At 45.8% G+C, this 285018-nt stretch overlaps 4 protein-coding genes and 1 long non-coding RNA gene across 7 annotated transcripts in view; 2 read left to right on the top strand and 3 right to left on the bottom strand.

The window, feature by feature from the left end:
- Nucleotides 1-15407: 15407 nt before the first annotated feature.
- Nucleotides 15408-23935, bottom strand: LOC137433671 (uncharacterized). Of its 2 annotated transcripts, none has more exons than XR_013624856.1 (4): nt 23240-23935; nt 22312-22454; nt 19697-19772; nt 15408-16002 (listed from the first exon to the last, which is right to left on the bottom strand). It is a non-coding gene; the product is annotated as an uncharacterized LOC137433671 (long non-coding RNA). The 2 variants fall into 2 exon arrangements; XR_013624855.1 differs by lacking the exon at nt 23240-23935 and adding an exon at nt 22808-22871.
- A 23669-nt stretch (nt 23936-47604) lies between these two features.
- Nucleotides 47605-136663, bottom strand: LOC137434557 (procathepsin L-like). The gene is made up of 8 exons (XM_078785650.1): nt 136582-136663; nt 121906-122046; nt 107306-107428; nt 107051-107215; nt 106644-106871; nt 106108-106276; nt 81324-81429; nt 47605-50570 (listed from the first exon to the last, which is right to left on the bottom strand). Exons 2-8 carry the CDS (start codon nt 122038-122040, stop codon nt 50471-50473), a joined length of 1026 nt encoding a protein of 341 aa, XP_078641776.1. The 5' UTR covers nt 122041-122046; nt 136582-136663; the 3' UTR covers nt 47605-50470.
- Nucleotides 136664-152013: 15350 nt separating this feature from the next.
- On the top strand, nt 152014-200382 carry CCT3 (chaperonin containing TCP1 subunit 3). Its single transcript, XM_068127688.2, has 14 exons — nt 152014-152070; nt 152167-152228; nt 155447-155497; nt 168290-168352; nt 169618-169714; nt 189813-189930; nt 192661-192847; nt 193184-193333; nt 193430-193562; nt 194950-195031; nt 197056-197236; nt 197454-197699; nt 197854-197985; nt 199671-200382. Exons 1-14 carry the CDS (start codon nt 152043-152045, stop codon nt 199779-199781), a joined length of 1641 nt encoding a protein of 546 aa, XP_067983789.2. The 5' UTR covers nt 152014-152042; the 3' UTR covers nt 199782-200382.
- Nucleotides 200383-210648: 10266 nt separating this feature from the next.
- CCDC51 (coiled-coil domain containing 51) lies at nt 210649-268892 on the bottom strand. Its single transcript, XM_068125948.2, has 3 exons — nt 268452-268892; nt 211977-212141; nt 210649-211807 (listed from the first exon to the last, which is right to left on the bottom strand). Exons 1-3 carry the CDS (start codon nt 268605-268607, stop codon nt 211274-211276), a joined length of 855 nt encoding a protein of 284 aa, XP_067982049.1. The 5' UTR covers nt 268608-268892; the 3' UTR covers nt 210649-211273.
- Nucleotides 268893-279203: 10311 nt separating this feature from the next.
- Nucleotides 279204-285018, top strand: part of URB1 (URB1 ribosome biogenesis factor) — a 116687-nt gene continuing 110872 nt past the window's right edge. For both annotated transcript variants that reach the window (XM_078785643.1, XM_078785642.1), the window contains exon 1: nt 279204-279369. In XM_078785643.1, coding sequence (XP_078641769.1) covers nt 279234-279369 — 136 coding nt within the window. In that variant the 5' untranslated portion in view covers nt 279204-279233. The remainder of the gene's footprint in view (nt 279370-285018) is intronic.

Genomic DNA, 285018 nt, shown 5'->3' with positions numbered 1-285018 from the left:
TAACACACTTGAGACCGAAAGGGAGAAGCCGACGGAGATTACCGAGAGCATGATACTCCCAGCAATCCAGGAACAGAGACCTGCCAGGATGATTTACCCCGAAGGAAATGCATTTGGACCAGTATTTGAGAATAGACACTTCCCATCGAAGTGACAAAGGCAGCTCACCCGCTTCAACCAGGAGAGCGCTCACTGGAGAGCTTTTAAAGGCACCAAGACATATGCGGAGAGCTTTGGACTGAACTTCTTCCAACCTCCTCCGGATGGACAGGGACATGTCCCAAAAGGCTTGACACCCGTAATCAAAGTGCGAGTTGTTGTCCTCAACCTTTCTCTTGAGGGTAAAGATTCCGAGCTTAGACTTTGGCCCAGAGATGGCAAAACCCCATTTTGCAGCCCACTGCTCAATACTGACAACATCAGCCTGAAGGCGCTTGGAGATGAACGCACAGTTCCTGCCCCGAACCCAGATAGCTATATCATCGGCAAACAAGGACAAATTGCCCCGCACCCCTGGAAGAGAGGCAACATCATTTATCATTATGTTAAAAAGGGTGGGACTAATACAACTACCCTGAGGAATACCCTTTTTAGTGAGAAACACGGAGGACAGCGCAGCACCAACACGCACTTGAAAAGATCTGCCAGACAGGAAATCACGGACCCACCAGAAAAGTCTGCCCCTGATGCCTAACTGGTGAATCTTAAACAGAAGACCGACCCTCCAGACAGAATCGTAGGCCTTCTGAATATCAAGGAAAACCCCCAGCACCGACTCGCGGACGATGAAAGCCTTCCTTATGTCGTTTGCCAGAGAGACTATTTGATCTGAAGAGTACCGACCCCTCCTGAATCCACTCTGACATCTATTAAGCAGATTATTCTTTTCTAAATAAAATATCAGGCGTTCATTAACCATCTTCTCCATAAGTTCTGCTAACAACAGAAATAAGACCTATAGGGCGGTAAGAGGATGGGTCTGTAGGATCCTTACCAGGCTTTAGAACAGGAATGATTATGGAATGCTTCCACGCACAAGGGAGCCTTCCTGATGCCCAGACCTTATTGATCAACACCTGAAACACTTCCAAGACACTATCATCCATGTGCTTGAACATAGAGTGAGTGAGCGAATCAGGGCCAGGAACACTATTCTTGGACTTGGAGATGACCTGCTTTAATTCACCCAGAGAGAAATCCATGTTAAGCGGGGAGTTGTCCGGGCTCACATCCCAGAGAATGTCTTTATGCTGGGAGACAAACTGACGCTTGACCTCACCTGACTCCGAGTCGACAGGATCATCCCCTGACTGATCTGAAAAGAAGGACGCTAAAGCAGAGGCCTTCTCCTGGCTCGAGAAAACAGGGGCATTATTGCTGACCAGCCAAGCTATCGACCACCCTCCACCATTCCTACCATACATACTTCTAGCCCTACACCAAACAGAACTAATGGAGGTGTCCGGATTAATAGACGCACAAAATGCTCGCCAAGACTCTGACTTGGCACGTTTAATTACCCGCTGAGCTTGAGCTCTTCTTCTCTTGAACTCGATAGCATTTTAGCGGTTGCCGAAGACGATAAGAAGCGGCCATTTCGTTGGGTACAAAAGGTAGTTTATTGTACAGAAATCTCCAGCAACTGCTAGCGAACGGAAGTCGTAACGGCTTATATAAAACAAGCACCCTCTTCGGAGGGCGTGGCTCCAACAGCCGCGCGTGCGTCACGACGACACAACCAAACGCTCGTGTGCGTGGGTTAGATCGAACCCATCGTAATGGTAACCGTCACATGCGGATAAGTGAATAAGGTAACCGCGACATGTGCATAAGGTAACCACTACATGCGCGCCCCCCCCCCCCCCCCCCCCCCAGAAGGCAAGCCACGGGCGTGTACGTAGTTCGCGGGTGGAACAGAGCCGGGCCGCGGGTGTAACAGAGCCGGGCCGTGGGTGCTGAGCAGCGGTAGCAGTTGTAGTTGCAGCAGTAGGAATTGCAGGAGTGGCGAGCACCAGTGCGCGCGAAGGTAACAAAGCAGCCGTGCGTGCACAAGAGATGAGCAGCATCAGCCTCGGGATCCGCCGTAGGAGCAGTAGTAGGAATTGCGGGAGTGGCGAGCGCCAGTGCGCGCGAAGGTAACAAAGCAGCCGTGCGTGCGCAAGAGATGAGCAGCATCAGCCTCGGGATCCGCCGTAGGAGCAGTAGTAGGAGTGGCGAGCAGCAGTACTCGGCCTGTGTGCACGGAGGCGACGAAGTAGCAGTACTCGGCCTGTGTGCGCGAAGGCGACGGGCAGCAGTACTCGGCCTGTGTGCGTGGAGGCGACGAGCAGCGGTGCTCAGCCTGTGTGCGCGGAGGCGACGAAGTAGCAGTACTCGGCCTGTGTGCGCGAAGGCGACGAAGTAGCCGTGCCGCCAACGCCCCGTAACGGCATTCCTTCGGAGGGTCCCGGAGCTGGTTTGCCCCTCTAGTCGTAGAGGAGGAACCGAGCGCGATGCGTGAACCACATGGCCGCTCGCCGTTGCTAAAACTCCTGCAGTTCGAGTTTGGGTCTTGTCGAAGAAATTGCGGTCGCAATCCTGCCGTGTTCATGTGGCCCCCGAATAAGTTTGGGGGCAACGGGGTCACCAGTTTAGTGGTTGCCGAAGACGATAAGAAGAGGCCATTTCGTTGGGTACAAAAGGTTGTTTATTGTACAGAAATCTCCAGCAACTGCTAGCGAACGGAAGTCGTAACGGCTTATATAAAACCAAGAACCCTCTTCGGAGGGCGTGGCTCCAACAGCCGCGCGTGCGTCACGACGACACAACCAAACGCTCGTGTGCGTGGGTTAGACCAAACCCATCGTAATGGTAACCGTCACATGCGGATAAGTGAATAAGGTAACCGCGACATGTGCATAAGGTAACCACTACAGCATCTTGAAGCAGCAAGGATTTCCTAACTTTTTTAAAGGAAGACTTTCTGGCCTTAATGGCCCTCGCGCAATCCTCATTCCACCAGGGAACTTTAATTCTCTGACCGATCTGACCTTTACAAGTGGGGATAGACTCGAGAGCACTGGGATAAACTCCTTTGACTAAACGATTACTGAAGGTATCAGAATTCTCGTTAAATAATTCAGGTTTGACTTCTTCTTCTTCTTCTTCTTTTAATCTTCTTCTTCTTTTGAGTGTTTGGCGTTTTCAGAACGGCGAGGCTCTATACACGCCACTCACCTGAACATAACTGTGTTTAAAGTACAGTATATTGAAAAGGAGGCCTATGGGACATCCATACAACTATTTGGTCTCCCACACGCTTTCACAAACCAAAGTTTATGACCACCTTGCACAAACGAGGATGCTTCTGGTTTAAATGACCAAAATGACGGGCAGGTCAGACCAGTGATCTCTATACTAACTGGATAGGAAGGGGAGCTCCTTTTTGAAGCCATTTATCCGCCATCTTTGCTCCCCCACGATTCCCCAAAATGAATGTCATTTACCGATGTAATGTGATTCCTCTTCTTCATTCAAATCGACCGCTGCGGTTTTTATAAGGTAAGCAGCGAACGATGGCATTTCATCAATCCTGTAATAATGCTTTTTCAACCCTGGAACGGATTAAAATCAATTCGGAATGGAATAAAATAAAGTGGGAAGGAGGAATTTTCGTAGGAAATATGCTGATAATTAAATATTAAATTCTTTAAATTCCCTCTAATTAAATATTAAATATTAAATAAATTAAATATTCTAATAATAATGAATAATATTAAATATTAAATAATTAAATAATTAAATAAATTAAATATTCTAATAATAAATAATAATATTAAATATTAAATAATTAAATAATTAAATAAATTAAATATTCTAATAATAAATAATAATATTAAATATTAAATAATTAAATAATTAAATATAATTAAATATTCTAATAATAAATAATAATATTAAATATTAAATATTAAATTCTTTAAATTCCCTCTAATTAAATATTAAATATTAAATAAATTAAATATTCTAATAATAAATAATAATATTAAATATTAAATAATTAAATTATGACATATAATTAAATATTCTAATAATAAATAATAATATTAAATATTAAATAATTAAATAATTAAATATAATTAAATATTAAATTCTTTAAATTCCCTCTTATTAAATATTACATATTAAATAAATTAAATATTCTAATAATAAATAATAATATTAAATATTAAATAATTAAATAATTAAATATAATTAAATAAATTAAATTAAATATTAAATAATATTAATATTAATATTAAATATTATTGCTGCTGCTAACCTCCTGTCCCCCCCCCCACCCCCCCCCCCCATCCGGACCAAACTCAGATCCTGGGGGGACAGGGCCTTCTCCATCGCTGCTCCCACACTCTGGAACTCTCACTACCTCAAACCATCAGAGACTCTTCCTCACTCACCACATTCAAAACATCACTCAAGACCCACCTGTTCAACACCGCATTCAACTCCTGACCGTCTCTTCTCCTTCTCCTTCCTTTCTGTTTGGTTATTTAATTATGTATTTTTGTCTTTTTTGTCTTTGTTTTACGTACTATGTCAAAGCGTCTTTGGGTTTCTTGAAAAGCGCTATACAAAATAAATGTATTATTATTATTATTATTATTGTTATTATTATTATTATTATTATTATTGTTATTATTATTATTATTATTATTATTGTTATTATTATTATTATTATTATTGTTATTATTATTATTATTATTATTATTATTAATAGTAATTAAATATTCTTTAAAAATTTAAAGAATAGGAAAATAGGACTGCGTTTACTTTTTCATGGCTGATAATATAATATAACATTGATCTGCAAAATAAGTTGCGATGTGAATATTGTACACCATGTTTGTGGTCAAGTGTTGGTTTTGTTTTGTTTTGTTTTTTCATTCCACGTGGCACAATATTCCTACTGAAGTTTGCACCATTGAAAATAAATTGCATCCGTTTATCAAAGAATCAGAATCAGAAGAGTAGAGTGAAAACAAACTTGTGAGTTACACTTCTGGGCAGAGAAACATGATGGTCATGGTAAATATTTTTGTTATTCTCCTCCAAGACACGTCAGGATATTGCCAAATTATGATAAATTATAATTACAGAATATCAAATAGCAACATGTGTGTTCACTGTATCATGTGTGTTCTATAATGTCACTGGTGCTCGAACAAAATCAGTTTGGGCATCTGCTTCCTGACTTTCTCTCCGGTGATGGCTTCCGTCTCCTTTTCCCCGAGATGACAGAGTTTGATTCCACAATAACAAGAAGCTGCTATCTTCACGAGCTTGTGAATATGATTATCTTCCACTGCAGTTTCAAACTGGTGTGAGTGCAGTTCAGGAAACAAGTCCATATGAACAGTATCGCTCACAACAGCCGTGGATACTGCACCTGAAATTCCGGATCCTCGAGGAAGATTCCCATTTGTCGTTGAAAACATTCCTCTGTTTCCAAGCATGTGGCAATGGCGCTTGATGATGCTTTCTGGAGGCCCCCGTGGTCTTTCATCCTCAAGAAATGATGGCAACGACCATCTGAAGTAGTAAGTGCTGTCGCACAAGACACGCAGTCGATTCTCTTCTTCATCTGGCGACTACATGGCCAGCGATGTAGCCAACAACAGCCTCTTTGTATTGTGAAACTGTTTCGAAGTTTGTCGTGTCAGCGTAGTCATGGTCATCTTGTGACGGTTGTCTGTCGATGAGGTCATGTTTGCGTGCAATGTTGATTGTCGATTGTGTAATGTTCTGAACTGGAAGAATGTCAGTGTGATGATCTGAGAAGGAACAGTTTCCAGTACCATTTTTTACATGATGTCGCATTAGGAGACACTTGTTGGTCGACTGACATTGACGACCCGTGGGATTGTTGTTAAATCCTCCACATGAACGTACCGCTGCGAAGAAAAGTTCCAGATGGTCTTGACTGAATTTGTACGTCAGTAGATACTTAATGGGGGCATCCGCACTGTCTACAAGTTCTGAGAACAATTTTCTCATGCTTTCCATACTCGCCACAAAGCCGATGAAGGCAGTCTTCCTCTTTGATACATTGGAGTCCCAGCGCCATCTTTCAAAGCAAGAAGGAATTTACTTGTGCGTTGAAGGATACCCTGCCACCTGTCCTTGTTCGTCTTCCTCATGGGTGCCTTGAAACCATTAGCAAGACGGTTGCGACTGTTAAGAACATCAAATTCACTATCGACAAGCCTGAGAAATGCAACAGTTGTTTCACAACCTCTGAACTGAGGCAGTTTCAGCTATTACAATATTCAAGGGCATCTGCAACGCTGGCACTGCAAACTTGCGCAGCAAGATTAACTTTCATCTTCTGCTTCTTCCACTGCATGTGGGCGTTTCTGAGCTTATTTCCAAGTCTCAGTCCTTCTGCGTCCTGAAGCTTGTTGACTTCCTCGATGCACTGCCATCTTACAATCTTTCCATCGTGGGTCTTGAACAGTCCTCCATCTGCAAATGAGTTACGAATGAGCCTCAGCATGTGGCATACATCAAGAATTACATTAATTCTCTGTGTACTATCAGCTGGATACGGAAAGGACGGGTCCATGCCATTGACGTTCACATTTGCTCCCAAATGGCGCATCATTATGAAGTGACAGGAAGGTCCATCACAGGTGAGTGAGACTGCACGAACACCGACATCATGCAGCTTGTGAAAACACTGCTCGATCAAATTTGCCCGCTCTTCTCCACTCATCCCATTGATGAGGAAGTAGCCAAGGTGGATCTTCCATGATTCGTCCACTGATACTGCCATTAACACTAACGCATCTTTGGCTACTGGTGTTGTGTCGTCAGACTTGCCAGTCCCAATGTCTACATATCCATGGAATTGGCCATTTGCATATTCGACATGCTTTCATACGGCCATTTCATCCAACATCACAGCGCGCACAGTCTCTTTTCCTTTAGCTTTATTGTCCTTATCCCGTGCTTCAAGAGCAGCAAATGCTGGTTTGGTGAAGCTTGCTTGGACATCTACACCACTATACCATGCTGTAGCGTGGAGCTACACACGCAACTTGTTTGCCAATGAAGGTAAGCCACAACGCGTAAGGTCAAAGAGTCTTTATTCAATAGCTCAAACTGTAGCACTGAGGTGCTCGGGGCTACGCGCCCCGTGTATATCCCGAGGCCACGCCTACCCCTCGGACGTGGCCGACACCCTCTTGGTGCGCGGAATGATGTCACCGCGCCAGCGAGCCATCGTGTCCGCTACACGCGCCCCCCCAGAATTCCCGCGCACCAGAAGGGCCAGTTTGCAGGGCAAACGGATGACCCGGCCGAAGCGCCCTCTGGCGGCTGGCGGCGTCTGTGATGCCGGGATGTCATCTGGGATGCCTCCGGCGGCACCTGGGATGGGTGCAGGTCCAGGGGGGGGGGAGGTGCCGGCGGGGCCGGGCAGTGCCGGAGGTCCACCCGCCGGGGGGCGGCCCCGCCACGGGGGCCGAGCCACTGGCGGGGGGTGGTCCACGTCGAGGTGGGCCGGCTTGAGGCGGTCCACGGAAACGCAGTCAGGAGTACCGCCGATGTCGAGGGTGAAGTGTTTCGCCCCGGTCTCCAGCACGCGGAAGGGCCCGTCGTATGGGGGCCGCATCGGTGTCCGGTGGGCGTCGTGGCGGACGAAAACGTACTCCGCCATGCGAAGCTCCGGGGCGACGTGCGTTGGCGGGCACCCGTGGTGCGCCGTCGGCACCGGGGCGAACCTCCGGGCGGTCTCCTGCAGTGCGGAGCGCTGCTGCGCCGCGGACCATGGTGCCGTGGAGTCGGGGAGGAACTCGCCCGGCACCCGCAGCGGTTGTCCGAAGACCAACTCCGCCGCGGATGCGCGCAGGTCGTCCTTGGGCGCCGTCCGGAGGCTCAGCAGGACCCAGGGGAGCCTGTCGACCCAGCCGCCGTCGCGGAGGGTGGCCCGGAGCGCGGCCTTCAAGGAGCGGTGGAAGCGCTCGCACAGGCCGCTGGCCTGGGGGTGGTAGGCCGTGGTGCGGTGCAGCTGGACGCCGAGCCCCCGCGCGACCGCCCCCCAGAGCTCCGAGGTGAACTGGGGGCCGCGGTCGGACGAGATGTCCGAGGGGGCGCGGAAACGGGCAACCCAGGTGGCGATGAACGCCTGCGCGACGTCTGCCGCCATCGTCGCCGCCAAAGGCACGACCTCCGGCCACCGGGTGGTGCGGTCCACCATGGTGAGGACGTGGGTGAAACCCCGCGAGGGGGGCAGAGGTCCCACCAAGTCCACGTGAACGTGGTCGAACCGACGTCCGGGCACCGTGAACGGGGCCAACAGGGCCTGGGTGTGGCGGTGCACCTTCGCGCGCTGGCACGCGAGGCACGTCCTGGTCCAATCGCGGACGGCCTTCCGGAGGCCATGCCAGACGAACTTGTTGGTGACCAACCTCTGGGAGGCCTTCGTGCCCGGGTGGGACAGGCCGTGGATGGCGTCAAAAACCCGGCGCTGCCAGCCCGCGGGCACGATCGGGCGAGGCCGCCCGAGGGAGACGTCGCACAAGAGGCCCGTGCCCGCGCCGTCGAATGGCACCTCGGTGATGCTGAGGCCCGTGACGGTGGTCCACAAGGCCTGGACGTCGGGGTCGGCGGTCTGGTCCGCCGCCATCCGGGCATAGTCGATCCCGAGGTGGACCGCGTGGGCGACGGACCGGGAAAGGCAATCTGCCACCGGGTTGTCCTTTCCCGCGACGTGCCAGATGTCCGTCGTGTACTCGGACACGGCCGAGAGGTGACGCTGCTGCCGGGCCGACCATGGCTCGGTGACCTTGGCCATCGCGAAGACCAGGGGCTTGTGGTGGACGAAGGCCGTGAACGAACGGCCCTCGAGCAGATGGCGGAAGTGCCGGACCGCCAGGTGGAGCCCGAGAAACTCGCGGTCGAAGGTGCTGTACCGGCGTTCGTGCGGGCGAAGCTGCCGGCTGAAAAACGCCAGCGGTTGCCAAGCACCACGCACCCATTGCTCGTGCACCGCGCCCACCACGTAGTCCGACGCGTCGGTGGTGAGGGCGATCGGTGCATCGAGCGCCGGGTGCGCGAGCATGGTGGCGTTAGCCAAGGCGAGCTTCGCGCCCGCGAACGCCGCGTCCATCTGCTCGGTCCAAACAACGTCACCTTTGCCCGGCTTCCCCCGGAGGGCCTCGTGCAGGGGGCGCAGGAGCTGGGCGACGCGGGGCAGGAAACAGTGGTAAAAGTTTACCATGCCCAGGAACTCCTGGAGCCCCCTGATCGTGCGGGGGCGCGGAAACCCCTTGACCGCCTCCACCTTAGCCGGTAAGGGGGTGGCCCCGTGCCTGGTGACGCAGTGCCCCAAAAAGTCGATTTCGGCGACGCCGAACCGGCACTTGGCGGGGTTTACGATCAGGCCATGTCGGCCCAGGCGTTCGAAGAGCGTGCAGAGGTTGCGGAGGTGCTCTTCGCGGGATGCGCTTGCGACGAGGATGTCATCCAGGTAGACGTAAACGCAATCCAAGTCGCGCAAGACGCTGTCCATTAACCGTTGGAACGCCTGAGCCGCATTCTCCAACCCGAAGGGCATCCGAAGAAACTCGAAGAGGCCGAATGGTGTAATGACGGCCGTCTTCGGTATGTCCTCCGGCCTGACGGGGACCTGGTGGTATCCGCGGATGAGGTCCACCTTAGAAAAGAAGGACATTTTCGCCAACCGGGCGGAAAAGTCCTGAATGTGAGGGACCGGGTAGCGGTCGGGGGTGGTGGCATCGTTGAGGCGGCGGTAGTCTCCGCACGGCCGCCATCCCCTGCCGGGCTTCGGCACGATGTGCAGTGGCGACGCCCAAGCGCTCTTGGAGCGCCGTATGATGCCCAGCCGCTCCAGCGTAGCGAACTCCGCCTTCGCCACCGCGTGCCCGGGCGTAGACCGGTGGCCCGACGGTGGGGAATGTGATGTTCCACCCCGTGCTTGACGGCCACCGCCGAGAAGGTGGGCCGCGTGAGGGCCGGGAAGCTGGCGAGGAGGTGGGTGAACTCGTCCGCTGCCGGGAGCGTACAGACCAACCTCGCCGGGACCGAACCGCTCAGCAAGCCGCTTGGCGAGCCGCTCGGTGAGCTGCTCAGGGAGCTGCCCAACGAACTGCTCAGCACGCTAGCAAGCGAGCTGAACGTTTTGGCCTGGACGAGGCGTCTGTTCTTCACGTCTACCAACAACCCATTTGCACATCGGAAGTTCGCACCGAGCAATGCCATGGGCACGCTGGCGGTTACGAACGTCCATTGAAAGCATTGCCCTCCGAACCGCAGGGAGAGGCAGTGCATCCCGAATGTGCGTATGGGTGTACCGTTGACTGCAAGCAACGCGGGGCCCCGGCCCGCGGTTCGCTTGTCGGACGTGGAGGCGGGGATAACGCTCACCTGTGCGCCTGTGTCACAGAGGAAGCGACACCCGGACAAGGTGTCCGTGACAAAAATGAGGCTGCCGGAATGGCCGACGCTCAGGGCCACTACCGAGCGCCGGCTTGGTAGTTTCCCGACTTGCCAAACGAGCACGGCGGGCAACAATTCCTAGCCTTGTGGCCAAACCTGGCGTGGAAACGGCACCAGGTTTGCGGCGGAGGCGGAGGCCGCGGTTTTTGCGGTGGTGGTGGGCGGGGTGTGGCGGCGGCCACGCGGTGTGCATCGGCATCAGCCTCGGGATCCACGAGGTGTGCAGCAGCATCAGCCTTGGGATCCGCGACGGCCGCGCCGACTCTCGCGCCCGCGTGTCACAAGCCGCGAAAAACTTGTCGGCCTCGACGGCCAGAGCGCGGGGTTCCTTTATTTTGGAACCTGCCAACGCGAGGCGTACCTGTGCCGGTAGCTGGCGTAGAAAGAGCGCCCGGAATAAAAAATCCGGGGCTTTGTCACCCAGCAGCGAAAGCATGTCGTCCATCCGGACCGATGGTCGTGTGTCGCCGAGTTCGGGAAGGTCCAGGAGGCGGTCAGCCCGCTCGCACTCCGTGAGGCCGAACGTGGTGTTGAGGAGACGCTTGAGCGCCTCGTACCTGTGGTCGGCCGGTGGGTTCCGCAGGACGGACACGACTCGGGTGGCTGTGCCGGGCCCGAGGGCGGCGATGACGCGGTAATAGCGCGTCTCATCCGCCGTTACGCCTCGAAGTCGGAACTGTGCCTCGGCTTGCACGAACCATACTTCGGCCTGAGCTTCCCAAAACTCAGGGAGCTTCACCGCTACCGCGTTGTTGGCCATGGCGCGTTCTGTGGTCAGCGACGGCTGAACCAAAAAGGGGTCACCAATGTAGCGTGGTGCTACGCACGCAACTTGTTTGCCAATGAAGGTAAGCCACAATGCGTAAGGTCAAAGAGTCTTTATTCAATAGCTCAAACTGTAGCACTGAGGTGCTCGGGGCTGCGCGCCCCGTTTATATCCCGAGGCCATGCCTACCCCTCGGGCGTGGCCAACACCCTCTTGGTGCGCGGAATGATGTCACCGCGCCAGCGAACCATCGTGTCCGCCACAATGCTCTAATTTGACGAGGATGTGGCAAAGCCAGTTCGAATGTCTCTCGAACATATTAACATGTTAATCCTTTTTCTCTTCTTTGCCCGTGCTCATCCCGGTTCGTACATCCATACGCTGTAGAGGACGGCATCTTTCCTCACAGCAACCTGCTGTCTAAAGTGAATTTGAATCGAATGTTTTGTTGAAATTTCGATTAAATTATTTTATAAAATATAGCAGGCATTGTCTTTTGATAAAGACAATGAACGGACGCAGATTTTCTGGGGGAACCAATATGGCGACGAATCTACTTCCGGTGACTTCACAGCGAATGGACTGATTAGCGTTGATTTGGCGTCGAGCCTCCAATCCAGTTAGTATAGAGATCAGTGGGTCAGACCCACCCAGAGTCCCTGAATAGAGAGAGTTACGACAACCCGGAATTAGAAGCCATTTTGTTTCCATTGTTTGCGCCATGCACTGGTGCACTGCCCGCTAGTGTGTACACATTGTGCGTAACCTAGTACAAAATTTAAGTGCCTGCAATCTGGAGGAATTCCACTTTTAAAAACACCTTGACAAAACGTACTGACTCATTCTGACACTGTATGCTTTTTCGTTTTTCGTAAGCCTGACATTATTGTCGCTCTTTTCGGTTTTTGACCTAGTCCGGTTGACTCAGACCAGACAGAAGAGACAGGCCAACCATGATACCTATTGGTGAGGGGTTGCCTCCATTCCGATTCCGAAGGAGTGGAGGGCAGGCTTAATTGGGTCGATATGGAAGGGGAAAGGGGATGTTCAAGATCTGGGGAAGTACAGGGCATTACACTCCTTCGTCATGTCATGAAGGTGCTGGAGAGGGTTCTGGATGGGAGAATAAGGAAGAGTGTGGAGAAGGAGATCGGAGAAGAGCAGCAGGGGCTTAGAAAGGGTAGGGGGATGATGGATGGGATGTTAACCCTGAGACAGCTGGTGGATAAGAGGTTGGAAGTGCAAGGTGAAATTGTATTTGGATTTGTGGATCTGGAGAAGCCCTTGACAGTGTCCCGAGAGAGATGGTGATGGCAACACTGAGATGGATGGGAGTAATGGAAGCAGAAGTTAGATTGGTGGAAGGGATGTACAAGGGAATGAAGGGAAGAGTTTTGGTTGTTCCTGGGATGTCGAGGAGTTCAGTGTGCACATTGGTTTGAGGCAGAGAAGCTCTCTCAGCCCACTCCTGTTTATCATGGTGATGGAGCTGGTAAGCAGGAAGGTGAACATGAAAGATATTCTGGTAAGGATATTGTATGTCGATGCTCTTGCTGTTGTGGTGGAGAGTTGGTGGGAGATGCAGGAACTATTGGGGGAGTGTAAAGAGGCATTTGAGAAACATGGACTGAAAATGATCATGGAGAAGATTGAGGTGATGTGGGTCAGGCAGCAGAGAAAATCAATTGTCAGTTCAAAGGGGAAGGAGATAAGACAGGGACATAGGTTTGAGTATCTGGATGGAACAGTGACCGGAGATGGTAAGTCAGAGACAGTGGTGAGGAAGAGGATTCAGGTGGGTGTGAATGTGTGGAGGAAGGTAGAGGGAGTAATGGCAGACAGGTATATATCAAGGAGATTGAAAGGAAAAGTTCTGATGTCGTGTGTAATGCCAGCCTACCTTTACGGTCTGGAGATGGTGGCTCTGACCGAGAGACAACAACAGAGGCTGCAGGTTTGGGAGAGCAACTGGGTCATGAGGATTGTGGGATTGAAGAGGGTGGATAGAATGAGAATGAATTAACTGAAGGACGAGATTGGTGTGCAGACGGGCTTGATGAGGAGATTGGTGAAATGTCAGCTGAGATGGGTGGACACTTGGTGTGGATGGGGAAAGAGAGAATGGCAAAGAGAGCGGAAAGGTTGAAGGAACAAGGTAGAAGGAAAGGAGCGGGACTGCGGTTGAGATGGGAGGATTGTGTGAGGAGGGATATCAGTAAGGTGCAGGTGGTTGGATGGTGGAGAGGGTTGACTGAGGTTACCATCGGACCTCCCTATAGCCATGTCGTCTGTTGCTATGAGACCCTGAGGGAGAGGCTGAATCATTAATAATGATATTCTCTATTAAATATACAATATTGTGAACCGTGATGTCTGTCCGTGCATTCGTCTGTCTCCTGTTTACGGCGGCCGCTTCCCACGCTGGGTTTGAAAAGCTGTGTATACCCAGGTAAAGCAGTTTTTTAAATTGTTCCTTCAAGTTATCTTTGAAGTAGATTTAATCCAGATCTTCATGGAGTAACACACGATTTAAAAGAAATACATTTTCCCTCTTTTTAGACAAATCCAACCTCTGCCGCCCAATGATGCACCAACATTTCAATGTGGGCGGTATAAGTTGTTCAGAGCTTTGGATCTGAGTGAAACCAAGAGTTCAACACAATGAACAATGAAATAATTTAAATTGATCGATCAACTTTAACTTTTCCCTTCACCGGGACGGGTACTTTTACTCGTATTAAACAGAGAGGAACTTAAACATAATCCCATATTAATCATAATATTTAATGGAGTGGGAGGTCCAAAGTACATAAACAGTATGGACACAGAGTCGTGCAAATATAGGATGTACACTAGCGGACAAAAGCTTTCGAACACCTGAATTTTTCCAGTTTTTATTGAAATTTACGCAGTTTAATGCCTCGATGTTCTCTGAAATTAAGCAGAGAACAAATAAACAATTGGAGATGAAAAAGAAATCATAGAATCATTTTGTTTAACAAATTTTAAATTTAATTTTTCACTCAGCAAAGTAGCCACCTTTTGCAGGTATAAACACCGAACACAGTCGTGGCATTCTTTCTCCAATGGAAATCAAATATTGTTCGGGAAGTTCTTCCCAACACTGTTGCAGAAGTTCCCACAAATGTGTTGCACTTGTAGGTTGCTTTGCTTTCACCCTTCTGTCCAGTTCATCCCAAACCAGCTCGATGGGGTTTAAGTCTGGAGACTGTGCTGGCCATTCCATGATTTGAAGCCTACCGTCTTGTTCTTTTCCTCGAAGGTAGTTTTGACATATCAGCTTCAGTCAGCTTCTCATTGGCCGGCCAAGGGGAGTGCAGTGGATGTAGTTTAACTCGACTTTCAAAAGGCTTCTGGTCGTGGCCCACACAGAACGGCTGTTGGTAGACTGGATTGTGGAGTAACTGGTAGAGAAGATAACTGGATTAGTGATGGGAAGCTGTGACTCGGAGGTTGTAAATTGTCGGGTACCCCAGAGATCATTTTGATGATCATTATTATTCATTCTTTACATTCATGAATTGGATAGTGGGGTTAAGAGGAGGCTTTTCAAATTTTCAGATAACACTAAACTTGGAGGTAAACTATAGAGCAGATATGGAGGGCAGGATCAGATTCAGAAAAGTCTAGATACTTTGATGGATTGGGTAAAGGATTGGCGAATGTAGTTTAACATGGACAAACGTGCGGTGCTTGGGGTGAGTAAGAAAAATGAAAGTAGGGATTATATAATACAAGGGACAGTCTTGGAGCGTGTCACACAGAAAGAGGATCGACCTGGGGATGGTAATAGACCAGGGGGAGGGGGAGGGGGAGGGAGAGGCTGGGTCAAGTGGTGCAGATAGCACAGTGCAGGGCAGGTATTGGTGAAGCTAACAGGGTTTTCGATTGTATTTGTGGGGACATAAAGGATAAACTAGAACGGCGCTCAGTAGAGAGCATACCTCTGCCTGGTGAACAGTTTACGTTTTGTATCTCAGAGTAGACCAGAAAATCACAACACAGAATTTATATGATGTAGAAACATTCTTCACTTGAATCGATTCTTCCTTGTCACACACACGACCTTTCACACACACACGACGTATATATGTGTGTATGGAGTAGTTGACCCACTCCCCAGTGCAGTGTGTGTGTGTATGTATATATATATATATATATATATATATGTGTGTGTGTGTGTGTGTGTGTGTGTGTGTGTGTGTGTGTGTGTGTATGTATGTGTATATGTGTGTGTGTGTGTGTGTGTGTGTGTATATATGTGTATGTATGTGTATATGTATGTGTGTGTGTGTGTGTGTGTGTGTGTGTGTGTATATGTGTATGTGTGTGTATGGAGTGGATGACCCACTCCCCAGTGCAGTGTGTGTGTGTGTGTGTGTGTGTGTGTGTGTGTGTATGTGTATGTATGTGTATATGTATGTGTGTGTGTGTATGTGTGTGTATATATGTGTGCATGGAGTGGATGACCCACTCCCCAGTGCAGTGTGTGTGTGTGTGTGTGTGTGTGTATGTGTGTGTATGTGTATGTATGTGTATATGTATGTGTGTGTGTGTATGTGTGTGTATATATGTGTGCATGGAGTGGATGACCCACTCCCCAGTGCAGTGTGTGTGTGTGTGTGTGTGTGTTTCGCATTGCTGATGACTCCACTCTTCTCCGCTCCACACCTCATCCATCAGATCGGCAGTCTGCAGCCTCCTCACTCTTCGCAGACCTGTATAATATCACAAACTAGTCAAACAAGTGGAACATGTCTTTCAATCCTGACAAATCTCACACTCTTACAATGTCTCTCCGAGAAGACCGACTGGACAACCCTCCCATCCACTTTCTCAACAATCCTCTCTCATAAGTTCTGTCACTCAAGCTTTTGGGTCTCACTATCTGCCATGATCTTTCCTGGGAAAACCACATTTCCAAGCTGGCCTCCAAAGCCAATCGCTGACTGGGCATCCTCCGTCGTGCGAAGTCCTTCCTTGGCACACCTGAGCTCCTCACCACATACAAGGCTTTCATCCGCAGCTCAATGTAATACTGTTCTTCCCTCTGGGCTGGTGCTCCTGCCTCACACCGAGGTCGGCTTCACACTGTAGAAACCAAAGCTTTCAGAATCATTGGAATCTCCCGTGATGAAGCTGATTCTGAGGGCCTTTCACTCTCTCACCGCAGGCAGGTTGGTGGTCTTTCTGTCTTCTACCGACTCCTCTCTAGCCTCGCTCCCCCAGCTCTGTCTGTGCTCTGTCCCCCAAAGATTCCTGCAGGACCCACAAGATCTTCCAGAAACCTTATTATGGTTCAACTGCCCAAATCAAGTCTCTCTGCTCACCTTCACTCTTTCATTCCTCTTTTCTTCCACATCTGGAACAAACTCCCCCACTCTCTTCAATCACACTCCTCCCTCCAGGTCTTTAAAACAGCTGTTCACCACCATCTCATATCTTCCCCCATACAAAACCTTGATCTTTTCTACCCCCTTTGATTTACCCCAGATCCACCTTTTTGAAATATGTCGGTATTATTTCTTTCCTGGAAGTCCGAGCAGTGTCCATTTGTTTTATACCTCTCCTACCCCACCTGCTCTCCCATCCCACCTGCTCTCCCACCCCACATGCCTTACTTTATGGACACTCACATTCTAATTGTACATACTTTATAGGTGTCAGGTGGGTCGGTGGGTCGACGACAACCGTTGACTACCTGATGGTGCGTAGGCGAGATAGGGGGCACCTCCGAGACACAAAGGTGATCCCGGGGGAGGAGGCTGTTTCACAGCACCACTTGGTTGTCTGCGACGTAAGGGTGAAAGGTGCGAGGAGAGCTCGGCGGGTGAAGTACCAACCGAGAATGAAGGTGTGGAGGTTGAAAGAGGTGACAGTAAGGGAGGCATTAAAAGAGAGGCTGAGTCGGGTCGAGGATGATGTGGTTGAGCTTGAAAGTGGTTGGATGTCAATGAAAGCTAGTCTGTTGGGAGCCGTTGGTGAGGTATGTGGATGGACAAAAGGACCACCGAGGCACTCGGACACATGGTGGTGGGATGATGAAGTTGGAAAGAGGATTGACAAGAAGAGGAAGAAGTTCAAGGAGTGGCAGAAGGCGAAGGGTACGGGAGCAGAAACAGCAGAGCATGAAAGTTATAAGGCAGCCAGGAAGGCTGCAAAGAAAGAGGTAGCAAAGGCGCAGGGATGTAGGAAAATGTTCGGAGAACGCTTGGATTCGGAAGAGGGTCAGAAAGCAGTATTCAGGATTGCAAAGCAGATAGCGAAAGAGAGGTGTGATGTGATGGGGGTGAGTTGCTTGAAGGATGAAGTGGGACAAATCGTTGTCGACCCAGATGGAATTAAAGGAAGATGGAAAAGATATATGGAAATGCTGTTGAATACAGAGAATGAATGGGATGGCAACATAGAGAGTAACCCAGTTTTAGGACCGGCAGAGAAGATAACTGAGAAGGAAGTTGAGGAAGCAATAAAAGCAATGAAGGGCAGAAAAGCGGGAGGGCCGACGGGAGTTGTGGGAGATATGTTGAAGGCAGCAGGAAGTTGGGGTGTGAAGAGAATGACAGAGATCTGTAATCTGGTGGTGAAAGAAGGCCGCATTCCAGTGGATTGGGAACTGAGTACCCTCATCCCTCTATACAAGGGGAAAGGTGACCCTCTGGAGTGTGGCTCGTATCGAGCGATAAAGTTATTGGAGCATGGAATGAAGGTATTGGAAAGGGTGTTGGAGAGGAGGATAAGGAAGAAAGTGAAGATCGACGAAATGCAGTTTGGATTTATGCCAGGAAGAGGAACGACAGACGCGCTTTTCATTGTGAGGCAGTTGCAGGAGAAGTACATGGAGAAGAGGAAGAAGTTGTTTCTTGTGTTTGTTGATCTGGAGAAAGCATTCGATCGGGTTCCACGCAAAGTATTGACATGGGCATTGAGGAAGTTAGGAGTGGAAGAATGGTTGATCAGAGTAGTGATGGCAATGTACAAAAGAGCGCGCACAGCTGTAAGGACGAAGGACGGGAACAGTGGTGAGTTTGAGGTGAAGGTGGGAGTGCATCAGGGGTCGGTACTAAGTCCACTACTATTTGTAGCTGTGATGGAGGTGCTGGCTCAGAACGTAAAGGAGGGTTTACCGTGGGAGTTGTTGTATGCAGATGATCTGGTGTTGATTGCGGAAAGTATGGATGGACTGAAGGAAAAGATGAACACGTGGAAGGAATGTATGGAGACAAAAGGTCTGAAGGTGAATATCGGAAAGACGAAGGTGATGGCAAGTGGTAAAGCATGTGGTGAGTTGGAAAGAACTGGGAAGTGGCCCTGTGCTGTGTGTAGGAAGGGTGTCGGAGTGAACTCCATTCAGTGTACAATGTGCGCTGAGTGGGTTCATCAAAAATGTAGTGGTCTGAGAGGGTCATTAACCAGTGTGGCAGCTACATTCAAATGTAAGGTGTGCACAGAGGGAGCTGCAGATGGAGGAAATGTTGAGTTGGATCTTGGAGACGGCGTGAAGCTGGAAGGTGTGAAAACATTTTGCTACCTCGATGACAGGCTGAATGGAGAAGGTGGATCAGACTCGGCAACGGTTGCTCGAGTGAGATGTGCATGGAAGAAGTTTCGGGAATTGAGTGGCGTGCTGATGATGAGGGGAGTGTCGTTGAAGCTGAAGGGAAAGGTGTATGCTGCATGTGTGAGAAGTGTTATGATTTATGGGAGCGAGACATGGGTAATGAACGTAGAGCAGCAACGAATGTTGGAAAGGGTGGAAATGCGAATGGTTCGACGGATGTGCGGAGTATCGTTGAGAGAGAGGAAGACAAATGATGAATTGTGAAAGATGATGGGAATAGAGCCTGTGATTGATGCTGTGAAGAGGAACAGGTTGAGATGGTTTGGTCATGTGTTGAGGAAGGATGAAAGTGACTGGTTGAGAAGAGTGATGGAAATGAATGTAGAAGGAAGTATAAGACGGGGAAGACCGAGAAAGACTTGGCTAAAGATGGTGGAAGAAGAAATGCGGGCAAGGGGGTTAACAAGGAGAGATGCAGAAAATAGGGCAAGATGGAGAAGATTGTCATGGGGACCGCAAGGCTAACCCCCGCTCTGGCAGGGATAATGGCCTTTAAAATGCATGTTGTTGTTGTTGTTGTTGTATACTTTATAGGTGTAGTCACATTCTAATTGTGGGAAGTCACATCTAATACTTTATCGACTTACTCGCATTCTAATTGTACATACTTTGTAGACATTGTCACATTCTCATTGTGGTGAGGGCAATAATAATTCACAAATACCTTCCTTTTCTCATACTTGTATTTACAAACATACTCGTACAAGAAATCCTCACACTCATTCCCTTTGTACCAAATCCGGATGAAAAATAAATGATTTAAAATAATCAAAGAAATAGGAAAAACTTACCTCATGCAAGATAAAGTGATCTAGTGTTTTGACCGCATTCACCGGCATTGCGGTCTTCGCGTCTTGTAATCGTCTGCTGTGGGTCAAAAGACAAACGATAATGGATACGTGAGATGGAATCGCGAAGATAATGCATCGACGAGGATTGAGGACTTTTGAGGGTATTGACGATGGCGGGATGGGGCCCCTAAACCCCTGGTGGTGTGGCTGTGGGAGGAAATGCCCAGTGAGGTGGGGCCCCTAAACCCCTGGTGGTGTGGCTGTGGGAGGAAATGCCCAGTGAGGTGGGGCCCCTAAACCCCTGGTGGTGTGGCTGTGGGAGGAAATGCCCAGTGAGGTGGGGCCCCTAAACCCCTGGTGGTGTGGCTGTGGGAGGAAATGCCCATAGACCGATAATGACACCATCACAGATGAAGGAAAACATCTGGCCTACAGACGAAAACCCGTGGTTGGAGGAGCTACGACCCCATCTCCGAATGCAGCAGCCCTACAAGTACTTGAAAATCATGATGTAGACAAACACAAGCACCAGCATTCGAGCCCTGCTTTTCTTCCCATCACCACAAGCAGGATGGTGGATGATTATCACGCAACAGTCCTAAACCCACAAGGAGGGTCTGCTGCTAATGAAAAATTGGAAAAACAATATAGCCTATTTTACTCCCAGGGGTCCCAGGAATACCCACCCAAAATATCGTTGCGATCGGTTGAGCCGTTTTTGCGGTACCTTCGAACGGACGGATGGACATTTGGTGAATTACAGTGAGATTGTCTGCAGCGACACTGGGCTGCATTCGGACGAACTGAAATCCGCCGCAGTTGCCGTAGCTGTTTGGGCAAATCTGACAAAGTAACTTTGCTCTGTCACTCTGGTTTCTTTTTGGTGTTTTGTTTGTGATTGTCTGATCAACATTATGGAGAACAAGTAGTATGGTCATCCTTTCCCTGCAATGCTCCCCCTACGTCTGTGTCGTGGTTGCTTTCCTTAGACTTCTTTAACGTAGCTGTGAAAGACGATCAGGTCATCGGCCATACTTGTCATATTTTATTCTCCTGTTGCTGTATCTGTTTGTCTATCCTTGTCTTCATGTCCTTCATGTAACTGACCTTCATGTCCTTCATGTAACTGACCTTCATGTCCTTCATGTAAATGACCTTCATGTCCTTCATGTAACTGACCTTCATGTAAATGACCTTCATGTCCTTCCTGTAACTGACCTTTATGTCCTTCATGTAAATGACCTTCATGTCCTTCATGTAACTGACCTTCATGTCCTTCATGTAACTGACCTTCATGTCCTTCATGTAAATGACCTTCATGTAACTGACCTTCATGTCCTTCATGTAAATGACCTTCATGTAACTGACCTTCATGTCCTTCATGTAAATGACCTTCATGTCCTTCATGTAACTGACCTTCATGTCCTTCATGTAACTGACCTTCATGTCCTTCATGTAACTGACCTTTATGTCCTTCATGTAACTGACCTTCATGTCCTTCATGTAACTGACCTTCATGTCCTTCATGTAACTGACCTTTATGTCCTTCATGTAACTGACCTTCATGTCCTTCATGTAAATGACCTTCATGTCCTTCATGTAACTGACCTTCATGTCCTTCATGTAACTGACCTTCATGTCTTTCCAGTTGAATTCCAGTCACGTCCATGAATCCCTTCAAGTGTTCACGACAGCTGTTCACCACGATCTCAGATCATCCCCATCCAAAACCTTGACATCTCATCTCGTTACCCCCACCCTAAACCCCCTCCTTCCAAATCTGCAGTTTTTATCCTTCCTGAGAGTTTGCTTATGTGTCCATCTTGTCCACACCATGTGTCCCCTACATCTCATCCCTTCGCTCACACCCATTGTTTGTCGAAGTCTCCCCATCCTCTATTTTGTCCTTCTATCCTGCAGTTGGTGCCTTCCTCTCTCTACTGTTCCTTTTGTTCAGGTGTGTCCCAATACATTATTTGTTATATCGCTTGCACGAGTCTTCACTCTGTATACAAAAAAACTCCGGCCTTGAAAGGGTACCAAGACTGGTCCTGAAAGGGTACCAAGACTGGTCCTCTCTGCATCCACTCCTGGTCTCTTCCTTGGTGTCATAGGCCTTACCACAGGCTAGAAGCCTTCGTATAGGACGTTATGTAGGCCTTGGATTAAAGACTGGGAATTTGATGACGTTACCAGGCCAAGAAATTATTCCACCTGCTGGAATGAGAAAGAAAAGTGTCTCACAAGAATGCTTGAAGGGATTGGATGGAGGATGGTTTCCTTGTGGAAGGTAAGAATTAGACTGAGAAGGTGGTTTAAGGGGTTCCCGCATCTGGACCGTTCAGGCCTTCAGGGTGTGAATGAGGCCCTCCAGTTTACGACAACTGGTTACCCATCATCACCGAATGGTGAACCTCGGGGGCAACTGGAATGATTTATTTAATCTGTATGATGAACATTGTCTTTCACCTGTATGCTTATTCGTCTCCCCATTAATGTGTACACCTCAGTCTGATTTTCCACTTGCCAAAACAAATAAATAATATAACCTCTTCCTTTATCAAATATCTTGTGCAAAGTAATCCAAAACATTTTACTTCCTCATGGTACCTTACCTTGACAGTATACCATTGATATGCGAGACGAGTGTTGAGGTCATGCATGAAGCCTCCTCCCAGGTGAGGTGTTGCTTCTTTGACCCGAAGATATTGAGGGAAGTAGTCATGCGGGAAAGCTCTCCGAGCTTCGATGTCGAGGTCTGAAGTGGGAAACAGGTGGCAATCAAGGTCACACGTATGATGTCATTACGGTGTGAACACCTGCTCACTTCGAGAGCGGCAGGAAAGGTCATTCATCTTTGGAGTAGAGATAGGTTACAGACGATGTATGGTCGGGTCTCAAGAGCATTGGGGGTGTGTTCATTTACCAAGTTTCTTGTGGAGAGATCGCCAAGTGGTTTAAACATTCGAGCAAGCACTCCATTCAAAACCGGTAAGGAACGGCTGGCTTGGTAAGCGCTAGCTAGCTGCTTGGCAAAGGAGCACACCACCAACCCTTGTGGGGTATATAGATTACAGTAGAGCTTCGCTCAGTTCTGTCATTAAAACTTACCTCACGGATGTCGGGATTCCTCCAAATTTCTTTGTTTAATGTTATGAGCAGCATTAGCGACTGTTTAAAAAGCTAATCATACGTGTTTGTGGTTTATAATATTTTACAAGCCCGACCACACCGCCGTTGGACTTCCGGTGTTTTTTATGGAATAAAGCGTGACTGACACAAAAGAAGCACACAAACAACAACAACAACAACAACAACAACAGCTACAATGTATTATAAAACATCCTTTTTTCACGTTTCACTTCATTTTACATCCTCAATGAGATTCACAGATACACGTGCAATATGTTTATGAAGTACAACTTGCCGTCATTTGATTAAGAATCGTCATCGAAACGACCAGGTGGCATGCACACCTTGTTGTAATAAAAACAAGGTAACTATGAAAGCAGCAATTGCTAATCTTCCATTCCTGATGGTTACCTCGGCAGAATGTCTCTCGTGTCACGTGGCTCCGACAAAACGCACAGTGCACCTGTCCGGTGTTGTGACGATGCACACCTTGCAGGCACGACACACAATAAACATGGCGGCAGGGAAGGTTCCTGTGCGGCCCAACTGCGATGCAAAGGCAAACCGGGCAGGTGAGATTCTCCAGATGCTCCTCCTCCTTCTGGGTTGTGTTTGGTTCCACCTGCACTCACAAGATAAATGAATCACCCACGGTCGTTGAACAATGTTGTGGGGATGTTTCTCCTCAGCAGGGACTGGAGCACATGTCAGGATAGAAGGGAAAATGGATGGAGGAAAATACAGAAGAATACACGAGGAAAACCTGCTGCCCTCTGCAAGAAAGCTGAAATTGGGACGGAAGTTTACCTTTCAGCATGACGACGACCCGAAGTACACAGCCAAAGCTACACTGGAGGGGTTCAGGCACAAAAAGATAAATGTCCTTGAGTTGCCCAGAAAGAGCCCTGATCTAAATCAAATTGAAAATCTGTGGCATGACTTGAAGATTGCTGTTCATCAACGCTCCCCACACAACTTGACTGAGCTTTTAAAACTTGACAGTTTTTTTTTTTACAGAATAATGGGCAAATATTGCTCAATCAAGGTGTGCAGAGTTGGTAGAGACCTACCCAAGCAGACTCACACCTGTAATTGCTGTCAAAGGTGTTTCCACCAAGTATTAACTCGAGGGAGGGGGGGGGGGGGGGGTGCCGCAGGATGGACACGACCCGGGCGGCAGTGCCGGGCCGAGGGCGGCGACCACGTGGTAGTAACGGGTCTCGTCCACCGTTATGCCTCGAAGCTGAAATTGCGCTTCGGCCTGCACGAACCACACATCGGCCTGTGCTTCCCAAAACTCTGGGAGTTTTACTGCGACGGCGTTGTTGGCCATGGCGCGTTCGGTGGTCAGCAACGGCTGATCACGTCGGGGTCACCAGTGAAGTGTGGTGCTGCGCACACTTATCCAACCAAGATATTCTAGTTTTGTATTTTAAAGCAACTTTCTGAAATTTGTAGAATTTGTTTTTCACTTGGACGTTGTGGGTTACGATGTATAAATAAAGGTGGAAAAAGTCTGGTTTAATGCAACTTATTTCCAGGCTATAAGGCAACACAAGGTGAACATTTTGAAAAGGGGGTGTAGACTTTCTAAAGGCCCTGTATGTATCCTGAAAATAATCCTGGTTGAGCCCTTGGGTGGTGGAGGCCCCAGGCACATGTCCCAGTTGTCCTTATATAAATCCGGCCACACACACACACACACACACACACACACACACACACACACACACACACACACACACACACACACACACACACACACACACACATACCAAAAGCCTCTACTGGTATGAAATTAGAAATACACAGAAACCTTGAAACAGGAGGAGGTCATTCGGCCCATCAAGCCTGTGTCATGTCCACATTCACCACAACCCCAACACCCAACACCATCCCTGTACTGTATAATATTACATAATTTATTATTTTCTCTCACTATGTACCTCCTGTGCTTCATGCTGTGGGTGGTGTCGAGACTGTGTGGTTTCGTGCGAAGAGGCATCCACTGCAGCTCTGCGGAAGTGCACAAGTACAACCGCTTCGGTCCACGGGGCCGGTGAGGAAGATACAAACCATGTGATGAGTTAATGAAACATTGGTGAGGAAGACACAAACCATGTGATTGGTAAATTAATTATTTAAAACTAGTAGAAAACCCGACAAAAATGACGGGTTGGAACAGTTTATTTGACGGTGCAGCCTCGTGATCATGCCAAAGTCTGAAGCCTGGGCCTCGTGTCAGGTGTGCTTATAACTTCTTTATTTACGAGACATCCTTCAGACGTAAATGAACACTCGGTTTACTCTGCGCGCGTTGAACATTACATGCAGTGAATTTCACCTCCACGTGCCTTGTATTTATTGTGATGAAAAAAAACCCGCTTCTGTACACCACCCTTGAGGTTCAGTTTGCAAACCACCATCTACAATTCCAATGTAAGAGATATAATTACTCTTCTTTTAGGTCTTCGGAGTCCTCAGGGTCTTTTGGGTTAATTGGGTCCTCAGGGTCTTTTGGGTCTTCTGGTTTCACAGCATCTTTTGGGTCATTTGAGTCTTTTGGGTCCTCTGGATCTTTGGGGTCCATGGGTATTTTCGGTCCTCTGGGTCGTTGGGGGTATTTTAGGGTCTTTGGGGTATTTTGGGTCATCGGGGTAATTTGGGTATTTGGGGTCCACTGGGACCTCGGGGTCTTTTTGGTGTTTTGGGGTCTTTTTGGTGTTTTGGATTGCTTGGGTCTATGGAGTCGTCAAGGGTCTTTGGGATCTTTTGATCTTCAGGGTCTTTTGGGTCTTCGGGGTATTTTGGATCTTCAGGGTCTTTTGGGTCTTCGGGGTTTTTTGGTTCTTCGTGGTGTTTTGGGTCACATGAAGAGTCACATGAAGTGTATGAGTCACGTGAAGAGTGAAAAGTGTTCGCATTCATTATATATAGTGAATGAATCATGAATGACTAATGAAGGGTGTCTTTTTGACAGCATAAGATAAGAAAATCCGATCGTGTTTTTACGTTAACTAGTTAGACCAGCGATGAAAGAATCTCGTTACAGAGCAGTAACTGAAGTCTCATTCTCAACTACAAAGGTACTCGGTGGAAAGCACACCTCCGCCAGGTTGAACAGTTTACGTTTTGTGTCAACTGAAGCGTTAGTTCTGGATCCGACATCAACCAAAATCGAATCAGCTTGTTCTCGTCACAAACCCAACTCATCCACAAAGTTTTGTCATAACTCGTCCACAACTATTTTCAAATTTCATGCTGCTGTGGCGGGCACATGGGGCAATAATTCCGCGCACCAGTGGGTGGCGCGAGCGCCCAGGCGGGGACCGATGGCACATGCCCCGCCCTTCGACCGAGCGGCCACGCCCGGGGACTGGGCATGGCCTCGGCACATATATGCGGGCTCTCAGCTCAAGCCCGCCCAGTGCTGCAGTTCGAGCTTTCGTAATAACGACTCTTTTGGTTTTAACAAACGCGTTGTGGCCTACCTCTTTGGCAAGCAAGTTGTGTGCGCAGCACCACACTTCACTGGTGACCCCGACGTGATCAGCCGTTGCTGACCACTGAACGCACCATGGCCAACAACGCTGTCGCAGTAAAACTCCCAGAGTTTTGGGAAGCACAGGCCGATGTGTGGTTCATGCAGGTCGAAGCGCAATTTCAGCTTCGAGGCATAACGGCGGACGAGACCCGTTACTACCACGTGGTCGCCGCCATCGGGCCCGGCACTGCCGCCCGGGTCGTGTCCATCCTGCGGCACCCCCGGCCGACCACAAGTACAGGGCGCTCAAACGTCTCCTCATCGCCACGTTCGGCCTCACGGAGATCGAACGGGCCGACCGCCTCCTGGACCTTCCCGAACTCGGCGACACACGACCATCCGTGCGGATGGATTATATGCTGTCGCTGCTGGGTGAACAAGCCCCGGATTTCTTATTCCGGGCGCTTTTCCTACGCCAGCTACCTCTACAGGTACGCCTCGCGCTGGCCGGTTCCAACATAAGGGAACTCCGCGCCCTGGCCGTAGAGGCCGACAAGTTCTTCGCGGCTTGCAACACGCGGTCGAGTTACGGTGCTGCCGTCGTGGACCCTGGGCCAGAGGCTACAGCGTCCCTCATGGCCGCTGCCGCGCCCCGCCACCGCCGCTCGGGCACCGTACTGCAAAGCGTTTTTGGCCCGATCACTCAATGGTGAAGAATCGCTTTAAAATATTGAAATCCTGGTATCCGTATACGGATCTTCACCATATTTAAATCAACACGCAACGGTACCTGCCCTCTGGGCAGGGCTCCAATTGGGAGGCCCAAATGAAAAGGCAAAATATCAGAAATTGAAGGTTTTTTTTATTTTAAACGATTCTTATAAACATCCGTTCAATCATATCACATGCAAATCATCAAAATCAAAACAGTATCTTTAGAATTTCAATAAAAGCCACATCACTGTTCATATCGGTAAATATTATTCCATCGTGTTTCAAATCGTGATCGATACACCATGATCATGATGATCGTGATCGTGAATCGTGATCGATAATAGTTTTCACAATCGCTATGTCGTATGTACTCCGGATACGTATACCAAATCAACAGTTAAAAGGATTTTGAGCCGATAGCTGTTACAGCCTTGGCAAGATCAATGGAGAGAGCGATCTGTCAGCGATCGATGGAGAGAGCGATCTGTCGGCGATCGATGGAGAGAGCGATCTGTCGGCGATCGATGGAGAGAGCGATCTGTCGGCGATCGATGGAGAGAGCGATCTGTCGGCGATCGATGGAGACAGCGATCTGTTAGCGATCGATGGAGACAGCGATCTGTCAGCAATCGATGGAGACAGCGATCTGTTGGCGATCGATGGAGACAGCGATCTGTTAGCGATCGATGGAGACAGCGATCTGTCGGCGATCGATGGAGACAGCGATCTGTCAGCAATCGATGGAGAGAGCGATCTGTTAGCGATCGATGGAGACAGCGATCTGTTGGCGATCGATGGAGAGAGCGATCTGATAGCGATCGATGGAGACAGCGATCTGTTGGCGATCGATGGAGAGAGCGATCTGTTAGCGATCGATGGAGACAGCGATCTGTTGGCGATCGATGGAGAGAGCGATCTGTTAGCGATCGATGGAGACAGCGATCTGTTGGCGATCGATGGAGAGAGCGATCTGTTGGCGATCGATGGAGACAGCGATCTGTTGGCGATCGATGGAGAGAGCGATCTGTTGGCGATCGATGGAGACAGCGATCTGTTGGCGATCGATGGAGACAGCGATCTGTTGGCGATCGATGGAGAGAGCGATCTGTTGGCGATCGATGGAGACAGCGATCTGTTGGCGATCGATGGAGACAGCGATCTGTTGGCGATCGATGGAGACAGCGATCTGTTAGCGATCGATGGAGAGAGCGATCTGTTGGCGATCGATGGAGACAGCGATCTGTAGGCGATCGATGGAGACAGCGATCTGTCGGCGATCGATGGAGACAGCGATCTGTCAGCGATCGATGGAGAGAGCGATCTGTTGGCGATCGATGGAGACAGCGATCTGTTAGCGATCGATGGAGACAGCGATCTGTTGGCGATCGATGGAGACAGCGATCTGTTAGCGATCGATGGAGAGAGCGATCTGTTAGCGATCGATTGAGAGAGCGATCTGTTGGTGATCGATGGAGAGAGCGATCTGTTAGTGATCGATGGAGAGAGCGATCTGTTGGCGATCGATGGAGAGAGCGATCTGTTAGCGATCGATGGAGAGAGCGATCTTTTGGTGATCGATGGAGAGAGCGATCTGTTAGCGAACGATGGAGAGAGCGATCTGTTGGCGATCGATGGAGAGAGCGATCTGTTAGCGATCGATGGAGAGAGCGATCTGTTGGCGATCGATGGAGACAGCGATCTGTTAGCGATCGATGGAGACAGCGATCTGTCGGCGATCGATGGAGACAGCGATCTGTTAGCGATCGATGGAGAGAGCGATCTGTTAGCGATCGATGGAGAGAGCGATCTGTTAGCGATCGATGGAGAGAGCGATCTGTTAGCGATCGATGGAGAGAGGGATCTGTTAGCGTTCGATGGAGAGAGCGATCTGTTAGCGATCGATGGAGAGAGCGATCTGTTAGCGATCGATGGTGAGAGCGATCTGTTAGCGATCGATGGAGAGAGCGATCTGTTGGCGATCGATGGAGAGAGCGATCTGTTGGCGATCGATGGAGAGAGCGATCTGTTGGCGATCGATGGAGAGAGCGATCTGTTAGCGATCGATGGAGAGAGCGATCTGTCTGCGATCGATGGAGAGAGCGATCTGTTAGCGATCGATGGAGAGAGTGATCTGTTGGCGATCGATGGAGAGAGCGATCTGTTAACGATCGATGGAGAGAGCGATCTGTTGGCGATCGATGGAGAGAGCGATCTGTTGGCGATCGATGGAGAGAGCGATCTGTTAGCGATCGATGGAGAGAGCGATCTGTTGGCGATCGATGGAGAGAGCGATCTGTTGGCGATCGATGGAGACAGCGATCTGTTAGCGATCGATGGAGAGAGCGATCTGTTAGCGATCGATGGAGAGCGCGATCTTTTCGCGATCGATGGAGAGAGCGATCTGTTAGCGATCGATGGAGAGAGCGATCTGTTAGCGATCGATGGAGAGAGCGATCTGTTGGCAATCGATGGAGAGAGCGATCTGTTGGCGATAGTTGGAGAGAGCGATCTGTTGGCGATCGATGGAGAGAGCGATCTGTTGGCGATCGATGGAGAGAGCGATCTGTTAGCGATCGATGGAGAGAGCGATCTGTTGGCGATCGATGGAGAGAGCGATCTGTTACGTTAGCGATCTGTTAGCGATCGATGGAGAGAGTGATCTGTTGGCGATCGATGGAGAGAGCGATCTGTTGGCGATCGATGGAGAGAGCGATCTGTTAGCGATCGACGGAGAGAGCGATCTGTTGGCGATCGATGGAGAGAGCGATCTGTTGGCGATCGATGGAGGGAGCGATCTGTTGGCGATCGATGGAGAGAGCGATCTGTTGGCGATCGATGGAGAGAGCGATCTGTTGGCGATCGATGGAGAGGGCGATCTGTTGGCGATCGATGGAGAGGGCGATCTGTTAACGATCGATGGAGAGAGCGATCTGTTGGCGATCGATGGAGAGAGCGATCTGTGAGCGATCGATGGAGAGAGCGATCTGTTAGCGATCGATGGAGAGAGCGATCTGTTGGCGATCGATGGAGAGAGCGATCTGTTGGCGATCGATGGAGAGAGCGATCTGTTACGTTAGCGATCTGTTAGCGATCGATGAAGAGAGCGATCTGTTGGCGATCGATGGAGAGAGCGATCTGTTGGCGATCGATGGAGAGAGCGATCTGTTAGCGATCGATGGAGAGAGTGATCTGTTGGCGATCGATGGAGAGAGCGATCTGTTGGCGATCGATGGAGAGAGCGATCTGTTAGCGATCGATGGAGAGAGTGATCTGTTGGCGATCGATGGAGAGAGCGATCTGTTACGTTAGCGATCTGTTAGCGATCGATGAAGAGAGCGATCTGTTAGCGATCGATGGAGAGAGCGATCTGTTCGCGATCGATGGAGAGAGCGATCTGTTAGCGATCGATGGAGAGAGCGATCTGTTGGTGATCGATGGAGAGAGCGATTTGTTAGCGATCGATGGAGAGAGCGATCTGTTGGCGATCGATGGAAAGATCGATCTGTTAGCGATCGATGGAGAGAGCGATCTGTTAGCGATCGATGGAGAGAGCGATCTGTTGGCGATCGATGGAGAGATCGATCTGTTAGCGATCGATGGAGAGAGCGATCTGTTAGCGATCGATGGAGAGAGCGATCTGTTGGCGATCGATGGAGAAAGCGATCTGTTGGCGATCGATGGAGACAGCGATCTGTTAGCGATCGATGGAGAGAGCGATCTGTTAGCGATCGATGGAGAGAGCGATCTGTTAGCGATCGATGGAGAGAGCGATCTGTTAGCGATCGATGGAGAGAGCGATCTGTTAGCGATCGATGGAGAGAGCGATCTGTTACGTTAGCGATCTGTTAGCGATCGATGGAGAGAGCAATCTGTTAGCGATCGATGGAGAGAGTGATCTGTTAGCGATCGATGGAGAGAGCGATCTTTTAGCGATCGATGGAGAGAGCGATCTGTTGGCGATCGATGGAGAGAGCGATCTGTTAGCGATCGATGGAGAGAGCGATCTGTTAGCGATTAATGGAGAGAGCGATCTGTTGGCGATCGATGGAGAGAGCGATCTGTTCGCGATCGATGGAGAGAGCGATCTGTCGGCAATCGATGGAGAGAGCGATCTGTTCGCAATCGATGGAGAGAGCGATCTGTTAGGGATCGATGGAGAGAGCGATCTGTTAGCGATCGATGGAGAGAGCGATCTGTTAGCGATCGATGGAGAGAGCGATCTGTTGGCGATCGATGGAGAGAGCAATCTGTTACATTAGCGATCTGTTAGCGATCGATGGAGAGAGCAATCTGTTAGCGATCGATGGAGAGAGTGATCTGTTAGCGATCGATGGAGAGAGCGATCTTTTAGCGATCGATGGAGAGAGCGATCTGTTGGCGATCGATGGAGAGAGCGATCTGTTAGCGATCGATGGAGAGAGCGATCTGTTAGCAATTAATGGAGAGAGCGATCTGTTGGCGATCGATGGAGAGAGCGATCTGTTCGCGATCGATGGAGAGAGCGATCTGTCGGCAATCGATGGAGAGAGCGATCTGTTAGGGATCGATGGAGAGAGCGATCTGTTAGCGATCGATGGAGAGAGCGATCTGTTCGCGATCGATGGAGACAGCGATCTGTTAGCGATCGATGGAGAGAGCGATCTGTCGGCAATCGATGGAGAGAGTGATCTGTCGGCGATCGATGGAAACAGCGATCTGTTAGCGATCGATGGAGACAGCGATCTGTTGGCGATCGATGGAGAGAGCGATCTGTCGGCAATCAATGGAGAGAGCGATCTGTCGGCGATCGATGGAGAGAGCGATCTGTCGGCCATCGATGGAGAGAGCGATCTGTCGGCGATCGATGGAGACAGTGATCTGTCGGCGATCGATGGAGACAGCGATCTGTTCGCGATCGATGGAGACAGCGATCTGTCGGCAATCGATGGAGAGAGCGATCTGTCGGCAATGGATGGAGACAGCGATCTGTTAGCGATCGATGGAGACAGTGATCTGTTAGCGATCGATGGAGACAGCGATCTGTTAGCATATTCACCGCCCAAATAGCTATGTGGAATTCTCTCATGTAGAGATTAAACGTTACGGCTTTGGCAAGATCGATGGAGACAGCGATCTGTTAGCGATCGATGGAGAGAGCGATCTGTTAGCGATCGATGGAGACAGCGATCTGTTATCGATCGATGGAGAGAGCGATCTGTTAGCGATCGATGGAGAGAGCGATCTGTTAGCGATCGATGGAGATAGCGATCTGTCGGCGATCGATGGAGAGAGCGATCTGTTGGTGATCGATGGAGACAGCGATCTGTTAGCGATCGACGGAGACAGCGATCTGTCAGCGATCGATGGAGAGAGCGATCTGTTGGCGATCGATGGAGAGGGCGATCTGTTGGCGATCGATGGAGAGGGCGATCTGTTAGCGATCGATGGAGAGAGCGATCTGTTGGCGATCGATGGAGAGAGCGATCTGTTGGCGATCGATGGAGAGAGCGATCTGTTAGCGATCGATGGAGAGAGCGATCTGTTGCCGATCGATGGAGAGAGCGATCTGTTGGCGATCGATGGAGAGAGCGATCTGTTGGCGATCGATGGAGAGAGCGATCTGTTGGCGATCGATGGAGAGAGCGATCTGTTAGCGATCGATGGAGAGAGCGATCTGTTGGCGATCGATGGAGAGAGCGATCTGTTGGCGATCGATGGAGAGAGCGATCTGTTGGCGATCGATGGAGAGAGCGATCTGTTAGCGATCGATGGAGAGAGCGATCTGTTGGCGATCGATGGAGAGAGCGATCTGTTGGCGATCGATGGAGACAGCGATCTGTCAGCAATCGATGGAGAGAGCGATCTGTCGGCGATCGATGGAGACAGCGATCTGTTGGCGTATTCACCGCCCAAATAGCTATGTGGAATTCTCTCATGTAGAGATTAAACGTTACGGCTCTTACAGCTTTGGTAAGATCGATGGAGACAGCGTTTATTATACTTTTCATGAAGGACAATGTCTCAAGCCCCAGTCCCCATCACGGATGGGGCTCAGCAGTTTATCCGAGCCTGACGGCGAAGGGCAAGGCACACGCTGGCCCGTCCAGTGTAGCGTGCGTGCGGCCCCGTACATCGAAGGGCATTAAACGTTCATTAAACATGAAACGTTCATAAAACATTAAACATTCATTTAACATTAAACGTTCATGAAACATTAAACGTTCATTAAAAGATTACGAAACGAAAAACATTACGAAATTACGTTCACATCGTCACGTCAAACACTCCCGTGAATACATAAATCGTCACAATGAGAACATCGTCACAATGGACGTGATGCAAACGTGAATGTTATGCGGGAGTCCAAACTTGAGAATACTGGAGACCAAAGCTGAAATTGGGAAAACTAAATAGCCTATTTTACTCCTGGAGATCCCAGGATAACCCACACAAAATATAGTTTTGATCGTTTCAGCCGTTTTTGCGGTACCTTCGAACAGTCGGACAGTCATTTGGTGAATTATACTAAGATTCTTCCTTGCTGTACACCCAACCTCTCCACCAGGTTTCAGCCAAATCCATCCACGACTTCTTCACATGACGTGTTCACAAACAGACGCTGTGAAAACATAACTTCGCTCCACCTTGTAATGTAATCCACCTTGTGGCAGAGGTAATAAAACAATTATTACCTGACGATCGTTTCTCTTCCTTTTTTTCTTCATTCTTGTGAAGCAAGACCACATCTTGCTTTCAATGCAGAAGGTGGATAAAGGGAGTGCAAAAGACTCACACGCGAACACGAACACTAAAATTCCGAAACGCAACAAAGCTCTGTGACTCACAATGGAAGGGGGTGGGGCTTCATCTCCATCCACTCAAACACCAAGGTTCGGAAACGCAACAACAAAGCACCGTGAGTCACAATGGATGGGGGCGGAGCTTCATCTCCATCGTTGCCCTCATTAACAATGACGTATGGAATAAACTTAAAACTGGTGACGCATCCATACATTTTGGTTTTTATAATATCGATTTGAAAAAAAATAAAAATAAAACACTTTTCTTCGGACCACAGAAGAGGCTCAGTTTTGTCGACCTCACTGAACTTGATGGTTCTGGTTCGGGCAGGTTTGGTGCATCGGGATGAACCCGAACGTTCATTTCCAGCCCAGGTGTGGGTGCGTGGCAAGATGGTCTCGAGGTGCACACCTGACCTTTAAGCTGTACTGTATAGCCTGCGTACGAATGCCGACCCAGCTGTAAACTCCCATCCTGGTGTTTCATAAACATCTTGCCACCACTGTGCTTCCCTACGAAAAATCACTCCGCATGCCATTCCTCAATCGTCCTATGATCCTCCCGATACAGTTGGTGTGACCTTTGCAGCAGATGTCCCAAAGCGTGGGCGTCAACTGATCTTGATCTTGCGTGAGTGCATCACTTCCTACACCCGTTCCCCTCTCATTTATGACGAACGCCATGACACCCTAAGTGACGGCCTGCTCAAACTCATCAGTGAACTTCATCCGATGGAGGAGCTACCTGCTGTCATCCGGACTGATCAAGCCTCTGCATTCAAGTCTCCCACTCATGACAAGCTCCTGCAAGATCAACGCGTCTCCCTCGAGCTTCGTCGCGTCAAAAACCCTGTCGCCGAGAAAGCCATTCAGGAATTAAAAGCTGAATTATTACACGAAGACCCGTTAGGAGGTCCAGTGTCGCCTCGTCAGCTTTCCATGGCTACTGCCCGATTAAACTCACGTATCAGATCTCGCGGTATGTCTGCATGGGAGATGTGGACACAACGTGACCAGTTCACTAACCACCAGATTCCAATCTTGAATTAGAACCTTGGCGGAGAGCAGCATGCCCAATGCTCCAGGAACCATACTTATAGTGAGAAGTCCAAGTCCCCATCAACAAAACGCTCTGCTACTCTGACAGTTCATGTTGGAGACCTGGTGTACTGGCACTCAGATGGATCCAAGTCTCGAGCACGAGATCGTTACCTGGTTGTGTCTGTGGACGGGAACTGGTGCGACATCCGCAAGTTTGCTGTCTCTCAACTCCGACGCTCGTCGTATCATGTACTACAATCGGAATGTTAAATGGTACTGTTATGTCGGTTGGGGTAGTGATATGTAGAGCCAGCTAGATCTTGATAGGTAACGTGCTTCGTCTGTCACGGTAAGGAATCTGCCCTGTAATAAGTTTCATGTGTCGGCGTTTTGTCGGGTAAGAGTATATCTGTGAACATACCAGGATATTTGAGTGATAGGTAGTATAGGGATTAAAAGATAAAGCCCCTGTATGTCATACCTGGTAGCCAAACCTTTGTCCCTTTTGGCAATGCACCCATTTAGACACTTAGTTAGGCTCTTTATTGCAACACTAAATAATTCCCTTCCCTGACATGACTTTGGAAGATGAACAGGCAAGGGGGTGCCGGCTCGGGGTGCCTCCGCGTGGACCACAGCCAGCTTCATCACCGCTGGGCCCCACGCAGCACGCTACACGCACGAGTTATGAGCACGCTACACACACGAGCTATAACCACGCCCAGGAGGACTGTGATTGGTTGGTGCGGAAGGCGCGAATCAACACGGAAGGCGCGAGGAGGGTCGGCAAATGGCGGGAGGCTGTGAGGCTCTGGTTGGGTGCCGCGCCTGAAGCTGACGTCACCGCGGAGGTTACAAATAGAGCGGGCCGAACTCTGCGCGCAGATTCCTGGCCCTGGCAGTCCCGGTGCAATCCTGAGTTGAGTAGAGTCCTGTCCCTGGTTGAGTTGGCTCGCAGTCTTGGCCCGGGTTGAGTTGGCTCGCAGTCTTGGCCCTGGTTGAGTTGGCTCGCAGTCTTGGCCCTGGTTGAGTTGGCTTGAGAGTTAGCTTGTGAGTCCGAGCCTGAGTGGAGTTCGCTTGCTTCGTGCAGCCCCGCGTTGGACCTTTGGTGCACGGACCTCGTGGGGGTCGACGAGGAGCCTGGAGTGGGCGCTGGCCTGGGCCTTCGCGGTGCTGGGGCGCTGGAGCGAGGGACCTCATGGTGTGCAGCGGAGATTGGACGGACAAGATGACGAGACCAGATAAGACCGCACGCCACGTACACTACATAACGAACGTGTTATTTTCGTGATTCAGTCCCCTGTTTGTGTTTGAGGTCTGGTGTGTGGGACCCCAATTTAGGAGTTTATTTAATATCGCGTTTCCATGTCCCGTCCTTTATTTAATAAACCCTTGTATTATTTTCCCCTTCCATTCAAAAACTTGTGTCCGTGTCGAGTTAATTTCCTTGCAGGATCGAAGCTGCCATTCAAGACGGTCCCGATGCCCGACCAGATGTGGGAGCGATTCTTTAGGGAAGTGAGGGAGAGCAGTGAGCGAACGAGTGAGAAAATGAATGCCAAAATGGATGGAATGAGTGAGCAGTTGGAAGGACAAATTGGGGGATTGAAAAATGATATGGGAGAAATGAAAAACAAAATGGAGGCTCAGGGTGAGCGACTGGGAAATAAAATTGATGGGTTGAAGGGGGAATTGAATGCCCAGGGAAATAAAATTAATGAATTGAAGGGAGACATGAAGGGGCTGGAAAACAAGATGGATGCTCGGAGTGAGCGAATGGGAAAAAAAATTGAGGGATTAAAGGAAGAGATGGAGTGGCAAATTGATGGATTGAAAGAGCAAATCGAAGGGATGGACAGCAAAATTGATGGATTGGAGGGAAAAATGGAGGTGATGAATGAGCAAATGAATGAACAAGGGAATGAAATGAGAGAGAGGAATGAACAACTGGAAGGAAAAATTGGGGAAATGGCACAGCAGCTGGGGGAACGAATTGATGGCATAGAAGGGAGAGTGCAAAACCAAGTTACGGACAGGCTGGGAGAATTTGAGGTAAAGGTAGAAACTAAAATTGGGGAGATGGAAAAATCCATGGGGGTGGAAATTGAATTGAAACGGGAAGAATTAGCGTTAAAAATAGAAGAGGGCATGACCCAGGCTGTCCAAATGGGGGAAAAGTTGGAAGATAGAATTGGGGCCACAAATGCCTGAATTGACAAAGCAAACGGAGACCTGCAAGGCTATCGGGGCCGGGTGGATGCCAGAATGCGACAACAGAGTGAGGAATGGGGACTGCTCAAACAACAGGGAGGCGAATGGGCCGAAGAGGTAAAAGGGTTGGAAGCCCGCATAACAGAGAAGGAGCGGGGGTTAATTGAAAAAGGCCTGTGGGGGCCGCAATTGGATAATGACGAACGGGTGAATGATTTGATGCAGGAGCGGCTGGAGACCTGGGACAACACCATCAGGGCGGATGTTGTTCGGGCCCAAGAGAGCCTAAGAGAAGAGGTGAGTCGGTCCGTTAAACATCTCCAGGATCAGATTAAGGTGACCCAGGAGACACGAGCAACGAGCCACATTTGGACACCAGAGGCTCCGAAACTGAATAATAACTGAAATCCGTCCACGACTTTTTAAGATAACGTGTTCACAAACAGACGGTGTGAAAACAACTTCGCTCCACCTTGTAATGTAATCCACCTTGTGGCAGAGGTAATAAAACAATTATTACCTGACCATCGTTTCTCTTCCATTTTTTCTTCATCCTTGTGAAGCAAGACCACATCTTGCTTTGAATGTAGAAGGTGGATAAAGGGAGCGCAAAAGACTCACACGCGAACTCGAACATTAAAATTCCGAAACGCAACAAAGCTCTGTGACTCACAATGGAAGGGGGCAGGGCTTAATCTCCATCCACTCAAACACCAAGGTTCGGAAACGCAACAACAAAGCACCGTGAGTCACAATGGATGGGGGCGGGGCTTCATCTCCATCGTTGCCCTCATTAACAATGACGTATGGAATAAACTTAAAACTGGTGACACATCCATACATTTTGGTTTTTAAAATATCGATTTGAAAAAAAAACAAAAAAAAACACTTTTCTTCAGACCACAAAAGAGGCTCAGTTTTCTCGATCTCACTGAACTTGATGGTTCTGGTTCGGGCAGGTTTGGTGCATCGCGATGAACCCGAACGTTCATTTCCAGCCCAGGTGTGGGTGCGTGGCAGGATGGTCTCGAGGTGCACACCTGACCTTTAAGCTGTACTGTATAGCCTGCGTACGAATGCCGACCCAGCTGTAAACTCCCATCCTGGTGTTTCACAAACATCTTGCCACCACTGTGCTTCCCTTCGAAAAATCACTCCGCGTGCCATTCCTCAATCGTCCTATGATCCTCCCGATACAGTTGGTGTGACTTTTGCAGCAGATGTCCTAAAGCGTGGGCGTCAACTGATCTTGATCTTGCGCGAGTGCATCACTTCCTGCACCCGTTCCCCTCTCATTTATGACGAACGCCATGACACCCTACGTGACGGCCTGCTCAAACTCATCAGTGAACTTCATCCGATGGAGGAGCTACCTGCTGTCATCCGGACTGATCAAGCCTCTGCATTCAAGCCTCCCACTAATGACAAGCTCCTGCAAGATCACCTCGTCTCCCTCGAGCTAAGTCGCGTCAAAAACCCTGTCGCCGAGAAAGCCATTCAGGAATTAAAAGCTGAATTATTACACAAAGACCCGTTAGCAGGTCCAGTGTCGCCTCGTCAGCTTTCCACGGCGACCGCCCGATTAAACTCACGTATCAGATCTCGCGGTATGTCTGCATGGGAGATGTGGACACAACGTGACCAGTTCACTAACCACCAGATTCCAATCTTGAATCGGAACCTTGGCCGAGAGCAGCATGCCCAACGCTCCAGGAACCATACTTATAGTGAGAAGTCCAAGTCCCCATCAACAAAACGCTCTGCGACTCCGACAGCTCATGTTGGAGACCTGGTGTACTTGCACTCAGATGGATCCGAGTCTCGAGCACGGGATCGTTACCTGGTTGTGTCTGTGGACGTGAACTGGTGCGACATCCGCAAGTTCGCTGTCTCTCAACTCCGACGCTCGTCGTGTCATGTACTACAATCGGAATGTTACATGGTACCTACATGGACTACACATACCATCCCACATCCGCACAGAGGTTCCTGTGATGATTCTCTCGGTGATGAAGACGACTTGGATGGGCCACCTATTGCTACCCCCCCCCCCCCCCCCCCGATCCACCCCACATACCTCCCATTCTCTCAACTCCAGCTGAACGTCTTCTGCGCCCAAGTCCTCCTCCTGTGGTTCTACCCTCTGTCCCTCTGTGCTTGCCCATCCCTGTGATTCCCAGGTCCAACGCCATGGTACTGACAGCACGGCAACCGCATCACCTCCTATCAGGTCAGGACGTCTTCGTTCACACCCCCAAACACTTGGATGACTGCGTTCTTGATGGATGAGTGGTTGCATATGTGTCAATGGGGCAGGAGAATCCCGAGGCATCTGAGGACAGCCTATCCAGTGATGCGGTTGCAATGGTAAAGTGATGCGGTAAACGCTTTTCCTCTTAACCTGACATCATCGGTCTACTGCCTTCAGGCACGTGTACAAATACTGTTCTGCTTTTCAGTTTTGTGACCCGACAATGCAGCATTTCATGGTTTGACTGAATTTTTGCTGTTTTTATATTCCCATACATGTGTACATGAAAAACCATTCAATGGAGGAAATTTAAACTTTACCACATGTCTCATGACCATTTGATATAGCGCATATTGAGTGTACATGAAAAACCATTCAACGGAGGAAATTTAAACTTTACCACATGTTACATGACCATTTGATATAGCGCATATTGAGTGTACATCGAAAACCGTTCAATGGAGGAAATTTAAACTTTACCACATGTTACATGACCATTTGATATAGCGCATATTGAGTGTACATCGAAAACCGTTCAATGGAGGAAATTTAAACTTTACCATATGTTACATGACCATTTGATATAGCGCATATTGAGTGTACATGAAAACCATTCAACGGAGGAAATTTAAACTTTACCACATGTTTCATGACCATTTGATATAGCGCATATTGAGTGTACATGAAAAACCATTCAACGGAGGAAATTTAAACTTTACCACATGTTACATGACCATTTGATATAGCGCATATTGAGTGTACATCGAAAACCGTCCAATGGAGGAAATTTAAACTTTACCCCATGTTACATGACCATTTGATATAGTGCATATTGAGTGTACATCGAAAACCGTTCAATGGAGGAAATTTAAACTTTACCATATGTTACTTGACCATTTGATATAGCGCATATTGAGTGTACATGAAAAACCATTCAACGGAGGAAATTTAAACTTTACCACATGTTACATGACCATTTGATATAGCGCATATTGAGTGTACATCAAAAACCATTCAACGGAGGAAATTTAAACTTTACCACATGTCTCATGACCATTTGATATAGCGCATATTGAGTGTACATGAAAAACCATTCAACGGAGGAAATTTAAACTTTACCACATGTTACATGACCATTTGATATAGCGCATATTGAGTGTACATCGAAAACCGTTCAATGGAGGAAATTTAAACTTTACCACATGTTACATGACCATTTGATATAGCGCATATTGAGTGTACATCGAAAACCGTTCAATGGAGGAAATTTAAACTTTACCATATGTTACATGACCATTTGATATAGCGCATATTGAGTGTACATGAAAAACCATTCAACGGAGGAAATTTAAACTTTACCACATGTTACATGACCATTTGATATAGCGCATATTGAGTGTACATCAAAAACCGTTCAATGGAGGAAATTTAAACTTTACCATATGTTACATGACCATTTGATATAGCGCATATTGAGTGTACATGAAAACCATTCAACGGAGGAAATTTAAACTTTACCACATGTTTCATGACCATTTGATATAGCGCATATTGAGTGTACATGAAAAACCATTCAACGGAGGAAATTTAAACTTTACCACATGTTACATGACCATTTGATATAGCGCATATTGAGTGTACATCGAAAACCGTTCAATGGAGGAAATTTAAACTTTACCACATGTTACATGACCATTTGATATAGCGCATATTGAGTGTACATCGAAAACCGTTCAATGGAGGAAATTTAAACTTTACCATATGTTACATGACCATTTGATATAGCGCATATTGAGTGTACATGAAAACCATTCAACGGAGGAAATTTAAATTTTACCAAATGTTTCATGACCATTTGATATAGCGCATATTGAGTGTACATGAAAAACCATTCAACGGAGGAAATTTAAACTTTACCACATGTTACATGACCATTTGATATAGCGCATATTGAGTGTACATCGAAAACCGTCCAATGGAGGAAATTTAAACTTTACCCCATGTTACATGACCATTTGATATAGTGCATATTGAGTGTACATCGAAAACCGTTCAATGGAGGAAATTTAAACTTTACCATATGTTACTTGACCATTTGATATAGCGCATATTGAGTGTACATGAAAAACCATTCAACGGAGGAAATTTAAACTTTACCACATGTTACATGACCATTTGATATAGCGCATATTGAGTGTACATCGAAAACCGTTCAATGGAGGAAATTTAAACTTTACCACATGTTACATGACCATTTGATATAGCGCATATTGAGTGTACATCGAAAACCGTTCAATGGAGGAAATTTAAACTTTACCATATGTTACATGACCATTTGATATAGCGCATATTGAGTGTACATGAAAAACCATTCAACGGAGGAAATTTAAACTTTACCACATGTTACATGACCATTTGATATAGCGCATATTGAGTGTACATCAAAAACCGTTCAATGGAGGAAATTTAAACTTTACCATATGTTACATGACCATTTGATATAGCGCATATTGAGTGTACATGAAAACCATTCAACGGAGGAAATTTAAACTTTACCACATGTTTCATGACCATTTGATATAGCGCATATTGAGTGTACATGAAAAACCATTCAATGGAGGAAATTTAAACTTTACCACATGTTACATGACCATTTGATATAGCGCATATTGAGTGTACATCGAAAACCGTTCAATGGAGGAAATTTAAACTTTACCCCATGTTACATGACCATTTGATATACGCATATTGAGTGTACATCGAAAACCGTTCAATGGAGGAAATTTAAACTTTACCATATGTTACATGACCATTTGATATAGCGCATATTGAGTGTACATGAAAAACCATTCAACGGAGGAAATTTAAACTTTACCACATGTTACATGACCATTTGATATAGCGCATATTGAGTGTACATCAAAAACCGTTCAATGGAGGAAATTTAAACCTTACCATATGTTACATGACCATTTGATATCGCGCATATTGAGTGTACATCAAAAACCATTCAACGGAGGAAATTTAAACTTTACCACATGTTACATGACCATTTGATATAGCGCATATTGAGTGTACATCAAAAATCGTTCAATGGAGGAAATGTAAACTTTACCATATGTTACATGACCATTTGATATCGCGCATATTGAGTGTACATCAAAAACCATTCAACGGAGGAAATTTAAACTTTACCACATGTTATATGACCATTTGATATAGCGCATATTGAGTGTACATGAAAAACCATTCAACGGAGGAAATTTAAACTTTACCACATGTTACATGACCATTTGATATCGCGCATATTGAGTGTACATCAAAAACCGTTCAATGGAGGAAATTTAAACTTTACCACATGATACATGACCATTTGATATAGCGCATATTGAGTGTACATCAAAAACCGTTCAATGGAGGAAATTTAAACTTTACCATATGTTACATGACCATTTGATATCGCGCATATTGAGTGTACATAAAAAACCGTTCAATGGAGGAAATTTAAACTTTACCACATGTTACATGACGTGACGGCCTGCTCAAACAGGCCAAAGCCAAAGGCCAAAGATTGCATCTTCTCAGGGAGTTGAATTCATTTGGTGTTCACTCTCGTGTGATGCGGATGTTGACAAATTCCTTACTGATCAGTGTTTTGTCATTTAATTTGATTGCCTGCTGCAGTTATCTTAATGTGCGGAATAATTCACGATCGAGAAAGGTCATTACACTGGCATTTAAAGCTGTAGGTGGGCCTCAACCAGTCTGGAGTCTCTATACCTGCGAGCATTGAAAAGGAAGGCAGTGCAGGTGTGCGCTGATGAAAGTCATTTCTTGAACGGCCTTTTGGAAAACTGCCATCAGTGAGACGCTTTCGTGTAAGGAGGATGAAGAAGAACATTTTCAAAAGGTCATTTGTACCAATGTACCATGTGCAATTCAAATGCTAATTTCAAATTCCTAGACATTTTGCTGTTTAGTCCATCTTCCATATTTTCATATTTTATATTTATTTTATATTTTATATCTTTTTATATTGTTTTCTTATTCCCTTTGTGTTTTATGTTTTAATGATGGTCAACTTACGGTGTCACCAAATAATAATTTCCCTGAATATGGGACAATAAAGATTTATTATTATTATTATTACTAGGGCATGCCCGTACTATATCTATATCTAAAATTATATCCCCCCCCTCTATTTACATGAAATGGTTTGGTCCAAAGCGAACGGCTTGCGAGTGGTGACAATCCCCCCCCTCTATTTACATGCAATGGTTTGGTCCAAAGCGAACGGCTTCCGGAGTTTGGTAAAGAAATCGCCATCGCGTGCACAAACGCGCAGGAAAGCGAATGAATCGCAAATTCGTTTTTATTAGTTGTAAAACATAGTTTAACGCCAACATAGTTTGCAAACGTGAAATAAATGAATACGCTCTCAAATGTGCCATCCGAGGCAGAGTGTGCCCGCCACGTTCGGCACACGCGATCGTTCGCTGCTCTCTGATTGGTTGAATCGTTTTTTGGACATAGCTCGGTAAGTAATTGTCCGATTAATATGAAACCTTGAAAAGGCACATCCTCGGGTCCCCAGCAATATACCTGGCAAGTTAAAAGTATATCGGACCCGTGGTTGTCGAGAAACAGCGGTCACAGACAAACGTACAAACGTACAGACAGAGATTACTGGAATTATAGATAGACGAGGGCATGCCCGTACTATATATATGCCCGTACTATATATCTATCTAAAATTATATCCCCCCCCCTCTATTTACATGAAATGGTTTGGTCCATTCGCAACGCCAAAGCGAACGGCGAACGGCTTGCGAGTACAGTGACAATCCCCCCCCTCTATTTACATGAATGGTTTGGTCCATTCGCAACGACCACAGAACCCCCCCCTCTATTTACATGCAATGGTTTGGTCCAAAGCGAACGGCTTCCGGAGTTTGGTAAAGAAATCGCCATCGCGTGCACAAACGCGCAGGAAAGCGAATGAATCGCAAATTCGTTTTTATTAGTTTTAAAACGTAGTTTAACGCCAACATAGTTTGCAAACGTGAAATAAATGAATACGCTCTCAAATGTGCCATCCGAGGCAGAGTGTGTCCGCCACGTTCGGCACACGCGATCGTTCGCTGCTCTCTGATTGGTTGAATCGTTTTTTGGACATAGCTCGGTAAGTAATTGTCCGATTAATATGAAACCTTGAAAAGGCACATCCTCGGGTCCCCAGCAATATACCTGGCAAGTTAAAAGTATATCGGACCCGTGGTTGTCGAGAAACAGCGGTCACAGACAAACGTACAAACGTACAGACAGAGATTACTGGAATTATAGATAGACTAGGGCATGCCCGTACTATATATAAGCTAGGACGTGCCCGTACGTGGGTGCCCGTTCCTTGCCAAAAAAAAAAAAAAAAAAAAAATTTGTGTAGGGGTGTGTGTGTGTAAACATCCTAGGGCGTGCCCGTACGTGGGTGCAAAAAAACATGCGTGCAAACAACAACAACAAAAAAAAACTTTGAAACCACGTGGCAGTAACGACCACAGAACCCCCCCCCCCTCTATTTACATGAATGGTTTGGTCCATTCGCAACGACCACAGAACCCCCCCCTCTATTTACATGCAATGGTTTGGTCCAAAGCGAACGGTTTGGTCCATTCGATGTGATTCGATGATTCGATGTGAATGGTTTGGTCCATTCGCAACGACCACAGAACCCCCCCCTCTATTTACATGAATGGTTTGGTCCATTCGCAAAGCCAAAGCGAACGACCACAGAACCCCCCCCTCTATTTACATGAATGGTTTGGTCCATTCGCAAAGCCAAAGCGAACGACCACAGAACCCCCCCCCCCCCCTCTATTTACATGAATGGTTTGGTCCATTCGCAACGGCAAAGCGAACGGCGAACGGCTAAATCGCCATAGCTCGGTAAGTACTTGTCCGATTAATTTCAAACCTTGAAAAGGCACATCCTCGGGTCCCCAGCAATATACCTGGCAAGTTTCAAGTATATCGGACCGGTAGTTGTCGAGAAACAGCGGTCACAGACAAACGTACAAACGTACAAACGTACAGACAGAGATTACTGGAATTATAGATAGATGAACATTTGATATAGCGCATATTGAGTGTACATGAAAAACCATTCAACGGAGGAAATTTAAACTTTACCACATGTTACATGACCATTTGATACAGCGCATATTACTCAGATGACGCCCGTCCCCTTAGAACTTACCTGTTGAATTAAACAAAGCCTCATGCCTATATATATATATATATATGTATATTGTTGCAGTTTTGTAAATAAAGGCAACCCCCCTATAGTTAGTTACACCACAACATGTAGCCTCGTATAGTTGTTATAGTTATTTCTTATTATATGTGAAGCATAGTCCCCTTCCCGGTGTTAGTATGCGTTGAGACAGGCAGGATAATAGTAGGCCTCATGGAAGCCTAAAGTGCCTCATCATGGGACTAGGCCAGGCCTTGCAGGCCCGAAGGAGGAGCTAAAGGGAGTGGCCGAGGGCATGCCCAATGAGCTGTCACCAATGGGAGCTAAAGGGATTGGTCGAGGGTGACCAATGAGGAGGTCACGAATGAGGGACCAATGAGGGACGGGCGCTTTGAACCTCCTTTTGATACACTCTAAGGAGTGCTGTTGTAGTTCATACTTGAAGTACCTCCTCACATCGCATGGAGCAGTGTTATACAATATTTACATACAATATTTACGACAGTATTTACATAGAAAATTTGCATCTCCAACAATAGTTGATACAGTGCCCGTGGTCCCTCTGTGCTGTCTTTCCCTCGCGGTCCCTCTGTGCTGTCTTTCCCTCGTGGTCCCTCTGTGCTGTCTTTCCCTCGTGGTCCCCGTGTGCTGTCTTTCCCTCGTGGTCCCTCTGTGCTGTCTTTCCCTCGCGGTCCCACTGTACTGCCTTTCCCTCGCGGTCCCTCTGTGCTGTCTTTCCCTCGCGGTCCCACTGTACTGTCTTTCCCTCGTGGTCCCTCTGTGCTGTCTTTCCCTCGTGGTCCCTCTGTGCTGTCTTTCCCTCGTGGTCCCTCTGTGCTGTCTTTCCCTCGTGGTCCCCCTGTGCTGTCTTTCCCTCGTGGTCCCCCTGTGCTGTCTTTCCCTCGCGGTCCCCCTGTGCTGTCTTTCCCTCACGGTCCCCCTGTGCTGTCTTTCCCTCGCGGTCCCTCTGTGCTGTCTTTCCCTTGCGGTCCCTCTGTGCTGTCTTTCCCTCACGGTCCCCCTGTGCTGTCTTTCCCTCACGGTCCCCCTGTGCTGTCTTTCCCTCACGGTCCCCCTGTGCTGTCTTTCCCTCGCGGTCCCTCTGTGCTGTCTTTCCCTCACGGTCCCCCTGTGCTGTCTTTCCCTCGCGGTCCCTCTGTGCTGTCTTTCCCTCGCGGTCCCCCTGTGCTGTCTTTCCCTCGTGGTCCCCCTGTGCTGTCTTTCCCTCGTGGTCCCACTGTACTGTCTTTCCCTCATGGTCCCACTGTACTGTCTTTCCCCCGCGGTCCCTCTGTGCTGTCTTTCCCTCGCGGTCCCCCTGTGCTGTCTTTCCCTCGCGGTCCCTCTGTGCTGTCTTTCCCTTGCGGTCCCCCTGTGCTGTCTTTCCCTCGCGGTCCCTCTGTGCTGTCTTTCCCTCGCGGTCCCCCTGTGCTGTCTTTCCCTCGCGGTCCCCCTGTGCTGTCTTTCCCTCGCGGTCCCCCTGTGCTGTCTTTCCCTTGCGGTCCCCCTGTGCTGTCTTTCCCTCGTGGTCCCCCTGTGCTGTCTTTCCCTCACGGTCCCCCTGTGCTGTCTTTCCCTCGCGGTCCCCCTGTGCTGTCTTTCCCTCGTGGTCCCCTTGTGCTGTCTTTCCCTTGCGGTCCCCCTGTGCTGTCTTTCCCTCGCGGTCCCCCTGTGCTGTCTTTCCCTCGTGGTCCCCCTGTACTGTCTTTCCCTCGCGGTTGTCAGCTCTTTCACGAGCCTCGATTCAGTATAAAAAAATAAAAATAAAAATAGTCTCCACCCATGACCCACATGGACACCCCCTTCCCACATCCAAAGTCACCTACGCCACCACAGCCTCCCCACAAACACCCTCACACAGCCCGAGTACAAGTATAGCCAGTAGTTTTTAACCCATTCCATTTAGCGGATTAGGAATGCACAGAAGTCCAAAAAACACTTCTCGAATATTTTTCAGATTGCATATGATAAGAAACCCAAAATATCACAGAAGATATTTCTCGGATTGTATAATGATGCTGAGAACAAGAATGAGGAATGCTGATTAAGGTTTTAAGGTTGAAATAAATTTATTGGAAACAAGTAAAAAGCAATGGCAAAACAAAAAAAAACACAGATGAAATGACTGGAAGAGAGCGAGGCTCATGGAAGAGCAAGGTCGATCTGACAGTGGGATAAACATCAAGGGAATGAACGAACAGGAAAGTTGAGAAGGAGGTGGGAAGAAAACATTGAAACTAGCAAGGAATGAAGATGGTTGGGTGGGGAAAGGTTAGTGGAGGTAATAAAAATCACGGCACAGAACTGTGCAGAGTTGTAATGGGAGGACGTGTTTTCGTGAAAAATGTTTGAGATAGTAAAGGCAAAACGCACGGTTAAAATCAAAAATAAAGCAAGGCACGTTATTATTACAATTTGACAAAAAGTAAGATATTTCTACATAAGCACTCATGCAAGCACGAAAGTCCGATATAAATGTGAAAACAATTCCGCAAAACGTAAGGTCAGGATTCCACAAACACGAGGTCACGACTCCACAAACACGAGGTCACCACTACACAAACACAAGGATACGACTCCACAAACACGAGGTCACGACTCCACAAACACGAGGTCACCACTACACAAACACAAGGATACGACTCCACAAACACGAGGTCATGACTCCACAAACACAAGGTCACTACTCCACAAACACGAGGTCATGACTCCACAAACACGAGGTCATGACTCCACAAACACGAGGTCATTACTCCACAAACACGAGGTCAGGACTCGACAAACACGAGGTCACCACTCCACAAACAAGAGGTTACGACTCCACAAACACGAGGTCACTACTCCACAAACATGAGGTCATGACTCGACAAACACGAGGTCACCACTCCACAAACAAGAGGTTACGACTCCACAAACATGAGGTTACGACTCCACAAACACGAGGTCATGACTCCAAAAACACGAGGTCACCACTCCACAAACACGAGGTCACCACTCCACAAACACGAGGTCACCATTCCACAAACACGAGGTCACCACTCCACAAACATGAGGTTACGACTCCACAAACACGAGGACATGACTCCACAAACACGAGGTCACGACTCGACAAACACGAGGTCACCACTCCACAAACAAGAGGTTACGACTCCACAAACACGAGGTCACTACTCCACAAACACGACGATACGACTCCACAAACACAAGGTTACGACTCCACAAACACGAGGTCACGACTCCACAAACACAAGGTCACAACTCCACAAACACAATGTCATGACTCCACAAACACGAGGTCATGACTCCACAAACACAAGGTCACTACTCCACAAACACGAGGTCACAACTCCACAAACACAAGGTTACTACTCCACAAACACGAGGTTGCGACTCCACAAACACGAGGTCACCACTACACAAACACAAGGATACGACTCCACAAACACGAGGTCACGACTCCACAAACACGAGGTCACCACTACACAAACACAAGGATACGACTCCACAAACACGAGGTCATGACTCCACAAACACAAGGTCACTACTCCACAAACACGAGGTCATGACTCCACAAACACGAGGTCATGACTCCACAAACACGAGGTCATTACTCCACAAACACGAGGTCATGACTCGACAAACACGAGGTCACCACTCCACAAACAAGAGGTTACGACTCCACAAACACGAGGTCACTACTCCACAAACATGAGGTCATGACTCGACAAACACGAGGTCACCACTCCACAAACAAGAGGTTACGACTCCACAAACATGAGGTTACGACTCCACAAACACGAGGTCATGACTCCAAAAACACGAGGTCACCACTCCACAAACACGAGGTCACCACTCCACAAACACGAGGTCACCATTCCACAAACACGAGGTCACCACTCCACAAACATGAGGTTACGACTCCACAAACACGAGGACATGACTCCACAAACACGAGGTCACGACTCGACAAACACGAGGTCACCACTCCACAAACAAGAGGTTACGACTCCACAAACACGAGGTCACTACTCCACAAACACGACGATACGACTCCACAAACACAAGGTTACGACTCCACAAACACGAGGTCACGACTCCACAAACACAAGGTCACAACTCCACAAACACAATGTCATGACTCCACAAACACGAGGTCATGACTCCACAAACACAAGGTCACTACTCCACAAACACGAGGTCACAACTCCACAAACACAAGGTTACTACTCCACAAACACGAGGTTGCGACTCCACAAACACAAGGTTACGACTCCACAAACACGAGGTCACGACTCCACAAACACGAGGTCACGACTCCACAAACACGAGGTCACGACTCCACAAACACGAGGTCACGACTCCACAAACACGAGGTCATGACTCCACAAGCACAAGGTCACTACTCCACAAACACGAGGTCACAACTCCACAAACACAAGGTCACTACTCCACAAACACGAGGTTGCGACTCCACAAACACAAGGTTACGACTCCACAAACACGAGGTCACGACTCCACAAACACGAGGTCACGACTCCACAAACACGAGGTCACGACTCCACAAACACGAGGTCACGACTCCACAAACACAAGGTCACGACTCCACAAACACAAGGTCATGACTCCACAAACACAAGGTCACGACTCCACAAACACAAGGTCACGACTCCACAAACACTAGGTCATGACTCCACAAACACTAGGTCATGACTCCACAAACACGAGGTCATGACTCCACAAACACGAGGTCATTACTCCACAAACACAAGGTCACGACTCCACAAACACAAGGTCACGACCTCCCAAACACAAGGTCACGACCTCCCAAACACAAGGTCACGACTCCACAAACATGACGTCCTGACTCCACAAACATGACGTCCCGACTCCACAAACTGCTCGCTGCAGTGATTTAAACCAATGGGTAGCTGGCAGTCGATGCAATTCCACAGTGGTTTCCCCTGTTTCGAGCAATCTTCACGTAGCCATTGTCACCCCAACCTTCACCCCAGCTGAGGCAAGAACAGAAATAAGGAAATTAGGGATTCAATAAAATGACATCCACAGTGTGACAGCAAACCAAAGTGAAACTTTTATGGTTTAGTGTGTTGGTTAAAAAGTTAAAATCCTTCAGGCCATCGTTTACGGGGTCGCAGTTCAGTCCCATAAATCAGTCACAGTGTTGGCTACAGAAAGGCGAAACTACTTTTTATTTAAAAAAAAAACAAGTTATTTTTATGCCCTAACTCCTAGCCTTAACGCCTAGCCCGAACTCCTAGCCTTAACGCCTAGCCCTAACTCCTAGCATTAACGCCTAGCCCTAACTCCTAGCCTTAACGCCTAGTCCGAACTCCTAGCCTTAACGCCTAGCCCTAACTCCTAGCCTTAACGCCTAGCCCTAACTCCTAGCCTTAACGCCTAGCCCGAACTCCTAGCCTTAATGCCTAGCCCTAACTCCTAGCCTTAACGCCTAGCCCTAACTCCTAGCCTTAACGCCTAGCCCTAACTCCTAGCCTTAACGCCGAGCCCGAACTCCTAGCCTTAACGCCTAGCCCGAATTCCTAGCCTTAACGCCTAGCCCGAACTCCTAGCCTTAACGCCTAGCCCTAGCTCCTAGCCTTAACGCCTAGCCCTAACTCCTAGCCTTAACGCCTAGCCGAACTCCTAGCCTTAACGCCTAGCCCTAACTCCTAGCCTTAACGCCTAGCCCTAACTCCTAGCCTTAACGCCTAGCCCGAACTCCTAGCCTTAACGCCTAGCCCTAACTCCTAGCCTTAACGCCTAGCCCTAACTACTAGCCTTAACGCCGAGCCCGAACTCCTAGCCTTAATGCCTAGCCCGAATTCCTAGCCTTAACGCCGAGCCCGAACTCCTCGCCTTAACGCCTAGCCCTAACTCCTAGCCTTAACGCCTAGCCGAACTCCTAGCCTTAACGCCTAGCCCGAACTCCTAGCCTTAACGCCTAGCCCTAGCTCCTAGCCTTAACGCCTAGCCCTAACTCCTAGCCTTAACGCCTAGCCGAACTCCTAGCCTTAACGCCTAGCCCTAACTCCTAGCCTTAACGCCTAGCCCTAACTCCTAGCCTTAACGCCTAGCCCGAACTCCTAGCCTTAACGCCTAGCCCTAACTCCTAGCCTTAACGCCTAGCCCTAACTACTAGCCTTAACGCCGAGCCCGAACTCCTAGCCTTAACGCCGAGCCCGAACTCCTCGCCTTAACGCCTAGCCCTAACTCCTAGCCTTAACGCCTAGCCGAACTCCTAGCCTTAACGCCTAGCCCTAACTCCTAGCCTTAACGCCTAGCCCTAACTCCTAGCCTTAACGCCTAGCCCGAATTCCTCGCCTTAACGCCTAGCCCTAACTCCTAGCCTTAACGCCTAGCCCTAACTCCTAGCCTTAACGCCTAGCCCGAACTCCTAGCCTTAACGCCTAGCCCTAACGTTACCTCCGCCACCAAAGGTAGATGGAGGCTATGTTTTCACCCCTGTCTGTTTGTCTGTCCATTTGTTTGTTTGTTGTGGACGGATTCGGACGAAATTTGGCAGAGATGTACAGTATGTCACAATGACGAAATGATTCGATTTTGGTGAAGATCAGGATCCGGATCCGGCTACTGAAATTTTAAAAGTGATTCTTCACCATTGGGAGATCGGGCCAAAAACCATACACAGCAGGATATCTCAAAAAGGTGTGGACGGATTCGGACGAAGCTTGGTGAAGGGGTTGTGTGTGTGACAAGGAAGAACCATTCGATGTTGGTGAAGATCCGGATCCGGATCCGGCTGGTATAATTATTTCAGTGATTCTTCACCATTGGGAGATCGGGACAAAAATGATACAAAGCAGGATGTTTCAAAAAGTTGTGCACGGATGAAATGTGATTCTGTATTGTGGCTTTCTGGTCTACTCTGGGATACAAAACGTAAACTGATCACCTGGCGGAGGTATGCTCTCTACCGAGTGCTGTTCTTGTTTGTTCTGTTTCGCCCCAAGTGTTGCTCTGTAGTGATTTCCAATTCGTTACTTGCAAAATCGAAGGTTTTTCAAGTTTTTGGTCGGTTGCATTTGTTTTTCTGTCTATTTGTTTGTCACCGGCCTACAGGTCACAATTCTAAACCGATCGTCACAAAACCTCACCAACTTGTAGAGGTCGTCACAATTGAGAAGCCTATTGATTTTGAGGTCAAAGGTCAAAGGTCATCTGGAGGTCAAATTTCTAAAATCGCCATTTTAAATCCGATTGACTTGAAAATTGTACAGCATTTGCATATCGACTCACTAAATACGGAAAATAACTATTTTTGAGGTCAAAAGGTCAAAGGCCAACTCAAAGTCAAACTTCCAAAATCATCAATTTTCATCGGAAAAACCATCAATTTTCATCTGATTGAATTGAAAATTGAACAGCATTTGCACATTGAGTCACTAAATATTGAAACCAACTATTTTAGGTAAAAATGTCAAAGGTCAACTCAAGGTCAAACTTCCAAAATCATAGATTTTCCTCTGCAAAATCATAAATTTGCATCCGATTGACTTGGAAATTAAAAAGCATTTGCATAGTGCCTCACTGAATTGGGAATCCGACTATTTTTGAGGTGAAAAGTTCAAAGGTCAACTCAAGGTCAAACTTCCAAAATCATCAATTTTCATCTGAAAAACCATCAATTTTCATCTGATTGAATTGAAAATTGAACAGCATTTGCACATTGAATCACTAAATATTGAAACCAACTATTTTAGGTAAAAATGTCAAAGGTCAACTCAAGGTCAAACTTCCAAAATCATAGATTTTCCTCTGCAAAATCATAAATTTGCATCCGATTGACTTGGAAATTAAAAAGCATTTGCATAGTGCCTCACTGAATTGGGAATCCGACTATTTTTGAGGTGAAAAGTTCAAAGGTCAACTCAAGGTCAAACTTCCAAAATCATCAATTTTCATCTGAAAAACCATCCATTTTCATCTGATTGAATTGAAAATTGAACAGCATTTGCACATTGAATCACTAAATATTGAAACCAACTATTTTAGGTAAAAATGTCAAAGGTCAACTCAAGGTCAAATTTCCAAAATCATAGATTTTCCTCTGAAAAATCATAAATTTGCATCCGATTGACTTGGAAATTAAAAAGCATTTACATAGTGCATCACTGAATTGGGAAACCGACTATTTTTGAAGTGAAAAGGTCAAAGGTCAAATTTCTAAAAGTTATCAATTTTCATCTGAGAAACTGTCAATTTTTGTCCAATTGACTTGAAATAGAACAGCATTTGCATGTCGAGTCACGAAATACGGAAACCGACTATTTTTGAGGTGAAAAAGTCAAAGGTCAACTTAAGGTCAAACTTCCAAAATCATCAATTTTCATCTGAAAAACCGTCAATTTTCATCCGATTGAAATGAAAATTGAACAGCATTTGCACATCGAGTCACTAAATATTGAAAGCAACTATTTTAGGTGAAAACGTCAAAGGTCAACTCAAGGTCAAACTTCCAAAATCATAAATTTTCCTCTGAAAAAGCATAAATTTGCATCCGATTGACTTGGAAATTAAACAGCATTTGCATCACTGAATTGGGAAACCGACTATTTTTGAGGTGAAAAGGTCAAAGGTCAAATGTCTAAAAGTTATCAATTTTCATCTGACAAACCGTCAATTTTTGTCCAATTGACTTGAAAATAGAACAGCATTTGCATATCGAGTCACGAAATACGGGAACCGACTATTTTTGAGTTGAAAAGGTCAAAGGTCAACTTAAGGAAGGACAAACTTCCAAAATCATCAATTTTTATTTGAAAAAAACCGTCAATTTTCATCCGATTGAAATGAAAATTGAACAGCATTTGCACATGGAGTCACTAAATAGGGAAACCAAAGATTTTGTGGTCAATAGGTCAAAGGTAAACTCTAGGTCAAACTTCCAAAATCATACATTTTCCTCTGAAAAATCATCAATTTTCATCCGATTGACTTGAAAATTCAACAGCATTTGCAGAGTGCCTCACTGAATTGGGAAACCAACTATTTTTCAGGTCAAAAGATCAAAGGTCAACTTAAGGTGAAACTTCTAAAATCATAAATTTTCATTTGAAAAATCGTCACTTTTCATCCTATTAACCCGAGCTTTGATCGAGATCGTCAATTTTAATCTGGATGAAATGGACAATTTGATGGATCAATGGCATCATTTGGAGGGAGTGGGCAGGGGGGAGGGTGGATTTTGCAAGTATCGTGCTCTGCATGACGTCTTCTTGTTACTTGCCAGAAAAGATTCCGGCAAGTATGTTGGTTGGATGGTTTGTCTGTCTGTTTGTCTGTCTGTCTGTTTCTGCACAGTACTACGTCTACATCTACATGCATGGGGCCCGCAAGGCTAAACCCCCGCTCTAGCGGGGAAAATGGCCTTAAAACGATCATTCATTCATTCATTCACTACGTCTACATCGTTGCACATAGCATCGCGATACTTTACACACATATTTGCCTTGCCCTGGAATAGACTATGCCCAATTTTTAACTCTCTAGGCCCAAGGTCAAGGTCAAGGTCACCCAAAACGTGAAAATCGTGACCGCAGTGTAAAGCCGGGGCGAGGCAGAGTGATACAGCTGAAGGATTCGACGGATTAAATGAAGCCACGATGAGGCGGATTTTCATTGGGACCTTCATCCTGATTTCGTTACCTCCGCTACCAAAGGTGGATGGAGGTTATGTTTTCACCCCTGTCTGTTTGATTCCGGCAAGTATGTTGGTTGGTTGGTTTGTTACTTAGCGGAATAGATTCGCCGAAATAGATTTTGGGTGGTGAGGGGGCTTGAAGCCAGATGTTAATCTTACAGCCGCCATGTTGGTGCTCGCCGTCACTGCAATGCGAAGCGAAAGACGCCTCAGAGCTGTCACATTCACAATTGCTATGTCGTATGTACTCCCAATACGTGTTTCCTTCATTGTAAAAACTACCAAGTCAAGAGTTAAAAGGATTTTGAGCCGATAGGTGTTACGGCCTTGGCAACATCGATTGAGACAGCGATCTGTTCGCTTATACACCGCCCAAATAGCTATGTGGAATTCTCTCATGTAGAGATTAAACCCACATTGTTTGAACTTTGGCAGAGGTCATTATTTACTTTTAATGATGTTTATATAGGAATCTAAAAGAAGATATTTGGTTTTGGGTCGTCCTTTCCGCATATCTCGTGGGATTGTGAGTTGGAGAGACGACCGTGATGGCGGGGAGGGGGTTGGCATTCTCTCAAGCAGGGATTCAACCCATGTCTTTATGTATTATTATTTTGATCCAAAATGGCCGATAAAAAAGTACATTCCGGCAAGTCCTCGGTTTCTGACCGATTTTTCATTTGTTTGTTTATCTGTTTGTTTAGCTGTTTGCTTCTCTGTTTGTCTGTTTTTTGCCTGTCTGTCTGTTTGTCTGTTTTTTGCCTGTCTGTCTGTCTATCTGTTTGTGTAGCTCCGTGGTTCCCAACCTGGGGGCCATGGCCCCCTAGGGGGCCATGGGGTAATTTGAACCATACTAAAAATTTTATTTTTTTATTTTATTTTATTGTTTTGACTTTGATATTGTTTTGTTTTATCCCTTTTGCAGATTTGACGTTATGGCTTCTGGGAGTAAAAAAAGAAAGTATCTTGACGAATACATAAAGCTTGGATTCACGTCCATTACCGTGGAACTAAATGTTCATGTTGGCTACTTGGAATGCCTCATTTTCTGTGTAATAATTTACCAATTCTCATACAAACAAAATAGCCAAGTAAAGGAAAAAACACTTCTCGGAATGCACCACGGAGCATCTAGAAATCAAAAATTTCTGGGGGGCATGCCCCCATATCCCCCTAGCCTGCTTACACGCGCTCCGTCGCTCGACCCTCACGAAAGGGATGGGGGGGGGGGGGGTGCTGGGGATGTGCTCTGGGAGCCAAGGGGGCCATAACACAAAAAATGTTGGGAACCCCTGGTCTAGCTGTTTGCCTGGCTGTCTATCTGTCTGTCTGTCTATCTGTCTGCCTTTCTGTCTACATGTTTGTTTATCTGTTTGTCTATCTGCCTGTTTGTCTGTCTGTCTGTTTATCTATCTGTTTGTCTGTCTGTTTGTCTGTTTGTCTGTTTATCTGTTTGTCTTTGAGCAGGATATCTCAAAGAGTGGTGGACGGATTTGGACAAAACTAGGTAGACAGGTCAGGTGAGTGACAAGGACCAATTGATTCGACTTTGGTTCAGGACCGAATCTATATCCGGCTTACCACTCTACCAGTGGGATACAAAACCTAAAATGTTCACCCCGACGCATGTATACGCTCTACCTCGTGCCGTTCAAGTTGCAGGTGTTTCCACAATTACTACAGTACTGTACTTCTTTTAACGTCCCAAATGATCGCACATTATTGTGGAGATGGCCTTGGAACGTTTTGGGCTAGCCCTTCATGAACCCACTGGTCAGGCCTGAGGTTCGACGCAATGTGAATTAGGCAGGAATTTGGGATTGGTTCAGGGTGCCGATGATAACTCTCCTGCTATGCATGAAAGGCACCGTGGTAAAGCGCGGCGTTACGCGCGCTGCTTGTGAGCAAGGAGGAAGCGGACAAGCGGTAACATATGAACGTCTTTATTGTAAGACTACACTGTAACACTGAACTCTTCCGGGCTGGTCGCCCGGTGTATATCCTGAGGCCACGCCTACCCCTCGGGCGTGGCCACCGCCCACTTGGTGCGTGGAATGATGTCACCACGCCAGTGGGCTTTTGTGTCCGCCACACGCGCCCCCCCAGAATTCCCGCGCACCTGGAGGGCCAGTTTGCGGGGCAGACGAATGACCCGGCCGAAGCGCCCCCTGGCGATCGGCGGCGTCTGGGGTGCAGGGATACCAGGTGGGATGCCCCTGGCTGCCCCTGGGATGGGTGCAGGACCGGGGGGCGCCGTGGCGGCGGGGCTGGGCGGTGCCGGGGGTCCGCCCGCAGGAGGGCGGCCCCGACGTGGGGGTCGGGCCACTGGCGGTGGATGGTCCACATCGAGGTGGGCCGGCTTGAGGCGGTCTACCGAAACGCGGTCAGGAGTACCGCCGATGTCCAGGGTGAAGTGCTTCGCCCCGGTCTCCAGCACGCGGAAAGGCCCGTCGTACGGGGGCCGCAGTGGTGTCCGATGGGCATTGTGGCGGACGAAGACGTATTGCGCCGTGCGAAGCTCCGGGGCGACGTGCGTCGGTGGGTGCCCGTGGCATGCCGTTGGCACCGGGGCGAACCTCTGGGCGGTCTCTTGCAGAGCGGAGCGCTGCTGTGCCGCGGACCATGGTGCCGTGGAGTCGGGGAGGAACTCGCCCGGCACCCGCAGCGGTTGCCCGAAGACCAACTCCGCCGCGGATGCGCGCAGGTCCTCCTTGGGCGCCGTCCGGAGGCCCAGCAGGACCCAGGGGAGCCTGTCGACCCAGCCGCCGTCGCGGAGGGTGGCCCGGAGCGCGGCCTTCAATGAGCAGTGAAATCGCTCACACAGGCCGTTAGCCTGGGGGTGGTAGGCCGTGGTTCGGTGCAGCCGGACCCCGAGCCCCTGCGCAACCGCCCCCCAGAGCTCCGAGGTGAACTGGGGGCCGCGGTCGGATGAGATGTCTGAGGGGGCGCCGAACCGGGCGACCCAGGTGGCGATGAAAGCCTGCGCGACATCGGCCGCCGTTGTCGACGCCAAGGGCACGGCCTCCGGCCACCGGGTGGTGCGGTCCACCATGGTGAGGACGTGGGTGAAACCCCGCGAGGGGGGCAGAGGTCCCACCAGGTCCACGTGGACGTGGTCAAACCGGCGTTCCGGCACCGTGAACGGGGCCAACGGGGCCTGGGTGTGCCGGTGCACCTTGGCGCGCTGGCACGCGAGGCATGTCCTGGCCCAGCCACGGACGGCCTTCCGGAGGCCATGCCAGACGAACTTGTCGGCGATCAGCCTTTGGGAGGCCCTCGCGCCCGGGTGGGACAGGCCGTGGATGGCGTCAAACACCTGGCGCTGCCAGCCCGCGGGCACAATGGGGCGAGGACGCCCGAGGGAGACGTCGCACAAGAGGGCCGCGCCCGCGCCGTCGAACGGCACATCGGTGACGCGGAGGCCCGTGATGGTGGTCCGCAAGGCCTGGACGTCGGGGTCAGCGGCCTGGTCCGCTGCCATCCGGGCATAGTCGATGCCGAGGTGGACTGCGTGGGCGACGGCCCGGGAAAGGCAATCCGCCACCGGGTTGTCCTTCCCCGCGACGTGCTGGATGTCCGTCGTGTACTCGGACACGGCCGAGAGGTGACGCTGCTGCCGGGCCGACCACGGCTCGGTGACCTTGCCCATCGCGAAGATCAGCGGCTTGTGGTCGACGAAGGCAGTGAACGCCCGGCCCTCGAGCAGATGGCGGAAGTGCCTGACCGCCAAGTGAAGTCCGAGCAACTCGTGGTCGAAGGTACTGTAACGGCGTTCGGGCGGGCGAAGCTGCCGGCTAAAGAACGCCAGCGGTTGCCAAGCTCCACGCACCCATTGCTCGTGCAACGCGCCCACAGCGTAGTCCGAGGCATCGGTGGTGAGGGCGATCGGTGCATCGGGCGCCGGGTGCGCGAGCATGGTGGCGTTAGCCAAGGCGAGCTTCGCGCCCGTGAACGCCGTGTCCATCTGCTCGGTCCAGGTAACGTCGCCTTTGCCCGGCTTACCTCGGAGAGCTTCGTGCAGGGGGCGCAGGAGCTGGGCGATACGGGGCAGGAACCGATGGTAAAAGTTCACCATGCCCAGGAACTCCTGCAGCCCTCTGATCGTGCGGGGGCGCGGAAACCCCTTCACCGCCTCCACCTTGGCCGGCAGGGGGACGGCTCCGTGCCTGGTGACACGGTGCCCCAGAAAATCGATTGTGGCGGCGCCGAACCGGCACTTTGCGGGGTTCACAATCAGGCCATGCTGGCCCAGGCGTTCGAAGAGCGTGCGGAGGTGGCGTAGGTGCTCTTCGCGGGACGCGCTGGCGACGAGGATATCGTCCAGGTAGACGTAGACAAAATCCAAGTCGCGCAGGACGCTGTCCATCAGTCGCTGGAACGCCTGAGCCGCATTCTTCAGACCGAAGGGCATGCGCAGGAACTCGAAGAGTCCGAATGGCGTGATGACCGCCGTCTTCGGGACGTCCTCCGGCCTGACGGGGACCTGATGGTAGCCGCGTATGAGGTCCACCTTCGAGAAGAAGGACCTGCCCGCCAAACGGGCGGAAAAGTCCTGAATGTGGGGGACGGGGTAGCGGTCGGGAGTCGTGGCGTCATTGAGACGGCGATAGTCCCCGCACGGTCGCCATCCCCCGCCGGGCTTCGGCACGATGTGCAGCGGCGACGCCCAAGCGCTCTCTGAGCGCCGAACGATGCCGAGTCGCTCCAGGGTAGCGAACTCCGCTTTTGCCACCGCCAGCTTCGTCGGCTCGAGGCGGCGTGCCCGGGCGTAGACCGGTGGCCCGACGGTGGGGATGTGATGGGCCACCCCGTGCTTGACGGCCCCCGCCGAGAAGGTGGGCCGCGTGAGGGCCGGGAAGCCGGCGAGGAGGCGGGTGAATGCGTCCGCTGCCGGAAGCGTACAGACCAACGTGGCCGGAACCGAATCGTTCGGCAAGCCGCTTGGCAAGCCGCTCGTTGAGCTGGGCAACGCACATGCGAGCGAGCTGAACGTCTCGGCCTGGACAAGCCGTCTGCGCTTGACGTCGACCAGGAGCCCATTAGCGCACAGGAAGTCCGCGCCAAGCAGTGCCATGGGCACGTCGGCGGTGACGAACGTCCATCGGAAAACCTGCCCTCCAAACCGCAGAGAGAGGCAGCGTTTTCCGTACGTACGGATGGGCGTCCCGTTCGCGGCAAGCAGCGCGGGGCCCCCACCCGCGGCGTGCTTGTCTGACGTGCCGGCGGGAATGACACTCACCTGTGCTCCCGTGTCGCACAGGTAACGGCGCCCGGAGAAGGTGTCCGTTATGAACAGCAGGCTGCTCGAACGGCCGGCGCTCATCGCCACAATTGAGCGCCGGCCCGGGCGTTTCCCGACCCGTTGAAGGAGCACGGCGGATGACACCGCCGAGCTTCGTGGCCGAACTTGGCGTGGAACCAGCACCAGGTGGTGGAGCTGGAGGAGCGCGGCTGGCTCCGCCAGGCCGGTGGAGTCGACGGGTTTCCCCGCGGTGGCGGTTTTCGCCGCGGCGGTGGGCGGGGCGTGGCGGCGTTCACGAGGTGCGTATCAGCATGCTGCTGAAACTCAGCGTGCTGTAGAAGATGATGCTGTGGAACAGCAGCGTCGAAGGCCGTGACGGCCACGCCAACGCTCGCCCGCGTGTCCGAAGCGGCGAAGTACTTGTCCGCCTCGGCCGCCAATGCTCGGGGTTCCGTTAGCCCGGTCCCGGCCAACGCGAGGCGAACCTGCGCTGGAAGTTGGCGACGGAAAAGCGCCCGGAATAGCGAACCGGGGGCTTCGTCGCCCAACAGTGACAGCATATGGTCCATTCGGACCGACGGGCACGTCTCACCGAGCTCGGGGAGATCCAGGAGGCGGTCGGCCCGTGCGTCGTCCGTGAGGCTGAACGTGGCTAGGAGTAGCCGCTTGAGTGCCTCGTACTTGTGGCCGTCCGGTGGGTGGCGAAGGACGGACACAACTCGAGCGGCCGTGCCGGGCCCGAGGGAGGCGACGACATGGCAGTAGCGCAGGTCGTCGTTGGTGAGGCGCCGAAGCTGAAATTGGGCTTCGGCTTGAACGAACCAGACCTCGGCCTGGGCCTCCCAAAATTCGGGAAGTTTAATCGCCATTGACTTGTCGTTGGCCATTGCAATGGCGTCGTGTTCGGAAGGATCGCTACGGCAGATCCAACGTCGAGGGTCACCAGTAAAGCGCGGCGTTACGCGCGCTGCTTGTGAGCAAGGAGGAAGCGGACAAGCGGTAACATATGAACGTCTTTATTGTAAGACTACACTGTAACACTGAACTCTTCCGGGCTGGTCGCCCGGTGTATATCCTGAGGCCACGCCTACCCCTCGGGCGTGGCCACCGCCCACTTGGTGCGTGGAATGATGTCACCACGCCAGTGGGCTTTTGTGTCCGCCACAGTGGGATATTTAACGTCCACCAATGACAAGTGCTGGCAGACAAATGCTCCTGGTAGACATCCTCCCATTGAGCAGGACACACATTGATGCATCGCCCCGCGTGTGAAACACCAGGGTGGCAGTTTATAGGTTGGTCGAGGTTCTAACCCTAACCTTAACCCTAACCCTAACCCTAACCTTAACCCTAACCCTAACCTTAACCCTAACCCTAACCCTAACCCTAACAACCCTAACCCTAACCCAGTCTGGGCTGTTCATACGTGAGTGTAACTATGTACGTATTAACATTAACATTAACTTTTGTTCCACACATACATACAGTATCTATTGTTGATGGTTTATTATGCACCTGTGGTTGCTCGTTGCATCATATTCTGGAAGCACAGCTGTGCCCCTGATGCAGTGCCCCCATTACCAGTCATCTGGGACTCATTTTGCCGACCTCGAAGGATGACAGGCTGAGTCAACCCACCTGGTGTTAGTTCAACGGCATGACAGGGGCTCAAACTCAAGACCCTAAGGTCTCAAGGCAGCCATTTTAACCGTAAAACCACCAAGCGGCTTCATGTATATCTTAGATGAACTCATAGTGGGCACTTCAACATCCCACTCTGTGGTCTCTTCTTGGAGGGAAAATGTGGGAGCTATATGGCTATGATGGTGGCCTAGTGGTCGTGAGCTCAAATGTTGGTGTGGGTATCATTAATAAGGATTGGAATTATAAACCCCATGGGAATTGTTTGGTCATCTTGGTATGTTAGCATTCCTACCAGAACCACCTTTTAATGATATAGGGAGCCATAGTTCAAATCCCATACATATTCCATGTTTTCCTATTATCTAATACTCTTGTAAATCATGTTGTGAGAAAAACTCAGGTGAAACTTAAGATTGCCATTCAAATTCTACCTATGTAATGGCAGTGCCACAAACACCTGCTAAATAATATCCACCCAGGTGAATATAGTATTGTGCAGGTGATTTAAGTTCCGACTGCTGTAGCACATTATAGGACATTGCCCACTCCATCACCTCCACCACCTGGGGTATTGTAGGATCCATCAGTCGATTTTTTAAGCTCCAGGTGTAGTTTGACTGATGATCTTTTCTTTTTCTTTTTCCAGCATTGGTTGTTGTCCTTGTTTGATTGTGGGTGGCTTCCCTGCGCTGACCCAAAATGCCCCCACCACCTCAGAAAATCCCTCTGCTTCCTCATAAGTAACATTGGCTCTTGATGTCCTCTGTATGAACGCGCAGCCCTCTCACCGCACCTGCCACCCCCCCCCTCCCCTCCCCTTCTCACCACACCTTCCCCTCTTGGTTCCTTATCACCGTCTTCCCCCCTACCTCCCCTTATCTTCACCATTTCCTTGAGGATTGTAATCGGGATTTATTTCCATATCTTGTTCAGCCCCCCCCCCTTCCCACGCCTCCTCCCCCCAAGCCCTCTCCCTCCCACACATCTCCCTGTTCTCAAATGTTGTGCTTGTGTGCTTCCCCTTCTCTCCCCATCTTGTCTTCCGCTCCCTCTTTTTATATATTTTGTTTGTCTGGTTGGTTTGTTTGTGAAGTAAATGTCAGCTCTTTCACGAGCCTCGATTCAGTATACAAAAAAAAAAGAAAAAAAAAAAGCCCTATTGATTTAAGGTACCCTCATATTGATATTGATTATATTGATATTGATGATATTTATATTGATGATATTGATATTGATGATATTGATATTGATTGATATTGATGATATTGATTGATGTTGATATTGATGCCTATTGATTTAAGGTACCCAGTTATCTTATTGATGCTCTTATTGTTATTGGTATACTTATTGTTATTGGTATCCTTGTTATTGATGCCTTTTTTGATATTGATGCCCTTATTGATGTTGATGCCCTTATTGTTATTGATGCCCTTATTGTTATTGATGCCCTTATTGTTATTGATGCCCTTATTGTTATTGATGCCCTTATTGTTATTGATGCCCTTATTGTTATTGCTGCCCTTATTGTTATTGATGCCCTTATTGTTATTGATGCCCTTATTGTTATTGATGCCCTTATTGTTATTGATACCCTTATTGTTATTGATGCCCTTATTGTTATTGATGTCCTTATTGTTATTGATGCCCTTATTGTTATTGATGCCCTTATTGTTATTGCTACCCTTATTGTTATTGATGCCCTTTTGATGTTGATGCCCTTATTGATGTTGATTCCCTTATTGTTATTGCTGCCCTTATTGATGTTGATGCCCTTATTGTTATTGATGCCCTTATTGATGTTGATACCCTTATTGTTATTGATGCCCTTATTGTTATTGATGCCCTTATTGTTATTGATACCCTCATTGATATTGATGCCCTTATAGTTATTGATGCTCTTATAGTTATTGATGCCCTTATTGTTATTGATGCCCTCATTGATATTGATGCCCTTATTGTTATTGATGCCCTTATTGATGTTGATACCCTTATTGTTATTGATGCCCTTATTGTTATTGATGCCCTTATTGTTATCGATACCCTCATTGATATTGATGCCCTTTTAGTTATTGATGCTCTTATAGTTATTGATACCCTTATTGTTATTGATGCCCTTATTGTTATTGATGCCCTTATTGTTATTGATACCCTCATTGATATTGATGCCCTTTTAGTTATTGATGCTCTTATAGTTAATGATGCCCTTATTGATGTTGATTCCCTTATTGTTATTGATGCCCTTATTGATGTTGATGCCCTTATTGTTATTGATGCCCTTATTGATATTGATGTTGTTGAAATGTTGAAATGTGCCATTCTGCTTACCTTCGCCACTGATGGTGGATGGAGGTTATGTTTTCACCCCTGTCTGTTTGTTTGTTACTTGGCCAAAAAAAAAACAGACAAGTATATTGATCACTCTGGTTGGTTTGTTTGTTTTTGTTTGTTTGTCCGCTTACCTTTCATCGGCTTCAGTTCACAATTTTAAACTGATCTTCACAAAACTTAACCAAATGGTAGGGTTGGTGGTCTGACAGATTCCTATTTATTTTGAGGTCATAAGCTCAACATAGGCCAAAGGTCAACCACATTTTTTCAAATCTCGAAAATCCTCAATTTTCATCTGATTGACTTGAAATTTGAATATAATTTTCAAATCAGCTTACTGAATTCAAACACCAAATATTTTTGAGGTCAACATATAGATCAAAAGCTCAACATAGGCCAAAAGGTCAACAACCTTTTCAAATTTCTATAATCCTCAAATTTCATCTGATTGACTTGAAATTTGAATAGGATTGGTTTATCAGCTAACTGAATTCAACCACCAACTATTTTGGAGATTAACATAGGCCAAAAGGTCAACATAGGCCAAAAGCTCAACATAGGCCAAAAGGTCAACAACCTTTTCAAATTTCTATAATCCTCAAATTTCATCTGATTGACTTGAAATTTGAATAGGATTGGTTTATCAGCTAACTGAATTCAACCACCAACTATTTTGGAGATTAACATAGGCCAAAAGGTCAACATAGGCCAAAAGGTCAACATAGGCCAAATGGTCAACAACCTTTTCGAATTTATAAAATCCTCAAATGTCATCTGATTGACCTGAAATTTGAATAGGATTTGCTTATCAGCTAACTCAATTCAACCAACAACTATTTTTGAGGTCAACATAGGCCAAAAGGTAACCAATCTTTTCAAATTTCTAAAATCCTCAATTGTCATCCGATTGACTTGAAATTTGAATAGGATTTTCATATCAGCTTACTGAATTCAAACACCAAATATTTTTGAGGTCAGCATAGGCCAAAACATAGGTCAACAACAACAACAACAACATGCATTTTAAGGACATTTTCCCTGCCAGAGCGGGGGTTAGCCTTGCGGTCCCCATGACAATCTCTCCATTTTGCCCTGTTTTCTGCATCTCCCCTTGTTAACCCCCTTGCCCACATTTCTTCTTCCACCATCTTTAGCCAAGCCTTTCTCGGTCTTCCCCGTCCTCTACTTCCTTCTACATTCATTTCCATCACTCTTCTCAACCAGTCACTTTCATCCTTCCTCAACACATGACCAAACCATCTCAACCTGTTTCTCTTCACAGCATCCATCACAGGCTCTATTCCCATCATCTTTCGCAATTCATCATTTGTCTTCCTCTCTCTCAACGATACTCCACACATCCACCGAACCATTCGCATTTCCACCCTTTCCAGCCTTCGTTGCTGCTCTACGTTCATTACCCATGTCTCGCTCCCATAAATCATAACACTTCTCACACATGCAGCATACACCTTTCCCTTCAGCTTCAACGACACTCCCCTCCTCATCAGCACGCCACTCAGTTCCAGAAACTTCTTCCATGCTCATCTCACTCCAGCAACCGTTGCCGAGTCTGATCCACCTTCTCCATTCAGCATGTCTCCTAGATAGCAAAATGTTTTCACACCTTCCAACTTCACGCCGTCTCCAAGATCCAACTCAACATTTCCTCCATCTGCAGCTCCCTCTGTGCACACCTTACATTTGAATGTAGCTGCCACACTGGTTAATGACCCTCTCAGACCACTACATTTTTGATGAACCCACTCAGCGCACATTGTACATTGAATGGAGTTCACTCCGACACCCTTCCTGCACACAGCACATGGCCACTTCCCAGTTCTTTCCACCTCACCACATGCTTTACTACTTGCCATCACCTTCGTCTTTCCGATATTCACCTTCAGACCTTTTGTCTCCATACATTCCTTCCACTTGTTCATCTTTTCCTTCAGTCCATCCATACTATCCGCAATCAACACCAGATCATCTGCATACAACAACTCCCACGGTAAACCCTCCTTTACGTTCCGAGCCAGCACCTCCATCACAGCTACAAATAGTAGTGGAGTTAGTACCGACCCCCGATGCACTCCCACCTTCACCTCAAACTCACCACTGTTCCCGTGCTTCGTCCTTACAGCTGTGCGCGCTCTTTTGTACATTGCCATCACTACTCTGATCAACCATTCTTCCACTCCTAACTTCCTCAATGCCCAGGTCACTACTTCACGTGGAACCCAATCGAATGCTTTCTCCAGATCAACAAACCCAAGAAACAACTTCTTCCTCATCTCCATGTACTTCTCCTGCAACTGCCTTACAATAAAAAGTGCGTCTGTCGTTCCTCTTCCTGGCATAAATCCAAACTGCATTTCGTCGATCTTCACTTTCTTCCTTATCCTCCTCTCCAACACCCTTTCCAATACCTTCATTCCATGCTCCAATAACTTTATCGCTCGATACGAGCCACAGTCCAGAGGGTCACCTTTCCCCTTGTATAGAGGGACGAGGGTACTCAGTTCCCAATCCGCTGGAATGCGGCCTTCTTTCACCACCAGATTACAGATCTCTGTCATTCTCTTCACACCCTAACTTCCTGCTGCCTTCAACATATCTCCCACAACTCCCGTCGGCCCTCCTGCTTTTCTACTCTTACAGACTTGGCATTTAATATGGAATAATTTTTTTGTGGGGGTGAGCTGACTTTTCAAGATGTCTTAGAACCAAAAGTTCATTGGAATTATGTTGAAATTATTCTAGATTTTGTTAATGTGACCTTTAAAAGAAACAAAAACCACATTTGACATTTCGAAACAAATAAATTGATCCTTGAAAGTGATGTAAACCGATATTAAACTCAATTCATGGACAGTACTGTGTTAAACTTCTGTACGTTTTCCAGAAGTATCTCTTTATTTTGCACATTAGCCAAAATTTTTTTTAACAAAAACAAAAGTTAAATTACGACTGGGATTACTGACAGTAAAATTACAGTTCAGTACTTCGTGTAACCCCCACGAGCATTCAAGAGAGCACGTACACGTTGAGGCATGCTGTTCACGAGATTTGCCAAGGTTTGGACAGGAATCGCTTGCCATGCAGTGACAATAGTCTGCTGCAATTCACGCACAGAGGTCGGCTGCTGCTCCAAGTGGTCGATTTGACGCGTTAATTCCTCCCACAAGTTCTCTATCGGATTCATATCCAGGGACATGGCAGGCCACTCCATATGCTCTACACCACGGTCAGCAAGAATGTGTTGGATCATGCGAGCATGATGAGGCCGTGCATTGTCCTCTTGGAAGACAAAGTTTACTTGAAAGGCTGCACGAGCAAATGGAAGCAATGTTTCTTCCAGCATGGCCCTGTCCTTGAACTGGTTCAGGTTTCCATTCAGAACAACCAGGTCAGTTTTGCCTCCTGCATGAAAAGCAGCCCAAACGGTCACCCCACCACCTCCAGCTTGGACTCTTGGCACTATACAATCTTTGTTGTAGGCTTCATGCACTTGTCTGCGCACTCGGACGTGGCCATCTTGACGATAGACCAGAAATCTAGACTCGTCACTGAAGATCACGTGATTCCAGTGTCCTGGCTGCCATTGACGGTGCTCTCTGGCCCACTGCAATCGGCGCTGGTGGTGTTGTCTGGTCAGGCGTGGCTTTCTCAGGGGAAGCCTGGCACGATAGCCTGCTTGAACCAGTCGTTGGTTGACTAGCCTTCTGGATACAGGCACATTTGTCAGTTGCTGCCACTCAGCCCTAAGCCGATTAGCTGACTTGGTACGGCCATTGTAGACTAACCGGTGCAGCTGGCGATCATCCCTCCCTGTGGTTCTGCGGGGACGTCCTGGCCTCGGTATTGGAGTAGGGACACCCCTCTGAGCATTTAGTTTCAGGATCTTTGACACCTGACCTTGAGTGATGCCATACTGCCGAGCAATAGCACGCTGTTTCATGCCGTAACTTCGTAAAGCCACCACTCCATGACAAACAGCATTGTTGAGTTGACGGACCATCTCCAGAGGAAGCGGCAATAACTTTTGGAGACTTGCAGCAGTTGTTTTCCACTAATACAGAACGCAACAACCCTTGTATACCCGACTGTGAAGCCAATCATCAAATGCACCTGTCCGTGCATTTTGCCACGCCACCTGTGATATAATCCTGTTGTTGACTTCTTGCTGCGACAGACAATCAGTGACATGGTTCTTTTAACAAATAAATCACCAAAGTGTAAAAGAAACTCACCAGATTGATATACTGAGTTAAGAAAGTAAACCCAAGTCAAGAAAAAAAAAATATTCCATATTAAATGCCAAGTCTGTAATTGCTTTTATCGCTTCCTTAACTTCCTTCTCGGTTATCTTCTCTGCTGGTCCTAAAACTGGATTACTCTCTATGTTGCCATCCCATTCATTCCCTGCATTCAACAGTATTTCCATATATCTCTTCCATCTTCCTTTAATTCCATCTGGGTCCACAACGATTTGTCCCACTTCATCCTTCAAGCAACTCACCCCCATCACATCACACCTCTCTTTCCCTATCTGCTTTGCAATCCTGAATACCGCTCTCTGACCCTCTTCCAAATCCAAGTGTTCTCCGAACATTTTCCTACATGCCTCCTGCGCCTTTGCTACCTCTTTCTTTGCAGCCTTCTTGGCTGTCTTATAACTTTCATGCTCTGCTTTTTCTGCCCCCGCACCCTTCGCCTTCTGCCACTCCTTGAACTTCTTCCTCTTCTCGTCAATCCTCTTTGCAACTTCATTATCCCACCACCATGTTTCTGAGTGCCTCGGTGGTCCTTTTGTCCATCCACATACCTCACCAACGGCTCCCAACAGACTATCGTTCATTGACATCCAACCACGTTCAAGCTGGACCACATCATCCTCTACCTTACTCAGCCTCTCTTTTAATGCCTCCCTCACTGTCACTTCTTTCAACCTCCACACCTTCATTCTCGGTTGGTACTTCACCCGCCGAGCTCTCCTCGCACCTTTCACCCTTATGTCGCAGACAACCAAGTGGTGCTGTGAAACAGCCTCCTCCCCTGGGACCACCTTTGTGTCCCGGAGGGCCCCCCTATCTCGCCTACACACCATCAGGTAGTCAACGGTTGTCGTCAACCCACCTGACGTGTATTTAACAAGCTTATTATCCTCTTTCTGGAACTGAGTATTACAAATCAACAAATCAGCTCCATCAGCAAACTCCAAAATCCTTTCACCTTCTCCATTTCTCACACCATATACGTAACCCCCATGAACTCCCTCAAAACCGTCCATACTCCTTCCCACATGTCCATTTAGGTCTCCTCCTACCACAACAACTTCCTCATCTTTCACGTTTTCCATCAGCTTCTCGATCGCACACCAGAACTTGTCCTTCTCTTCATCGCTCCGACCAACCTGCCGGAGCATATCCCGAGATGACGTTCACCAAGAGCTTTCCAATCATCATTTTCACCATCATCAACCTTTCACTCACTCTGGTCACACTCACCACACTGTCCACAAACTCCTCAGAAAACAGGACACCAACACCATTCACGCCTTCTGGGCACCCTTGCCACACAAACTTGTATTTCTGTCCCTGCCTACCCTTCACCATTCTCACACTACTTCCCTTCCATCTCGTCTCCTGCACACAACATATGTCCACTCTTCTTCTGACCAATACTTCCACCACTTCTCCTGATCTCCCTGTCATTGTCCCGACATTGCATGTCCCAAACCTTAGAAACCGATCTCCACGTCGGGCATCAGACGTTTCGTCGTCATAAATGGAGTGATTTCCACCCTTGCTTCGATCAGGTTCCCCACCTTGAGTTTTGACGAGAGGGAGTGGGGTCCCCAACGGGGTACTTCGGGCTGTACCCTGCCCATATGTAGTTGTAATTGTCATGGTTCTCTTTTTGAGGCAATGTTTTTCTGGCCGGATGCCCTTCAGCCGCCTCTTACGACACGCAGGGATACGGTGTACCTATTCTAAACCAGGGTACACACCGGGACCAAAACATAGGTCAACATAGGCCAAATTTCTAAAATCCTCAATTTTCATCCGATTGACTTGAAATTTTAAAAGGATTTGCATATCAGGACACTGAATTCAACCACCAATTATTTTTGAGTTCAAAAGCTTAACATTGGTTGGCCTAGCCTCTAAAACTGAGATATACGGCCAAAACTATATATATATATATATATATATATATATATATATATATATATATATATATATATATATATATGTATATATATATATATATATAGTTACGGATTAGTCACTTCCGTTGTTGTGGTTTTCATCCACTGTAAACATTTTTGATTCCATGTACTATTATAATTGTTGTCGTTTAAGGGAGATACAAATTACTAGTTTCAAAAGGTAAAAAAATTAATGTTTTAAACGAAACAGGAACCGGACGACGACGAAGAGGAAGAGGAGAAAAAGAAGGCGGACCGAGTGAGTCGGACAAGAAGAAGCTGAGCGGCGTTGAGGGTTTGATCCAATGCTAGCGAATGGAGGTCACTAGCGAACTTTAGGGTTTCCCAGGAAAGGGATTGCTGCGACAGAGTTGTTACCGCTGTGACAGATCAACCTGCGTGTCAGGTTTTGCGGTCGATTCCGAAGAGAATCGTTGGACTGCAGTTACGTCTCGAGTACGGGCCGTCGGCCATTTTGACTCGCGCGCTTTGCGCGTTGCGCAAGGTTTCTTTGCTTCGCTTCAGCCATTTTCACCGCATCCAGACATGGATATGGCGTGTGTGTGGGTAACGTGGATTTTGAAGGTAAATCTGAGGTTCGCCGATTGTGAGCCGTGAAACGTCCATACCCGAGGGTGTGATTTCCCAGTCGCCTGGAGGGCGCCTTTACGCAGCTTTGGCTGCGTGACTGTGACTATCATCCGAACGGGATTCTGGTCCCGATTAGACATTGTTCTGACAATCGCTGGAGCGGATCGACTTTGGCTTGAAGCCGGGATCGACTTTGGCTTGAAACCGGAATCAACTCTGGTTAGAAGCCGGGAAAGAGACATTGGGAATGTTCTGGTTTCACTCACTTGGAGCACAGTGAGTTATATATTACGAAACTGATGGTACCATCATAGGATGTATATTGATTGTACTTTTGATTACTATTATTGTTGTACTGTTATTCTTGTGTGATCTTAATACAATATTGGTTTGTTGGTAACAATTGGTGTGGCTTCACCATTGATCTTTGACATACCGAATAACACATTTTTCTGCCGCGACTCCTTTCGGGGCTCGGAGGTACACCGTGACCAGGGGGTTGGGGAGGAGCACGTAACAGAAATTGGGGGCTCGTCTGGGATATTATAGAAATTGGGGGCTCGTCTTTGCTAAGAGAAATTGGGGGCTCGTCCAAAATTGGCCCAAATTGAAATTGTGGGCTCGTCTTTGCTGACAAAAATCTCGTCCGGGATAAAATTCCCTAACATTCTCGTCTGGGATTAAATTCCCTAGCATTCGTCCAGGATAGAATTCCCTAACATTCCCAAAATTCCCAAATTTGGAATTTTTCTAACATTCCCAATTCTTTTCTTTTTTTAATTGATTTTTTTTTGTGTGAAGGTTAACAGGTGCTAACTGATAGTCACCATTGTGTTTGACGCAGAAAGGTTTGCGGCGTCCCCTAATGAGGCACAGTTCCAAGCGTTAAAAAGATCGGAACTCTTGATATTGGCCAAACATTTTAACTTGGAGGTCCGAGCTCATATGAAGAAAGCAGAGATGCAGACATTGGTGGTAGAATCTCTGGTGGGTCAAGGAACATGGACAGAGGTAGCCTTGGATTGGTTACCCGAGGAAAAAGAAAATGTGGAGCTCCGGAAAATGGAGATGCAACTGTAGAGCCAGGAAAGGTTAAAAGATTTGGAATGGAAAGCCGAGGAAAGAAGAGCAGAGGAAAGGAGAGCTGAAAGGGAACTCGAGGAAAGAAGAGTAGAACAGGAACGAGAACTCGAGGAGAGAAGAGCAGAGGAAAGGAGAGCCGAAAGGGAGTTAAAGGAACGTGACATGGAGTATCAGAAGGAGCTTAAACTCAAGGAGCTGGAATTAATGGGAGAACGGAGAGAAGTCGTATCCATGCCGGCTAGTTCGACAACGAGTCAGAACACTTGGGATGTTGGTAGGCATGTGAGGCTGGTTCCACCCTTCAATTTAAAGGAGATAGCCAAGTTTTTTTTACACTTTGAGAAAGTGGCTCAAATGCTAAAATGGCCTGTGGGGTCCTGGACTATGTTAGTGCAAAGTATTCTGGTGGGTAAAGCTCAAGATATCCATTCGGCTTTACCGATTGACCAATGTGCAGATTATGAGATAGTGAAGAAAACCATTCTCAAAGCCTATAAATTGGTCCCTGAAGCTTACCGGCAAAAATTCAGGAATGCCAGGAAGAGGGAGAGGGAGACCCGTGTGGAGTTTGCCAGAATGAAGGAAACCATGTTTGATCGGTGGGGTGATTCGAAGGGGATTGGGAAAGACTTCTACCGGTTGCGACAATTGATCTTGGTGGAGGAAATCAAACAGTGTGTCCACGCAGACATTAAAGTACATCTGGATGAAAAGAAAGTACCAGAGTTGTATGAGGCAGCAACCGTGGCAGATGACTATGCCTTGACACACAGGATGGGGTTCCACAAACCTAACTTCCCACCTAGAGTTAACCAGGGGAGTTATGGTAAATCAGGGGCGGAGAACAAATATTCATGGAGGCGGCCGAGAGATGACTATGAGGACAAATCTGATACCGCGACTTTTAGGGATCAGAAGACTACAGTTCCAAGACAGACTTATCTTCCGGGGGGCTCGAGGCAGACCACGAGTTTTTCCTCCGGGCCTACTTGCGCTTTTTGCAAGAAACCTGGGCATTTGATGTCCCAATGTTACGCCCTGAAAAGGAAAAATCAGGAGTGGAGTCAGACTAGTACACCTCCGAATGCATTGGCAAATGCGAGAAATCGTCCTTGGAGGACAGTGCCTTGTGAAGGTTCCCGTGCCAAAGGTACGGCATCACAGAACGACCTTGTTCAAGAGGGTTACAAACCTTTTATTTCAGAGTGGTTTGTGTCACTGGATGGAGACTTAACGAACCAGAGACCTGTTAGGGTATTGAGGGACACAGGAGCACATCAATCTTTGATGCTTGAGGGCATTTTGCCATTGTCAGAGAAGACAGCAACTGGTGTTAGTGTTCTCTTACAGGGGGTTGGTGGCTATGTTAAAGCTCCACGTCATGTCATCCATTTGAAGTCTGATTTGGTGTCAGGACTGGTCACCGTAGGTTTACAAGCCACTCTTCCTGTAGAGGGAATCTCTTTTGTTATCGGGAATGATTTGGCCGGTGGTCAAGTTTCTGGTAACCCACTGTTGGTTGAAAAGCCCAGTATGGAAAATAACACCGCACAGTTAGAGCAGGAGATTCCGGGTATCTTTCCATCCTGTGCCGCGACTCCTGCTATGGGTAGGAAGCGCTCTGAAGAGAAGGAGAAGGTACTGACGTCACACTTTGCACAGGCACGTCTTGTCAAGTACCCTGAAACTAAGTGTCAGCACACACAAGTCAGGGATGGAGGCAATGTTTGCAAGCTCCTTGTAGGTGGACTGAACTTCAAAACAAGGGAAGATGTTCTGGACTCTATCTTTGGCAAATATGGACCACTCTTGGAAGTGTTGCTGATAAAAGACAGGGAGACGCAAAAGTCGAGAGGGTTTGGCTTTGTCACGTTTGGAAACACAAAGGACGCCAAAGATGCAGAAAAGGATTTGAATGGCAAGGATTTGGATGGTCAGACCATAACAGTAGAGAAGGCAGGCCATGGGCGTCGAGGGGGCTACAGAGGAGGAAAACGTGGAGGTAGTTTCAGGGGTGGCTATGGCTCCCGGGGTGGGAGTAGTAGTTTTGGTGGCGGCCGCAGTCGTGAGTACTACGGAGGCTCCCAGCAGCAGCAGCACAGTTTTGGCAACTCTCGACGGGATGACTATTACGGTAGTGGCCGAGAAGGAGACTGCTATTCACGTGACTACAGCGACAAGCGCTCCAACCGTGATTATTATGAAAGTTAGGAAGAGTTTGAAGCACTGAATGCTGCGGAGTAGCTGAGTCAAGATTTCTACCTGGATTAACCTGTGAACTCAACATTCCTAAATGCATCCACACAGCGAATACTTCCAGGCCTCACCAACTACCATGAAACATGGCTCTCAGCTCGGCCTCCTTCAAAAAGTGCTATAGATTTGCTTTGCTTTGGATTTTTGATCACAACCCCTTAACCTTCATTCAAAAAATGAAAAATTTAAACCAGAGGTTGATGAGATGGAGTTTGGCTTTGCAGGAGTTCAACTTGGAAATTGAGCATGTAAAGGGCAGGGACAATGTCGTTGCTGATGCTTTGTCCAGAGTGAACTAACTTTGGAAATTTCTGTAGGTTGTTTGGAAGTTTTGTTGCTTTATTTTGGGAAATATTAATTATCGTTGCTCACGGGAATTGATGATTTGGGTGTGAGTTTTACTTTTGTTTGTTAAAAGAGTTTTTGCCTGCAAAGAAAGTTTTCACGATGTTCAAACTTTATTTCTTGAGGGGGGGAAGTGTTACGGATTCGTCACTTCCGTTGTTGTGGTTTTCATCCACTGTAAACATTTTTGATTCCATGTGCTATTATTGTTGTCGTTTAAGGGAGATAGAAATTACTGGTTTCAAAAGGTAAAAAAATTAATGTTTTAAACAAAACAGGAACTGGACGACGACGAAGAGGCAGAGGAGAAAAAGAAGGCGGAGCGAGTGAGTCGGACAAGAAGAAGCCGAGCGGTGTTGAGGGTTTGAGCCAACGCTAGCGAACGGAGGTCACGAGCGAACTTTTGGGTTTCCCGGGAAAGGGATTCCTGCGACAGAGTTGTTACCACTGTGACAGATCAACCTGCGTGTCAGGTTTTGCGGTCGATTCCGAAGAGAATCGTTGGACTGCCGTTATGTCTCGAGTACGGGACGTCGGCCATTTTGACTCGCGTGCTTTGCGCGTCGCGCACGGTTTCTTTGCTTCGCTTCAGCCATTTTCACCGCATCCAGACGTGGATCTGGCGTGTGTGTGGGTAACGTGGATTTTGAAGGGAAAATTGAGGTTCGCCGATTGTGAGCTGTGACAGGTCCATACCCGAGGGTGTGATTTCCCAGTCGCCTGGAGGGCGCCTTTGGATTTCCCAGTCGCCTGGAGGGCGCCTTTGGATTTCCAAGTCGCCTTGAGGGCGCCTTTATGCAGCTTTGGCCGCGTGACTGTGACTATCATCCGAACGGGATTCTGGTCTCAATTAGACATCGTTCTGACAATCGCTGGAGCGGATCGACTTTGGCTTGAAGCCGGGCTCGACTTTGGCTTGAAACCGGAATCATCTCTGGTTAGAAGCCGGGAAAGAGACATTGGGAATGTTCTGGTTTCACTCACTTGGAGCACAGTGAGTTATATATTATGAAACTGATGGTATCATCATAGGATGTATATTGATTGTACTTTTGATTACTGTTATTGTTGTACTGTTATTCTTGTGTGATCTTAATACAATATTGGTTTGTTGGTAACAATTGGTGTGGCTTCACCATTGATCTTTGACATACAGAATAACACATTTTTCTGCCGTGACTCCTCTCGGGGCTCGGAGGTACACCGTGACCAGGGGGTTGGGGAGGAGCACGTAACAATATATATATCATTGTATCTCAAGAAGTTGTGAATGAGCTATGACAAAACTAGGTGGTTTGGTGACAAGAACAAGCCAATTCGATTTTGGATCAGCTCCAGCCTATCAGTGGGATATAAAACGTAAGCTTTTCAACCTGGCGGAGGTATGCGCTCCACCGATTGCCATTCTACTTTGTTGTTTTGCCAATGTCGCTCTGTGAGTGATTTTTCATCTGTCTGTCTGTCTGTTTGTTTGTGAAAAAGATATCCCAAAAAGTTGCGGACTGATTTGGACAATTTTTTTTGGAGAGGTTGGGTATGTGACCCTGATGAAATGATTTGATTTTCGCGAAAATCCAGATCCGGATCTGGATCCGAGAATTTTTTAAAGTGATTCTTCACCATTGAGTGATAAGGGCGAAAAACGATATATGGCAGGATATCTCAAAAAATTGTGGACGGATTGAGACAAACTTAGTGGATAGGTCCGGTATGTGACACGGATTAATTCATTCAATTTTGGTGAAGATTCGAATCGGGATCCGGATCAGAGAATTTTTTATGTGATTCTTCACCATGTTAGGGCTTAAAACGATATATGGCATGGTATTTCAAAAGGTTGTGGACGGATTTTAACGAAACTTGGTGATTGAGGCCAAATTTCTAAAATGCTCAATTTTCGGAACAAGCTTGCAAGAACAAGTAATTCGATGTTAGTTCAGGTCTGAATCCAGATCAGGCCTATCGGTGGGTTACTAAACGTAAACTGTTGAGCGTGGTAGATATATGCTGTCTACCGAGTGTCGATCTAGATCTGTCGATCGATCAATCTGTCTGCCGATCTGGTTCTTTATGAAATCAACTGGGGCCCTAACTCACCGTGATCTGGCAACAAGACCTCAAGGTCCTTTTTTATGACTTCATGAATGAACCAGCGCTCGTCATTTGTGAGCATTGAAAAAAAAAAGATGACAGACAAGATTTACAATGTCCTTGGGTCAACATAGATCAAAACATCGTCCTTGGCCGTCTTCGGTCAACATCCACAAATTGTTCTTTCGTCATTGCAAAAACCATCAAACCACATCTTTGCTATTCCAACGTTTTCACACCACATCTTTGCTATAACAATGTTTTCACACCACATCTTTGCTATACCAACGTTTTCACACCACATCTTTGCTATTCCAACGTTTTCACACCACATCTTTGCTATACCAACGTTTTCACACCACATCTTTGCTATACCAACGTTTTCACACCACATCTTTGCTATACCAACGTTTTCACACCACATCTTTGCTATAACAACGTTTTCACACCACATCTTTGCTATACCAACGTTTTCACACCACATCTTTGCTATACCAACGTTTTCACACCACATCTTTGGTATACCAACGTTTTCACACCACATCTTTGCTATACCAACGTTTTCACACCACATCTTTGCTATACCAACGTTTTCACACCACATCTTTGGTATACCAACGTTTTCACACCACATCTTTGCTATAACAACGTTTTCACACCACATTTTTGCTATAACAACGTTTTCACACCACATCTTTGCTATACCAACGTTTTCACACCACATCTTTGCTATACCAACGTTTTCACACCACATCTTTGCTATAACAACGTTTTCACACCACATCTTTGCTATACCAACGTTTTCACACCACATCTTTGCTATACCAACGTTTTCACACCACATCTTTGCTATACCAACGTTTTCACACCACATCTTTGCTATACCAACGTTTTCACACCACATCTTTGCTATACCAACGTTTTCACACCACATCTTTGCTATACCAACGTTTTCACACCACATCTTTGCTATACCAACGTTTTCACACCACATTTTTGCTATAACAACGTTTTCACACCACATCTTTGCTATACCAACGTTTTCACACCACATTTTTGCTATAACAACGTTTTCACACCACATCTTTGCTATACCAACGTTTTCACACCACATCTTTGGTATACCAACGTTTTCACACCACATCTTTGCTATAACAACGTTTTCACACCACATTTTTGCTATAACAACGTTTTCACACCACATCTTTGCTATACCAACGTTTTCACACCACATTTTTGCTATACCAACGTTTTCACACCACATCTTTGCTATACCAACGTTTTCACACCACATCTTTGCTATACCAACGTTTTCACACCACATTTTTGCTATAACAACGTTTTCACACCACATCTTTGCTATACCAACGTTTTCACACCACATCTTTGCTATACCAACGTTTTCACACCACATCTTTGCTATACCAACGTTTTCACACCACATCTTTGCTATACCAACGTTTTCACACCACATCTTTGCTATACCAACGTTTTCACACCACATCTTTGCTATAACAACGTTTTCACACCACATTTTTGCTATAACAACGTTTTCACACCACATCTTTGCTATACCAACGTTTTCACACCACATATTTGCTATAACAACGTTTTCACACCACATCTTTGGTATACCAACGTTTTCACACCACATCTTTGGTATACCAACGTTTTCACACCACATCTTTGCTATAACAACGTTTTCACACCACATATTTGCTATAACAACGTTTTCACACCACATCTTTGGTATACCAACGTTTTCACACCACATCTTTGCTATACCAACGTTTTCACACCACATCTTTGCTATAACAACGTTTTCACACCACATCTTTGCTATACCAACGTTTTCACACCACATCTTTGCTATAACAACGTTTTCACACCACATATTTGCTATAACAACGTTTTCACACCACATCTTTGCTATAACAACGTTTTCACACCACATATTTGCTATAACAACGTTTTCACACCACATCTTTGCTATACCAACGTTTTCACACCACATATTTGCTATACCAACGTTTCACACCACATCTTTGGTATAACAACGTTTTCACACCACATCTTTGGTATAACAACGTTTTCACACCACATATTTGCTATAACAACGTTTTCACACCACATTTTTGCTATAACAACGTTTTCACACCACATCTTTGCTATAACAACGTTTTCACACCACATCTTTGCTATAACAACGTTTTCACACCACATCTTTGCTATAACAACGTTTTCACACCACATCTTTGCTATACCAACGTTTTCACACCACATCTTTGCTATAACAACGTTTTCACACCACATATTTGCTATAACAACGTTTTCACACCACATCTTTGGTATACCAACGTTTTCACACCACATCTTTGCTATAACAACGTTTTCACACCACATCTTTGCTATACCAACGTTTTCACACCACATCTTTGCTATAACAACGTTTTCACACCACATATTTGCTATAACAACGTTTTCACACCACATCTTTGCTATAACAACGTTTTCACACCACATATTTGCTATAACAACGTTTTCACACCACATCTTTGCTATACCAACGTTTTCACACCACATATTTGCTATACCAACGTTTTCACACCACATCTTTGGTATAACAACGTTTTCACACCACATCTTTGGTATAACAACGTTTTCACACCACATCTTTGGTATAACAACGTTTTCACACCACATATTTGGTATAACAACGTTTTCACACCACATATTTGCTATACCAACGTTTTCACACCACATATTTGCTATACCAACGTTTTCACACCACATATTTGCTATACCAACGTTTTCACACCACATATTTGCTATACCAACGTTTTCACACCACATCTTTGGTATAACAACGTTTTCACACCACATCTTTGGTATAACAACGTTTTCACACCACATATTTGGTATAACAACGTTTTCACACCACATATTTGGTATACCAACGTTTTCACACCACATATTTGCTATAACAACGTTTTCACACCACATCTTTGGTATAACAACGTTTTCACACCACATCTTTGGTATAACAACGTTTTCACACCACATCTTTGGTATAACAACGTTTTCACACCACATCTTTGGTATAACAACGTTTTCACACCACATCTTTGGTATAACAACGTTTTCACACCACATCTTTGGTATAACAACGTTTTCACACCACATATTTGGTATACCAACGTTTTCACACCACATATTTGCTATAACAACGTTTTCACACCACATCTTTGGTATAACAACGTTTTCACACCACATCTTTGGTATAACAACGTTTTCACACCACATCTTTGGTATAACAACGTTTTCACACCACATCTTTGGTATAACAACGTTTTCACACCACATCTTTGCTATACCAACGTTTTCACACCACATCTTTGGTATAACAACGTTTTCACACCACATCTTTGGTATAACAACGTTTTCACACCACATCTTTGGTATAACAACGTTTTCACACCACATCTTTGGTATAACAACGTTTTCACACCACATATTTGGTATACCAACGTTTTCACACCACATATTTGCTATACCAACGTTTTCACACCACATATTTGCTATACCAACGTTTTCACACCACATATTTGCTATACCAACGTTTTCACACCACATATTTGCTATACCAACGTTTTCACACCACATCTTTGGTATAACAACGTTTTCACACCACATCTTTGCTATAACAACGTTTTCACACCACATATTTGCTATACCAACGTTTTCACACCACATATTTGCTATACCAACGTTTTCACACCACATCTTTGGTATAACAACGTTTTCACACCACATCTTTGGTATAACAACGTTTTCACACCACATCTTTGGTATAACAACGTTTTCACACCACATCTTTGGTATAACAACGTTTTCACACCACATCTTTGGTATAACAACGTTTTCACACCACATCTTTGGTATAACAACGTTTTCACACCACATCTTTGGTATAACAACGTTTTCACACCACATCTTTGCTATACCAACGTTTTCACACCACATATTTGCTATAACAACGTTTTCACACCACATCTTTGGTATAACAACGTTTTCACACCACATCTTTGGTATAACAACGTTTTCACACCACATATTTGCTATAACAACGTTTTCACACCACATATTTGCTATAACAACGTTTTCACACCACATTTTTGCTATAACAACGTTTTCACACCACATATTTGCTATAACAACGTTTTCACACCACATTTTTGCTATACCAACGTTTTCACACCACATTTTTGCCACCAACGTTAATTCCACACCTGTTTTTAACCAGCCAGTAATCTTCACCATCTTCGCTCCCATATCCCACCGCAATCACAGCGTGGTCGAGGATTTGTGTGTCGCAGTCCGGCTCGTAGTAAATTCCTGCAACAAGAGACATCATGAAAGAGGTTTTGGTTACATCAGATCTGGGTGGAGCACAAGATTGTTAAATGTTTCCTGATCAAATAAATTATTCTGAAACAATAAATGGTGCATTGAATTAATATAATATTGTAGGTTTAGTGTTAGTTCACAGATGGAACCACATATTTGGAGTGATCATGTTATAAACTTCAGGTATATATCCGTTCACGATGGAGTGATCATTTTTAAGTTCTCAGGTGGACAGACACAATTTACTTTGCCCACAGGTATAACATTTAATCATATATATATATAATAAAATGTAGACAAGTTTTGTTTCTTATATAGTAGCAAAAACTCACAAGTATGCGATTATTAACATGATGAAAGTTATAATTCTAACAGGACTAGTAAGGGGTTTAAATGTCCCCCAAGAGCTATGGGTCTTCTCTTATTCTTTAACGGCTACATTTATTCCCATGTTCTCTTGGGGTTCGCTGGCATAAGCTTGGCCCAAGTCTTTCACGAACCGGCTGACCAGGCCTGAGGTTCGACTGAGGTTACGTTAGTAATTTGGAATTGCGCCCTGGTGTCGGCCATAGCTCGTCTACACTTCCCAAAGGACACTTTGGGATCTTTAACATCCACCAACTAATGCTGGCAGACAGTGTTCCGTTTAACGTCCATCCAAATGATGGCACAACTCTTGATAAACCACCCTGCCTGTGAATCCTGGATGGCAGGTTATAGCTGGGTCGAGATTCAAACCCATGCCAGACAGTTTCGAGGCGAGTGTGCGTACCTCTAGGCCATCCTGGCCTTTCAGGAGCCATGGATGAACCGCTTTTAGAGGCCATTTTTACCCACAAAGCATTGTTGGCCTTTTTTGGACACCATGGTCCCCTTTTTGAAGTAATGTTTTATGGCCGGATGCCCTTCCTGCCACCAACCCTGTTAGTCGCCTTTTGCGACACACAGGGAATTACCAGTGAGATGGTACTCAATTTGCCGACCTCGGAAGGATGACGGGCTGAGTCAACACCCCTGGTGTTAATTCAACGATGGACTGGGATTCAAACCCAGGATCCTAGGATCCCAAACCGGCGCCCTAACCGCTAAGATTTGAACCCAGGATCCTCGGATCGCAAGCTGGCACCTTAACCGCTAAGATTTGAACCCAGGATCCTCGGATCCCAAGCCGGCACGCTAACCGCTAAGATTTGAACCCAGGATCCTAGGATCCCAAGCTGCACCCTAACCGCAAAGATTTGAACCCAGGATCCTAGGATCCCAAACTGCACCCTAACCGCTAAGATTTGAACCCAGGATCCTCGGATCGCAAGCTGGCACCCTAACCGCTAAGATTTGAACCCAGGATCCTCGGATCCCAAGCCGGCACGCTAACCGCTAAGATTTGAACCCAGGATCCTAGGATCCCAAGCTGCACCCTAACCGCTAAGATTTGAACCCAGGATCCTAGGATCCCAAACTGCACCCTAACCGCTAAGATTTGAACCCAGGATCCTTGGATCGCAAGCTGGCACCCTAACCGCTAAGATTTGAACCCAGGATCCTCGGATCCCAAGCCGGCACCCTAACCGCTAAGATTTGAACCCAGGATCCTAGGATCCCAAGCCGGCACCATAACCGTTAAGATTTGAACCCAGGATCCTCGGATCCCAAGCCAGCACCCTAACCGCTAAGATTTGAGCCCAGGATCCTAGGATCCCAAGCCAGCACCCTAACCGCTAAGATTTGAGCCCAGGATCCTAGGATCCCAAGCCAGCACCCTAACCGCTAAGATTTGAACCCAGGATCCTCGGATCCCAAGCCGGCACCCTACCCGCTAAGATTTGAACCCAGGATCCTAGGATCCCAAGCCAGCACCCTAACCGCTAAGATTTGAGCCCAGGATCCTAGGATCCCAAGCCAGCACCCTAACCGCTAAGATTTGAGCCCAGGATCCTCGGATCCCAAGCCGGCACCCCAACCGCTAAGATTTGAACCCAGGATCCTCGGATCCCAAGCCGGCACCCCAACCGCTAGGATTTGAAACCAGGATCCTCAGATCCCAAGCCGGCACCCTAACCGCTAAGATTTGAACCCAGGATCCTAGGATCCCAAGCCGGCACCCCAACCGCTAAGATTTGAACCCAGGATTCTAGGTTCCCAAGCCGGCACCCTAACCACTAAGATTTGAACCCAGGATTCTAGGATCCCAAGCCGGCACCCTAACCACTAAGATTTGAACCCACGATCCTAGGATCCCAAGCCGGCACCCTACCCACTAAGATTTGAACCCAGGATCCCAGGATCTCAAGCCAGCACCCTACCCACTAAGATTTGAACCCATGAACCTCGGATCTCAAGCCAGCACCCTACCCACTAAGATTTGAACCCACTATCCTCGGATCTCAAGCCAGCACCCTACCCGCTAAGATTGGAACCCACGATCCTCGGATCTCAAGCCAGCACCCTACCCACTAAGATTTGAACCCAGGATCCTCGGATCCCAAGCCGGCACGCTAACCGCTAAGATTTGAACCCAGGATCCTAGGATCCAAAGCTGCACCCTAACCGCTAAGATTTGAACCCAAGATCCTAGGATCCCAAGCTGCACCCTAACCGCTAAGATTTGATCCCAGGATCCTCGGATCCCAAGCCGGCACCCTAACTGCTAAGATTTGAACCCAGGATCCTAGGATCCTAAGCCGGCACCATAACCGCTAAGATTTGAACCCAGGATCCTCGGATCCCAAGCCAGCACCATAACCGCTAAGATTTGAACCCAGGATCTTTGGATCCCAAGCCGGCACCCTAAATGCTAAGTTTTGAGCCCAGGATCCTCGGATCCCAAGCCGGCACCCCAACTGCTAAGATTTGAGCCCAGGATCCTCGGATCCTAAGCCAGCACCCTAACCGCTAAGATTTGAGCCCAGGATCCTCGGATCCCAAGCCGGCACCCCAACCGCAAAGATTTGAACCCAGGATCCTCGGATCCCAAGCCAGCACCCTAACCGCTAAGATTTGAGCACAGGATCCTCGGATCCCAAGCCGGCACCCTACCCGCTAAGATTTGAACCCAGGATCCGAGGATCCCAAGCCAGCACCCTAACCGCAAAGATTTGAGCCCAGGATCCTAGGATCCCAAACCAGCACCCTAACCACTAAGATTTGAGCCCAGGATCCTCGGATCCCAAGCCGGCACCATACCCTCTAAGATTTGAACCCAGGATCCTAGGATCCCAAGCCAGCACCCAAACCGCTAAGATTTGAGCCCAGGATCCTAGGATCCCAAGCCAGCACCATAACCGCTAAGATTTGAACCCAGGATCCTTGGATCCCAAGCCGGCACCCTAACCGCTAAGATTTGAACCCAGGATCCTCGGATCGCAAGCTGGCACCATAACCGCTAAGATTTGAACCCACGATCCTCGGATCGCAAGCTGGCACCATAACCGCTAAGATTTGAACCCAGGATCCTAGGATCCCAAGCCGGCACCCTAACCGCTGAGATTTGAACCCAGGATCCTCGGATCCCGAGCCGGCACCCTAACCGCTAAGATTTGAACCCAGGATCCTCGGATCCCGAGCCGGCACCCTAACCGCTAAGATTTGAACCCAGGATCCTCGGATCCCAAACTGGCACCATAACCGCTAAGATTTGAACCCAGGATCCTCGTATCGCAAGCTGGCACCCTAACCGCTAAGATTTGAACCCAGGATCCTCGGATCCCAAGCCGGCACCCGAACCGCAAAGATTTGAACCCAGGATCCTAGGATCCCAAGCCAGCACCCTAACCGCTAAGATTTGAACCCAGGATCCTAGGATCCCAAGCCAGCACCATAACCGCTAAGATTTGAACCCAGGATCTTTGGATCCCAAGCCGGCACCCTAACCGCTAAGTTTTGAGCCCAGGATCCTCGGATCCCAAGCCGGCACCCCAACTGCTTAAGATTTGAGCCCAGGATCCTCAGATCCCTAGCCAGCACCCTAACCGCTAAGATTTGAGCCCAGCATCCTCGGATCCCAAGCCGGCACCCTAACCGCTAAGATTTGAACCCAAGATCCTAGGATCCCAAGCCGGCACCTGAACCACTAAGATTTGAACCCAGGATCCTAGGATCCCAAGCCGGCACCCAAACCGCTACGATTTGAACCCAGGATCCTCGGATCACAAGCCGGAACCCTAACGGCTAAGATTTGAACCCAGGATCCTAGGATCCCAAGCCGGCACCCAAACCGCTACGATTTGAACCCAGGATCCTCGGATCACAAGCCGGAACCCTAACGGCTAAGATTTGAACCCAGGATCCTAGGATCCCAAGCCAGCACCCTAACCGCTAAGATTTGAACCCAGGATCCTCGGATCGCAAGCTGGCACCCTAACCGCTAAGATTTGAACCCAGGATCCTCGGATCCCAAGCTGGCACCCTAACCGCTGTGGAAGTGTAACTCAGGGTAACTTATTGGTTGGAACTGGTAACGAACCAAGGCATGAGCAGGTGGTCGTAAGAAGGTCAGGAATGCATCTCGCCCTGTCGAAGCTGGAGTCCTGTTGTGTAGCTTTAGCACGACCCCGGGCTAACACACATTCCCAAGCCCGTACTATTGTCTTTCATCGGGATGCAAAGTGGATGAAGCAAATTCCCAGCAGGGAGGAGAGCGAGCTGGTGCCAGGGAGGCGACTGAGTAACGTTTGCGGAGAACGGATTAAAAGCAGCGGAGAAGGGATTACGATTTCAGCGGACAGAGGATTAACTGAAGTGTGCCGATATAAGCAGAAGAGACTTGGAGTCAAGGAGCACTTGCCACGAGAAGCCCTGCCCGACGGAATGAACGCGTACCATGGGTTCGGCGCATCTGCCACGAAAGGGGGACTATGCGGATAGAGTTACCTGGTCCATTGAGTTAAACGGTATTATTTGGTATTGGAATGAAGTGAATAACCAGTTAATAAAGTTGTGACCTTTTGTAAAACCTGTTTCCAACATTGGCGTCTTGAGTCTCGCCACCACACTTCCACGACAATCTGGAGGCACCGCTGAGATTTCGAGTGGACGTCGCCAAGGTAAGCATGGCGTCTTGGGATGGTCCATTACGAAATACGAACTTGAAGTTAATTCTTCGAAACATGGTGGAGGATGTGTGAGTGGGGCTTGCATTCCATAGGTAATCCAAGGAGTGTAAACGTATTTTTGTCACGACCATCCGAGGTAAAAGTCACGGATGGAACGTTTTAAATGATTCTATTATTCGTGGGCTTGCAAGGATGCGTACGGTATACGCTGGGTGTTAAGAGCCTTACTCTGGTCTGCAGGCAAATCGGCTCATGAAGTGCACCATGAGGCGATTTGTTTGCCGGTTCGGTAAGGTTCGGTAAGGTCCGTACACGTGTACAATCGTGTACACCCGTTTTAAATAAATAAATAAATAATTTTTTTTCAGTTTTCCCGCCATGTCTAAAACTCGTTTGATTACAATATAAATTAATGACAGACAACGCCATCTCATGCCGGTCCAGAATTATTGTGAAAGATGGCGATTGGATGAAAATTGCATACCGACACGCCCTCACTGTCCCTCATTGTCCCTCATGTTCATTCCGGCTACCTGTCTCTTGCTCCTGCTCCTTCCCCTCCCTCTAGTTCCCATTGGTGGACGTTTTGCGAGAAGCAAAGCGTTTTGCAGGAAGCTTCCAGGAAGCAAAACCAGTGCTGTTGTGTTTTTTTGACGAAATTTGTCAGACAGATAGCATGGGTGAATCGGATGAAAATTAAGGATGTTTTGAAATTGTTGTTGACTTTTGGCCTATGGTGAATAAAATAGTTGTTGATTGAACTAGTTGATGGATATATAAATCCCATCCAAAAGTCAAGTGAATCGGATGAAAATTAAGGATGTTTTGAAATTGTTGTTGACTTTTGGCCTATGTTGAATAAAATAGTTGTTGATTGAACTAGTTGACGGATATATAAATCCCATCCAAAAGTCAAGTGAATCGGATGAAAATTAAGGATGTTTTGAAATTGTTGTTGACTTTTGGCCTATGTTGAATAAAATAGTTGTTGATTGAACTAGTTGACGGATATATAAATCCCATCCAAAAGTCAAGTGAATCGGATGAAAATTAAGGATGTTTTGAAATTGTTGTTGACTTTTGGCCGATGTTGAATAAAATAGTTGTTGATTGAACTAGTTGACGGATATATAAATCCCATCCAAAAGTCAAGTGAATCGGATGAAAATTAAGGATGTTTTGAAATTGTTGTTGACTTTTGGCCTATGTTGAATAAAATAGTTGTTGATTGAACTAGTTGATGGATATATAAATCCCATCCAAAAGTCAAGTGAATCGGATGAAAATTAAGGATGTTTTGAAATTGTTGTTGACTTTTGGCCTATGTTGAATAAAATAGTTGTTGATTGAACTAGTTGACGGATATATAAATCCCATCCAAAAGTCAAGTGAATCGGATGAAAATTAAGGATGTTTTGAAATTGTTGTTGACTTTTGGCCTATGTTGAATAAAATAGTTGTTGATTGAACTAGTTGATGGATATATAAATCCCATCCAAAAGTCAAGTGAATCGGATGAAAATTAAGGATTTTTTTGAAATTGTTGTTGACTTTGGCCTATGTTGAATAAAAAGTTGTAGGTTGAACTAATTGACTGATATATAAATCCCATCCAAAAGTCAAGTGAATCGGATGAAAATTAAGGATTTTTTTTGAAATTGTTGTTGACTTTGGGCTATGTTGAATAAAAAGTTGTAGGTTGAATTAGTTGACGGATATATAAATCCCATTCGAATTGAAAAAATTGTGGTAACGTTTCTTTGTAACTTTGTAACTTTGTAAAGTTGTAACTTTGTAAAGTTTCAACAAAAGTTGTTGTAAAGTTGTAAAGTAAAGTTTGCAACATTGAAATAATGTTGTTGTAAAACGTTTCCACAACGTCGCTACAACGTTTCACTTTCGTTGTTGCAACGTTTTGCTCCAACGTTTTGGGAACATTCAAATGTTGGGTTTTGCTAACGTTTCCACAACGTCGCCACAACGTTTCACTTTCGTTGTTGCAACGTTTTGCTCCAACGTTTTGGGAACATTCAAATGTTGGGTTTTGCTAACGTTTCCACAACGTCGCTACAACGTTTCACTTTCGTTGTTGCAACGTTTTGCTCCAACGTTTTGGGGACACTCAAATGTTAAGTAAATCGGATAAGAATTCAGGAGTTATTTCATTATTAGTGATTAATGAAGTACTTATTTAATTAATTACATTTCTTATTACATTACAGTAATTACATTACAGTAATTACCTGAGGTAATTACAGTAATTACAGTTCCAGTAATTACAGTAATTACAGTAATCATCTATCTATAATTCCAGTAATCTCTGTCTGTCTGTCTGTCTGTACGTTTGTTTGTCTGTGACCGCTGTTTCTCGACAACCACGGGTCCGATATACTTTTCACTTGCCAGGTATATTGCTGGGGACCCGAGGATGTGCCTTTTCAAGGTTTCATATTAATCGGACAATTACTTACCGAGCTATGTCCAAAAAACGATTCAACCAATCAGAGAGCAGCGAACGATCGCGTGTGCCGAACGTGGCGGGCACACTCTGCCTCGGATGGCACATTTGAGAGCGTATTCATTTATTTCACGTTTGCAAACTATGTTGGCGTTAAACTATGTTTTACAACTAATAAAAACGAATTTGCGATTCATTCGCTTTCCTGCGCGTTTGTGCACGCGATGGCGATTTCTTTACCAAACTCCGGAAGCCGTTCGCTTTGGACCAAACCATTGCATGTAAATAGAGGGGGGGGGATTGTCACCACTCGCAAGCCGTTCGCTTTGGACCAAACCATTTCATGTAAATAGAGGGGGGGGGGGATATAATTTTAGATATAGATATAGTACGGGCATGCCCTAGTTACAGTAATTGCAGTAATCTTATTACAGTAATTACATTACATTAACTCAGGCACCTTTTGAGTAAGGAAGCTGATATTTGGACATGACACTGACCAAGTGATGTGGCTGTCAAGGAAAATTTTGATTTATTGATTAATCATTTAATAAATTAACTCGTTGATTTATAAATGACTTATTTAATTAAAATTCCTCAGAGATACATCTTCGGATGAGATACTTGCAGATTGGTTATGCTATGAGCCAATTGATTAAGGAAATTATTTTGTGATGGCCATATTGGCAATCTCGTGGCCATATTCGTGGCAACTCAGTTAGTGCCACTGCACCTTTAAAATGCATCCCTGCGTTCATTTTTCGATCGATTGAGTTGAAATTTTGAACAATCGGATCTGGACTGTCGTTATTAACGACTCTAGCACGCACCTGTCCAATCAGGATGGAGCGGTATGGTCCCCGGATTATCACTGCCCGCAGTTTTAATTAGTTTTACTTTTTCTCTTGGTCATATAATTTTGAAGACATGCATGTCATGATAAAGGAAATGTTTGTTCTGTTGAACGGAATAAATGTTGTTTATTTGTGTGGGTGTGTATTTTTGTGTATTTTGGATATATTTTCACGACTAATTCCAGCTAACATCCTGCAAAAAAATATATATATATATTTGCTCGTTTTCTGGCCGAGTCGAAATTGCGTTGAGTTCCTATGGCATGCGCCATTAAAAGCGCTGTGTAATGGTTGAGCTCCCTTTATTTCGTTTTGGTCATGCGGATGAGCAGACAAAGTGACGAATGCTGCGGCTGGAGCAGTAGAAGCGATGTTTTAATTGAAATGATGTAATTTAATTCAACGTGGTAGGTGGGCAACACCACAAAGCATACCTCTTTTAGGGTGTGTACAAACCCATGAACATTTCAGCAATCAATACGATGCTGAAATGATGTAATTTAATTCAATGTGGTAGGTGGGCAACACCACAAAGCATACCTCTTTTAGGGTGTGTATAAACCCATGAACATTTCAGCAATCAATACGATGCTGAAATGATGTAATTTAATTCAACGTGGTAGGTGGGCAACACCGCAAAGCATACCTCTTTTAAGGTGTGTTCAAACCCATGAACATTTCAGCAATCAATACGATGCTGAAATGATGTAATTTAATTAAACGTGGTAGGTGGGCAACACCACAAAGCATACCTCTTTTAAGGTGTGTTTAAACCCATGAACATTTCAGCAATCAATACAATGCTGAAACTATGTAAGTTAATTTAATGAGTAATTTAATGAGTAATTTAATGAGTAATTTAATGAATAATTTAATGTGTAATTTAATTGTGTAATATGGTCGACCTTGGGTTTGTTTGGGTTTTGTTGTTTATTTTTGTGGGTGGGTATTTTTGTGTATTTTGGATATATTTTCACGACTAATTCCAGTTAACATCCTGCAAAATTTGCTCGTTTTTCTGGCCGAGTCGAAATTGCATTGAGTTCCTATGGCATGCGCCATTAAAAGCGCTGTGTAATGGTTGAGCTCCCTTTATTTCGTTTTGGTCACGCGGATGAGCAGACAAAATGACGAATGCTGCGGCTGGAGCAGTGGAAGCGATTTTTTGAATTGTTCAATGATTATTCGATATTGTTATGACTTATTGTCAATAGGTATACTAAGTGGCCATGAGGTAGCCTGTTGCTATGTACAGTTTTATTCTATTGTTGATTATACCACATAGCTGTGGTGATAAAGGAAATGTTCGTTTTAAACAGATGATTATGATAGGACCATGACTATAAAATCATGATGATTATTATGAATGAGATCATAGGGTTCAAATGCAGAATGATTGCATGAACTTGGGAAAGAACTTTCAAGCCCTATGGGATAAATTGGGTGTTACAAGCGATGGAGTTTCAAAATTTAGCATGATTGAAGGAATTTTACAGTCTTATTTCAGGAGTTTTACGAAATTTATATTGCCAAGAGATTTTGGGTACTATTAAAAGAAAAATGATGAGATATTTTTCCCAATGACCTTTAATATCTGCCATCCATTTTGGCTGTCTCACGAATGAAGGATGAGTTGCCTTTAGTGGTTGCAAAGAAAATTTGTGGAGACCAGGCAAAATGGGGAAATATGTCAGATATGACCCTAGGACAGTACGGTGATTCATCAATTGACATGAGGTATGAACCAGAGGTGACGACCGATGAGATTCGATCTCAGTCAATGGATGGACCTGTCCTGACATCATTGGGGAAAGGGCTTATACAAGGAGTCATCCAAAATGATTAATTTGATTTATTGATGAATATTGATGAATTAATTGAAATTGAATAATTGATTGAATTGTTGATTGATTGAATCTAATTGATTGAATTTAATTGAATAAATTTAACTGGATAAATTGAATTGAATAAATTAAATTGAATATATTGATCGTTTGATTGATGAAAATGCGGTCTCAAGAAAGAAGCTTTAATATCTTTGTGAGATATTATCAATGTGAAGACAACCTTGGAAAATTGAGCAAGGTGGTGAGTTTATATATAGATATATATGTGCGGTTACCATTGTGTGATTTCCCCTTCAACAGAGCGGACACCTGAGGATTCACCCATTTCATACTGACCCTCTGGCTCATCTGCAAATACTGATCTGTGAGATTGGATTGTGCAAAAGCCACAGGTGAGAGAGATTCTCTGGAAATCACCGTTTGAACAGGTGGAGAGATCCTTCCTGGAGGTACGAGTGAAGCTTTAGAGGAACCTGGAACAAGCTACAACACATCCAACGCTACTTTGATAAAAGGCAGAATGGGAAATGGAGCCTGCAAGAATACACAAGGACAACCAGAAATTCCACAAAAAGGTACTTGTACACATCATATGTACGACCATTATGGTGCCGAAGCTATAAGGCAGGTCGAGAATTGGTATTTGTGGACAAAGGGACATGATGAGGAGTTTCCAAGAGAGGGTACATTTGAGCGAAGTCGATTGGAAAGATTGGAACAAAGATTGAAAGCCAGGAAGAGACAGAATCTAACGGTAGACTGGCTTGCATTCCATCTTTGGGATGGTGAATCCAGACAACGGGAACAGCAAGAACGGATAACGGATCTAGAACTTAAAATAAAAAGGATACAGGATACAGTGGAGGAGACAAATGCACAACTGCCCTCGAAATTAGGAATGAAAGTGACAGTTGTCCCATCTGATTTCCAGTTGTCTCCCCAAAAAGGATGGTACAGAGAATTTTTTCGTGTTTCAGGAGATAACGAGAGATTGCAGTGGCAACTCAGGGATGTAGAGATGCAGCCCAGCAATACAAGTGCACAGGTGCACAGACCAGGCAACGACAGAAACCGGTGTTTCAAGTGTGGACGGATGGGACATTGGAAAAGAGGATGTCCGTATACCAAAAGGAAGACAAGTTCATAGGGTAAACCAAGATCAAGGGTACCAGGGCTGACCGATACCTCAGACAATGATTAGGCCTTCATTGCGACAAATCCCAAATGACGATTGGCCTCAACAAATTAGATTACTGGACAAACATGAATAACTGTCGATGATTCTTGGGTCTGAAAAGTTTTCGGAGCAAGAATTATTCATTTTTCTTTTGCTTGTAAGCAAATTGATAATTAATTGATAAAATGCCGAAATTGGATCTTTTATGTTGGGCACAAAATTTTAAATTTACAAAGTTTGGAACAATTGCTTTGCAATTTTTTGGCAAACCAAGTGACAAGAGTCACATCATGATCAGGTGGGAATTTCCGACTATTGTTCCGCACGATTGATAGGTCAGTGGTCGACTGACATACAAATGGGTGGGTAGTCAAATTTGGATAAATTATTGTGGGAACTGAAAGGGTAATGTCAATGTAACGTCATAGGGGTTTTCTAAGAATAAACTTTTTGGTCCATTTGTCTATTAGCGCTTATAAAATTGAAGGACAAATTTTGAGAAATTGAAATAAAGTTGACACCCATCCGGATCTGTAAATAAGGGTTCCAACGCAAACAAATACGCATAATGCATGTGTGTGTGGGTATTTTGTGTGTCAATGTTAGTGTTTTTGTGTATCAATCTTACAAGATTGTTGACACCGACAGTGTGCCTTGTCTGAAAAATAGATAGTTCCATGGGGATGGGATCGCATATCGAGAGAATTCGTAAAATAAAAAAATAGAAATAGAATTTGATTATGAAAATTATCACTTTTGTCAAGGGAGATGGAGAATAAAGATTTGATTTGCTGAGTTATGAGCAGCTATTCATTAATAGTATAAATTGGGAGTAATCTTGGGATTCCATTGTGATCGAATTTATATGAGAATCAAAGCTATTTATGGATATGAGCTTCATAAAAATGTGGGAGTACAAAATTAGCCAAATTTTGGAGAGGTCTTACACTGACTTCCCAGAGTACTCTGCTCATGGATTTTTATATATATAAACTTGAATTTTATCAGCATATAAATTGTGCTGTATGTATGGATGTGTTTTAGGCATAGATGATATGGGAAAATAGTAAAGAAAATTTTGCTGGTTTGAACTATTGTGAGTTTTTCAGTTCTGGAGTTCAAACAAAGTCACTGGTTAACAGATGAGAAAGGATAGTAAATAAATTATTCGATGCTGGGTAAATTAAGTACGATATTACTAAGACTTATGAGAGCTATTGTTCTTCCTTACAGCAGTGGAAAATTATTGGAAAAAAAATTAGATCCAACATCATGAATCTATAAAAGAATGTGATAGGGATAATATCCTCAATTTGTACTAATTATTTGATTGTGGGTAAAGGAATTAATTTATCGTAGTGGATTGTTAACAGCAGCCTGAAAATGTCCTGAGAGTGTGCATCCATGTAATCAGAAATCCCAGATTTGTTTTTACAAACAACATTTTGGTAGAGGTCTTGTGTGGACAAGCACTTCCTTGGTAGATAAAAAACGGTACTGCATGCTGGCAGCCACTTTTGCGGCCAGTTAGGCCAAACAAATTGAGAGGAAATTGTAGTTAAATACGTAAGTTACACATGGCTATTTGTAAAAAAGGAAATTTGTTGAGATGGGAAACATTTTTCGAAGGTTTATTAAAGTGTTATAATATGACATGTGGCAAGGCAAACTATTGGATGGGAAAATTAGATCTGGTTATAGAATAAATTTATTGACCCCTTGAAGTTAATTCTTCGAATCATTGTTTCACTGGCATTTTTTGTTCAAATTGGAAATAGTTTGGTAGAGCTTTGGTTAAAACCTTTGGTTGCGGTATCTTGGAACGAAATGATAAACCATAGGAGATTGATAAGAATAGGAAAAATATGGACCCAAAATAGAAAGTTGGATTCATGCCCCTCATTGCAAACAAGCACATGGGGCTAAGGTGGACAATCCCACAGAAAATGAGGCTGCACCCAGCAGCCCAGCAGAACATTCAGTGGCAGATAAATGATAGTCGTGATTTACAGTCATTTTAATTACATTTTAACACCCCTTGCATTGATAAACATTACATTTTCAACATGTGATATTCCTACTTGGGATAGTGACATTTATTTGCCTACATGACATACAATTACCTGCTGATATTAATACAACATGAGTGAAAAATGTATCACAACTACACTCATGATCAGGGGATTGAGTTCAACCCCGGGAGATAGGGGGATCAGGGTAAGACAAATAATCTGATTTATGTTACATATTAAGGGATTTTCTTTATTTACCTTTTAGGAAGCTTGTTAGTTTGGTATATAATGTTGAATGTCATCGACATATAATTATGTCATAGGTATGAACATATACAAGGAGTAGCAGACTTGTTTGTTGGTTTAGTAGTTATATTGGCAATTGTTTTAGTGGTGGCTTGCTTGAAAGCCTTAGTGACGGTGTGTTTGAACAAGGTAACCAACAACACGATGATAACGCATGAAGTGACAAATGAGGAAAGAAATGTGGAACCACAAGAGGAAGACTTTTATGGCGACATAAATACTGAGATTAAAAGATTAAATCAAGTGATGTTGCAAATGAATACAGTAGAATTAAGATAATGGCATAACGACAATGTTATGAGTTGTGTCAATTACAATATCAGTGAACTCATATCACCACGAGTGACACACTGTTAGGAAAAAAAAAAAAAAAAAAAAAAAAAGGAAAAAGAAAAAGTGGAGAGGAATTCTGGTAATAATACATTATGCTTAATTTGTTGGTTTGGGAAAATTGTTGTTGGGAATTAGATATTCCTGTTTGTGATTGTAATCATATACAATTTATTTTCTTAGAGTAGTGCTAAAATACCTGCACAAGTTAATTTTTGAACTATATTAACCTGAAAGCAATTGTGGATGCTATTCTTAGTTTAGTGGTAAAATACATACCTGATTGAATATTGTTGCGGATATGGGATTTGGCCTCCATATCCGCTTGTAAATATTCCCCTATTTCCCCAATACTCCCCAACTATCCCCAATCCCCCATTCCCTAGTCCCATTGCCTGTAAATAACACTCTGTAGAACCGACCTTCCCCTTTTTCCCCCATTAAATGTCGTGCCCAGGTCCACCGCATCTCACGTAGACAACTTTCGGACATCTTGCTAGTTATTCTTAGTCTATGTCAGTTAAGGACTCGTTTCCATTAATTCTGACTCTTCGTTGCACCAGAATGTGATTGTATGGCACCAGTAGTGAGTTTAGGACCTCCCCATACCTCCTCCCATCTTCCCCATGAAACAACAACAACAACAACAACTACAACAACAGCGCGCGGGGAGTGTGCGTCCTCACTCCGGCTCGGTTAGCCGCCATTGCCCAGGCCATGTGCGCCGACGGGGTTACCACGAAGGGGCTGCCTGTCGGCCCCTCGTCAAGGGCGGAGCCCGGTAACCCCCCGCACCCAATAAGAAGCAACAGGCCGATTCCATCTGGGGCGGAGCTAACGAGCCGAGGGCGTGTCACTCCCCGCCGGATATAGGCAGCGACTTACCGGACGTGACGTGAGATGCGCCCCGAGCTTGAAGAAGAACCAGTCGCGACCTCCGAGCGCTGAGAGACCTCCCTGCATCTTTCGGACCGTGTGGATCCTGTCCCTGAGCCAAGAGTGCACCTTGTGCTGTCCACCGACTACCTGCCCTTCCTTGCCATCAATCCCCGTGTGAGTCAGTTTTGTCCTGTTTATCTGTCGTCTGTCGGGGTTACTATAAGACCGTGATTAAGTGCCTATCTTTCTATGCTGTCTCTCTTGTCCTTGTAATCTAACGTTCCGCACTATTATAACCTCCTCCGGAGGTCTTGAGAACTGTACCCCCGGTGTCGTGTCATTTTAACCCAGCCGTTGTGTCCTTTCCTTAATTGATTTAGCATAGCGCGACTCGGCCAACGTTCGAGTATAATCGGGTAAACTGTGCAGACGCGGTCATACCAAACCGCTCGGTAAACCAACATCCACAACCGCGTCTGTAACATTTGGTGTCGAGGAGTGGAATTCGGACCTGGGACCAAATTCAGTTAGGCCCAAATTTTGGGACACCAATTGTACCATTAGGGTAACATTTTGGTGTTGGGAAGTGGAATTCGATCCGGAGCGCGTTTCACGCGCTCGAAATTATAACGGCGAAATTTGATTTTGTTTTACGAAAATAAAAACCCGAATTTTGAAAGTCGCGCTATGGCAGACCAAGACGGCTGGGTTCCGGTAGAGGAGAGTGAGGCAGGGTCGATCCAGGACCAAATTGAGGGACAAGAGGAGAGCGAAGCAGTGAGGGTAGCAGATTCGCAAAATAGCGCCGTCACGCACGAGGTGACGGGCGCGCAAAACGGCGCCTCGCACATGGCCACGGCGCCCACGCCCGCGACCGTAGTAGCGCCGCTGGTAAATTTGGACCTTTTTTCATACAAATGAAGGCCCTTATGGCCCAGAATAGCGAGAAAATAAGGGAGGAAATGAGGGCTCAGAGTGAGCAATTGGGGGTAATGGGAAACCAAATGGGGGTAATGAGGGACGAAGTGAGGGGTACCGGTGAGGGATTAGACAATAGATTAGGGGAAATACAGGAGGGGTTAATGGGGGTAGAAAACAGAATGGCCGTTCAGGAGAATCAAATGGAAGGGATGAAAAAGGGGTTAGAGGGGTTAGAAAACAGTATGGAAGGCAAATTGAGGGACATGAGGGACCAAGCGGAAAGGGAAGTTAAACAAATGGGGCAGCAGATAGAGGGGGTCAGAATGGGGGTAGAGACCAAACTGGATGCTCACAGGGAGGAAATGGAGCAGATGAGGATGGCATCTGGGCAGGAGATGCAAGTGATGGGAGAAGAGATCAGAAGAGGAGTGAGTGAGGAGGTCGGAGGAGTGCGCGAGGAGGTGAGGCACTGTAAGGAGCACATGGAGAAGGAGGTGAGAAAGGGGACTGTAAAGTTACAAGGGGGCATAGAGGACCTGACGCAGGAAGTAGAACAACTGACAGAGGGACAAAAAGAACTAACGGACCAGGTAAAGAAGAACACAGCGGTAATAGGAGGGTTAAAAGCGACACAGAAAGAACTAAAAGATGACTTGATAGCGACGAAGGGGGAATGTCAGATGGTACGTGAGGGACTGACAACGAGGTTGGACGAGGTGATAGAGGTAATGGAGACGAAGGACCGGCAGGTGAGGACGCACATGGAAACGGTCAAGGTAGCCTTAAAGGACGAGCTTGAGGAGACGTACCGGGGAATAAAAGAGGTGAAGCAGAAATTAGAAGAAGTGGAAGAAGGGGTGAGTGAAATTAAGAAGCGACGGAGAGAGGATAAGAAAGAGATAAAGGAGGAGGTAAAAGAATTGGTCCGAAGTCTGTGTTCGGATCGTGATGATGTGCTCATTAACCGGATGAGGGATTCGCAGGTGATGGAGGAGAAGCAAAGAGGAAGAGGACCCAGTGTAAGTGGTGACCAATATGGTCGTGCGTATGATGCGCCAGGGGATTTAAGAAGCTTGGGGGTCGAGATGGACCCGGGTGTTCGTGAGAGGCCGTTGGTGAAGTGTGCGACAGGTCTGGTGTGCGAAAAAGGAGGTGTGCGAGAAAGTCCGACTCTGGGGTGTGTGAGGAAAAAGTGCGTGCCAAGGAGTGAGGGTGCTGGCGAGAGTGAGTCGGTCGTAGCGCGTGTGCGAGGGAGCACATGGAAGCGCGGTGTGGTAAGTGTTACAGAGGGTGTGACGGGAGAGTGTGCGCGAGAAAGGTGTGTGACGGACAGGTGCATGGGGAAAGAGTGCGCTGTCAAAGGCAAGGAAGAATGCACGCCTGTGGTGAGTGTTACAGAGGGTGTAACGGGAGAGTGTGCGCAAGAAAGGTGTGTAACGGACAGGTGCATGAGGAAAGAGTGCGCTGTCAAGAGTAAGGGTGAGTGCGCTGTGAAGAGTGGAGGTGAGAGTAGTAAGAGTGACACGGAGCGTGAGTTGGTTGTGACAGGTGAGAAAGGAAGCACACCTGGAATGGTAGAGCGTGAGTGGGAATGCACGCTGGAGTTGGTGGTGAGGCACGTGGTTGGGTGTGCGAATGAGAGCACACCTGTGATTGTCACAGAGGAGGTGACCGAGGAGGGGGCGCGAAGAGGTTTGTTGGTGAGGTGTGCGGGTGACGAATGTGTGCCAAAGTGTTCGGTGGTCAGGTGTGTGACCAAGGCTGTGAGTGGAATGAGGGTACCTGGGTGTGTAAGGAAAGGTACGAGGAGCATGGGAACGGCTGGATGTGTGAGCAAGGAACGGGCTGCGGGGTGTAAGCATGCAGGTGAAGCATCGACGTTAAACGGAGCAGCGGTTAGAACGACTTATAGCCGAATCGGGCCCTCGGTGCGTGCCGGGCCTCGCGTGGAACGGCCGCGTCCAGGCTCCACTAGGTGGAGCGGGCAGCTGGATAGGAAGGGTCGTCATGGCGACCACGTTGTGTTGAGACGTGCCGGCAGGTCGAGATCGGGACATTGGATGGCTCCACGCCGAGGTGGTGCGAGGGATCTCGGCCCGGGTAAACCTCCTGCCCTGCACCGAATGCGGGACGTGTCCAGCCGCTAGCACCAAACAACCCGCATTCATGGCTTGGCTTTACGAAGCCGGGCTTTGGACAGGAATTGGCGCACCGAGAGGCATTAGTGAGTAGACTGTGTGATGAGGATAGTGTTTTGGCCCCAAAATTAGAGAAAAACAAAATTTGATGATTGGCAAAGGATTGGCAGTAATGATTGGCAGATGATGGGCAGTGATTGGCAAATTTTTGATTTGTTGAAATTTGATGGGCAAAATTGGTAGTGGGAGATGCCCGATGTGGTGGGATGGCAAATCCCTGCCACCCTTCCCATGTGGGGCAAAGGAGCAATAGATTATGGGGTGTATGGCAGTGAAAACTAGCCCGGGTGGGTTAGGATATTGATAGGGCTCTAGAAGATGACATTAGGTAACGTTAAGTTTAGTTAGTGACTGATACCTGTAGTGGGGACGCAGGTAGATTAGTGTGGATGATAATGACGAGGGAGCGCAATAGTTTAAAGGGACGACTGGGAAGCGCAAGTTTCAGAGGGGAGTAGTTAGATGAGATGATGCCGTGTGTGTGAGGATTGAACAGGTGTGATTGCACAGGTGTGCAACTGGACAGGTGTGTGGAGCAGTGTGTGAGTAGTGAGTGTGTGGATCAGCGCGAATGCACTTGGGGAGAGAAGGGTGCAGGCGGCACCAAGTATGAGAGCACAGGTGTGCCAGTACAGGTGTGTGGAGTACATGGAGTAAGTGGTACGGAGTGATGTGCATGGTGCGAAGGTGTGGATGGGGGAAGAGTGGACCCCCTTTCACGAGTACCCGGGGCGGGTAGTGTAAGTGTTAGGTAGAGGGTATAGGTAAATCGTGGTTGGATATTGGCATTTGTGGTGCGGTTGCAGAATGGTATTGTGGATGGGTGCATTAGTGTTGTGGAAATGGCTGGGCGTGTAGCCTGTTAGTGTGTGTAGTTGGTTGGGCACTCCACCACTGTGAGGATGTCGGCCAGGTGAGGCCGCAGGTGGGCTCTGGGAGCCGTTAGTGTCAGTGGGGCCCGAGGATCCGGAGGACGGACCCGGGTAGCCCAGTGCCAGAGAGGGCACCGAGTGGGGAGAGCGCCAGAGGGCCTTCCCCAGGTAGATAGGTTAGGGTGAGGAGCAGGTAAGCTCGGAGGCAACTGCAGTGGTGGAGGTGTGCAGGTGGGTAGACCGGCGAGGAGAGCTACACGTCGCGGCCCAGAAATTGTGCGAGGGCACCGGGAGATGAATCGGGGGAGTGAGACCCCAAATTGAAAAGCACCACAGTTTGGTCAATGGGAATTGGTTTTTAGAACCCATAGTGTAAGAGGGCCAATGGTTTGGCAGGAGAAAGACCCCGGGTAATGTAAAGTTGTTAAAGTCATTTAGGAAATAGTTAGGATTGATGAACCTGTCACACCATACGCAGCCACTTACCTGTGGTGATGATGATGACTCCACACCTGTGTTTTCTTTGTTCTGTGTGCAGGAAATGAGGATTGCTGTGTGGATTTGTGAGACGCATCACGACGTGGATGAGACATTGGGGTGATTCCATCTCTCCCTCCCTAGGAGGGACTGATGATGAATTGGTGATAGCAAATTATGATGTTGAGTTGGAGATGGCAAATTTTGATGAGAGTTGAAAATGGCAAATTTGATTGGTTAGGAGGGAGAGAAGACGAATTTGGTTTATGGGAGGAACGGGGAAGACAGTAGTGACGTTTGTTGATTTGTAAAATAGATGTTTATGGGTAGTGTTGTGTTTTGTGGATACAGTAAGGGGTAAGGGAGGGGCAATGTAGGTTACCTGGTGGGGGGGGGGGGCGTACGGTAGGAACGTACCTGTCTCACCTGGTTCCCATGTGCCCCCAGTGTGCATCATCTTATATTGCGTGCACTTTTGCGCCCTTACCACCTTACTCACTTGTTTTCTTCTTTTGTCTCCCACCTCCGAGGATCTGGCTTTGGGGCAGAGAGAGAGGAGAGAGAGGTGCTGGCTCCGCAGTTGTGGGCCTGCACTTTCGCTGCTTGCTGCCTGGATCGATACACCATATGGACCGCAATTTTGGTGGCCACCCACAATGGACCGCAGTTCTTTTGCGGCCAAGCACCACCCGTGGATGGACCTATGGGTCAACGTGGCACCTATGCCATACAGGTGAACCACTTATAGTTGGCACCCTGATGGCCACAATAAAGAAATGGACGCGGTTGGCGCCTTTCTTTATTTTTGAAAGAATTAAGAAGGCCAAGTGCACCACACGAAGGCAAGACCAGCGGCAGAACATCGGCCGGCTGCGACACCACACCATGATTATTAAACATTTTATTGGTGCACCGGATGGTGCTGACTGTGTGATGGGGTGGTGCTTTTGGTGCTTGGAAGGGGTGCTCTGCACATTATTAAAGGCCGTAAGGCCACAGAGCACTCGTGGGTTGGTGTATCGATGCTGGCATGCGTGCTCTCTCTATGCATAACATCTGCATGTGTTCCTCCAAAAACAGGTCCTGGATCGTAGTGTAAATATCAGCGTAGTCTTGTAAATAATGCTCCCTACCGGCTGTATGTTTAGTTTGCGAATTCTTTCCGCGATTCGGTTATCCTGTGGGTGTGTTTCTGTGAGGAGAAGGGTGCAACGTCGCAGGGGGACATATTTACTCATTTGTGAATATCTGTAAAACTGTCGCACTCAGGGTAGAGTTAATAGTAGAGGGAACTACATCTGAGTGCCACACTAAAATAGGTAAAAATTTATCGGGTCGGGCCGCCCCGAGGGTAGAGAAGGGTGCAATGTTGCGGATATGGGATTTGGCCTCCATATCCGCTTGTAAATATTCCCCTATTTCCCCAATACTCCCCAACTATCCCCAATCCCCCATTCCCTAGTCCCATTGCCTGTAAATAACACTCTGTAGAACCGACCTTCCCCTTTTTCCCCCATTAAATGTCGTGCCCAGGTCCACCGCATCTCACGTAGACAACTTTCGGACATCTTGCTAGTTATTCTTAGTCTATGTCAGTTAAGGACTCGTTTCCATTAATTCTGACTCTTCGTTGCACCAGAATGTGATTGTATGGCACCAGTAGTGAGTTTAGGACCTCCCCATACCTCCTCCCATCTTCCCCATGAAACAACAACAACAACAACAACTACAACAACAGCGCGCGGGGAGTGTGCGTCCTCACTCCGGCTCGGTTAGCCGCCATTGCCCAGGCCATGTGCGCCGACGGGGTTACCACGAAGGGGCTGCCTGTCGGCCCCTCGTCAAGGGCGGAGCCCGGTAACCCCCCGCACCCAATAAGAAGCAACGGGCCGATTCCATCTGGGGCGGAGCTAACGAGCCGAGGGCGTGTCACTCCCCGCCGGATATAGGCAGCGACTTACCGGACGTGACGTGAGATGCGCCCCGAGCTTGAAGAAGAACCAGTCGCGACCTCCGAGCGCTGAGAGACCTCCCTGCATCTTTCGGACCGTGTGGATCCTGTCCCTGAGCCAAGAGTGCACCTTGTGCTGTCCACCGACTACCTGCCCTTCCTTGCCATCAATCCCCGTGTGAGTCAGTTTTGTCCTGTTTATCTGTCGTCTGTCGGGGTTACTATAAGACCGTGATTAAGTGCCTATCTTTCTATGCTGTCTCTCTTGTCCTTGTAATCTAACGTTCCGCACTATTATAACCTCCTCCGGAGGTCTTGAGAACTGTACCCCCGGTGTCGTGTCATTTTAACCCAGCCGTTGTGTCCTTTCCTTAATTGATTTAGCATAGCGCGACTCGGCCAACGTTCGAGTATAATCGGGTAAACTGTGCAGACGCGGTCATACCAAACCGCTCGGTAAACCAACATCCACAACCGCGTCTGTAACAATATTATTTGTGTGACGCATATAAATGAATATAACTTTTTGAATGTTGTAAGGGAAAACAACAAATTGTTGAATGTGAAACTGTCGGAAGATATACATGATTATGCTGATTTCATGGTAAGATGTACCCTATCTGATTCAGTGTGTGTGGAAAGCAGATTCAGATGTGACTGAGCATAAGGATAAGACGAGATCAGATTTTGAAGGGAGTGCTAACGGAATTGGGAAGAAGTTCGAGAAAGAAAATTTGTGGCTAAAAATGAAGTTAATCATGGCATACACCCTCTTTCTCAAAGAATGATGAAGACATTCTCCCGTGTAACTTGGAGATGAATGCTTACCTTCACCAAGGAAATTTATGTGACCATTTGCCTGGATCACACTGCAACATATGAAAGAAAGGCGATCACTTACTCTTGTTCGAAGGCTTCGAACATTCATCACATCAGAAGTTGCAGGACAACGACATTTTACCCGCAACCTCTGTGAAATGCGGGGACATATGTTATTACTTCACCAACTTCCGGGGAGCCAGCATGGAGCTGCAAACCAATGGCTGTGCCTTTTCACAACAGCTGTGCACGATTCTGCGGGCCACTCCTGGTATGGACCATGGATGACCTGAACACCATGGTCCCAACATCATTGTGGATGCATCCGGCATCCCTGTTCCACATCTTGCTGGCCAATCAACGTCACACCAATACTTGCTGCCCACTCACAATGAGGGAAGAAGCAAGTCGACTACAACTGGGTGAAGGCCTTGTTCAGGAATTACTATGGTTTACAGAAAAAAAAATGGCAAGAATGCTACATGGAGAGCAGGGTCAGTCTATGACTCCGCAATGTTACCACAACAGCAAAATCCTACACGAAGTAGTGCAGGTGCTATGAAGACATTAGGAGAAAATGTTTCATACCTGGATTCAAACACAAGTGATCAGCCCTTCCTTTCAAACAAAGTCAACATTTGTGTGGAGGCAAACGTTTTTGCCAGATGTTGCAGATGCTTTAAAAACTTGAAAATGGTGAAGCAAAATTGTTGTATCTTGGTGATGGTGAAGTGTTGTTTTACAAAGATATTTGTGATGCAAATGAAATAGATTGAATTAACAATACTAGGGCATTGCCCGTACTATATCTATATCTAAAATTATATCCCCCCCCCTCTATTTACATGAAATGGTTTGGTCCAAAGCGAACGGCTTCCGGAGTTTGGTAAAGCAATCGCCATCGCGTGCACAAACGCGCAGGAAAGCGAATGAATCGCAAATTCGTTTTTATTAGTTTTAAAACTTTATTAAAACATAGTTTAACGGCAACATAGTTTTCCAACGTGAAATAAATGAATACGCTGTCAAATGTGCCATCCGAGGCAGAGTGTGTCCGCCACGTTCGGCACACGCGATCGTTCGCTGCTCTCTGATTGGTTGAATCGTTTTTTGGACATAGCTCGGTAAGTAATTGTCCGATTAATATGAAACCTTGAAAAGGCACATCCTCGGGTCCCCAGCAATATACCTGGCAAGTTAAAAGTATATCGGACCCGTGGTTGTCGAGAAACAGCGGTCACAGACAAACGTACAGACAGAGATTACTGGAATTATAGATAGATGGAAGGAGTCAATAACCAACGAAATGTTTTGTGATCAGATTCTTGCAGGATGACGGTGTATGCCTAAGGAAATTGTATTGATGTTTACTTGTAGTGATTGATTGTTTACTTATATTGATGTTTAGATTAATGGTTAATATCAACAAAAACAAAAAGATGAGGGAATTGTGGAAGTGTAACTCAGGGTAACTTATTGGTTGGAACTGGTAACGAACCAAGGCATGAGCAGGTGGTCGTAAGAAGGTCAGGAATGCATCTCGCCCTGTCGAAGCTGGGAGTCCTGTTGTGTAGCTTTAGCACGACCCCGGGCTAACACACATTCCCAAGCCTGTACTATTGTCTTTCATCGGGATGCAAAGTGGATGAAGCAAATTCCCAGCAGGGAGGAGAGCGAGCTGGTGCCAGGGAGGCGACTGAGTAACGTTTGCGGAGAACGGATTAAAAGCAGCGGAGAAGGGATTACGATTTCAGCGGACAGAGGATTAACTGAAGTGTGCCGATATAAGCAGAAGAGACTTGGAGTCAAGGAGCACTTGCCACGAGAAGCCCTGCCCGACGGAATGAACGCGTACCACGGGTTCGGCGCATCTGCCACGAAAGGGGGACTATGCGGATAGAGTTACCTGGTCCATTGAGTTAAACGGTATTATTTGGTATTGGAATGAAGTGAATAACCAGTTAATAAAGTTGTGACCTTTTGTAAAACCTGTTTCCGACCATTGGCGTCTTGAGTCTCGCCACCACACTTCCACGACACCGCTAAGATTTGAACCCAGGATCCTCGGATCGCAAGCTGTCACCCTAACCGCTTAGATTTGAACCCAGGATCCTAGGATCCCAAGCTGGCACCCTAACCGCTAAGATTTGAACCCAGGATCCTCGGATGCCAAGCCGGCACCCTAACCGCAAAGATTTGAACCCAGGATCCTCGGATCCCAAGCTGGCACCCTAACCACTAAGATTTCAACCCAGGATCCTAGGAGCCCAAGCCGGCACCCAAACCGCTAAGATTTGAACCCAGGATCCTCGGATCGCAAGCCGGCACCCTAACCGCTAAGATTTGAACCCAGGATCCTAGGATCCCAAGGCGGCACCCTAACCGCTAACCACAACTTACTCATGAGCTATGGGTATTGTAAAAAAAATAATATTTAAAGACAACAAAGTTATGTGGAAAAACCCAAAGAAAATGTATAAAATAAGTACTATGTTGTTTTATAAGTGATGTTACCATTCTTGTAAAACTGAAATGACTGATGTGACGCATCAAAAGCGACTGCCACTGGACCAACAGAGGCAACAGCAACTTGCAGGGTTCTCTCATTGCCTTGTGGAAGATCAACCAAACCAGTTGCCGAAGCAGAGCGTGTGGCCGTTCGATAACGACAAGGCCGTCCATCCTGGCAATGGGTAGAAGATATTCACTCAAAGAAAAGCAGAAGAATGAAAAGGGAAAGGTAAGGAACGAACAGAGAGGAAGACAAACATAGTTGTTCAGATAGAGCAGAATCATTGACAGCTATGTAGTGTGTAGTGAGTACACTGTACGTAGCTGCTAATCTGCATAGTTTTGGAGGCACGGCTGTGCTGCTGATGTAGTGTATGCTGCCATCTTCCCCAATAGTTCAGGGCAGGAATTTCGAATTTGGTGGAGCATACAATGGCCAACTCTTTTCCAAATGAGGTAGAGGTGGAAAACACGATATAACGGCAACGAAGACAAAGTGAGGAGGTAGAGGGAGTACAAAGTAGTGAAAGAAAATGTACCTTTGCCTCGTAAGGATAACTACTTTCAGAGTCGATGCCGTTGTTTTCTATGACGTACTGAAAGGCACCGTCCAAGGAGCCCCCCTGGCAGCCATTGTTTCCCTGGGCTTGAGAGCAGTCCATGAGGTTCTGCTCACTAAGCGATGGCGCCCTGTTGCTTCCTCGTCTCGCCCACTGACCTTCCAGTGCACCCGTCGCACCGAAGGACCAACAGGAACCACACTGTTTCTGCCAAGATCACCAAAGTTATAACAAGGTTTAGGTTTACCTTGGGGTTTCTTATGATTACATTATGAGACCATTATTAGTTACACGACTTGCTCTGATTCACAACCATTGGCAGTCGTGTCTTGACTTGCGAACGGTTTTATCACTGGCTGATCTTTGCTTAGCATGCAGGATCCCACCTGGTCCTTTACATTCGTTACGAGGCCTTTATTTCGCCAGTCCACATGTGCTGGGATTTGGAAGTTTAGTGGAGGCAAGAAAGTAACACTTTGCCGTGCTCTGCTGCCCCGAGTCGTGGTGTTTGCTCTCATTCCATTCATTCTCATTCGGAACTCGTCTCGCGTCTAGGAAGACACAAACAAGGTTACTATACCTGAGAACCTTTGTACTAAATCCAAACCTGCTTTATCTTCTCACAACCACATAGAACTCACCATATCACCAAAGTGGTTCATTTCCATGGTGAAAGAGTGCTTGGCCATGGAGTGCTCCAGATTATGCGTCTCAATCATGTGGAGGTTCCTCTCCCACACGAGTCTTCTCCAAACGTCTTCATTCTACAGGCAACAGACATGCAGGTGAAGAAATCTACAGGCAACAGACATGCAGGCTAAGAAATCTACAGGCAACAGACATGCAGGTTAAGAAATCTACAGGCAACAGACATGTGTTACGTGCTCCTCCCCGACCCCCTGGTCACGGTGTACCTCCGAGCCCCGAGAGGAGTCACGGCAGAAAAATGTGTTATTCTGTGTGTCAATGATCAACAGAGAAGCCACCCCAATTGTTACTCACAAACAAATATTGTATTAAGATCACACAAGAATAACAGTACAACAACAATAGTATTCAAAAGTACAATCAATATGTCCTACGATGGTACCATCAGTTTTGTAATATACTGTATAACTCACTGTGCTCCAAGTGAGTGAAACACAAACATTCGCCAATGTCTTTTATTCCTGGTTTAAGACGAAGTTTATTCGCTCCAGCGATCGCCAGAACGATGTCCAATCGAGACCAGAATCCCATGCGGATGGCAAGTACCGACACACTGCCGAAGCTGTACAAAGGCGCCCTCAAGGCGGCTGGGAAATCCAAAGGTGTCCTACAGGCGACTGAGAGATCACACCCTCGGGTATGGACGAAGTAACCTTCAAAATGCCACGTCACACACACACCCCAGATCGACGTCTGCATGCGGTGAAAATGGTCGAAAAGAGACGAAACCGCGAGCGAAGCACAAGTCCTGCGCGAGTCAAAATGGCCGATGACCCGGTCTCGTGGCGCACGGCACGGCGATGATTCTCTCCTGAATCGATCACAAAACCTGACACGCAGGTTAATCTGTCACAGCGCTAACCACTCTGTCGTAGGAATCCCTTCCCTGGGAAACCCAAAAGTTCGCTGGTGACTGTTGTTCACCAACGTTCGCTCCAGACCGCAAATAGCTCGGGTCCTTCTTGTCCGACTCTCTTGCTCCGCCCTTTCTTTCTCTTCGTCCTCCGGTTCCCGATCCGGTTTCCTGTTTCTTTTAACATTAACTTTTTTACCTTTTGAAAACAGCTCATGGACAATAAACCTTTTGAAAGCAATAATAGTATATGGAATCAGAAATATTTACAGTGGATGCAAATCACCACAACGGAAGTGACGAATCCGTAACACATGCATGCTAAGAAATCTGCAGGCAACAGACATGCATGCTAAGAAATTTACAGGCAACAGATATGCATGCTAAGAAATCTACAGGCAACAGACATGCATGCTAAGAAATCTACAGGCAACAGACATGCAGGCTAAGAAATCTACAGGCAACAGATGTGCAGGTTAAGAAATCTACAGGCAACAGACATGCAGGCTAAGAAATCTACAGGCAACAGACATGCAGGCTAAGAAATCTACAGGCAACAGACATGCAGGCTAAGAAATCTACAGGCAGCAGACATGCAGGCTAATTAATCTACAGGCAACAGCCATGCAGGCTAAGAAATATACAGGCAGCAGACATGCAGGCTAAGAAATCTACAGGAAACAGACATGCAGGCTAAGAAATCTACAGGCAGCAGACATACAGGCTTAGAAATCAACAGGCAACAGTCATGCAGGCTAAGAAATCTACAGGCAGCAGACATGCAGGCTAAGAAATCTACAGGCAACAGACATGCAGGCTAAGAAATCTACAGGAAACAGACATGCAGGCTAAGAAATCTACAGGAAACAGACATGCAGGCTAAGAAATCTACAGGCAGCAGATATGCAAGCTGAGAAATCTACAGGCAGCAGGTATGCAAGATGAGAAATCTACAGGCAGCAGACATGCAGGCAAAGAAAACTACAGGCAGCAGACATGCAGGCTGAGAAATCTACCGGCAACAGACATGCAGGCTAAGAAATCTTCAGGCAGCAGACATGCAGGCTAAGAAATCTACAGGCAACAGACATGTAGGCTAAGAAATCTACAGGAAACAGACATGCAGGCTAAGAAATCTACAGGAAACAGACATGCAGGCTAAGAAATCTACAGGCAGCAGATATGCAAGCTGAGAAATCTACAGGCAGCAGACATGCAGGCTAATTAATCTACAGGCAACAGCCACACAGGCTAAGAAATTTACAGGCAGCAGACATGCAGGCTAAGAAATCTACAGGAAACAGACATGCAGGCTAAGAAATCTACAGGCACCAGACATACAGGCTAAGGAATCTACAGGCAACAGACATGCAGGCTCAGAAATCTACATGCAGCAGACATGTAGGTGAAGAAATCTACAGGCAACAGACACGCAGGCTAAGAAATCTACAGGCAACAGACATGCAGGCTAAGAAATCTACAGGAAACAGACATGCAGGCTAAGAAATCTACAGGAAACAGACATGCACAGTAAGAAATCTACATGCAGCAGACATGCAGGCTAAGAAATCTACAGGCAACAGACACGCAGGCTAAGAAATCTACAGGCAACAGACACGCAGGCTAAGGAATCTACAGGCAACAGACACGCATGCTAAGGAATCTACAGGCAACAGACACGCAGGCTAAGGAATCTACAGGCAACAGACACGCATGCTAAGGAATCGACAGGCAACAGACACGCAGGCTAAGTAATCTACAGGCAACTGATACGCAGGCTAAGGAATCTACAGGCAACAGACACGCATGCTAAGGAATCTACAGGCAACAGACACGCAGGCTAAGTAATCTACAGGCAACAGACACGCATGCTAAGGAATCGACAGGCAACTGATACGCAGGCTAAGGAATCTACAGGCAACAGACACGCAGGCTAAGGAATCTACAGGCAACAGACACGCATGCTAAGGAATCGACAGGCAACAGACACGCAGGCTAAGTAATCTACAGGCAACAGACACGCATGCTAAGGAATCGACAGGCAACAGACACGCAGGCTAAGTAATCTACAGGCAACTGATACGCAGGCTAAGAAATCTACAGGCAGCAGACATGCAAGCTGAGAAATCTACATGCAGCAGACATACAGGCTAAGAAAGTGTGGACATCGCAATTTGTCATGACCCCTGGCTTATCAAAGAGGAGTCTGGAGTCGGTACTTTTCCAGAACATATTGTTGCGGATCTCGCGAGCCCGTCGACGTACAGAGGGGGGTTAAACCCTTTTCCCCCACGGGCCTTCAAGTCCATGAGGGCGCAACCCACTTTATACTCGTGGGGCGGATTGCAGAGCAATTCCAGCCGCCACCCCCGTTGCGAGCGTGCGGAATGCAAATTGAGATCTCGGAGACGGTGGGAGGGATTTTCGAAGCTCCACACGGTCTCCACGTTTTTCGAAGTTAAGTCTGTTCACAATTGTATTTTGTCGAAACTGTTGTAACGAACTCAAGCAGACTCCATCGTGCCGGAAGCGGAAAGCGCGTTTATTGACGCGGTGATGATTCACTCGTGTCTGACGAATAAGCGCGTCCGATAAACCACAACAACAATGCAAATACAAGTCAGAATAATACGTTACATCCTCCTTTCTTTCAAGGAAGCCACTTTAAAGGAAACCAGCAAAGCAAATAACTCTATAAAGTAAAATTACACTGAATTAATTAACAAACAGCATCACATTCAGATCACGTGAATCAATTGATTTAAATTTAAAGATCCAGACGTCTGGGAGGGTTAACCGCTCTGCCGCTCCTTGTGATGAACTTGGTATTTCTGGGAGATGCAGTGGCTCGAGGCGATGACACTGTTGGGAGACTTTGGGATTCAGATGCTTGCTCACTTGGACTTGGGGACTTGCAGCAGTTCCCCACTGGGGTGTCCTGTTGAGTGGTGGGATCAGGGAAGTCCCTCATGTCCTGGGAAGAGTAAAAGTGAGAGAGTGGCTGACTTCCCACCGGGCCAACATTGGCTGAATGAGGCACTCTGCGGAGATGGAGCCTGTTACGCCGGTACACATTGTTTGGGGTCCTCAGCAAATATGACCGGGGGCTGTTGAGGCGCGCCTCAACTACAGCCGGAATCCAATGCCTGGCCTCCGGGTTTGGCAACATCCTAACACTGTCTCCCGGCTGGAGCGGTGGCAAATCTGACATAGATGGCTTGTCATGATAGTATTTTTGTTTCTCCTTCTGTGTGTCAAGGCGTGATCTCACAAGGTGATGGTCATACCGCGCAGGCATGAGAAGAGTGCGGTTGCAAGGCAGTGTGTTTCTGGGGCGTCTTCCCATTAGGAGCTGAGCCGGGGACAAGTTTATTCCTTCAAGTGGAGTGGTGCGGTAGTCTAGCAGGGCTAAGTACTTATCTGCTGACTTCTTCCAGAGCCTTTTCACTGTCTGGATCGCTCTTTCTGCCTCTCCATTGGCACGTTGGTGCTTGGGGGACACAATGTCGTGAGTTATGCCATATTCTTTGCAAAACTGAGAAAATTCCTCTGACGTGTACTGACTTCCGGAATCGCTTCGCAGCTTTTCTGGAATACCATGTCGACAAAACTGCTGCTTGAGAGCTTCGATTACAGAGCGAGCTGTAATGTCCTTGAGGCAATCCACCTCCACAAACTTGGAGTAATAATCGACCGTGAGCAAATACTGCTTTGATTCGAAGTCAAAAACGTCGCTTCCAACTTCGATGAATGGAAGATCAGGCGTGTAAGTCGGCAAGAGAGGCTCCCGTTGCTGAGCGCTTTGATACTCTGCACACTTGCAACAATTCCGTACAGTTTCTTCGATGTCAGAGTTCATTGAGGGCCAATACATGACCTCGCGAGCACGCTGCTTACACTTGTTCACTCCGAGGTGCGATTCATGAATCAAGCTCAGCATTCTGGGTCTGAGGCTTGGCGGGATGACAAGGCGCATGCCTTTGTAGACAACACTGTCTGAGACTGCCAATTGCGTTCTGGAGTCAAAGTACGGACGGACCTGTGCTGGGACTTCCTTTCGGGAGTCAGGCCATCCACTTGCAATGACACCGCAGAGAAGGCTCATTTGACTCAGAGTAGCTTCCTGGATTTCGAGGTATTTCCCACTCGTGATCGCAAGGAACTGGAACATGTTCACAGGCTCAAGGTCTTTCCCAGCTTCTGAGTCGGTGTCCGGTAGAGGTGCACGGGACAATGTGTCGGGGAGCACCATCTCAGAACCACGGCAGTAGTTAACCTCCAAGTCATACCGTTGAAGCTTGAGCAACATACGCTGTAAACGCATGGGAGAAGATAGGAGAGGCTTCTTGAAGATTTCCTCAAGGGGTTTATGGTCATTATATACCACTACTGATTTTCCAAAGACATAGTAGTGAAATGCTTCTGTTGCATGGACGATTGAGAGCATTTCCTTCTCAATCATAGCGTAGCGACACTCAGTATCGGTCATACTGCGTGATGTGAACGCTATAGGGTTGCCATTCTGGAGCAAACAGGCTCCTACAGCGTTTTGGCTGGCATCGGCTTGTATTTCAACTGGCTGACTTACATCGTAGTACTGAAGGACCGGGGCCGAAATACATGCTTGCTTCAGCTTCTTGAAGGACAGCTCCTGAGCTGACTGCCAGGAGAACTCCACGTCCGCCTTGCAGAGATCACGGAGAGGCTTGCTTGTGTCACTTAGGTTGGGGATAAACTTCCCTAAATACTGAACGAATCCAAGGAAACGCTTGACGCCTTGTTTGTCTGTTGGACGTGGCATTTTCTCAACTGCCTTCGTCTTGAATGGATCTGGTAGCACTCCTTCTGCAGTAAGCAGGTGGCCTACATAAGGGACTGAGGTTCGCCGGATGAGGCATTTTCGTAAGTTTAGTTGCAGGTTATAACTTGTAGCTCGTTGCATAACTCGCTTCAGTACACAGTCGTGGTGGGTGATGTCACGACCAGCAACTAAAATGTCATCCATTACCGCTGTTGCCCATTCTATCCCTTCTAGCATCTGGTCCATGATTCGCTGGAATATCTCCGGCGAGCACCTCAATCCATAAGGGAGACGCAGCCAGCGGTATCTCCCTACAGGTGTATTGAACGTGGTCAAGAATGAAGAAGGCTCGTCAAGGCGAATTTGCATGAACCCACTGCGGGCGTCAAGCACAGAAAATACTTTGGCTCCAGGGATTTGAGCTAAAACTTCCTGAACAGTTCTCATTGGGTAGTGCTCACGTTTTGTGCACTTGTTTAAGTCTTTGGGGTCTATACAGATGCGGACTTTGCCGTTGCGAAGAGCTACTACCATGGAACTCACCCACTCAGTCGGTCGTTCTACCTTCGCGATGTGACCTTCGGTGACCATCTCTTGTAGCTTGTCAACTATTTGCTCTCTCAATGCTGCAGGCTGTCTGCGAGGAGCGTGAACTACTCCCTGTGACCCTTCTACAAGCTTGATCTGATAAGTTCCGGGAAGAGTTCCAGTTGTCTTGGCAACTTCTGGAAACTCAGAGATTACTGCTTCCTGAGACACATTGACTAGAGGCTGAACAAGAGACAACTTATCGAGCTTGACAATGAGGCCTAGGGCTTCCGAGGTAGCGCCTGACATTATATTCTCCTGATCGAGGTCAATGACCTCAAAACTGGCTCTAACGGTCTTGTTTTTGTGAGAGAGAGGGAGTGTCACGGTACCGACAGGATGGATAGTATGGTTCGAGTATGTTTTAAGAACTTTATGCGACGATTGTAGATCGCCTGCGAGGTGCTGGACTAACTGGTAGTCGTTGAGTGTTAGTGTGTTGCACCTTGCACCCGTGTCAATCCGGAACCGAGTCGGCTGACCCAGCAACGTGACGGTCTGTGCCCACTTGTCATGAGTAGCCGTATTGATGCTTGGTTGTAGAGCGGAGATCCTTAAAATTTCAGATTCCTTGACGAGTTCTTGAGGAAGATCTACATGATCTAGACTGGTCTCCTCATCAAGGGACTTTAGGTCGCGCAGTCTCTTCCGACACGCCGCAAACCAGTGACCAGGCTTCTTGCAGTAGGAGCAGCTAGAATTAATTGCTGGACACTTGGCTTGCCTGTGCACTGACTGGCCACATTTGCTGCAGGGACCGTCATTCCGAAACCGATTCTCAGCTTTGAACAGCTCGGTGGCTTGTGTATGCCTATCAGGCTTGCTCTTACAACGTTGAGTCTGGTGCTGAGTTCGTTCGTTTTCAGATCTGAGGGCTGAGATGAGAGCATCTTCATCTCGGACTATTCTCATATGTTTCTGCGAGAGCTCTAGCTGTTGGCCAATTTCTATAGCTTTAGCTAGTGAGAGCTCCTCACCCCTATCGAGTAATTTCTCTTGGACCCTCTTATCATGGCTGCCATCAATGATGCAATCGACGATTATGTCGTCTGGGTCTTGGTAATCGCAATCCATGAGAATTATCCTCAGATCTTTTATGAAATGATCAAAAGACTCACCACTCCGCTGGCGCCTTTGTTTCAGTCGGTGTCTGGCAACTCTTTTGTTCTTTCTGGGCTGCACATAGTTCTGGAATTTGTTCAGCACTTCCTGCGGGTCGTCTTTCTCTCCTTCCTCCCAAGATAGAGTTTGGTAGATTTGACGACCTTGTTCGCCGATCCACGTCCCGAGCCATCCTGCTTGACGAGGCTTCATTATGTCTGCGAGCGGCCCTGACAAGACAAAACTGACGTGACTTCTGAACCGGCAAAACTCCTGGTAGAGATCCAGACTCTCCCAGTCGATCGAGGGATGATCAAAGTTCGGAGATGCCATATTTATGGAGACGAATGGCGGCTTATGGCGTGAATATCAACGAACTTCTGACACCATGTAACGAACTCAAGCAGACTCCATCGTGCCGGAAGCGGAAAGCGCGTTTATTGACGCGGTGATGATTCACTCGTGTCTGACGAATAAGCGCGTCCGATAAACCACAACAACAATGCAAATACAAGTCAGAATAATACGTTACAACTGTATTTATCTTTCGGTGTGTCAAGTTATTGTGTGCAACTTTGGTTGTTTCTCGGTGTTTATCTTTCATAAATTGATCGTCTGTTTGCCGTGTCGCGAGCAAGGCCTTTGCCGCGTCGCGAACGATTTGAAATCGAAGTTAAGTGATTGTTCCCATTTGTATTTTTCGTTAAAACTGTATTTATTTATGGTGTTGTACGTATATTGTGTCCCGACGAAGATTTTTCGGTGCAAATCTTTCATACCTGTATTGAAAATCGTGTTAATTCGTGTCGTGTCTTGAGGCCTTGTACAGTGTGCACTGTACAACCTTGAGGCTTTGTTTTTCTCAGCGGTCCGTCGTTTGTGATCCAATAACTTTCGTTCTCTGTATTCCCAGTCTTTTCACCCATAGCCTACTTCCTTGTGTAAATCTCAACTCAAAAAACAAAAAAAAACAAAAAACAACAACAGCATTTCCTTCTCTGTTCTCATTCGTTTATTCATTCTTATTCGTTCGTTCGTTCTTCGACCACGTGTTTCTCCCCCATTTCCCCAGATAGTTTTCACTCATTAACCTTCAATGTTTACACTTTCCCCTCAAGTTATGTATTCCGTCATATTTTATAACACCTTTTTCTTCTTCTTCTTTAAAAGGCTGCTTTCGACTTGCTCACCAAATCAATTCATCCCAAAAAAAATATCCATCTCCTATAGTGCCTTTTTTCTACATTCCCTAAACTCTCCTGCTCTCCATCCTCCATCCAGCGTCCTTAAACGTATTTTTAACTCGAAGGTCACAAGAAACTCATTTTGCAATAAATGTTCGTTTCCCATAAATCGTACACTTTCAAAAATCCAATCTCACCCCTCCCCTCCAAATCTTCCCCATAACCCCTCCCCTCCAAATCTTCCCCATCACCCCTCCCCTCCAAATCTTCCCCATCACCCATCCCTTTCAAATCTCCCCCCTTGCCCCCTCCCTCCTAAACTACCCCCTCACCCCTCCCCGCCAAGACGCCCCCTCGCCCCTCCCCTCCTAGACTCCTGCCTCACCCCTCCCCTCCAAATCTCCCCCATATCCCATCTCTTTCAAATCCCTCCCCTTGTCCCTTCCCTCCCAAACTCCCCCCTCACCCCTCCCCTTCAAATCTCCCCACCCTCATTGCTTCTCAATTTCCCCCCTCTCACTCCCCCTCCTCAAAGCGTCCTCCCCGCTTCTTCCCCCTTCAAACTCTCACCTCCATCTCCCCCAACCTTCTGCCTCGCTCTTCCCCCTCCTCAAATAACACCTCATTGTGGCTCACCCAATCACCATCAAACCTTTTGTCCGCCCCATCCTTCCCTTTCTCCGAGCGATTCTGAAATCTCTGACACACCTTCAACAGCTCTCCCTACCTCTTCCACCTCTTCCACATCTTACCCTACCCCTCCTCCCCCCTGTTCTGTATCTGATGCTCCCCCTTCCTCTTCATTAACGGTATGGACCTCAAACATCCGGGGCCTTCGTTCAAACTTAACTGATCTCTCCATACAGGTTGCTTCTGTCAAACCAGACGTGATCTGCTTAACAGAAACTTTCCTCCTTTATGATGTCTCTGATTCCATAGTATCTCTCCCGGGCTACTCCCTCCTCCGGTATGATAGACCTGAGCCTCGTCCTGGAGGCGGGGTTGCTATCTTTATCAAAAACTCTCTTCCTCACTCGCCCTGCACTGCACTCTCTCCACCTCACCCCCAGGAATACCTCTGGCTACGGCTTCCCCTTCGCTCCCACCTCTTGTTCATATGTGTGTTGTACCGTCCACCAAACAGTGATGACTCCATCTACATCTCGCTGTCTGATGATATGGACCAACTTCTATCTACTCATCCCAACTCTCTCTTCCTCATATGTGGTGATTTCAACTGTCATCATGCCAGTTGGCTGGGTGTGGGTACCTCTCTCACCAGCCATGGCTCCTCAGCAAAGGACTTCTGCGACTCACTGGGACTGACACAATCTGTCAATTTCCCGACCCGGATCTCAGTCAACGGAACATCTTCTCTTCTGGACTTGGTTATGACTAACTTCCCTGAAAATGTCTGCTGCTCTTCTTCTGCTCCGATCGGATCATCTGATCATGTCCTTGTTAAAGTGGACATCTCTCTGACCATCCTCAGGGAGCCTGCTCAGCGTCGACGAGTCTGGCATTTCACTCAGGCCAACTGGCACGGTCTTCAAGCAGCCATCAATCATCTGGACTGGTCTCCCATCTCTACCACCTCTGACATCAACTCATCCTGGGAATTCTTCCAAAGTAAATTGCTCTCTCTCATGCACAGATTTATCCCATCTCGTCTTCAGTTGTCATACCCTTCCTCCCGTCCATGGTACACGGAATCTTGTGGTGAGGCTGTTGCCCAGAAACAACTTGCCTTCGTCTCCTGGAAAGCAAATCCAACGGAAGGAAATCTCATTTCCTTTCACAAAGCCCGAAACAAGTGTGTGTCCACCCTCAGGAGAGCCAGGAAACAATATCTCTCCATTCTCAAGACCGAACTCTCTTATCTGTCTCCCTCTTCCAAATCCTGGTGGCGTCTGGTCAAATCCGTTTCTGGTGTTTGTTCCCCCTCCATCCCCTCCCTTACCTCAAACGGCTACACAGCTGACTCCGCACGTGAAAAAGCTGAATGCCTCAACTCTGTGTTTGCCTCTAAATCTTGTGTCCCAAACCCATCCCTCTCTGTACCCACCATACCCAGTCGTACCCTGCTGCTCCTGGACTCCGTGTCCTTTCCTCCTGACAAGGTGGAAAAGTCTCTGTCAACCCTCGACTCTGATTCTGCAACTGGACCCGACGGCATCAGCCCACGGGTCCTAAAATCCTGCTCTGCTGCTCTATCTCACCCTCTCTCTGTTCTCTTCACCCTCTCTTTTGCTCAAGGTCAACTGCCATCTGCTTGGAAATCAGCCAACATCACCGCTTTGCACAAAAAAGGTGCAAAAACAGATCCTAGCAACTACAGACCAATCAGCCTTCTCCCAATTATCAGCAAAGTCATGGAATCCATCATTGCTTCGGATATGAAATCTTTCCTCTTCTCCAATGGCTTGATCTCTGATCATCAATTTGGTTTCAGACCAGGTCACTCTACTCTGGACATGCTGCTTCTGCTGTCTCAACAATGGATGGAGGTCCTCAATGCCAAACAGGAAATTAGAGCTGTCTCCCTCGACATATCACGTGCCTTCGACACGGTCTGGCACCCCGCTCTGCTCACCAAACTCTCCTCCTTTGGTATCCATGGAAATCTCCACGCATGGCTGGCGGACTTCCTCTCTAGTCGTCGTCAACGTGTGGCCCTGAATGGGTTTCTCTCATCTCCTCTTCCTGTTCAGGCTGGAGTTCCCCAAGGCAGTGTTCTGGGCCCCGTGCTTTTTCTGGTCTTCATCAATGATCTCTCTGACTCTCTCGAAAATCCTCTCTATCTCTTTGCTGATGACTCCACTCTCTGCCGCTCCATTCCTCTTCCCTCAGATCGGCAGTCTGCTGCCTCCTCACTCTCTGAAGACCTGGACAAAATCACAGACTGGTCAAACAAGTGGAACATGTCTTTCAATCCTGACAAATCTCACACTCTTACTATGTCTCTCCGAAAAGATCGACTGGACAACCCTCCCATCTACTTTCTCAACAATCCTCTCCAAGAAGTTCTGTCGCTCAAGATTTTGGGTCTCACTATCTGCCATCATCTTTCTTGGGAAAACCACATTTCCAAGCTGGCCTCCAAAGCCAGTCGCCGACTGGGCATCCTCCGTCGTGCGAAGTCCTTCCTCGGCACACCTGAGCTCCTCACCACATACAAGGCTTTCATCCGCAGCTCAATGGAATACTGTTCTCCCCTATGGGCCGGTGCTCCTGCCTCACACCTAGCTCGGCTTCACGCTGTTGAAACCAAAGCTTTCAGAATTATTGGAATCTCCCGCGATGAAGCTATCTCTGAGGGCCTTTCACTCACTCACCGCAGGCAGGTAGGTGGTCTTTCTGTCTTCTACCGACTCCTCTCCGGCCTTGCACCCCCAGCTCTCTCTGTGCTCTGTCCCCCAAATATTCCTACAGGTCGCACAAGATCTGCCAGCAACCCTCTGATGGTTAAACTGCCGAAACCTCGGCTCTCTGCTCACCTTCACTCTTTCATTCCTCTTTTCTCCCGCCTCTGGAACAAACTCCCTCACTCCCTTCAATCCCACTCCTCCCTCCAGGTCTTTAAAACAGCTGTTCACCACCATCTCTTATCTTCCCCCATCCAAAACCTTGATCTTTTCTACCCCCGCTAATTCACCCCAGATCCACCTTGTTTGAAATTCCAACTTCTTTCCTGGAAGTCCTGGCAGTGTCCATATGTTTTATACCTCTCCCACCGCCCCCTTCCCATGCCCCCCCCCACAAAGCCCTCGCCCTCTCTCAGATCTCTCGATGTCTCCATGTCTCTCGGTCCCTGCTCTCAAATGTTGTGTTTGTGTCCTTCCCCCTCTCTCCCCATCTTGTCTACCGCTCCCGATGTTATATGTTTTATGTGTCGGTTTGTCTTTCTGTGTGATTAATGTTCGCTCTTTCACGAGACTCGATCTTGTATACAAAAAAAAAAAAAAAAAAAAAAAAAATGGTATCGGGTCGAATCCCCACGTACCTGCGGTACACACGCTGCCAGGAAGACAGGTGCTGGACCTCGCACAAGCCACGCTAGTCGGATACGCCGAGCGGTTTGCGTTTCACGTGTCTCGTGCCGTTAATTCTTATTGAACCCGATTGAGCGGTCTTATTCGCGCGATGCTAGGCCAATGGTGTGAAATGACGTGCACGGTCAAATGGAAGGAAGAACACAGGTTTATTTACAATTTATACAGTGGTCAGGGTGAAGAGAAGAGACACAACGCAGATACTTAATCAGTCTTAACTTAACTTTCCCAGACAAGGGCCCACTCACTCACGCGGGGAAAAGGAAGGAAAAGTACGCGCTCCAAACGCGTCCCCGGTGCCGTTCGCTCCGGTCAGCTCGCCGGGCATGTCCCCTTGAGAGGTCCGCGGCACGTGCAGGGAGCCCAGGTAGGAAGGTCGTCGGCATAGGTGGCCCCGGGAGAGACCGTCCTCACAAACGCGATTAACAGCCGCAGAGCGCAGGGCAGAGGGAGAGTTCGTTCACAGAGAGAGCTGGGAGCAGACCGCTTAGACAGAAGCTCTGACTATCACACTCACTGGGTCACTGGGGCGCACTCGTAGACTGAGGGACTCGGCAACTCACACTGACTCACTGGGTGACTCACTCCGACTCTCACTGGCTCTGACTCGCTCTCAGCTCAGACTGACTTCACTCTCTCACTCTCTCACTGGGGCACTTTGACTCTCAACCACACCTAGCTGTATACTCTCAACCACACCTAGGTGCCTCACACCTAGCTCGTCTTCACGCTATTGAAACCAAAGCGTTCAGAATCATTGGAATCTCCTGCGATGAAGCTAACTCCAAGGGCCTTTCACTCACTCACCGCAGGCAGGTTGGTGGTCTTCCCGTCTTCTATCGACTCCTCTCTGGCCTTGCCCCCCCCAGCTCTCTCTGGGCTCTGTCCCCCAAATATTCCTACAGGTCGCACAAGATCTGCCTGCAACCCTCTTATGGTTAAACTGCCAAAATCAAGACTCTCTGCTCACCTTCACTCCTTCATTCCTCTTTTCTCCCGCCTCTGGAACAAACTCCCTCACTCTCTTAAATCCCACTCCACCCTCCAGGTCTTTAAAACAGCTGTTCACCACCATCTCTTATCTTCCCCCATCCAAAACCTTGATCTTTTCTAGCCCTGCTAATTTCACCCCAAATCCACTTTTTTGAAATACCAACTTCTGTCCTGGAAGTCCTTGGTGTCCTTGTGTTTTATACTTCTCCCACCCCTCCCCCTTCCCACGCCTCCTCCCCCCAAGCCCTCTCCCTCCCACACATCTCCCTGCCCTCAAATGTTATGTTTGTGTGCTTCCCCTTCTCTCCCCATCTTGTCTTCCGCTCCCTCTTTTTATATATCTTGTTTGTCTGGTTGATTTGTTTGTGAAATAAATGTTAGCTCTTTCACGAGCCTCGATTCAGTATTAAAAAAAAACCAAACAAACAAAAAAAAAACACACACACCTCTCACTCTCTCTAGGTCACTGGTCCGGGAGGCCCGGGGCAGGGTTTTATAGCCCCGCCCCAGAGTCTTACCCGAATGTTCCAAGCCCCTCCTCTGGCTGCTGTTATTTGCCACTCCCCTTGAGCTCTGATTGGCTGCTCGCTGCTTACCGGCCACTCCCCTTGCAGCTCCTCCTTCGGGCCTGCCAGACTTGTTCTAGGCCCTAGCACGTGGTGTTCCAGCCCAAGGAGCACCGAAGCCTACACTTACTGGCCTGCTCAACGCATACTAACACCGGAAAGGAGACTATGCTTACATTTAATAAGAAATAACTGAACTAAAGCGAGGCTACATGTTGTGATGCAACTACCTACGAGGGGTGATATCCTGTATTCTCAAAACCGCAACAATATATTAGCTCAATGGAGTTGCGTGGTATTAAAGTGGAAACAGGTTCCCCAACAAATGTTCTGTTTGTGCAGTGTCTGTTTCTTATGTCGCTGCAAGTATTATAAGGGATGATATAGTATCTTACATTTGTATAGTGTTTCCCATGGAAGCGTTTCCAGGCCAGCCATGAAGAGTCCAGTGAAGGTTGAGGTGCTGGCACACCTTGAGCTCTGGTAACCTGCAGCAGCAGCAGCTGCACCAGTGCACTCCACAGAAGCATCTGATACTGCAATGTGCAAAGCATGACAATGTTCCCATGGAAACTCTTCATCAATGTGAGACTCACAGCAGAATCAATTTGATTTGCCTATGTACATTGAATTAAGGTTCAAAGAGGGACTTACATACATTAAATAAAACACTGGGATTAATGTGTAATAATGTACACCTCCACCATGATTCTCATCACCATATAACTATCATGTAAACATAGCAAGGAATCTGTTACGTGCTCCTCCCCAAACCCCCGGTCACGGTGTACCTCCGAGCCCCGAGAGGAGTCACGGCAGAAAAATGTGTTATTCTATACGTCTTAGGACAATGGTGAAACCACACCAATTGTTACCAACAAACAAGTATTGTATTAAGATCACACAAGAATAACAGCATAAAAAACAACAGTAATCAATTGTACAACCAATATATCCTTCCTATGATGGTACCATCAGTTTCGTACAATATAACTCACTGTGCTCCAAGTGAGTGAAACAAGAACATTCCCAATGTCTCTATTCCGGCATCAAGCCAAAGTCGATCCGCTCCAGTGATTGTCAGAACGATGTCTAATCGAGACCAGAATCCTGTTCGGTTGAGTGACAGTCACGCTGCTAAAGATGTGTAAAGGTGCCCTCCAGGTGACTGGGAAATCACACCTTCGGGTATGGACGTTCCACGGCTCCCAATCGGCGAACCGCAGATTTCCCACTCAAAAGCCACGTTACACACACACACCAGATTAACGTCTGGATGCGGTGAAAATGGTTAAAGCGAGGTGAAAAACCTGGAGCGATGCGAAAATCGGGCGCGAGTCAAAATGGCCAACGGCCCGTTCTTGAGACGTAATGGCACTCCGATGATTCTCTTCGGAATCAACCGCAAAACCTGTCACGCAGGTTTATCTGTCACAGCGATGACAACTCTGTCGCAGGAATCCCTTTTCCAGGAAACCCAAAGTTCACTCGTGACCCTCGTTCACCAACGTTCGCTCCAGACCTCGAAGCAGCTAGGCTTCTTGTCCGACTCACTCGCTCCGCCTTCTTCTCCTCTTCTTCCTCTTTGTCTTCATCCAGTTCCGGTTTCTTTTAAAACATTAACTTTTTTTTTCCTTTTGAAAATAGTAATCTCTATTTCACTTAAATGACAACAATAGTAGTACATGCAACCAAAAATGTTTACAGTGGATGAGAACCACAACAACGGAAGTGTTGAATCCATAACACTTCCCCCCCTCAAGAAAGAAAGTTTGAACATAGTGAAAAACTTTCTTTGCAAGCAAAAACTCTTTTAACAAACAAAAGTAAAACTCACACCCAAATGATCAATTCACGTGAGTAACAATAATGAATATGTCCCAAAATAAAGCAACAAAACTTCCAACAACCTACAGGAATTTCCAAAGTTAGTTCACTCTGGATAAAGCATCAGCAACGACATTGTCCCTGCCCTTCACATGCTCAATTTCCAAGTTGAACTCCTGCAAAGCCAAACTCCATCTCATCAACCTCTGGTTTTTATTTTTCATTTTTTGAATGAAGGTTGAGGGGTTGTGATCAAAAATCCAAAGCAAAGCAAATCTATAGCACTTTTTGAAGGAGGCCGAGCTGAGAGCCAGGTTTCATGGTGGTTGGGTGGTGAGGCCTGGAAGTATTCACTGCATGGATGCATTTAGGAACATGGAGTTCATGGGTTAATCTGTGTAGGAATCTTGGCTCGGCTGCTCCTGAGCACTCAGTGCTTCCAACTCTTCTCTTGATCATAAAAATCATAATCACGGTTGTAGAGTCGGGTGCTGTAGTCACGTGAGTAGCGGTCCTCATCTCGGCTACCACCGTAATAGTCATCCCGTCGAGAGTTGCCAAAACTGCGCTGCTGCTCCTGGGAGCCTCCATAGTAATCACGACTGCGGTCGCCACCAAAACTACTACTCCCACCCCGGGAGCCATAGCCACCCCTGAAACTACCTCCACGTTTTCCTCCTCTGTAGCCCCCTCGACGCCCATGGCCTGCCTTCTCTACTGGTATGGTCCGACCATCCAAATCCTTGCCATTCAAATACTTTTCTGCATCTTTGGCGTCCTTTGTGTTTTCAAACACGACAAAGCCAAACCCTCTCGACTTTTGCGTCTCCCTGTCTTTTATTAGCAGCACTTCCAAGAGTGGTCCATATTTGCCAAAGATAGAGTCCAGAACATCTTCACTTGTGTCAAAGTTCAGTCCACCTACAAAGAGCTTGCCAACATTGCCTCCATCCATGACTTGTGTGTGCTGACACTTAGTTTCAGGGTACTCGACAAGAAGTGCCTGTGCAAAGCGTGACGTCAGTACCTTCTCCTTCTCTTCAGAGTGCTTCCTACCCATAGCACGAGTCGCGGCACAGGATGGAAAGATACCCGGAATCTCCTGCTCTAACTGTGCGGTGTTATTTTCCATACTAGGCTTTTCAACAAACATCGGATTACCAGAAACTCGACCACCGGCCAAATCATTCCCGATAACAAAAGAGATTCCCTTTCCAGGAAGAGTGGCTTCTAAACCTACGGTGACCGGTCCTGACACCAAATCAGACTGCAAATGGATGACATGAAGAGGAGCTTTAACATAGCCACCAACCCCCTGTAAAAGAACACTAACACCAGTTGCCGTCTTCTCTGACAATGGCAAAATGCCTTCAAGCATCAAAGATTGATGTGCTCCTGTGTCCCTCAATACCCTAACAGGTCTTTGGTTCGTTAAGTCTCCATCCAGTGACACAAACCCCTCTGAAATAAAAGGTTTGTAACCCTCTTGAACAAGGTCGTTTGGTGATGCCGTAACTTTGGCATGGGAACCTTCACAAGGCACTGTCCCCCGAGGACGATTTATCGCATTGGCCAATGCATTCGGAGGTGCACTAGTCTGACTCCACTCCTGATTTTTCCTTTTCAGGGCGTAACATTGGGACATCAAATGTCCAGGTTTCCTGCAAAAAGCGCAAGTAGGCCCGGGGGAAAAACTCGTGGTCTGCCTCGGGCCCCCCAGAAGATAGGTATGTCTTGGAACTGCAGTCTTCTGATCCCTAAAAGTCGCGGTATCAGATTTGTCCCCATAGTCCTCTCTAGGCCGCCTCCATGAAAATTTTTTCTCCGAACCTGATTTACCATAACTCCCCTGGCTAACTCTAGGCGGGAAGTTCGGTTTATGGAACCCCATCCTGTGTGTCAAGGCATCGTCATCTGCCACAGTTGCTGCCTCATACAACTCTGGTACTTTCTTTTCATCCAGATGTACTTTAATGTCCGCGTAGACACACTGTTTGAATTCCTCCACCAAGATCAATTGTCGCAACAGGTTGAAGTCTTTCCCATTCTCCTTCGAGTCACACCACCTATCAAACATGGTTTCCTTCATTCTGGCAAACTCCACATGGGTCTCCCTCTCCCTCTTCCTGGCATTCTGGAATTTTTGCCGGTACGCTTCAGGGACCAATTCATAGGCTTTGAGAATGGCTTTCTTCACTACCTCATAATCTGCACATTGGTCAATCGGTAAAGCCGAATAGATATCTTGAGCTATACCCACCAGAATACTTTGCACTAACATAGTCCAGGACCCCACAGGCCATTTTAGCATTTGAGCGACTTTCTCAAAGTGTAAAAAAAACTTGGCTACCTCCTTTTCATTGAAGGGTGGAACCAGCCTCACATGCCTACCAACATCCCAAGTGTTCTGACTAGTTGTCGAACTAGCCGGCATGGATACGACTTCTCTCCGTTCTCCCAGTAATTCCAGCTCCTTGAGTTTAAGTTCCTTCTGATACTCCATGTCACGTTCCTTTAACTCCCTTTCGGCTCTCCTTTCCTCTGCTCTTTGCTCTGCTCTTCTTTCTTCTTGAGCTCTCCTTTCCTCTGCTCTTCTCTCCTCGAGTTCTCGTTCCTGTTCTGCTCTTTCCTTTTCTGCTTTCCTTCCCTCTGCTTTTAACCTTTCCTGGCTCTGCAGTTGCATCTCCATTTTCCGGGGCTCCACATTTTCTTTTTCCTCGGGTAACCAATCCAAGGCTACCTCTTTCCATGTTCCTTGTCCCACCAGAGATTCTACCACCAATGTCTGCATCTCTGCTTTCTTCATAATATGAAGAAAGCATATTAACTCGGACCTCCAAGTTAAAATATTTGGCCAATATCATGAGTTCCGATCTTTTTAACGCCTGGAACTGTGCCTCATTAGGGGACGCCGCAAACTTCTCTGCGTCAAACACCATGGTGACTATTAGTTAGCACCTGTTAACCTTCACACAAATTTTTAAAAATTTTTAGAAAAAATTTGGGAATGTTTAGAAAAATTCCAAATTTGGGAATTTTGGGAATGTTAGGGAATTCTATCCCGGACGAGGATGTTAAGGAATTTAATCCTGGACGAGTAGCCCCCAATTTTTGTTACGTGCTCCTCCCCAATCCCCCGGTCACAGTGTACCTCCGAGCCCCGAGAGAAGTCACGGCAGAAAAATGTGTTATTCTGTATGTCTTAGATCAATGGTGAAACCACACCAATTGTTACCAACAAACAAATATTGTATTAAGATCACACAAGAATAACAGTACAAAAAACAATAGTAATCAATTGTCCAACCAATATATCCTTCCTATGATGGTACCATCAGTTTCGTACAATATAACTCACTGTGCTCCAAGTGAGTGAAACAAGAACATTCCCAATGTCTCTATTTCGGCATCAAGCCAAAGTCGATCCGCTCCAGTGATCGTCAGAACGATGTCTAATCGAGACCAGAATCCCGTTCGGTTGAGTGACAGTCACGCTGCCAAAGATGCGTAAAGGTGCCCTTGAGGCGACTGGGAAATCACACCTTCGGGTATGGACGTTCCACGGCTCCCAATCGGCGAACCGCAGATTTCCCACTCAAAAGCCACGTTACACGCACACACCAGATTAACGTCTGGATGTGGTGAAAATGGTTAAAGCGAGGTGAAAAACCTGGAGCGATGCGAAAATCGGGCGTGAGACAAAATGGCCAACGGCCCGTTCTCGAGACGTAATGGCATTCCGATGATTCTCTTCGGAATCAACTGCAAAACCTGTCACGCAGGTTTATCTGTCACAGCGATGACAACTCTGTCGCAGGAATCCCTTTTCCAGGAAACCCAAAGTTCACTCGTGACCCTCGTTCGCCAACGTTCGCTCCAGACCTCGAAGCAGTTAGGCTTCTTGTCTGACTAACTCGCTCCGCCTTCTTCTCCTCTTCTTCCTCTTTGTCTTCGTCCGGTTCCGGTTTCTTTTAAACATTAACTTTTTTTACCTTTTGAAAATAGTAATCTCTATTTCACTTAAACAACAATCATAGTACATGCAACCAAAAATGTTTACAGTGGATGAGAACCACAACAACGGAAGTGACGAATCCGTAACAAATCTCTCCACGACGGTATGTCACAATTTTATGATTCTCTCCAGTAAGGAGAATTTTATGATTCTCTCCAGTAAGTCTCTAAACGCAGTAAGGAATCTCTCCATGATGGTATGTCACAATTTCATGATTCTCACCACCTTATAACTGTCATGTAACATAGTAAGGAATCTCGTCACTATACAGTATGTTACAATTTCATGATTCTCACCACCTTATAACTATCATGTAACATAGTAAGGAATCTCATCACTATACACTATACAGTATGTTACAATTTCATGATTCTCACCACATTATAACTATCATGTAACATAGTAAGGAATGTCATCACTATATGGTATGTTACAATTTCATGATTCTCACCACCTTATAACTATCATGTAACATAGTAAGGAATGTCATCACGATATGGTATGTTACAATTTCATGATTCTCACCACCATATAACTATCATGCAACATAGTAAGGAATCTCGTCACTATACGGTATGTTACAATTTCATGATTCTCACCACCTTATAACTATCATGTAAATAGCAAGGATTATCATCACTATATGGTATGTTACAATTTCATGATTCTCACCACCTTATAACTGTCATGTAACATAGTAAGGAATCTCGTCACTATACGGTATGTTACAATTTCATGATGCTCACCACCTTATAACTATCATGTAAATAGCAAGGAATATCATCACTATATGGTATGTTACAATTTCATGATTCTCACCACCTTATAACTGTCATGTAACATAGTAAGGAATCTCGTCACTATACGGTATGTTACAATTTCATGATTCTCACCACCTTATAACTATCATGTAAATAGCAAGGAATATCATCACTATATGGTATGTTACAATTTCATGATTCTCACCACCCTATAACTGTCATGTAACATAGTAAGAAATCTCGTCACCATACGGTATGTTACAATTTCATGATTCTCACCACCTTATAACTGTCATGTAAATAGTAAGGAATATCATCACTATATGGTATGTTACAATTTCATGATTCTCACCACCTTATAACTATCATGTAACATAGTAAGGAATCTCGTCACGATACAGTATGTTACAATTTCATGATTCTCACCACATTATAACTATCACGTGACATAGTAAGGAATGTCATCACTATACAGTATATTACAATTTCATGATTCTCACCACCTTATAACTATCATGTAACATAGTAAGGAATCTCGTCACTATACAGTATGTTACAATTTCATGATTCTCACCACCTTATAACTATCATGTAACATAGTAAGGAATCTCGTCACGATACAGTATGTTACAATTTCATGATTCTCACCACATTATAACTATCACGTGACATAGTAAGGAATGTCATCACTATACAGTATATTACAATTTCATGATTCTCACCACCTTATAACTATCATGTAACAGTAAGGAATCTCGTCACTATACAGTATGTTACAATTTCATGATTCTCACCACCTTATAACTATCATGTAACATAGTAAGGAATCTCGTCACTATACAGTATGTTACAATTTCATGATTCTCACCACATTATAACTATCACGTGACATAGTAAGGAATGTCATCACTATACAGTATATTACAATTTCATGATTCTCACCACCTTATAACTATCATGTAACAGTAAGGAATCTCGTCACTATACAGTATGTTACAATTCCATGATTCTCACCACCTTATAACTATCATGTAACATAGTAAGGAATCTCGTCACTATACAGTATGTTACAATTTCATGATTCTCACCACATTATAACTATCATGTAACAGTAAGGAATCTCGTCACAATACAGTATGTTACAATTTCATGATTCTCACCACCTTATAACTATCATGTAACATAGTAAGGAATCTCGTCACAATACAGTATGTTACAATTTCATGATTCTCACCACATTATAACTATCACGTGACATCGTAAGGAATGTCATCACTATACGGTATATTACAATTTCATGATTCTCACCACCTTATAACTATCATGTAACATAGTAAGGAATCTCGTCACAATACAGTATGTTACAATTTCATGATTCTCACCACATTATAACTATCACGTGACATCGTAAGGAATGTCATCACTATACGGTATGTTACAATTTCATGATTCTCACCACATTATAACTATCATGTAACATAGTAAGGAATCTCGTCACAATACAGTATGTTACAATTTCATGATTCTCACCACATTATAACTATCACGTGACATAGTAAGGAATGTCATCACTATACGGTATATTACAATTTCATGATTCTCACCACCTTATAACTGTCATGTAACAGTAAGGAATCTCGTCACTATACGGTATGTTACAATTTCATGATTCTCACCACCTTATAACTATCATGTAACATAGTAAGGAATGTCATCACTATACGGTATGTTACAATTTCATGATTCTCACCACCTTATAACTATCATGTAACATAGTAAGGAATGTTTATCACTATATGGTATGTTACAATTTCATGATTCTCACCACATTATAACTATCACGTGACATAGTAAGGAATGTCATCACTATACGGTATGTTACAATTTCATGATTCTCACCACCTTATAACTATCATGTAACATAGTAAGGAATGTTTATCACTATATGGTATGTTACAATTTCATGATTCTCACCACCTTATAACTATCATGTAAATAGCAAGGAATATCATCACTATATGGTATGTTACAATTTCATGATTCTCACCACATTATAACTATCACGTGACATAGTAAGGAATGTCATCACTATACGGTATGTTACAATTTCATGATTCTCACCACCTTATAACTATCATGTAACATAGTAAGGAATATTTATCACTATATGGTATGTTACAATTTCATGATTCTCACCACCTTATAACTGTCATGTAACATGGTAAGGAATCTCGTCACTATACGGTATGTTACAATTTCATGATTCTCACCACATTATAACTATCATGTAAATAGCAAGGAATATCATCACTATATGGTATGTTACAATTTCATGATTCTCACCACCTTATAACTATCATGTAACATAGTAAGGAATGTTTATCACTATATGGTATGTTACAATTTCATGATTCTCACCACCTTATAACTGTCATGTAACATGGTAAGGAATCTCGTCACTATACGGTATGTTACAATTTCATGATTCTCACCACCTTATAACTATCATGTAAATAGCAAGGAATATCATCACTATATGGTATGTTACAATTTCATGATTCTCACCACCTTATAACTATCATGTAACATAGTAAGGAATGTTTATCACTTTATGGTATGTTACAATTTCATGATTCTCACCACCTTATAACTATCATGTAACATAGTAAGGAAAGTTTATCACTATATGGTATGTTACAATTTCATGATTCTCACCACATTATAACTATCACGTGACATAGTAAGGAATGTCATCACTATACGGTATGTTACAATTTCATGATTCTCACCACCTTATAACTATCATGTAACATGGTAAGGAATGTTTATCACTATATGGTATGTTACAATTTCATGATTCTCACCACCTTATAACTATCATGTAACATGGTAAGGAATGTTTATCACTATACTGTATATTACAATTTCATGATTCTCACCACCTTATAACTGTCATGTAACATGGTAAGGAATGTTTATCACTATATGGTATGTTACAATTTCATGATTCTCACCACCTTATAACTATCATGTAACATAGTAAGGAATGTTTATCACTATATGGTATGTTACAATTTCATGATTCTCACCACATTATAACTATCATGTAACATGGTAAGGAATGTTTATCACTATATGGTATATTACAATTTCATGATTCTCACCACCTTATAACTGTCATGTAACATGGTAAGGAATGTTTATCACTATATGGTATGTTACAATTTCATGATTCTCACCACCTTATAACTATCATGTAACATAGTAAGGAATGTTTATCACTATATGGTATGTTACAATTTCATGATTCTCACCACCTTATAACTATCACGTGACATAGTAAGGAATGTTTATCACTATATGGTATGTTACAATTTCATGATTCTCACCACCTTATAACTATCATGTAACATAGTAAGGAATGTTTATCACTATACGGTATATTACAATTTCATGATTCTCACCACCTTATAACTATCATGTAACATGGTAAGGAATGTTTATCACTATATGGTATGTTACAATTTCATGATTCTCACCACCTTATAACTATCATGTAACATGGTAAGGAATGTTTATCACTATACGGTATATTACAATTTCATGATTCTCACCACCTTATAACTGTCATGTAACATGGTAAGGAATGTTTATCACTATATGGTATGTTACAATTTCATGATTCTCACCACCTTATAACTATCATGTAACATAGTAAGGAATGTTTATCACTATATGGTATGTTACAATTTCATGATTCTCACCACCTTATAACTATCATGTAACATAGTAAGGAATGTTTATCACTATATGGTATGTTACAATTTCATGATTCTCACCACCTTATAACTATCATGTAACATAGTAAGGAATCTCGTCACTATACAGTATGTTACAATTTCATGATTCTCACCACCTTATAACTATCATGTAACATAGTAAGGAATCTCGTCACGATACAGTATGTTACAATTTCATGATTCTCACCACATTATAACTATCACGTGACATAGTAAGGAATGTCATCACTATACAGTATATTACAATTTCATGATTCTCACCACCTTATAACTATCATGTAACAGTAAGGAATCTCGTCACTATACAGTATGTTACAATTTCATGATTCTCACCACCTTATAACTATCATGTAACATAGTAAGGAATCTCGTCACTATACAGTATGTTACAATTTCATGATTCTCACCACATTATAACTATCACGTGACATAGTAAGGAATGTCATCACTATACAGTATATTACAATTTCATGATTCTCACCACCTTATAACTATCATGTAACAGTAAGGAATCTCGTCACTATACAGTATGTTACAATTCCATGATTCTCACCACCTTATAACTATCATGTAACATAGTAAGGAATCTCGTCACTATACAGTATGTTACAATTTCATGATTCTCACCACATTATAACTATCATGTAACAGTAAGGAATCTCGTCACAATACAGTATGTTACAATTTCATGATTCTCACCACCTTATAACTATCATGTAACATAGTAAGGAATCTCGTCACAATACAGTATGTTACAATTTCATGATTCTCACCACATTATAACTATCACGTGACATCGTAAGGAATGTCATCACTATACGGTATATTACAATTTCATGATTCTCACCACCTTATAACTATCATGTAACATAGTAAGGAATCTCGTCACAATACAGTATGTTACAATTTCATGATTCTCACCACATTATAACTATCACGTGACATCGTAAGGAATGTCATCACTATACGGTATGTTACAATTTCATGATTCTCACCACATTATAACTATCATGTAACATAGTAAGGAATCTCGTCACAATACAGTATGTTACAATTTCATGATTCTCACCACATTATAACTATCACGTGACATAGTAAGGAATGTCATCACTATACGGTATATTACAATTTCATGATTCTCACCACCTTATAACTGTCATGTAACAGTAAGGAATCTCGTCACTATACGGTATGTTACAATTTCATGATTCTCACCACCTTATAACTATCATGTAACATAGTAAGGAATGTCATCACTATACGGTATGTTACAATTTCATGATTCTCACCACCTTATAACTATCATGTAACATAGTAAGGAATGTTTATCACTATATGGTATGTTACAATTTCATGATTCTCACCACATTATAACTATCACGTGACATAGTAAGGAATGTCATCACTATACGGTATGTTACAATTTCATGATTCTCACCACCTTATAACTATCATGTAACATAGTAAGGAATGTTTATCACTATATGGTATGTTACAATTTCATGATTCTCACCACCTTATAACTATCATGTAAATAGCAAGGAATATCATCACTATATGGTATGTTACAATTTCATGATTCTCACCACATTATAACTATCACGTGACATAGTAAGGAATGTCATCACTATACGGTATGTTACAATTTCATGATTCTCACCACCTTATAACTATCATGTAACATAGTAAGGAATATTTATCACTATATGGTATGTTACAATTTCATGATTCTCACCACCTTATAACTGTCATGTAACATGGTAAGGAATCTCGTCACTATACGGTATGTTACAATTTCATGATTCTCACCACATTATAACTATCATGTAAATAGCAAGGAATATCATCACTATATGGTATGTTACAATTTCATGATTCTCACCACCTTATAACTATCATGTAACATAGTAAGGAATGTTTATCACTATATGGTATGTTACAATTTCATGATTCTCACCACCTTATAACTGTCATGTAACATGGTAAGGAATCTCGTCACTATACGGTATGTTACAATTTCATGATTCTCACCACCTTATAACTATCATGTAAATAGCAAGGAATATCATCACTATATGGTATGTTACAATTTCATGATTCTCACCACCTTATAACTATCATGTAACATAGTAAGGAATGTTTATCACTTTATGGTATGTTACAATTTCATGATTCTCACCACCTTATAACTATCATGTAACATAGTAAGGAAAGTTTATCACTATATGGTATGTTACAATTTCATGATTCTCACCACATTATAACTATCACGTGACATAGTAAGGAATGTCATCACTATACGGTATGTTACAATTTCATGATTCTCACCACCTTATAACTATCATGTAACATGGTAAGGAATGTTTATCACTATATGGTATGTTACAATTTCATGATTCTCACCACCTTATAACTATCATGTAACATGGTAAGGAATGTTTATCACTATACTGTATATTACAATTTCATGATTCTCACCACCTTATAACTGTCATGTAACATGGTAAGGAATGTTTATCACTATATGGTATGTTACAATTTCATGATTCTCACCACCTTATAACTATCATGTAACATAGTAAGGAATGTTTATCACTATATGGTATGTTACAATTTCATGATTCTCACCACATTATAACTATCATGTAACATGGTAAGGAATGTTTATCACTATACGGTATATTACAATTTCATGATTCTCACCACCTTATAACTGTCATGTAACATGGTAAGGAATGTTTATCACTATATGGTATGTTACAATTTCATGATTCTCACCACCTTATAACTATCATGTAACATAGTAAGGAATGTTTATCACTATATGGTATGTTACAATTTCATGATTCTCACCACCTTATAACTATCACGTGACATAGTAAGGAATGTTTATCACTATATGGTATGTTACAATTTCATGATTCTCACCACCTTATAACTATCATGTAACATAGTAAGGAATGTTTATCACTATACGGTATATTACAATTTCATGATTCTCACCACCTTATAACTATCATGTAACATGGTAAGGAATGTTTATCACTATATGGTATGTTACAATTTCATGATTCTCACCACCTTATAACTATCATGTAACATGGTAAGGAATGTTTATCACTATACGGTATATTACAATTTCATGATTCTCACCACCTTATAACTGTCATGTAACATGGTAAGGAATGTTTATCACTATATGGTATGTTACAATTTCATGATTCTCACCACCTTATAACTATCATGTAACATAGTAAGGAATGTTTATCACTATATGGTATGTTACAATTTCATGATTCTCACCACCTTATAACTATCATGTAACATGGTAAGGAATGTTTATCACTATACGGTATATTACAATTTCATGATTCTCACCACCTTATAACTGTCATGTAACATGGTAAGGAATGTTTATCACTATATGGTATGTTACAATTTCATGATTCTCACCACCTTATAACTATCATGTAACATAGTAAGGAATGTTTATCACTATATGGTATGTTACAATTTCATGATTCTCACCACCTTATAACTATCATGTAACATAGTAAGGAATGTTTATCACTATATGGTATGTTACAATTTCATGATTCTCACCACATTATAACTATCACGTGACATAGTAAGGAATGTCATCACTATACGGTATATTACAATTTCATGATTCTCACCACATTATAACTATCACGTGACATAGTAAGGAATGTCATCACTATACGGTATATTACAATTTCATGATTCTCACCACCTTATAACTGTCATGTAACATAGTAAGGAATCTCGTCACTGTACAGTATGTTACAATTTCATGATTCTCACCACCTTATAACTGTCATGTAACATAGTAAGGAATCTCGTCACTATACACTATACAGTATGTTACAATTTCATGATTCTCACCACCTTATAACTGTCATGTAACATAGTAAGGAATGTTTATCACTATATGGTATGTTACAATTTCATGATTCTCACCACATTATAACTGTCATGTAACATGGTAAGGAATGTTTATCACTATATGGTATGTTACAATTTCATGATTCTCACCACCTTATAACTATCATGTAACATAGTAAGGAATGTTTATCACTATATGGTATGTTACAATTTCATGATTCTCACCACATTATAACTATCACGTGACATAGTAAGGAATGTCATCACTATACGGTATATTACAATTTCATGATTCTCACCACCTTATAACTATCATGTAACATAGTAAGGAATGTTTATCACTATATGGTATGTTACAATTTCATGATTCTCACCACATTATAACTATCACGTGACATAGTAAGGAATGTCATCACTATACGGTATATTACAATTTCATGATTCTCACCACCCTATAACTGTCATGTAACATAGTAAGGAATCTCGTCACTGTACAGTATGTTACAATTTCATGATTCTCACCACATTATAACTGTCATGTAACATGGTAAGGAATGTTTATCACTATATGGTATGTTACAATTTCATGATTCTCACCACCTTATAACTATCATGTAACATAGTAAGGAATCTCGTCACTATACGGTATGTTACAATTCCATTCTAACCACCTGGCAAGCACGTCATTATCATGTTATTGTAATTGCACAATAGTACACTCATGATAATTTCATAATCTAACAACCACACAATCCTCAACACCTTCGAATTGTAGAAACTTTTTCATGGAACAACTTCCCCAGTGAAGAGAGATTGCTCAGCAAACTGCCAATCTCACCCAACTGTTGAAACTGGCGGGATCTTGAGATAGGAGTGGGGAGAGGGGATGGAGGAGGAGTGGGGAGAGGGGATGGAGGAGGAGTGGGGAGAGGGGATGGAGGAGGAGTAAAAAAGGAGGGAAAAGAGGAGGGGAGCGAGAGGGAAAACATGGATAGACAGGGGGAAGGGCTAAGTGTGGGTCCAACTTGTTTATTTTCCTTATCAAAAACAAATGGCTTCTTCATCGTTTTAGTGAACTGAAGGATAGAGAAGGAAGGGCGGATAACAAGAAAATGCGGATAACAAGAAAATGTAAAGTTTGACTGATTTAAAAATTTTGACATAAGTTTTTGTAATCTTGAAAAATGAACATTTTCGAACAAAGATCATGATGTCAAGATATGAAACACCTGTTTGAACCAAACTAATATGTTTACCATGTTCACTCGCACATCCACTCATTGATGGATAATGACACTCGTGGATGGGTGATGACACTCGTGGATGGATGATGACACTCGTGGATGCGTGATGACACTCGTGGATGGATAATGACACTCGTGGATGGATGATGACACTCGTGGATGGATAATGACACTCGTGGATGGATAATGACACTCGTGGATGGATAATGACACTCGTGGATGGTTAATGACACTCGTGGATGGTTAATGACACTCGTGGATGGGTGATGACACTCGTGGATGGATGATGACACTCGTGGATGGATGATGACACTCGTGGATGGGTGATGACACTCGTGGATGGATGATGACACTCGTGGATGGGTGATGACACTCGTGGATGGATAATGACACTCGTGGATGGTTAATGACACTCGTGGATGGTTAATGACACTCGTGGATGGGTGATGACACTCGTGGATGGATGATGACACTCGTGGATGGATGATGACACTCGTGGATGGATAATGACACTCGTGGATGGTTAATGACACTCGTGGATGGTTAATGACACTCGTGGATGGGTGATGACACTCGTGGATGGATGATGACACTCGTGGATGGATGATGACACTCGTGGATGGGTGATGACACTCGTGGATGGATGATGACACTCGTGGATGGGTGATGACACTCGTGGATGGATAATGACACTCGTGGATGGTTAATGACACTCGTGGATGGATGATGACACTCGTGGATGGATAATGACACTCGTGGATGGATGATGACACTCGTGGATGGATAATGACACTCGTGGATGGATAATGACACTCGTGGATGGATAATGACACTCGTGGATGGTTAATGACACTCGTGGATGGGTGATGACACTCGTGGATGGATGATGACACTCGTGGATGGATGATGACACTGACACTCGTGGATGGGTGATGACACTCGTGGATGGATAATGACACTCGTGGATGGATAATGACACTCGTGGATGGATAATGACACTCGTGGATGTATAATGACACTCGTGGATGGCTGATGACACTCGTGGATGGATGACACTCGTGGATGGATAATGACACTCGTGGATGGGTGATGACACTCGTGGATGGGTGATGACACTCGTGGATGGATGATGACACTCGTGGATGGATAATGACACTCGTGGATGGATGATGACACTCGTGGATGGATGATGACACTCGTGGATGGATGATGACACTCGTGGATGGATGATGACACTCGTGGATGGATAATGACACTTGTGGATGGATGATGACACTCGTGGATGGATGATGACACTCGTGGATGGATGATGACACTCGTGGATGGATGATGACACTCGTGGATGGATAATGACACTTGTGGATGGATGATGACACTCGTGGATGGATGATGACACTCGTGGATGGATGATGACACTCGTGGATGGATGATGACACTCGTGGATGGATGATGACACTCGTGGATGGATGATGACACTCGTGGATGGATAATGACACTCGTGGATGGATGATGACACTCGTGGATGGATGATGACACACGTGGATGGATGATGACACTCGTGGATGGATAATGACACTCGTGGATGGATGATGACACTCCTGGATGGGTGATGACACTCGTGGATGGATGATGACATTCGTGGATGGGTGATGACACTCATGGATGGACGATGATGCTCGTAGTCACGGAGGACATTCGAATGTACCCTCTGCTCTCTCTGTGCTTTGTCCTCCCCAGGTTTTTGCAGGGTTCACATGGTCCACCATCAACCCCCTTCTGATGAAACTACCTGTATCCAGGATCACATTTCACCTCAACTCATTTAATTGTTCCTCTTTTTTCACCGCCTGTGGAGTGTGGAATCAACTTTTACACATCCCCTTCAATCCCAGTCACCCCTCCAGGTCTTCAGGACAGCTCAGCTGTTCACCACCATCTCAGATCATCACAAATCCGAAACCACGATCTTCTCTACCCTCGTTAACCCCACCCAAATCCCTCCTAATTTTCCAGTTTTTCCTCCTTGGGGTTTCCTTATCCATGCATGCATGTGCTCCGACATGTTTTTGTCTGTTCCGGCCAAATCCTTTCAGTGCATTAGCTCTTCCACGAGTCTCGACTATGTGTACAAAAACAAACTAGAATGGCACTCAGTAGAGAACACACCTCCGCCTGGTTGGCCAATGGCCATATCACTCAATGGTGAAGAATCACTTAAAAAATTCTACTAGTTGGATCCGGATCCGGAGCTTCACCAACATTGAATCGATTCTTCCTTGTCAGACACACAACCTTTCCGACAAGTTTCGTCCAAATCTGTCCATAACCTTTTGAGATATCCTGCTATGTATAGTTTTTGGCCCGATCTCCCAATGGTGAAGAATCACTTTAAAATTATTGTAGCCGGATCTGAATCCGGATCTTCACCAAAATCGAATCATTTCGTCCTTGTCACATACCCTACATCTCTGCAAAATTTCGTCCGAATCCGTCCACAACTTTTTGAGATATTTTGTTCACAAACGGACAAACAGACAGACAGACGGACAGACAAGGGTGAAAACATAACCTCCATCCACCTTTGGTGGCGGAAGTAATAAACATGTAAAAACAGTACATCCGTGCTGAAATTTTCATGCAATTTTATTGTCTACCTTTATACCTCGAGTAAGTTATGCAGGTATAACGTATAGTGATGTCAACTGTGGCCAAAGCATTCTGGGTAAAACAAAGATGGTGGCCGACATTGTTACTTGTGCTCTGGAACAGAGGTGTATCGTTCAATTACTTATGAAGGAGAACATCAATCCATCTGAAATTCTCCATTCCATACAGTAGTTTTGTGATGGATGTGTTACTTACATTTCGTTTTGTATTTAGAAGGTGCAGTGAGTTCAAAAATGGCCATTAATTGGTGAGAAATCTTTAGAGCTCTTATCTATCTATAATTCCAGTAATCTCTGTGTGTGTGTGTGTATGTGTGTGTGTATGTGTGTGTGTATGTCTGTGTGTCTGTGACCGCTGTTTCTCGACAACCACGGGTCCGATATACTTGAAACTTGCCAGGTATATTGCTGGGGACCTGAGGATGTGCCTTTTCAAGGTTTCATATTAATCGGAGAAGTAGTTACCGAGCTATGGCGATTTATTTACCAAACTCCGCAAGCCGTTCGCTTTGGCTTTGCGAATTGGACCAAACCATTTCATGTAAATAGAGGGGGGGGGGGGGATTGTCACCGTACTCGCAAGCCGTTCGCTTTGGCTTTGCGAATGGACCAAACCATTTCATGGACCAAACCATTTCATGTAAATAGAGGGGGGGGGGGGGGGTTGTCACCGTACTCGCAAGCCGTTCGCTTTGGCTTTGCGAATGGACCAAACCATTTCATGTAAATAGAGGGGGGGGATTGTCACCGTACTCGCAAGCCGTTCGCTTTGGCTTTGCGAATGGACCAAACCATTTCATGTAAATAGAGGGGGGGGATATAATTTTAGATATACTGTATATATAGTACGGGCATGCCCTAGTATGAATGATGAAACCAACTGCTGTCACACCACAAGCAAACGCTGGACATGCTAAACAGGTATAATTTTGGAGAACCTCCAGATTACAGTATAAATAATTGGATGTCAGTGTTGAAATGTGAAAACAATCATTCATTCATTCAATTTAAGAAGGTTGGTGTAAGGTGGGTACCAAAAGGACCTCACGCTTGATCAATAAGCAATAGCTGATGTGGCCATTCCAGCAGACTTCCTGGAACATTACTAGGAGGAAGAAGATGATTTATTGAAGATTTTAACATGGGTTGAGACCTGGGCAATGTTCGGATTATGGGGAAACGGTGGGGGACCCTGAACGAATGAAACTTTAAAAAACATTTTTTTTACAATAGGATCCCAACTTCCTGTTTTAATGCAATCAAAACAATTTGGCAAATTACATTTCCAACATAGGTAAGTTAACATACCTGTCCCCCTCCCCACAATTAGAGCTCTTATACTTACTGGGTCCATCATTTCTTATGCTCGAGTCAGTCATATCAAACCAGAACAGAGTGGAGACATCATTGGTCCCCACCAAAATATTGAGGGTTCAGCCATCACCGAGAAAGTTTATGGCAGTAGGTATGGCGTTTTGAGTCCATAACGCGTTAACTAATGCGGAATTTCTTGTATGTGGGAAAACCATCAATGCACAATATACAGGGACCTGGAATGCAATGCAGTGACACAAGCAATATATGGAGGATGACCAGGTATGATGTCTCAGGGCACCACTTTACAGCCCAACAGCACTAACCCTCAAGCGGCAGACTTACGAAAATGAGTTTCAATTTGGATTCAGACCAGATCACTCTACTCTGGACATTCAGACCAGGTCATTCTACTCCGCATATGCTGCTTCTGCTGCCATAACAATGGATGGAGGTCCTCAATGCCAAACAGGAAATCAGAGCTGTCTCCCTTGACATATGTTGTGCCTTCCATACGGTCTGGCACCCCGCTCTGCTCACAAAACTCTCCTCCTATGGTATCCATGGAAATCTCCTTCTTGCAGACTTCCCAGGCTTGCAGACTTCCCAGGCTTGCAGACTTCCCAGGCTTGCAGACTTCCCAGGCTTGCAGAATTCCCAGGCTTGCAGACTTCCCAGGCTTGCAGACTCCCCAGGCTTGCAGACTTCCCAGGCTTGCAGACTTCCCAGGCTTGCAGACTTCCCAAGCTTGCAGACTTCCCAGGCTTGCAGACTTCCCAGGCTTGCAGAATTCCCAGGCTTGCAGACTTCCCAGGCTTGCAGACTTCCCAAGCTTGCAGACTTCCCAAGCTTGCAGACTTCCCAGGCTTGCAGACTTCCCAAGCTTGCAGACTTCCCAAGCTTGCAGACTTCCCAGGCTTGCAGACTTCCCAGGCTTGCAGAATTCCCAGGCTTGCAGACTTCCCAGGCTTGCAGACTTCCCAGGCTTGCAGACTCCCCAGGCTTGCAGACTTCCCAGGCTTGCAGACTTCCCAGGCTTGCAGACTTCCCAGGCTTGCAGACTTCCTTTCTGGTCGCAGTCAACGTGTGGCCCTGAATGGAATTCTCTCATCTCCCCTTCCTGTTTGGCTGGAGTTCCCCAAGGTAGTGTTCTGGGCCATGTGCTTTTTCTGGTCTTCATCAATGATCTCTCTGACTCTCTGGAAAATTCTCTCTATCTCTTTGCTGATGACTCCATTCTCTGCTGCTCCATTCCTCATCCCTCACATCGGCAGTCTGCAGCCTCTTCACTCTCTGCAGACCTGGACAAAATCAGACTGGTCAAACAAGTGGAACATGTCTTTCAATCCTGACAAATCTCACACTCTTACTATGTCTCTCCGAAAAGATCAACTGGACAACCCTACCCTCCCATCTACTTTCTCAACAATCCTCTCCAAGAAGTTCTGTCACTCAAGCTTTTGGGTCTCACTATCTGCCATGATCTTTCCTGGGAAAAACACATTTCCAAGCTGGCCTCCAAAGCCAGTCGCCGACTGGGCATCCTCCATCGTGCGAAGTCCTTCCTTGGCACACCTGAACTCCTCACCACATACAAGGCTTTCATCCGCAGCTCAATGAAATACTGCTCTCCCCTCTGGGCTGGTGCACCTGTCTCACACCTAGCTCGGCTTCACGCTGTTGAAATCAAAGCATTCAGAATCAATGGAATCTCGCACGATGAAGCTAACTCTGAGGGCCTTTCACTTACTCACCGCAGGCAGGTTGGTGGTCTTTCTGTCTTCTCCCGACTCCTCTCCGGCCTTGCTCCCCCAGCTCTGTCTGTGCTCTGTCCCCCAAATATTCCTGCAGGACACACAAGATCTCCCAGCAACCCTCTTCTGGTGAAACTGCCAAAATCTAGGCTCTCTGCTCACCTTCAGTCCTTCATTCCTCTTTTCTCCCGCCTTTGGAACAAACTCCTACACTTCTCTTCAATCCCTCTCCTCCCTCCAGGTCTTTAAAACAGCTGTTCACCACCATCTCTTATCTTCCCCCATCCAAAACCTTGATCTTTTCTACCCCCGTTAATTCACCCCAAATCCACCTCTTTCAATCCCCAACTTATTTCCAGAAATTCCTAGAAGTGTTAATTTGCTTTCTACCGTGTACCCCTTCTCCCCCAGCCCTCCCCCTTCCACAGATCTACCGACGTCCCTGTTCTCCACTGTTGTTGTGCTTGTGTGCTTCCTTCTCTCCCCCTCTTGTCTCCCGCTCCCTTCATTGTATGTTTTATGTGTCTGTGCATGTTTTCATGTCCAATGTGTTCGCTCTTACACGAGCCTCGATTCTGTACACACACACACACACACACACACACACACACACCAAAAAAAATTTAAACATTAAAAACAATTAAAAAGGGCTGGTGGCGATGGTATGCCAGTTACCGAGATGATCCGCAGCTGGAAAATTGGCTCCCTGGTTCTCACGCCGTCATGCTTGGGAGGAGGAGAGGCGTGACCGGCTAAGTGGGGGGCGTGGCTTCTTCACAGCATGAGCAGTCTAACTGGGTGTCATTCTGTGATGGGCTCCTGGGGCATCTCCTCCACCTTCCTGAGTTGCCCCCACCTTTATACCCTCGGCCTGTGTGTCAAGGATGATGTGCTATGGCTTCCCGCTCCTTTAACCTCGGCCGCTACTCGGCCGGGTGGGCTGAGAAACTCCTCTGTGAATCCGCACACCGGAGCTCTGATGTAAGCTGTGTGCCTGCCTCCCTACTTGATAGTCGAGTGATCCGGTTACGACGGCTTTTCTGCATTTGCCGCCAAAACCTGCACCACAAACAAGACCGACATTTAATACAGATTACGCAGGGCAGAATGGTAAAAATGTGGTCAAAAGGATTGATGATCATTTTAGATACAAACATGGGGATGGGTAAACTTCGCCTAACTTGACATAAAAGTGACACATATCTAATATCACAATTAATTACTTGATGCTTATGGTAGATATTAACTTTAAGCAGGAAATAGCTACTCTTATTATAAGCATTATTAACGCCTCAGAGTCATTCTACAATAGTATATGGTAAGTAGTATATGCACATGGCATCAGCACACGCACTACAAAGCACATTGATGTGATGGGACAGGTACACTATATGGCCAAAAGTATGCGGACACCCCTTCGAATTAGTGGATTCGGCTGTTTCAGTCACACCCATTGCTGACAGGTATATATAATCAAGCATACAGCCATGCAATCTCCATAGACAAACATTGGCAGTAGAATGGGCCATACTGAAGAGCTCAGTGACTTTCAACGTGGCACCGTCAAAGGATGCCACCTTTCCAACAAGTCAGTTCGTCAAATGTCTGACCTGCTAGAGCTGCCCCGGTCAACTGTAAGTGCTGTTATTGTGAAGTGGAAACGTCTAGGAGCAACAACAGCTCAGCCGCAAAGTGGTAGGCAACACAAGCTCACAGAACAGGACTGCCGTGTGCTGAAGCGCGTAGCACGTAAAACTTGTCTGTCCTCGGTTGCAACACTCACTACTGAGTTCCAAACTGCCTCTGGAAGCAACATCAGCACAACAACTGCTCCTCGGGAGCTTCATCAAATGGGTTTCCATGGCCGAGCAGCCGCACACAAACCTAAGATCACCATGCACAATGCCAAGCGTTGGCTGGAGTGGTGTAAAGCTCATCGCCATTGGACTCTGGAGCAGTCGAAATGCATTCTCTGGAGTGATGAATCACGCTTCACCACCTGGCAGTCCGACGGACGAATCTGGGTTTGGCGGATGCGAGGAGAACGCTACCTACCCGAATGCATTGTGCAACTATAAAGTTTGGTGGAGGAGGAATAATAGTCTGGGGCTGTTTTTCATGGTTCGGGCTCAGCCCCTTAGTTCCAGTGAAGGGAAATCTTAACGCTTCAGCATACAACGACATTCTACACGATTGTGTGCTTACAACTTTGTGGCAACAGTTTGGGGAAGGCCCTTTCCTGTTTCAGCATGACAATGCCCCTGTGCACAAACCGAGGTCCGTACAGAAATGGTTTGTCGAGATCGGTGTGGAAGAACGTGATTGGCCTGCACAGAGCCCTGACCTCAACCCCATCGAACACCTTTGGGATGAATTGGAACGCCGACTGCGAGCCAGGCCTCATCGTCCAACATCAGTGCCCGACCTCAGTAATGCTCTTGTGGCTGAATGGAAGCAAATCCCCGCAGCAATGTTCCAACATCTCGTGGAACGCCTTCCCAGAAGAGTGGAGGTTGTTATAGCAGCAAAGGGGGGACCAACTCCATATTAATGCCCATGATTTTGGAATGAGATGCTCGATAAGCACATATGGGTGTGATGTTCGGTGTCCACATACTTTTGGCCATGTAGTGTATGTCCGTGTCGGTGCAGCAAGGGATCGAATACCTTGAGAAATAAAGGGCAGGTTGTGGTGGACACGATGGCTCGCTGGCGCGATGACATCATTCCGCGCACCAGGAGGGCATCGGCCACGCCCGAGGGGTAGGCTTGGCCTCGGAATATACACGGGGCACACAGTCCCGAGCACGGCAGTGCTATAGTTTGACCCTTTGAATAAAGACGCTTGTATTTACATCGTTGTTGCTTCCCTTATTGGCAAGACAAGTCGCGCGCATAGCACCGCGCCACATTGGTGACCTCGACTAGTTCAGCCGACGCTGAACTACAGAACGCGCCATGACGAGCAGCAACGCGGTCGCGGTGAAACTCCCCGAGTTTTGGGAAGCTCAGGCGAAGATATAGTTTATGCAGGCAGAAGCCCAGTTTCGGCTTCGTGGCATAACGGCGGACGAGACGCGCTATTTCCACGTCATCGCCGCCCTCGGGCCCAGCACGGCCGCCCGAGTCGTGTCCCTCCTGCGGAACCCACCGGCCGACCACAGGTACGGGGCGCTCAAGCGTCGCCTCATCGCCACGTTCGGCCTCACAGAGGACGAACGGGCCGACCGTCTCCTGGACCTTCCCGACCTCGGCGACACGCGACCATCGGTCCGAATGGACCACATGCTGTCGCTACTGGGGGACAAAGCACCGGATTTATTATTCCGGGCGCTCTTTTTACGCCCGCTGCCGGCCCAGGTACACCTCGCGTTGGCCGGTTCCAACATAAAGGAACCCCGCGCGCTGGCCGTCGAGGCCGACAAGTTTTTCGCGGCGTGTGACATGCGGGCGAGCTTCGGTGCGGCCGTCGCGGATCCCGGGGCTGACACTGATGCTGATGCACCACACCTCGTGGATCTCGAGGCTGATGCACACCGCGTGGCCGCCGCCACGCCCCGCCCACCACCACTGCGAAAACCGCGGCCGCCGCCTTCATCGCAAACCTGGTGCCATTTCCACGCCAGGTTTGGCCACAAGGCGAGGAATTGTCGCCCGCCGTGCTCCTTCGGCAAGTCGGGAAACTGCCAAGCCGGCGCTCGGTAGCGGCCCTGAGCGTCGGCCATTCCGGCAGCCTTCTTTTTATAATGGACACCTTGTCCGGGCGCCGCTTCCTATGCGACACTGGTGCACAGGTGAGCGTTATCCCTGCCTCTACGTCCAACAAGCGAACCACGGGCTGGGGCCCCGCATTGCTTGCCGCGAACGGAACACCCATACGCACATTCGGGAAGTGCTGCCTCTCCCTGCGGTTCGGAGGGCAACGCTTCACGTGGACGTTCGTAACCGCTGGTGTCCCCATGGCATTGCTCGGTGCGGACTTCCTCTGTGCAAACGGGTTGTTGGTAGATGTGAAGAACAGACGCCTAGTCCAGGCTGAAACGTTCAGCTCGCTTGCTTGCGCGCTGAGCAGCTCGTTGAGCGGCTCACTGAGCGGCTCACCGAGCGGCTCGCCAAGCGGTTTGCTGAGCGGTTCGGTCCCGGCGAGGTTAGTTTGTACGCTTCCGGCAGCGGACGAGTTCACCCGCCTCCTCGCCAAGTTCCCGGCCCTCACGCGGCCCACCTTCTCGGCGGTGGCCGTAAAGCATGGTGTGGAACATCACATACCCACCGTCGGGCCACCGGTCTACGCCTGGGCCCGCCGCCTCGAACCAACGAAGCTTGCGGTGGCGAGAGCGGAGTTCGCTATGCTGGAGCGGCTGGGCATCGTGTGGCGCTCCAAGAGTGCCTGGGCGTCGCCGCTACACATCGTGCCGAAGCCTGGCGGGGGATGGCGGCCGTGCGGGGACTACCGCCGCCTCAACAATGCCACCACCCCCGACCGTTACCCGGTCCCCCACATCCAGGACTTTTCCGCCCGGTTGGCGAACATGTCCTGCTTTTCGAAGGTGGACCTCATACGTCTGTCTCTTTCGTCTATGTCTTTCGTAGCGGATTTCGTCTATGTCTACCTGGACGACATCCTCGTCGCAAGCGCATCCTGTGAAGAGCACCTCCGCCATCTCCGCACGCTCTTCAAACGCCTGGGCCAGCATGGCCTGATCGTGAACCCCGCCAACTCCTCTCTGGCCTTGCCCCCCCAGCCCTCTCTGGGCTCTGTCCCCCAAATATTCCTACAGGTCGCACAAGATCTGCCTGCAACCCTCTTATGGTTAAACTGCCAAAATCAAGACTTTCTGCTCACCTTCACTCCTTCATTCCTCTTTTCTCCCGCCTCTGGAACAAACTCCCTCACTCTCTTCAATCCCACTGCACCCTCCAGGTCTTTAAAACAGCTGTTCACCACCATCTCTTATCCTCCCCCATCCAAAACCTTGATATTTTCTACCCCCGCTAATTTCGGTCCCCTTGTGTTTTATACCTCTCCCCCCCGCCCTCCCCCTCCCACGCCTCCTGCCCCCAAGTCCTCTCCCTCCCACACTTCTCCCTGCTCTCAAATGTTGTGGTTGTGTGCTTCCCCTTCTCTCCCCATCTTGTCTTCCGCTCCCTCTTTTTGTGTGTTTTGTTTGTCTGTTTGATTTGTTTGTGAAATAAATGTTAGCTCTTTCACGAGCCTCGATTCAGTATACAAAAAAAAATTAAAAAAATAAAAATAAAAATAAATACGTGGCTACCACCAGGTCCCCGTCAGGCCGGAGGACATGCCGAAGACGGCCGTCATTACGCCATTCGGCCTCTTTGAATTCCTTCGGATGCCCTTCGGTTTGAAGAATGCGGCTCAGGCGTTCCAACGTCTGATGGACAGCGTCTTGCGCGACCTGGATTTCGTCTATGTCTACCTGGACGACATCCTCGTCACAAGCGCGTCCTGTGAAGAGCACCTCCGCCATCTCCGCACGCTCTTAGAACGCCTGGGCCAGCATGGCCTGATCGTGAACCCCGCCAAGTGCCGGTTCGGCGTCGCCGAGATCGACTTTTTGGGGCACCACGTCACCAGGCACGGGGCCATCCCCTTACCAGCAAAGGTGGAGGCGGTCAAGGGGTTTCCGCGCCCCCGCACGATCAAGAGGTTCCAGGAGTTCCTGGGCATGGTAAACTTTTACCACCGTTTCCTGCCCCGCATCGCCCAGCTCCTGCGCCCCCTGCACGAAGCCCTCCGGGGGAAGCCGGGCAAAGGTGACGTCGCTTGGACCGAGCAGATGGACGCGGCGTTCGCGGGCGCAAAGCTCGCCCTGGTTAACGCCACCATGCTCGCGCACCCGGCGCCCGATGCACCGATCGCCCTCACCACCGACGCGTCGGACTACGCGGTGGGCGCGGTTCACGAGCAATGGGTGCGTGGAGCTTGGCAACCGCTGGCGTTTTTCAGCCGGCAGCTCCGCCCGCACGAACGCCGGTACAGTACCTTCGACCGCGAGTTGCTCGGGCTTCACCTGGCGGTCAGGCACTTTCGCCATCTGCTCGAGGGCCGTGCGTTCACGGCCTTTGTTGACCACAAGCCCCTGGTCTTCGCGATGGCCAAGGTCACCGAGCCGTGGTCGGCCCGGCAGCAACGTCACCTCGCGGCTGTGTCCGAGTACACAACGGACATCCGACACGTCGCGGGGAAGGACAACCCGGTGGCGGATTGCCTTTCCCCGTCCGTCGCCCACGCGGTCCACCACGGGATCGACTATGCCCGGATGGCGGAGGACCAGACCACCGACCCCGACGTCCAGGCCTTGCGGACCGCCGTCACGGGCCTCCGCGTCACCGAGGTGCCGTTCGACGGCGCGGGCACAGCCCTCTTGTGCGATGTCTCCCTCGGGCGGCCTTGCCCCATCGTGCCCTCGGCGCCGGGTTTTTGACGCCATCCACGGCCTGTCCCACCCGGGCACGAAGGCCTCCCAGAGGCTGGTCGCCGACAAGTTCGTCTGGCATGGCCTCCGGAAGGTCGTCCGCGATTGGACCAGGACGTGCCTCGCGTGCCAGCGCGCGAAGGTGCACCGCCACACCCAGGCCCCGTTGGCCCCGTTTACGGTGCCCGAACGTCGGTTCGACCACGTTCACGTGGACTTGGTGGGACCTCTGCCCCCCTCGCGGGGTTTCACCCACGTCCTCACCATGGTGGACCACACCACCCAGTGTCCGGAGGCCGTGCCTTTGGCGGCGACAACGGCGGCGGACGTCGCGCAGGTGTTCATCGCCACCTGGGTTGCCCGGTTCAGCGCCCCCTCAGACATCTCGTCCGACCGCGGCCCCCAGTTCACCTCATAGCTCTGGGGGGCGGTCGCGCGGGGGCTCGGTGTCCAGCTGCACCGTACCATGGCCTATCACCCCCAGACCAACGGCCTGTGCGAGCGGTTCCACCGCTCCTTAAAGGCTGCGCTCCGGGCCACCCTCCGCGACGGCGGCTGGGTCGACAAGCTCCCCTGGGTCCTGCTGGGCCTCCGGACGGCGCCCAAGGACGACCTGCGCGCATCCGCGGCGGAGTTGGTGTTCGGACAACCGCTGCGGGTGCCGGGCGAGTTCCTCCCCGACTCCACGGCACCATGGTCCGCGGCGCAGCAGCGCTCCGCGCTGCAGGAGACCGCCCAGAGGTTCGCCTCGGTGCCGACGGCGCACCACGGGCACCCGCCAACGCACGTCGCCCCGGAGCTTCGCACGGCGGAGTACGTGTTCGTCCGACACGACGCCCACCGGACACCGCTGCGGCCCCCGTACGACAGGCCCTTCCGCGTGCTGGAGACCGGGGTGAAGCACTTCACCCTGGACATCGGTGGTACTCCTGACCGCGTTTCCGTGGACCGCCTCAAACCGGCCACCTCGACGTGAACCACACCCACCAGTGGCTCAGCCCCCGCGTCGGGGCCGCCCCCCGGCACCACCCAACCCCGCCGGCACGCCGCCCCCCGGCCCCGCACCCATCCCAGGGGCAGCCGGTGGCATCCCGGCATCCCAGACGCCACCAGCCGCCAGAGGGCGCTTCCGCCGGGTCATCCGTTTGCCCCGCAAACTGACCGTTCAGGTGCGCGGGAATTCTGGGGGGGGGGGGGGGGGGGGGGCGCGTGTGGCGGACACGATGGCTCGCTGGCGCGATGACATCATTCCGCGCACCAGGAGGGTGTCGGCCACGCCCGAGGGGTAGGCGTGGCCTCGGGATATACACGGGGCACACAGCCCCGAGCACGGCAGTGCTATAGTTTGACCCTTTGAATAAAGACGCTTGTGTTTACATCGTTGTTGCTTCCCTTATTGGCAAGACAAGTCGCGCGCATAGCACCGCGCTACAAGGTGAAGATTCATCAATTTGTTTGGTTTTCTAGAAAATAAAGGCCCACTTGGACCTCGCATTACCCTCGTACACCTTGCATCTTGCATCTCTAAGGTTAAATTACTCACGGGCCACGACTCTATTCTAATGTCTCCTTGTAAAATGGAATATATTGTTACGGACCTGTAACAAACCTGGCAAACTGCCCAGTGCGGTTTGCAATGGAGACTTGGAGGGGATGTAGCTGGAAATGGAGATTTTGGGAATGGGAATGAAAGGGATTCTCTCTTGTTTCACTTGGTGCAATGGAGTGTCATTTTAATGGAAGACAAAGCCTTAACCTAATACACAGAATAAGGAAAGAAACTACTGAACAGGGATATTATAGTGTCCTTCATGTATGCTTTATGGAACTAACTACGGGAACACCCTTTGACCTTTATACAACAGACTGGAGGCAGGAGGGTCCAGAATAAAGCAATAATAATAAAAAAAACACACAATAAAAAAACACAATCCTCATATCCAAAACACTATTCATTAATATTATGATCCATTCACGTCACATCCCGTTGCCTGTAGACTCGTCCATCTTCGAGGTAAAGGGCATAACCACACCTGTGGTGGTGGTTATAGACCACGATTACGAATGGTCGAATATATATATTGATTGGCAAGGTTGGAAACTAGATTAACATCCCTAGATAAGACTCAGAGGAAATTTGTCAACGTTAGACGGTTGTAAATAGGATAGCCAGCTTAAAATCCCTCTTCAAAAAGCGTACTTTACGATGCAGCACCCTCTGCCTGAAATGCACCAGAACGGCAATTTCCTCGGATCCGATACATGTCCATTACCTCAGGAAATAATGCGAGGACGTGGAGATAAAACAATTCATAGGTGTCTTACAGATAGCTTGACAAATAAGGGGTCATCTATTTATTACGTATGCGGAGAAGAGTAACGAGGGGAATGCGACCCATCATGGCGCATGCGCACACCGATACCAGATTTAATAAATCCGTCAGTTAACAACTTCATGTCATCAGGGGAATCAAAGGGGGTTTCTTTCACAAATGTGCGAAAAATGAAAACGCGGAAATATATAAATATAAAATTTATTTAATAGAAAATTAAAATATATTTTACTCACTGAGTTGAGGGAAAGGAAAGATATTCGAGGCGGGAGTTCGCATTTCCGTCACATTTGTGTATATTATCAATATATAACGCCCGAAGTACAAAAAAAAGGTATTATTTTTATTACTGTAGCAATCAATGTATGAATCCATCATAATATTTATATTACCAGAGGCTTGATAATTGATATCGTTCTATTCTCGAACCTTCCGCCTTTACTCTGCGCATGCGCAGTACCGAATCTTCGCCAACATGCAGGGTGGTCCTGTCATGGTTCTGAGTAAGCGCTTTTGTACAAAATGGGCTTGAATTGCGAGGGAAACATCAAATGTAGCAATGATGACTGATTATATGATACCGTTTTCGTGTGTTTTAGGCCAGAACACGAAGCGCGAGTCCGGACGCAAGGTCCAGCTCGGAAACATCAATGCAGCAAAGGTGAGGCCTAGTCACGTTGTCCTGCCTGAAGCGCTCCACGCTAGCCGAGTCCCGCTCGCGGTGCACGTGTTCTCTTTTTATCATTCGACACGTGTATTTCACCGGGACTTTGACATCTGAGTGTCTCCCTCGCTGATAATGGTGTAAACTGTACGAACAGGGGTAACGTGTTAAAACATGCCGGTCTTGTAGGCAATAGCATGTTCGATTCCACGTGTTTGAGCATCGATTTCGCCGTTAACACTTGACGTGTAACAACATGTGTGTCGCCTTTCCCCGCTACCCCACTTAACTCCACCTCATCTACTTAACCTCGTCCATTTTCCCACTCATATTCCTCCTCTTTCCCCCTCCCGAGCCTCCCGAGTGATTTTTTTTTTTTTTTTTTTTTTTTGTATACAGAATCGAGGCTCGTGAAAGAGCTAACATTTATCACACAAACAAATCAAACAGACAAAATATATAAAAAGAGGGAGCGGTCGACAAGATGGGGAGAGAAGGGGAAGCACACAAACACAACATTTGAGCGCAGGGACATCGGGAGAGGAGGCGTGGGAAGGGGGGGTTGAAGTATAAAACACAAGGACACCAAGGACTTCCAGGAAAGAAGTTGGTATTTCAAAAAAGTGGATTTGGGGTGAAATTAGCGGGTGTAGAAAAGATCAAGGTTTAGGATAAAGGAAGATGAGATGGTGGTGAACAGCTGTTTAAAAGACCTGGAGAGAGGAGTGGGATTGAAGAGAGTGAGGGAGTTTGTTCCAGAGGTGAGAGAAGAGACGAATGAAAGAGTGGAGGTGAGCAGAGAGTCTTGATTTTGGCAGTTTAACCATAAGAGGGTTGCTGGCAGATCTTGTGCGACCTATAGGAATATTTGGGGGACAGAGCCCAGAGAGAGCTGGGGGGGGCAAGGCTGGAGAGGAGTTGGTAGAAGACAGAAAGACCACCAACCTGCCTGCGGTGAGTAAGTGAAACGCCCTCGGAGTTAGCTTCATCGCGGGAGATTCCAACGATTCTGAACGCTTTGGTTTCACCAGCGTGAAGACGAGCTAGGTGTGAGGCAGGAGCACCAGCCCAGAGGGGAGAGCAGTACTCCATTGAGCTGCGGATGAAAGCCTTGTATGTGGTGAGGAGCTCAGCCTCAGGTGTGCCAAGGAAGGACTTCGCACGACGGAGGATGCCCAGTCGGCGACTGGCTTTGGAGGCCAGGTTTGAATTGTGGTTTTCCCAGGAAAGATCATGGCAGATAGTGAGACCCAAAAGCTTGAGTGACAGAACTTCTTGGAGAGGATTATTCAGAAAGTGGATGGGAGGGTTGTCCAGTCGGTCTTTTCGGAGAGACATCGTAAGTGTGCGATTTGTCAGGATTGAAAGACATGTTCCACTTGTTTGCCCAGTCTGTGATTTTGTCCAGGTCTGCAGAGAGTGAGGAGGCTGCAGACTGCCGATCTGAGGGATGAGGAATGGAGCGGCAGAGAGTGAGGAGGCTGCAGACTGCCGATCTGAGGGATGAGGAATGGAGCGGCAGAGAGTGGAGTCATCAGCAAAGAGATAGAGAGGATTTTCAAGAGAGTCAGAGAGATCATTGATGAAGACCAGAAAAAGCATCGGGCCCAGAACACTGCCTTGGGGAACTCCAGCCTGAACAGGAAGAGGAGATGAGAGAAACCCATTCCACTCCACTCCCCCAACCCTCCACTCCCCCAACCCTCCACTCCTCCAACCCTCCACTCCTCCAACCCTCCACTCCTCCAACCCTCCACTCCTCCAACCCTCCACTCCCCCAACCCTCCACTCCCCCAACCCTCCACTCCCCCAACCCTCCACTCCCCCAACCCTCCACTCCCCCAACCCTCCACTCCCCCAACCCTCCACTCCCCCAACCCTCCACTCCCCCAACCCTCCACTCCCCCAACCCTCCACTCCCCCAACCCTCCACTCCCCCAACTCCCCCAACCCTCCACTCCCCCAACTCCCCCAACCCTCAACTCCCCCAACCCCTATTATTAAACATCATCAATTAGAATCTAATGATTTAAGAAAAATATGTTCCTACTTAAAGATGTGTGTGTAGTTTGGGTTGTATATTCTTCACCCGAAAACCACCTTCACCCACTTCCCCAACCTCCGGCTCCACTCCCCCAACCCTTTACTCCCCCAACCCGCCACTCCAACCCTCCACTCCTCCAACCATCCACTACCCCAACCCTCCACTCCTCCAACCATCCACTCCCCCAACCCTCCACTCCCCCAACCCTCCACTCCCCCAACCCTCCACTCCCCCAACCCTCCACTCCCCCAACCCTCCACTCCCCCAACCCTCCACTCTCGCAACCCTCCACTCTCGCAACCCTCCACTCCCCCAACCCTCCACTCCCCCAACCCTCCACTCCCCCAACCCTCCACTCCCCCAACCCTCCACTCCCCCAACCCTCCACTCCCCCAACCCTCCACTCCCCCAACCCTCCACTCCCCCAACCCTCCACTCCCCCAACCCTCCACTCCCCCAACCCTCCACTCCCCCAACCCTCCACTCCCCCAACCTTCCACTCCCCCAACCCTCCACTCCCCCAACCCTCCACTCCCCCAACCCTCCACTCCCCCAACCCTCCACTCCCCCAACCCTCCACTCCCCCAACCCTCCACTCCCCCAACCCTCCACTCCCCCAACCCTCCACTCCCCCAACCCCCCACTCCCCCAACCCCCACCAGTCCACTCCGTAACCTCCACCCAACCCAGCCATAAATACAACAAACAAATTAATTTTTTCTTTTTCACATCCTTTTGATATCCCTGAGCTTATTGCACTGTTGTCATCCCTACTCATCCTTCCCTCCAGGAAATGAAGACGTTGTTACTCAGTTACGGATTAATTTAATATGGTGAACTCAAGTAGCGCAGGCATGATGGGCCGAATGTCCTTCTCCATCAAAGTCACTTCTTGTACTGTTCCATAACCCCCTTTCCGTTCAACTAATCTTGTCATTCATGTATTAATGTCGATGTTTTCCAATGAGCCTGCGTCTCTTCTAAAAGGAAAGCATGTGCAGTGTAGTTTTGATTCACACATATGAACTACCCTGTTTCAGCTCTCGTAGAGATTTTCTCTCTCTTGATTTTCTAGAAACGATGTGGACCTGCATTGTGATACGTGATCATGTGTGGTCTTACTTTATACTGTTGACCAAACTGTCACGATGACCCTTTGTTTTGCTTGCAGATGATTGCTGATGTTATCCGGACATGTTTGGGTCCAAGAGCGATGATGAAGGTGGGACTTTGTTACCCTTTGACAAGAATTGGTTGTGTAGTTAAAATGAAACTACATACAGTACTTTGTTTGTCCGATACTTGTATGAGAGCAGACCCTGGTCATTGACTTGGATTTGGATCGTGGTCTTTTGGGGACTCATCCACACAGCTGCAAATGCACCATTAATTTATACTTGGAGTGTTTAGATTTTAATTGCTCTCAAAATAAATCGTCTCATAAATCGTACACTTTCTAAAATCCAATCTCACCCCTCCCCTCCAAATCTTCCCCATAACCCCTCCCCTCCAAATCTTCCCCATCACCCCTCCCCTCCAAATCTTCCCCATCACCCATCCCTTTCAAATCTCCCCCCTTGCCCCCTCCCTCCTAAACTACCCCCTCACCCCTCCCCGCCAAGACGCCCCTCGCCCCTCCCCTCCTAGACTCCTCCCTCACCCCTCCCCTCCAAATCTCCCCCATATCCCATCCCTTTCAAATCCCTCCCCTTGTCCCTTCCCTCCCAAACTCCCCCCTCACCCCTCCCCTTCAAATCTCCCCACCCTCATTGCTTCTCAATTTCCCCCCTCTCACTCCTCCTCAAAGCGTCCTCCCCGCTTCTTCCCCCTTCCAACTCTCACCTCCATCTCCCCCAACCTTCTGCCTCGCTCTTCCCCCTCCTCAAATAACACCTCATTGTGCCTCACCCAATCACCATCAAACCTTTTGTCCGCCCCATCCTGCCCTTTCTCCGAGCTATTCTGAAATCTCTGACACACCTTCAACAGCTCTCCCTACCTCTTCCACCTCTTCCACATCTTACCCTACCCCTCCTCCCCCCTGTTCTGTATCTGATGCTCCCCCTTCCTCTTCATTAACGGTATGGACCTCAAACATCCGGGGCCTTCGTTCAAACTTAACTGATCTCTCCATACAGGTTGCTTCTGTCAAACCAGACGTGATCTGCTTAACAGAAACTTTCCTCCTTTATGATGTCTCTGATTCCTTAGTATCTCTCCCGGGCTACTCCCTCCTCCGGTATGATAGACCTGAGCCTCGTCCTGGAGGTGGGGTTGCTATCTTTATCAAAAACTCTCTTCCTCACTCGCCCTGCACTGCACTCTCTCCACCTCACCCCCAGGAATACCTCTGGCTACGGCTTCCCCTTCGCTCCCACCTCTTGTTCATATGTGTGTTGTACCGTCCACCAAACAGTGATGACTCCATCTACATCTCGCTGTCTGATAATATGGACCAACTTCTATCTACTCATCCCAACTCTCTCTTCCTCATATGTGGTGATTTCAACTGTCATCATGCCAGTTGGCTGGGTGTGGGTACCTCTCTCACCAGCCATGGCTCCTCAGCAAAGGACTTCTGCGACTCACTGGGACTGACACAATCTGTCAATTTCCCGACCCGGATCTCAGTCAACGGAACATCTTCTCTTCTGGACTTGGTTATGACTAACTTCCCTGAAAATGTCTGCTGCTCTTCTTCTGCTCCAATCGGATCATCTGATCATGTCCTTGTTAAAGTGGACATCTCTCTGACCATCCTCAGGGAGCCTGCTCAGCGTCGACGAGTCTGGCATTTCACTCAGGCCAACTGGCACGGTCTTCAAGCAGCCATCAATCATCTGGACTGGTCTCCCATCTCGACCACCTCTGACATCAACTCATCCTGGGAATTCTTCCAAAGTAAATTGCTCTCTCTCATGCACAGATTTATCCCATCTCGTCTTCAGTTGTCATACCCTTCCTCCCGTCCATGGTACACGGAATCTTGTGGTGAGGCTGTTGCCCAGAAACAACTTGCCTTCGTCTCCTGGAAAGCAAATCCAACGGAAGGAAATCTCATTTCCTTTCAGAAAGCCCGAAACAAGTGTGTGTCCACCCTCAGGAGAGCTAGGAAACAATATCTCTCCGTTCTCAAGACCGAACTCTCTTATCTGTCTCCCTTTTCCAAATCCTGGTGGCGTCTGGTCAAATCCGTTTCTGGTGTTTGTTCCCCCTCCATCCCCTCCCTTACCTCAAACGGCTACACAGCTGACTCCGCACGTGAAAAAGCTGAATGCCTCAACTCTGTGTTTGCCTCTAAATCTTGTGTCCCAAACCCATCCCTCTCTGTACCCACCATACCCAGTCGTACCCTGCTGCTCCTGGACTCGGTGTCCTTTCCTCCTGACAAGGTGGAAAAGTTTCTGTCAACCCTCGACTCTGATTCTGCAACTGGACCCGACGGCATCAGCCCACGGGTCCTAAAATCCTGCTCTGCCGCTCTATCTCACCCTCTCTCTGTTCTCTTCACCCTCTCTTTTGCTCAAGGTCAACTGCCATCTGCTTGGAAATCAGCCAACATCACCGCTTTGCACAAAAAAGGTGCAAAAACAGATCCTAGCAACTACAGACCAATCAGCCTTCTCCCAATTATCAGCAAAGTCATGGAATCCATCATTGCTTCGGATATGAAATCTTTCCTCTTCTCCAATGGCTTGATCTCTGATCATCAATTTGGTTTCAGACCAGGTCACTCGACTCTGGACATGCTGCTTCTGCTGTCTCAACAATGGATGGAGGTCCTCAATGCCAAACAGGAAATTAGAGCTGTCTCCCTTGACATATCACGTGCCTTCGACACGGTCTGGCACCCCGCTCTGCTCACCAAACTCTCCTCCTTTGGTATCCATGGAAATCTCCACGCATGGCTGGCGGACTTCCTCTCTAGTCGTCGTCAACGTGTGGCCCTGAATGGGTTTCTCTCATCTCCTCTTCCTGTTCAGGCTGGAGTTCCCCAAGGCAGTGTTCTGGGCCCCGTGCTTTTTCTGGTCTTCATCAATGATCTCTCTGACTCTCTTGAAAATCCTCTCTATCTCTTTGCTGATGACTCCACTCTCTGCCGCTCCATTCCTCTTCCCTCAGATCGGCAGTCTGCAGCCTCCTCACTCTCTGAAGACTTGGACAAAATCACAGACTGGTCAAACAAGTGGAACATGTCTTTCAATCCTGACAAATCTCACACTCTTACTCTGTCTCTCCGAAAAGATCGACTGGACAACCCTCCCATCTACTTTCTCAACAATCCTCTCCAAGAAGTTCTGTCACTCAAGCTTTTGGGTCTCACTATCTGCCATGATCTTTCTTGGGAAAACCACATTTCCAAGCTGGCCTCCAAAGCCAGTCGCCGACTGGGCATCCTCCGTCGTGCGAAGTCCTTCCTCGGCACACCTGAGCTCCTCACCACATACAAGGCTTTCATCCGCAGCTCAATGGAATACTGTTCTCCCCTATGGGCCGGTGCTCCTGCCTCACACCTAGCTCGGCTTCACGCTGTTGAAACCAAAGCTTTCAGAATTATTGGAATCTCCCGCGATGAAGCTATCTCTGAGGGCCTTTCACTCACTCACCGCAGGCAGGTAGGTGGTCTTTCTGTCTTCTACCGACTCCTCTCCGGCCTTGCACCCCCAGCTCTCTCTGTGCTCTGTCCCCCAAATATTCCTACAGGTCGCACAAGATCTGCCAGCAACCCTCTGATGGTTAAACTGCCGAAATCTCGGCTCTCTGCTCACCTTCACTCTTTCATTCCTCTTTTCTCCCGCCTCTGGAACAAACTCCCTCACTCCCTTCAATCCCACTCCTCCCTCCAGGTCTTTAAAACAGCTGTTCACCACCATCTCTTATCTTCCCCCATCCAAAACCTTGATCTTTTCTACCCCCGCTAATTCACCCCAGATCCACCTTGTTTGAAATTCCAACTTCTTTCCTGGAAGTCCTGGCAGTGTCCATATGTTTTATACCTCTCCCACCGCCCCCTTCCCTTGCCCCCCCCCCCCCCCCCCAAAGCCCTCGCCCTCTCTCAGATCTCTCGATGTCTCCATGTCTCTCGGTCCCTGCTCTCAAATGTTGTGTTTGTGTCCTTCCCCCTCTCTCCCCATCTTGTCTACCGCTCCCGATGTTATATGTTTTATGTGTCGGTTTGTCTTTCTGTGTGATTAATGTTCGCTCTTTCACGAGCCTCGATCTTGTATACACAAAAAAAAAAAAAAAAAAAAAAAAATGCTTTGCATGTTTCACGTTTCTGTACATATTCTTCAACTGACTGCAATAGCATTTTGTAAGGAATAAAGTGAGTGAGATATGATGATAAATATTTCCCTCCTGTTGGAAAGTCATCCCTCGTGGAGACAGAACACCCATGTTGGAGATATCATGATTATAAATATTGCCCTCCTTCATGGAGACTCGTCCTTCATGGAGACAACACCCATATGAGAGATTTCTTAAATATTTCCCTCCTGTTGGAGACTCATCCCTCATGGAGACAGGACACCCATGTTGGAGATATCATCTTACTATAATTCACCAAATGTCCATCCGTCTGTCTGTGTCTGTTGTCTGTCTGTTCGAAGGTACCGTAAAAACTGCTGAACCGATCGCAAAGATATTTTTGGTGGATAATCCTGGGATCTCCAGGAGTAAAATAGGCTATTTAGTTTTCCCAATTTCAGCTTTAGTCTCCAGCATTCTCAGGTTTGGACTCCCGCATAACATTCGCGTTCGCATAACGTTCATTGTTCTCATTGTGACGATGTTGCTTTCCCGGGTGCCGCGCGATCGGTGCAGCCGTTTGTGCGGCACCCGGGAAAGCAACATGTCTCCATCGATCTTGCCAAGGCCGTAACAGCTATCGGCTCGAAATCCTTTTAACTGTTGATTTGGTACAGTTACACATATCGGGAATTTGGTACACGTATCGGGTGTACATACGACATCGTGAATCGTGTTCACAATCGCTATCATCACGATCACAGTGTATCGATCACGATTTGAAACACGATGGAATAATATTTACCGATATGAACAGTGATGTGGCTTTTATTGAAATTCTAAAGATTCTCTTTAGATTTTGATGATTTGCGTGTGATATGATTCAACGGATGTTTATATGAATCGTTTAAAATAAAAAAAACCTTCAATTTCTGATATTTTGCCTTTTCATTTGGGCCTCCCAATTGAAGCCCCGCCCATAGGGCGGGTACCGTTGCAAGTGATTATAAATATTGCCCTCCTACATGGAGACTCGTCCTACATGGAGACTCGTCCTACATGGAGACAGAACACCTATGTTAGTGATATAATGATAAATATTGTGCTCCTGCCAGAGACTCGTCCTTCATGGAGACAGAACACCCATGTTAGAGACATCATCATGATAAATATTGCCATGCAGGCCTTGCTTTGTTGCATTGATGCAGCTGAGCGTGTTATCTTAATCTTCATGTGAGATGTCAAAATGTCCCTGACAGAACAGACACTTGCACTTAAAATTGTTAGGAATCATCATGTTCTTTTTATGCAGGGTAGTAACATTGGGTGAGGGTGTGTTTGTGTCACTGATGCAATGGCATCTGTAGGTTAGAGCAGGAATTTGTAATTTGTTGCAGGGTGCCGGCGTTGGATCTTTAACGTCCACCAAATAATGCCGGCAGATGGGACTCTCAGTTTGACGTACATCCGAGGGACGGCAACACATTGACGAAACACCGGGATGACAGTTTATAGCCGGGTCAGAATTTGAACCCAGGTTAGACAGCTTAGAGACGAGTGTGCGTGTACCGCCGGAGCCTATGCCATCCTGCCTGCCCATTGTAAGGAATCATTTTATTCTTTAACAGTAAAATCAAAGTTGTGTGCAGAACTTGTATTTTCTACAGTATCTGCACGCAGTGGGTGTAAACCTGGAGTTTGAAGTACATTAGTGATTACATCGCTTTTAAGCTGGAAGTTTGTTGGTACCTCTGCCACCAAAGGTGTATTTAGGTTATGTTTTCACTCATCTTTCTTTCTTTGTTTATCTGTCTGTTTGTGAACAGGATATCTCAAAAAGTTGTGGACAGATTCAGACAAAATTTGGTGGAGAGTTTGGGTGTGTGACGTTGAAATTATTAGATTTTGGTGAAGATCCGAATCTGGATACTAGAATATATAAAGCGATTCTTCATCAGCGAGTGAGTGATGGGGGCAAAAACGATATATAGCGTGATATCTCAACAACTTGGACTGATTCGGATGAAGCTTGGTGGACAGGTTGTGTGTGTGACAAGGAAGAATCGATTCAATGTTGGTGAAGATCCGGATCCGGCTAGAATAATTTTTTCAGTGATTCTTCACCATTGGGAGATCGGGACAAAAACTATACATCGCAGGATATCTCAAAAAGTTGTGGACGTATTTGGACGAAACTTGGTGGACTGTTTCGGTGTCTGACAAGGACAAATAGATTCGATTTTGGTGAAGATCTGAATATGGATTCGGATATGAGAATTATTTAATTTTCTAAGTGATTCTTCACCATTGAGTGCTATGGCCAACCAGGCGGAGGTATGCTCTCTACTGAGTGCCGTTCTAGTTCTTACTGAGATTATTATTCGTGTTATCACTCCCTTTTCTCGGACACGCTATAGGAGGGCAATATTTATCATCATGATTTCTCTAACGTAGGTGTTCTGTCTCCATGAAGGACGAGTCGTTTTCTGCACTGAAAACTGGAAGATTCACAGGATCATTCCAAATTATCATATCTCTTGTAGATTCTTCAATGAACTGATTGGTGGAATGGTTTGATAGCCATCTTAGATTTATGTATCTGAGCACCCCCAAAAGATGTCCACACTGCTGAACCGATTAATATGAAAATTTAAATACATAATTGATGGACGGGGCACTTGTATTTTTAGAAGTATCTCTAACTTAAAATTTCTAGTTTGGGCTAATTCAAATTGATCGTTTTTCAATATTAGGAAGTTTATAAACATTAATGGAGAAAAATGGTATAGATAGATTAATTGGTGGTTAAACTGTTTCCTATGGTTGTCGGGATCGTTATTTGAATCCTTGTGATATTATGTACCCATTTAGACTCTCATCCGACACAGCCAATTTGTGATATTCCGTTACAATGATATGTAGATTATTTTTTTACCATGTGTTCTTCCCCCACACTGCCTCCCCAGACTTGACGAACTGTATAAAAAAGAACTGAGTTAATATTTGCGCCAAGTGTAAAACGTCCATTTCTGAAATCCTAAATTTTTGTACACCGCACCGTTCCTATGCCATCTCCAGGCATTGCAAATCGTCATTGCCGGGCACCGAAGGGGGCTCGGCAGTGACGCACGCTGAAAGGGAGTACTCAGTTTTCACTCTGGTTGTTTGTTTGTTTGTTTGTCCGGGCGATATCTCAGCCATCCTTTGAGCTAGGAAGCTGAAATTTCGGCACAATAGTGAGTAAGTCCTTTGTCAAAAAGGTTTTTTTTTTTTTTGGGATTAATCAATAAATTGAGGAGTTATTTAATTATTAGCGATTAATTAAGTACTTATTTAATTAATCTAATTTCCTTTCTCTTCTGACCATTAACTCAGGCACCTTTTGAGTTAGGAAGCTGATATTTGGACATGCCAATGATCAGGTGATTTGGCTGCAAAGGCTATTTTTGATTTATTAATTAATCAATGAATCGGTTAATTATTTCATTATTCGATTAATGACAAAAAAATTTTTTTTTTTTCAAGTTACAGATTCTGATGAAATAGTGGTAGTTTATGTGTTCTCTGACCAAATTGATTAATAATTTAATTTTTTATGATTATTATTTATTTATTTTCATTATTAATCATTTATTTATTTTCTTTCTCATTTGGCCAATATCTCAGGCACCTTTTGAGCTGGGAAGCTAATATTTGGACATGAGTGACCAAGTGATGTGGCTATCAAGGATATTTTTGATTTATTGATTAATCATTTCATCTATTAATTATTTATTGATTAATCGATTAATTATTTATTGAGTAATCAATTAATTATTTAATTTTTTATAAATGACTTATTTAATTAAATTTCTAAAAGATACATCTTCGGATGAAGCACTAGTGGTTTAGTTATGCGATTAGCCAATTGATTATGAAAATATTTTGTGATAATCTTTTATTGATTTTAATTATACAATTAATCAATCAATTAGTGTACACCTCTCCCTCCCAATGCAGCCTTTATGCGTTGCACTGTGGTATTGCGGGTGCCGGCCGGCAATGCCGCGCTGTAGGATATTTAATTATTTGGCATGGGGGCGGTGTACTTTGAATGTATCTGTACTTTATTATTATTATTATTATTATTATTATTATTTTTCCCCTGGGTGTTTTCTCACCTTGCCCTTCCAACTTTCTCTCTGCTATGGCCCACTACCCTGCTGTTGATGTTTCCCTCCTTTCCATTGTATTCATGTATTTATGGCTTTGCTTATTTATGAATTGATATTGGCTAACAACAATCTTGATGCTTTACTAAAAATCTAAAAACCCGATCTTGATCAGGTAAGCAATTTGTTTAACATACTATACAAGTGAACAGGTCTAGGGGTTTTAAGGAGAGGCAGAGCGTTCCAAGAGAGTAAATTGGAGCAGTGAGGGTGTATTTGCTTATTATGTACAAGGGCAAAAGCCCATAAAAATGACTGATGCACAAAGCTCGACACAATGCAAATGATCACAGTACACACAAAGATATGGATTATGTTTGATGAATTATTTGCAATAAGGAAATGGGAAACAGGAATGGGTCGAAACAGGATTCTAAATATGAACGGGTCAAACGTTAGGTGGGATTTCTTTGATTTGCTTCAGGCGTCAATGTGAAATGCACAAACATGCGGTATGTAAGCACAACCTCGCTTGCTCCCAAAACGAAAAAAAAACAACGCGGACAGTGTATAAACACAGCCTCGTTCGCTTCCAGAATAATAAAATAAAAATATGCAGGGGATGTATAGGCACAGAATGCTGGCTTGATTACTGCTTTACTAGCTCACTTTAGGCCTAGCTGGACTAAGCTATGAGGAGTGGCTGAAGGGGACAGGGTTTGATGCATTAGAAAGGAGGTGGTTATGAGGGGATACGGTAGAGATGTTTTTTAGATAATGAAGGATAGAGACAAAACAAGTGCAGAAGAATTATTCAGCACAGTAGACAGCGAATGGCCGAGCTGGCATTGCCTGAGGGTAAAGAAGAGGGATTTTTACTCGGTAGTTAATGCGAGAGAGAGAGAGAGAGAGAGAGACAGAGACAGAGACAGATTGCATTTTCCTCTTTTATGTAAACTATTACACCCGCTCACTACAGGAGTGGCAGGAAGGGTCATTCCTCCTTGGGGTATATAGATTACAGGAGGTCTCTATGGTCGGGTCTCAAGAACATTGGGTGTGTTTTCGTTTACCAAGTCTCTTGTGGAGAGATCGCCAAGTGGTTTAAGCATTTGAGCAAGCACTCCAGTCAAAACCGTTAAACAGCTGGCTTGGCAAGCGCTAGCTAGCTGCTTGGTAAATTAGCACACCCCGGGCTTCCTCCCTTTCAGTTTTGTGTTAAACAGCAGGAGCAGTTTCAAAAGGCCGCCACGAAAAACGCCCCGTTAGCGGCAGGAAGGGTCATGTTATTTACCCAACCCTTGAGGGCTATATAGAATACCGTAGATCTTCGCTCATATCTGAGATAAAACTTACCTCAAGGGTGTCCGAATTCCTCCAAATTTCTTTGTTTAGTGTTATAAACAGCATTAGCGACTGTTTAAAAAGCTAATCGTATGTGTTTGTGGTTTATAATATTTTTGCCTCTGGTGGAGGCCATTGGGCCGTTGCTCCCACGAAAATGCCATGATAAGCTATTTATAGACGTTTGTTCGAGGAGGAAAAACCCCTTGGGGGTGTGGGACATTATTAGTATTATTGTTGTTTTGAAATAACATTAATATTGTCGTGTCTATAGCTAGTTAAGACCAGCCTTGGACGAACAGCCAAACTGCTTTAACTCCGAGGCGACCAGCCAAATATATAGCGGTTAATTTACACGTGCAGGATGGAAGAGATGAGGCATTTATATAAAGAAAAGGACATGGGTTTATTCCCGAACCCACAACACATGCAAATAACACAATAAATTCAACAATCAAATCATGTAATGAAAATATATCACGTAATAAAAATGAAACGTGAGGTAAACTAAATTCTAATTTTGAGACTTCTCCACTCGGTCACAAACACACGCAGGGTAAGGCAAATAAAAAGAAAATCTATTTTGTGGATACACTTGTCTGTGTCCCAAATGTCTTTCTGAGGAAGAGAATGGTGGTAATGACGAAACCCAGGACCTCCCGTGCCGTAGCACATTATGGCGACCGCCGATGAAAAGCCCGCACGTCGAAGGCAAGTGGTGAAGACGGCCTCCTTTGCCTCGCTTGTGGCCTCCTCTGCCTCCGAAGAGCACCACAGCCAAAATATCCCTCACAATGCTGCCCACGCAGCCAAGAGCTTCACTCTTCAAAAGCGCGCACCACAAAATGGCCAAGCCTTCTTGTCCGACCTGAGAGAGAGCGACTCCTCTTCTTCCTCTCGAGCCAATCGGGCCGTTTCCCTCCCCGTTCGCCCCTCCCACGTCCATGATCCGATGACGGCTTTTGGGGCGTGGCCTCACAGCCTTCCTCTCCGCCCCCTTATTCTCCGCCTCTTGTGGGCGGGGCTTTCTCCTATTAGGTCCATTGAGGGGCGGGGCTTAAGCCGGAAACCTGCCTGGCTTTCTGCTGGCGGTAAATGTAATTGTTTAAAGCAAAACGTAAAGGGAAATCACACACTGGGGAAAATTATCCTTAAACCCTAGAGCTAATTAGCATGTCTTCACCCCTGTGTGAAGAACACATAAACAACCTTAAGCTACAGTTTCCCTACTTAATGTATATCGAGATTTCTTCGACGTGTCACACGGTCCATGATATAAACTAGCAACGGTACCCACCCTACAGGCGGGGCTTCAATTGGGAGGCCCAATTGAAAAGGCAAAATGTCAGAAATTGAAGGCTTTTAATTTTTTTTTAAACGATTCATATAAACATCCGTTAAATCATATCACACACAAATCATCAAAATCTAAACTACATGGTGCCCATTTTGAAAAAAGATTGAATTCTGCAAAACGGAAGCGGCCACTTCACCTGTTTCTCAGTCGCTTTGCACACGCTGCCGTGTTTCTTCGGAGCCACAGGTTTATATAGCAAGAGTTGGTCAGGAGTCTATCTTCTCTCTCCTGGTACGTAGAATTTCAACAAAAGCCACATCACTATTCATATCGGTAAATGTTATTGCATCGTGTTTGGAAAATTGGAAAACTCAGAAAATTGGAAAAACAATATCGCCTATTTTACTCCAGGTGGTCTCAGGATTACCCACCCAAAATATCGTTACGATCGGTTCAGCTGTTTTTGCGGTACCTGCGAACGGACGGACAGACATTTGGTGAATTAAATTTAGATTGTACAGTGCTACCTTTCCTACGGTATATTTCTACCTTACCCCCCCCCCATCACACAAACGTAACAATATTATGCTATTGATTATATAATCCGTTTTGTTATTAGAAGCGGTTTTGAAAAAACGCCACGATAAAGGTATCTTAACACAGATAGACACCTCAACACGCATCCCCATTAGCGGCAATGGTGGGGAAAACCCCCTTGGGGAGAGGGGGGTGGGGAGGCAAATGAATTCGCTACAACTTTCATTGTGTCACCCTTAGTCCTCCTGTCAAGTTTGGTTGAGATTGGATATGTAATGATGGAATGTATCGCGGTCAAAAATCATGGAACATACATACACACACACACAGACAGACAGACAGACAGATGCTAAATTGCGTATTTTAGTATGCTAGGTCTGGTGTTGATGTGGCATAGGCATGATGGGTCGAATGCCCTTCCCTGTCTTTATGTCTAATTTCCTTGTGTGTATCATTGCATGATGCCTTGGAATCAAAACTCGGGTTATGTACTGAAGCCAAAACATGGCCATTGCTTATGGGCATATATGATTTTGTTTCTGTAGCTTGGATAGATTCCAATTCCATTGGAGCATGAAGGAATCGTATAGGCCGGTAGGCCTAAAGCCTGGGGCCTACACAAACGGTGTGCCTCAGAATGCCTGTGACACCGATGGATGCAACGTATGAACATATGATGATGCTTTTAACAGTCACTTTGGTATTTTTCACATGAGAAAAGTTAAATCCAAAGAGAAAAGTTGTAGGGAAGTCATGGTGATTTTTTGAAGCGTGGCGATACAGCACTTCTGAATAGGTATTGGGCCTAACAGAGCAGCAAATTGGCAGACATATGATTTATTTTCTCCGGGGTGGAATCAAATTCCAATTGTGGGTGGAGACTGGCCAGCTTTCAAACCAATGGTTATAATGAAACATCCTACACGTTTTAAGGTTCGGCTAATTTATATACACAGATTTATCAGACTTGAGTTCTATACAAGGAAGTAAATGCCTGCTGATAGGCTGCATGAGTCGTGGTTGGCAGTAATAATGACGTTCCTATGAAATAAATCGGACGAGTTGGCCAAGTTTTACATCAAATGAAGAGGGCTTTCTAACAGTTCATCAATCTTTGATCAATCGCCAATGGCAGAGTCCACCTTGTCTAATAGGTTTTTTAAACTATTTTAATGTTAAATAAATGTATTGATTTGAGCATGTGATGTAAAATTAAGTTTTTGAAATACGGTTACATTTGTTATGGTTCACAATATGATAATACTTTCCATTAAAAAAAATTATGATTTAATCTGTTTCAAATGTCATGACTACATTGACTGTATTTAGAAAAGAGCTGATGGGTAAGGTTAAAAAATTTTCTCTTATGACCCAGGAGGTCATTTCAAAGTGCAAGTCATTTGATGATGTCATCCATCCTCTCTCCATCCTACCACAGATGCTTATGAACCCGATGGGTGGGATTGTTATGACTAACGACGGAAATGCCATCCTCCGAGAGGTGGGTTTGACTAGCGTTTGAGCATTATTAGGACATGATGAGGGATTGGCCATAGATGACATGTAGAGATGCGAATGGGAGTGGTGGGGTATGTGTGGATGAATGTATACATGGATGGATGGATGGATGGAGGGAGAGGAGAGTTGATTACTTTTACATTGGGTAATTATTTTGTGAATTATCTTTGCCACTGAAGGCGGACGGAGGTTATATATTTTCACCACTGTCCGTTTGTCTGTCTTGTTTGTGTGTATAATCTCTCTATTTGTCTGTCTGTGAGCAGGAGATAGAGTTTTGGACGAAACTTGGTGGAAAGGTTGCATGAGTTACAAGGATGAATTGATTCAGTTTTAGTGAATATCCGGATCCTAATTGAGATATGGGAATTTAAAAAAAATTTCAACTGATTCTTCACCATTGAGAGATGGGGCCAAAAATGAGATATAGCAAGATGTGTCCAAAAGTTGTGGACGAGTTATGACAAAACTTGGTGGAAAGATGGGGTTGGTGACAATAACAAGCCGATTAGATTATGGTTCAGATCCGGATCCAGATCTGGCCTATCAGTGGGATACAAAGTGTAAGGTATTCAGTCTGGCAGAAGTATGCGTGCTACCGAGTGCAGTTCTGGCTGTAAAATGTGTTTGTTGAAAGTTTGTTTGAAGGTTGCAGACCATGCAGTTCGTCAAGACATTTTGTCCTCCTTTGCTTAAAAATGTCCTTCAAAGCAGTCTTTCAAACATAGTTGAAATGCACAATGCAGATATTTACTTGCACTGCGGCCGCAGGCTGGGATCATCCCATCTGTGTGTTTGTCTGTTTGCCGGCAGAATAACTGGACAATGAGAGCAGCTAGAATTGCTAAATTTGGAAGATGGCATGTCTCAGACGAGTTAAACTTTGAGTTTAAAGAATAATATGGAATGAATATTAGTATAGGACTATTTGCTCACAACGTGGCCACACAAGGAGTATAGGTTAGCGTCCTCTTGGGTGTTGTTGTACACTGAGAGAAAACAGCATATGTCGGCACATCCCTCGAGTGCGTTCTCATTCTTAATGCATATTTTAATTGATTGTACTTGTATCCTTACCGATGCCATAAATACAAATAATGATCTGTTCTTTTGGTTTATGCTTCGCCCAGAAAATGTTACTTTCAATCACGTCCCTGCCAAGGCACATCTTCCTGACTGATGGAGATATTTATGTGGCAATGGGATATTTTGGGATTTGAATACTCCGTGCACTTGCTGTCATTGCAGATTCAGGTACAACATCCAGCTGGAAAATCTATGATTGAGATCAGCCGAGCACAGGATGAGGAAGTGGGTGACGGAACCACTTCGGTTATCATTCTCGGTAAGGCCTTTATATAACCCTCCCCTAAAATCCCATGCTTGTACTTTCCTATACCATCTCCAGCATTTCTTTACAACTTGGTAGTAGTCGTGAGAGAGTTCTGTGCTTGGGGCCTATGGCATTTGTGGATTGTGGCCAATGGTGGCTTCTGCCAATGCAACAATAACATGCATTTTAAGGCCATTTTCCCTGCTAGAGCGGGGGTTAGCCTTGCGGTCCCCATGACAATCTTCTCCATCTTGCCCTATTTTCTGCATCTCTCCTTGTTAACCCCCTTGCCCGCATTTCTTCTTCCACCATCTTCAGCCAAGTCTTTCTCGGTCTTCCCCGTCCTCTACTTCCTTCTACATTCATTTCCATCACTCTTCTCAACCAGTCACTTTCATCCTTCCTCAACACATGACCAAACCATCTCAACCTGTTCCTCTTCACAGCATCCATCACAGGCTCTATTCCCATCATTTTTCGCAATTCATCATTTGTCTTCTTCTCTCTCAACGATACTCTGCACATCCATCGAACCATTCGCATTTCCACCCTTTCCAACCTTCGTTGCTGCTCTACGTTCATTACCCATGTCTCTCTCCCATAAATCATAACACTTCTCACACATGCAGCATACACCTTTCCCTTCAGCTTCAACGACACTCCCGTCCTCATCAGCACGCCACTCAGTTCCCGAAACTTCTTCCATGCACATCTCACTCTAGCAACCGTTGCCGAGTCTGATCCACCTTCTCCATTCAGCATGTCTCCGAGGTAGCAAAATGTTTTCACACCTTCCAGCTTCACGCCATCTCCAAGATCCAACTCAACATTTCCTCCATCTGCAGCTCCCTCTGTGCACACCTTACATTTGAATGTAGCTGCCACACTGGTTAATGGCCCTCTCAGACCACTACATTTTTGATGAACCCACTCAGCGCACATTGTACATTGAATGGAGTTCACTCCGACACCCTTCCTGCACACAGCACAGGGCCACTTCCCAGTTCTTTCCACCTCACTACATGCTTTACCACTTTACCACTTTACCCTTTGCCTTTCCGATATTCGCCTTCAGACCTTTTGTCTCCATACATTCCTTCCACTTGTTCATCTTTTCCTTCAGTCCATCCATACTTTCCGCAATCAACACCAGATCACCTGCATACAACAACTCCCACGATAAACCCTCCTTTACGTTCTGAGCCAGCACCTCCATCACAGCTACAAATAGTAGTGGACTTAGTACCGACCCCTGATGCATTTCCACATTCACCTCAAACTCACCACTGTTCCCGTCCTTCGTCCTTACAGCTGTGCGCGCTCTTTTGTACATTGCCATCACTATGATCAACCATTCCTCCACTCCTAACTTCCTCATTGCCAATGTCAATACTTTGCATGGAACCCCATCGAATGCTTTCTCCAGATCAACAAACCCAAGAAACAACTTCTTCCTCTTCTCCATGTACTTCTGCAACTGCCTCGCAATAAAAAGCACGTCTGTCGTTCCTCTTCCTGGCATAAATCCAAACTGCATTTCGTCGATCTTCACTTTCTTCCTTATCCTCCTCTCCAACACCCTTTCCAATACCTTCATTCCATGCTCCAATAGCTTTATCGTTCGGTACGAGCCACACTCTAGACTCTAGAGGGTCACCTTTCCCCTTGTATAGAGGGACGAGGGTACTCGGTTCCCAATCCACTGGAATGCGGCCTTCTTTCACCGCCAAATTACAGATCTCTGTCATTCTCTTCACAACCCAACCTCCTGCTGCCTTCAACATATCTCCCACAACTCCCGTCGGCCCTCCCGCTTTTCTACTCTTCATTGCTTTTATCGCTTCCTCAACTTCCTTCTCAGTTATCTTCTCTGCCGGTCCTAAAACTAGGTTACTCTCTATGTTGCCATCCCATTCATTCTCTGTATTCAACAGCATTTCCATATATCTTTTCTATCTTCCTTTAATTTCATCTGGGTCGACAACGATTTGTCCCACTTCATCCTTCAAGCAACTCACCCCCATCACATCACACCTCTCTTTCGCTATCTGCTTTGCAATCCTGAATACTGCTTTCTGACCCTCTTCCGAATCCAAGCGTGCTCCGAACATTTTCCTACATGCCTCCTGCGCCTTTGCTACCTCTTTCTTTGCAGCCTTCCTGGCTGCCTCATAACTTTCATGCTCTGCTGTTTCTGCTCCCGTACCCTTCGTCTTCTGCCACTCCTTGAACTTCTTCCTCTTCTCGTCAATCCTCTTTCCAACTTCATCATCCCACCACCATGTTTCCGAGTGCCTCGGTGGTCCTTTTGTCCATCCACATGCCTCACCAACGGCTCCCAACAGACTAGCTTTCATTGACATCCAACCACTTTGAAGCTCAACCACATCATCCTCGACCCGACTCAGCCTCTCTTTTTATGCCTCCCTTCCTGTCACCTCTTTCAACCTCCACACCTTCATTCTCGGTTGGTACTTCACCCGCCGAGCTCTCCTCGCACCTTTCACCCTTATGTCGCAGACAACCAAGTGGTGCTGTTAAACAGCCTCCTCCCCAGGGATCACCTTTGTGTCCCGGAGGTGCCCCCTATCTCGCCTACGCACCATCAGGTAGTCAACGGTTGTCGTCGACCCACCTGGCGTGTATGTAACAAGTATTACAAATCAAGAAATCAGCTCCATCAGCAAACTCCAAAATTCTTTCACCTTCTCCATTTCTCACACCATATCCGTAACCCCCATGAACTCCATCAAAACCATCCATACTCCTTCCCACATGTCCATTTAGGTATCCTCCTACCACAACAACTTCCTCATCTTTCACGTTTTCATCAGCTTCTCTATCGCACACCAGAACTTGTCCTCTTCATCGCTTCGACCAACCTGCGGAGCATATCCCGAGATGACGTTCACCAAGAGCTTTCCAATCATCATTTTCACCATCAACCTATCACTCACTCTAGTCACACTCACCACACTGTCTACAAACTCCTCAGAAAACAGGACACCAACACCATTCACGCCCTCCAGGCACCCTTGCCACATAAACTTGTATTTCTGTCCCTGCCTACCCATCACCATTCTCACACCACTTCCCTTCCATCTCGTCTCTTGCACACAACATATGTCCACTCTTCTTCTGACCAATACTTCCACACTTCTCCTGATCTCCCTGTCATTGTCCCTACATTCCATGTCCCAAACCTCAGAAACCGATCTCCACTTCGGGCTGTACCCTGCCCATATGTAGTTGTAATTGTCATGGTTCTCTTTTTGAGGCAATGCTTTTATGGCCGGATGCCCTTCCTGACGCCAATCCTCTTAGTCGTCTCTGACGACACGCAGGGATACGGTGTACCTATTCTAATCCAGGGTACACACTGGGAAACGTTTAAAACATGGAAATTCTGGGGGGGGGGGGGGGGGGGGGGGGGAGGGCAGGGCGAGGGCGGTGTCAGCATCACGGCTGCGGTTTAAACATGTTTAAATAATATTTAAACAAAACAATGAAAAACGTCAGCATCACGGCTGCGGTTTAAACATGTTTAAATAATATTTAAACAAAACCATGAAAAACAATCTGGGAAAAGTCTCTAATAGTCCAGGATTAATAGATTTAACCCGGAACAAATTCAAACAAAGCTGAAAATTTCAGGATATGTTCAGAAAACTGTCCTGAATAACATACTAAAAGTCCCCAGACATCCGCCTTGTGCTTCAACGGAAATTCAAGATGGCGTCCAAAATGGCGGCAATTTTGGCATTTTATCATATTACCACCTAAAAACATGATAGAAATGCAAACAGGGTGTCAAAATACATGTTTTCAAGCACGAGGATTGTTTTAAAGATTACATTTTGAGTTTATATGACTTGTATGTGTCATTCGATCGATTATGAACAATTTCAACTACTTATAAGATGATATTTTATCATCATCGTCTTCATCACTGTCAGGAAAAACTGGTCTAGTCTCTTCATCTTCTCCATCTTCATCCAGCAGTGATGGAAATGGTGCAGCATTGTTGCAGGTCTGGCCATTGCACTTGACGCATAAGGTGGAGCAAGGTAACCCAAGCTTCCTGCAACCGCACGACAAGCCACAGCCATCTGCTTTGCAGCAGCATGATTCCATGTTTAGCAGAGTGTCAGGGGCAATGGGCTGGTCTGTTTCAACGGGAATGAGATTGTTATCCTGCAGTCTCCATCCCCATTCTGTTGGCTGCAAGGGATTGCCTGGGAAGTGGTGGTTTGCATGTTATGGTCAAACAAGATGTTACTGGATGTGGCTTTCTTTGCACGCCGCTGTTGTTCAACTGCCTTTGTGGAGCTGGTGTTATAGCCATCAAATACAACAGTGTTGCCTGCTCCATAATGTTTCAAAGTATAGGAAACGTAACAATGACACACATCACTGTACTTCGATGGTTGTGGCCAGAACACCGACTGCAACAGATGACCCCCATCCACAACGTAGCGACACTTGTCGGGCATGTCCGGCTGTGCAGGGACAAACGACTTCAGGAGTGTACCTAGGGCACTCTTGTTTGTCTTCCGCATGGCGCCATCGTGAAACAGGGAAGAAGGTTGAGGGCCAAGTTCGTATGCCAGAAACTCTTCCAGGTCCGAGCTAGTCTTCAAGACACAGTTTATCTTGTTGAAGAAGAGATCAGGATTCACGACTGTGTTTTGCCCCCTGATGTTGATGCTATTATGCTTATCATTCAACGTCTTCACTTTGTCGCTGCGGTGCAGTGTGATCTCTGTGAAGCGTTTGCCGGCTATCCTAGAGGCCGCAGTAAGACCAACGTTCACTGCATCATCACAGTTGACCGAGACATCAGCTACAACTCCAGTCGCGATTGACACCAGACGGTCTCGTTCATAACCAGCAAATGGTGGATGCGCCTGCAACCACTGCACGAAAACACCATGATTCGTGTTGAATTTTTCTTTGGTGGATGAACGGAGATCCTTATGTTGTTCCGAGTTAGTTGTGTGTACACCAGTGAACTCCTCTAGATCATCACAGACAGGGACACGTTGAGGTAAAGCATGAACCCATTTTGCCAAGGTACTGTCGGTAATACCTCGACCATGGGTCATTCCCCCACTCATTTTCTGCATCCTCATCAAGAACTGCTCGATTGTTTGATCAGAGAAATTCCCAGCCCAGAATTAATTAGCTCGGCGGATTGTGAAGTAACCTTTGTCAGTGAACAAACTATACTCGTCAGGTTGCATGACTTTGTTGATGGATTCCATCTGCTGGATGTAGAGTCTGGCAGATTTGGCACAAGGAAGATGACCAGCTGCATGGAAATGTGGAATCATCTCCCTTACACTGTGAAGGTGGAGCTTCCAATCACCTGTCCTCTCAGCTCTGACAAAGTTCAGCATCAGGATAACCTGATGGACGTATTGCACCCATAGCTTGCCAGTTCTACTATGGCTAGCTGCTTGGTCAAGCTGTTGTGACAGTAGTTGGTGGAACTGCATAACAATTTCGTCCTCTTCTACATTAGCGGTGCCTACATCTTGGTGAATAGTGTTGTCGTGCACACAGACCAGGTGTTCTCTGTCAGTCTGGTTTAACGAGTCAGACTTCTCCAGCAGGACACTTATGAGAGCTAACAAGGAGAGAATGTGAGCCCGCACTGCTCGAGAGTAAGCATGGCCAGTCAGCATGTGTACCACAGACCCATTGGCATACACTCTTCCCCACATAATTGAAGCAGCAACTATTTCTGAAACCTTCTGGAACAAAGGCTGATCAAAAGTTACAGGACAGATTTTCAGATCATGTTTTTCACTTTGTTCTTGGGCAAAACACAGTGCAGAGTAGATGGTGCTGGGGTTACTAGGATCAAGATTGATGAAGGGGAGAGTTTCAATTCTGGAGGTATGAAACTCGACATTCCTCACAACAGTTTTCATGAATCCACTCCAAGGAACTCGAGATGATAGATTCAACACATACCCAAGCATCCAAACCAAATCAAAAGCTGTCGCTTGAAGAATTTGACTGTCAGAAATGTTCAGAGACTCAACTGTTACACACTGAAGCCCAGGAACTGGCGGTTTGCTGTAAGTCTTGATGGGGATTTGTGCAAATGTACCTAATAGCTCTGTTGATGGTGCTTTCGCTGTGCGCTTAATGGGTGACTTATCCACTGTTCCGTAAGGAGTTACACATGCTATTCCACCCATAGCATGAAATGTGTTGTGACCGGTCAGCATAGCTACGTTGAAGTCTGCATTGTCAAACACAAATTGCGTAAAACCATTCAAGCCATAGGAAGGTTCGCAAGTGGGTATTAGACTATTCTCAAAGCGTTGCACTTCCTTGTAATCGTCAGCAAAGGTGATACTGCTCAGGATATCTATCAGCTCACGTGAGGCGTAGTTGCGATGTATGACTGTATGTACAATGCAATGGCAAGTAGCAATGGTGAGCTAAATGACCTCGGCCTGCAGGTTGAAATGATGGAATGGGCTATGGCCGTGCACCGTCTGTTTACAACTCTAGACTGTTTATCCTACGGATCTAGCAATTTTTGCAAGAAACGCTTTAGTGAGTCAGGAATCAAGGTGTTACCATTCTCAGTGTCTTTCATTGTGGGGTATTCAGTGAGATCATAAATTGATAAGCGAATATCATCAAGAATAATTTATGCAGCCATTTCAATTATTCGATCATTTTCGTTATAATTCCCAGTTGTTCTGTCGGTCACCCACTTTTCACGAAGGATCCGGTGCGCAGAGTCACGAAAACTGACGATGCTCGTCTTTCCAGGGATACTTGTGATGATGATGTCCTCACCATAACGTTCGTTCAGCTTCTGTTTGAAGTATTTGATGGAATACCCTTCTTCACCTTGAAGAAACGTTTCCATATGTTCCATGAGCACCGAAATAGAAAACTGACATTCATCATTCTCATCTATAAATGAACAGAGTGTATTGAAGGCATAATCTCTTACAGCGTCAGCTGGTTTGCCAACGGATTGTGTTTTCTCAGTATTAGTAAAGAACTCAACACCACAGGCTCTATGGTATTTGGCCTCAGCTGCTACCAAATCTATGACAGCATCTATTCTCTTGGCAACTTTGTTGCCCCACTCATCACATCTTTCTCTTGCGCGTTTCGAAACACTGTCCTTATATTCAATGGTCTGAACATTGCTGAAGGGTTTCCTTCGTTTGAGTGCGATTTTGCTACTAGTTTCTATCATAGCGGATATATCATATATTTATTTTTTAGATTGTCTTTGCCACAAGCAACACAATTCAAGCAAGGTCAAGCGCATAACGTCTTAGCGGAGACACAATGTGCCAAAAATCATAAACTTACCAGTAGTATGTTCTTGAGTACTTTAGATACAGTTTGTTCATTTCTCTATCACAATCAAATATTTCAGGCATTTCAGGCGTCAGGAAGGGCATCCGGCCATAAAAACATTGCCTCAAACAGGGAACCATGATTGTCATGGGGCCCGCAAGGCTAACCCCCGCCCTAGCGGGAAAAATGGCCTTTAAACGATCATTCATTCATTCATTCAATCAAATACATTGATTTGTGATGATGATGCTAAAAGTGACAACACAGTGACGTGAGACTACCACTGATAAGTCAGGTCATCTAGCGTGACATCATTCGCCTATGACGTCATTCGCCTATGACGTCACAATACCATCGTGTCGCCCAGTGGGAATAAGACATATTATAAAATAAACCTAGTATAAACCTATAATAGAATAAACCTAGGTCCTAAGAGCCTAGATAATGTTTCAGAGTTACGGCCGTTTTTGGCCAACAATGACCTTGATAAATATCATTTGACCTTGAAAATGACACATATAAATCCTATAAACTCATAATGTAATCTTTAAAACAATCCTCGTGCTTGAAAACATGTATTTTGACACCCTGTTTGCATTTATATCATGTTTTTAGGTGGTAATATGATAAAATGCCAAAATTGCCACCATTTTGGCCGCCATCTTGAATTTCCGCTGAAGCACAAGGGCGATGTCTGGGGACTTTTAGTATGTTATTCAGGATAGTTTTCTGAACATATCCTGAAATTTTCAGCTTTGTTTGAATTTGTTCCGGGTTTCACCTTATTTGGTGCTAATGCTCTTGGACGGGGCGGGGCACAAGTCAAGACGAGGGGGAGAGCGAACAAGCACGGGGGGGGGGGGAAAGAAAATCAAAGAAACAGGCAAATACTATGAAGGAAAGAACCCATATTCACAAAACACTGACGGGGGGGGAGAGGGGGAGGGAGCCCGGAGAGACCAGGCCGCGCACGAGGCGCACGAACAAAAAAAACGACTAATTACACACAAATTTGCAACAACTACAAAACCAAAACCAAATAGAAACACACAATAACACATACGTAGTGTGTTCAAAAAGTATCCGACCTTTATTTTTCGTGCGTAAAAAAAAAAAGAAGCGAGGGAGGCGTTGATTGGTGCACGTATGTAGGCGATCCTAATGCGCACGCGTTAATTTTTTCCCACCTGCAGAAGCTGTCATTCGACGGCAGACCGCCGATGAGTGAGGAAATGTAAGTGAGCGCCGTCGGATTTTCGTTTTTGACAAAATGACGGAAAAACTTGAACAACGCTACTGCATCAAATTTTGTGTTTCATCAAACTTGCATCAAAACTGCAACTTGGTTTCTGGGTCGTACCCATAAACCCAGGACTCATCGCCAGTGATCACTGTGTTGAGGAAGCTGGGATCGCTGTTCACAGTCTCCAGCATGTCCTGTGCGATCTCCAAACGGAGTTGCTTCTGCTCAATCGTTAGCAGCTTTGGTACGAACTTCGCTGAGATTCTCCTGAAGCCCAAATCCTCCTTCATAATGGAATGAACGGTGTTGAATCTTGCGGATCGTTACCACTTGGGAATCGCCAAGCTTTACACAAAATTTGATGCAGTAGCGTTGTTCAAGTTTTTCCGTCATTTTGTCAAAAACGAAAATCCGACGGCGCTCACTTACATTTCCTCACTCATCGGCGGTCTGCCGTCGAATGACAGCTTCTGCAGGTGGGGAAAAATTCACGCGTGCGCATTAGGATCGCCTACATACGTGCACCAATCAACGCCTCCCTAGCTTCTTTTTTTTTTACGCACGAAAAATAAAGGTCGGATACTTTTTGAACGCAGTAGTACACAACAAAATACCCAGCGGAAATTTGACAAAGACACAAACGGAAAAACACTCAAACTTTGATGCCGTGGAGAGATCGAAGCCGAGAAAGTGAGAAAGAGGTCGTATAAACCACTAAAAAGTAAACTCAGCCATGTTAATTAACCTAAAGCATGTTTATTAAGGTAATGCTGTTAAGTATCAGCAACTAAATGTGCAAACAGAAAGTGCATCACATTAAGTTATAAAATATATAACCACCTTTAGAGGCCATTTTTCCCCGCAAAGCGGGGGTTGGCCTTTTTCGGAAACCGTGGTTGTTGTTGTTTTTTGGTCCCCTTTTGGAAGCAATGTTTTACGGCCGGATGCCCTTCCTGACGCCAACCCTTTTTGCCGCCTTTAATGACAAACAGGGAATTACCAGTGAACTGGTACTCAATTAGCCGAACTCGGAAGGATGACAGGCTGAGTCAACCCCCCTGGCGTTAATTCAGCGATCGACCGGGATTCGAACCCAGGATCCTAAGCCGGCACCCTAGCCGCTAGCCCAACACCAGGGTTTTACACATGGATGTTAATTACATCACATTAAGTTAATGCAGTTAATAAATTATTGCATGAATAAAACCAGTCACATAGGTGGCGCCTCCCGCCAGGTTAAGGACACTTATGGCTCGAGGAAACGACAGAATGGATGGTTTGAGGTGCCACTGTATGGCCCACAAAATATGCTGTGATGATGAATAGCCAAACACAAGCAATGAAGCAGAAAAAGAACAGCAACCAAGGTAGAAAAGTCTGCATGCACAGGGTGCTCCGGTGCTCAGGCTCTGCTTTTTGTCTTCAGCTGGTTCAGTCAACTTGGGATCCTCGGTTAATCTTTTTCATTCATTCAGTGTTTAACGTCTCCACACAGTTTCATGCGTTCTCCAGTTGGGCGCACATCCCTGTGCAAGTTGTTTATCATAAAGGGAGCGAGTATGGGTAGTGGTACATCCCAGTGCAGGTTGTGCATCATAAAGGGAGCGAGTATGGGTAGTGGTTCATCCCTGCACAAGTGTGCATCATAAAGGGAGCGAGTATGGGTAGTGGTACATCCCTCCGCAAGTGTGCATCATAAAGGGAGCGAGTATGGGTAGTGGTACATCCCTGTGCAGGTTGTGCATCATAAAGGGAGCGAGTATGGGTAGTGGTTCATCCCTGCACAAGTTGTGTTATAAAGGGAGCGAGTATGGGTAGTGGTACATCCCTGCACAAGTGTGCATCATAAAGGGAGCGAGTATGGGTAGTGGTACATCCATCCATGTGCAAGTGTGCATCATAAAGGAAGCGAGTATGGGTCGTGGTACATCCCTGTGCAAGTGTGCATCATGAAGGGAGCGAGTATGGGTGGTGGTACATCCCTGCGCACGTTGTGCATCATAAAGGAAGCGAGTCTGGGTAGTGGTACATCCATCCATGTGCAAGTGTGCATCATAAAGGGAGTGAGTATGGGTCATGGTAGTACACCTTAATGTCCTTGGTGAAAGTTGTAAGCGGCACTGGAATGCCATCTTGGTTTGGGCAAAAATAATCGATTACCCAGTTAAAATAGATTCTCTCCATCAGAACCGGGATTCAAACTCTAAATCAACAGAACCTGTTTCCCACCTGTAACTCTTCTGAGTCTCTGGAGTCTATTCTGACTACACCTTATCTCACTTTGTCCATCGATAAATCCGTTCGTTGGTTCAGCAAATTATATCCCAAAAGCCTCTATCAAAAGCTCCTCCTGTTATTCTTTACAAAACGGACAAAGACAAGTTCCTTTTTTCTCCATCAAGTTTGTTCAAGTTGTGAATAAAATCAGCAGACATGTAATCTTGAACTGTGTGCATGTGGGTCGGACTTCTCCTTCTGGGATCCGACAGACTGCTTCAGCCGATTATAGCCGGCGAAGCCGGTGTTGTGAATGAACGCGTACGTATTATGTTGAAAATCCAGATTTTGCTGAATCCCTTGAGAATTTCGAAGCTTTGACGCACCAAATCGCTCAATGGAGGCCGCCATATTGCGGATGCGGAAGTATGCATAACAAATTGAAAAAAGTTCAATAGGAGTTTGTTTCACCCGTCTTTTTTTGATTCACAATCTTATGCACCTCTAATTTGTAATCAAAATACTTTAAGACCAACCTCGGCCCGCACTGGCCTGGTTATCTTCAACGAAAATAGTCACCAAACACCGGAACCAATGAGATTCGAGCATTTGAAAAAATATTTCAAAAACCAAATCGTTCAATGGAGGCCGCCATCTTCCGGATGCGGAAGTATGCATTAAAAAATTGCGAAAAAGTTCAATATGAGTTTGTTTCACCCGTCTTTGTTTGATTCACAATCGTATGCACCTCTAATTTGTAATTAAAATAATTTAAGACCAACCTCGTTCCCCGGGCCCACACGGGCCCTGGTTATCTTCAACGAAAATCGTCACCAAACACCGGAACCAATGAGATTCGAGTATTTGAAAAAATATTTCAAAAAAGCTTATTACCGCGTTTCGGAGGCTGAAAACAGCATCAAATATTCTAAAGTTGACGAAGAATTATTTTTTAGAAATCTCGCGGCCGTAGGGGATAGTTTTTCACGGCCGGAAATATCTGAAGTTGAGACGGAATTCACCGAATTAATCAAGAAGGGAATTTTATAAATTTTAATCTCATCCAGAATGCAAATGGTGTCATTTTGAACTAGGTACGGTACCCTACTACACCTACCTACTACCAACTACCTAACCTACTGATGCCATAGTGATGGGTAAAATAGTGGCAAGAGGCTTTGGCTTCGCCGGCTCATTGCGGCTTTGCATTCAGGTACTAGTATCTGTAGAGTATTGTGAAATTAAAAAATCATATTTCCTAACATGAATGAAAATTTAAAAAAGGCCCAGAGCAATCCAGGAGCAGTTTGTTGCTTTATACACCGCCCAGGTATTTGTTCATTTGTTTTATACCCTGTTTTAGGGTGGGGCAGAGACAGACGACGGCATTGGCTTTTTCTCTGTGCGGCAAAACTAAAAAGTAGGAATGGACATGGAGGACCTCCTTGGAAAGCAACATCTGCTTTGAAAAGCTGGTACGTCATCGAGCAAGATCTGGAGTTTCTTTGGATTTGAAAATAATCTGGGAAAACCAGTGAGATTTTATATCCGAAGCAAGTTTGATGTGTGCTGCGCAGCAAGAGGTTATCTTGCATGTCGAGTACCTGTGTGATGCACAAGCATCTATTAAAGTATAGGTTCTCAAAGTGGTCCCTACCGCCCCCCCCCCCCCCCCAGTGGGCGCTGGGAACTTTCAGGGGGGCGCTCGAGAGTCCATGGGCGGTAGGGGGGCGCTGGCAATGATTTGGGGGGCACTGGCGATTTCGAGGAGCAGCGGCGATTTGGAGCGCTCATTGGGTTTCCTGCATTCTGAGCAGGTTACCCGGCGCCATTCGGCAAATTGGCCATCCAATCGACGACCACATTCTTTCCCCCTTCGCATGGTTTTTATGATCACATATTCGCTGATGTCGTGTAGGTATTTTCTTGTCCATACATGCTCGTGCAACAAACATGATAGTGTATGACACCGGCGAAATTGGCGGCCAATAGTACAACACTAATTTTTGTCACGTGGTGCCATTTCAACCAATCGGCTTGCAAGAATCTTTTTATGCAGGATATAATACACTATTCCTGCTGGACTATTCGACGTGCCCGGTTCAACTTTACAGCCTGGCCTTGCCAGCACAGACATCGGGCAAGGTATGAACACCGAACGGTCGGTGTTAGCGCCGGTGTTAGTCTTTCGGCATTTTGGCGTGTTGATTTCGTTATTCAAAAAAGCTTCACGTCCGGTCGGCTTCAAGATGTCGGCCTCAAAGAAAAAGTGTCGTCGGTATTCCGTTTAAATCATCAAGTATGGATTCATTCCATCTCCGATGAACAAAGTTACCGATGTGTTTCTGGTGGGGTATCACGCTGTCCAATGAAGCAATGAAACCATCTCGACTGAGCGAGCACCTGAGTAAAAAGCACAGTGATGAGGCTCGCGCAGAGGTCAGCTATTTCCAATCGCTGAAAGGGAAATTTGAGAAGCGATCCATTGTAACGACGATGTTCAAAGCCAGCCAAAAGCTCGTGGATAAAGGACTGGAAGCGTCGTATAATCTGTCATTGCTCATCGCCAGATCTGGAAAACCGTATTCAATCAGCGAATAGTTGATCAAACCAGCTGTTGGGGAAGTGATAAAAACCGTTATGGGCCAGGATCTGAATCCAGTTCTCTCGTCGATTGCGCAAAGCAATGATTCCGTGGCCAGGCGGATTGATGAAATGTCATCAGATGTAGAAGATAAGCTGTGTAGTGAGCTGAGAAGCACACACTTCGCCATCCAGCTGGATGAGTCAACTTTGCGTGACAGTGAAGCTCTGTTACTCTGCTACGTTCGCTTCATCCGTGATCAGGAAATGGTGGAAGAAATGTTGCCCACTCTCTCCAGACCGATACGAAGGGTTCTTCCGTCTTCCAAACGTTGGAGAAGTACTTTATTGATAAGAACATACCGATGGAGAACATTCTCGCTTGCGCGACGGACGGGGCACCAGCGATGGTTGGTCGCCAGCGTGGTTTTATTGCACTTCTGAAGAACCAGGTACCGTCCGTGTTCGCCATTCACTGTGTCGTGTACCACCAGCATCTTGTAGCAAAAGCGCTCAGCACCAGACTTCATACATCACTCCAAACAGTAATCAAAGCAGTGAATAAAATCAAGGTGTCATCTCTGCATGATCGGCTGTTTCGTCAGCTTTGCCAGGAGAACGATGAGGCATTCAAGGGGCTCCTGTTGCACACCGAAGTTCGATGGTTGTCAAAAGGCGCTTGTTTGACCCGTTTCCTCAACAGTGGTCGAGTTTCTGTCGGAAATTGATACGGAGCTATCGGAGAAAGTGAATGCGATTGAGCATGATGTGGCTTACCTCACGAACATATTCAGTATACTGAATGATGTCAACAAACAACTCCAGGGTGACCATATGAAGCTGATTAAAGCAAAGAAAGTGATCGGCGCGTTCGTAACCAAGGCGACTCTGCACATGGAAACCCTCGGCCGCAGAGATATGTACCACTTTCCCCGGTTGGCAAAGGAAACTGCTGTTTCTGATGAGCTGCTCGTTTATTGCAATCACCTTGAGAAGATTCGTGGAGATATGGAACAGCGTTTCAGAGACGTGCTAGAACTGTCGGTACCAGCACGGGTGATCGACCCATTCAAATGTGACGTTCAAGATGTGAAGCGCGAATTACAGGACGAAATTATCAACCTCCACGATGACGATGAGGCGAAGGCAAGATTCTCGCAGCATGAATATGGCAAATTCTGGATTCTGGAGCGGGGCGAATACCCCGCGATGTGTGCGGAGGCAGAACCGCTGCCGATGGCGTTCCCCACATCATACCTCGTCGAAAGAAGGTTCAGCGCCGTGATGGTGCTGCCGACCAAGTATCGAAACCGCCTCGACATTACCGAGAGGGGCGATCTGCGTCTCTACCTCACCGAGATGGAGCCAGACGTTCGTAATCCCGCAGCGAGTCACCAGGCCCACCCTTCACACTAACGGTATTTGGGCCTGTGATAACAGATTCCCAGTTTGCCTCACCTGGACCTGTTCTGCTGAAACATTGTAGGTCATGCAAAATAAAAGCTTGGCTTCCTATCTACATAAATTCTGGGTGTCCGACCACGAACGATAGGATAAGGGGGGCATTGGGCCGGCCCAAGAGGGCAGAAGGGGGCGGTAGTCCAAAAATTTGAGAACCACTGATCTAAAGTCATTCCTTCCAAGGGAAGCTCGTAGTCATAGACTGGAAAGGTCGTGCAAAACGTGACCGAGATCGATCGCAATCATGGGAAAATCGGAAACGACCATCCACAAGCACTTATCCAGGATGACGCAACGCAAGACTGCTCAATATTCACTCCTGGCAACCCTGCGAGGCTTCTTCTTCGTCAATATATTCCTGATATAGTCTACTTGCCAAGCCTATAGAGCCCTCTTGTGAACCCGGAAATGTTGAGTACCCCAACATTTTAAGTTAGAAATGCACAGTATGGGTCCCCAGCACTTAGAAACTGCCGGATGCTAACTTGCATATGTTGGGCAATTAGCATTAATAGCATTAACCCTATCAAACATAGGCCTGGGACACTGAAATTTCTGTTTCGCTCTATTGTTCCGTTTGAATGCTTCGTGTGAGCAAACTATTTGAAGGATCTGTATGAAATTTGGACATAATGCACTTAGACAGATATGCTTTCCGTGAGTGTTCTTATAAAAATTTCCTGCGATCAAAATTTCATGTGAAAAAAGGGATGTAAAAGCCATGGATTTTTTTTCACCCAACATTTTTTTGCGCGGTTAGTGCCCCTACTCTCATGTTGAGCTACAGTTTCAATGTTAGTGTTTATTTGAACAGATCGTAACCTGGCACGTTCAACGCACTAAGCCCCATCTCGCTAGCTGCATCTCACATCTCGCTAGCTCGCACCCCTACCCTAATAGCTCACAGGTTCTGGCGAGCAGAAAGAGAGGGTGATTGGATGCTGCAACAACACTGCTTTGAAGAGATGCTGCCCTATTTCTTTGCTGCCGGTCATCACCACTACGCAAGATGGATCGCATGGCATCTGCGTGACATGCAGTACCTTCCTGCTACTGCCAAGGATGACCTTTACGCTGGAAGCCATGTGTGCCGCCACTCTGATGGTGCAGCTGCAGTGAGTGGAGACATGTTTGGGGAGCAGACATGCATCAAGCAAGGGAAGGGAGTAGGAGGCATGAAGGGCATCTCCACCAACCCTGAGCAGGTCGCCGTGTGGATCCAATCTTTCGGCATCTGCTCCTATCTCTCCAAGTTATTGGATGAGATTTACGACGATGCTGAAGCACCGGATAAGACAATGAAGCCCAACAGACACAAAGAAGAGGGTAAAGGATGGCGGGAATTGGACGCGGAGGACCGGGCTAAAATCCTGAGTGCTACAGGAAAACTCCCATCCACTCACCATAGAGACCGCGACCCTCCACCATATCATAAATGGCCAGGTGGCAGATGAAAAGGTGAATGTGCAAGATGCATTGAAGATCGGACAGGACATGAGCACACTGTTCTCTTCATCACTTCCTGAGAGATTTCATGCGCCCATCTCAAATAAGGTGGTGACAATGACATTCACCAAAAAAAGAGTGAAGGTCAATGCGAAGATCATATGTGACCTTGAGGCGTTGTTTGCTCGGCTGCTGGTGGTGGGGAGCAAGAGAAGAATGGAGCTCTCTGCCCTCTTTGACTACGAGCTCGGCCCGGTCCCTGCATCCATCATCGATGAGTATGGATGCCTCAGGAAGGGTAACAAGTCTGTGATCGTCCAGCGTCTTGGAATCCTTGCCCTCAATCCCCACCCACCACATGTTGTACTCGTTGATGCATCGCAGCTCATCTACCACGTGGTGTGGCCATCGTCAGGCACTGTGGCTGACCTCGCAGCCAGCATTGGGCGCCGGCTTAATCGCTACATCACCGAAACATTTGTCATCTTTGACCGGTATGAGCAAGTCTCTGCCAAAGACCACGAGAGGCAGAGAAGAGCTGGGGAGAGCTCAACAGAGTACCGACTCTCACTGACGACCCCTCTACCTAGCCGCGACAAAGTGATGAAGAACAAGACAAACAAACGGAGACTGGGTGAGCTCCTGTGCACACACAGCATAGGAGATCACATCAAGATGGTCAGCAAAGCAGACAGTATTGTCACTCATGACGAGGCTGACGTCTCCCTCATCTCATACATGTTGGATGCAGCCAGTCGCAGAGCTGAAACTGTCCGCATTCTCAGCGACGACACTGATGTTTTCGTACTCATGGTCTATTGGTGCTGGAAGGTGGGTATCACATGTAACCTGCAGATGGAGAGATGGGATGGCACTATTCTCAACATCAATTCGACAGTAGAGAATCTCGGTGAGCAGTGTCACTCCATCCTGGCTATGCATGCTCTCTCCGGATGTGACACCACCTCCTATCCCGCGGGGAAAGGGAAGGTGTCCGCACTCAAGGCCATGAGAGTAGTACCTGGTGACCTGCTTCACTTCATCGGAGAGGAGGGAGCTACTGATTTACAGATTACAGAGGCAGTGAGTGGTTTCTTCCTGGCTCTGTACAACGAGAGGGAGTCGGCATCTCTGAACGTCGCCAGATATGACATCTACCGAAAGCGCAAAACCTCCCCAGCACTGAAGACACTGCCTCCTACAGAGTGCAACGCTCTCCTCCATGGACGGCGTTGCCATCTACAGGTGCTGCTTTGGAAAGCAGCAGACTGCCCTGACCCACCAGCTGTGGACATAACAGAGTTTGGATGGAATAAGAAGGAAGGCGAGAAGGGAGAGGAAGTCATCATGCCCATCCTGGATGCAAGCCCCGTTGCTCCTCCTGCCGTGTTGGAAATGATCAGCTGTAGCTGCAAAGCTGGGTTAAAGCCCTGTTTAACAGCAGTGCAGCTGCGTAGCTGCAGGCCTGGCCTGTACCAGCTACTGCTTCTGCAAAGGCTCTGATAGTACATGTTGCAACACACTCACACACTCACAGCAAGAAGAGCAATATGACAAGAATGTAGAGTCAGGAGAAGAAGATGAAGACGATGAGGATGAGGATGAGTTTTATGATGAGGATATGCTTTATAACAGTGCAGAGTAGTAGAAGTGCAAGATGCTCTTTCTTGATGGAAGTTTTATGTTGTGTAACTAGTGCACATATTTTTCAGCTCTGATAATTTTGGGTATACTTGTGTTTTAATTTTGAGGATATTATTTACCCATAGTCATATTATTCTAGTTTGGTATGGTACTTGCCTTTGCTACCTCTAATACCTGTGAATAAAAGTGGAGCAATAGAGCGAAACAGAAATTTCAGTGTCCCAGGCCTATGTTTGATAGGGTTAATGCTAATTTTGCTAATTGCCCAACATATGCAAGTTAGCATCCGGCAGTTTCTAAGTGCTGGGGACCCATACTGTACATTTCTAACTTAAAACTTTGGGGTACTCAACATTTCCGGGTTCACATTGCTGGCAAGTAGACTAATAGTGAGAGGGGGTGAGTGAAGTCGATTTGCCGACTTGTAATATAAATCATGCCACTGATTTTATTTTATTTTTAAATACTTGGGCCAAGCCTCATACTAAAGCTGACATGCAAACACACACGCACGGACATGTATACGGACGAGACATACATTTGGGGGGAAGTGAAGTCACCACCATCACTTCCCAGGATACTCTTGGTACCAGCGACGTCGTGACAATGGCGCCACTTTTCTCATTGTACTCGGTGGGACATTTCCTCCTCCCCATGAATGCCAACCGATGGGGATTGTTCGTGCTCTATCCTTTTCAAGTAAAGAAGCAGCACGTACCATTTTAAAATCGTTGGTATGACTTGAACCGCTCCAAACCGGATGGGTGTTTTTTTAGGAAACACAATCTCCTTATTGATGGCCGTTGGCTTCCTACAGGAGCTCATCCACCTTTTGTCAGGTGTTGTTTTTTGGTCCTGGCAGGTCAGTCACCGTCCCCACTAGCAAAGCCAGTGAGAGGTGTTGGTTTAGTCGCCAATAACCCGACCGTGCGGCACGTAGCACTGGGTTACATGTTAACATTGGATTGGCAGTTCGAAAAGACTCACCTGACCAAAAACATGAACATGAATGAACATAAATTTCATCATGAATTCTTCTTCTTCTTCTTCTTCTTCTTCTTATTATTTTATTATTCATAAGTTATTTACTCATGAACATAAATTTTATGCTGAAGTATTTCTCTTCATTCGTTCTGCCACTTTCGTTTCGGGAAACTTTCGAAAGTTTCGAACTGAGGCGTGCTGATGAGGAGGAGAGTGTCGCTGAAGCTGAAGGGAAAGGTGTATGCTGCATGTGTGAGAAGTGTTATGATTTATGGGAGCGAGACATGGGTAATGAACGTAGAGCAGCAACGAAGGCTGGAAAGGGTGGAAATGCGAATGGTTCGATGGATGTGCGGAGTATCGTTGAGAGAGAGGAAGACAAATGATGAATTGCGAAAGATGATGGGAATATTGCCTGTGATTGATGCTGTGAAGAGGAACAGGTTGAGATGGTTTGGTCATGTATTGAGGAAGGATGAAAGTGACTGGTTGAGAAGAGTGATGGAAGTTAATGTAGAAGGAAGTAGAGGACGGGGAAGACCGAGAAAGACTTGGCTAAAGATGGTGGAAGAAGAAATGCGGGCAAGGGGGTTAACAAGGAGAGATGCAGAAAATAGGGCAAAATGGAGAAGATTGTCATGGGGACCGCAAGGCTAACCCCCGCTCTAGCAGGGAACATGGCCTTAAAATGCATGTTGTTGTTGTTGTTGTTGTATTCGTTCTGCCACAGAAGAAGATGGAGGTTATGTTTTCATCCCTGTTCGTGTGCCGGATATCTCAAAAAGTTAGACGGATTTGGCCGAAACTAGTTGAGCGGATTGGGGGTGTGACAAGGACGAATTGATTAGATTTTGGTGAAGAAACAGAATCTATTCCTTTTGGAATCCAGACAGTTGTTCGGAATCGGAATCGATTCTCAAATTTTAAGAATCACCCAAGCCTAATTCCATCTATCTGTGAAACGGCTTCACAAAGTTAGGGGACACTCCTCTTTCCCCCATGCAAACATTTGACAAGACAATTTGAGGCATAAAAAGGCCTGTGTTGCTCATCTGGACCTCCATCACCAGAGGAGGAAGTCCTTGCCCATGCTGAGCGAGTCATGCGTAAAATGAGTGATGGCGGCACGACAAGTGCAAGTCATTGTTGCAATGTTTATTTTTATTTATTTACTTTCTCCCTTACGTGCAGCTGGAGAGATGATGGCAGTCGCAGAAACTTTCCTCGTTCAGCAGATGCACCCCACGGTGATAATCGCTGCGTACCATCAAGCGCTCGCGGACATGCTGCAAACGCTCAAGGACATCAGGTGTGTGCAGGAACGGGTGTGTTTTGAATTAATAGGTTATGTTACATTTTCCTTGTTTTATAACATTTGGAGCTATTGATGGTTTAAAATGAATACGTTGTAATAAATTTCCCTTTGGTGGGATTTTAACCTTGGGAAATTGAATATTCAGGGCTTTAATTTTGGTCCACAGACGGACGTTTTTTTTTGACGTGATTATATATTTTTAACTAATAAACAAAGAACTGAACGTGTTTTTTTTATTCTAATTTAACGAGGAGTTAGTTAAAAAAGCGAACCCGGCAGGTACCGCTCTTAAAGATTCCAAAACCGCGATGTTCATGATGTCATCTGCGTGATGATGTTCATGATGTCATCTGCGTGACGTAATCGAGGGAAAGGTTGCATCAGCACGCAATGGATAATGGCTGCGCAACTCGCTTCAGACTCGTCATAAAGTGGTTTTGGTGGAGATTTTTCTGATCACGAATCGTCCGATTCCGACGATAGTCAAAATCATTATGTAGAAGGTGATGTCAGACCGTACATGTATGAATCCGAGGTGGAAATTGGGAATAACGTCGGTCATGAAATACCTGGTGTTCACAACAATCGGGACGATGTCGAAGAAAGACTCGGCAATAACGACTGGTGAATGGTGAATCATCGAGCTAGAACTTGGTAAATGTGGAGTTTAGTGGGATTTTCATGTCACACTTCTCTAATTGTTGTAGTAATGAGAACAGCACTTGGTAGAGCGCATATACCATCTCCAGGCTGAACAGTTTGCATTATGTACCCACTGATATGCCAGATCTGGATTCAGACCTGAACCAAAATCGAATTGGCTTGTTCTTCTCACCTAACCAACTCGTGCACCAACTTTAACGTCATGCCCAGATTTTTTTCTCCCCATCTTTCAATGGTGAAGAATCCCGAAAATATTTTACATTTCTGTCCTTGTCCTTTTTCTTTTTGTCCATGACATTAGAATCATCTCTAATCTTTGTGGGAGTCGTATCCACTTTTTAATCGCTTCAATTTACCCATCCCAAACTGGGAATACAGGCCAGCACTGTAGGAATTATCTTCAAAATGGGCGCTGCAAATGTCGCTTGAAGCATTTGGGCCATGCCATTTTCCTTTGGTCAGTTTTTCCTTGGCTCTCCATATATTCCTTACAGCTGGAACTTTTGCGAAAACATGCAAAGTATTCACACCATCTTTGGTTGTTCAGTAAGTATTGCTACAACCAGCAACAATAATTTAGCTGGCATTCTAAGTACTTTTTCAGAGTTCAGTTTCTGAGCGTATGTAGTTGTATGCAAGTTCAGAGCCTATATAGGTCGCACATAAACATGCCCCTCAGCAAAAGTATCCTCGAGATGACGTGGCGGGTCACAGGTTATATGACATTATCAAATCACCGTTTTTGGGGCCGGAGCCAATCGAGCATAAAAGGACACCAGAAAAACATTAAAATTTTTCTTCCAAGATATTCAAGAGAAGAACAACGATTTAGTGTTAAGTGAAGCCATATTTATTCATTAAACCAAACATGATTTTCCGATTGTGTGGACCTTTAAGCCCACTTTTTGCTTTGCGCACGTGGAGGAAAAATGGGATGTACTGCTTCCAAAGGAGTGGTTCTTAACCTTTTATTGGTGCTTGCACCTGCACCCCTTTGGTTCTCAGAATATTTTCTCGGAACCACTTGTCAAAAATCAATGACTTAGGACGGGTCATAGAGTTAAAGACATAGAATTCGATTATCGCTCCTTTATGAAGTGGCCAGCATGCTTCACACCCCTGGAAATGAGGTTTTACACCCCCATGGGGTGTGTGCACACCAGGTTAAGAACCACTGTTCTAAAGCATTGACAAACATGAAGGCTGGCATCTATAGGGAGAAGGAAAATGCTCCTTAAATTGCCCCACTGAGTGCGCAGAGAAAAAGGAACGTCATAGAGATTGCGTCCTTGGCACCCAGGTGTTTTGGGAAGTGATGCCATTACTCCAATGCTCAGTGCTTGTTTGTCTGAAGGCAGAGTCTCCACGAGCCTGACCCTGTAGAAAAAAGTAGTTTAAATTTATCTTTGGAAAAAAAAAATCTGTGTAATTTTTGTTTATATCAAATTTGGATTTGGTGACACGTTTTGGACCAAATTATTAGCCGAATTGCTCATGGATTATTTTCCAACCCATCTAAAACCATCAACATTCTGTATTTTCCCCCCTCGTGTGCAATCCCTGTTGTACAATGTATGAATGAATGAATGAATGATCGTTTTAAGGCCATTTTCCCCGCTAGAGCAGGGGTTAGCCTTGCGGCCCCACGACAATCATGGTTCCCTGTTTGAGGCAATGTTTTATGGCCGGAAGCCCTTCCTGACGCCAACCCATGGTCACGCTCTTCGATGCGCAGGGATACGGTGTACCTATTCTAAACCGGGGTACACACCAGGATCATTCATCCCAGCAAGCTGGTACTCAATTTGCCGACCTCGGAAGGATGACAGGCTGAGTCAACCCCCCTGGTGTTAATTCAGCAATCGACCGGGATTCGAACCCAGGACCCTAGGATCCCAAGCCGACACCCTAACCGCTGAGCCAACACCAGACTCTGTTGTACAATGTATGACGTATATTAATTGAGGCACAAGTTAATTATGTACGTTTCCTCCTGCTGTTGCCTTTATAACGTACTCTGTATTGTGTGATGAGTGACACGTGTCATGTCATGCACCACAGTGTACCCGTGGACACAAAGGACCGTACCGCAATGATGCGCGTTGTGCGTAGCGCTGTGGAAACCAAAGCCGCAGGCACTTGGGCTGAACTCTTGTGTGGCATGGCAATGGAAGCCGTGCATACAGTCGAAATTGAGGCTGAAGGACATAGGAGCATTGACATCAAGAATTATGCACGTGTTGAGAAGGTGGGTGGGCATTCTGGATCGTCTGGAAGTAAATTTCCTTTTTCTTTCCCATGACTAGCATGTTTTGTTTTTTCAGACACAGCTTGTCTCTGGCTTGCGTGTTTCCTCTTATCGTTGTACAAGTTTTTTTTCAATGATGGTCATTAGTTTTCATTCACTTGATTATTCACCGATGATTGGCATGGAAGTAAACGTTATTGGCACCTTTAGTAGCACTGGCCTAATTATTTTTGTCTTCAAGTTGGACAAGGAAGAGTAGAAGTGGGTGAACGAGAACTTGGGAGGTAAGATGAACACAACTTGTGATGGTAATCATGACTTAGCTTATTGTTCCAGGTTCCCGGTGGGATAATCGAGGATTCGCGGGTCCTCAGCGGAGTAATGCTCAACAAGGACATTACTCACTCACATATGCGCCGCCGTATTGAGAATCCACGCATTGTGCTTCTTGATTGTGGACTCGAGTACAAGAAGGGGGAAAGTCAGGTACACATGTGACCAAGAGCTCACTCGGCCTGCTTTGTGCGATTTTTGTGACTGGGCACCCAGTGGTTTTAGTAAATGGTGTCCTTCACCTTTCAGACGGAAATAGAGATAGTGCGAGAGGAGGATTTCGCACGGATTCTGAAGCTGGAAGAGGAATGCATACAGCAGATGTGTGAAGACATCATCCGCGTGAAGCCTGACCTTGTCTTCACAGAAAAGGGCCTTTCCGGTGAGCTTCTTGTTTTGGTTGTTTTGATGGTGGTTACTGCACCTAGCTTTGTGTTTAGGAATGCATCAAACACACATCTCGATACCAGCTCATCTGGAGTTGGGGCTTGTTCCATTAAACAAAATATGAACGTTTTAAAAAATTGAATAGCTGAAATAAGCAGTACTGAGGAATCCTTTCAGTGGAGGAAGATGTCTCTCGGGTCAGTACCAGGAGGTGTCGGAAGACTGATGTTGAAGTGGATTTCGTTGGTGCAACATATTGTTACGGACACGACTTATTGAGATGTTATGCTGGGCCGAGCGGAATGGCCGCCGTGTTCGCACAGTTTACCTGATTACACTCGAACGTTGGCCAAATCGCGCTATGCTAAATCAATTAAGGAAAGGACACAACGGCTGGGTTAAATGACACGACACCAGGGGTACAGTTCTCAAGACCTCCGGAGGAGGTTATAATATTGGTTTGCAGAACGTTTAGATTACACGGACAGGAGGTACAGCATAGAAAGGTGGGCACTTAAATACGGTCTTATCTTAGCCCTGACAGACCACAGATAAACGGGACAAGACTGACTCACACAGGGATTGATGGCAGGGGAGGGCAGGTAGTCGATGGCTCAAGGTGCACCTTGGCTCAGGGGCAGAATCGACCCGGTCTGGTCCAAAGAGGCGGGAGGTATCCAGCGCTTGGAGGTGACGTTCTTTCTCCAAGCTGGGGGCGCATCTCGCGTCACCTCCGGTAAGTGGCTGCGTATATCCAGCGGGGAGTGACACGCCCTCGGCTCGTTAGCTCCGCCCCAGATGGAATCGGCCCGCCGCTTCTTATTGGGTGCGGGGGGTTACCGGGCTCCGCCCTTGACGAGGAGCTGACAGTCAGCCCCTTCGTGGTAACCCCGTCGGAGCACATGGGCAATGGCGGCTAACCAAGCCGGAGTGAGGACGCCCACTCCCCGCCGCGCCGCCCCCGCTGTGGTTGTAGTTGTTGTTGTTGTTGTAGTTCCATGAGGAAGAGATGCGGGGAGGTATTGGGAGGTCCTAAACTTGCTAACGGTGCCATACAATCACATTCTGGTGCAACGAAGAGTCAGAATTAATGGAAACGAGTCCTTAACTGACATAGACTAAGAATAACTAGCAAGATGTCCTATAGTTGTCTACGTGAGATGCGGTGAACCTGGGTACGACATTTAATGGGGGAAAAAGGGGAAGGTCGGTTCTACAGAGTGTTGTTTACAGACAATGGGACTAGGGAATGGGGGATTGGGGATAGTTGGGGAGTATTGGGGAAATAGGGGAATATTGACAAGCGGATATGGATGGAGGCCAAATCCCATATCCGCAACAATATCTTCTTGTTACTAATCGACAGATGATTTAATCCACAGATTTGGCCCAACACTATCTCGTCAAGGCAAACATTACCGCCATCCGGCGTGTGCGCAAGACGGACAACAATCGCATTGCACGGTAAGCGTAAATCATACTGTGTGTGTGTGTGTGCGTGCGTGCGTGCGTGCGCGCGCAGAGCACATACCACGTGTGTTGGTGCCCAAGCTGCCATACCTACAAGAGTTTCCCCTTACTGTAGAACTAGTGGTTCTTGCCTTGTAGGAGTAAACAAAAGCCAGGTAAGAAAATAACAAAGCAAACCAAAAGAGGATGACAAGGATTGGGCCAAGAATATGAAATGGAGCAGGAAGTGTGCTCACTTATCACATCTCGGTGCGTGATCGAAAAGTAGATAATTGAAACCAATTAAATAAATTCAGACTAATTGAAGGTAGTCATCATGGATTTACCAAAGGGAGATCTTGTTAAACAAATATATTAGAGCTGTATGAAGTAGTTTCTGATTGGGTGGATGAGGGAAGTGCAGTGGATGTAGTATATCTAGACTTAATGCGGCATTTCACAAGGTGCCACGTAGGCTTAGTGCTTAGAGGTAAAGTGCCACGTAGGCTTGGTGCTTAGAGGTAAAGTGCCACGTAGGCTTGGTGCTTCGAGGTAAAGTGCCACGTAGGCTTAGTGCTTAGAGGTAAAGTGCCACGTAGGCTTGGTGCTTAGAGGTAAAGTGCCACGTAGGCTTGGTGCTTAGAGGTAAAGTGCCACGTAGGCTTGGTGCTTAGAGGTAAAGTGCCACGTAGGCTTGGTGCTTAGAGGTAAAGTGCCACGTAGGCTTGGTGCTTAGAGGTAAAGTGCCACGTAGGCTTGGTGCTTCGAGGTAAAGTGCCACGTAGGCTTGGTGCTTAGAGGTAAAGTGCCACGTAGGCTTGGTGCTTCGAGGTAAAGTGCCACGTAGGCTTGGTGCTTAGAGGTAAAGTGCCACGTAGGCTTGGTGCTTCGAGGTAAAGTGCCACGTAGGCTTGGTGCTTAGAGGTAAAGATGACATTTACATTGACATTTACACTTTACAAAGATGACATGATGATGACAGAAAGATGGATGATGACATTTACAAAGAAATTTACAGATGACACAAAGTTTGTGTCAAAGATGACACAAAGATGATGACATTTACAAAGAAATTTACAGATGACACAAAGTTTGGATGTAAGGTAGATAGTATGGGGGAAGGTGTAATCACATTCTGAAAATTCGAGATCGTGGATTGGGGGCAAGATTTTAATTTTTTTATTTCTTTTTGTATACAAAGTTAATTGAGGCTTGTGGAAAGGCTGGGACACAGAAAGGACCAGAACAAGAAAAACATCGTAGAGAGGGGTGAAACACCACGAGCAAAGAAAAAGAACACAGAGAGATACGTGAAGGAAGAATGGGCAAGAGGGAGAATGCTATCAAAGTGAGGATATGAGGGGGTGGGGAGGTTAAGGGTGAATGAGAGGAACAAGCTGGATAGGGGAAGGGAACCTGAAAAAAAGGGGTGGCCTTGGGGAGGGTTAATGAGGTTAGAAAAGATCACGAGTATGGATGGGGAATTGGGGAGCGACCTGGGGTATGGTGAAAGGCTGTCTTGAAACCCTGGATGGAAGAATGGGATTACACAAACTTTGGTTCCACAGGTGAGAGAAAAGAGGAACAAATGAGTGGAGGTGAACATTGAACCTGGATTTGGGGAGTTTCACCAGAAGGGAGTTTCTGGCAGATGGTGTGCTCTGCAGAAACCTGGACGAAGTCGGGGCCGGGGGGGAGGGGGGGAGGGGGGGGGGGGGTGCAATGAAAGGGCAGTGTGTGCATTTTAACATGTGGAGATGTAAGTTGCTGGAGATGGGTTAGTTCCTGCTCCTCTCCATCACTCCTCCTCACCCCCCCCCCCCCCTCCTCCTCTTCCCCCCCCACTCCCACCCTCACCCCTCCCCCCACTTCCTATGCCCCACCCCTACCCCCCATTGAAATTGATTGAGTTGGCATGGTTAATATTGGCCAAATAGCACCTTCCTAAGCACATTGTGCATATCCTTGTGTGCTTTGATCTGTGGGAACTGTGTAAGCCCTTTTGCAGCTTCCTGCCTCCCATTCCTCCTTCACGGTAGGGCATGCGGAGCACGTATTGTGAGCCGTACTGACGATCTGAAGGAGGAGTTTGTTGGGACCGGTGCGGGGCTCTTTGAGGTGAAGAAGATTGGAGACGAATATTTTACCTTCATCACAGAGTGCAAAATGCCCAAGGCCTGCTCTATCCTGCTACGCGGCCCGAGCAAAGACATACTAAATGTAAGACCAGACCCACGTACACTCGGGGAAGGGATCAAATTGTGTTGTTGTGGTGGAGTTTGTGGGTGGTGTTATATCAGGTTCTTGTAGATTGTGTTGTGTGAAGTTCCTCAGACGAACATTTCAAGTTACGCAGCGACCAGCAAGTCGGTTTACGTGGGCAGTGAAGTAAACATGTATGCTTTTCATGGCTCTTTTCTTGATTACTTCTCGATAGGAGCTGGAACGCAATCTACAGGACGCAATGCAGGTGACACGTAACATGATACTGGACCCACGCTTGGTTCCAGGCGGTGGTGCCACCGAGATGGCGGTGTCACGTGCGCTCGCCCAGAGAGCCAAGGCCCTGCCCGGAGTCGAGCAAGGCCCATACCGTGCCGTGGCTGGTGCGCTCGAGGTCATCCCACGTACACTTGTGCAGAACTGTGGAGCTAATGCCATCCGACAGTTAACGGCACTTAGGGTGAGGCCTCTGTGAAGATGTCCCGAATAGACTTGTTGCACCATTACATTCCTCGCGGTTCATATTTTGGTTTGATTATTCATCGCCCTCCATGTCTTTTGCAGATAATCCATGACCTATTTGTGTTCCATGTTTTCTCCTTCCTTCCTGTTAGGCTAAACACACGCAAGAAGGCTGCCAGACGTGGGGAGTGAATGGAGAGACCGGCGCCCTTGCGGATATGAAGGAGCTGGGTGTTTGGGACCCATTTGTTGTCAAGAGCCAGAGTTTTAAGAGCGCTTTGGAAGTGAGACCATTTGCACAGTCACGGTGACACATTGACAGGTTCCACCAAACGTTGGAAATACTTGTGGTCAGACAGGGAGAGACCATATCACGTAGCGTGCGCTATACAGAGCGGCGGTTCTGCCAAAGCGGTTTCTAAGGCTCGGATTACAATCCTGGGCGAGTCACCACTCTGGCACTGGAAGTCAGGGTGGGAACATGTAATTTGTTCAGTAAGGGTAGGAACATGTAATTTGTTCAGTAAGGGTGGGAACATGTAATTTGTTCAGTAAGGGTGGGAACATGTAATTTGTTCAGTAAGGGTGGGAACATGTAATTTGTTCAGTAAGGGTGGGAACATGTAATTTGTTCAGTAAGGGTGGGAACATGTAATTTGTTGAGTGAGGGTGCGAACATGTAATTTGTTGAGTGAGGATGCAAACATGTAATTTGTTCAGTGAGGGTGGGAACATGTAATTTGTTCAGTGAGTGGTGAACATGTAATTTGTTCAGTGAGTGGTGAACATGTAATTTGTTCAGTGAGGGTGCGAACATGTAATTTGTTCAGTAAGGGTGGGAACATGTAATTTGTTCAGTGAGGGTGCGAACATGTAATTTGTTCAGTGAGTGGCGAACATGTAATTTGTTCAGTGAGGGTGCGAACATGTAATTTGTTCAGTGAGGATGCGAACATGTAATTTGTTCAGTGAGGATGCGAACATGTAATTTGTTCAGTGAGGATGCGAACATGTAATTTGTTCAGTGAGGGTGCGAACATGTAATTTGTTCAGTGAGGGTGCGAACATGTAATTTGTTCAGTGAGGATGCGAACATGTAATTTGTTCAGTGAGGATGCGAACATGTAATTTGTTCAGTGAGGGTGCGAACATGTAATTTGTTCAGTGAGGATGCGAACATGTAATTTGTTCAGTGAGGATGCGAACATGTAATTTGTTCAGTGAGGATGCGAACATGTAATTTGTTCAGTGAGGGTGCGAACATGTAATTTGTTCAGTGAGGATGCGAACATGTAATTTGTTCAGTGAGTGGTGAACATGTAATTTGTTCAGTGAGGGTGCGAACATGTAATTTGTTCAGTGAGGATGCAGGCGATGACTTGCTTTCTCTTTGCGAAGGACACCGCGGGATTTATAACGTCCAACAATGAATGTGAGCAGACGGGACGTCCAGTTTACCGGCCATCCAATGGACGTCGGACACTGATGAATCGTCCTGCCTGTGAAACGACAGTTTATAGCTGAGTCAGGATTCAAACCAGTCAGGCTAGACAGCTCAGAGGTGAGTGTGTGTCCCTCCAAGTCTCGGCCGACCTTCCGGCCTCGTATGAAGACGAGACATGGAAAATACCAATTGTGACATTCGTACAGGGTTTTATTTTGTGGATTTGATGGTGGATTTTATTTTGTGGATTCGATGGTGGATTTTATTTTGTGGATTCGATGGTGGATTTTATTTGTGGATTCGATGGTGGATTTTATTTGTGGATTCGATGGTGGATTTTATTTGTGGATTCGATGGTGGATTTTATTTGTGGATTCGATGGTGGATTTTATTTGTGGATTCGATGGTGGATTTTATTTGTGGATTCCAGTTTTCAATTTGAGTCAAAATGCTGGGCAAACCTCGACAGTACGAGTGATCCTGTGCGTTTGCCCCCGTTCCTCTCCGTGCTGCCCCCTACCACAGACTGCTGTCATGCTGCTGCGCATCGACGCCATCGTGTCTGGCTCAAAGAAGGTGAAGGGGGACGAAGGAGAAGGAGCAGCTGTGCCGTCCGACAGAGATGACAAAGACTAATCCTCGTTTTTCTCCAGAATCTGTTATCCTGATCCTGTTATTTTCCTCCATTCTTCAGTTGAATCAAAATACCTGTTGCTTTTGACATCTTTCAACTTCGCTTCCTGCCTGTTTTGTCCCCTGACATTTATTCTATTTTATTACTTTGTTCCATTGTTTTCCCTCAGTTCCGACGGTTATTGAGCAATATTGTCGAAATCTCGTCTTTGAAGTGATGCAGCGGACTAACTGTGTTGTCGTTGAACTTGCGGGGAAGGTTGTCGCAGATTGGAAACCATTGTGACTCTGTAATGTTCCAGAATGCCAGGTTTACATGAAGGCCTTCAATTTGGTTTCTATTCCACGTTGAGCACAACAGCTTCTTTAAGCTGGGCGTCTGCAATGTCTGATTGAAGAACAATGGGACAATGGGCCTGCTCGTATATTCCTCATGCACAGCAGTGAAGAATCGTTCCGATGAGCATGTAGTTTTTGTTAAGTGGTTTAAATTAATTGGACTGGTGCAGGAAGAGCAGGAAGTAGGTGATGTGCCAGGCTCCCCACCCCCGCCCCTTCCCCCTCCCCACTTTTCCTTTTCCACCAATTAAACTATATGAAGCAAGGTCTGTGAAGTTTTTAAATTGGAATAATGGATAACAATGGCTAATCTTGGAATACGAATGGTTGGCTTGAGCAGATGTTGGGGAAGGTTGTAGCGAGTTGGATCTGGCTGTCTCTCATCTCTAGGAAAAGCACCATGGGTCTCTGGCCTGGCAGCACTCGCCTCAAAGCCTCTAGCCGGGGTTGGAATCCCGTCCCAGTGTTTCAGAGGCACGGTGATTCATCAGTTTGCTTGCTGTCCCTCGGATGGACGTGGAATTCCCGTCTTGTCCGACGTCAGTTGTTGGACGTTACAGATCCCACGGTATCCAGTAGGTGAGCTATCGCTGGCACCATGAACAAATTGCTGTCCTAACTTCGAGGGCATTACATCAGTGGCACAGTCCTCTAATGACTAAACAATAATGAAAAATAGCATGGTGAAAGGGTCGAGGTTTCAACCCAGGTGTGACGGCAAAGGTGGGTTGTACACCTTTGAGTTATCCTAGCAGGGAACTAAGTGGCACAGGCCTGCAATAGGCCCTGTAAACGTAACTATTACGTAACCCCCTTTTAACTGACATGTTTGCACACGTGATGCTTGATTTGTAGTGCAATGCAGTTGGGACATGAAACATCTGCAGTGACTGAAAAGGTCTGAGGCGGCAGTTTTCAGGTGCATGGTTTGTGGGACTTTCACACCTGTGAATAGCTCGAGCACGACTGGCCTGTTAATCATTCCTTTGAGAGACAAGTGAAACTCAGAAACCGAGCACTGCTTGTCTTTTATTTTTGTTTTTTTTCTTTTCTTACCACATAAGAGGTAGTGGTAGTACCACCTTTAATAATAATAATACATTTCTTTTATACTAGGGCATGCCCGTACTATATCTATATCTAAAATTATATCCCCCCCCTCTATTTACATGAAATGGTTTGGTCCAAAGCGAACGGCTTGCGAGTGGTGACAATCCCCCCCCTCTATTTACATGCAATGGTTTGGTCCAAAGCGAACGGCTTCCGGAGTTTGGTAAAGAAATCGCCATCGCGTGCACAAACGCGCAGGAAAGCGAATGAATCGCAAATTCGTTTTTATTAGTTGTAAAACATAGTTTAACGCCAACATAGTTTGCAAACGTGAAATAAATGAATACGCTGTCAAATGTGCCATCCGAGGCAGAGTGTGCCCGCCACGTTCGGCACACGCGATCGTTCGCTGCTCTCTGATTGGTTGAATCGTTTTTTGGACATAGCTCGGTAAGTAATTGTCCGATTAATATGAAACCTTGAAAAGGCACATCCTCGGGTCCCCAGCAATATACCTGGCAAGTTAAAAGTATATCGGACCCGTGGTTGTCGAGAAACAGCGGTCACAGACAAACAAACAAACGTACAGACGTACAGACAGACAGACAGAGATTACTGGAATTATAGATAGATAGCGCTTTTCAAGAAGCCCAAAGGCGCTTTGACAGAGTACAAAAAACAAGTGCAAAAAGACAAAAATCAATAGGTAAATAATCAAAGCAAAAGGAAGAAGGAGAAGAGATAGTCAGGGGTTAAATGCTGTGGGTTAAATGTTGAATGCAGTGTTGAAAAGGTGGGTCTTGAGTGATGTTTTGAATGTGGTGAGTGAGGAGGAGTCTCTGATGGTGTGAGGTAGTGAGTTGATCCAAAGCCAGCACCCGAACCGCTAAGATTTGAACCCAGGATTCTGGGATCCCAAGCCGGCACCCTAACTGCTAAGATTTGAACCCAGGATCCCGAGCCGGCACCCTAACCGCTAAGATTTGAACGCAGGATCCGAAGCCGGCACCCTAACCGCTAAGATTTGAACCCAAGATCCTAGGATCCCAAGCCGGCACCCGAACCGCTACGATTTGAACCCAGGATCCCAAGCCCGCACCCTAACCACTAAGATTTGAACCTGGGATCCCAAGGCGGCACCCTAACCGCTAAGATTTGAACCCAGGATCCCAAGCCGGCACCCGAACCGCTAAGATTTGAACCCAGGATCCTAGGATCCCAAGCCGGCACCCTAACCGCTAAGATTTGAACCCAGGATCCTAGGATCCCAAGCCGGCACCCTAACCGCTATGATTTGAACCCAGGATCCCAAGCCGGCACCCTAACCGCTAAGATTTGAACCCAGGATCCCAAGCCGGCACCCTAACCGCTAAGTTAGGATCCCAAGCTAGCACCCTCACCGCTAAGATTTGAACTCAGGATCCTAGGATCCGAAGCAAGCACCCTAACCGCTAAGATTTGAACCCAGGATCCTCGGATCCCAAGCGAGCACCCTAACCCCTAAGATTTGAACCCAGGATCCTAGGATCCCAAGCTAGCACCCTAACCGCTAAGATTTGAACCCAGGATCCTAGGATCCCAAGCCGGCACCCTAACCGCTAAGATTTGAACCCAGGATCCCTAACCGCTAAGATTTGAACCCAAGATCCCAAGCCGGCACCCTAACCGCTAAGTTAGGATCCCAAGCTAGCACCCTAACCGCTAAGATTTGAACTCAGGATCCTAGGATCCGAAGCTGGCACCCTAACCGCTAAGATTTGAACCCAGGATCCTCGGATCCCAAGCGAGCACCCTAACCCCTAAGATTTGAACCCAGGATCCTAGGATCCCAAGCTAGCACCCTAACCGCTAAGATTTGAACCCAGGATCCCAAGCCGGCACCCTAACCGCTAGGATTTGAACCCAGGATCCTCGGATCCCAAGCGAGCACCCTAACCCCTAAGATTTGATCCTAGGATCCCAAGCCGGCACCCTAACTGCTAAGATTTGAACCCAGGATCCCGAGCCGGCACCCTAACCGCTAAGATTTGAACGCAGGATCCGAAGCCGGCACCCTAACCGCTAAGATTTGAACCCAAGATCCGAGGATCCCAAGCCGGCACCCGAACCGCTACGATTTGAACCCAGGATCCCAAGCCCGCACCCTAACCACTAAGATTTGAACCCAGGATCCTGGGATCCCAAGCCGGCACCCTAACCGCTAAGATTTGAACCCAGGATCCCAAGCCGGCACCCGAACCGCTAAGTTAGGATCCCAAGCGAGCACCCTCACCGCTAAGATTTGAACTCAGGATCCTAGGATCCGAAGCAAGCACCCTAACCGCTAAGATTTGAACCCAGGATCCTCGGATCCCAAGCGAGCACCCTAACCCCTAAGATTTGAACCCAGGATCCTAGGATCCCAAGCTAGCACCCTAACCGCTAAGATTTGAACCCAGGATCCTAGGATCCCAAGCCGGCACCCTAACCGCTAAGATTTGAACCTAGGATCCCAAGCCGGCACCCTAACCGCTAAGATTTGAACCCAAGATCCCAAGCCGGCACCCTAACCGCTAAGTTAGGATCCCAAGCTAGCACCCTAACCGCTAAGATTTGAACTCAGGATCCTAGGATCCGAAGCTAGCACCCTAACCGCTAAGATTTGAACCCAGGATCCTCGGATCCCAAGCGAGCACCCTAACCCCTAAGATTTGAACCCAGGATCCTAGGATCCCAAGCTAGCACCCTAACCGCTAAGATTTGAACCCAGGATCCCAAGCCGGCACCCTAACCGCTAGGATTTGAACCCAGGATCCTTGGATCCCAAGCTAGCACCCTAACCGCTAAGATTTGAACCCAGGATCCTCGGATCCCAAGCGAGCACCCGAACCCGTAAGATTTGAACCCAGGATCCTAGGATCCCAAGCTGGCACCCTAACTGCTAAGATTTGAACCCAGGATCCCGAGCCGGCACCCTAACCGCTAAGATTTGAACGCAGGATCCGAAGCCGGCACCCTAACCGCTAAGATTTGAACCCAAGATCCTAGGATCCCAAGCCGGCACCCGAACCGCTACGATTTGAACCCAGGATCCCAAGCCGGCACCCTAACCGCTAGGATTTGAACCCAGGATCCTAGGATCCCAAACTAGCACCCTAACCGCTAAGATTTGAACTCGGGATCCTAGGATGCCAAGCTAGCATCCTAACTGCTAAGATTTAAACCCAGGATCCTAGGATCCCAAGCTCGCACCCTAACCGCTAATATTTGAACCCAGGATCCTAGGATCTCAAGCCGGCACCCTAACCGCTAAGATTTGAACCCAGGATCCTAGGAACCCAAGCCGGCACCCTAACCGCTAAGATTTGAACTCAGGATCCTAGGATCCCAAGCCGGCACCCTAACCGCTAAGATTTGAACCCAGGATACCAAGCCGCCACCCTAACCGCTAAGATTTGAACCCAGGATCCTGGGATCCCAAGGCGGCACCCTAACCGCTAAGATTTGAACCCAGGATCCTCGGATCCCAAGCTGGCACCCTTACCGCTAAGATTTGAACTCGGGATCCTAGGATCCCAAGCCGGCACCCTAACTGCTAGGATTTGAACCCAGGATCCCAAGCCGGCACCCTAACCGCTAGGATTTGAACCCAGGATCCTAGGATCCCAAGCCGGCACCCTAACCGCTAAGATTTGAACCCAGGATCCCAAGCCGGCACCCTAACCGCTAGGATTTGAACCCAGGATCCTAGGATCCCAAGCCGGCACCCTAACCGCTAAGATTTGATCCCAGGATCCCAAGCCAGCACCCTAACCGCTAGGATTTGAACCCAGGATCCTAGGATCCCAAACTAGCACCCTAACCGCTAAGATTTGAACTCGGGATCCTAGGATGCCAAGCTAGCATCCTAACTGCTAAGATTTAAACCCAGGATCCTAGGATCCCAAGCTCGCACCCTTACCGCTAATATTTGAACCCAGGATCCTAGGATCTCAAGCCGGCACCCTAACCGCTAAGATTTGAACCCAGGATCCTAGGAACCCAAGCCGGCACCCTAACCGCTAAGATTTGAACTCAGGATCCTAGGATCCCAAGCCGGCACCCTAACCGCTAAGATTTGAACCCAGGATACCAAGCCGCCACCCTAACCGCTAAGATTTGAACCCAGGATCCTGGGATCCCAAGGCGGCACCCTAACCGCTAAGATTTGAACCCAGGATCCTCGGATCCCAAGCTGGCACCCTTACCGCTAAGATTTGAACTCGGGATCCTAGGATCCCAAGCCGGCACCCTAACCGCTAGGATTTGAACCCAGGATCCCAAGCCAGCACCCTAACCGCTAGGATTTGAACCCAGGATCCCAAGCCGGCACCCTAACCGCTAGGATTTGAACCCAGGATCCTGGGATCCCAAGGCGGCACCCTAACCGCTAAGATTTGAACCCAGGATCCCAAGCCGGCACCCTAACCGCTAGGATTTGAACCCAGGATCCTGGGATCCCAAGCCGGCACCCTAACCGCTAAGATTTGATCCCAGGATCCCAAGCCAGCACCCTAACCGCTAGGATTTGAACCCAGGATCCTAGGATCCCAAACTAGCACCCTAACCGCTAAGATTTGAACTCGGGATCCTAGGATGCCAAGCTAGCATCCTAACTGCTAAGATTTAAACCCAGGATCCTAGGATCCCAAGCTCGCACCCTAACCGCTAATATTTGAACCCAGGATCCTAGGATCTCAAGCCGGCACCCTAACCGCTAAGATTTGAACTCAGGATCCTAGGATCCCAAGCCGGCACCCTAACCGCTAAGATTTGAACCCAGGATACCAAGCCGCCACCCTAACCGCTAAGATTTGAACCCAGGATCCTCGGATCCCAAGCTGGCACCCTTACCGCTAAGATTTGAACTCGGGATCCTAGGATCCCAAGCCGGCACCCTAACCGCTAAGATTTGAACTCAGGATCCTAGGATCCCAAGCCGGCAGCCTAACTGCTAAGATTTGAACCCAGGATCTTAGGTTCCCAAGCCGGCACCCTAACCACTAATATACACAAAGAATTAAGTGAAGCACCCCCCCCGTTTTTTTACAACCTCGCACATTACAAGTTTGTTGTCGTCAAAACAGTGTAATATACCCATGATATTGCTATATTTTCTGGAGAAGTGATATTATGGTCACATAAAAACATAACAATCATGCCGTTTTCAATATTTTATTCTGAATAATTTAAGGTGAAATTTTTTGGGAATTTTAGGCATATTTTCACCTCAATTTAAGTATGGAGCTATAGGTCCACCACGGACAGTGTGGATGACGTTTATGTTTTCTAACGTACAGTCATTGTTCTGAGAAGACCTCTAGCGATCTTTGCGTCAATAACGTGTGTAGGACCCACGTGATCGGATCACTGACTCAACCCTACGTCTCATAGACCCTGTAAGCCGTCGTATGCGTTGCTGTGGCAGGTTGTTCCATTCCCGATGTAATGCACGTTCCAATTCATCCAGATTGGCTATTGGAGGGACCATCTTCGCAAGTTGTCGTCCCAACATGTCCCAAACGTGCTCGAGGGGGTTCAGGTCAGGACTGTACGCAGGCCAGGGGATGGTTGTCACAGCACCTTGCTCCAGCAAGGCTCGGACGCGTCTCGCACGGTGAGGCCTGGCGTTGTCATCCATGAAGATGGGTCTGCTGGCGAGGGTGTGGTCATCGAAGTGCGGGATTACGGTGGTATTCAGGATTTCCTCGGCATATCGCTCTCCGTTGAGGTTACCTCGCACAGTTATCAGGTCCAACTTACAGTCATGGGAGAAGCATCCCCAGACCATAATCGAGCCACCACCAAAGGGTACCGTTGGTTGAATGTTTTTAGGTGCATACGCGGTGTTTTTGTGGCGCCACACCCGAACACGCCCATCTGTCACGTACAGCAAGAACCGGCTTTCATCCGACCAATGAACTCGCCTCCAAGACCGGATGTTCCATCCACGTCGCGCTAGGCACCATGCCAAACGCTCCCTCTGATGTCGTTCGAGTAGCCTTGGACGCTTGATCACTCGTCTTGACCTTAAACCGGCCGATTTCAGGCGGTTCCTCACGGTACGGTGACATAGCCTTCTGTTGGGCAGCCAGTTGTCCTTCAGGAAATGGTTCGAGGCGAAGGGATATCGTCGCACCAGTCTCAAAAGCGCTCTATCTTGGCGGACTGTTGTCACGCGAGGTCTTCCAGACCTTGGGCGGTCCTTCACCGCATCCGTTTCCTGGTGTTTCTGCACCAACCGACTGATCACCGAATGGTGGTAACCAAACGTTCGAGCTACAGCTTTTCTGGACATTCCGGACTCGATCATGCCTATTATCCGCCATCGTTCTCCGTCCGACAACCGTCTACGAGCCACCATTACGAGAAAATGACCATGTAACCCCCACACGAGCTCAGGCGTGACTTGCAATAACCCGTGATGATAGTGCATTTACAGAAAATCACGACCACGTGGATGATAACACGTGCTGCACGAGCGATGGGCGTCACAGATGAGTGCACTCATCTGCATTTCATCAATGGATAAATTGCTAATGTCATACCAATCATTATTTGATCTCACATACCTTAGAATATATGCCAATGTATACATATACACAAAGAATATATATTAGGGGGTGCTTACCTTAATTCGTTGTGTAGGGGTGCTTAACTTAATTCTTTGTGTATATTTGAACCCAGGATCCTAGGATCCCAAGCCGGCACCCTAACCACTAATATTTGAACCCAGGATCCTAGGATCCCAAGCCGGCACCCTAACCGCTAAGATTTGAACCCAGGATCCTGGGATCCCAAGGCGGCACCCTAACCGCTAAGATTTGAACCCAGGATCCTCGGATCCCAAGCTGGCACCCTTACCGCTAAGATTTGAACTCGGGATCCTAGGATCCCAAGCCGGCACCCTAACCGCTAGGATTTGAACCCAGGATCCCAAGCCGGCACCCTAACCGCTAGGATTTGAACCCAGGATCCTAGGATCCCAAGCCGGCACCCTAACCGCTAAGATTTGAACCCAGGATCCCAAGCCGGCACCCTAACCGCTAGGATTTGAACCCAGGATCCTAGGATCCCAAGCCGGCACCCTAACCGCTAAGATTTGAACCCAGGATCCCAAGCCGGCACCCTAACCGCTAGGATTTGAACCCAGGATCCTAGGATCCCAAACTAGCACCCTAACCGCTAAGATTTGAACTCGGGATCCTAGGATGCCAAGCTAGCATCCTAACTGCTAATATTTAAACCCAGGATCCTAGGATCCCAAGCTCGCACCCTAACCGCTAATATTTGAACCCAGGATCCTAGGATCTCAAGCCGGCACCCTAACCGCTAAGATTTGAACCCAGGATCCTAGGAACCCAAGCCGGCACCCTAACCGCTAAGATTTGAACTCAGGATCCTAGGATCCCAAGCCGGCACCCTAACCGCTAAGATTTGAACTCAGGATCCTAGGATCCCAAGCCGGCACCCTAACCGCTAAGATTTGAACCCAGGATACCAAGCCGCCACCCTAACCGCTAAGATTTGAACCCAGGATCCTGGGATCCCAAGGCGGCACCCTAACCGCTAAGATTTGAACCCAGGATCCTCGGATCCCAAGCTGGCACCCTTACCGCTAAGATTTGAACTCGGGATCCTAGGATCCCAAGCCGGCACCCTAACCGCTAAGATTTGAACTCAGGATCCTAGGATCCCAAGCCGGCAGCCTAACTGCTAAGATTTGAACCCAGGATCCTAGGTTCCCAAGCCGGCACCCTAACCACTAATATTTGAACCCAGGATCCTAGGATCCCAAGCCGGCACCCTAACCACTAATATTTGAACCCAGGATCCTAGGATCCCAAGCCGGCACCCTAACCGCTAAGATTTGAACCCAGGATCCGAGGATCCCAAGCCGGCACCCTATCCGCTAAGATTTGAACTCAGGATCCCAAGTCGGCACCCTAACCGCGAAGATTTGAACCCAGGATCGTAGGATCCCAAGCTGGCTACTTGGGATTCATTACAAGCTGGAATGAATGATCGTTTTAAGGCCATTTTCCCCGCTAGAGCAGGGGTTAGCCTTGCGGGCCCCATGACAATCATGGTTCCCTGTTTGAGGCAATGTTTTTATGGCCGGATGCCCTTCCTGACGCCAGGAGTGCAAATCAATTATTGTTTGATTATCGTCAGTTTTTTCTAAATGTTTGCAGACATCGTCATGTGAGATGTAACCACTAAGCAAGAACATGAACATTAAATTAGTTTGTTCTTGTGCTTGTAAAAAGAAAATGGCTTCAACAGGAGGCACAGGACGTGTCCCTTCATCGTACAGGTATGGGGCCTGTTTGCCACCTTTCCTCTGATGTTGCCCCCTCCACCTACACCCCACCACATCTGTCCCCTCCCTCCCCATCATCCTTTCTACCTTATCACATATCTGAAGGTTACAATCTTATTTTCCCAATCACTGATGTGTGTTTGGAGCCAGTTGTTTTCATCCACCACTTGTGATGCAATCATCCCCCATTAATTATTTTATACTTCCGCCCCGACGGTGGTCGGAGGCATTGTGTTCGGGTTATCCGTGCGTACAGGCTAAACCTCGTTTTTCTCAGCAACCACATGTCCGATTGAGACGAAACTTTCAGGGTAGAAGTGGCACCCATGTAGAATGCTTCCATAATTGTGATGTCATTGGTTACGTGGAATGGCAGACATCTTGGATTAAACACAAATAATTAAAAAAATATTTCTCAAAAACTGCTGAATGGAAAAATTTGAAACTTGTCCCATTGTCAAGTTCTCCCAAAAGGGAACAAAAGCATGATAATGATGACATCATAGGTGAAGTGGTATACCAGCCATAAATGTTTTCATCGAATGCCTTATCCTAAAAATCTGAAATTGCATGCATATGATCTATGACCCATTTGTATTGAAATATTAAATTTATGACATCATAGGTCACATGGTTTGGCAACCATATTGGATTTAATCAAACCTTTAAAAAACATCTCCCAAACCACCAAATCGATTGATTCGAAACTTTACGTGTGTCATTGACGAGGCATGGCGATTAAAAAATGATCACGAAAACATCATTGGTCACATGGTGTGGCAGCCATATTGGATTGAAGGAAAATATAAAATAATTGTATCAAACCGCTTACTCTATCGATGTGACATCTAACACCCGCTGCTGCATATAGTTTGAAAATGATGTCGGTCATGTGGTTTGCAAGCCATCTTGGATAGAAAAACGAACCTTATCCGATCAACACGAAACTTCACAAACGTGATCCCTGTCCCATACATATGCAAAGTGTACATTTTTTAAGGTCATATGTCACGTGATTTGGCAGCCATATTAGCTTGAAAGCCGATATTAAAAAAACCAAAAAAAAAAACCTCCGAAACCGCTTCACCGATCGATGTGAAACCTATCATGTCTGGTAAAAATGTGATACGTGAGAACAACTGAAGGGATTTAAATCAAACTTGTTTATTTTTACGACAGTAAACGAGGGCATCTTTGTGTTACGGGCAGGGAGTACGCGGAGGCACATTGGCGATGGTCGCTTTGCACTCGTTTAATACATGATCGAGGCTCATGGAAAAGCTAGGGCACAGCATACATCAGGATACAACATAGCAAAGGGAGCAGCAGTGGACAGGGGAAACACCAATAGCAGGGAGGAGAGAGAAGGTACACAGACACGATGGATACAGGTCATGATCAGGGGTAAGGCAGAACGCAAGGGGTGAACAAGATGGATACATAAGGGAAATTTTGAGAAGGGTGGGGGTGGTTTTATTAAAATAACATAAATAGGCCATCGATGTTTTCTTTTTTTACTCGACACAATCTTCTCCATTTTGGCGAGACTTGCTCTTTGTAATGTACCTTAGGAGGGATGAATGAAGATGACGAAGACGAGTTCAAGGTGAGAACAAATTTCGAGCAAAATGTGTGTCGTAGGTTTTGTTGCGACCCCACCGTATATACAAATAAGCATTTTGGAATGATGTGGTTGTTTGCTGTAAAATGTAACCACAACTACAGGTTTTGCTGTGCAACATCAACCCATAATGTCCAGGATGTTCTACTGTCTTGACAAGAAATATAGGATCAGGCCAATCCCAAATAGCCCAGCGGTGGTGGCCGTGATGAGTACGGAATCCCTTACGGCCGTGGCCGTGTTATTCGGTTCCGCCATACTTGAAGAAATGAGCACATCTTTGAACACATCCTTGATTTCCTGCATCATGATTTCCTGATTGGGAGATTTTGTAGCAATGCCACTCTGCAAGCCATGTAGCGTTTCCTCTATCCTCTTCTGGCATTCAGTTTGTTGCCTCATGAAGCCTTCCAAGTTCTCCTGGTAACCCACAGGTCCAGGAGATCCTTGTCTGACGATCATATGCAGCTCACGAAGCCGCAAGCGATTGAGGTAGGCCGAGCCAAACAAGCCGAGAATCGCACCGGTCAACGAACCAACGATGGACCAGTGCTTGGTGCGCTCTGCCCGTGTGCGCTCCTTGGCGTGAGCATCTTGAACTGCGACAGAGAACCAGACAAACGCCTCCCGTTCCGTCTCCTCCGTCTTGGCATGCACTTTCCTTAATTGGTGCTCCTCCTGGAAAGAAGCAGAGCCAAGACACATCCACTGCTCATTAAATTCATAAAGGTTTTCTCTGGAAAATGGAGACATGTTCACAACTTTTTCCATAAACCACAGCAGTAGTACTGGGATGGTAAACGAAGAAAAGACCTTTTCAAAAAATGACATCTTGGAGAATGCAGACCTGCAACAGGTGGTGCTCTTGCGTGGCGAGTTCCAAAAAGCGCGTGTCCTCTCGCGGCACGCGCTCCAGTCTCTCACGGGCTTCTCGTACACGTGCCATCTGTGCGTCCACCTGCTCTCGGGAGTCACGCACGGCCTGCCGCGTCGACAGGAAGAGCTCCTCGGCCTATCGTTCACACGGGACAAGAAGCGTTTCATTGCCCTGATTCAGCACAAAATGTTCACATAGTGAAGATGCCCAGAGCGCAACCTTGCTCATACAATACAATGGTGTGTGTGTGTGTGTGTGTGTGTGTGTGTGTGTGTGTGTGTGTGTGTGTGTGTGTGTGTGTGTGTGTGTGTGTGTGTGTGTGTGGTGAAATTTACATTCTGGTCTGTTGAAAGTAGGTATAGTCAAGGATTGGTGCTGTTTTAGTTTACACCACACAAGGACCCTGGCAGAGCCGAAAACCAGGTTTGTGTAATCAAATGCTGAACAATCAGATGAGATGAATAAGGCTACCACTCAATTATAGTGAACATGATTAGAAACCCAGGTGATCAACAATGGGTTATTGAGTGGACAGAAAAACTTCAGGAAAGCTATAAGGACACTCGGTAGAGCGCACACCTCTGCGAGGCTGAACAGTTTGTTTTGTATCCCACTCATAGGCCGGATCTGGATCTGGATCTGGACCTGAACCAAAATCTATTCGGCTTATCTTGTTGCTTAGCCAACTCATCCACCAGGTTTTGTCTGAATTTGTCCACAACTTTTTCAAATACCATGATGTACATATCGTTTTTGGCTCTATCAATGGTGAAGAATCACTTGGTGAAGAGCATGAATTTCATCGTTTCGTCATTGTCACACACCCAACCTGTCCACCAAGTTTGAGATATCCTACTCACAGACGGACAAACAGTGGAAAATATAACCTCCATCCACTTTCGATGCCAGAGGTAACTGCATATACACACCGAGCAAGCGTTCCAACGCATTCATTACAATAAAGGATTTAAATAATGCAAAGGGTCAACTTACAATTCCATGATTTATTGCACACTAGTAGATACAGTACGCGTACAGCAATAAAATTTCAGATAGAAATACAAAAAAAAACCCTCATTCAAGGTCATGTCGTAACATTTTGTGGCGAGTATTCATTGCTTGAGTTAAAATCACCCAATCATTGCTCAAATCATTGAAAAATCAGCCAACCATTGCTCAAGTCATTGAAAAATCAGCCAACCATTGCTCAAATCATTGAAAAATCAGCCAACCATTGCTCACGTCATTGAAAAATCAGCCAACCATTGCTCAAGTCTGAAAAATCAGCCAACCATTGCTCAAATCATTGAAAAATCAGCCAACCATTGCTCACGTCATTGAAAAATCAGCCAACCATTGCTCAAGTCATTGAAAAATCAGCCAACCATTGCTCAAATCATTGAAAAATCAGCCAACCATTGCTCACGTCATTGAAAAATCAGCCAACCATTGCTCAAGTCATTGAAAAATCAGCCAACCATTGCTCACGTCATTGAAAAATCAGCCAACCATTGCTCAAGTCATTGAAAAATCAGCCAACCATTGCTCAAGTCTGAAAAATCAGCCGAACCATTGCTCAAATCATTGAAAAATCAGCCAACCATTGCTCAAGTCATTGAAAAGTCAGCCAACCATTGCTCAAATCATTGAAAAATCAGCCAACCATTGCTCACGTCATTGAAAAATCAGCCAACCATTGCTCAAGTCATTGAAAAATCAGCCAACCATTGCTCAAGTCATTGAAAAGTCAGCCAACCATTGCTCAAATCATTGAAAAATCAGCCAACCATTGCTCACGTCATTGAAAAATCAGCCAACCATTGCTCAAGTCATTGAAAAATCAGCCAACCATTGCTCACGTCATTGAAAAATCAGCCAACCATTGCTCAAGTCTGAAAAATCAGCCAACCATTGCTCAAATCATTGAAAAATCAGCCAACCATTGCTCACGTCATTGAAAAATCAGCCAACCATTGCTCAAGTCATTGAAAAATCAGCCAACCATTGCTCAAATCATTGAAAAATCAGCCAACCATTGCTCACGTCATTGAAAAATCAGCCAACCATTGCTCAAGTCATTGAAAAATCAGCCAACCATTGCTCACGTCATTGAAAAATCAGCCAACCATTGCTCAAGTCATTGAAAAATCAGCCAACCATTGCTCAAGTCTGAAGAATCAGCCGAACCATTGCTCAAATCATTTAAAAATCAGCCAACCATTGCTCAAGTCATTGAAAAATCAGCCAACCATTGCTCAAGTCATTGAAAAATCAGCCAACCATTGCTCAAGTCTGAAAAATCAGCCAACCATTGCTTGTCATTGAAAAATCAGCCAACCATTGCTCACGTCATTGAAAAATCAGCCAACCATTGCTCAAGTCATTGAAAAATCAGCCAACCATTGCTCAAGTCATTGAAAAATCAGCCAACCATTGCTCAAGTCATTGAAAAATCAGCCAACCATTGCTCAAATCATTTAAAAATCAGCCAACCATTGCTCAAGTCTGAAAAATCAGCCAACCATTGCTCAAGTCATTGAAAAATCAGCCAACCATTGCTCAAGTCATTGAAAAATCAGCCAATCATTGCTCAAGTCATTGAAAAATCAGCCAATCATTGCTCAAGTCATTGAAAAATCAGCCAACCATTGCTCACGTCATTGAAAAATCAGCCAACCATTGCTCAAGTCATTGAAAAACCAGCCAACCATTGCTCAAGTCATTGAAAAATCAGCCAACCATTGCTCAAGTCATTGAAAAATCAGCCAACCATTGCTCAAGTCATTGAAAAATCAGCCAACCATTGCTCAAGTCATTGAAAAATCAGCCAACCATTGCTCAAATCGTTGAAAAATCAGCCAACCATTGCTCAAGTCTGAAAAATCAGCCAACCATTGCTCACGTCATTGAAAAATCAGCCAACCATTGCTCAAGTCATTGAAAAATCAGCCAACCATTGCTCACGTCATTGAAAAATCAGCCAACCATTGCTCAAGTCATTGAAAAATCAGCCAACCATTGCTCAAGTCATTGAAAAATCAGCCAACCATTGCTCAAATCATTGAAAAATCAGCCAACCATTGCTCAAGTCATTGAAAAATCAGACAACCATTGCTCAAGTCATTGAAAAATCAGCCAACCATTGCTCACGCCATTGAAAAATCAGCCAACCATTGCTCACGTCATTGAAAAATCAGCCAACCATTGCTCAAATCATTGAAAAATCAGCCAACCATTGCTCACGTCATTGAAAAATCAGCCAACCATTGCTCAAATCATTGAAAAATCAGCCAACCATTGCTCACGTCATTGAAAAATCAGCCAACCATTGCTCACATCATTGAAAAATCAGCCAACCATTGCTCAACTCATTGAAAAATCAGCCAACCATTGCTCAAGTCATTGAAAAATCAGCCAACCATTGCTCAAGTCTGAAAAATCAGCCAACCATTGCTCACGTCATTGAAAAATCAGCCAACCATTGCTCAAGTCATTGAAAAATCAGCCAACCATTGCTCACGTCATTGAAAAATCAGCCAACCATTGCTCAAGTCATTGAAAAATCAGCCACCCATTGCTCAAGTCATTGAAAAATCAGCCAACCATTGCTCAAATCATTGAAAAATCAGCCAACCATTGCTCAAGTCATTGAAAAATCAGCCAACCATTGCTTAAGTCATTGAAAAATCAGCCAACCATTGCTCACGTCATTGAAAAATCAGCCAACCATTGCTCAAGTCTGAAAAATCAGCCAACCATTGCTCAAGTCTGAAAAATCAGCCAACCATTGCTCAAGTCATTGAAAAATCAGCCAACCATTGCTCAAGTCATTGAAAAATCAGCCAACCATTGCTCAAATCGTTGAAAAATCAGCCAACCATTGCTCAACTCATTGAAAAATCAGCCAATCATTGCTCGTCATTGAAAAAAAAAAATCAGCCAACCAACGCTTGATTCATTGAAAAATAAGCCAATCACTTGAGTCACTGCAAAATCAGCCAATCATTTCAGGCATTAGAAAATCAGCCAACCATTGCTGACGTCATTGAAAAATCAGCAAACCATTGCTCAAGTCATTGAAAAATCAGCCAACCATTGCTCAAATCATTGAAAAATCAGCCAACCATTGCTCAAGTCTGAAAAATCAGCCAACCATTGCTCAAATCATTGAAAAATCAGCCAACCATTGCTCAAGTCTGAAAAATCAGCCAACCATTGCTCAAGTCATTGAAAAATCAGCCAATCATTGCTCAAGTCATTGAAAAATCAGCCAATCATTGCTCAAGTCATTGAAAAATCAGCCAACCATTGCTGACGTCATTGAAAAATCAGCAAACCATTGCTCAAGTCATTGAAAAATCAGCCAACCATTGCTCAAATCATTGAAAAATCAGCCAACCATTGCTCAAGTCTGAAAAATCAGCCAACCATTGCTCAAATCATTGAAAAATCAGCCAACCATTGCTCAAGTCTGAAAAATCAGCCAACCATTGCTCAAGTCATTGAAAAATCAGCCAATCATTGCTCAAGTCATTGAAAAATCAGCCACTCATTGCTCAAGTCATTGAAAAATCAGCCAACCATTGCTCACGTCATTGAAAAATCAGCCAACCATTGCTCAAGTCATTGAAAAACCAGCCAAACATTGCTCAAGTCATTGAAAAATCAGCCAACCATTGCTCAAGTCATTGAAAAATCAGCCAACCATTGCTCAAGTCATTGAAAAATCAGCCAACCATTGCTCAAATCGTTGAAAAATCAGCCAACCATTGCTCAAGTCTGAAAAATCAGCCAACCATTGCTCACGTCATTGAAAAATCAGCCAACCATTGCTCAAGTCATTGAAAAATCAGCCAACCATTGCTCAAGTCATTGAAAAATCAGCCAACCATTGCTCAAATCATTGAAAAATCAGCCAACCATTGCTCAAGTCATTGAAAAATCAGCCAACCATTGCTTAAGTCATTGAAAAATCAGCCAACCATTGCTCACGTCATTGAAAAATCAGCCAACCATTGCTCAAGTCTGAAAAATCAGCCAACCATTGCTCAAGTCATTGAAAAATCAGCCAACCATTGCTCAAGTCATTGAAAAATCAGCCAACCATTGCTCGTCATTGAAAAATCAGCCAACCATTGCTCAACTCATTGAAAAATCAGCCAATCATTGCTCGTCATCGAAAAAAAAAATCAGCCAACCAACGCTTGATTCATTGAAAAATAAGCCAATCACTTGAGTCACTGCAAAATCAGCCAATCATTTCAGGCATTAGAAAATCAGCCAACCATTGCTCACGTCATTGAAAAATCAGCCAACCATTGCTCAAGTCATTGAAAAATCAGCCAACCATTGCTCAAGTCATTGAAAAATCAGCCAACCATTGCTCAAATCATTGAAAAATCAGCCAACCATTGCTCAAGTCTGAAAAATCAGCCAACCATTGCTCAAGTCATTGAAAAATCAGCCAACCATTGCTCAAGTCATTGAAAAATCAGCCAATCATTGCTCAAGTCATTTAAAAATCAGCCAATCATTGCTCAAGTCATTGAAAAATCAGCCAACCATTGCTCACGTCATTGAAAAATCAGCCAACCATTGCTCAAGTCATTGAAAAACCAGCCAACCATTGCTCAAGTCATTGAAAAATCAGCCAACCATTGCTCACGTCATTGAAAAATCAGCCAACCATTGCTCAAGTCATTCAAAAACCAGCCAACCATTGCTCAAGTCATTGAAAAATCAGCCAACCATTGCTCAAGTCATTGAAAAATCAGCCAACCATTGCTCAAGTCATTGAAAAATCAGCCAACCATTGCTCAAGTCATTGAAAAATCAGCCAACCATTGCTCAAATCGTTGAAAAATCAGCCAACCATTGCTCAAGTCTGAAAAATCAGCCAACCATTGCTCACGTCATTGAAAAATCAGCCAACCATTGCTCAAGTCATTGAAAAATCAGCCAACCATTGCTCACGTCATTGAAAAATCAGCCAACCATTGCTCAAGTCATTGAAAAATCAGCCAACCATTGCTCAAGTCATTGAAAAATCAGCCAACCATTGCTCAAATCATTGAAAAATCAGCCAACCATTGCTCAAGTCATTGAAAAATCAGACAACCATTGCTCAAGTCATTGAAAAATCAGCCAACCATTGCTCACGTCATTGAAAAATCAGCCAACCATTGCTCACGTCATTGAAAAATCAGCCAACCATTGCTCAAATCATTGAAAAATCAGCCAACCATTGCTCACGTCATTGAAAAATCAGCCAACCATTGCTCAAATCATTGAAAAATCAGCCAACCATTGCTCACGTCATTGAAAAATCAGCCAACCATTGCTCACATCATTGAAAAATCAGCCAACCATTGCTCAACTCATTGAAAAATCAGCCAACCATTGCTCAAGTCATTGAAAAATCAGCCAACCATTGCTCAAGTCTGAAAAATCAGCCAACCATTGCTCACGTCATTGAAAAATCAGCCAACCATTGCTCAAGTCATTGAAAAATCAGCCAACCATTGCTCACGTCATTGAAAAATCAGCCAACCATTGCTCAAGTCATTGAAAAATCAGCCACCCATTGCTCAAGTCATTGAAAAATCAGCCAACCATTGCTCAAATCATTGAAAAATCAGCCAACCATTGCTCAAGTCATTGAAAAATCAGCCAACCATTGCTTAAGTCATTGAAAAATCAGCCAACCATTGCTCACGTCATTGAAAAATCAGCCAACCATTGCTCAAGTCTGAAAAATCAGCCAACCATTGCTCAAGTCTGAAAAATCAGCCAACCATTGCTCAAGTCATTGAAAAATCAGCCAACCATTGCTCAAGTCATTGAAAAATCAGCCAACCATTGCTCAAATCGTTGAAAAATCAGCCAACCATTGCTCAACTCATTGAAAAATCAGCCAATCATTGCTCGTCATTGAAAAAAAAAAATCAGCCAACCAACGCTTGATTCATTGAAAAATAAGCCAATCACTTGAGTCACTGCAAAATCAGCCAATCATTTCAGGCATTAGAAAATCAGCCAACCATTGCTGACGTCATTGAAAAATCAGCAAACCATTGCTCAAGTCATTGAAAAATCAGCCAACCATTGCTCAAGTCATTGAAAAATCAGCCAACCATTGCTCAAATCATTGAAAAATCAGCCAACCATTGCTCAAGTCTGAAAAATCAGCCAACCATTGCTCAAATCATTGAAAAATCAGCCAACCATTGCTCAAGTCTGAAAAATCAGCCAACCATTGCTCAAGTCATTGAAAAATCAGCCAACCATTGCTCAAATCATTGAAAAATCAGCCAACCATTGCTCAAGTCATTGAAAAATCAGCCAACCATTGCTCAAATCATTGAAAAATCAGCCAACCATTGCTCAAGTCTGAAAAATCAGCCAACCATTGCTCAAGTCATTGAAAAATCAGCCAACCATTGCTCAAGTCATTGAAAAATCAGCCAACCATTGCTCAAGTCATTGAAAAATCAGCCAACCATTGCTCAAGTCATTGAAAAATCAGCCAACCATTGCTCAAATCATTGAAAAATCAGCCAACCATTGCTCAAGTCTGAAAAATCAGCCAACCATTGCTCAAGTCATTGAAAAATCAGCCAACCATTGCTCAAGTCATTGAAAAATCAGCCAACCATTGCTCAAGTCTGAAAAATCAGCCAACCATTGCTCACGTCATTGAAAAATCAGCCAACCATTGCTCAAGTCATTGAAAAATCAGCCAACCATTGCTCACGTCATTGAAAAATCAGCCAACCATTGCTCAAGTCATTGAAAAATCAGCCAACCATTGCTCAAATCATTGAAAAATCAGCCAACCATTGCTCAAGTCATTGAAAAATCAGACAACCATTGCTCAAGTCATTGAAAAATCAGCCAACCATTGCTCACGTCATTGAAAAATCAGCCAACCATTGCTCACGTCATTGAAAAATCAGCCAACCATTGCTCAAATCATTGAAAAATCAGCCAACCATTGCTCACGTCATTGAAAAATCAGCCAACCATTGCTCAAATCATTGAAAAATCAGCCAACCATTGCTCACGTCATTGAAAAATCAGCCAACCATTGCTCACATCATTGAAAAATCAGCCAACCATTGCTCAACTCATTGAAAAATCAGCCAACCATTGCTCAAGTCATTGAAAAATCAGCCAACCATTGCTCAAGTCTGAAAAATCAGCCAACCATTGCTCACGTCATTGAAAAATCAGCCAACCATTGCTCAAGTCATTGAAAAATCAGCCAACCATTGCTCACGTCATTGAAAAATCAGCCAACCATTGCTCAAGTCATTGAAAAATCAGCCAACCATTGCTCAAATCATTGAAAAATCAGCCAACCATTGCTCAAGTCATTGAAAAATCAGCCAACCATTGCTTAAGTCATTGAAAAATCAGCCAACCATTGCTCACGTCATTGAAAAATCAGCCAACCATTGCTCAAGTCTGAAAAATCAGCCAACCATTGCTCAAGTCATTGAAAAATCAGCCAACCATTGCTCAAGTCATTGAAAAATCAGCCAACCATTGCTCAAATCGTTGAAAAATCAGCCAACCATTGCTCAACTCATTGAAAAATCAGCCAATCATTGCTCGTCATTGAAAAAAAAAAATCAGCCAACCAACGCTTGATTCATTGAAAAATAAGCCAATCACTTGAGTCACTGCAAAATCAGCCAATCATTTCAGGCATTAGAAAATCAGCCAACCATTGCTGACGTCATTGAAAAATCAGCAAACCATTGCTCAAGTCATTGAAAAATCAGCCAACCATTGCTCAAGTCATTGAAAAATCAGCCAACCATTGCTCAAATCATTGAAAAATCAGCCAACCATTGCTCAAGTCTGAAAAATCAGCCAACCATTGCTCAAATCATTGAAAAATCAGCCAACCATTGCTCAAGTCTGAAAAATCAGCCAACCATTGCTCAAGTCATTGAAAAATCAGCCAATCATTGCTCAAATCGTTGAAAAATCAGCCAACCATTGCTCAAGTCTGAAAAATCAGCCAACCATTGCTCACGTCATTGAAAAATCAGCCAACCATTGCTCAAGTCATTGAAAAATCAGCCAACCATTGCTCAAGTCATTGAAAAATCAGCCAACCATTGCTCAAATCATTGAAAAATCAGCCAACCATTGCTCAAGTCATTGAAAAATCAGCCAACCATTGCTTAAGTCATTGAAAAATCAGCCAACCATTGCTCACGTCATTGAAAAATCAGCCAACCATTGCTCAAGTCTGAAAAATCAGCCAACCATTGCTCAAGTCATTGAAAAATCAGCCAACCATTGCTCAAGTCATTGAAAAATCAGCCAACCATTGCTCGTCATTGAAAAATCAGCCAACCATTGCTCAACTCATTGAAAAATCAGCCAATCATTGCTCGTCATCGAAAAAAAAAAATCAGCCAACCAACGCTTGATTCATTGAAAAATAAGCCAATCACTTGAGTCACTGCAAAATCAGCCAATCATTTCAGGCATTAGAAAATCAGCCAACCATTGCTCACGTCATTGAAAAATCAGCCAACCATTGCTCAAGTCATTGAAAAATCAGCCAACCATTGCTCAAGTCATTGAAAAATCAGCCAACCATTGCTCAAATCATTGAAAAATCAGCCAACCATTGCTCAAGTCTGAAAAATCAGCCAACCATTGCTCAAGTCATTGAAAAATCAGCCAACCATTGCTCAAGTCATTGAAAAATCAGCCAATCATTGCTCAAGTCATTGAAAAATCAGCCAATCATTGCTCAAGTCATTGAAAAATCAGCCAACCATTGCTCACGTCATTGAAAAATCAGCCAACCATTGCTCAAGTCATTGAAAAACCAGCCAACCATTGCTCAAATCATTGAAAAATCAGCCAACCATTGCTCAAGTCATTGAAAAATCAGCCAACCATTGCTCAAGTCATTGAAAAATCAGCCAATCATTGCTCAAGTCATTGAAAAATCAGCCAACCATTGCTCACGTCATTGAAAAATCAGCCAACCATTGCTCAAGTCATTGAAAAATCAGCCAACCATTGCTCAAATCATTGAAAAATCAGCCAACCATTGCTCAAGTCATTGAAAAATCAGCCAACCATTGCTCAAGTCATTGAAAAATCAGCCAACCATTGCTCAAATCGTTGAAAAATCAGCCAACCATTGCTCAAGTCTGAAAAATCAGCCAACCATTGCTCACATCATTGAAAAATCAGCCAACCATTGCTCAAGTCATTGAAAAATCAGCCAACCATTGCTCACGTCATTGAAAAATCAGCCAACCATTGCTCAAGTCATTGAAAAATCAGCCAACCATTGCTAAAGTCATTGAAAAATCAGCCAACCATTGCTCAAATCATTGAAAAATCAGCCAACCATTGCTCAAGTCTGAAAAATCAGCCAACCATTGCTCACGTCATTGAAAAATCAGCCAACCATTGCTCAAATCATTGAAAAATCAGCCAACCATTGCTCACGTCATTGAAAAATCAGCTAACCATTGCTCAAATCATTGAAAAATCAGCCAACCATTGCTCACGTCATTGAAAAATCAGCCAACCATTGCTCACGTCATTGAAAAATCAGCCAACCATTGCTCAACTCATTGAAAAATCAGCCAACCATTGCTCAAGTCATTGAAAAATCAGCCAACCATTGCTCACGTCATTGAAAAATCAGCCAACCATTGCTCAAGTCATTGAAAAATCAGCCAACCATTGCTCAAGTCATTGAAAAATCAGCCAACCATTGCTCAAGTCATTGAAAAATCAGCCAACCATTGCTCAACTCATTGAAAAATCAGCCAACCATTGCTCAAATCATTGAAAAATCAGCCAACCATTGCTCAAGTCATTGAAACATCAGCCAACCATTGCTCAACTCATTGAAAAATCAGCCAACCATTGCTCAAGTCATTGAAAAATCAGCCAACCATTGCTCAAGTCATTGAAAAATCAGCCAACCATTGCTCGTCATTGAAAAATCAGCCAACCATTGCTCAAGTCATTGAAAAATCAGCCAACCATTGCTCAAGGCTGAAAAATCAGCCAACCATTGCTCAAGTAATTGAAAAATCAGCCAATCATTGCTCGTCATTGAAAAAAAAAAATCAGCCAACCAACGCTTGATTCATTGAAAAATAAGCCAATCACTTGAGTCACTGCAAAATCAGCCAATCATTTCAGGCATTAGAAAATCAGCCAACCATTGCTCACGTCATTGAAAAATCAGCCAACCATTGCTCAAGTCATTGAAAAATCAGCCAACCATTGCTCAAGTCATTGAAAAATCAGCCAACAATTGCTCAAATCATTGAAAAATCAGCCAACCATTGCTCAAGTCTGAAAAATCAGTCAACCATTGCTCAAGTCATTGAAAAATCAGCCAATCATTGCTCAAGTCATTGAAAAATCAGCCAATCATTGCTCAAGTCATTGAAAAATCAGCCAACCATTGCTCATGTCATTGAAAAATCAGCCAACCATTGCTCAAGTCATTGAAAAACCAGCCAAACATTGCTCAAGTCATTAAAAAATCAGCCAACCATTGCTCAAGTCATTGAAAAATCAGCCAACCATTGCTCAAGTCATTGAAAAATCAGCCAACCATTGCTCAAATAGTTGAAAAATCAGCCAACCATTGCTCAAGTCTGAAAAATCAGCCAACCATTGCTCACGTCATTGAAAAATCAGCCAACCATTGCTCAAGTCATTGAAAAATCAGCCAACCATTGCTCACGTCATTGAAAAATCAGCCAACCATTGCTCAAGTCATTGAAAAATCAGCCAACCATTGCTCAAGTCATTGAAAAATCAGCCAACCATTGCTCAAATCATTGAAAAATCAGCCAACCATTGCTCAAGTCATTGAAAAATCAGCCAACCATTGCTTAAGTCATTGAAAAATCAGCCAACCATTGCTCACGTCATTGAAAAATCAGCCAACCATTGCTCAAGTCTGAAAAATCAGCCAACCATTGTGCAAGTCATTGAAAAATCAGCCAACCATTGCTCAAGTCATTGAAAAATCAGCCAACCATTGCTCGTCATTGAAAAATCAGCCAACCATTGCTCAACTCATTGAAAAATCAGCCAACCATTGCTCAAGTCATTGAAAAATCAGCCAACCATTGCTCAAGTCATTGAAAAATCAGCCAACCATTGCTCAAATCATTGAAAAATCAGCCAACCATTGCTCAAGTCTGAAAAATCAGCCAACCATTGCTCAAGTCATTGCAAAATCAGCCAATCATTGCTCAAGTCATTGAAAAATCAGCCAATCATTGCTCAAGTCATTGAAAAATCAGCCAACCATTGCTCACGTCATTGAAAAATCAGCCAACCATTGCTCAAGTCATTGAAAAACCAACCAACCATTGCTCAAGTCATTGAAAAATCAGCCAACCATTGCTCAATTCGTTGAAAAATCAGCCAACCATTGCTCACGTCATTGAAAAATCAGCCAACCATTGCTCAAGTCATTGAAAAATCAGCCAACCATTGCTCAAATCGTTGAAAAATCAGCCAACCATTGCTCACGTCATTGAAAAATCAGCCAACCATTGCTCAAGTCATTGAAAAATCAGCCAACCATTGCTTAAGTCATTGAAAAATCAGCCAACCATTGCTCACGTCATTGAAAAATCAGCCAACCATTGCTCAAGTCTGAAAAATCAGCCAACCATTGCTCAAGTCATTGAAAAATCAGCCAACCATTGCTCAAGTCATTGAAAAATCAGCCAACCATTGCTCGTCATTGAAAAATCAGCCAACCATTGCTCAACTCATTGAAAAATCAGCCAATCATTGCTCGTCATCGAAAAAAAAAATCAGCCAACCAACGCTTGATTCATTGAAAAATAAGCCAATCACTTGAGTCACTGCAAAATCAGCCAATCATTTCAGGCATTAGAAAATCAGCCAACCATTGCTCACGTCATTGAAAAATCAGCCAACCATTGCTCAAGTCATTGAAAAATCAGCCAACCATTGCTCAAGTCATTGAAAAATCAGCCAACCATTGCTCAAATCATTGAAAAATCAGCCAACCATTGCTCAAGTCTGAAAAATCAGCCAACCATTGCTCAAGTCATTGAAAAATCAGCCAACCATTGCTCAAGTCATTGAAAAATCAGCCAATCATTGCTCAAGTCATTGAAAAATCAGCCAATCATTGCTCAAGTCATTGAAAAATCAGCCAACCATTGCTCACGTCATTGAAAAATCAGCCAACCATTGCTCAAGTCATTGAAAAACCAGCCAACCATTGCTCAAGTCATTGAAAAATCAGCCAACCATTGCTCACGTCATTGAAAAATCAGCCAACCATTGCTCAAGTCATTCAAAAACCAGCCAACCATTGCTCAAGTCATTGAAAAATCAGCCAACCATTGCTCAAGTCATTGAAAAATCAGCCAACCATTGCTCAAGTCATTGAAAAATCAGCCAACCATTGCTCAAATCGTTGAAAAATCAGCCAACCATTGCTCAAGTCTGAAAAATCAGCCAACCATTGCTCACGTCATTGAAAAATCAGCCAACCATTGCTCAAGTCATTGAAAAATCAGCCAACCATTGCTCACGTCATTGAAAAATCAGCCAACCATTGCTCAAGTCATTGAAAAATCAGCCAACCATTGCTCAAGTCATTGAAAAATCAGCCAACCATTGCTCAAATCATTGAAAAATCAGCCAACCATTGCTCAAGTCATTGAAAAATCAGACAACCATTGCTCAAGTCATTGAAAAATCAGCCAACCATTGCTCACGTCATTGAAAAATCAGCCAACCATTGCTCACGTCATTGAAAAATCAGCCAACCATTGCTCAAATCATTGAAAAATCAGCCAACCATTGCTCACGTCATTGAAAAATCAGCCAACCATTGCTCAAATCATTGAAAAATCAGCCAACCATTGCTCACGTCATTGAAAAATCAGCCAACCATTGCTCACATCATTGAAAAATCAGCCAACCATTGCTCAACTCATTGAAAAATCAGCCAACCATTGCTCAAGTCATTGAAAAATCAGCCAACCATTGCTCAAGTCTGAAAAATCAGCCAACCATTGCTCACGTCATTGAAAAATCAGCCAACCATTGCTCAAGTCATTGAAAAATCAGCCAACCATTGCTCACGTCATTGAAAAATCAGCCAACCATTGCTCAAGTCATTGAAAAATCAGCCACCCATTGCTCAAGTCATTGAAAAATCAGCCAACCATTGCTCAAATCATTGAAAAATCAGCCAACCATTGCTCAAGTCATTGAAAAATCAGCCAACCATTGCTTAAGTCATTGAAAAATCAGCCAACCATTGCTCACGTCATTGAAAAATCAGCCAACCATTGCTCAAGTCTGAAAAATCAGCCAACCATTGCTCAAGTCTGAAAAATCAGCCAACCATTGCTCAAGTCATTGAAAAATCAGCCAACCATTGCTCAAGTCATTGAAAAATCAGCCAACCATTGCTCAAATCGTTGAAAAATCAGCCAACCATTGCTCAACTCATTGAAAAATCAGCCAATCATTGCTCGTCATTGAAAAAAAAAAATCAGCCAACCAACGCTTGATTCATTGAAAAATAAGCCAATCACTTGAGTCACTGCAAAATCAGCCAATCATTTCAGGCATTAGAAAATCAGCCAACCATTGCTGACGTCATTGAAAAATCAGCAAACCATTGCTCAAGTCATTGAAAAATCAGCCAACCATTGCTCAAGTCATTGAAAAATCAGCCAACCATTGCTCAAATCATTGAAAAATCAGCCAACCATTGCTCAAGTCTGAAAAATCAGCCAACCATTGCTCAAATCATTGAAAAATCAGCCAACCATTGCTCAAGTCTGAAAAATCAGCCAACCATTGCTCAAGTCATTGAAAAATCAGCCAACCATTGCTCAAATCATTGAAAAATCAGCCAACCATTGCTCAAGTCATTGAAAAATCAGCCAACCATTGCTCAAATCATTGAAAAATCAGCCAACCATTGCTCAAGTCTGAAAAATCAGCCAACCATTGCTCAAGTCATTGAAAAATCAGCCAACCATTGCTCAAGTCATTGAAAAATCAGCCAACCATTGCTCAAGTCATTGAAAAATCAGCCAACCATTGCTCAAGTCATTGAAAAATCAGCCAACCATTGCTCAAATCATTGAAAAATCAGCCAACCATTGCTCAAGTCTGAAAAATCAGCCAACCATTGCTCAAGTCATTGAAAAATCAGCCAACCATTGCTCAAGTCATTGAAAAATCAGCCAACCATTGCTCAAGTCTGAAAAATCAGCCAACCATTGCTCACGTCATTGAAAAATCAGCCAACCATTGCTCAAGTCATTGAAAAATCAGCCAACCATTGCTCACGTCATTGAAAAATCAGCCAACCATTGCTCAAGTCATTGAAAAATCAGCCAACCATTGCTCAAGTCATTGAAAAATCAGCCAACCATTGCTCAAATCATTGAAAAATCAGCCAACCATTGCTCAAGTCATTGAAAAATCAGACAACCATTGCTCAAGTCATTGAAAAATCAGCCAACCATTGCTCACGTCATTGAAAAATCAGCCAACCATTGCTCACGTCATTGAAAAATCAGCCAACCATTGCTCAAATCATTGAAAAATCAGCCAACCATTGCTCACGTCATTGAAAAATCAGCCAACCATGCTCAAATCATTGAAAAATCAGCCAACCATTGCTCACGTCATTGAAAAATCAGCCAACCATTGCTCACATCATTGAAAAATCAGCCAACCATTGCTCAACTCATTGAAAAATCAGCCAACCATTGCTCAAGTCATTGAAAAATCAGCCAACCATTGCTCAAGTCTGAAAAATCAGCCAACCATTGCTCACGTCATTGAAAAAGCAGCCAACCATTGCTCAAGTCATTGAAAAATCAGCCAACCATTGCTCACGTCATTGAAAAATCAGCCAACCATTGCTCAAGTCATTGAAAAATCAGCCAACCATTGCTCAAATCATTGAAAAATCAGCCAACCATTGCTCAAGTCATTGAAAAATCAGCCAACCATTGCTTAAGTCATTGAAAAATCAGCCAACCATTGCTCACGTCATTGAAAAATCAGCCAACCATTGCTCAAGTCTGAAAAATCAGCCAACCATTGCTCAAGTCATTGAAAAATCAGCCAACCATTGCTCAAGTCATTGAAAAATCAGCCAACCATTGCTCAAATCGTTGAAAAATCAGCCAACCATTGCTCAACTCATTGAAAAATCAGCCAATCATTGCTCGTCATTGAAAAAAAAAAATCAGCCAACCAACGCTTGATTCATTGAAAAATAAGCCAATCACTTGAGTCACTGCAAAATCAGCCAATCATTTCAGGCATTAGAAAATCAGCCAACCATTGCTGACGTCATTGAAAAATCAGCAAACCATTGCTCAAGTCATTGAAAAATCAGCCAACCATTGCTCAAGTCATTGAAAAATCAGCCAACCATTGCTCAAATCATTGAAAAATCAGCCAACCATTGCTCAAGTCTGAAAAATCAGCCAACCATTGCTCAAATCATTGAAAAATCAGCCAACCATTGCTCAAGTCTGAAAAATCAGCCAACCATTGCTCAAGTCATTGAAAAATCAGCCAATCATTGCTCAAGTCATTGAAAAATCAGCCAATCATTGCTCAAGTCATTGAAAAATCAGCCAACCATTGCTCACGTCATTGAAAAATCAGCCAACCATTGCTCAAGTCATTGAAAAACCAGCCAAACATTGCTCAAGTCATTGAAAAATCAGCCAACCATTGCTCAAGTCATTGAAAAATCAGCCAACCATTGCTCAAGTCATTGAAAAATCAGCCAACCATTGCTCAAATCGTTGAAAAATCAGCCAACCATTGCTCAAGTCTGAAAAATCAGCCAACCATTGCTCACGTCATTGAAAAATCAGCCAACCATTGCTCAAGTCATTGAAAAATCAGCCAACCATTGCTCAAGTCATTGAAAAATCAGCCAACCATTGCTCAAATCATTGAAAAATCAGCCAACCATTGCTCAAGTCATTGAAAAATCAGCCAACCATTGCTTAAGTCATTGAAAAATCAGCCAACCATTGCTCACGTCATTGAAAAATCAGCCAACCATTGCTCAAGTCTGAAAAATCAGCCAACCATTGCTCAAGTCATTGAAAAATCAGCCAACCATTGCTCAAGTCATTGAAAAATCAGCCAACCATTGCTCGTCATTGAAAAATCAGCCAACCATTGCTCAACTCATTGAAAAATCAGCCAATCATTGCTCGTCATCGAAAAAAAAAAATCAGCCAACCAACGCTTGATTCATTGAAAAATAAGCCAATCACTTGAGTCACTGCAAAATCAGCCAATCATTTCAGGCATTAGAAAATCAGCCAACCATTGCTCACGTCATTGAAAAATCAGCCAACCATTGCTCAAGTCATTGAAAAATCAGCCAACCATTGCTCAAGTCATTGAAAAATCAGCCAACCATTGCTCAAATCATTGAAAAATCAGCCAACCATTGCTCAAGTCTGAAAAATCAGCCAACCATTGCTCAAGTCATTGAAAAATCAGCCAACCATTGCTCAAGTCATTGAAAAATCAGCCAATCATTGCTCAAGTCATTGAAAAATCAGCCAATCATTGCTCAAGTCATTGAAAAATCAGCCAACCATTGCTCACGTCATTGAAAAATCAGCCAACCATTGCTCAAGTCATTGAAAAACCAGCCAACCATTGCTCAAATCATTGAAAAATCAGCCAACCATTGCTCAAGTCATTGAAAAATCAGCCAACCATTGCTCAAGTCATTGAAAAATCAGCCAATCATTGCTCAAGTCATTGAAAAATCAGCCAACCATTGCTCACGTCATTGAAAAATCAGCCAACCATTGCTCAAGTCATTGAAAAATCAGCCAACCATTGCTCAAATCATTGAAAAATCAGCCAACCATTGCTCAAGTCATTGAAAAATCAGCCAACCATTGCTCAAGTCATTGAAAAATCAGCCAACCATTGCTCAAATCGTTGAAAAATCAGCCAACCATTGCTCAAGTCTGAAAAATCAGCCAACCATTGCTCACATCATTGAAAAATCAGCCAACCATTGCTCAAGTCATTGAAAAATCAGCCAACCATTGCTCACGTCATTGAAAAATCAGCCAACCATTGCTCAAGTCATTGAAAAATCAGCCAACCATTGCTAAAGTCATTGAAAAATCAGCCAACCATTGCTCAAATCATTGAAAAATCAGCCAACCATTGCTCAAGTCTGAAAAATCAGCCAACCATTGCTCACGTCATTGAAAAATCAGCCAACCATTGCTCAAATCATTGAAAAATCAGCCAACCATTGCTCACGTCATTGAAAAATCAGCTAACCATTGCTCAAATCATTGAAAAATCAGCCAACCATTGCTCACGTCATTGAAAAATCAGCCAACCATTGCTCACGTCATTGAAAAATCAGCCAACCATTGCTCAACTCATTGAAAAATCAGCCAACCATTGCTCAAGTCATTGAAAAATCAGCCAACCATTGCTCACGTCATTGAAAAATCAGCCAACCATTGCTCAAGTCATTGAAAAATCAGCCAACCATTGCTCAAGTCATTGAAAAATCAGCCAACCATTGCTCAAGTCATTGAAAAATCAGCCAACCATTGCTCAACTCATTGAAAAATCAGCCAACCATTGCTCAAATCATTGAAAAATCAGCCAACCATTGCTCAAGTCATTGAAACATCAGCCAACCATTGCTCAACTCATTGAAAAATCAGCCAACCATTGCTCAAGTCATTGAAAAATCAGCCAACCATTGCTCAAGTCATTGAAAAATCAGCCAACCATTGCTCGTCATTGAAAAATCAGCCAACCATTGCTCAAGTCATTGAAAAATCAGCCAACCATTGCTCAAGGCTGAAAAATCAGCCAACCATTGCTCAAGTAATTGAAAAATCAGCCAATCATTGCTCGTCATTGAAAAAAAAAAATCAGCCAACCAACGCTTGATTCATTGAAAAATAAGCCAATCACTTGAGTCACTGCAAAGTCAGCCAATCATTTCAGGCATTAGAAAATCAGCCAACCATTGCTCATGTCATTGAAAAATCAGCCAACCATTGCTCAAGTCATTGAAAAATCAGCCAACCATTGCTCAAGTCATTGAAAAATCAGCCAACCATTGCTCAAATCATTGAAAAATCAGCCAACCATTGCTCAAGTCTGAAAAATCAGTCAACCATTGCTCAAGTCATTGAAAAATCAGCCAATCATTGCTCAAGTCATTGAAAAATCAGCCAATCATTGCTCAAGTCATTGAAAAATCAGCCAACCATTGCTCATGTCATTGAAAAATCAGCCAACCATTGCTCAAGTCATTGAAAAACCAGCCAAACATTGCTCAAGTCATTAAAAAATCAGCCAACCATTGCTCAAGTCATTGAAAAATCAGCCAACCATTGCTCAAGTCATTGAAAAATCAGCCAACCATTGCTCAAATAGTTGAAAAATCAGCCAACCATTGCTCAAGTCTGAAAAATCAGCCAACCATTGCTCAAGTCATTGAAAAATCAGCCAACCATTGCTCAAGTCATTGAAAAATCAGCCAACCATTGCTCACGTCATTGAAAAATCAGCCAACCATTGCTCAAGTCATTGAAAAATCAGCCAACCATTGCTCAAGTCATTGAAAAATCAGCCAACCATTGCTCAAATCATTGAAAAATCAGCCAACCATTGCTCAAGTCATTGAAAAATCAGCCAACCATTGCTTAAGTCATTGAAAAATCAGCCAACCATTGCTCACGTCATTGAAAAATCAGCCAACCATTGCTCAAGTCTGAAAAATCAGCCAACCATTGTGCAAGTCTGAAAAATCAGCCAACCATTGCTCAAGTCATTGCAAAATCAGCCAATCATTGCTCAAGTCATTGAAAAATCAGCCAATCATTGCTCAAGTCATTGAAAAATCAGCCAACCATTGCTCACGTCATTGAAAAATCAGCCAACCATTGCTCAAGTCATTGAAAAACCAACCAACCATTGCTCAAGTCATTGAAAAATCAGCCAACCATTGCTCAAATCGTTGAAAAATCAGCCAACCATTGCTCACGTCATTGAAAAATCAGCCAACCATTGCTCAAGTCATTGAAAAATCAGCCAACCATTGCTCAAATCGTTGAAAAATCAGCCAACCATTGCTCACGTCATTGAAAAATCAGCCAACCATTGCTCAAGTCATTGAAAAATCAGCCAACCATTGCTCACGTCATTGAAAAATCAGCCAACCATTGCTCAAGTCATTGAAAAATCAGCCAACCATTGCTCAACTCATTGAAAAATCAGCCAACCATTGCTCAAGTCATTGCAAAATCAGCCAACCATTGCTCAAGTCATTGAAAAATCAGCCAACCATTGCTCGTCATTGAAAAATCAGCCAACCATTGCTCAACTCATTGAAAAATCAGCCAACCATTGCTCAAGTCATTGAAAAATCAGCCAACCATTGCTCAAGTCTGAAAAATCAGCCAACCATTGCTCAAGTCATTGAAAAATCAGCCAATCATTGCTCGTCATTGAAAAAAAAAAATCAGCCAACCAACGCTTGATTCATTGAAAAATAAGTCAATCACTTGAGTCACTGCAAAATCAGCCAATCATTTCAGGCATTAGAAAATCAGCCAACCATTGCTCACGTCATTGAAAAATCAGCCAACCGTTGCTCAAGTCATTGAAAAATCAGCCAACCATTGCTCAAGTCATTGAAAAATCAGCCAACCATTGCTCAAGTCATTGAAAAATCAGCCAACCATTGCTCAAATCATTGAAAAATCAGCCAACCATTGCTCAAGTCATTGAAAAATCAGCCAACCATTGCTCAAATCATTGAAAAATCAGCCAACCATTGCTCAAGTCTGAAAAATCAGCCAACCATTGCTCAAGTCATTGAAAAATCAGCCAACCATTGCTCAAGTCATTGAAAAATCAGCCAACCATTGCTCAAGTCATTGAAAAATCAGCCAACCATTGCTCAAGTCATTGAAAAATCAGCCAACCATTGCTCAAATCATTGAAAAATCAGCCAACCATTGCTCAAGTCTGAAAAATCAGCCAACCATTGCTCAAGTCATTGAAAAATCAGCCAACCATTGCTCAAGTCTGAAAAATCAGCCAACCATTGCTCAAGTCTGAAAAATCAGCCAACCATTGCTCACGTCATTGAAAAATCAGCCAACCATTGCTCAAGTCATTGAAAAATCAGCCAACAATTGCTCACGTCATTGAAAAATCAGCCAACCATTGCTCAAGTCATTGAAAAATCAGCCAACCATTGCTCAAGTCATTGAAAAATCAGCCAACCATTGCTCAAATCATTGAAAAATCAGCCAACCATCGCTCAAGTCATTGAAAAATCAGCCAACCATTGCTCAAGTCATTGAAAAATCAGCCAACCATTGCTCACGTCATTGAAAAATCAGCCAACCATTGCTCAAGTCATTGAAAAATCAGCCAACCATTGCTCAAGTCATTGAAAAATCAGCCAACCATTGCTCAAGTCATTGAAAAATCAGCCAACCATTGCTCAAGTCATTGAAAAATCAGCCAACCATTGCTCACGTCATTGAAAAATCAGCCAATCATTGAAAAATCAGCCAACCATTGCTCACGTCATTGAAAAATCAGCCAACCATTGCTCAAATCATTGAAAAATCAGCCAACCATTGCTCACGTCATTGAAAAATCAGCCAACCATTGCTCACGTCATTGAAAAATCAGCCAACCATTGCTCAACTCATTGAAAAATCAGCCAACCATTGCTCAAGTCATTGAAAAATCAGCCAACCATTGCTCACGTCATTGAAAAATCAGCCAACAATTGCTCAAGTCGTTGAAAAATCAGCCAACCATTGCTCGTCATTGAAAAATCAGCCAACCATTGCTCAAGTCATTGAAAAATCAGCCAACCATTGCTCAACTCATTGAAAAATCAGCCAACCATTGCTCAAATCATTGAAAAATCAGCCAACCATTGCTCAAGTCATTGAAAAATCAGCCAACCATTGCTCAACTCATTGAAAAATCAGCCAACCATTGCTCAAGTCATTGAAAAATCAGCCAACCATTGCTCAAGTCATTGAAAAATCAGCCAACCATTGCTCGTCATTGAAAAATCAGCCAACCATTGCTCAACTCATTGAAAAATCAGCCAACCATTGCTCAAGTCATTGAAAAATCAGCCAACCATTGCTCAAGTCTGAAAAATCAGCCAACCATTGCTCAAGTCATTGAAAAATCAGCCAATCATTGCTCGTCATTGAAAAAAAAAAATCAGCCAACCAACGCTTGATTCATTGAAAAATAAGCCAATCACTTGAGTCACTGCAAAATCAGCCAATCATTTCAGGCATTAGAAAATCAGCCAACCATTGAGTCATTCAAAACCAGCCAATCATTGCTTGAGTCACTGAAAATCAATCAACCATTGCTTGAGTCATTGAAAAACTGGTCAAGCAATCCGTGAAAATATCAGGCAATCATTCCTTGAGTCATTTAAAAAATCAGAGAATCATCACTGAAGTCACTGCAAAATCAACCAATCATTCCTTGAGTCACTGCAAAATCAGCGAATCATTGCTTTTCATTGAAAAATCACTGAATCATTACTTACTTGTGTCATTGAAAAATCAGCCAACCATTGCTCAAGTCATTGAAAAATCAGCCAACCATTGCTCAAATCATTGAAAAATCAGCCAACCATTGCTCAAGTCTGAAAAATCAGCCAACCATTGCTCAAGTCATTGAAAAATCAGCCAACCATTGCTCAAGTCATTGAAAAATCAGCCAACCATTGCTCAAGTCATTGAAAAATCAGCCAACCATTGCTCAAGTCATTGAAAAATCAGCCAACCATTGCTCAAATCATTGAAAAATCAGCCAACCATTGCTCAAGTCTGAAAAATCAGCCAACCATTGCTCAAGTCATTGAAAAATCAGCCAACCATTGCTCAAGTCTGAAAAATCAGCCAACCATTGCTCAAGTCTGAAAAATCAGCCAACCATTGCTCACGTCATTGAAAAATCAGCCAACCATTGCTCAAGTCATTGAAAAATCAGCCAACAATTGCTCACGTCATTGAAAAATCAGCCAACCATTGCTCAAGTCATTGAAAAATCAGCCAACCATTGCTCAAGTCATTGAAAAATCAGCCAACCATTGCTCAAATCATTGAAAAATCAGCCAACCATCGCTCAAGTCATTGAAAAATCAGCCAACCATTGCTCAAGTCATTGAAAAATCAGCCAACCATTGCTCACGTCATTGAAAAATCAGCCAACCATTGCTCAAGTCATTGAAAAATCAGCCAACCATTGCTCAAGTCATTGAAAAATCAGCCAACCATTGCTCAAGTCATTGAAAAATCAGCCAACCATTGCTCAAGTCATTGAAAAATCAGCCAACCATTGCTCACGTCATTGAAAAATCAGCCAATCATTGAAAAATCAGCCAACCATTGCTCACGTCATTGAAAAATCAGCCAACCATTGCTCAAATCATTGAAAAATCAGCCAACCATTGCTCACGTCATTGAAAAATCAGCCAACCATTGCTCACGTCATTGAAAAATCAGCCAACCATTGCTCAACTCATTGAAAAATCAGCCAACCATTGCTCAAGTCATTGAAAAATCAGCCAACCATTGCTCACGTCATTGAAAAATCAGCCAACAATTGCTCAAGTCGTTGAAAAATCAGCCAACCATTGCTCGTCATTGAAAAATCAGCCAACCATTGCTCAAGTCATTGAAAAATCAGCCAACCATTGCTCAACTCATTGAAAAATCAGCCAACCATTGCTCAAGTCATTGAAAAATCAGCCAACCATTGCTCAAGTCATTGAAAAATCAGCCAACCATTGCTCAAGTCATTGAAAAATCAGCCAACCATTGCTCAACTCATTGAAAAATCAGCCAGCCATTGCTCAAGTCATTGAAAAATCAGCCAACCATTGCTCAAGTCATTGAAAAATCAGCCAACCATTGCTCGTCATTGAAAAATCAGCCAACCATTGCTCAACTCATTGAAAAATCAGCCAACCATTGCTCAAGTCATTGAAAAATCAGCCAACCATTGCTCAAGTCTGAAAAATCAGCCAACCATTGCTCAAGTCATTGAAAAATCAGCCAATCATTGCTCGTCATTGAAAAAAAAAAATCAGCCAACCAACGCTTGATTCATTGAAAAATAAGCCAATCACTTGAGTCACTGCAAAATCAGCCAATCATTTCAGGCATTAGAAAATCAGCCAACCATTGAGTCATTCAAAACCAGCCAATCATTGCTTGAGTCACTGAAAATCAATCAACCATTGCTTGAGTCATTGAAAAACTGGTCAAGCAATCCGTGAAAATATCAGGCAATCATTCCTTGAGTCATTTAAAAAATCAGAGAATCATCACTGAAGTCACTGCAAAATCAACCAATCATTCCTTGAGTCACTGCAAAATCAGCGAATCATTGCTTTTCATTGAAAAATCACTGAATCATTACTTACTTGTGTCATTGAAAAATCAGACACATCATTCAAGTCACTGCAATATCAGCCAATCAGTACTTGAGTCAGCGAAAAATCAGGCAATCATTCCTCGAGTCAGTGAAAAATCAGGCAATCATTCCTTGAGTCATTAAAAAAATCAGACATCACTGAAGTCACTTCAAAATCAGGCAATCGTTGCTTGAGTCACTGCAAAATCAGCGAATCATTACTTGAGTCAGCGAAAAATCAGGCAATCATTCCTTGAGTCCTTAAAAAAAATCGGACAATCATCACGGGTCACTGCAAAATCAGCTAATCATTGCTTAAGTCATTGAAAAATCAGCCAACCATTGCTCACGTCATTGAAAAATCAGCCAACCATTGCTCAAGTCTGAAAAATCAGCCAACCATTGCGCAAGTCATTGAAAAATCAGCCAACCATTGCTCAACTCATTGAAAAATCAGCCAACCATTGCTCGTCATTGAAAAATCAGCCAACCATTGCTCAACTCATTGAAAAATCAGCCAACCATTGCTCAAGTCTGAAAAATCAGCCAACCATTGCTCAAGTCATTGAAAAATCAGCCAATCATTGCTCAAGTCATTGAAAAATCAGCCAATCATTGCTCAAGTCATTGAAAAATCAGCCAACCATTGCTCACGTCATTGAAAAATCAGCCAACCATTGCTCAAGTCATTGAAAAACCAACCAACCATTGCTCAAGTCATTGAAAAATCAGCCAACCATTGCTCAAGTCATTGAAAAATCAGCCAACCATTGCTCAAGTCATTGAAAAATCAGCCAACCATTGCTCAAATCGTTGAAAAATCAGCCAACCATTGCTCAAGTCATTGAAAAATCAGCCAACCATTGCTCACGTCATTGAAAAATCAGCCAACCATTGCTCAAGTCATTGAAAAATCAGCCAACCATTGCTCAACTCATTGAAAAATCAGCCAACCATTGCTCAAGTCATTGAAAAATCAGCCAACCATTGCTCAAGTCATTGAAAAATCAGCCAACCATTGCTCGTCATTGAAAAATCAGCCAACCATTGCTCAACTCATTGAAAAATCAGCCAACCATTGCTCAAGTCATTGAAAAATCAGCCAACCATTGCTCAAGTCTGAAAAATCAGCCAACCATTGCTCAAGTCATTGAAAACTCAGCCAATCATTGCTCGTCATTGAAAAAAAATAATCAGCCAACCAACGCTTGATTCATTGAAAAATAAGTCAATCACTTGAGTCACTGCAAAATCAGCCAATCATTTCAGGCATTAGAAAATCAGCCAACCATTGCTCACGTCATTGAAAAATCAGCCAACCATTGCTCAAGTCATTGAAAAATCAGCCAACCATTGCTCAAGTCATTGAAAAATCAGCCAACCATTGCTCAAGTCATTGAAAAATCAGCCAACCATTGCTCAAATCATTGAAAAATCAGCCAACCATTGCTCAAGTCATTGAAAAATCAGCCAACCATTGCTCAAATCATTGAAAAATCAGCCAACCATTGCTCAAGTCTGAAAAATCAGCCAACCATTGCTCAAATCATTGAAAAATCAGCCAACCATTGCTCAACTCATTGAAAAATCAGCCAATCATTGCTCATCATTGAAAAAAAAAAATCAGCCAACCAACGCTTGATTCATTGAAAAATAAGCCAATCACTTGAGTCACTGCAAAAATCAGCCAATCATTTCAGGCATTAGAAAATCAGCCAACCATTGCTCAAGTCATTGAAAAATCAGCCAACCATTGCTCAAGTCATTGAAAAATCAGCCAACCATTGCTCAAATCATTGAAAAATCAGCCAACCATTGCTCAAGTCTGAAAAATCAGCCAACCATTGCTCAAATCATTGAAAAATCAGCCAACCATTGCTCAAGTCTGAAAAATCAGCCAACCATTGCTCAAGTCATTGATAAATCAGCCAATCATTGCTCAAGTCATTGAAAAATCAGCCAATCATTGCTCAAGTCATTGAAAAATCAGCCAACCATTGCTCACGTCATTGAAAAATCAGCCAACCATTGCTCAAGTCATTGAAAAACCAGCCAAACATTGCTCAAGTCATTGAAAAATCAGCCAACCATTGCTCAAGTCATTGAAAAATCAGCCAACCATTGCTCAAGTCATTGAAAAATCAGCCAACCATTGCTCAAATCGTTGAAAAATCAGCCAACCATTGCTCAAGTCTGAAAAATCAGCCAACCATTGCTCACGTCATTGAAAAATCAGCCAACCATTGCTCAAGTCATTGAAAAATCAGCCAACCATTGCTCACGTCATTGAAAAATCAGCCAACCATTGCTCAAGTCATTGAAAAATCAGCCAACCATTGCTCAAGTCATTGAAAAATCAGCCAACCATTGCTCAAATCATTGAAAAATCAGCCAACCATTGCTCAAGTCATTGAAAAATCAGCCAACCATTGCTTAAGTCATTGAAAAATCAGCCAACCATTGCTCACGTCATTGAAAAATCAGCCAACCATTGCTCAAGTCTGAAAAATCAGCCAACCATTGCTCAAGTCATTGAAAAATCAGCCAACCATTGCTCAAGTCATTGAAAAATCAGCCAACCATTGCTCGTCATTGAAAAATCAGCCAACCATTGCTCAAGTCATTGAAAAATCAGCCAATCATTGCTCGTCATTGAAAAAAAAAAATCAGCCAACCAACGCTTGATTCATTGAAAAATAAGCCAATCACTTGAGTCACTGCAAAATCAGCCAATCATTTCAGGCATTAGAAAATCAGCCAACCATTGCTCACGTCATTGAAAAATCAGCCAACCATTGCTCAAGTCATTGAAAAATCAGCCAACCATTGCTCAAGTCATTGAAAAATCAGCCAACCATTGCTCAAATCATTGAAAAATCAGCCAACCATTGCTCAAGTCTGAAAAATCAGCCAATCATTGCTCAAGTCATTGAAAAATCAGCCAACCATTGCTCAAGTCATTGAAAAATCAGCCAATCATTGCTCAAGTCATTGAAAAATCAGCCAATCATTGCTCAAGTCATTGAAAAATCAGCCAACCATTGCTCACGTCATTGAAAAATCAGCCAACCATTGCTCAAGTCATTGAAAAACCAGCCAACCATTGATCAAGTCATTGAAAAATCAGCCAACCATTGCTCAAGTCATTGAAAAATCAGCCAACCATTGCTCAAATCATTGAAAAATCAGCCAACCATTGCTCAAGTCATTGAAAAATCAGCCAACCATTGCTCAAGTCATTGAAAAATCAGCCAACCATTGCTCAAATCGTTGAAAAATCAGCCAACCATTGCTCAAGTCTGAAAAATCAGCCAACCATTGCTCAAGTCAGAAAAATCAGCCAACCATTGCTCACATTATTGAAAAATCAGCCAACCATTGCTCAAGTCATTGAAAAATCAGCCAACCATTGCTCACGTCATTGAAAAATCAGCCAACCATTGCTCAAGTCATTGAAAAATCAGCCAACCATTGCTCAAGTCATTGAAAAATCAGCCAACCATTGCTCAAATCATTGAAAAATCAGCCAACCATTGCTCAAGTCTGAAAAATCAACCAACCATTGCTCACGTCATTGAAAAATCAGCCAACCATTGCTCAAATCATTGAAAAATCAGCCAACCATTGCTCACGTCATTGAAAAATCAGCTAACCATTGCTCAAATCATTGAAAAATCAGCCAACCATTGCTCACGTCATTGAAAAATCAGCCAACCATTGCTCACGTCATTGAAAAATCAGCCAACCATTGCTCAACTCATTGAAAAATCAGCCAACCATTGCTCAAGTCATTGAAAAATCAGCCAACCATTGCTCACGTCATTGAAAAATCAGCCAACCATTGCTCAAGTCATTGAAAAATCAGCCAACCATTGCTCAAGTCATTGAAAAATCAGCCAACCATTGCTCAAATCATTGAAAAATCAGCCAACCATTGCTCAACTCATTGAAAAATCAGCCAACCATTGCTCAAATCATTGAAAAATCAGCCAACCATTGCTCAAGTCATTGAAAAATCAGCCAACCATTGCTCAACTCATTGAAAAATCAGCCAACCATTGCTCAAGTCATTGAAAAATCAGCCAACCATTGCTCAAGTCATTGAAAAGTCAGCCAACCATTGCTCGTCATTGAAAAATCAGCCAACCATTGCTCAAGTCTGAAAAATCAGCCAACCATTGCTCAAGTCATTGAAAAATCAGCCAACCATTGCTCAAGTCATTGAAAAATCAGCCAACCATTGCTCAAATCATTGAAAAATCAGCCAACCATTGCTCAAGTCTGAAAAATCAGCCAACCATTGCTCAAGTCATTGAAAAATCAGCCAACCATTGCTCAAGTCATTGAAAAATCAGCCAACCATTGCTTAAGTCATTGAAAAATCAGCCAACCATTGCTCACGTCATTGAAAAATCAGCCAACCATTGCTCAAGTCTGAAAAATCAGCCAACCATTGCTCAAGTCATTGAAAAATCAGCCAACCATTGCTCAAGTCATTGAAAAATCAGCCAACCATTGCTCGTCATTGAAAAATCAGCCAACCATTGCTCAAGTCATTGAAAAATCAGCCAATCATTGCTCGTCATTGAAAAAAAAAAATCAGCCAACCAACGCTTGATTCATTGAAAAATAAGCCAATCACTTGAGTCACTGCAAAATCAGCCAATCATTTCAGGCATTAGAAAATCAGCCAACCATTGCTCACGTCATTGAAAAATCAGCCAACCATTGCTCAAGTCATTGAAAAATCAGCCAACCATTGCTCAAGTCATTGAAAAATCAGCCAACCATTGCTCAAATCATTGAAAAATCAGCCAACCATTGCTCAAGTCTGAAAAATCAGCCAATCATTGCTCAAGTCATTGAAAAATCAGCCAACCATTGCTCAAGTCATTGAAAAATCAGCCAATCATTGCTCAAGTCATTGAAAAATCAGCCAATCATTGCTCAAGTCATTGAAAAATCAGCCAACCATTGCTCACGTCATTGAAAAATCAGCCAACCATTGCTCAAGTCATTGAAAAACCAGCCAACCATTGATCAAGTCATTGAAAAATCAGCCAACCATTGCTCAAGTCATTGAAAAATCAGCCAACCATTGCTCAAATCATTGAAAAATCAGCCAACCATTGCTCAAGTCATTGAAAAATCAGCCAACCATTGCTCAAGTCATTGAAAAATCAGCCAACCATTGCTCAAATCGTTGAAAAATCAGCCAACCATTGCTCAAGTCTGAAAAATCAGCCAACCATTGCTCAAGTCAGAAAAATCAGCCAACCATTGCTCACATTATTGAAAAATCAGCCAACCATTGCTCAAGTCATTGAAAAATCAGCCAACCATTGCTCACGTCATTGAAAAATCAGCCAACCATTGCTCAAGTCATTGAAAAATCAGCCAACCATTGCTCAAGTCATTGAAAAATCAGCCAACCATTGCTCAAATCATTGAAAAATCAGCCAACCATTGCTCAAGTCTGAAAAATCAACCAACCATTGCTCACGTCATTGAAAAATCAGCCAACCATTGCTCAAATCATTGAAAAATCAGCCAACCATTGCTCACGTCATTGAAAAATCAGCTAACCATTGCTCAAATCATTGAAAAATCAGCCAACCATTGCTCACGTCATTGAAAAATCAGCCAACCATTGCTCACGTCATTGAAAAATCAGCCAACCATTGCTCAACTCATTGAAAAATCAGCCAACCATTGCTCAAGTCATTGAAAAATCAGCCAACCATTGCTCACGTCATTGAAAAATCAGCCAACCATTGCTCAAGTCATTGAAAAATCAGCCAACCATTGCTCAAGTCATTGAAAAATCAGCCAACCATTGCTCAAATCATTGAAAAATCAGCCAACCATTGCTCAACTCATTGAAAAATCAGCCAACCATTGCTCAAATCATTGAAAAATCAGCCAACCATTGCTCAAGTCATTGAAAAATCAGCCAACCATTGCTCAACTCATTGAAAAATCAGCCAACCATTGCTCAAGTCATTGAAAAATCAGCCAACCATTGCTCAAGTCATTGAAAAGTCAGCCAACCATTGCTCGTCATTGAAAAATCAGCCAACCATTGCTCAAGTCTGAAAAATCAGCCAACCATTGCTCAAGTCATTGAAAAATCAGCCAACCATTGCTCAAGTCATTGAAAAATCAGCCAACCATTGCTCAAATCATTGAAAAATCAGCCAACCATTGCTCAAGTCTGAAAAATCAGCCAACCATTGCTCAAGTCATTGAAAAATCAGCCAACCATTGCTCAAGTCATTGAAAAATCAGCCAACCATTGCTCAAGTCTGAAAAATCAGCCAACCATTGCTCACGTCATTGAAAAATCAGCCAACCATTGCTCAAGTCATTGAAAAATCAGCCAACCATTGCTCACGTCATTGAAAAATCAGCCAACCATTGCTCAAGTCATTGAAAAATCAGCCAACCATTGCTCAAGTCATTGAAAAATCAGCCAACCATTGCTCAAATCATTGAAAAATCAGCCAACCATTGCTCAAGTCATTGAAAAATCAGACAACCATTGCTCAAGTCATTGAAAAATCAGCCAACCATTGCTCACGTCATTGAAAAATCAGCCAACCATTGCTCACGTCATTGAAAAATCAGCCAACCATTGCTCAAATCATTGAAAAATCAGCCAACCATTGCTCACGTCATTGAAAAATCAGCCAACCATTGCTCAAATCATTGAAAAATCAGCCAACCATTGCTCACGTCATTGAAAAATCAGCCAACCATTGCTCACATCATTGAAAAATCAGCCAACCATTGCTCAACTCATTGAAAAATCAGCCAACCATTGCTCAAGTCATTGAAAAATCAGCCAACCATTGCTCAAGTCTGAAAAATCAGCCAACCATTGCTCACGTCATTGAAAAATCAGCCAACCATTGCTCAAGTCATTGAAAAATCAGCCAACCATTGCTCACGTCATTGAAAAATCAGCCAACCATTGCTCAAGTCATTGAAAAATCAGCCAACCATTGCTCAAATCATTGAAAAATCAGCCAACCATTGCTCAAGTCATTGAAAAATCAGCCAACCATTGCTTAAGTCATTGAAAAATCAGCCAACCATTGCTCACGTCATTGAAAAATCAGCCAACCATTGCTCAAGTCTGAAAAATCAGCCAACCATTGCTCAAGTCATTGAAAAATCAGCCAACCATTGCTCAAGTCATTAAAAAATCAGCCAACCATTGCTCAAATCGTTGAAAAATCAGCCAACCATTGCTCAACTCATTGAAAAATCAGCCAATCATTGCTCGTCATTGAAAAAAAAAAATCAGCCAACCAACGCTTGATTCATTGAAAAATAAGCCAATCACTTGAGTCACTGCAAAATCAGCCAATCATTTCAGGCATTAGAAAATCAGCCAACCATTGCTGACGTCATTGAAAAATCAGCAAACCATTGCTCAAGTCATTGAAAAATCAGCCAACCATTGCTCAAGTCATTGAAAAATCAGCCAACCATTGCTCAAATCATTGAAAAATCAGCCAACCATTGCTCAAGTCTGAAAAATCAGCCAACCATTGCTCAAATCATTGAAAAATCAGCCAACCATTGCTCAAGTCTGAAAAATCAGCCAACCATTGCTCAAGTCATTGAAAAATCAGCCAATCATTGCTCAAGTCATTGAAAAATCAGCCAATCATTGCTCAAGTCATTGAAAAATCAGCCAACCATTGCTCACGTCATTGAAAAATCAGCCAACCATTGCTCAAGTCATTGAAAAACCAGCCAAACATTGCTCAAGTCATTGAAAAATCAGCCAACCATTGCTCAAGTCATTGAAAAATCAGCCAACCATTGCTCAAGTCATTGAAAAATCAGCCAACCATTTTTTTTTTTTTTTTTTTTTTTTTTTTTTTTTTTTTTTTTTTTTTTTTTTTTTTTTTTTTTTTTTTTTTTTTTTTTTTTTTTTTTTTTTTGTATACAATATCGAGGCTCGTGAAAGAGCGAACATTAATCACATGAACACACAGAAAGACAAACCGACACATAAAACATATAACATAGGGAGCGGTAGACAAGATGGGGAGAGAGGGGGAAGGACACAAACACAACATTTGAGAGCAGGGACCGAGAGACATGGAGACATCGAGAGATCTGAGAGAGGGCGAGGGCTTTGGGGGGGGGGGGCGTGGGAAGGGGGCAGTGGGAGAGGTATAAAACATATGGACACTGCCAGGACTTCCAGGAAAGAAGTTGGAATTTCAAACAAGGTGGATCTGGGGTGAATTAGCGGGGGTAGAAAAGATCAAGGTTTTGGATGGGGGAAGATAAGAGATGGTGGTGAACAGCTGTTTTAAAGACCTGGAGGGAGGAGTGGGATTGAAGGGAGTGAGGGAGTTTGTTCCAGAGGCGGGAGAAAAGAGGAATGAAAGAGTGAAGGTGAGCGGAGAGCCGAGATTTCGGCAGTTTAACCATCAGAGGGTTGCTGGCAGATCTTGTGCGACCTGTAGGAATATTTGGGGGACAGAGCACAGAGAGAGCTGTGGGTGCAAGGCCGGAGAGGAGTCGGTAGAAGACAGAAAGACCACCTACCTGCCTGCGGTGAGTGAGTGAAAGGCCCTCAGAGATAGCTTCATCGCGGGAGATTCCAATAATTCTGAAAGCTTTGGTTTCAACAGCGTGAAGCCGAGCTAGGTGTGAGGCAGGAGCACCGGCCCATAGGGGAGAACAGTATTCCATTGAGCTGCGGATGAAAGCCTTGTATGTGGTGAGGAGCTCAGGTGTGCCGAGGAAGGACTTCGCACGACGGAGGATGCCCAGTCGGCGACTGGCTTTGGAGGCCAGCTTGGAAATGTGGTTTTCCCAAGAAAGATCATGGCAGATAGTGAGACCCAAAATCTTGAGCGACAGAACTTCTTGGAGAGGATTGTTGAGAAAGTAGATGGGAGGGTTGTCCAGTCGATCTTTTCGGAGAGACATAGTAAGAGTGTGAGATTTGTCAGGATTGAAAGACATGTTCCACTTGTTTGACCAGTCTGTGATTTTGTCCAGGTCTTCAGAGAGTGAGGAGGCAGCAGACTGCCGATCTGAGGGAAGAGGAATGGAGCGGCAGAGAGTGGAGTCATCAGCAAAGAGATAGAGAGGATTTTCGAGAGAGTCAGAGAGATCATTGATGAAGACCAGAAAAAGCACGGGGCCCAGAACACTGCCTTGGGGAACTCCAGCCTGAACAGGAAGAGGAGATGAGAGAAACCCATTCAGGGCCACACGTTGACGACGACTAGAGAGGAAGTCCGCCAGCCATGCGTGGAGATTTCCATGGATACCAAAGGAGGAGAGTTTGGTGAGCAGAGCGGGGTGCCAGACCGTGTCGAAGGCACGTGATATGTCGAGGGAGACAGCTCTAATTTCCTGTTTGGCATTGAGGACCTCCATCCATTGTTGAGACAGCAGAAGCAGCATGTCCAGAGTAGAGTGACCTGGTCTGAAACCAAATTGATGATCAGAGATCAAGCCATTGGAGAAGAGGAAAGATTTCATATCAGAAGCAATGATGGATTCCATGACTTTGCTGATAATTGGGAGAAGGCTGATTGGTCTGTAGTTGCTAGGATCTGTTTTTGCACCTTTTTTGTGCAAAGCGGTGATGTTGGCTGATTTCCAAGCAGATGGCAGTTGACCTTGAGCAAAAGAGAGGGTGAAGAGAACAGAGAGAGGGTGAGATAGAGCAGCAGAGCAGGATTTTAGGACCCGTGGGCTGATGCCGTCGGGTCCAGTTGCAGAATCAGAGTCGAGGGTTGACAGAAACTTTTCCACCTTGTCAGGAGGAAAGGACACGGAGTCCAGGAGCAGCAGGGTACGACTGGGTATGGTGGGTACAGAGAGGGATGGGTTTGGGACACAAGATTTAGAGGCAAACACAGAGTTGAGGCATTCAGCTTTTTCACGTGCGGAGTCAGCTGTGGAGCCGTTTGAGGTAAGGGAGGGGATGGAGGGGGAACAAACACCAGAAACGGATTTGACCAGACGCCACCAGGATTTGGAAGAGGGAGACAGATAAGAGAGTTCGGTCTTGAGAACGGAGAGATATTGTTTCCTGGCTCTCCTGAGGGTGGACACACACTTGTTTCGGGCTTTGTGAAAGGAAATGAGATTTCCTTCCGTTGGATTTGCTTTCCAGGAGACGAAGGCAAGTTGTTTCTGGGCAACAGCCTCACCACAAGATTCCGTGTACCATGGACGGGAGGAAGGGTATGACAACTGAAGACGAGATGGGATAAATCTGTGCATGAGAGAGAGCAATTTACTTTGGAAGAATTCCCAGGATGAGTTGATGTCAGAGGTGGTAGAGATGGGAGACCAGTCCAGATGATTGATGGCTGCTTGAAGACCGTGCCAGTTGGCCTGAGTGAAATGCCAGACTCGTCGACGCTGAGCAGGCTCCCTGAGGATGGTCAGAGAGATGTCCACTTTAACAAGGACATGATCAGATGATCCGATCGGAGCAGAAGAAGAGCAGCAGACATTTTCAGGGAAGTTAGTCATAACCAAGTCCAGAAGAGAAGATGTTCCGTTGACTGAGATCCGGGTCGGGAAATTGACAGATTGTGTCAGTCCCAGTGAGTCGCAGAAGTCCTTTGCTGAGGAGCCATGGCTGGTGAGAGAGGTACCCACACCCAGCCAACTGGCATGATGACAGTTGAAATCACCACATATGAGGAAGAGAGAGTTGGGATGAGTAGATAGAAGTTGGTCCATATCATCAGACAGCGAGATGTAGATGGAGTCATCACTGTTTGGTGGACGGTACAACACACATATGAACAAGAGGTGGGAGCGAAGGGGAAGCCGTAGCCAGAGGTATTCCTGGGGGTGAGGTGGAGAGAGTGCAGTGCAGGGCGAGTGAGGAAGAGAGTTTTTGATAAAGATAGCAACCCCGCCTCCAGGACGAGGCTCAGGTCTATCATACCGGAGGAGGGAGTAGCCCGGGAGAGATACTATGGAATCAGAGACATCATAAAGGAGGAAAGTTTCTGTTAAGCAGATCACGTCTGGTTTGACAGAAGCAACCTGTATGGAGAGATCAGTTAAGTTTGAACGAAGGCCCCGGATGTTTGAGGTCCATACCGTTAATGAAGAGGAAGGGGGAGCATCAGATACAGAACAGGGGGGAGGAGGGGTAGGGTAAGATGTGGAAGAGGTGGAAGAGGTAGGGAGAGCTGTTGAACGTGTGTCAGAGATTTCAGAATAGCTCGGAGAAAGGGAAGGATGGGGCGGACAAAAGGTTTGATGGTGATTGGGTGAGCCACAATGAGGTGTTATTTGAGGAGGGGGAAGAGCGAGGCAGAAGGTTGGGGGAGATGGAGGTGAGAGTTTGAAGGGGGAAGAAGCGGGGAGGACGCTTTGAGGAGGGGGAGTGAGCGGGGGGAAATTGAGAAGCAATGAGGGTGGGGAGATTTGAAGGGGAGGGGTGAGGGGGGAGTTTGGGAGGGAAGGGACAAGGGGAGGGATTTGAAAGGGATGGGATATGGGGGAGATTTGGAGGGGAGGGGTGAGGCAGGAGTCTAGGAGGGGAGGGGCGAGGGGGCGTCTTGGCGGGGAGGGGTGAGGGAGTAGTTTAGGAGGGAGGGGGCAAGGGGGGAGATTTGAAAGGGATGGGTGATGGGGAAGATTTGGAGGGGAGGGGTGATGGGGAAGATTTGGAGGGGAGGGGTTATGGGGAAGATTTGGAGGGGAGGGGTGAGATTGGATTTTTGAAAGTGTACGATTTATGGGAAACGAACATTTATTGCAAAATGAGTTTCTTGTGACCTTCGAGTTAAAAATACGTTTAAGGACGCTGGATGGAGGATGGAGTGCAGGAGAGTTTAGGGAATGTAGAAAAAAGGCACTATAGGAGATGGATATATATATTTTTTTTTTTGGGATGAATTGATTTGGTGAGCAAGTCGAAAGCAGCCTTTTAAAGAAGAAGAAGAAAAAGGTGTTATAAAATATGACGGAATACATAACTTGAGGGGAAAGTGTAAACATTGAAGGTTAATGAGTGAAAACTATCTGGGGAAATGGGGGAGAAACACGTGGTCGAAGAACGAACGAACGAATAAGAATGAATAAACGAATGAGAACAGAGAAGGAAATGTTTTTTTTTTTTTTTTTGAGTTGAGATTTACACAAGGAAGTAGGCTATGGGTGAAAAGACTGGGAATACAGAGAACGAAAGTTATTGGATCACAAACGACGGACCACTGAGAGAAAAACAAAGCCTCAAGGTTGTACAGTGCACACTGTACAAGGCCTTGCTCGCGACACGGCAAACAGACGATCAATTTATGAAAGATAAACACCGAGAAACAACCAAAGTTGCACACAATAACTTCACACACCGAAAGATAAATACAGTTTCGACAAAATACAATTGTGAACAGACTTAACTTCGAAAAACGTGGAGACCGTGTGGAGCTTCGAAAATCCCTGCCGCCGTCTCCAAGATCTCGCGAGAACCATTGCTCAAATCGTTGAAAAATCAGCCAACCATTGCTCAAGTCTGAAAAATCAGCCAACCATTGCTCACGTCATTGAAAAATCAGCCAACCATTGCTCAAGTCATTGAAAAATCAGCCAACCATTGCTCAAGTCATTGAAAAATCAGCCAACCATTGCTCAAATCATTGAAAAATCAGCCAACCATTGCTCAAGTCATTGAAAAATCAGCCAACCATTGCTTAAGTCATTGAAAAATCAGCCAACCATTGCTCACGTCATTGAAAAATCAGCCAACCATTGCTCAAGTCTGAAAAATCAGCCAACCATTGCTCAAGTCATTGAAAAATCAGCCAACCATTGCTCGTCATTGAAAAATCAGCCAACCATTGCTCAACTCATTGAAAAATCAGCCAATCATTGCTCGTCATCGAAAAAAAAAAAATCAGCCAACCAACGCTTGATTCATTGAAAAATAAGCCAATCACTTGAGTCACTGCAAAATCAGCCAATCATTTCAGGCATTAGAAAATCAGCCAACCATTGCTCACGTCATTGAAAAATCAGCCAACCATTGCTCAAGTCATTGAAAAATCAGCCAACCATTGCTCAAGTCATTGAAAAATCAGCCAACCATTGCTCAAATCATTGAAAAATCAGCCAACCATTGCTCAAGTCTGAAAAATCAGCCAACCATTGCTCAAGTCATTGAAAAATCAGCCAACCATTGCTCAAGTCATTGAAAAATCAGCCAATCATTGCTCAAGTCATTGAAAAATCAGCCAATCATTGCTCAAGTCATTGAAAAATCAGCCAACCATTGCTCACGTCATTGAAAAATCAGCCAACCATTGCTCAAGTCATTGAAAAACCAGCCAACCATTGCTCAAATCATTGAAAAATCAGCCAACCATTGCTCAAGTCATTGAAAAATCAGCCAACCATTGCTCAAGTCATTGAAAAATCAGCCAATCATTGCTCAAGTCATTGAAAAATCAGCCAACCATTGCTCACGTCATTGAAAAATCAGCCAACCATTGCTCAAGTCATTGAAAAATCAGCCAACCATTGCTCAAATCATTGAAAAATCAGCCAACCATTGCTCAAGTCATTGAAAAATCAGCCAACCATTGCTCAAGTCATTGAAAAATCAGCCAACCATTGCTCAAATCGTTGAAAAATCAGCCAACCATTGCTCAAGTCTGAAAAATCAGCCAACCATTGCTCACATCATTGAAAAATCAGCCAACCATTGCTCAAGTCATTGAAAAATCAGCCAACCATTGCTCACGTCATTGAAAAATCAGCCAACCATTGCTCAAGTCATTGAAAAATCAGCCAACCATTGCTAAAGTCATTGAAAAATCAGCCAACCATTGCTCAAATCATTGAAAAATCAGCCAACCATTGCTCAAGTCTGAAAAATCAGCCAACCATTGCTCACGTCATTGAAAAATCAGCCAACCATTGCTCAAATCATTGAAAAATCAGCCAACCATTGCTCACGTCATTGAAAAATCAGCTAACCATTGCTCAAATCATTGAAAAATCAGCCAACCATTGCTCACGTCATTGAAAAATCAGCCAACCATTGCTCACGTCATTGAAAAATCAGCCAACCATTGCTCAACTCATTGAAAAATCAGCCAACCATTGCTCAAGTCATTGAAAAATCAGCCAACCATTGCTCACGTCATTGAAAAATCAGCCAACCATTGCTCAAGTCATTGAAAAATCAGCCAACCATTGCTCAAGTCATTGAAAAATCAGCCAACCATTGCTCAAGTCATTGAAAAATCAGCCAACCATTGCTCAACTCATTGAAAAATCAGCCAACCATTGCTCAAATCATTGAAAAATCAGCCAACCATTGCTCAAGTCATTGAAACATCAGCCAACCATTGCTCAACTCATTGAAAAATCAGCCAACCATTGCTCAAGTCATTGAAAAATCAGCCAACCATTGCTCAAGTCATTGAAAAATCAGCCAACCATTGCTCGTCATTGAAAAATCAGCCAACCATTGCTCAAGTCATTGAAAAATCAGCCAACCATTGCTCAAGGCTGAAAAATCAGCCAACCATTGCTCAAGTAATTGAAAAATCAGCCAATCATTGCTCGTCATTGAAAAAAAAAAATCAGCCAACCAACGCTTGATTCATTGAAAAATAAGCCAATCACTTGAGTCACTGCAAAATCAGCCAATCATTTCAGGCATTAGAAAATCAGCCAACCATTGCTCACGTCATTGAAAAATCAGCCAACCATTGCTCAAGTCATTGAAAAATCAGCCAACCATTGCTCAAGTCATTGAAAAATCAGCCAACCATTGCTCAAATCATTGAAAAATCAGCCAACCATTGCTCAAGTCTGAAAAATCAGTCAACCATTGCTCAAGTCATTGAAAAATCAGCCAATCATTGCTCAAGTCATTGAAAAATCAGCCAATCATTGCTCAAGTCATTGAAAAATCAGCCAACCATTGCTCATGTCATTGAAAAATCAGCCAACCATTGCTCAAGTCATTGAAAAACCAGCCAAACATTGCTCAAGTCATTAAAAAATCAGCCAACCATTGCTCAAGTCATTGAAAAATCAGCCAACCATTGCTCAAGTCATTGAAAAATCAGCCAACCATTGCTCAAATAGTTGAAAAATCAGCCAACCATTGCTCAAGTCTGAAAAATCAGCCAACCATTGCTCACGTCATTGAAAAATCAGCCAACCATTGCTCAAGTCATTGAAAAATCAGCCAACCATTGCTCACGTCATTGAAAAATCAGCCAACCATTGCTCAAGTCATTGAAAAATCAGCCAACCATTGCTCAAGTCATTGAAAAATCAGCCAACCATTGCTCAAATCATTGAAAAATCAGCCAACCATTGCTCAAGTCATTGAAAAATCAGCCAACCATTGCTTAAGTCATTGAAAAATCAGCCAACCATTGCTCACGTCATTGAAAAATCAGCCAACCATTGCTCAAGTCTGAAAAATCAGCCAACCATTGCGCAAGTCATTGAAAAATCAGCCAACCATTGCTCAAGTCATTGAAAAATCAGCCAACCATTGCTCGTCATTGAAAAATCAGCCAACCATTGCTCAAGTCATTGAAAAATCAGCCAACCATTGCTCAAGTCATTGAAAAATCAGCCAACCATTGCTCAAGTCATTGAAAAATCAGCCAACCATTGCTCAAATCATTGAAAAATCAGCCAACCATTGCTCAAGTCTGAAAAATCAGCCAACCATTGCTCAAGTCATTGCAAAATCAGCCAATCATTGCTCAAGTCATTGAAAAATCAGCCAATCATTGCTCAAGTCATTGAAAAATCAGCCAACCATTGCTCACGTCATTGAAAAATCAGCCAACCATTGCTCAAGTCATTGAAAAACCAACCAACCATTGCTCAAGTCATTGAAAAATCAGCCAACCATTGCTCAAATCGTTGAAAAATCAGCCAATCATTGCTCGTCATTGAAAAAAAAAAATCAGCCAACCAACGCTTGATTCATTGAAAAATAAGTCAATCACTTGAGTCACTGCAAAATCAGCCAATCATTTCAGGCATTAGAAAATCAGCCAACCATTGCTCACGTCATTGAAAAATCAGCCAACCGTTGCTCAAGTCATTGAAAAATCAGCCAACCATTGCTCAAGTCATTGAAAAATCAGCCAACCATTGCTCAAGTCATTGAAAAATCAGCCAACCATTGCTCAAATCATTGAAAAATCAGCCAACCATTGCTCAAGTCATTGAAAAATCAGCCAACCATTGCTCAAATCATTGAAAAATCAGCCAACCATTGCTCAAGTCTGAAAAATCAGCCAACCATTGCTCAAGTCATTGAAAAATCAGCCAACCATTGCTCAAGTCATTGAAAAATCAGCCAACCATTGCTCAAGTCATTGAAAAATCAGCCAACCATTGCTCAAGTCATTGAAAAATCAGCCAACCATTGCTCAAATCATTGAAAAATCAGCCAACCATTGCTCAAGTCTGAAAAATCAGCCAACCATTGCTCAAGTCATTGAAAAATCAGCCAACCATTGCTCAAGTCTGAAAAATCAGCCAACCATTGCTCAAGTCTGAAAAATCAGCCAACCATTGCTCACGTCATTGAAAAATCAGCCAACCATTGCTCAAGTCATTGAAAAATCAGCCAACAATTGCTCACGTCATTGAAAAATCAGCCAACCATTGCTCAAGTCATTGAAAAATCAGCCAACCATTGCTCAAGTCATTGAAAAATCAGCCAACCATTGCTCAAATCATTGAAAAATCAGCCAACCATCGCTCAAGTCATTGAAAAATCAGCCAACCATTGCTCAAGTCATTGAAAAATCAGCCAACCATTGCTCACGTCATTGAAAAATCAGCCAACCATTGCTCAAGTCATTGAAAAATCAGCCAACCATTGCTCAAGTCATTGAAAAATCAGCCAACCATTGCTCAAGTCATTGAAAAATCAGCCAACCATTGCTCAAGTCATTGAAAAATCAGCCAACCATTGCTCACGTCATTGAAAAATCAGCCAATCATTGAAAAATCAGCCAACCATTGCTCACGTCATTGAAAAATCAGCCAACCATTGCTCAAATCATTGAAAAATCAGCCAACCATTGCTCACGTCATTGAAAAATCAGCCAACCATTGCTCACGTCATTGAAAAATCAGCCAACCATTGCTCAACTCATTGAAAAATCAGCCAACCATTGCTCAAGTCATTGAAAAATCAGCCAACCATTGCTCACGTCATTGAAAAATCAGCCAACAATTGCTCAAGTCGTTGAAAAATCAGCCAACCATTGCTCGTCATTGAAAAATCAGCCAACCATTGCTCAAGTCATTGAAAAATCAGCCAACCATTGCTCAACTCATTGAAAAATCAGCCAACCATTGCTCAAATCATTGAAAAATCAGCCAACCATTGCTCAAGTCATTGAAAAATCAGCCAACCATTGCTCAACTCATTGAAAAATCAGCCAACCATTGCTCAAGTCATTGAAAAATCAGCCAACCATTGCTCAAGTCATTGAAAAATCAGCCAACCATTGCTCGTCATTGAAAAATCAGCCAACCATTGCTCAACTCATTGAAAAATCAGCCAACCATTGCTCAAGTCATTGAAAAATCAGCCAACCATTGCTCAAGTCTGAAAAATCAGCCAACCATTGCTCAAGTCATTGAAAAATCAGCCAATCATTGCTCGTCATTGAAAAAAAAAATCAGCCAACCAACGCTTGATTCATTGAAAAATAAGCCAATCACTTGAGTCACTGCAAAATCAGCCAATCATTTCAGGCATTAGAAAATCAGCCAACCATTGAGTCATTCAAAACCAGCCAATCATTGCTTGAGTCACTGAAAATCAATCAACCATTGCTTGAGTCATTGAAAAACTGGTCAAGCAATCCGTGAAAATATCAGGCAATCATTCCTTGAGTCATTTAAAAAATCAGAGAATCATCACTGAAGTCACTGCAAAATCAGCCAATCATTCCTTGAGTCACTGCAAAATCAGCGAATCATTGCTTTTCATTGAAAAATCACTGAATCATTACTTACTTGTGTCATTGAAAAATCAGACACATCATTCAAGTCACTGCAATATCAGCCAATCAGTACTTGAGTCAGCGAAAAATCAGGCAATCATTCCTCGAGTCAGTGAAAAATCAGGCAATCATTCCTTGAGTCATTAAAAAAATCAGACATCACTGAAGTCACTTCAAAATCAGGCAATCGTTGCTTGAGTCACTGCAAAATCAGCGAATCATTACTTGAGTCAGCGAAAAATCAGGCAATCATTCCTTGAGTCCTTAAAAAAAATCGGACAATCATCACGGGTCACTGCAAAATCAGCTAATCATTGCTTAAGTCATTGAAAAATCAGCCAACCATTGCTCACGTCATTGAAAAATCAGCCAACCATTGCTCAAGTCTGAAAAATCAGCCAACCATTGCGCAAGTCATTGAAAAATCAGCCAACCATTGCTCAACTCATTGAAAAATCAGCCAACCATTGCTCAAGTCATTGAAAAATCAGCCAACAATTGCTCAAGTCATTGAAAAATCAGCCAACCATTGCTCAAGTCATTGAAAAATCAGTCAACCATTGCTCAAGTCATTGAAAAATCAGCCAACCATTGCTCACGTCATTGAAAAATCAGCCAATCATTGAAAAATCAGCCAACCATTGCTCACGTCATTGAAAAATCAGCCAACCATTGCTCAAATCATTGAAAAATCAGCCAACCATTGCTCACGTCATTGAAAAATCAGCCAACCATTGCTCACGTCATTGAAAAATCAGCCAACCATTGCTCAACTCATTGAAAAATCAGCCAACCATTGCTCAAGTCATTGAAAAATCAGCCAACCATTGCTCACGTCATTGAAAAATCAGCCAACAATTGCTCAAGTCGTTGAAAAATCAGCCAACCATTGCTCAAGTCATTGAAAAATCAGCCAACTATTGCTCAAGTCATTGAAAAATCAGCCAACCATTGCTCAACTCATTGAAAAATCAGCCAACCATTGCTCAAATCATTGAAAAATCAGCCAACCATTGCTCAAATCATTGAAAAATCAGCCAACCATTGCTCAAGTCATTGAAAAATCAGCCAACCATTGCTCAACTCATTGAAAAATCAGCCAACCATTGCTCAAGTCATTGAAAAATCAGCCAACCATTGCTCAAGTCATTGAAAAATCAGCCAACCATTGCTCGTCATTGAAAAATCAGCCAACCATTGCTCAACTCATTGAAAAATCAGCCAACCATTGCTCAAGTCATTGAAAAATCAGCCAACCATTGCTCAAGTCATTGAAAAATCAGCCAACCATTGCTCAACTCATTGAAAAATCAGCCAACCATTGCTCAAGTCATTGAAAAATCAGCCAACCATTGCTCAAATCATTGAAAAATCAGCCAACCATTGCTCAAGTCTGAAAAATCAGCCAACCATTGCTCAAGTCATTGAAAAATCAGCCAATCATTGCTCAAGTCATTGAAAAATCAGCCAATCATTGCTCAAGTCATTGAAAAATCAGCCAACCATTGCTCACGTCATTGAAAAACCAACCAACCATTGCTCAAGTCATTGAAAAATCAGCCAACCATTGCTCAAGTCATTGAAAAATCAGCCAACCATTGCTCAAGTCATTGAAAAATCAGCCAACCATTGCTCAAATCGTTGAAAAATCAGCCAACCATTGCTCAAGTCATTGAAAAATCAGCCAACCATTGCTCACGTCATTGAAAAATCAGCCAACCATTGCTCAAGTCATTGAAAAATCAGCCAACCATTGCTCAACTCATTGAAAAATCAGCCAACCATTGCTCAAGTCATTGAAAAATCAGCCAACCATTGCTCAAGTCATTGAAAAATCAGCCAACCATTGCTCGTCATTGAAAAATCAGCCAACCATTGCTCAACTCATTGAAAAATCAGCCAACCATTGCTCAAGTCATTGAAAAATCAGCCAACCATTGCTCAAGTCTGAAAAATCAGCCAACCATTGCTCAAGTCATTGAAAACTCAGCCAATCATTGCTCGTCATTGAAAAAAAATAATCAGCCAACCAACGCTTGATTCATTGAAAAATAAGTCAATCACTTGAGTCACTGCAAAATCAGCCAATCATTTCAGGCATTAGAAAATCAGCCAACCATTGCTCACGTCATTGAAAAATCAGCCAACCATTGCTCAAGTCATTGAAAAATCAGCCAACCATTGCTCAAGTCATTGAAAAATCAGCCAACCATTGCTCAAGTCATTGAAAAATCAGCCAACCATTGCTCAAATCATTGAAAAATCAGCCAACCATTGCTCAAGTCATTGAAAAATCAGCCAACCATTGCTCAAATCATTGAAAAATCAGCCAACCATTGCTCAAGTCTGAAAAATCAGCCAACCATTGCTCAAATCATTGAAAAATCAGCCAACCATTGCTCAACTCATTGAAAAATCAGCCAATCATTGCTCATCATTGAAAAAAAAAAATCAGCCAACCAACGCTTGATTCATTGAAAAATAAGCCAATCACTTGAGTCACTGCAAAAATCAGCCAATCATTTCAGGCATTAGAAAATCAGCCAACCATTGCTCAAGTCATTGAAAAATCAGCCAACCATTGCTCAAGTCATTGAAAAATCAGCCAACCATTGCTCAAATCATTGAAAAATCAGCCAACCATTGCTCAAGTCTGAAAAATCAGCCAACCATTGCTCAAATCATTGAAAAATCAGCCAACCATTGCTCAAGTCTGAAAAATCAGCCAACCATTGCTCAAGTCATTGATAAATCAGCCAATCATTGCTCAAGTCATTGAAAAATCAGCCAATCATTGCTCAAGTCATTGAAAAATCAGCCAACCATTGCTCACGTCATTGAAAAATCAGCCAACCATTGCTCAAGTCATTGAAAAACCAGCCAAACATTGCTCAAGTCATTGAAAAATCAGCCAACCATTGCTCAAGTCATTGAAAAATCAGCCAACCATTGCTCAAGTCATTGAAAAATCAGCCAACCATTGCTCAAATCGTTGAAAAATCAGCCAACCATTGCTCAAGTCTGAAAAATCAGCCAACCATTGCTCACGTCATTGAAAAATCAGCCAACCATTGCTCAAGTCATTGAAAAATCAGCCAACCATTGCTCACGTCATTGAAAAATCAGCCAACCATTGCTCAAGTCATTGAAAAATCAGCCAACCATTGCTCAAGTCATTGAAAAATCAGCCAACCATTGCTCAAATCATTGAAAAATCAGCCAACCATTGCTCAAGTCATTGAAAAATCAGCCAACCATTGCTTAAGTCATTGAAAAATCAGCCAACCATTGCTCACGTCATTGAAAAATCAGCCAACCATTGCTCAAGTCTGAAAAATCAGCCAACCATTGCTCAAGTCATTGAAAAATCAGCCAACCATTGCTCAAGTCATTGAAAAATCAGCCAACCATTGCTCGTCATTGAAAAATCAGCCAACCATTGCTCAAGTCATTGAAAAATCAGCCAATCATTGCTCGTCATTGAAAAAAAAAAATCAGCCAACCAACGCTTGATTCATTGAAAAATAAGCCAATCACTTGAGTCACTGCAAAATCAGCCAATCATTTCAGGCATTAGAAAATCAGCCAACCATTGCTCACGTCATTGAAAAATCAGCCAACCATTGCTCAAGTCATTGAAAAATCAGCCAACCATTGCTCAAGTCATTGAAAAATCAGCCAACCATTGCTCAAATCATTGAAAAATCAGCCAACCATTGCTCAAGTCTGAAAAATCAGCCAATCATTGCTCAAGTCATTGAAAAATCAGCCAACCATTGCTCAAGTCATTGAAAAATCAGCCAATCATTGCTCAAGTCATTGAAAAATCAGCCAATCATTGCTCAAGTCATTGAAAAATCAGCCAACCATTGCTCACGTCATTGAAAAATCAGCCAACCATTGCTCAAGTCATTGAAAAACCAGCCAACCATTGATCAAGTCATTGAAAAATCAGCCAACCATTGCTCAAGTCATTGAAAAATCAGCCAACCATTGCTCAAATCATTGAAAAATCAGCCAACCATTGCTCAAGTCATTGAAAAATCAGCCAACCATTGCTCAAGTCATTGAAAAATCAGCCAACCATTGCTCAAATCGTTGAAAAATCAGCCAACCATTGCTCAAGTCTGAAAAATCAGCCAACCATTGCTCAAGTCAGAAAAATCAGCCAACCATTGCTCACATCATTGAAAAATCAGCCAACCATTGCTCAAGTCATTGAAAAATCAGCCAACCATTGCTCACGTCATTGAAAAATCAGCCAACCATTGCTCAAGTCATTGAAAAATCAGCCAACCATTGCTCAAGTCATTGAAAAATCAGCCAACCATTGCTCAAATCATTGAAAAATCAGCCAACCATTGCTCAAGTCTGAAAAATCAACCAACCATTGCTCACGTCATTGAAAAATCAGCCAACCATTGCTCAAATCATTGAAAAATCAGCCAACCATTGCTCACGTCATTGAAAAATCAGCTAACCATTGCTCAAATCATTGAAAAATCAGCCAACCATTGCTCACGTCATTGAAAAATCAGCCAACCATTGCTCACGTCATTGAAAAATCAGCCAACCATTGCTCAACTCATTGAAAAATCAGCCAACCATTGCTCAAGTCATTGAAAAACCAGCCAACCATTGCTCACGTCATTGAAAAATCAGCCAACCATTGCTCAAGTCATTGAAAAATCAGCCAACCATTGCTCAAGTCATTGAAAAATCAGCCAACCATTGCTCAAATCATTGAAAAATCAGCCAACCATTGCTCAACTCATTGAAAAATCAGCCAACCATTGCTCAAGTCATTGAAAAACCAGCCAACCATTGCTCACGTCATTGAAAAATCAGCCAACCATTGCTCAAGTCATTGAAAAATCAGCCAACCATTGCTCAAGTCATTGAAAAATCAGCCAACCATTGCTCAAATCATTGAAAAATCAGCCAACCATTGCTCAACTCATTGAAAAATCAGCCAACCATTGCTCAAATCATTGAAAAATCAGCCAACCATTGCTCAAGTCATTGAAAAATCAGCCAACCATTGCTCAACTCATTGAAAAGTCAGCCAACCATTGCTCGTCATTGAAAAATCAGCCAACCATTGCTCAAGTCTGAAAAATCAGCCAACCATTGCTCAAGTAATTGAAAAATCAGCCAATCATTGCTCGTCATTGAAAAAAAAAAATCAGCCAACCAACGCTTGATTCATTGAAAAATAAGCCAATCACTTGAGTCACTGCAAAATCAGCCAATCATTTCAGGCATTAGAAAATCAGCCAACCATTGCTCACGTCATTGAAAAATCAGCCAACCATTGCTCAAGTCATTGAAAAATCAGCCAACTATTGCTCAAGTCATTGAAAAATCAGCCAACCATTGCTCAAATCATTGAAAAATCAGCCAACCATTGCTCAAGTCTGAAAAATCAGCCAACCATTGCTCAAGTCATTGAAAAATCAGCCAATCATTGCTCAAGTCATTGAAAAATCAGCCAATCATTGCTCAAGTCATTGAAAAATCAGCCAACCATTGCTCATGTCATTGAAAAATCAGCCAACCATTGCTCAAGTCATTGAAAAACCAGCCAAACATTGCTCAAGTCATTAAAAAATCAGCCAACCATTGCTCAAGTCATTGAAAAATCAGCCAACCATTGCTCAAGTCATTGAAAAATCAGCCAACCATTGCTCAAATAGTTGAAAAATCAGCCAACCATTGCTCAAGTCTGAAAAATCAGCCAACCATTGCTTAAGTCATTGAAAAATCAGCCAACCATTGCTCACGTCATTGAAAAATCAGCCAACCATTGCTCAAGTCTGAAAAATCAGCCAACCATTGCGCAAGTCATTGAAAAATCAGCCAACCATTGCTCAAGTCATTGAAAAATCAGCCAACCATTGCTTGTCATTGAAAAATCAGCCAACCATTGCTCAACTCATTGAAAAATCAGCCAACCATTGCTCAAGTCATTGAAAAATCAGCCAACCATTGCTCAAGTCATTGAAAAATCAGCCAACCATTGCTCAAATCATTGAAAAATCAGCCAACCATTGCTCAAGTCTGAAAAATCAGCCAACCATTGCTCAAGTCTGAAAAATCAGCCAACCATTGCTCAAGTCATTGAAAAATCAGCCAATCATTGCTCAAGTCATTGAAAAATCAGCCAATCATTGCTCAAGTCATTGAAAAATCAGCCAACCATTGCTCACGTCATTGAAAAATCAGCCAACCATTGCTCAAGTCATTGAAAAACCAACCAACCATTGCTCAAGTCATTGAAAAATCAGCCAACCATTGCTCAAGTCATTGAAAAATCAGCCAACCATTGCTCAAGTCATTGAAAAATCAGCCAACCATTGCTCAAATCGTTGAAAAATCAGCCAACCATTGCTCACGTCATTGAAAAATCAGCCAACCATTGCTCAAGTCATTGAAAAATCAGCCAACCATTGCTCACGTCATTGAAAAATCAGCCAACCATTGCTCAAGTCATTGAAAAATCAGCCAACCATTGCTCAACTCATTGAAAAATCAGCCAACCATTGCTCAAGTCATTGAAAAATCAGCCAACCATTGCTCAAGTCATTGAAAAATCAGCCAACCATTGCTCGTCATTGAAAAATCAGCCAACCATTGCTCAACTCATTGAAAAATCAGCCAACCATTGCTCAAGTCATTGAAAAATCAGCCAACCATTGCTCAAGTCTGAAAAATCAGCCAACCATTGCTCAAGTCATTGAAAAATCAGCCAATCATTGCTCGTCATTGAAAAAAAAAAATCAGCCAACCAACGCTTGATTCATTGAAAAATAAGTCAATCACTTGAGTCACTGCAAAATCAGCCAATCATTTCAGGCATTAGAAAATCAGCCAACCATTGCTCACGTCATTGAAAAATCAGCCAACCGTTGCTCAAGTCATTGAAAAATCAGCCAACCATTGCTCAAGTCATTGAAAAATCAGCCAACCATTGCTCATGTCATTGAAAAATCAGCCAACCATTGCTCAAATCATTGAAAAATCAGCCAACCATTGCTCAAGTCATTGAAAAATCAGCCAACCATTGCTCAAATCATTGAAAAATCAGCCAACCATTGCTCAAGTCTGAAAAATCAGCCAACCATTGCTCAAGTCATTGAAAAATCAGCCAACCATTGCTCAAGTCATTGAAAAATCAGCCAACCATTGCTCAAGTCATTGAAAAATCAGCCAACCATTGCTCAAGTCATTGAAAAATCAGCCAACCATTGCTCAAATCATTGAAAAATCAGCCAACCATTGCTCAAGTCTGAAAAATCAGCCAACCATTGCTCAAGTCATTGAAAAATCAGCCAACCATTGCTCAAGTCATTGAAAAATCAGCCAACCATTGCTCAAATCGTTGAAAAATCAGCCAACCATTGCTCAAGTCTGAAAAATCAGCCAACCATTGCTCAAGTCTGAAAAATCAGCCAACCATTGCTCACGTCATTGAAAAATCAGCCAACCATTGCTCAAGTCATTGAAAAATCAGCCAACAATTGCTCACGTCATTGAAAAATCAGCCAACCATTGCTCAAGTCATTGAAAAATCAGCCAACCATTGCTCAAGTCATTGAAAAATCAGCCAACCATTGCTCAAATCATTGAAAAATCAGCCAACCATTGCTCAAGTCATTGAAAAATCAGCCAACCATTGCTCAAGTCATTGAAAAATCAGCCAACCATTGCTCACGTCATTGAAAAATCAGCCAACCATTGCTCAAGTCATTGAAAAATCAGCCAACCATTGCTCAAGTCATTGAAAAATCAGCCAACCATTGCTCAAGTCATTGAAAAATCAGCCAACCATTGCTCAAGTCATTGAAAAATCAGCCAACCATTGCTCACGTCATTGAAAAATCAGCCAATCATTGAAAAATCAGCCAACCATTGCTCACGTCATTGAAAAATCAGCCAACCATTGCTCAAATCATTGAAAAATCAGCCAACCATTGCTCACGTCATTGAAAAATCAGCCAACCATTGCTCACGTCATTGAAAAATCAGCCAACCATTGCTCAACTCATTGAAAAATCAGCCAACCATTGCTCAAGTCATTGAAAAATCAGCCAACCATTGCTCACGTCATTGAAAAATCAGCCAACAATTGCTCAAGTCGTTGAAAACTCAGCCAACCATTGCTCAAGTCATTGAAAAATCAGCCAACCATTGCTCAAGTCATTGAAAAATCAGTCAACCATTGCTCATCTCATTGAAAAATCAGCCAACCATTGCTCAAATCATTGAAAAATCAGCCAACCATTGCTCAACTCATTGAAAAATCAGCCAACCATTGCTCAAGTCATTGAAAAATCAGCCAACCATTGCTCGTCATTGAAAAATCAGCCAACCATTGCTCAACTCATTGAAAAATCAGCCAACCATTGCTCAAGTCATTGAAAAATCAGCCAACCATTGCTCAAGTCTGAAAAATCAGCCAACCATTGCTCAAGTCATTGAAAAATCAGCCAATCATTGCTCGTCATTGAAAAAAAATAATCAGCCAACCAACGCTTGATTCATTGAAAAATAAGCCAATCACTTGAGTCACTGCAAAATCAGCCAATCATTTCAGGCATTAGAAAATCAGCCAACCATTGAGTCATTCAAAACCAGCCAATCATTGCTTGAGTCACTGAAAATCAACCAACCATTGCTTGAGTCATTGAAAAACTGGTCAAGCAATCCTTGAAAATATCAGGCAATCATTCCTTGAGTCATTTAAAAAATCAGAGAATCATCACTGAAGTCACTGCAAAATCAGCCAATCATTCCTTGAGTCACTGCAAAATCAGCGAATCATTGCTTTTCATTGAAAAATCACTGAATCATTACTTACTTGAGTCATTGAAAAATCAGACACATCATTCAAGTCACTGCAATATCAGCCAATCAGTACTTGAGTCAGCGAAAAATCAGGCAATCATTCCTCGAGTCAGTGAAAAATCAGGCAATCATTCCTTGAGTCACTGCAAAATCAGCGAATCATTACTTGAGTCAGCGAAAAATCAGGCAATCATTCCTTGAGTCCTTAAAAAAAATCGGACAATCATCACGGGTCACTGCAAAATCAGCTAATCATTGCTCGAGTCATTGAAAAATCAGCCAACCATTGCTCAAGTTATTGAAAAATCAGCCAACCATTGCTCACGTCATTGAAAAATCAGCCAACCATTGCTCAAGTCATTGAAAAATCAGCCAATCATTGCTCAAGTCATTGAAAAATCAGCCAATCATTGCTCAAGTCATTGAAAAATCAGCCAACCATTGCTCACGTCATTGAAAAATCAGCCAACCATTGCTCGTCATTGAAAAACCAGCCAAACATTGCTCAAGTCATTGAAAAATCAGCCAACCATTGCTCAAGTCATTGAAAAATCAGCCAACCATTGCTCAAGTCATTGAAAAATCAGCCAACCATTGCTCAAATCGTTGAAAAATCAGCCAACCATTGCTCAAGTCTGAAAAATCAGCCAACCATTGCTCACGTCATTGAAAAATCAGCCAACCATTGCTCACGTCATTGAAAAATCAGCCAACCATTGCTCAAGTCATTGAAAAATCAGCCACCCATTGCTCAAGTCATTGAAAAATCAGCCAACCATTGCTCAAGTCATTGAAAAATCAGCCAACCATTGCTCAAGTCATTGAAAAATCAGCCAACCATTGCTTAAGTCATTGAAAAATCAGCCAACCATTGCTCACGTCATTGAAAAATCAGCCAACCATTGCTCAAGTCTGAAAAATCAGCCAACCATTGCTCAAGTCATTGAAAAATCAGCCAACCATTGCTCAAATCATTGAAAAATCAGCCAACCATTGCTCAAATCATTGAAAAATCAGCCAACCATTGCTCAAGTCATTGAAAAATCAGCCAACCATTGCTCAAGTCATTGAAAAATCAGCCAACCATTGCTCAAGTCATTGAAAAATCAGCCAACCATTGCTCAAGTCATTGAAAAATCAGCCAACCATTGCTCAAGTCATTGAAAAATCAGCCAACCATTGCTCAAATCATTGAAAAATCAGCCAACCATTGCTCAAGTCTGAAAAATCAGCCAACCATTGCTCAAGTCATTGAAAAATCAGCCATCCATTGCTCAAGTCATTGAAAAATCAGCCAACCATTGCTCAAGTCATTGAAAAATCAGCCAACCATTGCTCAAGTCATTGAAAAATCAGCCAACCATTGCTCAAATCGTTGAAAAATCAGCCAACCATTGCTCAAGTCTGAAAAATCAGCCAACCATTGCTCACGTCATTGAAAAATCAGCCAACCATTGCTCAAGTCATTGAAAAATCAGCCAACAATTGCTCACGTCATTGAAAAATCAGCCAACCATTGCTCAAGTCATTGAAAAATCAGCCAACCATTGCTCAAGTCATTGAAAAATCAGCCAACCATTGCTCAAATCATTGAAAAATCAGCCAACCATTGCTCAAGTCATTGAAAAATCAGCCAACCATTGCTCAAGTCATTGAAAAATCAGCCAACCATTGCTCACGTCATTGAAAAATCAGCCAACCATTGCTCAAGTCATTGAAAAATCAGCCAACCATTGCTCAAGTCATTGAAAAATCAGCCAACCATTGCTCAAGTCATTGAAAAATCAGTCAACCATTGCTCAAGTCATTGAAAAATCAGCCAACCATTGCTCACGTCATTGAAAAATCAGCCAATCATTGAAAAATCAGCCAACCATTGCTCACGTCATTGAAAAATCAGCCAACCATTGCTCAAATCATTGAAAAATCAGCCAACCATTGCTCACGTCATTGAAAAATCAGCCAACCATTGCTCAACTCATTGAAAAATCAGCCAACCATTGCTCAAGTCATTGAAAAATCAGCCAACCATTGCTCACGTCATTGAAAAATCAGCCAACAATTGCTCAAGTCGTTGAAAAATCAGCCAACCATTGCTCAAGTCATTGAAAAATCAGCCAACCATTGCTCAAGTCATTGAAAAATCAGCCAACCATTGCTCAACTCATTGAAAAATCAGCCAACCATTGCTCAAATCATTGAAAAATCAGCCAACCATTGCTCAAATCATTGAAAAATCAGCCAACCATTGCTCAAGTCATTGAAAAATCAGCCAACCATTGCTCAACTCATTGAAAAATCAGCCAACCATTGCTCAAGTCATTGAAAAATCAGCCAACCATTGCTCAAGTCATTGAAAAATCAGCCAACCATTGCTCGTCATTGAAAAATCAGCCAACCATTGCTCAACTCATTGAAAAATCAGCCAACCATTGCTCAAGTCATTGAAAAATCAGCCAACCATTGCTCAAGTCTGAAAAATCAGCCAACCATTGCTCAAGTCATTGAAAAATCAGCCAATCATTGCTCGTCATTGAAAAAAAAAAATCAGCCAACCAACGCTTGATTCATTGAAAAATAAGCCAATCACTTGAGTCACTGCAAAATCAGCCAATCATTTCAGGCATTAGAAAATCAGCCAACCATTGAGTCATTCAAAACCAGCCAATCATTGCTTGAGTCACTGAAAATCAACCAACCATTGCTTGAGTCATTGAAAAACTGGTCAAGCAATCCTTGAAAATATCAGGCAATCATTCCTTGAGTCATTTAAAAAATCAGAGAATCATCACTGAAGTCACTGCAAAATCAGCCAATCATTCCTTGAGTCACTGCAAAATCAGCGAATCATTGCTTTTCATTGAAAAATCACTGAATCATTACTTACTTGAGTCATTGAAAAATCAGACATCATTCAAGTCACTGCAAAATCAGCCAATCAGTACTTGAGTCAGTGAAAAATCAGGCAATCATTCCTTGAGTCCTTAAAAAAATCAGACAATCATCACGGGTCACTGCAAAATCAGCCAATCATTGCTCGAGTCACTGCAAAATCAGCCAATCATTTAGTGAGATTTAAAAATCAACCAACCATTGATCGAGTCTTAAAAAAAAAATCAGCCAATCACCACTTGATTCATAGAAAAACCAGCCAATCACTTGAGTCACTGCAAAATCAGCCAATCATTGCTTGAGACATTGAAAATCAGCCAATCATTGCTTCAATGACGCAAAGATCAGCCAATCATCGCTTACTTGATGGTCTGTTACTTCTGGTTTTACAAACCACTGCAATTGATGCTTAATAGCAAAATTAGCCATATAAAAATAAATAAAACGAGCACTTATATGCTTAAACAAACAAACAGATTTAACGGAATTTATGGAACTTGGGAGACATAAAAAGTAAATAGCGAATGATGGACGACAGTGCATAAATTTGCTAGATGCAGACAGTGCATAAATTTGCTAGGTGCAGACAGTGCATAAGTTTGCCAGGTGCAGACAGTGCATAAATTTACCAGGTGCAGACAGTGCATAAATTTACCAGGTGCAGACAGTGCATAAATTACAAGGTGCAGACAGTGCATAAATTACAAGGTGCAGACAGTGCATAAATTACAAGGTGCAGACTGCATAAATTACAAGGTGCAGACAGTGCATAAATTGCAAGGTGCAGGCAGTGCACAAATTGCAAGTTGCAGACAGTGCACAAATTGCAAGTTGCAGACAGTGCAGTAATCCCTGGTGTTGGGCTAGCGGCTAGGGTGCCGGCTTAGGATCCTAGGATCCTGGGTTCGAATCTCGGTCGATCGCTGAATTAATGCCAGGGGGGTTGACTCAGCCTGTCATCCTTCCGAGGTCGGCTAATTGAGTACCAGTTCACTGGTAATTCCCTGTTTGTCGTTGAAGGCGGCAAAAAGGGTTGGCGTCAGGAAGGGCATCCGGCCGTAAAACATTGCTTCAAAAAGGGGACCAAAAAAAAAAACAACAACAACTACCACGGTCCCCGAAAAGGCCAACCCCCGCTTTGCGGGGGAAAAATGGCCTCTAAACGGTGGTAGACAGTGCATAAATTGCAGTGACATGGTGAGTTGTCCCATGGTAAGTAGCTATCCCATGCTAGCTTGTTCCATGGTAAGTAGCTGTCCCATGCTAGCTTGTTCCATGGTAAGTAGCTGTCCCATGCCAGCTTGTTCCATGGTAAGTAGCTGTCCCATGGTGCAGACAGTGCATAAATTGGAAGCTGCAGACAGTGCATAAATTGGAAGCTGCAGACAGTGCATAAATTGGAAGCTGCAGACAGTGCATAAATTGGAAACTGCAGACAGTGCATAAATTGGAAGCTGCAGACAGTGCATAAATTGGAAGCTGCAGACAGTGCATAAATTGGAAGCTGCAGACAGTGCATAAATTGGAAGCTGCAGACAGTGCATAAATTGGAAGCTGCAGACAGTGCATACATTGTAAGGTGCAGACAGTGCATACATTGTAAGGTGCAGACAGTGCATAAATTGTAAGGTGCAGACAGTGCATAAATTACAAGGCGCAGACAGTGCATAAATTGGAAGCTGCAGCCAGTGCATAAATTGCAAGTTGCAGACAGTGCATAAATTGCAAGGTGCAGACAGTGCATAAATTGCAAGGTGCAGACTGCATAAATTGGAAGCTGCAGACAGTGCATAAATTGGAAAAGCAGACAGTGCATAAATTGGAAGCTGCAGACAGTGCATAAATTGCAAGTTGCAGACAGTGCATAAATTGAAGTTGCAGACTGCATAAATTGCAGTCACATGGTGAGTTGTCCCACGATAATTAGCTGTCCCATGCTAGCTTGTTCCATGGTTAGCTGTCCCATGCTAGCTTGTTCCATGGTAAGTAGCTGTCCCATGGTGCAGACAGTGCATAAATTGGAAGCTGCAGACAGTGCATTAATGGCCAGGTACATACAGTGCATTAATGGCCAGGTACATACAGTGCATTAATGGCCAGGTACATACAGTGTATCAGTATAGACACGGACTGGGCGAGGCGGAATAAGCACCTTGTTCACTTTGTCCTGCGCCCCTCGGAGCTCCTTCAATCCCAACACCCTCTCATACCAATTCCAGGTGCGGTTCACTAGGCCCGTTGCGCTTGTCGTCATGACTTTGAGTCGGGAGGCGATACCTGGACCCATCCCTGCTCCTATCCAACCCATCCCAAACTACAGACGTCTTGTTCGATCTCCGCTGTCACTGGGCGAGTTTCAGGAGAATCACGATAAACCACTAAAAAGAATCCCTCGTGGTCACTGATTACCTCAGGTTGTGTTGAACATTATTAACTATCGATTATTTTGCGCTTTAAATAATTCCTATACACCTACAACCTGTACTATTCTATTATTGCACAACATTTATCATTCTAAACGAGTTATTATAACAAAGTACTGTACTGTATAGCATATGCAGTTTGCCGATGTGATTTTGCGATGGCGGCGAGTGGCAACTTGGACGACGGATACATGTCGATACCGCATGGTGTTTCCTATTCACCTGTACATGGGAAACCCAAACACCAAACCACACACCTGACCACCAGTGAGGGGTAACTGCTGAATAAACGTGCCTTTCATTGGCTGTTGCAGTACAACACAATCGCGAACTACACCGTCATGTCTCGCGCGAGCCAAACCAAAGAGTAGCTTCAAACCACGTGTCATGAACATGAAGATAAGAGATAACAGGTGCATTCTTTGTGTTTACAGGTTATTTCTCAGTTAAGCAGCTTTGACAGATATTAATAAAATTCCCATATTGTAAATTTCAGTCCCCGCGCTATATATATGTCGATTTGTGTATATACGGTATTGTGGCGGACACGATGGCTCGCTGGCGCGGTGACATCATTCCGCGCACCAAGTCCAAGAGGGTGTCGGCCACGCCCGAGGGGTAGGCGTGGCCTCGGGATATACACGGGGCGCGCATCCCCGAGCACGTCAGTGCTATAGTTGAGCTTTGGAAAAAAGACTCTTTTTGGTTACCCGCGTTTTGCTTATCTTCTTGGAAAACAAGTCGTGCGCATAGCACCGCACTTCACTGGTGACCTGGACGCTGGTTCAGCCGCCGCTGACCAACAGAACGCGCCATGTCAAACAACGCGGTCGGGGTGAAGCTCCCTGAGTTTTGGGAAGCTCAGGCCGAGGTATGGTTCGTGCAGGCCGAGGCACAGTTCCAACTTCGAGGCGTAACGGCGGATGAGACGCGTTATTACCACGTCATCGCCGCCCTCGGGCCCGGCACAGCCGCCCGAGTCGTGTCCGTCCTCCGGAACCCACCGGCCGACCACAGGTACGAGGCGCTCAAGCGTCTCCTCATCGCCACGTTCGGCCTCACAGAGTGCGAACGGGCCGACCGCCTCCTGGACCTTCCCGACCTCGGCGACACAAGACCATCGGTCCGGATGGACTACATGCTGTCGCTGCTGGGTGACAAAGCCCCGGATTTTTTATACCGGGCGCTCTTTCTACGCCAGCTATCGGCACAGGTACGCCTCGCATTGGCCGGTTCCAATATAAAGGAACCCCGCGCTCTGGCCGTCCAGGCCGACAAGTTTTTCGCGGCTTGTGACACGCGGGCGAGAGTCGGTGCGGCCGTCGCGGATCCTGAGGCTGATGCTGCTGCACACCTCGTGGATCCCGAGGCTGATGCCGATGCACACCTCGTGGCCGCCGCCGCGCCCCGCCCACCACCACCGCGAAAGCCGCGGCCTCCACCTCCGCCGCAAACCTGGTGCCGTTTCCACGCCAGGTTTGGCCACAAGGCTAGGAATTGTTGCCCGCCGTGCTTGTTGGGCAAGTCGGGAAACTCCCGGGCCGGCGCTCGGTAGCGGCATTGAGCGTCGGCCTTTCCGGCAGCCTCCTTTTCGTCACGGACACCTTGTCCGGGTGTCGCTTCCTCTGCGACACAGGCGCACAGGTGAGCGTTATCCCCGCCTCCACGTCCGACAAGCGAACCACGGGCCGGGGCCCCGCGTTGCTTGCAGCCAACGGTACACCCATACGCACATTCGGGAAGCGCTGCCTCTCCCTGTGGTTCGGAGGGCAACGCTTTCAATGGACGTTCGTAACCGCCAGCGTGCCCATGGCATTGCTCGGTGCGGACTTCCTATGTGCAAATGGGTTGTTGGTGGACGTGAAGCACAGACGCCTCGTCCAGGCCAAAACGTTCAGCTCACTTGCTTGCGCGCTGAGCAGTTCGTTGGCAGCTCTCTGAGCGGCTCACCGAGCGGCCCGCCAAGCGGCTTGCTGAGCGGTTCGGTCCCGGCGAGGTTGGTCTGTACGCTTCCGGCAGCGGACAAGTTCACCCGCCTCCTCGCCAGCTTCCCGGCCCTCACGCGACCCACCTTCTCGGCGGTGGCCGTCAAGCATGGGGTGGAACATCACATCACCACCGTCGGGCCAGCGGTCTATGCCCGGGCACGCCGCCTCGAGCCGACGATGCTCGCGGTGGCGAAGGCGGAATTTGCTACGCTGGAGGGGCTGGGCATCGTACGGCGCTCCAAGAGAGCTTGGGCATCGCCACTGCACATCGTGCCGAAGCCCGGCGGGGGATGGCGGCCGTGCGGAGACTACCGCCGCCTCAACGATGCCACCACCCCCGACCGCTACCCGGTCCCTCACATTCAGGACTTTTCCACCCGGTTGGCGAAAATGTCCTTCTTTTCTAAGGTGGACCTCATCCGCGGATACCACCAGGTCCCCGTCAGGCCAGAGGACATACCGAAGACGGCCGTCATTACACCATTCGGCCTCTTCGAGTTTCTTCGGATGCCCTTCGAGTTGAAGAATGCGGCTCAGGCGTTCCAACGGTTGATGGACAGCGTCTTGCGCGACTTGGATTGCGTTTACGTCTACCTGGACGACATCCTCGTCGCAAGCGCGTCCCGCGAAGAGCACCTCCGCCACCTCCGCATGCTCTTCGAACACCTGGGCCAGCATGGCCTGATCATAAACCCCACCAAGTGCCGGTTCGGCGTCGCCGAAATCGACTTTTTGGGGCACCGCGTCACCAGGCACGGGGCCACCCCCTTACCGGCAAAGGTGGAGGCGGTCAAGGGGTTTCCGCGCCCCCGCACGATCAGGGAGCTCCAGGAGTTCCTGGGCATGGTGAACCTTTACCACCGTTTCCTGCCCCGCGTCGCCCAGCTCCTGCGCCCCCTGCACGAGGCCCTCCGGGGGAAGCCGGGCAAAGGTGACGTTGTTTGGACCGAGCAGATGGACGCGGCGTTCGCGGGCGCGAAGCTCGCATTGGCTAACGCCACCATGCTCGCGCACACGGCGCTCGATGCACCGATCGCCCTCACCACCGACGCGTCGGACTACGCGGTGGGCGCGGTGCACCAGCAATGGGTGCGTGGTGCTTGGCAACCGCTGGCATTTTTCAGCCGGCAGCTTCGCCCGCACGAACGCCGGTACAGCACCTTCGACCGCGAGTTGCTCGGGCTCCACCTGGCGGTCCGGCACTTCCGCCATCTGCTCGAGTGCCATTCGTTCACGGCCTTCGTCGACCACAAGCCCCTGGTCTTCGCGATGGCCAAGGTCGCCGAGCTGTGGTCGGCCCGGCAGCAGCATCACCTCTCGGCCGTGTCCGAGTACACGACGGACATCCGGCATGTCGCGGGAAAGGACAACCCGGTGGCGGATTGCCTTTCCCGGTCCGTCGCCCACGCGGTCCACCTCGGGATCGACTATGCCCGGATGGCGGCGGACCAGACCGCCGACCCTGACGTCCAGGCCTTGCGGACCGCCGTCACGGGCCTCCGCGTCACCGAGGTGCCATTCGACGGCGTGGGCACGGCCCTCTAGTGTGATGTCTTCCTCGGGCGGCCTCGCCCATCGTGCCCGCAGGCTGGCAGCGCCGGGTTTTTGACGCTATCCACGGCCTGTCCCACCCGGGCACGAAGGCCTCCCAGAGGCTGGTCGCCGACAAGTTCGTCTGGCATGGCCTCTGGAAGGCCATCCGCGATTGGACCAGGACGTGCCTCGCGTGCCAGCACGTGAAGGTGCACCGCCACACCCAGACCCTGTTGGCCCCGTTCACAGTGCCCAAACGTCGGTTCGATCACGTTCACGTGGACTTGGTGGGACCTCTGCCCCCCTCGCGGGGTTTCACCGACGTCCTCACCATGGTGGACCGCACCACCCGGTGGCCGGAGGTCGTGCCTTTGGCGGCGACGACGGCGGCGGATGTCGCGCAGGCGTTCATCGCCACCTGGGTTGCCCGGTTCGGCGCCCCCTCGGACATCTCGTCCAACCGCGGCCCCCAGTTCACCTCGGAGCTCTGGGGGGCGGTCACGCCGGGGCTCGGCGTCCAGCTGCACCGCACCACGGCCTACCACCCCCAGGCCAACGGCCTGTGCGAGCGCTTCCACCGCTCCTTGAAGGCCGCGCTCCGGGCCACCCTCCGCGACGGCGGCTGGGTCGACAGGCTCCCCTGGGTCCTGCTGGGCCTCCAGACGGCGCCCAAGGATGACCTGCGCGCATCCGCGGCGGAGTTGGTCTTCGGACAACCGCTGCGGGTGCCGGGCGAGTTCCTCCCCAACTCCACGGCACCATGGTCCGCGGTGCAGCAGCGCTCCGCACTGCAGGAGACCGCCCGGAGGTTCGCCCCGGTGCCGACGGTGCACCACGGGTGCCCGCCAACGCACGTCGCCCCGGAGCTTCGCACGGCGGAGTACGTGTTCGTCCACCACGACGCCCACCGGACACCGCTGCGGCCCCCGTACGACGGGCCCTTCCGCGTGCTGGAGACCGGGGCGAAACACTTCACCCTCGACATCGGCGGGTACTCGTTGTTTTTTTTTTTTTTTTTTTTTTTGTATACTGAATCGAGGCTCGTGAAAGAGCTAACATTTACTTCACAAACAAATCAACCAGACAAACAAAATATATAAAAAGCGGGAGCGGAAAACAAGATGGGGAGAGAAGGTGAAGCACACAAACACAACATTTGAGAGCAGGGAGATGTGTGGAAGGGAGAGGGCTTGGGGGGAGGAGGCATGGGAAGGGGGGGGGGGGGGGTGGAGGGAGAAGTATAAAACACAAGGACACCAATGACTTCCAGGACAGAAGTTGGTATTTCAAAAAAGTGGAATTGGGGTGAAATTAGCGGGGGTAGAACGCCTGACCGCGTTTCCGTGGACCGCCTCAAGCCGGCCCACCTCGACGTGGACCACCCCCCGCCAGTGGCTCGGCCCCCGCGTCGGGGCCGCCCCCCGGCAGGCAGACATCCGGCACCGCCCAGCCCTGCCGGCACCCCCCCCCCCCCGGTCCTGCACCCATCCCAGGTGCCGCTGGAGGCATCCCAGATGACATCCCGGCATCCCAGACGCCGCCAGCCGCCAGAGGGCGCTTCGGCCGGGTCAGCCGTTTGCCCCGCAAACTGACCCTTCAGGTGCGCGGGAATTCTGGGGGGGCGCGTGTGGCGGACACGATGGCTCGCTGGCGCGGTGACATCATTCCGCGCACCAAGAGGGTGTCGGCCACGCCCGAGGGGTAGGCGTGGCCTTGGGATATACACGGGGCGCGCAGCCCGAGCACGTCAGTGCTATAGTTGAGCTTTGGAATAAAGACTCTTTTTGGTTACCCGCGTTGTTGCTTATCTTCTTGGCAAACAAGTCGTGCGCAGAGCACCGCACTTCAGTATGTCGATTTGAAGAAGTTAACTCGATGATGAAGCGACAAGAGAGCTCCCCAGGTTACATTGTGACGTCACGAGCAGGAAATGAAGACCTTGCTATGCGTCTGGATGCAAATCAAAAATCAATAAAAAGTAGATTTACATTATACTTATACATATAGTACATGCCTTAAAAGACAAGTTAAACCAGTGTGCCCCCTTTTCATTTTGTTATTGAACCTGGGGTGTGTTCAGTTACTAAACTTGGGAACTAAACTTGGTAAATGGTACGTGAACACCCCCCGGGTTATAATGAAGCGCGATGCTGCGCACGCTAATGCTTACGCAAGGAGCAAGCGGACAACGCGGTTCATAAAAGAGTCTTTATTGAAAGTACTGTACTCAAACTGCAGCACTGAGCTGCTCCGGGCTGCGCGCCCCGTGTATATCTTGAGGCCACGCCTCTCTCTCGGGCATGGCCGCCGCCCACTTGGTGCGCGGAATGATGTTACCACGCCAGTGGGCTTTCGTGTCCGCCACACGCGCCCCCCCAGAATTCCCGCGCACCTGGAGGGCCAGTTTGCGGGGCAAACGGATGACCCGGCCGAAGTGCCCCCTGGCGATCGGCGGCGTCCGGGGTGCAGGGATGCCAGGTGGGATGCCTCTGGCTGCCCCTGGGATGGGTGCAGGACCGGGGGGCGGCGTGGCGGCGGGGCTGGGCGGTGTCGGGGGTCCGCCCGCAGGGGGGCGGCCCCGACGCGTGGGTCGGGCCACTGGCGGTGGATGGTCCACGTCGAGGTGGGCCGGCTTGAGGCGGTCTACAGAAACGCGGTCAGGAGTACCGCCGATGTCCAGGGTGAAGTGCTTCGCCCCGGTCTCCAGCACGCGGAAAGGCCCGTCGTACGGGGGCCGCAGTGGTGTCCGGTGGGCATCGTGGCGGACGAAGACGTACTCCGCCGTGCGAAGCTCCGGGGCGACGTGCGTCGGTGGGTGCCCGTGGCATGCCGTTGGCACCGGGGCGAACCTCTGGGCGGTCGCTTGCAGAGCGGAGCGCTGCTGTGCCGCGGACCATGGTGCCGTGGAGTCGGGGAGGAACTCGCCCGGCACCCGCAGCGGTTGCCCGAAGACCAACTCCGCCGCGGATGTGCGCAGGTCCTCCTTGGGCGCCGTCCGGAGGCCCAGCAGGACCCAGGGGAGCCTGTCGACCCAGCCGCCGTCGCGGAGGGTGGCCCGGAGCACGGCCTTCAATGAGCGGTGAAATTGCTCACACAGGCCGTTAGCCTGGGGGTGGTAGGCCGTGGTTCGGTGCAGCCGGACCCCGAGCCCCTGCGCGACCGCCCCCAGAGCTCCGAGGTGAACTGGGGGCCGTGGTCGGACGAGATGTCTGAGGGGGCGCCGAACCAGGCGACCCAGGTGGCGATGAAAGCCTGCGCGACGTCCGCCGCCGTCGTCGACGCCAAGGGCACGGCCTCCGGCCACCGGGTGGTGCGGTCCACCATGGTGAGGACGTGGGTGAAACCCCGCGAGGGAGGCAGAGGTCCCACCAGGTCCACGTGGACGTGGTCAAACCGGCATTCCGGCACCGTGAACGGGGCCAACGGGGCCTGGGTGTGCCGGTGCACCTTGGCGCGCTGGCACGCGAGGCACGTAATGGCCCAGCCGCGGACGGCCTTCCGGAGGCCATGCCAGACGAATTTGTCGGCGATCAACCTTTGGGAGGCCCTCGCGCCCGGGTGGGACAGGCCGTGGATGGCGTCAAACACCTGGCGCTGCCAGCCCGCGGGCACGATGGGGCGAGGCCGCCCGAGGGAGACGTCGCACAAGAGGGCCGCGCCCGCGCCGTCGAATGGCACCTCGGTGACGCGGAGGCCCGTGACGGCGGTCCGCAAGGCCTGGACGTCGGGGTCAGCGGCCTGGTCCGCTGCCATCCGGGCATAGTCGATGCCGAGGTGGACTGCGTGGGCGACGGCCCGGGAAAGGCAATCCGCCACCGGGTTGTCCTTCCCCGCGACGTGCCGGATGTCCGTCGTGTACTCGGACACGGCCGAGAGGTGACGCTGCTGCCGGGCCGACCACGGCTCGGTGACCTTGCCCATCGCGAAGATCAGCGGCTTGTGGTCGACGAAGGCCGTGAACGCACGGCCCTCGAGCAGATGGCGGAAGTGCCTGACCGCCAAGTGAAGCCCGAGCAACTCGCGGTTGAAGGTACTGTAACGGCGTTCGGGCGGGCGAAGCTGCCGGCTAAAGAACGCCAGCGGTTGCCAAGCTCCACGCACCCATTGCTCGTGCACCGCGCCCACCGCGTAGTCCGAGGCGTCGGTGGTGAGGGCGATCGGTGCATCGGGCGCCGGGTGCGCGAGCATGGTGGCATTAGCCAAGGCGAGCTTCGCGCCCGTGAACGCCGTGTCCATCTGCTCGGTCCAGGTAACATCACCTTTGCCCGGCTTACCTCGGAGAGCTTCGTGCAGGGGGCGTAGGAGCTGGGCGATACGGGGCAGGAACCGATGGTAAAAGTTCACCATGCCCAGGAACTCCTGCAGCCCTCTGATCGTGCGGGGGCGCGGAAACCCCTTCACCGCCTCCACCTTGGCCGGCAGGGGGACGGCTCCGTGCCTGGTGACACGGTGCCCCAGAAAATCGATTACGGCGACGCCGAACCGGCACTTTGCAGGGTTCACAATCAGGCCATGCTGGCCCAGGCGTTCGAAGAGCGTGCGGAGGTGGCGTAGGTGCTCTTCGCGGGACGCGCTGGCGACGAGGATATCGTCCAGGTAGACGTAGACAAAATCCAAGTCGCGCAGGACGCTGTCCATCAGTCGCTGGAACGCCTGAGCCGCATTCTTCAGACCGAAGGGCATCCGCAGGAACTCGAAGAGTCCGAATGGCGTGATGACCGCCGTCTTCGGGACGTCCTCCGGCCTGACGGGGACCTGATGGTAGCTGCGTATGAGGTGCACCTTCCAGAAGAAGGACATGCCCGCCAAACGGGCGGAAAAGTCCTGAATGTGGGGGACGGGGTAGCGGTCGGGAGTGGTGGCGTCATTGAGATGGCGATAGTCCCCGCACGGTCGCCATCCCCCGCCGGGCTTCGGCACGATGTGCAGCGGCGACGCCCAAGCACTCTCCGAGCGCCGAACGATGCCGAGTCGCTCCAGGGTAGCGAATGCCGCTTTTGCCACCGCCAGCTTCGTCGGCTCGAGGCGGCGTGCCCGGGCATAGAACGGTGGCCCGGCGGTGGGGATGTGATGTTCCACCCCGTGCTTGATGGTCCCCGCCGAGAAGGTGGGCCGCGTGAGGGCCGGGAAGCCGGCGAGGAGGCAGGTGAATTTGTCCGCTGCCGGAAGCGTACAGATAAACGTGGCTGGATCCAAACCGTTCGGCAAGCCGCTTGGCAAGCCGCTCGGCGAGCCGCTCTTTGAGCTGCTCGACGAGCTGGGCAGTGCACAAGCGAGCGAGCTGAACGTCTCGGCCTGGACAAGACGTCTGCGCTTTACGTCGACCAGGAGCCCATTAGCACACAGGAAGTCCGCGCCAAGCAGGGCCATGGGCACGTCGGCGGTGACGAACGTCCATCGGAAAACCTGCCCTCCGAACCACAGAGAGAGGCAGCGTTTTCCGTACGTACGGATGGGCGTCCCGTTCGTGGCAAGCAGCGCGGGGCCCCCGCCCGCGGCGTGCTTGTCTGACGTACCGGCGGGAACGACACTCACCTGCGCTCCCGTGTCGCACAGGTAACGGCGCCCGAATAAGGTGTCCGTTATGAACAGCAGGCTGCTCGAACGGCCGGCGCTCATCGCCACTATTGAGCGCTGGCCCGGGCGTTTCCCGACCTGTCGAAGGAGCACGGCGGATGACACTACTGAGCCTCGTGGCCGAACTTGGCGTGGAACCAGCACCAGGTGGTGGAGCTGGAGGAGTGCGGCTGGCTCTGCCAGGCCGGTGGAGTTGGCGGTTTTCCCCGCGGTGGCGGTTTTCGCCGCGGCTGTGGGCGGGGCGTGGCGGCGGTCACGAGGTGCGTATCAGCATGCTGCGTATGCTGTGTAAGCTGATGCTGTGGATCAGCATCATCAGCAGCATCAGCCTCGAGGTCCGTGACGGCCGCACCGACTCTCGCCCGCGTATCCGAAGCCGCGAAGTACCTGTCCGCCTCGGCTGCCAATGCTCGGGGTTCCGTTAGCACGGTCCCTGCCAACGCGAGGCGAACCTGCGCTGGAAGTTGGCGACGGAAAAGCGCCCGGAATAGAGAACCGGGGGCTTCGTCGCCCAACAGTGACAGCATATGGTCCATTCGGACCGACGGGCGCGTGTCGCCGAGCTCGGGGAGATCCAGGAGGCGGTCGGCCCGTGCGTCGTCCGTGAGGCCGAACGTGGCTAGGAGTAGCCGCTTGAGTGCCTCGTACTTGTGGCCGTCTGGTGGGTGGCGAAGGACGGACACAACTCGAGCGGCCGTGCCAGGCCCGAGGGAGGCGACGACGTGGCAGTAGCGCATGTCGTCGCCGGTGAGGCGCCGAAGCTGAAATTGGGCTTTGGCTTGGACGAACCAGACTTCGGCCTGGGCCTCCCAAAATTCGGGAAGTTTAATCGACATTGCGTTGTTGTTTGCCATTGCAATGGCGTCGTGTTCGGAAGGATCGCTACGGCAGATCCAACGTCGAGGTCACCATATGAAGCGCGATGCTGCGCACGCTAATGCTTACGCAAGGAGCAAGCGGACAACGCGGTTCATAAAAGAGTCTTTTTTGAAAGTACTCAAACTGCAGCACTGAGCTGCTCCGGGCTGCGCACCCCGTGTATATCTTGAGGCCACGCCTCTCTCTCGGGCGTGGCCGCCGCCCACTTGGTGCGCGGAATGATGTTACCACGCCAGTGGGCTTTCGTGTCCGCCACAATAACTTATATACTTTTCTGCACAGCACATGCATAACTATAACTAACCGTCATTGTATATATTTTTTACTGTCATTTCGTTCGTTAATGTATTATATATTTAGAATGGATAGTGGATAAGATAAACTTAATTACAAATTTAAAGCTAAATTTTAACGGGTTAAAAAAACCCCAAAAAATCAACAACACAAACAACAACAACAACAGATCATCGTTTGCGAGTGACGTTTATACTTCCGGGTGAGCACGTGTTTCGCGATCGCGATAGATCTGGCGACATGGGAACGAAACGTAAAAGAGTGAATTTACTGAAGGAGGCCAGTGGGAAACTTTCAAAGAAAAACACGATTACGGAAGATTTAACGGGACTTAGTTTGAAAACGATGCTGGGAGATCCGCAAACTGCCATACATGGTAAGTTTCCCTATGCCTATGGTAAGTACTAGTAGTAGTAGTTGTCACATGGTAGATTGTCCCTTTGGTAAGTTGCTGTCCCATGGAAAGTGGCTGTCCCATGGAAAGTGGCTGTCCCATGGAAAGTGGCTGTCCCATGGTAAGTTGCTGGCCCATGGAAAGTGGCTGTCCCATGGTAAGTTGCTGGCCCATGGAAAGTGGCTGTCCCATGGAAAGTGGCTGTCCCATGGAAAGTGGCTGTCCCATGGAAAGTGGCTGTCCCATGGTAAGTTGCTGTCCCATGGTAAGTTGCTGTCCCATCGTAAGTTGCTGTCCCATGGTAGGTTTCTGTCCCATGGTAAGTTTCTGTCCCATGGTAAGTTTCTGTCCCATGGTAAGTTTCTGTCCCATGGTAAGTTTCTGTCCCATGGTAAGTTTCTGTCCCATGGTAAGTTTCTGTCCCATGGTAAGTTTCTGTCCCATGGTAAGTTTCTGTCCCATGGTAAGTTGCTGTCCCATGGTAAGTTGCTGTCCCATGGTAAGTTGCTGTCCCATGGTAAGTTGCTGTCCCATGGTAAGTTGCTGTCCCATGATAAGTTGCTGTCCCATGGTAAGTTGCTGTCCCATGGTAAGTTTCTGTCCCATGGTAAGTTTCTGTCCCATGGTAAGTTGCTGTCCCATGGTAAGTTGCTGTCCCATGGTAAGTTGCTGTCCCATGGTAAGTTGCTGTCCCATGGTAAGTTGCTGTCCCATGGTAAGTTGCTGTCCCATGGTAAATTGCTGTCCCATGGTAAATGGCTGTCCCATGGTAAGTTGCTGTCCCATGGTAAGTTGCTGTCCCATGCTAATTTGCTGTCCCATGGTAATTTGCTGTCCCATGGTAATTTGCTGTCCCATGCTAATTTGCTGTCCCATGCTAATTTGCTGTCCCATGCTAATTTGCTGTCCCATGGTAATTTGCTGTCCCATGCTGATTGGCTATCCTGTGGTAAGTTGCTGTCCCATGCTAATTGGCTATCCCGTGGTAATTGGCTGTACCGTGGTAATTGGCTGTCCCGTGGTAATTTGCTGTCCCATGCTAATTTGCTGTCCCATGCTAATTTGCTGTCCCATGGTAAGTTGCTGTCCCATGGTAAGTTGCTGTCCCATGGTAAGTTGCTGTCCCATGGTAAGTTGCTGTCCCATGGTAAGTTGCTGTCCCATGGTAAGTTGCTGTCCCATGCTAATTTGCTGTCCCATGCTAATTTGCTGTCCCATGGTAAGTTGCTGTCCCATGGTAATTTGCTGTCACATGGTAATTTGCTGACCCATGGTAAGTTGCTGTCCCATGGTAGGTTGCTGTCCCATGGTAATTTGCTGTCCCATGGTAATTTGCTGTCCCATGGTAATTTGCTGTCCCATGGTAATTTGCTGTCCCATGGTAAGTTGCTGTCCCATGGTAAGTTGCTGTCCCATGGTAAGTTGCTGTCCCATGGTAAGTTGCTGTCCCATGGTAAGTTGCTGTCCCATGGTAATTTGCTGTCCCATGGTAATTTGCTGTCCCATGGTAATTTGCTGTCCCATGCTAATTTGCTGTCCCATGCTAATTTGCTGTCGCATGGTAAGTTGCTGTCCCATGGTAATTTGCTGTCCCATGGTAATTTGCTGTCCCATGGTAATTTGCTGTCGCATGGTAATTTGCTGTCCCATGGTAATTTGCTGTCCCATGGTAATTTGCTGTCCCATGGTAAGTTGCTGTCCCATGGTAATTTGCTGTCCCATGGTAATTTGCTGTCCCATGGTAATTTGCTGTCACATGGTAATTTGCTGTCCCATGGTAATTTGCTGTCCCATGGTAATTTGCTGTCCCATGGTAATTTGCTGTCCCATGGTAATTTGCTCTTCCATGGTAAGTAGCTGTCCCGATGGTAAGTAGCTGTCCCATGGTAAGTTGCTGTCCCATGGTAAGTTGCTGTCCCATGGTAAGTTGCTGTCCCATGGTAAGTAGCTGTCCCATGGTAAGTAGCTGTCCAATGGTAAGTAGCTGTCCCATGGTAAGTAGCTGTCCCATGGTAAGTTGCTGTCCCGATGGTAAGTTGCTGTCCCATGGTAAGTTGCTGTCCCATGGTAAGTTGCTGTCCCATGGTAAGTTGCTGTCCCATGGTAAGTTGCTGTCCCAAGGTAAGTAGCTGTCCCATGGTAAGTAGCTGTCCCATGGTAAGTTGCTGTCCCATGGTAAGTGGCTGTCCCATGGTAAGTGGCTGTCCCATGGTAAGTGGCTGTCCCATGGTAAGTAGCTGTCCCATGGTAAGTTGCTGTCCCATGGTAAGTTGCTGTCCCGATGGTAAGTTGCTGTCCCGATGGTAAGTTGCTGTCGCGAAGGTAAGTTGCTGTCCCGATGGTAAGTAGCTGTCCCGATGGTAAGTAGCTGTCCCGATGGTAAGTTGCTGTCCCATGGTAAGTTGCTGTCCCATGGTAAGTTGCTGTCCCATGGTAAGTAGCTGTCCCATGGTAAGTTGTCATAGATCTACAAAGGAAGACGTTAGTGTATTGGTCGACAAGTTTTCCTTTTTCAATCTTATTAATAGTATTTTACAGAAAGTGAATCAGAACCGAGTTAATTAAATAATCTTTCAATATTTTACACAGTAATCCACAGCTGACATTATGATGGGGTCCAGTGTGACCAAAACATGAATGTGATTAACTGATTATGTATAAGATCGGGTCTCGTGTGACCAAAACATGAATGTGATTATGTATAAGACGGGGTCTAGTGTGACCAAAACATGAATGTGATTATGTATAAGATGGGGTCTAGTGTGACCAAAACATGAATGTGATTATGTATAAGATGGGGTCTCATGTGACCAAAACATGAATGTGCTTATGTATAAGATGGGGTCTAGTGTGACCAAAACATGAATGTGATTATGTATAAGATGGGGTCTAGTGTGACCAAAACATGAATGTGCTTCTGTATAAGATGGGGTCTAGTGTGACCAAAACATGAATGTGCTTCTGTATAAGATGGGGTCTAGTGTGACCAAAACATGAATGTGATTATGTATAAGATGGGGTCTAGTGTGACCAAAACATGAATGTGATTATGTATAAGATGGGGTCTAGTGTGACCAAAACATGAATGTGCTTCTGTATAAGATGGGGTCTCGTGTGACCAAAACATGAATGTGATTCTGTATAAGATGGGGTCTAGTGTGACCAAAACATGAATGTGATTATGTATAAGATGGGGTCTAGTGTGACCAAAACATGAATGTGATTATGTGTAAGATGGGGTCTAGTATGACCAAAACATGAATGTGATTATGTATAAGATGGGGTCTAGTGTGACCAAAACATGAATGATTATGTATAAGATGGGGTCTAGTGTGACCAAAACATGAATGTGATTCTGTATAAGATGGGGTCTAGTGTGACCAAAACATGAATGTGATTATGTATAAGATGGGGTCTCGTGTGACCAAAACATGAATGATTATGTATAAGATGGGGTCTCGTGTGACCAAAACATGAATGTGATTCTGTATAAGATGGGGTCTAGTGTGACCAAAACATGAATGTGATTATGTATAATATGGGGTCTCGTGTGACCAAAACATGAATGTGCTTCTGTATAAGATGGGGTCTAGTGTGACCAAAACATGAATGTGATTATGTATAAGATGGGGTCTCGTGTGACCAAAACATGAATGTGATTATTTATAATATGGGGTCTCGTGTGACCAAAACATGAATGTGATTATGTATAAGATGGGGTCCTGTGTGACCAAAACATGAATGTGATTATGTATAAGATGGGGTCTCGTGTGACCAAAACATGAATGTGATTATGTATAAGATGGGGTCTCGTGTGACCAAAACATGAATGTGATTATTTATAATATGGGGTCTAGTGTGACCAAAACATGAATGTGATTATTTATAATATGGGGTCTAGTGTGACCAAAACATGAATGTGATAATGTATAAGATGGGGTCTAGTGTCACCAAAACATGAATGTGATTATTTATAATATGGGGTCAAGTGTGACCAAAACATGAATGTGATTATGTATAAGATGGGGTCCTCTGTGACCAAAACATGAATGATGATGTATAAGATGGGGTCTAGTGTGACCAAAACATGAATGTGATTATTTATAATATGGGGTCTAGTGTGACCAAAACATGAATGTGATTATGAATAAGATGGGGTCTCGTGTGACCAAAACATGAATGTGATTATTTATAATATGGGGTCTAGTGTGACCAAAACATGAATGTGATTATGAATAAGATGGGGTCTCGTGTGACCAAAACATGAATGTGATTATTTATAATATGGGGTCTAGTGTGACCAAAACATGTATGTGATTATTTATAATATGGGGTCTAGTGTGACCAAAACATGAATGTGATTATGTATAAGATGGGGTCTCGTGTGACCAAAACATGAATGTGATTATTTATAATATGGGGTCAAGTGTGACCAAAACATGAATGTGATTATGTATAAGATGGGGTCCTGTGTGACCAAAACATGAATGATGATGTATAAGATGGGGTCTAGTGTGACCAAAACATGAATGTGATTATTTATAATATGGGGTCTAGTGTGACCAAAACATGAATGATGATGTATAAGATGGGGTCTAGTGTGACCAAAACATGAATGTGATTATTTATAATATGGGGTCTAGTGTGACCAAAACATGAATGTGATTATGAATAAGATGGGGTCTCGTGTGACCAAAACATGAATGTGATTATTTATAATATGGGGTCTAGTGTGACCAAAACATGAATGTGATTATTTATAATATGGGGTCTAGTGTGACCAAAACATGAATGTGATAATGTATAAGATGGGGTCTCGTGTGACCAAAACATGAATGTGATTATTTATAATATGGGGTCAAGTGTGACCAAAACATGAATGTGATTATGTATAAGATGGGGTCCTGTGTGACCAAAACATGAATGATGATGTATAAGATGGGGTCTAGTGTGACCAAAACATGAATGTGATTATTTATAATATGGGGTCTAGTGTGACCAAAACATGAATGTGATTATTTATAATATGGGGTCAAGTGTGTCCAAAACATGAATGTGATTATGTATAAGATGGGGTCAAGTGTGACCAAAACATGAATGTGATTATTTATAATATGGGGTCGAGTGTGACCAAAACATGAATGTGATGATGTATAAGATGGGGTCTCGTGTGACCAAAACATGAATGTGATTATGTATAAGATGGGGTCTCGTGTGACCAAAACATGAATGATTATGTATAAGATGGGGTCTCGTGTGACCAAAACATGAATGATTATGTATAAGATGGGGTCTCGTGTGACCAAAACATGAATGTGCTTCTAGAAAGATGGGGTCTAGTGTGACCAAAACATGAATGTGCTTCTGTATAAGATGGGGTCTAGTGTGACCAAAACATGAATGTGATTATGTATAAGATGGGGTCCAATGTGACCAAAACATGAATGTGATTATGTATAAGATGGGGTCCAATGTGACCAAAACATGAATGTGATTATGTATAAGATGGGGTCTCGTGTGACCAAAACATGAATGTGATTATGTATAAGATGGGGTCTAGTGTGACCAAAACATGAATGTGATTATGTATAAGATGGGGTCGAGTGTGACCAAAACATGAATGTGATTATG

Source organism: Myxine glutinosa, chromosome 10, assembly GCF_964187855.1.
Source record: "Myxine glutinosa chromosome 10, kmMyxGlut1.1, whole genome shotgun sequence".
Classification (NCBI taxonomy): Eukaryota; Metazoa; Chordata; class Myxini; order Myxiniformes; family Myxinidae; genus Myxine; species Myxine glutinosa.
This window is presented reverse-complemented; position numbering and strand designations above follow the sequence as displayed.

Bases quoted from the DNA above. Each gene is read 5' to 3' on its own strand.
- CCDC51 (XM_068125948.2), bottom strand. From the start codon at position 268,607: ATGGGTTGGATAGGAGCAGGGATGGGTCCAGGTATCGCCTCCCGACTC. The intron at 212,142-268,451 runs GTGCTTATTCCG...TGTGAACGATAG, and splicing joins CGCAGGACAAAGTGAACAAG to GCCGAGGAGCTCTTCCTGTC. The intron at 211,808-211,976 runs GTCTGCATTCTC...GCTTCTTTCCAG, and splicing joins AAGAGCACCACCTGTTGCAG to GAGGAGCACCAATTAAGGAA.
- CCT3 (XM_068127688.2), top strand. From the start codon at position 152,043: ATGCAGGGTGGTCCTGTCATGGTTCTGA. The intron at 197,237-197,453 runs GTAAGACCAGAC...ACTTCTCGATAG, and splicing joins CGAGCAAAGACATACTAAAT to GAGCTGGAACGCAATCTACA. The intron at 197,700-197,853 runs GTGAGGCCTCTG...CCTTCCTGTTAG, and splicing joins GACAGTTAACGGCACTTAGG to GCTAAACACACGCAAGAAGG.
- LOC137434557 (XM_078785650.1), bottom strand. From the start codon at position 122,040: ATGCTTCTGTGGAGTGCACTGGTGCAGCTGCTGCTGCTGCAGGTTACC. The intron at 107,429-121,905 runs GTAAGATACTAT...TGTTGCCTGTAG, and splicing joins ATGGGAAACACTATACAAAT to AATGAAGACGTTTGGAGAAG. The intron at 81,430-106,107 runs GTAACATCACTT...CTCTTGTTGCAG, and splicing joins ATTTCAGTTTTACAAGAATG to GAATTTACTACGAGCCGGAC.